Source organism: Corythoichthys intestinalis, chromosome 5 (genome assembly GCF_030265065.1).
Source record: "Corythoichthys intestinalis isolate RoL2023-P3 chromosome 5, ASM3026506v1, whole genome shotgun sequence".
Classification (NCBI taxonomy): domain Eukaryota; kingdom Metazoa; phylum Chordata; class Actinopteri; order Syngnathiformes; family Syngnathidae; genus Corythoichthys; species Corythoichthys intestinalis.
Genome location: NC_080399.1, coordinates 29,423,789 through 29,712,146, shown reverse-complemented (window position 1 = coordinate 29,712,146; position 288,358 = coordinate 29,423,789). Strand labels below are relative to the sequence as shown.

At 39.3% G+C, this 288,358-nt stretch overlaps 1 protein-coding gene across 5 annotated transcripts; it reads left to right on the top strand.

Moving 5' to 3' along the window:
- Window positions 1-76,930: 76,930 nt before the first annotated feature.
- Window positions 76,931-269,344, top strand: mgat4c (mgat4 family member C). Of its 5 annotated transcripts, none has more exons than XM_057836466.1 (6): window positions 76,931-77,236; window positions 141,127-141,184; window positions 153,276-153,326; window positions 258,414-258,553; window positions 258,646-258,793; window positions 259,376-269,344. In XM_057836466.1, the coding sequence occupies exons 4-6, from the start codon at window positions 258,425-258,427 to the stop codon at window positions 260,530-260,532; spliced, it is 1,434 nt and encodes a 477-aa protein (XP_057692449.1). In that variant the 5' UTR covers window positions 76,931-77,236; window positions 141,127-141,184; window positions 153,276-153,326; window positions 258,414-258,424; the 3' UTR covers window positions 260,533-269,344. The 5 variants fall into 5 exon arrangements, with proteins under 5 accessions (XP_057692449.1, XP_057692451.1, XP_057692450.1 ...); XM_057836468.1 differs by having other exon boundaries at window positions 153,276-153,346; XM_057836467.1 differs by having other exon boundaries at window positions 141,127-141,188.
- The last annotated feature ends 19,014 nt before the right edge of the window (window positions 269,345-288,358 follow it).

Sequence of the window (288,358 nt, the reverse complement as noted above, 5' to 3'; positions counted from 1 at the left end):
TCAACAACAAGTTTGTGACTCCAGCTTTCAGCTAACAAAGAACCTGTTATACTGAGCTCATTTTCGTTTTTTTCCGCTAGATTATGTACTGCTTGTCTGCCAGAACGCCTGCCTGGCCATTCACCTGTTCTATCACTAAAATGCCCACCTGATTCTTCTGACATTGTCTGCCACTACCTCTAATGTTCAATAAACTCTTGTTATCACTGCCAGTTTGCCTCCCATCTTTGCGCTTAGGTCCCCCGTTACCCCAGAACCTTAAAAAAATACATTATGTTGTTGACAGTCTAAAAATGGGTCATCTTTAATGTGGCATTGCGTGTTCCAAATAAAATAATCTTTTTATCCGGGTCATAGATTATGGTTTCTGCTACTTTGGACCACTTCTGGCCTAAACTGTTTGCTGATCCAGCAAGTGAATCAACACAGAATTTTCGGCGGATCCGTTTTATGAAATTGGGCCCAAATTTACATTACATCTGGCCCAGTGCTGGCCCAGATTTGTTTACATGTGTGCCATATCCAAGCCATACATTAATGCCGTGTCTGCTACATTGGACTGTGTTCTGGCCCAAAATGGTTTGCTGATCGGGCAAGTGAATTCCTTCTAAGTTGGCCCATTGTTCAAAAACACACAGGGGCGGATCAGTTTCACAAAATTGGGCCAAAATTTGCTGTACATCTGGTCCATGTCTGCTCAAGTTATGTATATTTTGCTATCTGGGTAAGGAGAGTATTATGCTTCTGTGCGCACCAAGGACTGTCCATAACGATCATCATGCTCAAGCATAAGGATTCAGTTGAATGACTGTTTGTGGTCATTTCGTCTGGCATGCGGCTGCGTGTCTTGGAGAAATGGAGCGATCAATTCATCTTTACCTGGTGGTGTGTAGCAACCCATAGTGGGGAAAGTTGCCAATCCAAATTAGCAGGTCTGCTGAAAACATTAGTCACAGTCCTCTGTCAGGAGTTTTAAATCCCATTTCAACAGAATTTTGTCTACGTTAAATGTGGTTGGGTGTAGCTGACCTCAGTTTAGGAGGTTAAATGTTGGTAGTTTGAATATTTAGAAGACATCCTCAGTTCCACTGACAGGCCTTCTCATGAGGAAGCAGAGTCTGGGCAGATCCGCCCGTAGTCTCTAGGGCAGGGGTGGGCAAACCGGTCCTCGAGGGCCGCAGTGGGTCCTGGTCTTTGTTCCAACTGATTCAGCACAGACAGTTTAACCAATGAGGTTTCAGTGGAAACAAGAAGCACCTGACGGCAATCAACTGATTGCACTTGTAAGAAACCAGATTGGTGAAAGGCTCTCCTCATGATGGGTATGAACAAAAACCCGCACCCACTGCGGCCCTTTGTGGAATAGTTTGCCCACCCCTGCTCTAGGGACTCTGGATGTTGTGGTATTTTTTTGGTTGACATGCCACTGCGACGTCATGTTGACATCGTGGACAGGACCTTTAGATTGGCAGACTGGAGTGGTGGTCACCTGAGGGTGTTTGGATGGATTACCAAAGGTTCATACCAATGTGAAAGTTATGTTGATTAAAAAGCAGCAGGAGGACCTTATCCTTCAAGGACAATGTGGTCACTCTCGATTAAAAATAATGAGAAAAGGGAGAGGGAGGCAAAAGGGCAAACGATCTTAAGAAGGTTGACTGACTCTCAATATCCACCAAAAATAATTGAATTCTCCATAAACACACATGTAATCTATTATTAAACAATCTGTTAGAAAAAGTATGTTCGCCGAGGACGATGAATATTCTTGGAGGTTTTTGAATGACACATTGCACCGTAGGACAAAATTGCTTTTGGTGTTTGCAAAAACATCTAAGTTCCATGACAAAGGTGCAGATGACGTAAAAATTGTGGATGTTGAGGACTGGAATTTGCTTTTGATGCAACACAGTATTTTTAGTTTTTAAGACTTTAAATGTCCTTTGATACATTTGATCCTAATAAGTTAACTAAAGAGTACTACTACTACTACTCGACTACAGAATTAGCCCTTCTTCTTGTTCTGCTAATTCATTTGGAGGGGAAAAAAAATAACGCCATCTTCCTTCCCTCCTTGTGTGGGAAATTTACGAGTTGTGAGGGCCGTCCCGCTCCCGTCTCATCGCTCCTTGTTACGGCTCCGTGTTACGGCAAAGGCTATGCATCACTTTTTGACAGCAATAATCACGCTGTCACTGCATGTACCGCGGCTGCGGTTAAATCACATTCTGTGTTGAAAGTGCTACGGCACGCTGATGAAATATTCAAATGTTGGAGCGGATGGTTGGTAATAAAAAAAAGGCCGGGAGCGATAAATGGGATTCATGGGGGGACGATTTCAGCGTGACTGATGAGGCTGAGAAAGTGGGTCAGGAGCACAGGTTGGTGGACAGGTATGCGCGTCAGTCATTATGGGGCGGTTATGTCCCACCTGTTGCCACTCTCGGCTCAACTATAAAGCCAGCCATATTAAATAAACCAGCTGATATATATTGGTACTCATGAAAATATGTTTTTGTGTTTCATTTTGTTTTTAGGGCTGTCAACTGTTTTCTTTTTTTTTTTTTGGATTAGAACCTACAGTACATCAGGAGTTAAATGTCTTTCATGTAAGATTTGTTGTAGACGCAGTCTTCTTCCTCTTTTTAATTTTTTTTTTTTTTTCAGGCAATTGCATTTTTTTTTTTTTTTTTTTACAAAAAATCCTGAAAGGGAGTGGCAAAGAAAAAAACCTATCAAATCACAGCCCAAACTCTCAATCAAAATACATGTATACAGTATATATATCAGCTCATTGGTTTGTGTCCCCTACACTGTAGAAGTGGCTCCAGCAGATACCTGGAGAAACATCAGACATCTCCGTCCAGAAGATCGCAGCTCAAGGAACATCAAAGGTACTGCACAGGACCTCAAGCTCCCAGGCCTCAGGTAGAGGAGTCGAGCTTGAGATGAACAGCCACCCACCCTACAAGGAGTAACCGCGTAAAGTGAAAACCCGCGAAGTAGTGTCACCACCCCCATTTTTAACATACATCTTTTTGGTGTATACATAATATCAATAAGTAAAGAAAAACTCTACATTCTGTACTCTACATTCATTTTCTCTCTCATATCATGTGTGTGTGTGTGTGTGAATGTGTACTAGCAGTGCAACGGTTTGCGGTTCAAAGCCGAACCGTATGGTTCGCCCTGTACGGTTAAATACGCCTTTATGAACCGCGCCTTTTTGGTTTTGCAATTAATTTAATCCGAACGCTTGTGTAATGAATTGGTCAAGCTCTGTGTGCCTGTGTGTGACGTGAAGCACAGCTGTGGAGAAATTGCCGCCCCGCAAGTAAATGTCCGATCGCTGTCAAGCACCTGTGTAATAGAAGCCAAGTAACGCCCTCTCTCGCTTACGAGCGAAGTGAAAGTGAAACAAGAAAGAAAACAAAAAGCTACGGCAAGCGGAGGAGTGGAGAGACGGAATTTTGAGGAAGCACCGGCTTCTTTCAAATCTGCGGTGCGGCAACATTTCGGTTTCCCCGAGGACAACAATGCAGATGGAGAGAAAATATTTTAAAAAATAAAATAAAACAATATGCAAGCATTGCTCACTGCTTGTTCCCTATGCTAATGGCAACACTTATAACATGACTCCGGCTCCTCAGCCGGCATCACCCACAGATATCACTTTCTCAGAGAAGGACAACCCCGAAGATGACACCAGTGAAAACACACGGCGGGCTTCGTTAATTTATTTGCAACGCTTGACACGCGTTACATTGTTCCCTTGCGGACATATTTCTCCAACAACGTAATCCCCCACATTTATGAAATGGCACGCAAAGCCATCGAAGATGATTTCGCTAAAGCACATAGCTTCACCCTGACCACTGATAGTTGGACATCCCGTGCTACTGAGTGCTACTACCTAACTGTGACGGTCAACTATAATTCATACCTGTCAAGTCATACGATCTCGGCTTAATTTGTACAAGTGAGCACTGATTTTTAAATGTGTACGCCGTACGTTACGTTCCAAATCTGTACGTATTTCGTGCATTATGTTTTTTTTTTCTCCATTCGGATTTTGTTACCATTTCAGCAACGAGACAATGTGCGTTAATACGTTGGTTGAATGACGTGAGAAAAGTCAGAGACATGGAGAGGGAAGAGTGTTTGTTGTGACGCTGTAGCAAACGCGATGCTAGGCTGGGTGGCTCCAATATTTCCTGACTGTAGCCGAAAGCCTACAATCTACGCCTAGATATCTCATGCATATATTAGTAAACAGCCGCCATTTTAGAGCAGTAAACTTCTCAGAAAGGCTCTGTTGTAGTGAACCTTCCTAGCGAACCTAAGTAACTTTTTATCTAAAATACTCCTAAATCGGCAAAATCTTGACTTCAGTCTATCTTTAAAGGATGAAACAGTTTTAAAAATTTCATATGTCGAAAGTAGACAGAGGGGAACTAATGCAAAAACAGGGGCAATTTTATCAAATTTAACGGTTGATTCACAACATTAAATGAACTCCAAACATAGCAAAGATTACTGTTTTTTTTTGTTTTTTGCTTTTTTTTAATGAAAAAAAAAACATGAAAGATAACACCAGTTACTTTGCCAAATAACTTTTTTACTACTGTGTGTGTATTTCAGTAGTCAGTTACTACACTAGCCAAAGAGCTAAGAGGTATTTCAACAGTCGAAAATGTTTACATTTAAAGTATTTATTTCATTTTCTTGAAAGCAAAATATAGGAAAAGAAAACGCAAACCGAAACCGAACCGAAACCGTGATCCCAAAACCGAGGTTTGAACCGAACCGTGGGCTAAATGAACCGTTGCACCCCTAATGTGTACATACTGTATATACAGTGGGGCAAATAAATATTTAGTCAACCACCAATTGTGCAACATCTCCTACTTGAAAATTTTAGCGAGGCCTGTAATTGTCAACATGGGTAAACCTCAACCATGAGAAACAGAATGTGGAAAAAAAAAAACTGAAAATCACGTTGTTTGTTTTTTAAATAATTTATTTCCAAATTAGAGTGGAAAATAAGTATTTGGTCACCTACAAACAAGCAAGATTTCTGGCTGTCAAAGAGGTCTAACTTCTAACGAGGGCTAACGAGGCTCTACTCGTTACCTGTATTAAGGGCACCTGTTTTAACTCATTATCGGTATAAAAGACACCTGTCCACACTCTCAGTCAGTCACACTCCAAACTCCACTACGGCCAAGACCAAAGAGCTGTCGAAGGACACCAGAGACAAAATTGTAGACCTGCACAGGCTGGGAAGACTGAATCTGCAATAGGTAAAATGCTTGGTGTAAAGAAATCAACTGTGGGAGCAATTATTAGAAAATGGAAGACATACAAGACCACTGATAATCTCCCTCAATCTGGAGCTCAATGCAAGATCTCACCCCGTGGCGTCAAAATGATTAGAGAAACGGTTTGCAAAAATCCCAGAACCACACAGGGGGACCTAGTGAATGACCTACAAAGAGCTGGGACCACATTAACAAAGGCTACTATCAGTAACACAATGCTCAAATACAGCGCTGCCAGACGTGTCCCCCTGCTGAAGAAAGTACACGTCCAGGCCTGTCTGCGGTTCGGTAGAGAGCATTTGAATGATCCCGAAGAGGACTGGGAGAATGTGTTGTGGTCAGATTAAACCAAAATAGAACTTTTTGGTAGAAACACAGGTTCTCGTGTTTGGAGGAGAAAGACTACTGAATTGTATCCGAAGAACACCATACCCACTGCGAAGCAGTGTGTGAAAGCTTGTGAAGAGTTACAGAAAACGTTTGGCCTCCGTTATTGCCAACAAAGAGTACATAACAAAGTATTGAGATGAACTTTTGGTATTGACCAAATACTTATTTTCCACCATGATTTGCAAATAAATTCTTTAAAAATCAAACATTGTGATTTTCTGTTTTTTTTTTCCCACATTCTGTCTCTCATGGTTGAGGTTTGCCCATGTTAACAATTACAGGCCTCTCTAATATTTTCAAGTGGGAGAACTTGCACAATTAGTGGTTGACTTAATACTTATTTGCCCCACTGTACGCAGATGGACATAAAGTGTACATAAATGTTTTTAGAAACCTGTTATTGTCATAACAAGATACTTATAACAAGACTAAAAAATCTGCGTTGCACTGAGGGTGCGAAAGTTGAGCCGCGAAGTAGCAAGGATTCACTGTAATTTAAATTCATAGAAGAATATAAAGAGCCATACGATTGGACGTCTATCATCATCGATGGCAATGAAAGAGTTAAGACAGTTTTTTTTCTAAAGACACTTGATATTGATAAAAAAGTTCATTCAAATAGCTTGGACGCCAACTTTTATTGTTCATTATTAGTGAAGCAACTGCTTGCTCGTTTGTAATCATCTGCGACTTAACATGCTCTGGCGAACATTTCAAACTCTTTTTTTTTTTCTTTTTTTTTTTCTGTTGGGGGAGCGATACATCAGGCACTAATGCTTATGTCGTTCGCGTTGTGTCCCAGCCTAATGATGCAAGTAAAAAACGCAGTTTTGACTTTGGAAGGAGGCTGCCGAGATTATCTGTCTCGCAATGACGCCCGTGACATTTCTTAATGACCTTCCTGCTCATTCTTCAGACACTGGAGTGAGAGAGTGTCTGCGGCGTAAACAAAAACAATAGAAAATACCACTAAAGAAGATGACAAAGGATGCAATCATTTGTTATTTTTGTGCTGCAATCACATTTTACAAATTATTCAAAAGAGGCAGTATGTCTTCAGTTGTTTCATTCGAATCGCGCTATTATTAAAAAACAGAGTATCCAACTTTTTCGGTGTCTTATGTTTTGAGCAACGTTCAAAATTATCACATTATTACCAAATTCTATATACTTTTTTTCCCTTTTTTTTTTTCTTTTTTTTTTGCTATAACATTAAGCATCCTTAAAATTCAACTGTGTTGGGGTGTTGCAATTAGATTGGTGATGAGTTATTAATCCAGATCAAAAGCGTTTTAAAACGATCTACTTTGAATGTATTCATTAATTCGCTCTGTCGTTCAAATTCAATAGGGTATAAAAGGGCCAGAGTGATCCCAAAGTACAGAGCAGGGTTCAAAAGTACTAATATATGTTTTTAGTTCTTACATGAAGGTGGAAAAGGTATACTGTGATCCCTCGCTACTTCTTCGCGCTTTAAACTTCACGCCCTCAATCCATCGCGGATTTTTTTCAATTAAAAAAATTGAATTGAATTGTGTGTAAGTGAGCAGCTCTGAGCAGTAGACACACTAAGTGAAGTATTTAATGAAGCCAAGCATTTTTCTACGACTACTTGTTTGAAAATATTTCGGTGGGACAGTAACATTATATATACAGTATATATATGTATATATATATATATATATATATATATATATATATATATATATATATATATATATATGTGGGGGGGGGTGTATGTAGAGTGCCTTGCAAAAGTATTCGGCCCCCTTGAATCTTGCAACCTTTCGCCACATTTCAGGCTTCATACATAAAGATATGAAATTTAATATTTTTGTCAAGAATCAACAACAAGTGGGACACAATCGTGAAGTGGAACAACATTTATTGGATAATTTAAACTTTATTAACAAATAAAAAAACTGAAAAGTGGGGCGTGCAATATTATTCGGCCCCTTTACTTTCAGTGCAGCAAACTCACTCCAGAAGTTCGGTGAGGCTCTCTGAATGATCCAATGTTGTCCTAAATGACCGATGATGATAAATAGAATCCACCTGTGTGTAACCAAGTCTCCGTATAAATGCACCTGCTCTGTGATAGTCTCAGGGTTCTGTTTAAAGTGCAGAGAGCATTATGAAAACCAAGGAACACACCAGGCAGGTCCGAGATACTGTTGTGGAGAAGTTTAAAGCCGGATTTGGATACAAAAAGATTTCCCAAGCTTTAAACTTCTCAAGGAGCACTGTGCAAGCCATCATATTGAAATGGAAGGAGCATCAGACCACTGCAAATCTACCAAGACCCGGCCGTCCTTCCAAACTTTCTTCTCAAACAAGGAGAAAACTGATCAGAGATGCAGCCAAGAGGCCCATGATCACTCTGGATGAACTGCAGAGATCTACAGCTGAGGTGGGAGAGTCTGTCCATAGGACAACAATCAGTCGTACACTGCACAAATCTGGCCTTTATGGAAGAGTGGCAAGAAGAAAGCTATTTCTCAAAGATATCCATAAAAAGTCTCGTTTAAAGTTTGCCACAAGCCACCTGGGAGACACACCAAACATGTGGAAGAAGGTGCTCTGGTCAGATGAAACCAAAATTGATCTTTTTGGCCACAATGCAAAACGATATGTTTGGCGTAAAAGCAACACAGCTCATCACCCTGAACACACCATCCCCACTGTCAAACAAGGTGCTGGCAGCATCATGGTTTGGGCCTGCTTTTCTTCAGCAGGGACAGGGAAGATGGTTAAAATTGACGGGAAGATGGATGCAGCCAAATACAGGAACATTCTGGAAGAAAACCTGTTGGTATCTGCACAAGACCTGAGACTGGGACGGAGATTTATTTTCCAGCAGGACAATGATCCAAAACATAAAGCCAAATCTACAATGGAATGGTTCAAAAATAAATGTATCCAGGTGTTAGAATGGCCAAGTCAAAGTCCAGACCTGAATCCAATCGAGAATCTGTGGAAAGAGCTGAAGACTGCTGTTCGCAAACACTCTCCATCCAACCTCACTGAGCTCGAGCTGTTTTGCAAGGAAGAATGGGCAAGAATGTCAGTCTCTCGATGTGCAAAACTGATAGAAACATACCCCCAGCGACTTGCAGCTGTAATTGGAGCAAAAGGTGGCGCTACAAAGTATTAACGCAAGGGGGCCGAATAATATTGCACGCCCCACTTTTCAGTTTTTTATTTGTTAAAAAAGTTTAAATTATCCAATAAATTTTGTTCCACTTCACGATTGTGTCCCACTTGTTGTTGATTCTTGACAAAAAATTAAAATTTTATATCTTTATGTTTGAAGCCTGAAATGTGGCGAAAGGTTGCAAGGTTCAAGGGGGCCGAATACTTTTGCAAGGCACTGTATGTATTTATGTATTCTTTAAAATAAACTGCTGTATTTTAAGCCAAAAGAACTGTTGTTTTTGATAGAACAATATGTCTATATGCTGCCATAGCAGATTCATGGCGCATTAAGCACCCGAACTATTTTTAATATGTCCGTTTTACCCTGGAAACCCCCTTTTACAGACATCGTGCAACCATCTTTGTTTCAACCCAGCCATAAAAAGAAGGTAAGTAATTATATTTGTTATTCAAAATGTCTTTCATTTTAGCTTAGAATCATTAATTGATGTCTAATAATTCGTTTAAAAAAAAAAAAAACGACTTTAAAAAAGTATTCACTCGGATATTTTCAACTTTTAGACAAATTATGTCACAACGAAAAAAACTGTGTCTGTAAAAAAGTCACGGATGTCTACCTCATAACTATTGCTTAATCATATTTTTTTTGTGACTGTCGCATTTTCCCCGATATGTTAGATTATAAATAATCGATCCAAACAAAGAAAAATTGAAAAAAAAAAAAAAAACGTTTAAAAGGGTAACTATATGAAAGAAAAGATCTCAACCACTCCTCGATGCCTGCGATTTCTGCATCGCGACACTTGTTATAATACCATGTTTCACCCATAAAATCCCCCCAAAATACGACTTTGGCCATTCACAGCTGTGTCTTGACACTTGATGATACATGCTACATGGTGTTTTTGGATCGAAACAAGGTATGTACGCTATAATATCTTGTTAAAATCATGGCGTCTTCAGTTGAGGTTTCGCTATTTAATTTTTTAGAAAAAAATGCCCTCCTGTTCAAAAATTTTCTTCCCCGAAATATGGAGATTTTAAGCTTTCCAATGATTTATCACTCATGCATATCAGACAGTTTTGAAATATATATATATATATATATATATATATATTTTTTTTTTAAATTTTAATTTGGGAAATAATATTTTTAAATGGATCCCTTTCCATTGCTAAATCTTGATAAATACATTGGACACACACACACACACCGAAAAAAAAAAAAAGAAATTTGGGTTGCGCTACTTAGTGGGTTTTAACTTATTGTGGTGGGTTCTGGTCCCCATTAACCACGAAAAACGAGGGTTCACTGTATTATTCAAAATCAACAGAGCTCAACACTCTCATTGTTTTTCACATAGAATAAAGTTTAAAATAAATTCAGCTCAAAAGGGACAATTTGTTTTTTGTTGTGCCAGGATGACAGTAGATTTTTTTTTTAAATCAATAGGATTAAAACATGTCAGGGTGTGTTTTGTTGCAATATGAGTGGAGATGAGAGATTATTCAAAATCAATGGGGATCAACTTTCCCAGCGCGATTTGTTATGCTTGGATGAGATTGGATATGGGATATTATTCCAAATCAATAGGGTGGAAACGGCATAGTGTACAATGAAATGTTGTATGTTTGCTGTCTGTGTCACAGAAGAAAAGGTGCTGACTAGGCTTACCCTCTCAAACGAGGACGACATGACAGCAAAGGTGCACGTCCTCCTATCTGCTGACCCAGCGTTTAATGGGATAGGTCGCCGGAGTCAGCGAAAGGGGGGGATGCCGGGATATAGCCATCCACTTTATCTTTGGCCCCTAGCTTGGCGCAAAAACGTTTCCTGGCCAGACAGTGATGAAGCACCGCAACTCCTGGGGAAAAAAAGGTCATCGCTTTGCTGCAACCGGACCTCCCATGACGTATACACCCAACTCCTAAATGGCAACACTAATGTTTCAACATTTTTCATTTTCCAACACATTTCTGCAAACTGGATTACTGGGGAAATGAGTACGTGCATGTACAGTACATTAGTCAAACATTCTAAATTGATTGTAATAACGGCTTTGATTGTGAAAATTTGCCTACATACAGTATGCCCTGCGATTGGCTGGCAAACTGTTCAGAATGTACCTCGCTTCTTGCCCGATGTCAGATGGGATAGGCAGCAGCACACCTTACATGAATCTAAGTAGTCAAAATGGAGGGATAGAATTTTGGTGGGTAGTATTGCTTTTCAATGCTTACATTGAGGGCAATAAATGGGCAATAGCCTCAAGCCACATTACGTTGGAACAACAGTATACCTTTTTTATAAATTTACAAAGACAGTGCATATTAACATTATAACTCACTGTAAAATATACCAGAATTCGCCAAAATTCTAGTTTTCAACCTAATGGCAAACTTACTGTACGAGGCCCAATTTTGCAGAAAGGGAGGGATTCTTCTGGCGGAAGACCAAAAGACTCACAACCCTATCCGAGGACGTAGACCACCTGCTGGGCCCATATCCAGCGCCGCTTCTGACTTATTATCCTCTTTATTCCGGCTAAAGGTTGCACTGTGTGTATGCGTCGCTGTGTGTGTGATCGTGTGTGCGATGCATTTGTCCGCCCACAGTCCTCACGAGGGCCCTGCCAGCCTCGCTGCCAACTCTAAGCACTCTTATTTAGAGTGATGCATTTCCCTTGGCCTCCCTACTGGAGTGGACCCTCCATCAACCCGACACACATACATAGACACGCTACCAGTGCGTGTTGCACGAAGGAATTGGAGCGGACACTGTTTGTGTGTATGTTGTATGACGAGGAAGTTCTCTTGTACAGGCTACTACATACAGTACGCAGCAACCACGCTGACAGTAACTTTGATCTGAATCACATAGGCTAAACAATCAAATTTCTGTTAAGAGTTGCCAATACACTTGTAGAAAGAGTACGAGAGTCAGAGGTGAAAGTGGCAAGAATTTCTTGCCGGAACTCCCTGACAAAAAGGTCGCCACAGAGCCGGATGTCTTTTTTCGGTTTTGTTTGGGGGCGAGCGTTCAAACCTCCTACAAACCTCCTAAAACCACAGAAATGCAAAAAACAACAACAAAAAAACAGGTTTTACACATGCATTAGGCGACTGCATTGCACTTACTGTAACAAAGCATACATGAGAACTGATTTTCATTCAAAAATTTTATTTTAAAGTAACATACATTAACAAAATAAGAACAAATCACTTACATTATGCACAGTAAAATGGAATATATTTTAAAGATAACACAAACATTGTGTTTATATTATTGGAAAATAAGTAGCCCAACATAGGTAAATGAACAAAAATAAGTCCAAAGTGCACATAAACTATACTGCCAAATGTATCACTTTCGAGACAAGCATTTCTGGACCTCATTGCAGTAAAAAATGTTTAAAACCTTGTTGTATTCAATCTCACTTTAGTTACAGAGGGCAAATAAGTATCTAGTCAACCACCAATTGTGCAAGTTCTCCCACTTGAAAATATTAGAGGCCTGTAATTGTCAACATGGGTAAACCTCAACAATGAGAGACACAATGTGGATAAAAAAAGAGAAAATCACAATGTTTGATTTTTAAAGAATTTATTTGCAAATCATGGTGGAAAATAAGTATTTGGTCAATACCAAAAGTTCATCTCAATACTTTGTTATGTACCCTTTGTTGGCAATAATGGAGGCCAAACGTTTTCTGTAACTCTTCACAAGCTTTTCACACACTGTTCTTGGTATTTTGGCCGATTCCTCTATGCAGATCTCCTCAAGAGCAGTGATGTTTTGGGGCTGTCGTTGGGCAACACGGACTTTCAACTCCCTCCACAGATTTTCTATGGGATTGAGATCTGGAGACTGGCTAGGCCATTCCAGGACCTTGAATTGCTTCTTACGAAGCCACTCCTTTGTTGCCCTGGCTGTATGTTTGGGATCATTGTCATGCTGAAAGACCCAGCCACGTCTCATCTTCAATGCCCTTGCTAATGGAATGAGATTTTCACTCAAAATCTCTCGATACATGGCCCCATTCATTCTTTTCTTTACACTAGGGCTGGCCCAAACGACTAATTTTCTCCCGATTAGTCAGCCGACTATTTTTACGATTAGTCGACTAATCTAATAATTAATTAAAAAAAATTTTTTTTTTTTTTACTAATTTAGCAATGAAATTTTTGTTGACGCTTATTTAAATTTTTTTTTTTTTTTTACTAATTTAGCAATGACATTTTTGTTGACGCTTATCAATTCACAAATAACATATTGGAACACTTAAATTATTTATTAAAGTACAAATAAACATGTAAATAACAATAATAAATCACAAATAAACAATGAGTTCAAATGCTGATAGAATTAACTAGTGTAGCATCCCGATTGAAAAGATGGTCTCTTAAACTGATGGTTTACAACTTTTATTCCATCCTTGATGTAAACACACTGTAAGAGCTACGGTGCACACAAATAAAACAACACAATTAGAAATTAACAAAAACTTTTCACCTTTTTTCTTTTAAACCTTATATATACATATCAATGAATTGCCTATATGAATTGCCTTTACCTTAATTTATTACCTTATCATTGACAATCTCTCCCTTGAGTGCAATCACTGTATATACTGTATATATTTATGACCTTTTAACCTTATATAATTTTCTATACCATAAAATAAACCATAACATGAAATAAACCTTTCAATTAGCACTAAGAACAATACTAATAGCACTTATAGGCCCATTGTCAATGAAACATTATTATTTAGTAAGGCGACAGCACCCTCTGGTGTACTAAAAATGAATTTTTTTTTTTTTTTTAAATACAAACTGGGTGACGGCGCTTGAGGTGTTTATTCACGGCCGACGTGCAGCCAAGCTTGGCATTGAAGAGACAGGACAGAAGAGTGTACCCTCCTTTGTTTCTTTGAAATAAGTCAATGTTTTGGACACTCTGGTGCGCTTTTTTTGGCTTTGTGCCGCTTTCCCCGCTTGCATACAGAGCATCCGACATTCTGAACTTTCCACGCATATATTTTTTTAAGCCTTCATTAAGCGTCGACGGGATGTTGTGCTCGTCGACGGATTTATGTCATCGATGACGTCGACTATGTCGACTAGTCGGGACAGCTCTACTTTACACAGATCAGTCGTCCAGGTCCCTTTGCAGAAAAAAAGCCCCAAAGCATGATGTTTCCACCCCCATGCTTCACAGTGGGTCTGGTGTTCTTCGGATACAAATCAATATTCTTTGTCCTCCAAACACGAGAAGCTGTGTTTCTACCAAAAAGTTCTATTTTGGTTTCATCTGACCATAACACATTCTCCCAGTCCGCTTCCGGATCATCCAAATGCTCTCTAGCGAACGGCAGACGGACCTGGACATGTATTGGCTTCAGCAGGGGGACACGTCTGGCAGTGCAGGATTTGAGTCCCTGGCGGCGCATTGTGTTACTGATAGTAGCCTTTGTTACTGTGGTCCCAGCTCTCTGTAGGTCATTCACTAGGTCCCCCTGTGTGGTTCTGGGATTTTTGCTCACCGTTCTTGTTATCATTTTGACGCCACCGGGTGGGATCTTGCATGGAGCCCCAGATCGAGGGAGATTATCAGTGGACTTGTATGTCTTCCATTTTCTAATAATTGCTCCCAAAGTTGTTTTCTTTACACCAAGCGTTTTACCTATTGCAGGTTCAGTCTTCCCAGCCCGGTGCAGGTCTACAATTCTGTCTCTGGTGTCCTTTGACAACTCTTTGGTTTTGGCCATAGTGGAGTTTGGAGTGTGACTGACTTGTGGACAGGTGTCTTTTATACCAATAATGAGTTAAAACAGGTGCCATTAATACAGGTAACGAGTGGAGCCTCGTTAGACCTCGTTAGAAGAAGTTAGACCTCTTTGACAGCCAAAACTCTTGCTTGTTTGTAGGTGACCAATTACTTATTTTTCCTTCTAAATTTGGAAATAAATTCTTTAAAAATCAAACAATGTGATTTTCTGTTTTCTTTTTTTCTCCACATTCTGTCTCTCATGGTTGAGGTTTACCCATGTTGACAGTTACAGGCCTCTCTAATCTTTTCAAGTAGGAGACCTTGCACAATTGGTGGTTGACGAAATGCTTATTTTCCCCACTGTATATTGGTTTTGCCACGAGAAGTGCAAGTAAGCTTAATGTATCATTTATGATACAAAGTTAGTTAATGTTGAAATGTTGAAAGTTGAAAAAAACCACATAAAGCTTTCAAATTGAAAACAATCTGAATTTTCTGTTCATTATTTCTGGGGTCAGGCATTATAGGTTGTACTTCAAAGCAGAAAACAATGGTGGGATGGTTCAAAGATTTATGAAATACAAACAAAAATACACGCGATCGTGGAAAAGGGGTAAAACACAATGGGTCCGTGGCAGTAGGTCGACGGGTATCAATAATGCTAACCTAACCGGTAGGCAGAGAGCCGATAAGACAACAAAACAAAGCCAGCAGGATTCTTCCTTCCCCCGGCGGCTTTCGGGCTGGCTCTCCAGCGGTTAGTTACGACGTCTGGAACGCTCCCTCCGGAACAAAACAAGATTTAACCAACATTGTGACAGCCGATGCCGACCAAAAATGACGTAATGCCCGGGTGGGCAGTGGGCAACACGGGACAAGTCTGTGCATGTGTCCAACCCGCGTCATTCTCAGGACATGCCTGAAAGCGATGACGCGAGTAAATCCCTCGTCACCTTACACAGGAATTTCCCTGGATATGTGTGGGAAAAGGGCAAAATGGAAGGCTAGAATTTTGGGGTATAGTATTGCTTTTCAATGCTTACATTGAGGGCACTTAACCTCACCATCAGAGAAAATAAAAAAAGTCTCTTCAACACTTTTCTTTCTCTTAAAGATCTGATCAATTTTCTGTTGCACTGCCCTTTTTTTGCATTAATTCAACGAGCTTGTTCTTTTTTTGCATTTGAACCAATCAGAGCTAACTATCCATGCTGATCACATGTCAGTATGTCAGCCAATGGAACCGGCAACTGAAGTCCAGGCCAGGGAGGCTGGTTAGCTCAGCGCATGCACACATCGACACAACACATAAGACACACGCTAAGAGAACTCCGTGCTGTCAGTGGAAGAAATAAATAATCAATATATAACTGAGTATCGGCAGAAACGGATGACGCTACACAAACACTTTATTATGCTTGATGCTAACACTTGTGTATCTAAATCTAACGTTAGTAGATTGTTTTCCTTTTGGAGATGCTTGTGTGGCAGCCAGGCAGGTTGTTTTTAGCATAGGTTTTTTTATAGTTGCCGCCATATTTTCGGGATCATAGCACCGTTCTGCCTCACTCCGGTGCCAAACGTCTTGCCGGAACAGCCCACTGCCACCCCTGACTAGAATTCAATAAAAAAGAGAGAGAGAAAATGAGTGTAGTTCAATATGCACGCTCCCAATTGAAGCCTGGGGCCGTGTGCTTTGGTCAGATGAGACCAAGATTGAGCTTTTTGGCAACAAACACTCTAAGTGGGTCTGGCGTGCCATGAAAGATGCACATGCTGAAAAGCACCTCATACCCACTGTGTAGTATGGGGGTGGGTCAGTGATGCTGTGGGGCTGTTTTGCTTCCAAAGGCCCTGGGAACCTTGTTAAGGTGCATGGCATCATGAATGCTTTGAAATACCAGGACATTTTAAATCAAAATCTGTTGCCCTCTGCCTGAAAGCTGAAGATGGGTTGTCACTGGGTCTTTCAGCAAGACAATGACCCTAAACATATGGCCAAATCTACACAGAAATGGTTCACCAGACACAAGACCAAGCTCCTCCCATGGCCATATCAGTCCCCAGATATTGTTTTGTTGGCAAAAGGGGGTTGTACAAAGTACAAATACTAGGGGTGCTAATAATTGTGACACACATTATTTGATGTCAAATAATTATTTCTTTATGTGGGATTTTTCCCCCACTGAATAAATGCACTTGTACTGAAGGTTGGATTTTTTCTTTTTTTCCCATTAAGGTCCCATATTATTTGAATAAAAAAAATATATATTAGAAGCTAAAAAACACATCTTAACCAGGGGTGCCAATAATTATGGAGGGCACTGTATATAACTTCAAAATGCTGATACTGAACGGGTGCATGTGTGCAAACGCAAACTTTGTGCAAACGTAAATTTTTTTTCACAATATTGACAACGCTGAAATTCAGACGCGTTAAATACTTAAATGCTTCAATACTGGGAAATGTGTGACATCCTTAATACAGATACAGTATGTACAAGTATGTATTAGAGATGTCCCGATCGATCGGCATCCCGATCGATCCGATGCCGATCGATCGGGTCCGATGACGTCATTTTCCATGTATCGGAATCGGCAAAAAAAATATCGGCCATGCCTTTTTTTAACATATATATATTTTAATTAGGGCTGTCAAACGATTAAAATTTTTAATCGAGTTAATTACAGCTTAAAAATTATTTAATCGTAATTAATCGCAATTAATCGCAATTCAAACCATCTATAAAATATGCCATATTTTTCTGTAAATTATATATATATTCTGTAAAATAATTTGTTGGAATGCAAAGATAAGACACAAGATGGATATATACATTCAACATACGGTACATAAGGACTGTAGTGGGCATTTCACTCTACTGTCATTTAAATCTGTCTATACTGTCCTCACTCCGAAGCGTCTACTTTTTCCAAAGCTAGACAGCTAGTGAACGACGCCTTAATAATCAGACTTCTTCCTTTTTCATCTGATTTATTAATAAAATGGCCTCAAACCACTGTCCTCTTTAGAAAGTAGTGAAACTACAAAAAAAAAGTACACAAGCATTGCATTAGCAACAACGTTAGCTTAGCACGCTATACAGGTTCACTAAACATAAACAAAAAGTGTCTCATACAAAAAATATAACATTTCGCTTACTAACATAATATGTACATTCTTTACAACAACCATACCAGTGACGTGCGGTCAGGGGAGGCAGGTGAGGCAGAGCCTCACCTGTCATCATGACAAAAAAATAATTATAGCATCAAATTTATATTAATATTTGTCCATTGCTCTTTATGTATGACTCATTTCAAACATTTTTTATAGTCAAAATCGCTGAATTTGCCCATTTCCTGTTCAAATAACGAAATGAAACGAGAGGTGCGGCAGCAACGAGTAAAGCCTCACCTCTGATTGCGCAATCCATAACAAACTGGGTTGATACATGGAATTGGAGCGTGCTGGTTGCCGTACATCTGCATGTCGCCATTATAATGTTTCCAGATACGTTTATTTGACCTGATTTTCCACAGTCTGGCTAATGTCTTTAACCCTTAAAGTTTAATTTTGCTAGCGACATATTTAGTTTTGCTGATGGGAAATAAAACCGCAGTGAAAAGGCACAGCTTGCGGCAGATAGTACTCTGCCGCACTGAAAGGGGGCGTACGTGAAACTGGACTTTCCGTCAAAAGTGGACGCGATTAACAACACCGGAGCTAAAAGGTTTGCTTCAAACTACGGGACAGAAGATAACTCGCGCTTTTCAAACGGACTGGTACACCCGAAAAGACTGGCTATGTGGCTGTCCTTCGAAAAAATCGGCTTTGCTGCTTTCCCTGCCTTTTTTTCTCAACTTGTGCCAATGTCTGGACTAACACGAGATATTGTGACATTAAAAAACTACCACGAAGCCTCAGCAAACACGAGAGCTCGACCACTCACATTCAAAGCCTGATTGCTTTAAAAACTTTTGGAAGCTCAAGGATCGATTTGGCTTTGACGAACAGCGGAAGCTTAACGGTAGCATCCAGAATGCTAAGGTAAAGAATTTGAAATACCTCATTAATGCAACCTGCATCCTAGCTAAACAGGAGTTAACATTTCGTGGTAACGATGAGCGTGTAAGCTCTTCTAAACGTGGCATATATGTAGAACGATTACATGGTTTTGCTGAGAAAGATGAAAGGTTAGCTAGACATTTGGACACATCCACTGTGTGTTCTGGCTTGTCAAATAGAACACAGCGATCTAATTGAAGCAATCCTCTCCATTGAGGCGGAGAGATTTTTTTAAGGTAAAGGAAAATAAGGAGGACTTTTACAAAAAGGGCGTAGGTTTGCATAGGGACGGTAGGGACATAACACTACCAACTTTTCAGGATGCTAAAATTGTCCCCACCAACGTTTAAGCAACCTTACATTTTTTGCATGATATAATGTTCAGTTACATAGAGAATTTAGATCTTTCAATAGTTCCATATGTTGTAAGGATAGAATTGACCCTACCATTATTAAGTAAATTATTTTCATTATGTTTATGCTAATAAAAACCAGACATTTATTCAGGAAGTTTTCAAAATGTTTCTTTAGTATTTTTTGAAAACAAAGGTTTGAATCGAACAGTGTATCATCTGAACCAATGCACATAAAAGTTATTATTAGTAGATAAGGATTTATTTTGCATTGATCATTTTGCCTATTAATTAACTAGGTTCATATACATGACAAATGTGGCCCTTTGCCCCCTTCATCCAATCTGTTTGGTCTTATTAATGTCCCGTCCCCAGCAAAAAGTGTACCTACATGCAGGTTATGCTGTTATATCGTCCCTACAAATGTTGAGACCAAACCTATGCTCTTCCAAAGTAACGGCGGTTTTTGTGGTGAAGGACAGGTGCAAGACCACAAACAGTTTTCATTTCAATCTTATAAAAAAAAAAAAAAAATTTTAAAAGAGCTTAGACTAAGAAAAATACAATAGAATATTTAAAAACTAAATTTTGGCCTTAAATAAAATATTCTTTGTTTTTCTTTTCACACTTTTTGTTTAGCAATCTGTAATAAATTGATAAAAGTATCAGAATTACAAGTTTTAAAAACAACTGAATATTTCACTAAAGGTCAGAATTGAATTCTGTGGTTTTGTACACCACTCTTTACTCTCATTTATGTTGCATGAATTATCGCAAATGGATGTTATTTTCTTACTTTTACGTATCGATAATATGTACCGTGTGTGCGTGTTTTGTGAAGAATGCTGATGAGATATGAAATAACCAGTAGCCAATTGAATAAGCTACCCTTTTTGGTTTATATATTTGGAAATCTGACACTAAAGGAGTCAGTGCCTCACCAACCATGAGCCTCACCGCACGTCACTGAACCATACTTACGGACAAATCTTGTCCAAGGATCATATAAGCACAACATTACAACGTAGGCGTCAGCCCGAGATGTCGTGCAGCCATATTGAACTGGCAAGAAAGCAATAAACCATGTCGCAAAGCGACCACAAGAGTTCGCTGTTAGACAGCACAAAAAACCTTGCTGTAAAACTTAACAAAAGGCAGAATACTGTCTGAGCGGGACATGTGCGTTAATTGCGTCAAATATATTAACGTGATTAATAAAAAAAATTAATTACCGCGCGTTAACGCGATAATTTTGACAGCCCTAATTTTAAGTAAATCATTTTCTTATTGTATTTAACGGTACGGACATAATATATTACACTCATCCAGAGTCTTTAGTTTAGGCATAACGTAGGGTTATCAAAAATATCCCGATAACGGTGGCAATTAATTTATTAAAAAATGTGTCACGTTAAAGTATTTAATGCTATTAATATATATGCCGCGCGATCCTCTCAATAGCTGTCAAGCTCAATCTGTAATGTCACCATTCTACCTTTATAGAGAGATAAAAGGCATCACAACATCAGTAGAGTGAACTTTGGCAGTCTTTGAAGCCTTTCTTCAATTGGCTAATACCTTGCAATCCCGCTCCCTATGATTACAAATATCATGGGAAGCAATGTGGGGAAACAAGGTGGCAATAGATTTTCATCTTAACACCTTAAGCTATTTCCCAAAGCAGAGAAGATATATCCATTGGTAGCACGGCGCACAGTCATGGTTTTACTTCCCATCATGGTTCCACCCCCATCATGCATTGGAACATGCCTGCAGTATCATTTACTGAAAGCTCAACAAATACACTACATGGCAATATTTACTCACAATAAACAAAGTCACAAGTCTTTCTATCCGTGGATCCCTCTCACAGAAAGAATGTTAATAATGTAAATGCCATCTTGAGGATTTATTGTCATAATAAACAAATACAGTACTTATGTACTGTATGTTGAATGTATATATTCGTCCGAGTTTTATTCATTTTTTTCTTAATGCATTGCCAAAATGTATATGATCGGGAAAAATTATGGGGAATGATTGGAATTGAATCGGGAGCAAAAAAAAAAACAATCAGATCGGGAAATATCGGGATCGGCAGATACTCAAACTAAAACGATCGGGATCGGATCGGGAGCAAAAAAACATGATCGGAACAACCCTAGTATGTATCCATATAAATTGTAAGTAATATGCTGATACTGCACAGCCTTACGGGTAGTCGGGTACAGGTAAATATACAGACACACAGGCACAATGACACACACACACCTACACACGTACCTGCATAAATGAAATGAAAGTATAGCCAGATAAGGCAGAGAGCAAGAAGACGCGCCACGCATGAAAGATGAGCACGTGGGACAGTCTGAGGCGTCCCTGAGAGTTTAAGCTTTGAAAGCAGCTCATTCATATTTGAATCACTCGGCAGCTCAATTAATCATGGCACATTTTAAGGGTGAAAATGATGAATATTCACACACCGAGCCGCTCGACTTCTGACCCCCGCCGGGTAATATTCCCACGCATCTGTACTCCTCCACTGCGACTCCTCAAGGTCTTCCAAGGTCTTTACTTTCATTGGCTGTTGTACTCAAGATGTTGGTATTTTATTTGAAAATAGAATAAAGTGTCATGTGTTTGTAGTCTAGAAGGATCTATCGTGAAGAGAAGACACAGGCTCAAAAAATAGATCCAATTTCTCCCTAAGCTGACTCAGAAACATTCTTAATGACTTCATTATATTTTTTTCCCTTCCTTCCTTCCTTCCTTCCTTCCTTCCTTCCTTCCTTCCTTCCTTCCTTCCTTCCTTCCTTCCTTCCTTCCTTCCTTCCTTCCTTCCTTCCTTCCTTCCTTCCTTCCTTCCTTCCTTCCTCCCTCCCTCCCTACCTCCCTCCCTCCCTCCTTCCCTCCCTTCCTTCCTTCCTTCCTTCCTTCCTTCCTTCCTCCCTCCCTCCCTCTTCTGTATCGTTGTTCTCATGAAGGTCACGGGGGTGCTGGAGCCTATCCCAGCTGACACTGGGCAGCAGACGAGGTGCACCATGAACTGGTTGCCAGACAATTGCAGTCGCAATCATATCTATGAAGAATTTGGAGTGTTCAATCAACCTAGCATGCATGTTATAGGAATGTGGGAGGAAACTGGCCTTCAAAGGAGTAGGCTCGTATGTGACATCATCGTCCGGGCGGGTCACCTCTGAATCAGAAGGTTATAATTTTTCTGCGTTGTTCGATGTATTATTATGTATTGTACATATTCAAGTGTAAAATTTACAAACACTTTCAGTTATAATAAGAGAACCAGGAAAGCAGTGCCTGTACTACCCACCTCCGTTGTTTACAATCAGTGGTGTTACCAGGATGCCAGGTGTGGGTGGGCATTAGTCTTACCTGGGGGGGGGGTAAAAAAGTTACAATGCTCAAGTAGGTCAAAATCCAGCGTAGGGCTACTGCACCTTAAAACATGTTTTGTTTTATCCTTGAGATAACAGTTCTTGTGATTTGGTCTAAACAAATAAAAAGTTGGTTTGATTTTATTTGACTTAGAACTCATCCATAACTGAACAGTATGGACATGCAGGTGACAACATTTTTTTAGGAAACCTATTGTGGTTCCTCGGTTTTATTATTATTATTATTATTATAGTTATTCTTTGTTCCGCAGCCCCTTTGAACTCAATTTGAACCCCTTGGAAAGCTTCAAAATGCACCAAAATCGGCAGGCAGGTCAAGACAGGTGCAATCTTTGACACCGTGTAAAGACAAATTCCAAATACACTATGTAGCGCCCCCAGCAGTCATTTTTTGTCCCGCCGACGCTTTGAGCCCTACTTTGACCCCCTTAGAATGCTTCAAAACTCACCAAACTTAACAGCCAGGTGAACACTGGTGAAAACTTTGATAAATGTAAAAAAAATATTTAAAAAAAAAAAAAAAAAAATCAAAATATGTGTAAATGTGTGTAGCGCCCCCTAGGAACAAAACCAACATTTATTTATTCTTTTTTTTTTTTTAAGGTGAAAGAAGACATAACAACGCAATGGTTAAAACTTAGAACACATCAGTACTATATGAATGGGATACCATACGCGGTGGCCAGACTACCGTTAGTACTACATCCAGTTTTCTTTGGGTGGGCAGAGTGTGTCCATGGGTGGGCACTGCCCACCTCTGCCCCCCCGGTAACTCCCCTGTTTATAATGCCATAATGCCACACACAAAAAAATGGTAATGGCACGCTCCATGACGTCACTTCCATTGACACACTGGAAGACTGGAGCGTAGGATTGAACCCTCGACCTTAGAACTGTTGGTCCTTACACTATAGGGTCCTTCTAATAAAATTAGCATTTTCTGATAAAGTTCATTATTTTCTGTAATGTACTGATAAACATTAGACTTTCATATATTTTAGACTCATTACACACAACTGAAGTAGTTCAAGCCTTTAATTTTTTTAATATTGATAATTTTGGCAAAAAAAAGTCAAGAAAAACCAAAAATCCCTATCTCAAAAAATTAGCATATCATGAAAAGGTACTCTAAAGAAGCTCCTAACCTCATCATCTGAATCAACGAATTAACTCAAAACCCCTGCAAAAGATTCCTAATGGTTTACTGACCACGGCATTACTGTGCTCAATAGGCGTGCCAACTCTCCTGACCTGAACCCCATAGAGAATCTGTGGGATATTGTGAAGAGGAAGTTGAGAGATACCAGACCCAACACTGTGGATGAACCTAAGGCAGCTATCGAAGCATCCTGGGCCTCCAAAACACTTCAGAAATGCCACAGGCTGATTGCCTCCATGCCACGCCGCATTGAAGCAGGCATTTCTGCAAAAGGATTCCCGACCGAGTATTGAGTGCATAGCTGATATAATTAATTCAAAGTTGACTTGTTTTGTATTAAAAAACACTTTTTGTATTGGTCGGATTAAATATGCTAATTTTTTGAGATAGGGGATTTTTGTTTTTTCTTGACTTTTTTATCAAAATCATTAATATTAAAACAATAAAAGGCTTGAACTACTTCAGTTGTGTGTAATGAATCTAAAATCTATGAAAGTCTAATGTTTATTAGTACATTACAGAAAATAATGAACTTTATCACAATATGCAAATTTTTTTTTTTGAAGGACTAGTACAGCCATTGTTGTATAATCATCTGACTTCATATATTTTATTATTTAATTTTATAATATGATAAATTTTTCTCATTGTATGCGTTGTTTGACAAAAAAAATCATTTAACAAAGTATAATTATTTAATTTTTAAAAAGTCTTATTCTCTTTTTCCCCTCGAATAAAGCAGTATTTTTTTCTCAAAAACAATATTTTTTCGGGGAACATTTTTGCATACGTATATACTGTGTGTAAATTCACTGTTTACACTATATACATTACTTTTATGAGATAGAGGTTGGATGAAGATGAGGATGATTTTTTGCTCTAAGTTAGAGAAAGATGGTTTGAGATATGAATGTTTTGAGTTACAAGAACGGTCACAGAATAAATGGAACCCCCTTACATAGGCACAACTGTACATGGCAGTTTTTTTTTTTTTTTTGAAATCTAAAATAATTACCTAGTTGGAGTGTAAAAAGTAGTGAGTATAAAAGTAGCCGAGTCTGCAGCGTGTGGGTCATTTGTTATGGCACACAAAGCCTCCGTCTTGGTGTCCCGGCCCACTTGTGCAGCCGAGCGACCTGTGCTTCTGACCCACTTTTCGACCTCATCCGTCACGCCAGACTATCGTTCATTCCCCAAGAATCCAATTTAGTCCCGCTGGGATCCTATGTCATCATTACCCACTCCCTTCTTTACCCATTTGAATATTTCATTATAAAACCAGAATGCTTTAAATATGCCACTAGATTGGGATAAATACAGCGTGTGATTCAAAAAGGTGAAGGTAGAGGGTGTTCTGATGTGTTCTTATGGATGACCTAAAGATCAACATGCTAGGGGAAAATAGCAACATCTGATGGCCTCGCTGAAGGCAACCAGACTGAATTGATTTCTAAGCCTGACTCTCGGGAGCTTTCAAATGGATCTGTGACATCTAAGATGTCGCTTTAACACAGCCTGGAAAAGGAAATTTTCTTTCAACCAGCACTGCATTACGGAATCATATTTTGCAGAAAATATTATTGTATAAGAGAGGGATAAAAATATACTGTATTTAGGGGGAAAGTTCCTTCAGGCATTTCCCAAACCGCTGTTGAAAATTAATATGTTGTTGTAATTAAATCAAAGTGATGCAATTGTGTTTTGTCTTCTCCAAAGGAGAATTTTTGAATTTCCAGGAGAGCTCTATTTAAATTTGCCGAAAAATTCATCCATTTGTCGAATGCAGATAGTATAATGAAAATATAAGTTCCTTTGGATTTGGTTGCGTACACTGACCAGATTTCTTGACCTCTAGGTCAAAATGTGTTTTGGTCTTTTTGTACGAATTGTTTACTGTCAAAATCAATCAAAAACTTACATTAGATATTTTTTCTTTCATGACGGGTTAAGGTGATTCATTATGACAAGTAAAGAACTTTTTAAAAATACTCTTTATAGGACTTTTGTTCACTTACACTTGTTAACCCTTTAACACCGAACATGTCGGCAGCGACGCGTTTACGCATGTCGTCTTTGAAGCTTCGTCACGCTGTAATTACGTCACCCATGTGCCGCTGGTTGGTCTCATTTGAAAGTGCGGAAGTTGATGTCGACACCAGTTTTTATTTGAAGTCAATCGACCAAGAAAAACGGGAGATAATGTCATTTGAGTTTTATAGTTTTATTGCACTCATAAATATGCATTAAAACGCTGCACGGACCATGTATCTATCTCCATATTTCCATCATTTCTTGTCCTTTTTCAAAACCGAAAGCAGCACAAAAGACAACGTATCCCAAGAGCCGTTGTGATGTCAACAAGGACGAAGCGAATGTGGACATTTTTAATAAATTTCCGAGCGAGGCGCCAACTAAGGAAAAGGAGCCATGAGAAGCAAGCAACGGCCGGTGTTGTACCGGTTGGATTGGGCGAGCGAATTTGAAACGTGCAGAATGAATCTAAAACTAAATTTAGCGCAAGCTAATGCATTATTTCATTAACTCAAGGAAGAAGATGAGCCGTATTTGTCGTTGTTTTCCTGGGATGAGTCGGCGTCTCGGCGAGTCGAAGTGACAGCAGCGCGCAAAGCCGAAAACGGCGAAAGAGTAGGCTGTGTGACGTTGTGTTTGACGCAGCTGCGTTATCTGTTCATGTAGAAGCTTTATTGAGTGCGCAAAAAAAAAAAAAATTATTGGGTCGTATGCCAGAACAATTTGAATTGAACTGAACTACTTGTCAATATTTTTGTAAATACTTTTTTTCAATGTTATATATATTCTTTCTTCACTATAATCTTTTCAGTTTTTATAAAGATAAGTGTTCGAGAAGCTTGATTGCATGTACATATATACTTTAGATAAGGTGATGGGTATAATACCTAACTTCACAAAGAGATATCCTCCAAACCCTTTTTGTGTTAGATGATATACGTATATTATTTTTTTTCTCACTATTTTGCACTGTATATGACCTGTTTTGACCATAGTATGTGTAAAGGCCAAACACGCCTATGACCATACTTGCTGTTTGTGTTGAATTGCCAAACATAAAACTATTCAATCTTATTTTTTTCTACTGAATGTTTAACCTAGCAAGTTGAACAAATATTATCAAGCTTCAAAACGGTTGGTCGAGCATGTTTGGTTGTCAATGGGACATCAACATTAAAAATTTAGAAAAAATATTTTGGGATTTTTTTGTCTTTTTGGGTCCAAAATGTGGATTGTAATTGGTCAGTGAAGAAAACAACAGTTTGGACATGAAGTTCAAGGTGTCCTTAAAAAAGGGACCCAACTTGGCCATTGTGAACATTTTTTTCTTTGAAATATAAAGGCAACATCAAATGCATGCAAATTCGGCCAAAATAGGCTTAGGTGTTAAAGGGTTAATATGCATGTAAAATAATTGTATTCTCTACTTGATTTAATAATCATATTCTTCTTTTTTTTTTTTTTTTTTAAAGAGAACCACAGATAGATAAACTTGTACTTCTTAAAAGATAAACGTTATTATTAATTAAAACAGTTTTGATGTTAAAATTCCTCTTGATGTTTTCGTTTTTATACAATTTAGTCACCATTGTTGTTGACCTCGCAGGGCGGTGACGTCACTGGGTTTTCAGAGTATGACTCTAGCGAAATAAAAATGTCATCTGTTCAGCCCTTTAATTTGAACCCGAGAGGAACGTTTATGAGCATGAAAGCACTGTTGATATTTCACAAAACGAGTAGCAAAAGCAAAATGAACAGGCAAGACGGGATGAGACGAGACGAGACGAGAGTAGGACAAAACTGGTGTTCAGCCAAAATGTGCTACACCAGCGAAATGTCCTACAAGAGGCGAATTTGACACCCGAAGTACTACCGTGCGCTTTCAGCTTGTTTCGTTTAGATGCATACAGACAGAATATAATAAAGAGGCCTATTAGAGCCTACAAGTCTTTTAGTCCGTGGTTCGCTTTAAAACACTGATGATGTTCATTTATCACAAGGATCATCAGCATTCTTTTATGTTTAGTTTCAATGTTATATACTGTATGTGCCAGGCACATGTCTATTTTGTTCAAATTTGGGCTCGGCTTGCCAGAGTGGAGGGTCGTAAACTCATCGTGAAGGCCCATGTGCTAAGAATATTGTTAAGTGTGAAATACCTTATCTTCACCAGTGTAAAAACCTTATCTATCAAAGTGTAAATGAAGCTTTAGTATCTACTGTTAATGCTGGTGTTGCTATTTCGTTGAACTGGATGGGGTTCTCTTTGATTATTTTTCACAACAACGCACTCATACGGCACTCGTAATGGTATGCCATAAATAACTCGAAAACCATGAAGTTGAATATCACTATTGACGATTGTGTGTCGGCTTGGACAAGTTCGCTGGTCACTGGTTTTGTCATCAACTTTTCCAACAACCATATATTCTCTCCTCCTCCACCTTGATCCAAGTATCAAATGATTAAAAAGAAACAATTCCCTATTGATTTCCGGCTGGAGGCGCTCTGGCACACTCATTTTGTTTATTGCGAATCACAACAGTGTGCAGCGCATGGGGAAAGAACCTCATTACAAATGCAAATTTCCAATAAGTGCCTGCGAGCTTTTGTGCAAAAAAAAGGGGGAAAGGATGGGGGGGGGGGCTCTCTGAAGGATATAATTACAGCGCTGCCTTGATTACCTTTAACAAGCGGACGAGGACTGACGCCTTCGATTCGGGCTGGCAAACAACGGAAAAAACCCTCGCCAGCGTGACATTTGAATTAAACTGATTACGGTGTCGGGGTGGGGGAAAGAACTGTAGTGTGAAGTGGCTCCTCTCGGAACACTTTATTATCGCTCTTAAAACGCAGCATGACCACAGCACTGGTTTGCAACGCCAGGCCCTTATTCCTATTCATGATGAACATCCTCGGAGACCATTTTCAGGCTATAAGCCGCACCCATCAAATTTCACAATAAAACTGAATATGTCGTATATAAACCACACAGGACTGTAAGCCACATGTGTCCACATTGTATTAAGAGTAGGGGTGTGACAAAATATCGAAATGGTGATATATCAGGATATTTTGAATCCCAAAGGGTTATCGATATGCTCCTGCAAGAATCGAGATATCATTTTAAAAAGGTGTCAATGTCTAAAAAAAAAAAAAAAAAAAAAAGTTGCAGTCCAATTGATTTTTCAAACCCTAACGTCATGTCAACGCATATGACAAAGCGGAAATGGACTGTGATTGGGCCGCTCAGACTGCTGTTTCCGGTTCAGCGCGAAATCACCGCCATTGCAAAACATTATTTTTCTACATGCAAAAATTGACCAAGCCGACGGGAGTATCATCGAAGAGCAAGTCTTGTCAAGATATCATAAAGATTGCCAAATTGCAAGGTCAGTGATTGAATAAATGTTTTTTTTTTTAAAATGGAAGAACCACCGAGACGTGTGTGTTCAGAATCGAATGGCCACACGAAGCGGCCAAAAACTGCCAGCTTTTATCACTTTATGTCGTACTTTTTAGTTGGTGCACTTCATCATTTATTGTGTACATATGTTTGCTGTGAGTCTGTGACTTATTTACGTGTCACACTTCAAGTATATGAAGAATAAAGTACAGGTTTCGTGTCAAAAGAGTTGTTTTGATCTTTAATTTTCAATAACAGACAGTTCACACACGATACATCATCACTGATTGAGAGTGCCTCGGTGTTTTTTATGATAACGTTAACATCAAAGCTTCCAACGCAGTTTGGGAAGTTCCATAGACGCCACAAATCCGCTATGGCTTCCCACTGGCTGGTTGTAGGACACGGCAAACAAATCGGACTGAAGGACTTTGCAGACCTCGGTCAAAACGCTAGACGCAGTGCTCGACGCCAGTTTGAAGCCAGCCGCCACAGCTAGCTGGTTTTCACCCGAGGCTAGAAAAACTCTATACGGCATCAAAAGTTGGACAGACCGCCTCAAAACCGTCTTCTGCATCGCCTGTGCCTCAACATTTGTATGATCAACATTTATTTAATGTTGATGAGCTGAAGATCCACATTCCAGCGTTCCATCTTGCATTGTTTATTTTTTTTCTACGCTTGTGCCCTGCGATTGGCTGGCAACCTGTTTAGGGTGTCCCCTGCCTACTGCCCGTAGTTAGCTGGGATAGGCTCCAGCACCTCCACGACCCTCGTGAGGAAAAGCGGCATGGAAAATGAATGAATGAATGAATAAACTAGACAAGAGGAAGTCAACAAGCATGCACCGTTCAAACATAACGCAACACCCCTCTAGTGGCTTGGCGGTGAATTACAGAACAACGCATCACCAGGCCGGAGAACCATCGAATGTCGAATGACGCCATAGTCGCTGCGCCGTCACCGCAACGCAGGAGCATAACTGAGGCTTAAAGTGCATGTGACACGAAAAAGCATGTTTATTTCATAATACACGCAGTATTTTATGCTCCTGAATGATATGGACCGCTTGGATGTGTGTGGAAGCGATCGCTATATTTATTTAATTTTTTAAATCTTGCGCCATGAAAATGAGTGACTTCCGGCCTCAGTCTTGCATTGAGGAGGAGGGCGCTGTGACGTGTACGGATGAAGGTGTCCTCTTCACTATACAGCCATACTGTTTTGTATGAGGACGAAGGATTCAGCTGATTTTTCGGATTAATACGTTTATTTTTCGCATCACGCCAGCCAAACGGCTGCAGAAAAATCTTGCTGTATGAGGGAGAAGCGTGTGCGCCTTTTTGGAGTTTCAAAAGGTTCCCATTCACCGCGGATATTGGCCAAAACAAGCCCTACTACTGTGGGACCATTGGACTTACGAGAAAGTGAGTAAACATCTTGTTTTGTATTATGTCAAATACGAATACAGCGATTACAAAAGTACACACTACAAACTTTCTTTAAATAAAGGACTACTTACGTTTGATCATTGATAGGCATGTAAAAAGCTCTCCTCATGCACATTAGCTGTAGTTAGCTGCACAACAACTGCAGCCGCCCTCCTCCGGGGAACGAGCTGTAAATTGCTCTCCGCCGGGCGGTTTGCCGACCTGCGAAGACAATCAACAACCCAGTCGTCATGTCAAATAATCTGGGCTAGTTATGTGTGATTTTCCGCTTCGAAGACTTTGAAACATCACTCGGTTTGGGTTAGCATGTCGGCTAGCTGTCACGCCTCTTGGTTTGTTTACATTCTCCGAAGCCAGGGAAGGGAAATGACATAAGTCCGATTTAGGTGTCATAAAATATCGTTCGGGAGGTGCGACAGTAAAGGTGAAGTCGACAGTTTTGACCATTATGGAGTAATTTTGCCATATCGTCCTGAATAAGTGCATTTTTATTATTTCATATTCCATTTAGCACAAGACTGTTATTTGTCATGACCATGCCATTTATTTAGCAGTTGGGGAAACTACTTGGATAAAAAGAATCCTGTAAAAATATTGAAGTAAAGAGACAGAAAGATTGACATTTTGCAGATCTCTTCGTCGCGTTTTCCTCGTTGTGAATAGTTCCCCCTCGACGGGCTTACTGGTCCTTCTCAAGCCATTTATTTAGCTATTGGGGAAAAATACTTGGATAAAAAGAATATCCTGTAAAAATATTGGAGTAGAGAGACTGAAACAATGACATATTGTGGCTCTCTTCGTCGTGTTTTCCTCGTTCTGAATAATTCCCCCTCAATGGGCTGTATAGTACAACCGATGGGCCCAGTCTCCCGCTGACGTCATCCACCTGTTGGGGACGCTTGAGCCCTATAATGGTAGACGTGTGTAACCGGCAGATTAAAAGACTAATTTCTCGTCATCTGCGCTTTGCTAAATTGTTGTATATAGTCGAATCGTCTCAAAATAGGATTCTAATTCACATAATAATGCTATTTAAGACTTTTTTTCTCCTGTCTTATGCTCTTTAAGGCTGCCTTGACAGTGCTCGACACCCAATCCATTTAGACTGGGAACGTTCGTTCATTCGAAACCAAAGCATTCACAGTCATTCCGTCAGATTTTCAGGGCATTTATAGGTCACTTGCTGTTCAATATAGGGAATTTCCAGGTCATTTCCTGTTGAGTTTGAGTCACTGCCTATTCATTTGGGTGATTCCCAGGTCACTTCCTGTTCTGTAACACAAAATGAACAGGAAGTGACCTATAAAATACCCCAAAATCAACAGGAAGTAACTGAAAATCAACAGGTAAATGGCCTTAAATGGCCCAAAATTACCTCATTGCCTTGCATTGGCTGCTACTGACAGCCATAGACCTTCAATCCATTTGAAGTGGGAGGGATGGCAGCGAATGAACGAATGTTTATTCGCTGCCACCCTCCCAGTTCAAATGGACTGGACGTCTACTTGTGATAAACTCATTCCAATTCACAGCAGAAGTTTGTTTTTCTGTTCATTAGTTATTTTTAGAATATCCTAGAATGATTTCCTGACCAATGTATCGATAATCGTTGTATCGCCATATTGTCAGATCATTGTTATCATGAGCTCTGTATCGCAAATCGTATCGTATCGTGAGGTACCAAGAGGTTCTCACTCCTAATTAAGAGATATTTACACTGAAAAACCTACAGCTCATTCGCCTGTAAAATCCCATATATTAGCCGCACCGGAATATAAGCCCCAGGGTTCAAAACGGGGGGAAAATTACCAGTTTATTGTCTGAAAATTACATATTCTATATGAAAGCTATCTTGTTTGTTGGTTAGTTTGTTTAGTAATGTTTCCATCAGTTAGTAAATTAGTTGGTATGTCCTCCCTTGTTGGAGGATTGATGAACTGCGCTGACTCACCCCCCTGATTGGCTGGGGAGATGCCGTGGTCCTCCGCACAGCATTTCCAATTGACTATCACACGTCTGATGGGATTCATGCATGACTGGGTGCAGTTAGACACTTTAGCCCATTTCAGACTTATATTACGGTAAATTCCCGTGTAAGGTGATGCGGGATTTACCTGAGTCTTTGCTTTCACACATAGAGTGATATCCCTGGAATAACGTGGGTTGGACATTTTCACAGACTCGGCGCTCTCTGTGCGGGGAGGGTGGCCGGCGCAATTTTATAACCTGGACATTACATCAGTTTTGGTCAGCATCGGCAACAAAATAAACTAAACTTTTCCAAAGCTGGACGATGGAGTCTCTTTCTCGGCTCTACGATACAGTAACAATTTAATTTCATTATGTTTTCAGTTTAGTTTTGCTATTTCCAGTTTGCCATGTTGACAATTGCGATGTTCGTTTCCCCACTTTTCATCTTAATGCGAAGAAAGGAAATGAAGATTGGACCGCCATGATTTTTACTTCATCAGCCATTGCGGGAGTTTAACGCCTGCTTTCATACGTACCGGTTCCCGGGAAAGTCCCAGACATTATACTAAGACGCGACTCAGTATATGTCCGCGTCATCTCCGTGTCAGTCGACCCGGGAAATTGCTTTCACACATAAGGGCTACCCGTTTGAATCCCGGGATTTTAACTGTGTTTAGGTATGTGTGAAAGGGCTACTGAAGGAGACAGTCTGTCGGTGCCAGGATTAGCAGCATAGAAGAGGATGTCACCATATCCACACTTACAAGTGAGTCACATAATATTGGGTTCCACACTTCACATCTTTGATTTCTGTACGGCCCACCCTGCCTAATCACATATCTTTTTGATTCACCACCCCTCCTCGGGCATCAGGCCCCCCACATTTCCACGGGAAATATAATTAGCCAGTGATAGCACCAATATCTTCATAGATAGTGTGTGCGTTTTATGTATTTCTTGTTGTTGTTTGCTCTTCATTTCTGTCTCTGTCTCTCCTCTTCTATTTTCCTTTCTGTCCCCCCACAACCCTTTCCTGCTCGGTGCTTTTGTCCTTATAAATGAAACACAATGAATAATCTCAATGGGAGTTTATCATACCCCCATGTAACACATTAAAACTGTTCAGACCATAAGGACACTCAGACTCCCATTCTTCCTGCCAAAACAGCTGAACGGGACAGGTAAAAACCCAACATGTATACTGGTAAGCTTATTCTTTAGTGACTATTTGTGTGTATATTTGGTAAATTAAATATTTATTTAATGAGTTAGTCTTTTATCCAGTCAATTTGGTACAGTGGTACCTCAACATATTTATTTGAATGAATGAATTTATTGTCATTGTTATTGTTGTGTTTAATTCATTCCAGGACATGGTTGGAATGTCGAAATGGTCAATGGCTTTCCCCATGAGAATACATAATATAATAATGCAAATTCTTTCATTTCATTCATACATTCCACAGCCCAAAACCTATGATAAATCCTTAATAAATTCTGTAGGTACCATTACAAATAGCAATTACACATAGCACAACAAATTTAATTATAAATAAATAGAAAGTTAAAAAGCATTTTTATTGTCACCTTAATTTATCGAGACCGACGAAGGGAGGCCAGAGGAGACGGCGGATGTGGCGGTAAAGGAGGATACGGTGACTCGTGTTCTGCTAATTTAACAAATGCATTAAATTAGACACATGTAAAACAAATACATCACGAATAAATGAGAAATTTAAAAAAGCGTTCTTATTGTCACCTTAACTTACTGGTGAACGGAGGTCGAAGGAGACAGTGAGTGTGGAGGAGACATATTCCGGCAGTATTGACGCGCCAGTTCACTCACACACACATAACGTTCATATTTTTCTATGATTTATTCCTTCATTTCAATAGTAAGCCTTCTTCCTTTTTCCACCACTACTACCACATGCACTAACCTTCTTGGGTATCATACTGCAACGTTGACAAAGAGTGACCCGCTTCGTTAGGTTGCAATTATTTATTTTTTGGGAACTTGTGGAACAACCAACACACGACTGCTGTCTGTGCAGCCGACGCACACGCACCTGCCAGAAGGACAACAACAACAGGAAGGCACGTTTCTCGCTCTCCCGCACCTCCCTCACCTCCGCACGTCACGCGGTGCATTCAGGATTGCATGCAAATATCCCCGCCATATTATAACCTGATATGTTACAATACATTTATTTTGAACACTGCAAAAACTCCAAAATCCTATCAGGATTTACAGTTTAGATAAATTTAAAACTTAACTAGAGCTTAAAAATAGCTTGGCACAAATGGAAATTCAACTGAAACACGTGGGAAAAATACCTAACTTTTAAGTGATGTGTGTCATCAAGCGTAATGACATTTTTAGGTAAGAAATAAGAATTTCTTTTCTAAGATATTGAGTTTTTTGAGTGAAGGTGGCGAATTAGTCTTTTTTTTTTTTCATTCTAGTCACATCTGAGATGCAATTGTTGGCTGTTTTCAACAATGTACATTGAAAATAAAGACATTGATTGACTGAAAGTGGTTCAATATTAGATGAAATGTCTTGTTTTCCATGTATATTAATAATTTCTCTTTACCTAAAAAAAAAAGTTTTATCCGATTACTCAATAGAGTTTTCAGTGGATTACTCGATTACTAAAATATTCGATAGCTGCCGATAGCTGCAGCCCTAATTTCGTCATATGTTGAGACAGATGAAAAGTCAGATTTTATGTTGTATGTTGAAAAAAATCGTATATCGATTCGCTCGTATGTCGAGGTACCACTGTATATTGGTAGCAAGATAGTTTGTTCGATGAAAACGTTGGCAATTCATGTATTGGTCCTTTGTGTGAGAGCTTGGATTGGTAGCTTCATTGGCTACTTATTTAGATCTATTTATATATAATTTGTTTGCTTGTCGTTAAGTTAGTTGGTCATCAATTTTTGTGTTGTTGTTGTTGGTTAGTTGGTTTAATTCACTTTTAGTTGTGAACGGTTGCTAACACATACAGTATTTGATGTTTTAGTATGTCAAGTCACGTGCTCAAGAGTGATGACTTTGATTGAGCTGTGACTTTTTATTCTACATGAAAAAAAGCAACTTTGACCACACCATCCAGATTGATAATGAAGTGGCCCCACTCTAAAAAGCAATCTCACTTTGTAACCACCGTTTACAGAACAATCAAATGGACCAAAAGAACATTGATGAAAAAAAAGCAGCCTTCACCATTTTCAAAAGACGCTTCAATAGAATCCTTTCATCCACTCTCTTCAGTTGCGTCGTGATGGCGCAGGCGCCAGCTTGGTCATTGTGACCTTTCTGCGTTGGGCTGCCAACGCAGATAACGATTCCTCAGCGGGACGCCGCCCCTCTGAGAGAGAACTATAGCCACATTCACGAAAACAGCTGAAGCCAGGCATACCACTGAGGAGAGCTTTTGTAAGCATGTTGGAGGCTGAACTGGTGCTGCTGCTTCTTTATTCCATTTATATATATCTGAACTGAACATATTGTTTATGTTAGTCTAACTGTCTTTACAACAGAAAGCTTTAAGCATTGGTCAATCGATAAACACATCACTAATACAAATACTGGCCTTTATTTGATGAACGATATGATAACCAGCATTGATTGTCTCACCCTACTGCTGATAAAATTCTTAATTCTCCTGTCGCAAATCACCCACACCAATCCAAAATGAAAATAGACGAAGTTCATTTGACCAACTTCTGATTTGAACTTTGGTTTGTACACGTCAGTCACTAGACACTCCAATATTGACTGTTGCTCGTGTTTCACTTATTTCCAACATAAACATTGATGTTAGAAATGTCCCGATTGATCGGGTCCGATCACGTCATTTTCAAAGTATCGGAATCGGCAAAAAAATATCGGACATGCCTTTTTTAATATATATACTGTATGTATATATATATATATATATATATGTATATTTAATTAAATCGTTTTCTAATTGTATTTAACGTTACAGACAAAATGTCTTACAGTCATCCAGAGTCTTTAGTTTTGGCTTAAAGTGGGGCTGTCAAATTTATCGCGTCAACGGCGGTAATAACATTAAAATATTTAACGCAATTAACGCATGCGCTGCACTACCCACTCACGCATTGTCGCGTTCAATCTATAATGGCACCGTATTACGTATACATAGTACTAAAAGGCAACATAATATGAGTAGAGAGAATTTTGGCAGCCTTTGAAGCCTTTTTTTAATTGGCTAAAGCCTTACAATCCCTCTCTCAACGATCAGAAATATCGTGGGAAGCAATGTGGGGAAGAAAGGTAGTAGTTGATCTTTTTCTTAACACCCTATTATACTTCCCAACGCTGAGAGGATATATCAATTGGTACCATTACGCACAGTCATGGTTGCACTTCCCATCATGCATTTGGGCAGAAGTTAAATGGCTGAGTTATCATTTACTGAAAGCTCATAAAAATCTAGATGGCAATATTTAGTCACAATATACAAAGTCACATTTGTTCTTTAAGAATTACAAGTCTTTCTATCCGTGGAGCCCTCTCACAGAAAGAATGTTAATAATGTAAATGCCATCTTGAGGAGTTATTGTCATAATAAACAAATACAGTAATTATGTACTGTATGTTGAATGTATATATTCGTCTGAGTTTTATTCATTTTTTTCTTAATGCATTGCCCAAATGTATATGATCGGGAAAAATTATCGGGAATGATTGGAATTGAATTGGGAGCAAAAAAAAAAAAAAGCAATCGGATCGGGAAATATCGGGATCGGCAGATACTCAAACTAAAATGATCGGGATCGGATCGGGAGCAAAAAAACATGATCGGAATAACCCTAATTGATGTTCCATTTTATCTTTCGTTACTTTCACGGCAATGTATTTTCATGTATGGGAAGGGTTGTTTGTAAAATGGAATTGCACTTGGGTAACCAATAAAGCAATCTTGATTCTTATTAATCTACTTATTTAAAGACTGTCAGTACAAAATATTGATTATTTACAAGTAAATATTTCAGATTATCGCCACTGACTACTTTCCATCTGTCGTAGCTTAGTATGTTGATGTAACTTTGTAATACATTGAGAAAACCAAGACATATATGGCCAACAATGGTGGCGCAGGTGGTTGAGTGCTTGGTAGAGTGGGTTGTCCACTGATTGAAGGATCGGTGGTTTGATTCCAGCTCCCACCTGTGCCCATTGTCATTGTATCCTTGGGCAAGACACTTCATTCTACTTGCCTGTGTGAAAGTAGTGTGAGAATGATTGGTTGATGGTGGTCGGAAGGGCCAATGGCACGGATTTGCTACCTCGTTTCTGTCGGACTGCCCTAAAGCAGCTTTGGCTACAATCGTGGTTTACCACCATCGAGTGCTGAGTGAAAGAAATATGCAATGTAAAGCATCTTTGAGTGTCCGAAAAAGTGCTACAGTGCCAGAGATATAAAAAAGCTAGGCTTGAGTTTGCCAAAACGTACCTGAAAAAGCGAAAAACGTTTTGGAAGAATGTTCTTTGGTCAGATGAGACAAAAGTAGAGCTTTTTGGGAAAAAGCATCGACATAGAGTTGACAGAGAAAAAAACAAGACCTTCAAAGAAAAGAACAGGGTCCCCACAGTCAAACACGGTGGAGGTTCCCTGATGTTTTGGGTTTGCTTCGCTACCTCTGGCACTGGGCTGCTTGACTGTGTGCATGGCATTATGAAGTCTGTAGAGTACCAACAAATTTTTCAGCATATTGTAGGGCCCAGTGTGAGAAAGCTGGGTCTCCCTAAGAGGTCATGCGTCTTCCAGCAGGACAATGACAGAAACACACTTCGAAAAGGACAAGAAAATGGTTTGAGAGAAAGCACTGGAGACTTCTTTAAAGTGGCCAGCAATGAGTCCAGACCTGAAACCCATCGAACACCTGTGGAGAAAATGGCAGTTTGGAGAAGACAACCTTCAAATCTCAGAGACGTGGAGCAGTTGGCCGAAGAAGAATTGTCTAAAATTCCAGCAGAGCATTTTATGAATCTCATTGATGGATATCAGAAGCAGTTGTTCGCAGTTATTTTGTCTAAAGGTTGTGCTACCAAGTATTAGGCTGAGGGTGCCAATACTTTTGTCTGGCCCGTTTTTGGAGTTGTGTTTAAAATGATAATGATTTAAACCAAAAAATCATTCTCTTTTGTGTTTTTTCATTGCAAGCAAAATAAATGAAGATATTACTATCAAAGCATTTGTAATTGCAATCATTTTCTGGGAGAAATTGAGCATTATCTGACAGAATTGCAGGGGTGCCAATACTTTTGGCTAGCACTGTATATAAATCAAATACATTATTATTGTTAAAAAATAAATACATTTAAAAAAAAGTATACATATCATTCATTCACTCCACGTGTCAATCAAAAACACTCATTAAAATCTTTCCCTGTGCAAACATAATTCAGTCCAAAGCTCATTTCCTATGCACAGCACCATCAATTGACTTGTCATCTGGAGCTTTTCTTCACATTAGTGGATTTCTTCCATCATACCTCATGCAAACATTGGTGAATCTACAGTACATATCACGTACTTCACCAAGAACTCAGGAAAGAATCATTTATCCACCTTTTTTAGTGCAGCTTGTTTTATTAGTTTGATATCACGACAGCAGATCAATGAAATATGTGATTTGTTGTTTTCCAATTATTCAAGAGAGCATGGCTCATCAGCCTTTGCTTAAGATTTGTTTACTGCTTCCTCATATGAAAATGTGGTTACAAGCTGGTCTGCTTCTCGCAAGCATTGCGCTTTATTATGCATGCACATCTATGAGGGTTTGACAACGATCCACCATGCTGCAGGGTTTTGCTTTTGACGCATCAGCACAGTCGGCTAAACTGCACAAGCCCACCAGCACCGGCTCCCCCGACCTGTTATATTGCTCGATGAGCCAAACACTAAACGTTACATGCTGTTGTGCCTGTGGCGTACAGCTGCCCGTTTGGACTGACCTGTATTCTGCTGATGTTTACTGACATGCAAAAAAACCCCGACTTATCAGGATGGCCCCCGGCAGGCTTCCTCCTGCAACCAACTCAAGATGTTTAGATGCCTTCTGCTTGAACGTCAAGCTGCTCCTCTCACAGCCTGTCAGTCCCCTGACTCAATTTTACTTTGCTGTGAAAGCAGAATTGAGTGGAACAAAACAACCACTACATGAAAGCAACAACATGAGCGGAGGGGCATTACCACGTTAAAGCAAAAACCATCTTAAACATGTCTGATTCTGAAAATAATGATGTGCGAGTCCTGCAGGTGTTAGTGAAGACAGTTACTGTCGTGCCAAATGCAAAACACAAGCTTAAAACAAGATATAATATATTTATACACTGTATATATTAGGCTGCACTCGTAGTTAGAGCTCATTTTAACCAACTGACTGTCAAGTATGCATTGAAAAATATTGTATTTTACTAAGCAGTCAGATTCTTTTTATTTTTATTTTTATTATTATTATTTTTTTAACCTGTCCTGTTCAGCTGTTTGACACAGAGAATGGAAGTCTAAGTGCCTGGATAGTCTGAACAGTTTTAATGTTTCACATTGTGAGTCTGACATACTCCCATTGTGATCATTCAAAATACCTTTTTATTATGACAAAGCAGCGAACAGGAAGGGATTATGGGGGGACAGAAGAATAGAAACACAAGAGAAGAAAGAAAAACACATACACAAACAACAACAAGAAATACACTGAACGTCTAGACTAATTAATAACATGCTGGTGCCATCGTCAGCGAGATGTATGTCCGGTTTACACCATGTGGGGGCCTATTGGCCAGCGAAAGGGGGACGGGGGTGGGGGTGTCTATAAGCTAAGTGATTGAAAGGGGTAGAGTGTACACAAATCAGTTCTGTGATCTAGAACCCAGTAATCGTGTGAATCTCTTATGAGTGTGAGCCCGTTGGCGACCAACCCTACGCTGCCCCATCGTCAATCCCGCCACCAGGACCCCCAACCCGAGCATGCCCTACCACATCCAGCAGCACGCGAGCCCCACCCGGAGCGCGACAGCCACGCAGACGGGCGGAGAAGCCGCGCGGGTGCCAACCCAGGGCCACGGCCCCCAAGCAGTCAAATTAAATGAACATACAAACTAACCAACCGACTAATTGAAAAATAACACAATACCTAACCAACCAAAAAAGTCAAGCACAGAGTAAGGAAATAACTAGCTAACTAAACGGGTGACCAAATTAAGACCTGACTAACTGATATAAGAATTTATCTAAGTAAATAAATTAATCAAACTACTTGAGCAACCAATCAACATGGGATGAACTCAAAAACTGCCTAATAAAATAATTTAAACTACATAAACTAACTAAAACCACACAATCTGACAAATGGACATACAAGGTGGCCTATACTTAGGCTACGTTTAGAACGGATTATGGCCTTAAACGTTCAATTTATTATACTATACAGCATGTCGGCTACACTAATGTATCTCTTCTCTGCATATTTTATTACATGGGCTAGAAAGCCAGGTAATATCTTAACCATCGGATACCCGGTCTGATGTAGCCGCCGGCTACCTGTGTAAAAATCAGAGTGTGAGTGAGTCGGAGAGTGATGTCATGGAGCGTGCCATTGCTATTGTTTTGTGTGGTATTACGTCAGCGTGTGGGTATCGTGGCTCAGTGGTAGAGTAGTTGCCCCATAACCCAGAGTTTGTGGGGTCAATTCTCCGCCCTGATGAACAAGTCTAAATATCCTTGAGCAAGATACTGAACCATACGTTACTCCTGGTGCTGCGTCACCAGTAGGTGATGGTGATGTCGTGTGAAGCGCTTTGAGAGCCTTGAAAGGTGAAAAAGCGCTACACAAGTTTACCATCGTAACCAAAGGAGGCGAATGGTAGAGACGCGGCTTTCCTGCTACTTGTTTTACAACCAAAAGAACTTGTAAATTTACACTTAAACATGTCCAGAGAAGACATTGAACATCGCTGAAAAATTTTAAGCCTGACCCGCATGGACGATGACGTCACACACGAGGCTACTCCTTTTTGCACAAATGCGGGCGTCCCTTGCAGGAGCGTGGGGTTTATAAACGCATCTTAAAGGTGATGCGGACAGGTATATAATATTGTCCGAATTGCAAGGCAAAAAAGTTATCCATCCTAGTGTAGACGTAGCATCACTCACTCACTCACTCACTCACTCACTCACTCACTCACTCACTCACTCACTCACTCACTCACTCACTCACTCACTCACTCACTCACTCACTCACTCACTCACTCACTCACTCACTCACTCACTCACTCACTCACTCACTCACTCACTCACTCACTCAATCAATCAAATTTATTGCTTTAGCCCTTTACAAAAACCTGACAGGCCCTCAAAGTGCTTTACAACACAGACAAATATGGTTCATGAAAGATAAAAGGAAGGAAGGTACTATACTATGACATTAAGAAAAACAAAACAACGCATCACGATAAAAGTGAAAACAGCTAATTAAAAAATAAAACAGAATCCGAAAACATTAAAACCCTTAAGAAATAAAACCAGGCTTCCCTAGCCAGAGGAAAAAGCGAGTCTAAAAAAGTGCGTCTTTAAATGAGATTTAAAAAGGCCTAAATTGGTAATGGTATGGATTTCAGGGGGTAGGCTATTTCATAACCTGGGGGCAGCAACTGCAAAAGATCGGTCCCCCCACTGTTTAAGTCTTTACTGCGGGATTTGCAAAAGAAGCTGGCCAGTTGAACGAAGAGCCCTGCCAGAGTTACAGAAGGTTAAGATTTCCAACAAATAGGAAGGAGCCTGGCCATTAATAGAATTAAAAAAAAACAGTACAAGTTTGAAATCAATTCGAAAATGGACTGGAAGCCAGTGGAGCGATGAAAGCACGGGGGTAATATGCTCATGTCTAGGTGTACCGGTTAAAAAACGAGCAGCAGCATTTTGAACAAGTTGAAGACGAGAAATCGAGGACTTGGGAAGCCCAACATAAAGTCCAGCCTTGAACTAATAAAAGCGTGAATTGCTTTTTCAAGGTCGTGGCAACGAAGAAAAGGCTTCACTTTGGCCAAGAGACAGAGCTGGAAAAATCTTGCTCTCACAACAGAACTAATCTCTTTTTCAAAGTAGAGCCTGTTATCAAACATCTCTCCGAGATTTTTAACGTGTGTCTTAAAAGAGGGAGCCAAGGCACCAGTGTTGGGCTCAAGGGCAATCATCATGGAAGGTGTACCCAAAAGTAACATATTCAGATTTGCTCTCGTTAAGATGTAAGAAGTTTTCTGCTAGCCACTGTTTCACATCGGATATGCACTCCATCAATTTAGTGAGAGCAGTTTGTTCGTTGGGTCTCAGGGGCGGATACAGCTGCAGGTCTTCAGCATAAAAATGAAAAGAGATATTATATTTTTTTTATAATTGATCCTAAAGGTAGGAGATAAAGTGCAAATAGAACAGGCCCTAAAATAGAGCCTTGTGGCACTCCGCAAGACAGAGAGGTTTGTGAGGAGGAAAATTCCCCAATCATTACAGAGAAGGTCCTACGTTCCAGGTACGATTTAAACCATTGTAGAGCATTACCACGAATACCTATGAAATGCTCTAAGTAAGATACAAGGACTGTATGGTCGACTGTATCGAATGCTGCTGTGAGGTCTAATAAAACAAGGACCTTAGGACAAGACCTTAGTCCACCTTAATCCTTTCAAAATTTTCGGAGCCATTGCAGCAGTGAACGTCCAGTCCATTTACTGGATGGGCTGGCAATGAAGGATAAAGGGCTCTTATGCTTCTGCATCAGGGCAACGCCGTAGCTACGCCGTCGGCAGCGTACCCTGCTTGGACCCTATGCCGTAGCCTGATGTGTGCCTCCCAAAAATCCAGACTACGCATTACTATGTGAACTGCAAGGACTGAATGGCCCACACAAAACACCATTGCTTTCATTTTATTTTTATAACATGCTGTGTGTTTGCTGATGTGACATTGTAGGTTGAATTAGAAGATCATTAAATCTGCCCGCTGACATCCGAAAATATCGAAAGTGCATCTCTTTGTCTGTGCCCAGCAGTAGGTGAACAAGTGTTGAAATTTACCCGTTCTCTGCCTCGACCGGTTCAGTGGTCGGACAGACAACCTCCGCAAACGTTTTCTGCATCACCTGCATTGCAACATTTGGAGTAAAAGCAGCTCTTTTTCAATGAACTCTAGCTCGAGTAACAGCCGCTCCGTCTTTAACAATAAAGAAACCAAGGAGTGCTATATTGTGAAGCCCTGCGAAAGCCCGCAAATGCCCACGAAACCACACAAAATAAGTATTCACAGTTACTGGGTGACATACTACAGCGCAATGCGTCACATCTACGCAGAGCTTCAAATGCTCATCGACGGCGTAGGGTCGACACCGTAGTTATGTCGTCAGGTCGACTAAGCACTCTGTCCGAGTGCTCAAAAAACACCCCGCTACAACTCAGTTTTGATCTATGTTCGTTCAGCACCAAATTCATGTAAATACAATAGAGTATTCATGCCAGGAAGTAGTGGGCAGTGCAGTTCAAAAAGCCACTAAAGACTCTGTAGACCAGGGGTGTCCAAAACTTTTGCAAAAGGGGCCAGATTTGGTGTGGTAAAAATGTGGAGGGCCGACCTTGGCTGACGTCCTTTACGTAGAACAATATATTTAAGGAAATGCTAGCAAGCCATTATGTGTGTCACATTTGCTTTATTATTTTTTTTTTTGTGCTGAAATTTTTTGTGCTAAAACGATGAATCGATTAACTCCTGTATTCGATTAAAGAAAAAAGATTCAAATTAAATTTTGCTGCTTCGAGTATTCGTTTAATTAAAGTGATACACTGCCCTCTAGTCTGCCTCATTTCACATGGCTGAATTCAGCTGCTCCATGTTAAAACCAACATAAACCAAGTTTTTGTTTGAGCTAATTTTTTTTTTTTTTTTTAATGCAGTCGCAATTTCGTTTACTGGTATATTTAGCAGTTTTTTTTTTTTTTTTTTGGTGGGAATATGTGTCTAAACGATTTGTCAAGAGCATTGTAAAAAAAAAAAAAAAAAAAAAAAAAAAAAAAAAAGCATTAGTGTTTTATAGCATTTAAGCTAGCAGACATTTGCTATGTAAGTTAGACACTGAGGGGCATGTTGATTTCGGGGCATTTTATGGGTCACTTCCTGTTGATTTTGGGTTAGAGAACAGGGAGTGACCTGGGAATCTCTCAAATGAATAGAGTAACTCAAACTCAGCAGGATGTGACCTGTAAATGCCGTGAAATGAAGAGAAATCAGAACGAGTGACTGTGAATCCTCATTTGAAACCTCTTCCAGTCTTAATGGATTGGACCTCGAGCACCGTCAATGGAAGCCATAGAGTTAACTGAGACACTATTATGGTGGAGGATTTTAGTAGTGACTTGTTGGTTCCTTTTTTTTTTTTTTTTTTTTTTTTTTAAATTTATTTTAAAAAAATTTTTCAACATTGACACCTTTTTAAAAACGATATCTCATTACTTGGCATGAGCATATAGATAACCTTTTGGGATGCAAAGTATCACGATACAGTGAGGAGCAGAAGTATTTGCACCCCTTGTGATTTTGCAAGTTCACCCACTAGGTAGAGATCTGAAATTTCAATCATATACGCATTTCCACTCATACAGGCATAATCTTAAAAAAAATAAAAATAAAAAATCCGGAACTCACATTGTATGATTTTTCAATAATTTATTTGTAATTTACTGGGGTTCATAAGTATTTGTACTCCTGAGAATCAGCATTAATTATGACACTCACAGAGTTGTCAGTCTACCTTAAAAAAAGTCCACCATTTACCCATGAGTAACCACCCATCCACCAACCATTTGAGGTAATTATTGTCACCTTTGAACCCCACAATAGTCATAATTCAACTACGACCATGGTCAAGACCAGAGAGCTTTCGAAAGACACCTTAGAAAAAATAGTTGTGCTCCACAAAGCTGGAAAAGGCTACGGGACAATTGGAAACCTGCTTGGTGAGAATAAGTCAACAGTTGCAGCAATTGTTAGAATATGCAAAAGGCTCAACATGACTGATAATCTACCTCGGACTGGGGCTCCATTTAAAACCCCCCCTCGTGGGGCATCACTTTTGATGAAAAAAAATTAGGGTTCAGCCTTGAACTACACGACAGGATCTGGTCAATGACCTGATGAGAGTTGGATGCACAGTTTCAAAGACAACTGTCAGTAAAACACTATGGTCCAATGGTTTAAAATCATTCATCGCTCACAAGGTTCCCCTATTAAAGGTAATTCATGTTAAGGCCTGTCTGAAGTTTGCTAGGCATCATCTGAATGATGCAGAGAGGTCATGAGAGAAAGTCATGTGGTCAGAAGGTGGAACTTTTTGTTGCGAACTTTACTCGTCGTGTGTGGAGGAAAAAGGAGGATGATTACAATCCTATGAACATCATCCCCACTAGTGTGTATGGGGGTGGAAAACTCATGCTTTGGACTGCTTTTCGGCAAAAGGGACAGGATGACAGTACTGTATAAAGTAGACGATGAATGGTCAAATGTATCGTCAGATTTTGAACTACAACTCCTTCCCTCAGTCAGGGACTTGAAGATGTGTCATGGCTGGATCTTCCAACATTTTAATGATCCGAAGCACACAGCCAAGCTGACCAAGGAGTGGCTGCGAAAAAAGCATATCAAGGTTATGGAGTGGCCTAGCCAGTCTCCAGTCCTCAATCCAATAGAAAATCTTTGGATGGAGCTGAAACTTTGTGTTGCTCAATGACAATCCCGAAACCTGACAGATCTAAAGAAGATTTGTGTGGAGGAATGGGCCAAAATCCATCCATATGTTAAAACCTGGTGAAGAACTATAGAAAGCGTCTGACCTCTGTAATTGCAAACAAAGGCATCTGCACTAAATAAAAGCACATATACGTTTTTAAAAAATCATACAAAGTGAGTTCCAAATTTCTTTTTAGATTATGTCTCGATGAGTAGAATTGCCTCTATGATTGAAATTTCAGACCTGTACCTTTTTTCTAAATGGGTGAACTTGCAAAATCACAAGGGGTTCAAATACTTCTGCTCCTCACTGTATATCACCGTTTCGATATTTTGTCACAACCTGAATCCACACGCATCTGGTCGCCCCGCAACTTGGAAACGGTTGTTGTGTTTTTCGCATGTATTCGATGCTTCTCCACCGAAGACAGTCATGTAGTTGGTTATTGTATGTAGCTTCAATAATAAAATACAAAACAACGCAAACAAATGTTACAGAATGCAAAAGACGAGGGGGCAGTCATTAACAGCGACTGTGTGCCCAAAATGACGTGCATCGTGTAATGATGTCATCGCAGCAAGAGAATTTGCCCTGGTTTCTATTCACACGGTTGCGGATCATTACTTGCAATTGAATCGTTCCACTTTGCAGCCCAAAATTGAAAGTTTGCTTCTTTGCTCTCCAGCTTAACCGTCGCCACAACACAATTGTTGCGGATTGCTGTTGCAGCGTCTCCGTGCATAGGGCCCCTTAGAGAATTTCTCATTAAATCCACAGCTTGTTCATAGGACCGATGCATTCGCGTGAGGAACATTCTGCATTCTGGCCGTCAGGAACGTCATCACTTATCTTGTCAGTGGAGAAAATCACAACACACTGCTTAATACAGATGGACTTGAATACAAATTTGCATCTTAGTACTTACCACTTTTGATATGAGTCCCTGTTCACTACATTCATCAGTCCGTCTACCAAATTCCTGAATTTCCACTCTACCGGACTGTTTCGGAGACCGGTTAAAATTCAGAAATTGTGAGAAATGCTGATCATGACTGAACATAAAAAAAAAATGTAGGGACTGTTGCTTGGCAGAGGCAACATGAAATAATGTTGCTAAACAGGTTTGTTTTGGTGGGAGAAGGGCTGTTTTGTGTAGATAGTGGTGCAGCAACTCAAATGTGGAAAAAGCATGCAAGGCTTATGAAGTTTCTACAACTGAAATGGGAAAAAATGAGCTTCATGATAAACTGTTTGAAAATCATAATAGCAGCACAACAACGGATTTATTCAATGGATTGTACTGTATATCCTTGGGAAGCCAATATAATGAAACAAAAACATAACAAAGCCTATTTGCTGTTTATTTTCATCCCCGACGTCAAATAAAGAAGCTGACATGACAATTTACTTAAAGAGAATGCAAGCAAAAATGTCAACAAGGAATTTCATTGGGACATGTCTCGCCCCCTCATAAGTTTTAATGACTTCCTCTGAGGTTAAGTAGCACTTTTTGCACTTTTTGTTGCTGAAGAAAACTGAGTAAACAAACATTTTTCTCTACAGAGACTTTTTTTAATGTTTTTTTTTTTGTTTATTGATGACATTCGCTCAGAGGTCGTCACAGTAACACACTGGCTGTTCGCTTGGCCGTCATCCCTCCCGCGAGGCCCATCCATCACGCCAGACATCTACTTTGTTGTGCGTTTTATCTGCGACTTTAAACACTATATAAACTATACAACTAGACACAAACACCATGTGGCGCTTTTTCCGATCAAAGATGGCTGAAGAAAAAAAAAAAAACGGTTTTAAAAAAATAACAACTGCCCACACGTATAGTAACTTTTAAATTCTGGTAACCTTCTTTCACCTCAATCTGTCACTGGTTAGCATGAAAGAAAATCTGTTGCTGCTATGCTTAAAAATAGTAGTTGCACACAGCAGGAACATCACATTAAACAAGGAACACACTACACAACCAGGGCAGTACAAGGCCAATTAAAGGTCGTGCAATTTTTATAAATGGCGTGAAAGAGAACTTGCAAATAATTTGTCGCTAATACTTAAAATTTCACAACCCTGGTGAAAAATAGACAAAAATGACTTCATACCATTCATCTTGCACTAAAACAACGAGATGATGGATTTGCCACAAAGTAGAGATGCGCGGGCGGACATGAAAGTGGAGCATTAGGGCCGTCTGACATCTTCGGGGGTCGTCAACAGTGCCTTGGGTTATTGTCATCTTAATTACCACACTCTCGTTATCATCACTGCCATCATCGTCATTGTTGGTGTCGCCGTCGTGTCTGACAACATCATTTTCTTCTGACTAACGGCGTGCCGAGTCGACCATTACATATTCATGAGCTTTGCTAGCGTCTGGCGCGCGGAGTAATGGCGAGATGATGATGATGGCCATTAGCTGAGTGGAAAGATGTCCTCTCTGCATCTATATTATGTATTGGGAAGAAAACTATTCACATGATGAATTATTACGTCGTTAACTGTGTGATGCACTACTATTAAACTATTTCTCAAACATTTCACCCCAAATTCTGAATTGTACAAATTCAGGATGTTGGACTTCCATTTTTGGAGCCCTGTGATATCCTAGTATTAAATTCATAATAGCAGTTAAAAGTTTTTTTGTTTGTTTTTTTTTCCCAATTTTTTTTTGGTAAAATAAATAAATAAATAAATAAAAAAAAGCCGGAATATGGCACCTCCATGCATGAATATAAACAAGTGCTGGTTTTTCTTTCTATTTTAAAGTGAATGAATTGTAAAACCTTGGGACTTACAGTGAGGAAAGCAAGTATTTGAACACCTAGCTATTTTAGAGATTTTTGAAGTTTTCCAACTTGAAATGAATGAAATGATGGGTAGGTTTGAAATTTTAATGGTAAGTGTTTGTCTCCTGTGCAAGACCATCCAGAAATCAGAGTGTATGATTTTTTAACAATTTAATTTATTATACTGCTGAAAATAAGTATTTGAACATCTCATAAAATCAATGTCAATATTATGTACAGTAGCCTTTGTTTACAATTACAGAGGTCAAACATTTCCTGTAACTTTTCACCAGGTTTGCACAGACTGCAGCAGGGATTTTGCGCCACTGCTCCACACAGATCTTCTCTAGATCAATCAGGATTCTGGACTGCCACTGATAAACACTTTTAAGCTTCCTCCAAAGATTTTCTATTGTGTTAAGGTTCTGGAGACTGGCTAGGTTGAAATGCTTGATAGGCTTTTCAATCCTTGGTTATTCTGTCTGCCTGCTTCGGGCCATTGTCATGTTGGAGGACTCAGTCACGACCCATTTCAATGCTCAATGTTGAGGGAGGAAGGTTATTCCCCCAAATCTCACAATACATGGCCCTGGTCATCCTCTCCTTAATACAGTGCAGTTGTCCGGTCCCATGTGCAGAAAAAACACCCCCAAAGCATGATGCTACCTCCCCCATGCTTCACAGTAGGGATGGTGTTCTTGGGATGGTGCTCATCATTCTTCTTCCCCCAAACACTATGAGTGCTCCCATTTTGATATCATATAACCACGTGACTTTCTCCTATGGCTCCTCAGGATCATCCAAATGGTCAATGGCAAATTTCAAACAGGTCTGGACATGTGCTGATTAAAGCAGGAGAACCTTCTGTGCCATGCAAGATTTTAAACCATGACGTTTTAGTGTATTAAAAACATTAACCTTGGAAATGGGGTCCCAGCTCCTTTCAGGTCATTGACCAGCTACTCCTGTGTAGTTCTTGGCTGATTCCTTACAATTCTTAGGATCGTTGAGACCCTATGAGGTAGGAGATTGACAGTCATGCTTAGCTTCTTGCATTTTCTAATAATTGCTTCAACAGTGGATCTTATATCATCAAGCTGCTGGGCAATTGCCCCGTAACTTTTTCCAGCCTTGTAGAGGTCTCCAATTCTGTCTCTGGTGTCTTTGGACAGCTCTTTGGGGTGGATGGGTTGGACAGGTGTTTATATGCAGCTAACTGCCTCAAACAGGTAAAAAAGTCAGACTCAAAAAGTCTACCTCCATTCCACTTATTTAGGAGAATAAGTGGCTCACAATTGTAGCTAATAGACAGGTGTTCAAATACTTTACTTGAAGCAGTATAATACAAATAAATTCTTTAAAATATCATATACCAGTACTGTGATTTCAAACCCGCCCATCATTTCTAAGTGGGCGAGCTTGGAAATCAGGGGGCCTTCAAATTGTTATTTTTCTTACTGTAAATACTTATTTTTTCTTACTGTAGTTCTGTAAGACTCCAATGCTATATGAGATAATCCTTATATCATTATATGTTAACAGCATGCACAATAACATTCGGGGCATTGATGCTTTTTACACAAATTTAATCCAATTTCCAAGACGTACAAACTCAGAGAGGCTGGAGTTGTGTGATGTTAACCTTTAATCTGTTATGAAACATGGCAATAGTTCCTTTCCCCTGTTATTATATTTTATCTAATGAATATTGGTTGTTGGAACTCTGCCATCGAGAAGAATGTAAACCAAATTCCCAATGGTTCAAACTCAGGGCGGCTTGTAATTGGCGCAAATATGTTACAGTGCTCCAATTTGAAAGACTTTTGAGTTAAGTCAGTTGATTATTTTAATTAGTGCTGCGTGTTGGAGCCTCATTATTTAATCTTACTGTTCATCCAAATTTGGCGGGTAACAATACACTTTTCTCTGATCCGTGAAAAAAACATTTTATTTTCAATTGACGAATTTTAGCAGAATACATTTTAAAACAAATAGTGGTGAGCGCCATTGATATTTCCATGTCTGCGTGTGTTCAAAATTGCTCATTTAAGCCTCTGCATGAAAGATTGATGTTACCAATCTCAGATAGCAAACTTGAACAGAGAGCCAAACGTATTTCTGTGCCGAATTGCAGCGCAAAAATCTATACGGTGATGACACGGCATCGAATATGCTTTAGTCTCGTCGACTAGCTTTCAATAACGTTTGGTCCCGCAAGTCAGTGTGGAAAATCCGACGGGACTTGCAGAGACGGGTAAAGGCTCGACATGGCGTAAAATGACATTTGACTATTGATTCATTTCCCATTTGGAGACCACTTTCTCCTATTGATGCATTCTTTCTGACAGCACCATTGTCTCGCTTTTCTTTTTCATGCACTTAACTGAGGTGACTCACATTCATGCTCGTCTTTTTCCTTTTTATTCATCATAGTTCAATTTCATATGCTTCTTTGTTAGAATTTGTTGTTGTTAAGACCATAATTTAAAAATAAATTAAAAGATCACATTAAAATATTTGGATGCGTTTGTACAATTCCTGATTAAAAAGAAACATTTGTTAAAAAAAAATAAATGCAAAGAAACTAGTGATTGCGGATGATGTTAGCATATTGCAAAAATCCTAATTTCATGTCCAAGTTCAGCACCTCTGCGGTTTGTCCGATTCTGAATTGCTACTTCCTTCTGTGAGTATATTGGGTGTACAAAGTGTTAAATTAGGTAATAAAGTGTCTATGTAATATGACCAAAATTTGAAGAACTCCTCCAGCATTTGGGCTACTATTAGGCGTGATTGTATTTCTTGATGGACCAAACTATTGCTTCTCTTCAAACACTTGTGTCCTTGATTTGTCAAATATGGGATTTACTGAATAGTTTTTTGAAAAAGTTCTATTAACTAATAAATTTGGCAAGATGTTAGTATTTAACAATCATATTTGGGCCATGTCCAAAGTCCCTGCATTTAATGAATTTAACTAAAAATTTTGGAAAAACTTCATTGATACGGTTGATATTATGCGCGAAGTGAGCATAACATACTGTAAAACATTTAAATCATGTTTGGGTCAAGTTAAATGTCTTGTGCTTGTCCAACATAAAAAATTACTGCAATCATTAGGAGAAAGGTGGCAGTTACAACTAATTGCACTACTGTGCCAAATTTTATGAGAGATCTAAGTATCAACTCAAACTGGACCCAGACTTTATTATTCTCAGTTTTGAGAAAAACTAACGCTGGGTTCATACTGCATGTCTTAATGCATAAATCCGATTTTCTTGTCATATCTGTTTTTTTGGCGTGCCCATTCAGACCCAAATGTGAAGTAATTTCATAAAATACCAAATAGGGTCACAATTAAAGTAATTAAACATTGTCCAACAAATAAAGCATGAAAAAAATAATTTATATGTTGTATATTTGACAAAATTATCGCGTTTCCGAAGTTCGAGCCTGAAAGGGGACGGACCCGGAAGTGATACGTCACACGGAGAACAGCGATGGTAGCGCTCCATACAGCCGCCCTACAAAGCCCTTCAAACAATGATTCAAACAGCGATATAAGCGATAGATCGAGCGCAAGTGAGGAGATCCAAGAGTTGGAAGAAGAGGAGGAGGTTGGAATTTTATGTTGGACCGTACATGTATAAGCCAGACGCTAATCAGGATGCAAACAATGTGCCCAGACTACCTGACATGGAATGGAGACAAGACCCATTGAGATTACAAGATTGGTAAAATATAGGCTGGTATTTTTTTTTGATGATTTGAAGCATGTCAGGTAAATAAACAACCTACTAATGCCTGGGATAAGAGAAAAGTTTTGACGAATCCCCGATTATGTTGTGGAATGAACAGTAGAAGCTAGCGACGTTAGCTTTTATTTACCTGACATGTTTCGGGGAACACTTCCGCCTTCGGACCCTCCGACGAAGGCGGAAGTGTTCGCCGAAACGTCACGTAAATAAACCACCTACTATTGCTGGGATAAAAGAAAAGTTTTGACGAATTTATAAGTGGAGGCAAAATGAACTCAATACAACTATGATCGGGGATTGCCACGAGTTAGCTTTCGGCTAACGTCGCTAGCTTCTACTGTTCATTCCACAACAGTTGGCAGCTCTGCTTTGACAAAGTCATCAGTCATCTATCCAAAAATCACACTTACTTTTTTGCAAATCCTTGATCATAAGCAGACCGATTGAGGAAGCAGGCTTCTTCGAAGTGTTTGTAGCAGAGAACACGACTCGATGATGGCGTGAAATTTATTCGCTTCGTGCGAACGAAGGATGTCCATTTACGTGCCCTGCTATCCTTTGGCCACTCATACAACTTTTCTTTAGATTGAGAACAATACATCGCCACACACCGCCGTGGCATCTTACCGAGAAGCAATGTAACAATACTGTTCAATGGCGGACTTCCTTCGCAGTTCTCTGTGTGACATAATTTCCGAAGATTGTCGAAGAAAAGCCTTTTTGCTGTCAAGGGCATTGCTATGGGTTAAAGAAAGAATCTAGAAGGGTTGCGTAAAAAAAAAAAATAATAAAAATAAAGAAAATATGCTTATAATTGTTTAGCCATTGATATTATTCAAAAACATGGTTAGCCAACCTTACTCAACATTTGGTCTTTAAAATATTGCTCATATGGAGCAAAGAGAAAACCGAGCATTCTCAGGCTCATCCTCAACCAATTTTATTTTTTTATGACTGTTGTCAAGCCTGACCCTTCCCCAAAAGCCATGTTTAAGGGAAGCTAGTCGCTAACCCACAGCTGTACCGCTACCGTAGCACCCTTTCGCTCTCACTCTTTGATGACGTAATTGCTGCATTAATTCCAATTTGGGAGACTTGACAGTTCAGACCGCCGCGACATTCTGGAGAAATAAGGCCTAGATTGGAACCTAGCCTAAGTGTTAGCAGCTATCATACAAACGTTTAGCATAAGGTGACCAAACGTCCTCTTTTGCCCGGACAAGTTCTTGTTTCACATCCGCTCCGTAGTGTCCGGCCGTGTTTTATAAATTCATGAAAATGTCCGGTATTTATGATTTTTCATGGGACCAATTTGAAACGAATCCCTCCGGCCGCTGGGGGGCAACGCCTGTCTGCGATGAAATGGCTCCTACTAGTAGGGAGGGAAGGAGTAGTTCTTCTTGTTTTTGTTGGCAGTTTACTCTCTGTATCATGGGGCATTACCGCCATCTACCGGGTTGAGGATTTGGCAAGAAATCGGGCAGTTACATACAAAAATAAGGAGTAGTTCCAAGAGATGTGGTCCCATACACCTTTCTGTAAGTTTATCTACCGTTAATGTAAATCATGTGTCTTCTGTTGTATATTGGGTTGTATGTGTACACAGAGATGCAGTTTACTGTATTAGCCTTGTAATTGTTACATGTTCGAGTATTTGGTTGAATGTTAGGATTATATTCTTAGTAGCTGTGTTTCTTATGCCCAGGGGTGAAAGTGGCTAGAATTTATTGCCGGAACTCCCTGACGTGAAGGTCGCCACTGAGCCAGAAATTGTTTCTTTCTTTCTTTAGTTTCATTTTTGGGGGGGGGGGGGGGGGGTGTCAAACCTCCTAAAACTACTGAAATGCAAAGAAAAATATTTGGGCAGTTATTTCTATAACACATACAAAAACTGATTTTCATTCAAAATGGTATTTTTTCAATGATTTGCAAGATAAAGGTTAACGAAAACAGCAAGAACCCCAACCTCCATCTCCTAATTTTTATTTTCTCTCATTTCCTCACATACTAAATGCCAGATCTCAATTTTAACTACTTGAGAACATTGGATGTATATTAAAATTGAAGTTAATGTAAACATTTACTTTTACTTTCTTTGTTTTTAATAATAAAGATATAAGTAACATACATTCAGAAAGATAAGTACAAATAAATGACTTATATTATGCAGAGTGAAATGGAATATATTTTGAAGATCGCGTAAACATTGACTTTTTTTTAAATCATAAGGAAATGACTAAGTAGCCTAACATAAATGAACAAAAATAAATCCAAAGTGCACATTGACAGCTAAGATGTTCTGAACCCCCACATCAGAGCAATTAAACTAAATATGATAAAATAAGTCTCCTCAACTCTTTCCCTGCTCTTAATGATTTGATCCATTTTCTGTTGCATTGCCCTTTTTTGTCACACCAATTCAACATTTTTTTTTGCAGTTCCAGAAAACATGCACCTTTGAACCAATCAGAGCTAACTATCTCTGCTGATCACATGTCAGTATGTCAGCCAATTGAACGAATAAATGAGTCCAGGCGTTTTGCTTTGCTGTGTGCATTTGCACATTGATGTGACTCATCATCGTCAGACTCGATAACTGCAGCAGCTGGGGAAACCTCCATGCCGTCCGTGGAATAAAATAAATAATAAATATCGGTGGAAACGGATTACCCTACACAGGCACTTTATTATACTTGTTGTTAACACCCGTGTATATAAATCTGATGTTGGTAGATTGTTTACTTCTTGGAGATGAAATGCATGTGTGGCAGCTTAGCATTTTTTTTTTTTTAACAGTTACCATCATATTTCCAGAATCAAAGCACCGTGTACCAGAACAGCAGTTCGGCCCTGAATCTTATACCGGAACTGCGTTCCAGGCCGGAATTTTATACCGGAACTGCGTTCCTGACCGTGCTGGCCCACTTTCACCCCTGCTTACGCCTCAGGGTTCCGTCATCTATGTTAATGAAATGAAATTCAAAATTGAAACGGAGGAGTATTTCTTCACAATTGGCGTGTGTTAAAATTGACATTTTGCACAGAATACTACGGTACTGCTACCTGTGACGTGTTCCCAGGGCGCCTGCCCAGTTAAGTTTTTTACGATAAATATGTATGTAATGGCAACTGTTGACTTCTGTCAGAGCTTTGTACCGGCGTGATCTGTAAAATCCCATTTGGCGTCGCATCGTTGAGCTGCCGATGATTGGAAACTTACTAGTATAGAGCAAAGTTTGATTTTTCCTTGGCTCCCGGTACTCGCTAATTGGGTAGCCATCAGTAAGCTAAGCCGCGCTAGGCTTTATGGGAAATGTATTTTTGAACTGATGTGTTTGGAAACATGCTGGTTGAATAGTTTGTCAGTTTATTTCGGTTATTGTTTGCAATCTAGAACATTGAATGAGAATTACTTTTTTTTTTTTTTTTTTAATAAAACTGCATTTTTCTATCCAGACCGAGGAGGCACACTTTAAATATATTAAGTGATATAGGCATCTTTGAGTGAACTTCGAGTAAAATTCAAATATCTTGAGGCCGTATCTCAAAATATGGTCACCCTAGTTTAGCATATCCAAATGGCTAACAGTATTATATCATAATAGGATGTTAGCACACCACAACAACAGATCTAAGACAAACATTGTGTTTTGAATTCTGAGTTTCATTTTTGTAGAAAAAACTTCTACTAACTTGCTTCAATTATAAATATATGTAGCAAGGACATTACTGTCAAGCAAAATGTGTTGTCATTGTGTATTAAATCTGAATTGATTAGATGATTATTATAAGATGTTTATTCTGCCTTTTTTAAGCATATTGCATATGTCATAAGCCATTTTATTATTGCGGCTTAGGTTTGTTGCCACAGGCGCCATTGTCGGACTTATTGCCATCATTCCTTTGCTTGCATTGTGTAAGGAGCGGAGCGAAGGAGGCAACAACAGCAGCGTTGTCGTCATAGTCGTGCGAATGCATAAAATACGAGACACATCCCCTGGGCCGCACTGTTTACGACGTGGGGCAAACAAAGACACATCCGGGGGATTATTTTGGGATCACAAGCGCACTTTTTTTTTTAATTTTTTTTTTTTAGTTTTAATAAGAAATGAAGGCGAACTGAATTTATCCACAGGCAAAAAACATTTGAGGTTTAAATGGGGATGAATTACATACACCAAAAGGTTGCTTTAATAATGTATTATTATGCTTTCATGTGCTTTTAATGCAACCTTCATGTGACCATGAAGCTATATTTACAAGAAATGGCTCATTGAAATTCAAAGATTAACTAAAATAATGCTTGAATACTGGAAAACAAACTGACGAATGTTTTGAAATTCAAAAGAAATACAATGTCTTTTGCAGCCTTTTTATTTGTTCTATGATAAATATGGAAGCATGATCACAGATGGTACTTGAAGACCACCTTCAAACCCGATCATTCTTGTCTGTGTATGAACTGCTGTCAGATATCTTGTAATATGAACATTCGACAATAAATCAATAGCATACAAGCATGTTCTTATTAAATAGAATATAATTAGTACTTGTAAAGACATAGTGGCCATCCAAACGTCAAATAATGAACACACGGGAAGCGACATCACTGCGAAAGCTTTACAACGAGCCCATTAAACCTTTTCAGCAAAATATGTTCACGTTTGCTTTTTGAGGTCATTTTTCAACACCGGGGAATAAAGTGGTTTCTCCCTCTTGTTACACAGGGCACTTAATTGATTTCCTAGATGGCCTCATTATTGGACTACACAAGAGGAAATGGGCTCGAGCGGTAATTAAAAAGTGATTTTTTTTGGGAGGGGGGGGCTCTTTTGGTGCGCCTCATTAAAATCTCAGCATTATCTTGTGAAAAGACAGTCAGGTAGTTGACAACATGGCTGTAATAAATCCCGAACAATAGGAGGAGATTTGTGTACAGCTCAACATCCCCACACCGAACAATAATTGGCAGCCTTCAACGTCACAATCTCGCTCCACGATTCCCGACAAACGGACGTGTGTGTGAAAAGGTTAATCCATTGTTAATTCTCTTAGCCTCTTCGTTCTTCTTTGGAAGTGGCCGTCTGACTATCTCTACTAGCGTGAGCCTTACAGGGATTTTCTGCAATCTAGCCATGAGTGATCTTTGGCCAGTGTCAATAGTTTGAACTAAAATCATCCAAATACCAATTTAAAACCCTTGTTATTTTTCAGCGATAGCTGTCCTTCAGCACTTCCTGTATCACAGATTTTTCAGTCTTAGTCTTCAGTCATACTTATCTGATTTTATATTGTGTATTTATATTCATAGACATACAGGATATTGTGACTGAACAAGATTGTATGACTTAATCATGACTTGCTTAAGTAAAGGCTTGTCTCTCATTTGAAGGTATAGAATTTAGCCTTCTTAGAAATGGTTTGCACACCAGACCTAGGCCAACTTCTATTAGTTAATGTTGCCAAGGTTACGCTTTCATAGCTTATTTGTTCACATTTTTTGCCCAGTCTTTTAAATAGTCGCTACTTACTGTATTAAAATGACCCTGATGTCTATCCAAATGGCCAAATTTCACATTTCCTGATTTCTAAATTTGTCTTGTAAAATGCTGTTTCCTGAGTCATTCCGCTTACATAAGGACAACTACACTCACCAGCCACTTTATTAGGTACACCTGTCCAACTGCTCGTTAACACTTAATTTCTAATCAGCCAATCACATGGCGGCAACTCAGTGCATTTAGGCATGTAGACATGGTTTAAGACAATTTCCTGCTGTTCAAACCAAGCATCAGTATGGGGAAGAAAGGTGATTTGAGTGACTTTGAACGTGGCATGGTTGTTGGTGCTAGAAGGGCTGCTCTGAGTATTTCAGAAACTGCTGATCTAATGGGATTTTGACGCACAACCATCTCTAGGGTTTACAGAGAATGGTCCGAAAAAGAAAAAATATCCAGTGAGCGGCAGTTCTGTGGGCGGAAATGCCTTGCTGATGCCAGAGGCCAGAGGAGAATGGCCAGACTGGTTCGAGCTGATAGAAAGGCAACAGTGACTCAAATAACCACCCGTTACAACCAAGATAGGCAGAAGAGCATCTCTGAACGCACAGTACGTCGAACTTTGAGGCAGATGGGCTACAGCAGCAGAAGACGACACCGGGTGCCACTCCTTTCAGCTAAGAACAGGAAACTGAGGCTACAATTTGCACAAGATCATCAAAATTAGAGATTAGAAGATTGGTAAAACGTTGCCTGGTCTGATGAGTCTTGATTCCTGCTGCGACATTCGGATGGTAGGGTCAGAATTTGGCGTCAACAACATGAAAGCATGGATCCATCCTGTCTTGTATCAACGGTTCAGGCTGGTGGTGGTGGTGTAATGGTGTGGGGAATATTTTCTTGGCACTCTTTGGACCCCTTTTTACCAATTGAGCATCGTTGGAACGCCACAGCCAAAGTGAGTATTGTTGCTGACCATGTCCATCCCTTTATGACCACAATGTACCCAACTTCTGATGGCTACTTTCAGCCGGATAATGTGCCATGTCATAAAGCTTGAATCATCTCAGACTGGTTTCTTGAACATGACAATGAGTTCACTGTACTCAAATGGCCTCCACAGTCACCAGATCTCAATCCAATAGAGCATCTTTGGGATGTGGTGGAACGGGAGATTCGCATCATGGATGTGCAGCAGACAAATCTGCACCAACTGTGTGATGCCATCATGTCAATATGGACCAAACTCTCTGAGGAATGCTTCCAGCACCTTGTTGAATCTATGCCACAAATAATTGGGGCAGTTCTGAAGGCAAAATGGGGGCCAACTACTACTAGCATGGTGTACCTAATAAAGTGGCCGGTGAGTGTACTTCTACCTAAAGTTTTTTTTAAATTTGTGATTATAGAAAGTATAATAAAATAACTACTACTAAACAATAGGGAATGAAGCAAGGTGGACAAGGAAAAAGAACAAATGCTGCCTTGTGTCAGTCTACCGTATCGAGAATCCTCGTTTTCTTGTTCACTTAACCGGGTTGAAAATACGTTTTTTACACAACATACAGACTCGTATGTCATATTAAAGGTCTTGATTGGCACCTTCCAGAGTAGTACTGTACGACCTGATAAAATGAAGCAATTGGAAAAAAACTAGGGCTGTCAAAATTATCCCGTTAACGGGCGGTAATTGATTACTTTAATTAATCACGTTAAAATATTTGACGCAATTAACGCACATGCCCCGCTCAAACAGATTAAAATGACAGCACAGTATCATGTCCACTTGTTACTTGTGTTTTTTGGTGTTTTGTCGTCCTCTGCTGGCGCTTGAGTACGACTGATTTTATAGGTTTAAGCACCATGAGCATTGTGTAATTATTGACATCAACAATTGTCAGCTACTAGTTTATTTTTTGATTGAAGATTTTACAAATTTTATTAAAACTAAAACATTAAGAGGGGTTTTAATATAAAATTTCTATAACTTGTACTAACATTTAACTTTTAAGAACTACAAGTCTTTCTATCCATGGATCGCTTTAACCGAATGTTAATGTTAATGCCATCTTGTTGATTTATTGTGATAATGAATAAATATAGTACTTATGTACAGTATGTTGAATGTATATATCCGTCTTGTGTCTTATCTTCCCATTCCAACAATAATTTACAGAAAAGTATGGCATATTTTATAGATGGTTTGAAATGCGATTAGTTATGATTAATTAAATTTTAAGCTGTGATTAACTCGATTAAAAATTTTAATCGTTTGACAGCCCTAAAAAAACCGAACATTTCACATTGTCTCAGCCGTTGTCAGCGCGTCCTAAATTTGTCATTGATAAATAAGAAATACAGGGTGTTCCAAAATGGTTGACCCCATTCTAAATGCCCATATCTTGGAAACCACTTAATGGATCTTAATGAAACTAAATACACTTTATGTTGAAGGTCATAAGTTTTATTGGTTAAATTTACAAAGAAACGTAAAAATATTTGTTGGTTCTATGACAGATTTTCTTAAATGTTCAATACGAGCGTCGCTTGTGACTGCACACGTCGAGTCTGTATTCGAGCTCGTGCCAAACTCGCTGAAATTTCTTGAAGTTTTTGGTGCCAAGTCCTAATTTGTTTTGAAGTTGTTGCCTTCTTTGCAAAATTTGTGAAGAAGGCACGCTGCACTGTCTTCGATGACTTTGTCCGAGCATACTCTAACATGCAAAATGCCTGTTCTTTTGAAGTGAACGGCATTTCTTAACCTGAAAAGATAGAAATGCCAAACGTTACACACAAAAACTTGAAACGTTTCTACACAAGCTGTGACAAATTGAGGTCATTCCAACGAAAATTGTCAAAATTATTGTCCTACGAAATGGGGTCAAACATTTTGGAACACCGTGTATATATAGATAAATTTTGATTGAAAATTGTGCTTCACTAGATATCTATGTTCACTCGCAACCAGGTCAAAATTCTGTTTTCGGCAAATTCCAAAGACACATACGTATGTCATATTAAAGGCCTGTATGAACACTTTCTAGATCTGTCATTATTTTGCCACATGCCCATTGGTTACGCATGCAGCAGGTGGCAAACATCAATTATTATGTGCACAGACAAGCAGTCTGTTCTAACTTCTTTGACTTACCTCCTAAACTTGATGGATAAGAAAACAACAACTGGACCATAAAAGACTATTAGGGAATACGGTGTGTGTACGTGTGTGTGTGTGTTTTAAGACTACTGTAAATCTTTGCATTGGGAATGTGCTACAGGCTCATTTCGAGTCCTGTCCTCGTGAGCCTGTCATCTGTGTTTACAGACTGGAAGACACTGCATGATCATACACAAAGGGTGGGCCCGCCTTCACTACCAACCTCAACAACAACAACAAGACACACCAATCTGTCACTCGACAATGCAACCTGCGTTCTAAAGGAGGCCAAGCCATCTTTTTAACCGTCCGTCCACAAGATGGATGTCCCCTAATTCCCCCTGCCCGTGCACAGCAAAACAAATTTACGACAGCAGCCCCCACAGATGAACGATGACACGGCCTCGAGAAGGAGAGGTAATTCGCTCTTAATGTAGTGCCATAAACATTTATCATCACAGGAAAGGGATGGAGGCGATTCTGACGAGTGTCATTGCGCCATCACGCCACCTTAAATCGCTTAAGTTGCCTAAGCGACAACAAACAACACTTAATCGGCTCGACCGTTTAACAAAATTAAACAAAAGCACATAAAATGATATAGGCCTATATTAGTGCTTACAAACATTTACTGAGCCAAGGCATACATTTTGAATGGTCAGAATAATTCATACTTACCATCAAAAATGTTACAAAGCATACATTGGAGTACATGATACTTTCAAGAGCCCGAATTAGGAGTTGTTTGCCTTAAAGGGATCCACCAATAGAAAGACTTGTAGTTCTTAAAAGATAAACGTTACGATGAGATAAAATAATTTGATATTAAAATCCTTCCTGATGTTTTCGTTTTTATATAATTTGTAAAATTAGTTTAACTAGATCGCCATTGTTGTTGACGTCGCAGGGCGACGACGTCACATGATTACGCTGCCGGGCTTCCGGAGTATGATTCTAGCGACATAAACATGTCATCAGTTCAACCCTTTCAATTTGAACCGGACTGGAACATAATGAGCATGACAGCACAGTGAATATTTGACAAAACGAGCAGCAAAAGCAAAATGAACAGGAAAGACGGGATGAGACGTGAGGAGAGTAGAAAAAAAAATGTTCTGCCAAAATCTGCTACACCGGCAAAACGTCCCACAAGAGGCGAATTTGACACTTTGATACTTAAACGCGGGGCCGGATGTATGGGGGGGCCGGGGTGGGCACGGCCCACCCAGACGTGAGTCGTGCCCACCCAATCAAAATGTTGGTGTTCTGTTATGCATAAAAGATTGATGGGTTTTGTGATTGAATACATGAGTTTTATTGCTTTTACGTCTTATTAGCATCATCTAGTGGACGCCTTAATTTACTGCATCTCATGCGCACTTTATTTGAAAGAAACTGCAACACGGAAGTTACGTTGTTCGGTAGAGCATCACACGACGACGGCCGCAGTCAGTTCGCGCCGTCTCTGTGACCACTTTGCCTTACATTTGAGGTTGCATCGCCGGTATGTATTGTTTAAATGTGTTTAAAACCGTAAATATATGAACTGTGTGTACTTCAGTGCAAAAAAGTGAGACAGATTCACTTAGCATGAAACTTATGATATGCTAATTACCCACGAATAAGAGGGTCGGCAAAATGGCGTCTCGGCCGCTCTGCTAATTGTTTATTCATATGTTCATATGCAGTTTGCTACAGATAGGGCAGTACATATGCGATTTCATATATTGTGCATATTTTGATTGTGTTGTTTTTGTCTGTTTTCTTTAGTTTCACCCTTTTGAGTGTTAATAAACCTGCTTAGACAAAGCCACGTCTGCAGAGTCGTTGATACGAGAAAGGTGTTCATAGCCACGACTATCGTGACGGCGCAGTCGGGAATATTTATTGTAGCGTAGCACTGGATATAGAGAACGCACGGAGAGTTGGTCTCACCTACTTTTTTATTGCAGGATTAACGGTTACTGTTGGCCGCAACCACGCCGAACAAGCAATCACCAAAACAAACTGTTTTTCCAACCTCATTTGTTATCAGCGCGCTTCCTCTCTCTCCTCCAGACACATTCTCGCAGTCGGACATCCGGGTATTAATGACGTCACCGGCCACAACAAAGCGTCGCCATATTGAAATGGGGGCAAAACACGAGTCACAAGCAGTTGCTCTGTCGTGCATTGTAGTACAAACGCGTTGAACTTTTGTCTTATTTGCGGTCTTTTTTTCCGTCGGAATGACTAAAAGTTGCCGTGTTGCGGGTTGTAACACAAGGAAGAGCGGAGCCGCATTTGAAGTTCTTTATTCTTCCTCGTGAGAAGAAACGGATTAGCAAATGGTTGAAAGCAATCAATCGAGGAACAGTAAAAGAAGACGGTTCCATGGACCATTCTCCCCAGTGGGAACCTAAATTCAGGCACATTTACATTTGCAGCCGACATTTTATTACTGGTGAGTAAACTTTAATCGATTTTTTTTGCCCCAATTAGCTGCTAGGATTCAATAGACTAGGCAGTGGTTATTATTACCGTAACCGACAACTCGCAGAGCGTTTTTTTTTTTTTGCCGTGAACTGCTCTGATCGGTCAATCGGTATATTATCGGCCTGGTAGGAATTGGTTATTTTGCCATGACATGTTTACGGTTAAATAACGCTTGGAGGTGAATTACCGGTTACGGCAGAAATAATAACTCCGTATATACTACCAGTTTTCTTAGTTCCACACAGTACATATTCCACGCAATTCATAAAGGTCAACTTACTGGGTGACTTTATGAGGTAGCTGTAGATGTTTCCAAACTCCACTGCAGGCAATTCCTTTGGATCGTTTATCCAGCTATAAGGTGCGACTTTGTACAGGCAGATTTGACGGCCAATACATGCTAATTTTAAGTCATATTGCCTCCTCGCGTCTTTCGGCAGTGACTCGTGGTAATGATAAGTCATGTTTAAGACGTTTTTATGAAAAAAAGATGCAAAACACAGCTGAAATATATAAATTTCAGACAACGTTTGTCCACGGAAGTTTACCTGTGCGTGCCCCCATCTCAAAATGGCGACACGTTGCTATGCAAGATGACGTCATCGTGACCACACGACGACTGCGAGAATTAGTAGATACATGAATGAAAAAAAAAAAAAAAAAAAATTAATGCAGCCTCAACGCGACACAAGCCAGTATCCTACTTGCGCCGGTCCCAAGCCCGGAGAGGGTAAAAAAAAAAAAAGCCTGCATTGGGGGTGCCCCCTCAAGTTTTCTTGGTGCCCACTCTGGTGGGTAAACCTAGATCCGGGCCTGCTTAAACGTAGTTATATCAAATAAGGGTGGTTTAAGGATGCTACTTGAGTAATGTGGTCAACAGATCAACAATCTGCTTTAAAGCTACCACAAGAAAACACTATGCTTAAAAGTATGAAAGGTAAACACATGCAAAAAGTATTGTGAGGCAATGAAAAGGTAATAAATGAATTAAATTAAAGACACAAATAGTAAGTACTCGCCGCTTTTAACCGATGAGTGCATGTGTTCGACGTCTCGCCACGTAGAAGGAATTAGTAACCTGGTAATATTCGTCGAGTGACAGTGAAAATCTACGTCATCACTCCGAGCGTCCATAAAACATGGCGCGCTCTGTAGGTCAAAACATGTGCTAAATATTATTATATTATTTTAATTTTTAAATCAATGGCAATATTTAATGTGTTTCTAATAACATTTTAGTAAAAGAGAACTATCTTCACAAAACTTTAAGTCTGAGGTTTCCTTTAAGTGCCATTGCCAGAAGTTTAAAAAAATATATATTATTATTATATATTTTTTTAAAATTTTAGATATTTGCTGATCATGCCATTGGTTTGCTCATTGTTGATTGGTCAGTCTTTTAGTTTTGTATACATTCGGCCATGTGTTCAATAAATGAGCTTATAGCTCCTTATTTAAATCAGATCTATATAGCACTTTTTGTACATACATAAAAATTCTGCTCAAATGATTTACATAAAAATAAAATAAAACAATTAATCAAATCATTCACTGCTATCAACAACGATCGATCGACATCCAATCCAGTTTGAATGACCTTCTAGTTAAAACGGATGCCGATCGTGGCCATTAGCAATGAATAAGTTAAAGAATAAGTTACTATGCCAGTTCAGTTTGCAAATCTACAGATTGCAATATTTGGTATCGGCTAATCTCTGTAGCTACAAAAAGCATACCTGCCAATGTTATTCTACTCACGTGAGAATTTGTGTTTTCATTACTGCAAAGCCAAATAAATTCCAACATAATTGACAGTTCAGCCCTGAGAATCAGGCAATAAATATTATTTGCTTCATTAAGACAACCCTTGTTACACTAATTATCCTCCCCAATTAGAAGCATGGCTGTTAGCTCGTCCGTCAGTGTACATTTGTTTCTAAAACAATAAATGAGTGCAATTCATCCAATGTACGTTGAAGGCCGCAATTAGTCATTAGTCAATTAGTCAAATGTCATTGTTCTTCAAGTTGCTGTGCATTGTTACTGGATGTCAAATACATCTGGATTTTTATTACCAAACAAAAAATTACAGTAAAAACAATTAAGTGTTAATGTCCTATTTTGTGTTGGATGCAGAGCAGTTTTTTCCACTGCTGTGTCATTACATGGAAAATGAATGAATGAATGAATATATATATATATTAGGGGTGTCAAACGATTAAAATTTTTAATCGAGTTAATTACAGCTTAAAAATTAATTAATCGTAATTACTCGCAATTAATCGCAATTCAAACCATCTATAAAATATGCCATATTTTTCTGTAAAATATTGTTGGAATGGAAAGATAAGACACAAGATGGATATATTCATTCAACATACATTCAACATAAGTACTGTATTTCTTTATTATAACAATAAATCAACAAGATGGCATTACCATTATTAACATTCTGTTAAAGCGATCCATGGATAGAAAGACTTCTAGTTCTTAAAAGACAAGTTATAGAAATTTCATATCAAAACCCCTCTTCATGTTTTTGTTTTAATAAAATTTGTAAAATTTTCAATCAAAAAATAAACTAGTAGCCCGTCATTGTTGATGTCAATAATTACTTACACAATACTCATGGGTGCTGAAGCCTATAAAATCAGTCGCACCCAAGCGCCAGCAGAGGGCGGCAAAACTCCGAAAAACACAACAAGTACACCTTTCACTGTGCTCTCATTTTAATGTTTGAACGGGGCATTTGTGCGTTAATTGCGTCAAATATTTTAACGAGATTAATTTAAAAAATTAATTACCGCTCGTTAATGTGATAATTTTGACAGCTCTAATATATATATATATATATATATATATATATATATATATATATATATATATATATATATATATATATATATAGTAAGTTAATTTTATTGCTGACACTGCGTTTCAGGGTCATCAACATGTTTCCCCAACCCCCCTACCCCACACATTTTTTTTTATTTTGATAAAATAACATACCAATTGGACAGAAATTGGCTGAAATGCCTTGTTTTTGTTTTACAAGCAGAACACCATACCATGCACTGCCCTGAACATTGCAATAAAATGCTGAAAAGAGCCCTTTGTCATCATGTTTTGAATTTATGGCTACCCACGAGAAATGAAATCAGAGAAAACATCCTGTTTTGCATTTTTGTGATTATTGTAGTATAGAACTGACTCCATGCCATGTGACGTTGATACAAATATGTTTTTGAGAACATATTAACACATATATATGCTTGGTAACAAATTAAGCCAATACAGAATCTGAATTGTTTTCTTGAAGACCAGGTGTATTTGAGAACACATGATCCACTACATTGACAAATCTTGAGTGAGAAAAATTAATTGACAAAACAAGACACAATTGGGCTTATTATACACCACTAGCTGAGAGGAAGAAAACACTCTTAGATTGGCAAGCATCTGTGTGTATCTCTCTGCAGAACTGTTAAACATTTTGCATTATTCTTTGTTCCTAGAGTCTGTCTTTTATCCTGTGGATTAATCAATCAAGGAATAAATCTACAACAGCAGTGCCTTGAGATACGTATACTTCAACTTGAGTGTTTTTGAGGCCATTGACAGTCGTTTGTTGATGTTGTTGTTTTTGCTTCACCTTTATAGTGATGATAAATATATATATATATATATATATATATATATATATATATATCCAGATCTCAACCCCATAGAAAATCTGTGGAGGGTGTTGAAAATCCGTGTTGCCCAACGACAGCCCAAAAACATCGCTGCTCTAGAGGAGATCTGCATGGAGGAATGGGCCAAAATACCAACAACAGTGTGTGAAAAGCCTGTGAAGAGTTACAGAAAACGTTTGGCCTCAGTTATTGCCAACAAAGGGTACATAACAAAGTATTGAGATGAACTTTTGGTATTGACCAAATACTTATTTCCCACCATGATTTGCAAATAAATTCTTTAAAAACAAAACAATGTGATTTTCTGTTTTTTTTTCCACATTCTGTCTCTCATGGTTGAGGTTTACCCATGTTGACAATTACAGGCCTCTCTAATATTTTCAAGTGGGAGAACTTGCACAATTAATGGTTGACTAAATACTTATTTGCCACACTGTGTGCATATATATATATATATATATATATATATATATATATATATATATATATATATATATATATATATATATATATATATATATATGTATGTGTGTGTGTGTGTGTGTGTGTATGTATAAATAAATATGTAAAAATTTATAATATAACAAAGACAATTACATTTTCAAATTATGTCAGTAAGATAGTCGCCACTTACATACACAAGGGGAAACATCAGAGGCACATTGGATCCCAATTAGCATCTGTGTTGGTGGTGCTGGTGGTGGTGTTTTTGCATTGGATGTCTGAATACAAATGGTGCAGCAAGAAATGTCAGCTGCAAAACAATAATCATAGGCATAGGCATTTTTAATCCTTTGTGAAGAACAATTTATATCACACAGCAATATGAACATTTTTATTTTAAGTGCAGGAAAAAGTCACAAAAACCTTCATACTTTTGAATTCGGTTGAATTGTAATTTAACATTGTGAATAACGATGTACATCATATGAATTTTTGGTCGTTATTAAGTTTGCGAGCAAAATCCAAGAAAGAAGTTGGAATATATCAGAGAAATTGCTCTGCACTGTTTTGTGATGAAAAGTGGCAGACCATATTCTGTCTTGACTGCTGCAGCATAGCTGACAATAACCTTTTGTCCTCATGTTTGCAATATATGGTAATTCAAGGGGAACGAAATCAGACCAAATGGCTCTTTTTTTGTTTGTTTTTTGTTTTTTTAGAACCATGCATTTTGTGGCTATTACAGTTCAACACTTGCCACAACCATTTGTCATTGTCTTCAATGACAGTTCAATTGAAAAAAATCTGAGAAAATACTCAGTCTCGTTTCGGATGCCTGGCAGCATACCATTTACTTTTTTGCCCTTTGCAGCAAAATACTGACAATATCTTTTCTTCATCGCTATTCAAGTGTCGAGAAATGGGAAAAAATGTGATTTGGTAAGCATTATGAGGAATTTTAGCTGCTGTATCTTTGCCACATCGGTACCAGCTATTTTTGGTTATTATGGGCCATGATTCAACTGCACAGTGGGACGCCTATGGATGCATCAGTTGGTAATTATCACTCTGGCTAATCCCAAACTGTTCCTTAGGGCCCTCTCACCTTTGACTGCAGCAAAGCTTCTATGTAGCAACCTAAGCGATGGGTATTCTTTAACACCAACATGAATCCGATTGCAGGCATTGCCTGTACAGCTTAAAATACTTTATAAAAACAAAGTATAACACTAAAAGCGACCAAGACCTGCAATAAAGTTGTACCTCTACTTACAAATGTCTCTACAGACAGAATTTTTAGATTAAGACACGCCTCAATGGGAAATATTGCCTCTTGTTATGAAATAAATTTCAGGACACGAAAGGCCAAAATACAGTATGGCTGGTACTCGCAGATCCCAGAGTTTACTGAACATAACATACTTATATCTGCTCTGCCAATGGCTATTGGCCTAGCATTCCTCGCATCCAATTGGCTAAGAGGGACTTCTACTGAATGTGTATGTGTGTACCCCAGCGTCCTCTTCATTCACCCCACGTGTTCTGACAGTTTTACATGAGTGTATCAACTTTTATTCTTTACTCTGTTCTTGCTTTTTCACATTATGCACAACTCAGATTTTATATTTATTGTACATTAATTGAATTGTAACACCTATTTGTTACATGTTTTGATGCATATTTATACATTAAAAAAATATTTATGTCTGATTTTTGGGGAGGCTTGGAACAGATTAGAGCATTTACTGTCAAGTTTCGCGGGCAGGCAGGTGGTGTGTGGACCCAAGTGCAGGGAAAGGGAAGCAAGGCAGAAAGGCAGTGCAAAAATGTTTTAATTAATGCCAACAAAAAAAAAAACAAAAAATAAAGTACCAACAAAACAACCCGAGTATCCAAAAACTGTTAACAAACAAAAGTCAGGCTAACAAATCAACTGACTTTCAAAGCAGGACGAGGAACTGGGGAAAAAACGCTGACAGGAACGTGGAGATTGACATTGACAATGTTGCGACAAGACTCAACAAAAACGGGGAGCTTATATAGACACAGAGACAGGGTAACGAGTCAACGAGGAACAGGTGGGTGACACGGGAGGATGCAGATTGGAGGATGCACTAGGAGCAGTCACAGCATGTGAAATCAATGGGCAATCACAGGGACAAGTCACACTAGGAGAAAACAAACACAAAACCTAACAATTTACATGGAAAACGCGTCTCTACTTACAGAATTTTCAAGTTATGACACTACTTCCAGAACCATTGAATTTTGTAAATAGAGGTGCCACTGTACTAACCACTTCTTCACTTTGTGCTTTGATGTTTGAGGTTTTCTATCAAACTTTTTACCTATTTAATAAGCCTTCCATTTCCTTCCCCCTTTTTTTGTTTCCCTCTCACGTTCAGCACAAGCCATAACATTTTAATGCCACTTTTTTTTTTTTTTTTACTGCAGCTGGGACAGAGTCAACGATGCGGCATCTTGAAATATTTCACCGAGCGTACGTTTCATTGTCACTGGCAGTGTAGGCCAAACCAAATGATGCCACACCATGTCGACTGGCAGATGAGCAAGAATTATCCTCGGAATAGAAAGCATCCCACTGCCTACTGTGAACACTCACATTCTCAGCACTCCTTACTGAGGCATATATTTCTTGTATTGCAATAAAAAGCAAACAAAACACAAACAGAACTGCAAAAGAGAACCTTTTTACAGCTTAATTTATGTCTAACGACATCATGCACTACAGATGTGAATTTAGAAGGTTTTATGACACTACAGAGGCTTAATTTACCTTTAAAATGTCGGTTGAAGTCGAGATTTTCATGACCTCTTATAACAACAGAAACGGCACCAATATGATTAGAAACATGTTTTCGGCCAGAATAGCAAATATATTAGCAGAGGTGGCTTGGATTTTGTGGTTGACAATGCTCTTTATCCACTGAAATGGCGGGAGTGGCACCCTGCCTGGGCCATAGACCAGCAGCTTATCACACGTTGGTCGCCGGCCGATGAGCGCCCGTGCTCGGGTAGCTACGCGCACTCGTCTGCGGTTCTCGATTGTGTAGAGACTTCCACCCCTCTCGGCCCTCTTTTTGTGAGAGAACACTATTCTCTTGGGCTCGGGGCCGTCACGCGCTCTGGCGTCAGCTGGTTTGCCCACCAAGAATGTGCCATTTTCGGCGTTCATTCCCCAGCTGCGTCCCCGGCGACGAGCACTCCTGCCGGGGCCGCAACTGGGGAACGACGAGCCGAAACTTGCTCGCAGCCGGGGGCTGGCCGATCGGTGAAGGCTATCGCCGCCGTGTGTGACATGTGTCGGGGTAGTTTTGTGTAATTTTTCTTTTTCAAAAGGCAAGGAAGAGACTTGGAACAGCCGCTCGGTTCGGGTTAGCATGTAGCATACTGTAGCTCTCACACTCCTCTTTTGTTTACACTTCCCGCTGGACAATGACAAGAGCAGGACTAACTCCGGTGGCATAAAATACCGTTTGGAAGGTTTAAGAAGTCGGCAGTTTTTACCATTATGCAGTAATTTAGCCCTTTCGTACTGAATACATGCATTTTTAATATTTTATTTAGCACAAGACTGTTATTTGTAATCACCGTACAATTTATTTAGCAATCGTGGAAAAATACTTAGAGCCAAAGAATATCCTATAAAAATATTGGAGTAAAGAAAAAAAACGGTAATGACATTTTACAGTATGCCCAAGTCATCAGTCTCGTGTTTGTTGTCGTTCTGAATTTTACAATTCAAACATATATGGCTGTATGCCAGTGCTTCCTCTGGATCGACAATATCACTTGAAAGAGCCACACTTGAACCAGAATCGCTGAAAAACGCTTCCTCCTCCATTGGGCTGAATTCTGAAATCACTACTCCGCCGATGTCATGGAGGCGCCAGGGCGCGATAATGACATGCGGGGCTAAACGGCGGATTAAAAGACTCATTTCTCGTCATCTGAGCTTTGCCAAATTGTTTTATATAGTCGAATCGTCTCAAAATATGATTTTCCTTCCAATAATAATGCCATTTAAGATTTTTTTTGTCGTCATATGCACTTTAAGTACCCCATGTGCTGTCAGTCTTTGTTGCGTCATTGTCGCTTTCTTGTCCCTCCCAAGGTCTGTTCTCATCTCATGTATTTTCTATGCTCCCATTGTGCTTGTATCCCTCAATAAGTTTCATACCCAGTCTTTGTTTGAATTTGGTTTGTACTTTGCTTTGATGGTCTTTTGTTTGTACTTTGAGTTTTGTCTCTGGAATTAAAACATTTTTGAGTTGATCACCACCCCACCTTGCTGCCTTTTGTTTTCCCTACGTTTGGGTCCTCCATGTCCATGTCGAGTCCTGACAGAACTATAATCAGGATAAGCTAATAGTTGAGACCCACAAGTATTAAAATATTATGAGAACAGAATGAATGTATGATTTTTGAAAAAGAAAAGCTAGTATGAGGACTAAATTACATTTATTACCAAGTAAAATACTAGATAATCTGAGAATATTCATGTTTTTTCAAGAAATGTGAAATATAATACAAGACCACTCATATATTTTTTAAATAAAAATCTCAAAGTATTTTGAGAATAAACTACTGGTAATCCAGCCCTGAGAAAAAAATGTTGAAATATATATTAGTCACATTTCTCAATAAAAATGTTAAGATGTTATGAGAATAGGCACTTTTTTTCTTCAAGAAAAATGATCAAACTACTGTATGAGATTAAAGTCACATTCTCTATGAATTCAAAATGTAATTTTTCATATCATAACAGACAATGATTCGGTCCATATTTCTTTTTTTTATTTATTTATTTATTTTTAAACCAGATGGAGCTGCATTTTGTGAGCACAATGCAAAGTTTATTTTTACCAATATAAAATCTTGACTGTGTCCTCCACATGTGGTTGTTTTGGACAGAATAAATCTCCATGACAGTTATTTGTATATTGGAAAAAAATAATTACTTCAATGAGCAGTTGTTCTACATGCACAAACAAAACAATTTTCATTCGCCTCTGTCACCACCCGTCAAAGCTGCGTGAAATTATTCTGGAGTAAAACAGAATGGGAATAATTACTGGATGGCTTTTTAAATAATGCAATCAGCATTTTAATGCACGAGACAGGCAAGATAATTTCCATGTGCTGACGCCATTTGCAACGCGCTGCTGTTAATCAGTGTTTCAGTATGCAAATGTTATGGAGAATAATGCGGGTTTAAAAAAAAAAAAAAAAAAAAAAAGGTGTGCTGCATTAATAATCAATTGCTAATTGTTATGTAGATGACTGCTTTCATGTTATATGGTGGTGAGCTGACAAATACGGAACTTGCGGTCTCTCTTACCTCCAGAAGCTACAAGCCTGAAGATTTCTTCTAAATAACAGGTGATTCTACATGACCAACTTTAAATTAAAAAACTGAAATTAAATGAAGAAAAAATGTTAATGATTGACCTACCACCAAATATATTTCATGATATTTTCATGCATGAGTGATTGAGACAATGAAATTTTCTTGCCAACAGGTAATCTTACTAAGAAATGAAATATGTTTTATAATGTTAGCTAATGATAAAGTTAATTAATTCCTAGAAATGCATTTGATACAATTTTGGCACTTAGGTGACTTGAGTTCTATAAATTCTGCTGAGCAAGACTGATTCAACAAGTGAGCAAATTACAGCATACCACCTGTGGTTCGCTGAAAAAAAAAACGTATCCCTAAGCAATACTGCACAGTTATAGTTTATATAGATTATAGTATTAATGCAGAGGTCCTTAACCTTGACAAAGGTACCGAACCCCACAGGTTTGACAAATACACCTAACCCTTCACAATTAAAGTCCCCACCCCCTTCCACTTTCAAACTACTGTATTTACCTAAGCTGGCAAGCTACAGTGTATCACATAAGGGAGTACACCTCTCGCATTTCTGCAGATATTTAAGTATATCTTTTCATGGGACAACACTAACAAAATGACACTTTGACACATTGAAAAGTAGTCTGTGTGCAGCTTCTAAATTAGAGTTAGTTTATTTTCCCCTCAAAATATAGCCATTAATCTCAAAACAACAAAAGTGAGTACACCCCTTACAAACTAAGTACATCCCTAAATGTCCAAATCGAGTACTGCTTGTCATTTTCCTCCAAAATGTCATGTGACTCGTTACAGGAGTACTGTTAGCATTGCTGCAGAGATTGAAGAGGTGGGGGTCAGCCTGTTAGTGCACAGACCATACGCCACACTCTACATCAAATTGGTGTGCATGGCTGTCACCGCAGGAGGAAGCCTCTTCTGAAGACTTTACACAAGAAAGCCCGCAAACAGTTTGCTGAAGACATGTCAACAAAGCACATGGATTATTGGAACCATGTCCTATGGTCTGATGAGACGGACGGGCTTTCTTGTACCATCTTCAGAAGAGGCTTCCTCCTGCGGCGTATGGTCTGAGCACTAACAGGCTGACCCCCCACCTCTTCAATCTCTGCAGCAATGCTGACAGCACTCCTGTAATGAGTCACATGATATTTTGGAGTGAAAATGACAAGTAGTAGTCAATTTGGACATTTAGGGATGTACGTAGTTCCTATGTGGTGTACTCACTTTTGTTGCCAGAATTTTAGATATTAATGGCTATATTTGGAGTTATTTTGAGGGGATAATAAATTAAGTTTACTATATAAGCTGCACATAGACTACTTTTCATTGTGTCATTTTGTCAGTGTTGTCCCATTAAAAGGTCAAATATCTGCAGAAATGCGAGGGGTGTACTCACTTTTGTGATACACTGTAATATCTAAGCAAATTCCTGTTCAAATTTCTTCTCATTTTTCCAGCATGTTTTTAAACAGGTCAAAATTTGATTTAGTGACCATGAAGTTTTTGTCATGTTTACATTTCAAATGATATCAAATTTAATGAAAGACCCTGTATTTTATTAGGGCACAAAATGCTCACCAAGAAATTGTACACAAAATCAATATGACCATGAAAGTAAGGCAACAGCATGAGAGAAAAAATTACTCTACTTACCTTTTGCTGTTGCTTTTCACCTTGGAAAATGAAATGAAGCTAATTTCATTTCAAACTGTTGCCAGATAGCAAAAAATAACTGGAGCAGACATGGGCCAGATGTACTGCAAACTTCGGCCCAACTTCTTAAAACGTATCCTCCCCAGTGCCTTTTTGAACAATGGCCCAAACTCTGTAAGGAGTCACTTGCCGGATCAGTAACCAGTTCTGGGGCAGAACTGGTCCGAAGTAGCAGACACGAAATTAATGCACGGCCCGCATATGGCACACATGTTACCCAATCTGGGCCGAATTTGTATCAAAACTATTTTCAGTATTAAATTTGGAGTCCATTTTGTTCAATGTATCCTACTGTAATGTGTTCATATTTCACATTTAAATTTGTCTATTAAAAGCAATAATGACAACACTTCTTGTTCACGCAATTTATTAATGCTAACATAATAATACAACATACAACAATATAACAATTAAACATTGCTTTTTATTTCACAAAATATTTTAATTGGAACAAGCAACTCAACATTAACGATGACCCATTTTTAGACTGTAAACAACATATTGTATTTTTTAAGGTGCTGGGGTAACGGGGGACTAATTCATTGACAATGAGAGGGAGTGGTAGATGGTGTCCAAAGAATCCGGTGGGCAGTTTGGTGATAGAACAGGTGAACGGGCAGGCATGTGTTTTGCCAGACAAGCAGTACAGGATCTAGGGAGGGACAAACACCTAAATGAGCTCAATATCAGGATACAAGATTCTTTGTTAGCTGAAAGTCACATACCTGTAGGTGAGTTGTTGATCTGGCCATGATGTGATGCCAAAGACCGGTTTAAGTAAGCTGCTGACAATGATCAGCAGCATCTGGTCCCAGGCTCACCCATCTGTGCAATCAATGTGACAATTTAGGCAAAACTGTCATAGTGCTGATCCGGGCCGAATCTGGCCCACTGATGTTAAGCGGGTAAGTTGGCTACGCGAATCTGGCGAAATTGTTGTTTGTTGCTGTCCAAATGTTTTATTGCCATCAATATCTGCAATAAAAAAGAACGACATACTATTTGTGTTTATACTGTAGATATTGTTGACATTATTTGAAAGCATTTTTTTTTTCTTAAATTAGATGAAAAATTACAGACTTTTAGATGTATGGGAGTAATAAGAACAAATACTGTAGTAATATTTATTTAAAGTTAGTGGAAGAATCTGACGCATTAATCTGTTAACTAGCCTTTAACACTCAAAACAAGATGGAGAAAATTGTCCGACTAGATTTAGGAAAAATTATCAGATTAAGACGTTATACTGTAAATTTGCAGTGTGAAAGTTAGTATAAATCAATACAGATTTATTTTGCATTAATCATTTAGCCTATCAATTAATTAGATTCATATTGGTGAGAAATGTAGCCCTGACCCCTGTTCACCCAATCTGTTTGATGTTATTGTCCCGTCCCCAGCAAAAAGTGTACATGCAGGTTATGCTGTTATATCGTCCCTACCAATATTGAGACCAAACCTAGGCTAGGCCCTTACTCTATAGAATTGTTTCATTAGTCATAATTACGTTTATGTTAAAAAAGTATGTGCGTGTGTGTGAGTGTAAATGTGTGTTTTCTTGACAGGTGTGTCCAGGCATCCTAGGCTCGGCGCACAAACGTGCACACAGCTGGTCGGGAGCGAGCGCTCCCTCCAATCTGCTATCCGCACCGCCCTTCCTGAGCTCTCAGCTCCGCGCCGCCGGGAGGATCCGCTCCAAGAGAGCAGCGGCAGACGGCGCTCAGAATCCGGACCGATGGCACCTCTGGGATACGACAGCAGTTCAGAAGGCTAAAACAATACATCTTGAAAAGTGGACCCAGCTCGCCAACGGACGAGGCAGCAGGAGTGGACAAGGTGTGGAGGGGAGAAGAAGGAAGCGTCGACGCCTGTGAGGACGTTCGCGGCTAGAGCCTGCCTGGCCGTAACACTTTCTGCCCGGTGCTTTGTAGCGGCGTCGCCCGGTCCTCTGCCTGTGCATTCCGGCTGGGGACATCCGCGTGTACTAAAGCAGAGGTGAGTGGCACACGCGCGCGCACGCCTGCTAGTCAGCGTAATTGTGCAAGTCAATCAGCATGACAACTACTATTTTGGCTTTATGAGTAATAAGTTATTACTGTCAGTTGATTACAATTTACTACTATTTATGGCTTCATTTATTAATATGAAGTTATTACCATAAAGGACTTTAGATTCTTGGGGGAAATGGCTTATAGATGGAATTACTTCTGATCATTGATGACTTTACTTAAATGAATGGATTTAACTTTGTATCTATTTACTCATTAATTTATTAAAATTCATAACTTTGTTGTTGTCCTTAGTTGAATGGCTTTAGATATTATAGGTTTACTAATTACTATGGATGACTTTACTTGTTACTATTGATGGCTTTACCTATTGCTTTAATGGCTTTTCTAATCAGTATTGATGACTTAAGTTATCACTATGAATAGCTTGACTAACTACTCTAGATGGCTTTAACTATGGCCATTAATGTTTTTACTTACTCCTATTGGTACATGACTTTAGTATTTATGATTAATGGCTTCAGTTTCAGTTATGGATGATTTTCCTTCTGACTTTCTCTTAAATTATTACTATTAATGGTTTTATGTGTTTGTGTGTGCATGTGTTGATCACTTCTATCAAATTGTAACATGACTTGATATCCGAAAGCAGCAAAAAATCCACACCAAAATTAATGTCGACATCTACTCAAGCTCCCTTCAACCTGTGAAAATGATTGCCTCGACATATGTGTATATTTTTTCAATATGATTTGATTGATGAAAGTTCCCTCGTGGCAGAAAATGCTTGTGATGTAGGGTGCAATAAATACATAAATGAATTATCACATAAAAAGCTACTCAATAAAGCCATCACAACCTTGTCTTTAAATATACAATTGTTATAAACATTTAAAAAATTCATACGTTTTCCAGAGGTAACGCCATGATTTGCTGCCTTCCATCGTGTGAATGCAAAATGACTGGCGAATTCTAGTATCAAGAAGTTAAAATGGACTACGACAGCTCGGCTCGCTCCCTAAATGTCTCATCATCCCAGAGATATAATTAGCGTGCCGAAAGAGCACGCATGCCGTTTACTGACTAACTGGGAACCTGTAAGGAAACAATATCCCAAACTGCGTGCATACCCTCTACTGGCTAACTCAGAACCTCTAGGCAGCAATAGATTTGCAATAAATAATGATAATTAATCAGCCCTGAGACATAATATTAAAAATAAGGCTCCAAGGATTTATGCTTATACATCCCTAGAACAAACATACTCAATTTCTTTCTGATCTGTCCACAAATGACTGAGAAATAGTTATCTTACCTAGTGTACTCACCAAGAAGATAAAGAACAAAACGAGTGAGACTTTAACCCCTCCCGCTGGCTGGTCTAAAAATCACCGAACCCTCTGGTGTATTGTGATTACATAATTGCTCAAGTGGCATTGATAACCTCTGTGCCAGAGAATTCCCCTTTGTAAAAGAACCTACATGAAGTAAAATACACTAAGATGCATTTGCGTTCTCAGAACATTGAAAAAAACGGATTAACTGTTAAGACATACTTGGCATTACAGCACTGGAAATATATTACTTTTGAACTCATTCTTTCTAAAAACGTATTTTACCATTTTAACAGCAGCAATAGCAAGTAACTCTAAACCTCCAAAAAACGCACAATACAATAATATTTGAGAAGTCAAAGAATGCCTATAGACCCTACCCACGTGACGTCACAACTCCGCCCTCCTGACTGGTGCCGCCCAATTGTCCGTCAACACATCGTGTTTACCTGTTACGGTTACGTACATTCCTCCTATTTACGGCGTGTTTTTCTGCTCGTTCACATTAATACTCAAAATGGTGAAGGCGTGTGTGGCGGTCGGTTGCAATAACAGAGAAGATAGACGGAGAGACTTGAAGTTCTACCGGATTCCGAGAGACCCGGAGAGGAGAGCGAGATGGGCTGCTGCAATTCGACGAGAAAACTGGGCTCCAAACGATTACCACAGATGATGTAGTAGTCATTTTATATCTGGTAAGATGCATTTAATATATATTTAGAGGGTTTTGGGCTGACAACCACAATTAAGATCATTGCTAGGCTAATCGCCGACAACATACACGTATGTATGTAGTGAGAGTGCTATCGCTAAACCATATAAACATTAAAAGCCCTAGCTCCATTGACAAATGACATGAAATACATTAGACTTGACAGTGGATGTTAGCAAGAACAAAAGATTTTGAATTGAAAATTTCGTAACTCACCTTTCCAAGCACAAGATAGATTCCTGCCGAATTTTCGTGGACGAGGACCTGTTTCACCCAACCAGCAACGAAGTATTTATAAGCATCCAAGCTCTTAAAGTTTTTCAAACTTTCGTGAGAATAGGCTGATTTTGTGTGGACAAGATAGTTGTAAATATCAGGGTAGCTAGCAGATGTCAGGCAAAGACGGCGAAGACAGCGGGTCGAAAAACATCGATTTAGGCATCAAATATGGATCTAGCGAATGGATAAACTGAAGCTTTTCCACATAACGCCTTTTATGCAACGCATCCAGTGAGTTTACAGCATCCGAAAGCACCGGGTCTTCCATGAAATGCATTATAAATTGCTCGATCAATTGAGACCATTGATAATACAGACACAAAATGGCGGACGATGGGGCGGAACAATACAGCGATCACGTGATTTTGTGACGTCGGTGGGTAGGGTCTATATGAGTTAAGGGAAGAATGCAATAATCGTTTATACGAAAGAAGCAGATTGCTGCTGACTCTTCCTGTCCTTTTCTGTCATTTGTGATACAGCATCTCCTGCATCTTTCTCCTTTAAGAGTAAATCTACTACATCAAATGAATGGTGCCGGAATGACAACAGTTTGTATTTATATATCAGAAACAATGCCCTGTCAATCAAAAGTCAGCATTTCTCATTTTGGAAAAAGTATTTTGTCCATTTTTTGTTCTTACTTTCTCTTGCCGCTTATTCTTCCTTTCACCTGTTAAAGAAAATCTCTATTGTTGCATGCTTTAATCACAAAAGGCAAAAAATAAAAAATCACACATTGACACGGTTAGGATTTCTCCCTCACAAATTGGTGGAGGGTTTGAATCACAATTGGTTCCTGCAACCCAGCGCTGGACCTGGGGGATTTAATGACCTAGGTGAAAGTTTAGATTGGAGCCCATCTAAATAAATAAATATTTTACATCCATCCATCCGTCCGTCCGCCCATCCATCCATCCATCCATCCATCCATCCATCCATCCATCCATCTGCCGCTTAATCCGGGGTCGGGTCGCGGGGGCAGCAGCTTTAGCAGGGAAGCCCAGACTTCCCTCTCTCCAGTCACTTTAACCAGCTCCTCCGGCGGGAGGTGTTCCCAAGCCAGCCGAGACACATAGTCTCTCTCTTTTTTTTTCTTATTTAATATAACAAGCTACTAGGGGTGTAACGGTACACAAAAATCTCAGTTCGGTACGTACCTCGGTTTTAAGGTCACGGTTCGGTTCATTTTCGGCACAGTAAGAAAACAAAATGCAAAATATAAATGTGCTAGTTGTTTATTAAACACTTTTGTGCTTTCAACAGTAGGAACAGTAGCCTATACAAAGCTAGAATTCTGCTCAAAAAGTAGCGGGTATTTAAAGATAATAATCCAACAACAATTTGCCCGCGTATTGGTCATCTTTCTTTCTGAAAGAAAGAAGAAAAAAGAAGTCCTGTGCTAAGGAGAAAAGCAATCCCAGTGACAAAGATTTTAACATGTATTTTACAAATGGAATGCCTCAATGATTTTTTTTCCTTATGAACGGTTTTCAAAAGCTTTATTGGTGGATTTTCTCAAGTTAAAGCGCCACACATAAATAAATAAATTTAATTGTGTAAGCAGGATCTGTGTATTATTCTTATTATTTAATTACAGGTGTTTTAGCTCATTTCAATTTATTTTATTTAAATGGGCTATTATTTATTTTATTTATGTGTTTGTGTTTTACAAATGTGATGTAGTATTCATTTATATTGTATATTTTATGCTTTATAACTTAGTTCCAATGTGAATATTAGTTCCTACTTGTTTTGTTGTGGTAGGAGGGTTTTGTATTGAACACAGGGCCGTGTTGGTTATTATTTTAGCAGAGAAGACAACTTTAAATCAACAAAGACAAGTCAACTGTGCCCCGATCTACCACTCAAGAGATCTGATGGACTCAAAATGGGTTACGATTGCATATTAGTTTGAAAATCGACCGGATCCACCATATTTTTACACGAGTGACTTCCAGTCTGCTAGCTAGTAGTATTGATGCAGGAGGGCCGCGTCTTGCGTCAGATAATAAACTCCCTTGTTCTTTTCGCGTGCATCGCGTTGAGCCGCTTCTGGGACGCGTCTAACACGCAGCCGCACTGCGACTGGTGTGCATTGGCTGATTGACTTTAACGGCCGCGTTTCACTGCGTTCTCGCAGCGGCAACGTTGTCGCGCCGTTGACGTTTCTTACTGTCCTACCATGTTCGTCCTCATTATAGGAGAGAAGACGGAGTAAATATAATCTACACAAAGAAACTGTAACCTGATTGACTCACAGTCTCGAAAAGTAAGGGTTACATTACGTCAGAAACTCGTTCGGTATGCCTCCGTTCCAAACCGAGCACCAAGTGCCGAAACGGTTCAATACGAATACATGTAACGTTACACCCTTACAAGCTTCACATCAATGTAAAAAAAAACTTGAAATATCAATGAACAAATAAATAAACAGTGCAGTGGAATTGTTTTGAGCAAATGGGAATCATATCAAACTATGTACTTTTAATCAAGCAATACAAAACTAATGAAAATCCTGATTTATATTAGACTCTGACGGTAGCAAGATCCACACAAATAATGAGGAAAAATCATAAGAAAAATGTAGCCATGACCTGTAACCCATTTTGTGTACTTAGATGCTGAATCTAGATGCGTTTGAACTTTTTTCAATGTACAATGACCACACAACACATCAGACTGCTACACTCTGCTTAGCACCCTCTTTTGGTTTTAGAAATTGTTCGTACGATGTACAACAATTTATAAATTAGTCTGTGAATAATAAATAAAAAAAGACTCCTATATCGCTAAGAAAATAGACCTTGAAAGAAGTTGCTACTTCAGTCAGGTGAGTTTCAACACAGTACAGTGGTACGTCGACATATGAACGCATCGACATACGATCTTTTCAAAATCTGATGTAAAATTTGAGTTGTCATTTGTCTCTACATATGATACTCAGTGTTGTTCATAACGGCGTTAGAATATAACGGCGTTACTAACGGCGTTATTTTTTTCAGTAGTGAGTAAGCTAATTAATTACTTTTCTCATCTTTGCAACGCCGTTACCGTTACTGAGGATGTGAAGGCGTTCGATACTATGCGTTACTACGTTGGTTAAATGACGCGAGAAAAGTCTCAGGGACAAAGACTCATAGAGAGGAGAGAGCAGAGCAGGAGTGTGGAGGAGGCAAGGGAGTTGTGACGACGTTGCAAGCGCGATGCTAGGTGGCTCCAATAATACCCGACTGTATCCAATAGCCTACAAACTACGCCCACATGATGCTACGGTAGATATCAAATATAAATAGACCTAGATGCGAAATGGCAGACATGGCGGCGTTAGCACATTTATAGAGAACTAGATGCGAAATGATGGACTCACCGACGTTAGTAAACAGCCGCCATCTTAAAGCAGTAGACTTCTCAGGAAGGCTCGGTTGTAGAGAACCTTCCTAGTGAACCTAAGTAACTTTTTATCTAAAATACTCCAATATCGACCAAATCTTGACTTGAATCTATCTTTAAATGATGAAACCGGTTTAAAACTTTCACTTAAACTTTGAAACTTTATGACATTTAATGGTTTATTTTTGTTGGGTTTATTTTATTTATTTATTTTTGTTTATGTTTTTATTATTATTATCCTTTTATTTATTTGTGTGTGTGTTGGATGTCAGTCCCACTTTTCATCTCATTTTGTCTTTTCTTTTTTGAACTGGAAATCCATGCTCTACTATTGTGAAAATTTGGAAAATAAAGAGATTTTGATTAAAAAAAAAAAAAAAAAACTTTTACATGTCGAAAGTAGACAAAAGGGAACTAATGCAATAACAGGAGCAATTTTTGCAAATTTAACGGTTGATTAACAACATTAAATGACTTCCAAACATAACAAAGGTTACTATCTAGTTATCGCAATACCCCTATGTTTAGTTACGTTTAGGGTAAAGAATTGGGCTGGGGCCAATTGTCCCAAAAACCCTTTGAACTTCACATAGTGTGACCTATGTTTTTTTTTTGGAATGAAAAATAAAACATGAAAAGTAACACCCGTTACTTTGCCAAGTAACTAATTACTCTTACATTCAGGTAACCGAGTTACTAACGCAATTACCTTTTGTGAGAAGTCATTTGTAACTGTAATTAATCACTTTTTTTTTTTTTTTTTAAGTAAATGCTTGAAAAACGACGATTTATGACACCGTCGCAATTTAATTGTTTTCCCGCAAGATAGCAGCACGATGGATTTTCTTGTAAGAAAAATCTAAATGGGTCCCATGAAGGTTAGTGCAGGTGGTGAAAAAGGAAAAAGGTGATTCTTACCATTGAAATTAGGAAGGAAATTATAGAAAAATATGAGCTTGGTGTGTGTGTCCAGAATATGTCTACAATCTTGACGGTCCACAAGTAGATGGAAGCCATCAAAATGGTCAAAGCATCCAAGGGGATGACTATTCTGACTAAACGTGGTACAGCGCCGTTTCAGAGGAGATAGAATGCCTTTTGCTGATATGGATTAAGGATAAAGAGACCTCCACCTGCCGTCTCCTACGACCGCTGTTCGCCAGTCTCTAGAATTTAAAACTGTTGCACGGAGCAAGGACGGGAGTCTGAGGCAGTGTGTCAAAATAAGCAGCCAAACTGCATTGCTTTGTTGACATTCCAGCAGCAATATTACACACAAGTCAACCGGCATGGAAACAAGTAAAAACTAATAACTTCCGCCTTTTTCCTTAACCAAAAACGTTACCTTCGGAACATCATAACCGTAACTACAGTTCTGCGGCTCATGTAAATACCACAACAAGGTGACAATAAAAACATGTTTTTACTTTTGATTTATGGTTGTTATTACTACTATTATTATTATTATTATTCTGATTTGTATTCATAATGTATTTGTTTGCTATGTGTAATTGCTATTTGTTTTTGTACCTGCAGTATTTATTAAGGATTTAGCCCAGTTTCTGGGCTGTGTAACGATTAAATCGAATTTTAATGTATTACAATGGGAAAATCCCGCTCGACATACGAGCATTTCGACTTACAAACCAGGTCCTGGAACAAATTAAATTTGTATGTAGAGGTACCAATGTATTAGGTCAAAGTCACTGGTCATTACCGGTAAGGATAAGCGGTTCAGATGTTGAATGAATAAATATATAGCACAATTGGAACTAATCATGTATGTTTGAAATTAAATGAAATGAACACTAAAAATAAATGTAGTACCCTCCTTTTCAATGTACTATTAAAAAAGTAAATCGTATTTCCCAGCTACACAACAATCAATTTTAACAACAAAAATATCTAATTTAGTATTATTAGTATTAGTATTATATTATTATTATGAGTTATAAGTCCACCACCAACTCTCACACAATGTTGGCCTATATAAACAGTGTGCTCGTAGTTAGACACACACACAGTTAGCCTTAGCTGGTTAGAGGGTGCCTTTTTTAAATGTTTCTCCTAAAATTTTTCAAAAGGTGACTGCAGAATTTAGTCGATAAGTTGTTTTCCAATATTATTTTCTGGATGAACTTAAATTTCACTCACTCATGCATAGAAGCCCAAAAGTTAAAACAGTAAATGATGCCACGTTCATCAATGTAAATGCCAAACACGGTTCTGCTCCCTAGTGTCGCTCTCGAAAATTGGCCTTTTGTCTGATGCCAAACTATCGTAATTTTGTGCCCCCTCCAATATATATAGCCCTATGCAACCACCTATTTTGCCTATTCCCAGGTCCGGCCCTGCTGTCACCAGTGACCCACCTCACATAAAACTTTCCCTCTCCCTCCCCTATCCCCTCCCAGCCAAACAGGCGCATTACTTCCCGCTGCCAACGCAATAGGCATCACAAGAGGTGGAAAGAGCATTTCAGAGCCTGGCTTGTTCCCAGAAAGAGCTGTTTTTGCTTTCGTTCATTGTATTGTTCTAAAGAGGAGAAATGCCAAATGTGTGTGACTCAACCCAATCTAAAAATACATAGATGACTTTTGACCTCGTCTCTGGAAAGAAATAAGCATCATACTGGATTGCGAGTGGTTGAATTGTGCTCATTCAAGATGAACAAATTTCTTGTTTTCTAACGTATGCTCAATGGAGAAAAGCTTGGCTGCACAGAGCTTTTGCTCGGATGCAGCACATGAAAGTCTAAGGAGCCGTGTGCTAATACTAGAACTGTCTTTATGGCATCCCTGCCTTGCATCAAGATACGGTAAGGTGTAAATATGGTGAAACACTTCACCTCAATGCAGGTCCTGAGCTTATTTAAAAGGCACCGTGCAGTATACAGTGGTGCCTCGACACACGATTGCTTTGACAGACAATCTTTTGACATCCGATGTAAAATTTGACTCGCCATTTGTTTCTACATCTGATGACATTCTCGATACACGACGATTTGTGACAGTGCAGCCGTTTCTTTGTTTTCCCGCAAGACGGACGCACGGTGGATTTTCTTGTGAGGGAAATCAACACGGGTTCCAAATAAATTAATGCAGGTGGTGAAATAAGGAAAAAGGTGACACTTACCATTGCAATGAAGATGGAAATGATTAAAAAGAATATGAGGGTAGTGTGCGCATCCGTGAACTGACTCGACAATTGGGCCATGGAATGTCTACGATCGCGACGGTCCCACTCTGACTTCCATTCGCCAGTCTTTATAAGTTAAGGTGACAATTATTATTGTGGTAACATCGCCAAAGAAATCGCCAGCTTCGTCAGGTTTTAATAATTTATTTCAGAACTTGTGCAACACAACATGCCTACTGTCCGCCGTAGTTGGTGCTAACAAAATGAACACATTAAAGGAGAAAGTAAAATCTCTGCCGCACCTTTCTCTCACTGTCACGTCAGCCACGCGGTGCGTTCAGGTACAGCACGCAAAACACATCCACCACATTAGAACCCGATTCGTTACATTGTTACAGGAATTATTATTATATTATTATATTATTATTCCGATTTTTTAAAATACAATGGTACCTATACATACGAAGTTAATTCGTTCCAGGACCTTGTTTGTAAGTCGAAAGGGTCGTATGTCGAGCAGGATTTTCCTTGGCTGGCACGGCCAGACTGTTCTCCCTGTATTTTTCAAACACTGTGAGAATAGTCTGGGACCCAGCCCATTAACGGCCTCTCGAGCGGGAACAAAATCAACCGTCCAAACAGATTTGTTTATTTGCGTGATGTGTTCTCAACGAGCAACGTCACTCTTCCGCGTCGGAAGTCGTCTCCACAACAACATAAATGGCGAACAGGAGAGCTGAGAATATGTTCCAAACCACGGTAAAATCAGTTTTAAACTACCAAAAACCCATAGACACAAGTCATTGACAACAGTCTGTCTCGCGCTAGCCATGTTGAATAAACTCCGCTCTCCTCGTATGTTTACTTCCACGCGCAAATCCCTCGTCGCTTTACTAACGTCACGTCCGCCCGTCGCTGATTGGTCCACTCCGCTGTCTGTTTGCTGTGGCTTGCTCCGCCCTGGAAATTTTATCCGCTGAATGGTGGCCAGACTCAATAGCTGGAACAGCGTTGATTCTGGTGAACCAGGCTAGCATTTTCCCATAAGAATACATTATAATTCCATTAATTCGTTCCACAGCCCAAAAACCTACACTAAATCCTTAATAAATACTGCTGTTACAATTGCAAATAGCAATTACGAAGACCAAAACAAATAAATTATGAATAAAAATCATAATAATAATAATAATATAATAATAGTAATACTACTACTACTAATAATAATAATACCTGTAAATAATGTAACTAATCAGGTTCTAATGTGGCAGACATTTTTTTGCTGTAACTGAACGCACGACGGGGCTGACGTGACGGTGAACAACAGAGCGCAGTTCTATTTTACTTTCTGTTTTGATGCTGGCTTCAGTGTTGAGTTGGAATAAATGATTAGAAACCTGATGAAGCTGCCGATTTCTTTGGCGACGTTACCACAATAAGAATTGTCACCTTAATTTATAGACTGGCGAACGGAGGAGGACCGCCGGCTGAGATCGACATTCTAAGGCCCTATTGTTGACCCAATTCATGGATGCACACACCATTCATATATTTTGCTATCATTTATATCTTCATTTCAGCGGTAAGTGTCACATTTTCTTTTTTTCTCCACCTGCACTAACCTTTTTGGATCTAGTGTTGATTTCTCACAAGAAAATCAGCCGTGCGTTTGTCTTCTGGCAAAACAAAGAAACTGCACCCTGTCAAAAATTGTCGTATTTCGAGCATGTCATCGGGTGTAGAAACAAATGGCGAGTCAAATTTTACGTCGGATGTCGAAAAGATCGTGTGTCGAAGCGATCGTATGTCAAAGTATTGTATTTGTTTTGCCATGTGTAATTGCCATTTGTAATACTACAAGGAGTATTTATTCATGATTTAGTGTAGGTTTTCGGCTGTGGAACGAATTAATGGAATTATAATGTATTCTTATGGAAAAATCCTGCTCGACATATGACCATTTTGACTTACATACAAGATCCTGGAACGAATTAACCTCGTATGTAGAGGTACCACTGTATTAAATAATAATAATAATAATAATACATTTTATTTATAGAGCGCTTTTACCGGTGCTCAAAGGCGCTTTACAGTTGAGGGAAAAAATAAATAAAGCTCACACAACGTGAGCAGTACAGAACAATAGAGGAAAGAATTACACATTAAAAGCTAGTTTAAAAAGGTGAGTTTTTAACAATTTTTTGAATGTGGGAAGATCAGAACAGGTACGGATGGTTTTAGGGAGTGCGTTAAGCTATGAATGTAAACATTGGGGATCACACTCAGATTATTGTTAAATTCTTTATTGCAGTTGATTAATGTTGGGAATGTCTTTATTTATCTGCATTACACGTGCGCTCCCCAATGCTCTGTATTGAAATACATTTGCTATCCACGCACATAGCAACTAGGCATGTAGGTTATCTTAATTAGCAACATGTATTTCATTTAATGTAGACGCGTTACTTTTATGTGATCTATTTTGTTGTAGGTGACTATGATTAAAAAAAAATACAATGCGTTGTGAATATGTTTATTTACCTTTCTTTAATTGGGTTGTATTTTATAAAGTTTTATGATTTTCTTTCTCGAGCTTTACAACTGCATCCCCAGAATCGTTTGTAAAAGTATAGACAAATGTTAGCAATAATGGTTGTGGTGCTTTCTCTGTCTCACTGTGTTGATTTTCTGCACTCATAGAGGTCATTGAGGTCCCTGTAACTCAGTTCACCTGCACAAGATAAAAATACCACAGTTTTGGGGAAAAAAGACAATTTCATCTTCAATAAAGATAACGAAGCAATAAGTTAGAAGAACCTACTTTTCATGATTTTTGAATACAGTATATTTATCATCAAACTCAGTTTAGTGTCTTTGAACATCAGATTTGGGAAAATATGAAAACAGTGTGTTTCGAAACGTCAAAGACAATTTTGTCCTCACGACATCCTTTTTTTTTTTTTTTTTTTTTTTTTTTAATAACAATTCAATTTCAAGACAGAAATTATACCAATTGTTTGTTTTTACAAAACACTAAATACAATTAAAATGATAGCTATCACCATTTTTTAACGTCAAAGACAAATTTTCCAACGTCGTGTCTTCAAAATGCCAAAGAATACATTTATCTCATGTTTAATTTTAATGTCATCTATTTGAAACACAGCAAATATATTTTAACATCTAACATCCTAACATAAGTGGTTTAAAAAAAAAAAAAAAAAACAGGTTTTTAATAAAGATAATCTACATGTATATGCTACATTCTAAATATGTTGGTGTCTTACATCATGTAATTTATAGTTTTGTCCATATAGTCATATATATTTCGCTCTGTCTGTAATGGACTTGGTGGGTCCGGTGCTGTTTTTAAACTACACTGAGGAACCGTTGGTGTCGTTGAGGTTCAGTAACCCAATAAAATTGTTCAGAAGACACTCTAAATTACAATTTATTACCTTCGTAACAAGAGTTTTTCATGTCGATAACTGATGAACAAACGTATTAGAAGGGCTGTCGCTTTCGTTTAAGCATATTTCTTTGCAACACCTCCATCTATCTGCCACTCATTTGAAGTCGCTGCCACATCGCCTCGATCAATAAATTGCAGTGATGATAACGTCCTGCGTTCCGTCCCTCCAAACCACAACTACTCTGCTTTCTTCAGGTGGGCATCTGCATACCGTCGCCTCATCAATGGCTCTCATGAATTATGGAGACATGTTCCACTTCTGTCTGTCACCCACAACTCTAATTAGCCTGGCCTGACACATCTCGTCATCATTCGCCAAGCAGGCTCGGGGGAGGTTCTGTTGTTCATAGAGTGGTCCTTTTGCATTTCATCAAGCAGTCCAATTTAGGAAAGTTTGTTTGTGGTGTGTGGATAGGTGGGATGGTAATAAGATCGACATTGACACAAATCTTTTTGCACTCTAATTGATTTGAAATGAAACCAGATGCGCTTTAACTTAAGATCGTCAGTTTTAACATAAGGGTATTTGCATCTAAATCTGGTAAACTGAGTAGGAATTACAGATCAACGAAAAGTGATGTGACTTATTCTTTCATTTACAAGGGAACAGATCAAAGTAGTTCACTTCAAGAGTGCCATTTCCATTTGGAATGAGTTGCTGTCATCTCTCAGTATGAGATCCAAGAACTGTTTACATGGTGATACTGTGATACTAAAACCACAATGAGAAGGCTGTTGTCAATGAGATGTGTGTATTGGCTGTGACATGGTAAAACTCCACTGCACCCTAGTGTATGGCATCAATGCTACATCGTTTCCATGCAGAATTGCAGCGTCATTTGAACAGAAAGCGTTGCCGTGTGCACGCAAACCTGTAATGGGTCATTGTCTGTTGATGTGGTCGAAGCGTCACCGTGCAAACGGGCCCTCAGTGAAGCAAGCCAGCATTAGCTGAAAAAAAAAAATCTGAGCGATGACAAAAACATTTGGGAATGCTCTGGTGATCTCAGCAACACCAAACAACTCGAAAGGCCTTGGGAAAACTTTCATGGAAGTTTACCTAGTTTACATGGCTTGATTATCGAGCTGTTTGCAAAAAAGAGAAACTAAAATATCTTGAAAAGGGACAGTCGGTGTTTTTCAACCCAAATTGTCTAGCCAATCTGTTAAAATGACATAACATGTTATAAAAATTATAATAATAAATGGATATTGGATTTAAACAAATAAAATATGCATATTTTAGGTATAATTAATGATAAAGTATCCTTTATGTGTGTTGTTTTTTTTTTTTTTTTTGTAAAACAAAAAACACAATGACCATTTATGTTCTTCTATACAAAAATGTGTGTGTTTAAAAAAAAAAAAAAAAAAAAAAACCTAATAATTGCATGTATTGTGTTGTTAATATCAATGACAAAATAGTCTTCATTGACCTTCAATGCAAATGCTTATGCAAACATCAGGGACAATTCAGCCTCTCGTGAACCAAATATTGTTCATATAAACATCAAAAACAATAAGAGCCTTTAAGAACCCTACCTAAAAAAATTCAAAAGCTTTTCCATTATTAAGTGTAATTAACTGTGTTTTTATGGCCATTTAACTGGGTTTGTTTCTGAAAAAAGTGAGTACAAGACTTACCCCAGGGAGTGTTTACAAACAGGTAAACTCCCAAGTATTTGCCTACTTGGCTCCATTTGCAACCATTGCCTGCTCAGGCTGATAAAGTGCCTGGGATGGGCTCATGTTATCCCTGAGAGGAAGTGGAGGTAGTGTGGGGGCATGATGGTAGAGTCGAGGTGGGGGCTGTCTGGTCAGCTGATGGGCGCTGAGGAGCCTGAGATTTATGACCCCAGCAGAACAAAGCTGTGTCTGCCAAGGGCCCGTGAAGCATAAATCAGCCAAAAGTGGGTCAGGTTGGGTCAGCGACTGGCGGTAGATCTGCACTCCCAACTTTTTTTTTCCTGAAGGTGCGCTCTGCTATATTTGTACAGATGATGCTTGCGGATCCCGTTTTTTTTATATTTATTTATTTATTTTGTAATTATATGGTAAATGCTGTTAGCATTGTGAGCGAGTCACCACTAATTCACATTGTGTGATCTGAGGCTCTGAGAACACTTGAATCCCTTCAGTGAGGCCAGTGTTTGTTTTTCTTAATGTCAAAGACAATTTAATTTTCAATAAAGTTACCTTCAAGGTGCAGGTGCACATGACTTGATTATTATTATTTCTTTAACTTAATTTTTTATAACATTGGATGCCATTTTACCAGGTTTGCTTTACAATTTGTGGTTAAAGTGTCTAGAATGTCATTTTAAAGCCAATTTAGTTGGTCCTTTTTTACTCTTCTGCAGAATTGCGGATTCTCATAACTATGCTATCTAAATGCGATTGCAGTCAAATAAAACACTTGGATAACACACTTCAACCAAGGTCACACTTTTATTTCAACCTATCTTGTGCATGAAATACTTTATAGCATTGGAAACTGAGTTGAGTGCCTCTAAGTGTTTTTGTAAGCATCAAAAATATTTTGACTATATTAGCTTTTGTCAAACATCAAACACAATTGAGTTTTAAGAGAGGCCAGCTCAGTCAAACATGATTCAGGAAGCAAACACAAGGTAGACTTAACTGACAATGTTACATATTATGTAAAAGTATACATTATGATTTTATGTTTTATGTAAAGGCATTTAACAGTCTACATACCAAAAGTACACTGCAGTAACAATCACTGATTTGATTTCCACCGTAGCTGCCATTTTGGTTCTCACGGCTTCTTTACCCATCTACTTTGGTGACTCTTCTTACTGGAGGCTTCTTGAGCCCACGTAGAAAATTGATTTAATACGTGAGGATTAGTGTTGCTCGCTATAAGCGTGCGTTACATTACGATGATTAATCCAGCATCGACACACACACACATACACTCAGGCATGCTCAGACATAGATAAAAGGATGTTATCGGACTAATGCAACAAACTCGAACGCTTTTGCCCAAGTTGTGACGGCTCGAGTGCGGAGATAAAGAAGCAGCGGGTATGCATCTTTTTTGCCTGCTAAATTCTTGGCAAACCTTAACAAGACATTAAAGCTTGAAATATACCTGACTGAAATTTGTAACATCAAAAACAATTCACTCTCAAGGCAATTCAGACTTATGTAAACATTAAAGACACTTTAATTTTTAATTAATCCAACTCATTTCTTTTACAAAATAAAACAATCGTCATTGATTAACCTGACGCGAAGGTCCTTCAATCCTTTTTTTTTAAATGGCGTTTGTCTTCATTAGGATCATAAGTAAGCTATCCCTGCTGACCTTGGGCTAACAACCTAAACTTGTTTCCAGCCAATCGTTGGGCACCTATAGACAAATGATTGAGTGGTCATGAGTTAAATTCACCTATACTATGGACTAGTAGCCATTCAATGTCACGGCTAGGCATGTGCCAATAACCGTTTTTAAGGTATACCGCGGTGTGAAAACGTCACCGTTTCAAAACCGCAAAAAAATTCTGTCATACCATCTCTACGTTATCAGCTATTTTTTATGTACCATAAATGCAAGGAGAAATCCCTCGCTTGCAGCTGCAAGGCTCAACCCTCCCCCACTGGTTATTGCTCAGTGTCAGTGAGTCAGCTGTGCTATACACTGGCTGGAGGAGGTGAAACTCCTGAACTCTTTCCCACCATCAAAGACAACAAAGTCGCTAGTATGGGAATACTTTGGCTACAGAAAAGTTACAGGCGGCCGTGTCTTAGAGGAGTGTTACGTCCGCGAATACGGAAATAAGGTTGGACCAAGCAGCAGACAACAAGCGAGGATGGCGTTCAAGGGTTTATTAATAATAAACGAAAAAACAACACGCGATTGCGGAAAGGTAGAACAAACAAAAAGGGTCTGTGAAAGTAGGTCGACGGGGCTCAGTAATACAAGGGTTTATTAAGCGCTAACGAAAAACAACACGCGATTGCGGAAAGGCAGAAAAACAAAAAGGGTCCTTGACAGTAGGTCGACGGGGCTCAATAATGCAAACTCGAGGGTAACTGAGACAATAGGCAGATAGCCGGTAAAATACAAATACTCAAATACCTGCACAAGGTAGAGATTCACCGAAGGGCAGCACAACAAACAAAATCCTAGGCAGGGAATATGCGAGAGTAGCGAGGCTATAGTGGGAGAATGCAATGGCGATCAGCAAGCAATATCTCGGCAGCTTTCTTCGGGATCAGCCGTGCTTAAATGCTGTGTTGATGAGCCAGCATTGAGTGCAGGTGCGACGTCAGGAACGCCCCCCACAATGAGCTCTGTAACAAAACATAATCTAACCAGCAGCAGAACGTCACAAGGAGGAGGGCCAACCGACATGTAAAACATGTTTGCGGAGGGTAGCTGCTAAAGAGGCGATACCTCCAATATGATTTAGCATTTATACAAAATTAAAGGTATTAAACACTATCATGAATGTTTCCCACCAGCTACGAGAGTTAACTCTAGCATGTTTAGTGTGTCTAGCGGTGGTAAAACATGTTTTTTTTCTCTCTGGCAAAAAGTGTAATAATGTAAATACGATACGAGTCATACAGACGTGCTTTTTTATGGAAAATAATTAAAAATCAATTATTTTTGTTCTGATGGTAATAATGTTAAGCTGTGGCTGTGGGTTTACGCTCACCTAAAGGACAGCATTTATATTAATTTTATTTGGAATATTTGTTATTATTTTTTATTTCTAAAATGTATCTTAACATTATACTTATGTTCCAATTTGCTAAAAATAAAAATCCTGTTCAATTGAAAAACTTTTTTTTTTTTTTTTTTAACAGATTTCTCTAAGTAACACATTTTAGAGCTGTAATTGCAATACTGTTGATACCATGAAAACGTGATATTTTTGCTTAAGGTTATCATACCATTAGAATCTCATACTGGCACATGCCTTGTCACGGCATATTCTCGCAGTCACCGTGATGTCACGATGACATCATCTCACATAGCAACGTGTCGCCATTTTGAGTGGGGGCCCACACAGGTAAACATCCGTAGACAAACGTTGTCTGAAATTCATATATTTCAGCTGTGTTTTGCATCTTTTTTTCATAAAAATGTGTTAAACATGACTTATTATTATCCCGAGTCACTGCCGACAGACGCGAGGAGGCCATAAAACTTAAAATTAGCGTGTATTGGCCTGCAAATCTGCCCATACAAAGTCGCAGCTGATAGCTGAATAAACAATCCAAAGGAATTGCCTGCAGTGGAGTTCGGAAACATCTACAACTACCTCATAAAGTCACCTAGTAAGTTGACCTTTATCAGTTACGTGGAATATGTACTGTGTGGAACTAAGAAAACTGGTAGTATACACGGAGTGATTATTTCTGCCGTAACCGGTAATTCGCCTCCAAGCGTTATTTAGCCGTGAACACGTCACAGCAAAATAACCGATTCCCACCAGGCCAATAATATACCGATTGACCGATCAGAGCAGTTCACGGCAAATGAAAAATAACGCTTTGCGAGTTGTCAGTTCCGGTAATAATAACCACTGCCTAGTGTATTGAATCGTAGCAGCTAATTGGGGCAAAAAAAAAAACTATTCGATCAAAGTTTACTCACCAGTAAGAAAATGTTGGCTGCAAACGTAAATGTGCCTGGTCCACGGAATCGTCTTCTTTTACTGTTCCTCGATTGATTGCTATCAGCCAATTGCTTGTCCTTTTCTTCTCACGAGGAAGAATGAAGAACTTCAAATGCGGCTTTGAACTCTTCCTTGTGTTACAACCCGCAACACGGCAACTTTTAGTCATTCCGACAGAAAAAAAGACAGCAAATAAGACAAAAGTTCAACGTGTTTGTACTACAATGCACGACAGAGCAACTGCTTGTGACTCGTGTTTTAACCCCAATTCAATATGGCGACGCTTTGTTGTGGCTGGCGACGCCATTAAAGCCCGGATGTCCGACTGCGAGAATATAGACACACAAGCATTTACTCTCATTCAAAACTACGGACAACTAAATAAGAATACAGGTTTGTAAACGATGCCAGGATGGAGATAACAAGCAAACTCTACAACAAGAAGAGAAGAGCCAAGAGCTGAACCACGAACCTTAAGACTGTGAAGCAGGCAGACATACCTGACGCGATTCAAACATATGTAAAATAAATGTCTGCCGTCCAATGCAAATTAACTTCCCACAGATTTTTTTTGTTGCGCCATATTTTGTCTTCACTTGATGCTGAACAGAAAATGAGCAGAAGCACGAGGCGTGCGGTGCTAATGTTCTGCTCTTTGTGATGCTGATTTCTTGCCGGTGTGCACAGCGAGGAGGGAACAACTTACCCGCCACTTAATCCAATTTGAACATTTACACGTTTGTTGTAGAGCAGTGAATACACAAAAAGCAAACAGCAAGTTTTCTTTTTATATCACAGATTATGATAAAAACATTATAGTTGGATTCAATTCATCTCAATTTGATGCGGACACCATGAAGGGTGGAGACAGGGTTGGGCAATGTTGTGTCACAAGGACATGGGTGAGAGATAAGTGAGAAGAGCAGGGAGAAGTGTGACTGGCTCTGTTATGGACAAGTTTCCTGAGCGAAATATGGGGAGCACCATCTTTGACATTTTCTGCTACGGACTTCCGGTTTAGACAGAACAACATGAAGTACGGTTGAAGTAAGACAAAGTTAAAACTGCAAAATCAAACTAGAGGAACCCACAGAATCTCCAAAAAAGGATTCAGCACGATGTAGATGAGGCTCCACAACTTTCTGTGCTGTGTGTTTGTTCTTATCGCTTAGTTGATCGTTCGTGAACAAAATTCTAACAATCTGTGCAGCCTGTGTTAACATGAGTTGATACGCCGGCCACTTGAGTGACCAAAATGAGGCAAAATTACAAATAATATTACACTTGCCGAATGCAGAAGGGCGGACACGGATTTTGTTGTTACAAGGAAATACTACAAGGTATTTTTTATCTGGTTATAGTTAGTTATGTTATTCTTTTTCTGCAGATATTGATCACAATAAAACTTTTGGACAACATGATTCAATTTCTTTTTTTATTTAAAACAATTGGTGCATACTGTATGTGCAAAACAGGTCAATAAATCACATTTCATAAAATTTTAGAAAAATATTAACAAAAGTGGAGCATAAGTCGAGCCTTCCATCATCAAAGTAGAATGCACGTAGTCTCGATATATGCCCATCAACGTACAGTAAGTGTTGTTGTGAGGCACATCCCGTTGTCTTCCCTTGCCTAACAGCGTTTTACACCTGTAAACAAACGAACAGAAACTTGTAACACTTGCATATATGCATTTAGGGTAAGAAGCCCATTTATGACTTGTAGTAGATGACTGTTTGTTTTCTATTTCTTGATCATTGTATAACTAGATTAAGCAAAAGCTGATGATGTCTCAGCAGTGACGCAAAACAGAATTGTTCTCAAATTGAACAATAATTGTGTCAGCTAACACGTACTGATTAGCAACAGTCTAGCAGCAGATATGTGTGCAGACATGTGCTGCAGCCACAGCAGTACAGTAGATGTAGTAAAAAGTAAAGATGCCCGATCACGTCATTTTCAAAGTATCGGAATCGGCAAAAAAATATCGGACATGCCTTTTTTTAATATATATATATTTTTTATTTAAATCGTTCTCTAATTGTATTTAACGTTACAGACAAAATGTCTTACACTCATCCAGAGTAGTTGGCTTAAAGTAGGGCTATCAAATTTATTGCGTTAGCGGCGGTAATTATTTTTTTTAAATTAATCACGTTAAGTGATTAAGGTATGCGCTGCACGACCCACTCACGCATTGTCACGTTCAGTCTATAAAGACGCCGTTTTGCCTATAGATAACACTAAAAGGCAGCGTATAATGAGTAGAGAGAATTTTGACAGCCTTCGGAGCCATTTTTATGTGGCTAAAGCCTTACAATACCTCTCTCAGCAATTCAAAATAATGTTGGAGGCAATGTGGGGAAGAAAGGTAGTAGTTGATCATTTTCTTAACACCCTTTATTCTTTCCTAACGCAGAGAAGATATATCAATTGGTGCCCCTACGCACAGTCATGGTTGCACTTCCCATCATGCATTTGGGCAGAAGTTAAATGGCCGCAGTATCATTTACTGAAAGCTCAACAAATACACTAGATGGCAATATTTAGTCACAATATACAAAATCACATTTATCCTTTAAGAATTACAAGTCTTTCTATCCGTGGATCCCTCTCACAGAAAGAATGTTAATAATGTAAATGCCATTTTGAGGATTTATTGTCATAATAAACAAATACAGTACTTATGTACTGTATGTTGAATGTATATATTCGTCCGAGTTTTATTCATTTTTTTCTTAATGCATTGCCAAAATGTATATGATCGGGAAAAATTATCGGGAATGATTGGAATTGAATCGGGAGCAAAAAAAAAGCAATCAGATTGGGAAATATCGGGATCGGCAGATACTCAAACTAAAACGATCGGGATCGGATCGGGAGCAAAAAAACATGATCGGAACAACCCTAGTAAAAAGTATTTAACATCATCATAATTACAATCATCATAATAACAATATCAAAGACTACAAGTCGTTTCATGCGCAAGATTTTATCTTTAGTATTTTTGAAGCACTGGACACATGAAAATGCAGGGATATGAAGAACATACCTTCCATAACACAGCGGCAACATGGCTACATAAACACCCGGTCTTTGAAGTGGCATGGGCTTGGTTCTACATTTGCCTTCATGAACATGTTGTCCTCCCATGTCGTGATGATGGTAGATGGATGCGGCATTTCCGAATAGTCTTTTTTAAGGGATTTTGATGAGTGATGCCACTCCAGCTTCACTGTTGTTTTGGTTAGAGAACGTGGAAAACGGAAGTACCTCGGAAACTTGTCTATAGAGCAAGCAGATTCAAGAGCGAAAGAAGATATCGACATGTAATATCTATGATAATGCATTTGTTGATTATCTATTTGGTTTCAAATGCAGTTTTTGGCAAAAAGATAAAAGAAGTTGTTTGTAACTTTAATTATATGTATGAAATAAATACTATTAAAAATGCGCTAAAAGTGCTAAAAGTCAAACTCAATAAAGCTAATGCATGTTGTACAATTTGACAATTTGTTCTTCAATGAAGCAAAGCCGCTTTTATAGAAACACCAGACAGTGAATGTAAGTCCTTTGCAATCTCAATGGAAATTTAGAGGCAATTTATATTTTGTGAACAGATAAACTATTCTACAATAAACATTTCAACAACACCAAAGACAATTTTATAATCTTCAACTCTGCGTAAACAATAAAAATCTATTCTCTGATTAACAGTTTAAACATCAAATACAATGTATTCCACAGCCATGTTTTTTGTTTTGCATGAAAGGCAATTTAAGTCTTCAATGAACATTTTGCAAAAATCAGACAATTTTGATGTGAACTGATGTGATTTGAACTGAATTCTAAAGAAATCTAATTCATTTTGAATAAAAGAAAGTGAATTGATCAATCCCATCCTGGATATTTCGGTGGAAGTCCAAATTGTATGATCGCTGAGGCATTCGGTTTTAGCTGTTTTAGGTTTCTTTTAGAAAAAGTTTTTTTTTTTTATTTAGAAGTGGAAAATAAAACTAAGGTTCTCAGAAAAATATCTCCCTTCAGTCCTTTTACAAAATATCTCAGTAAATGCATTTCTTATACGGTTGTATAGACCCCCACCCCAACAGATTATGAAAGATTTCCTGAAATGTGCAGAAAGCTCAGCTTTACCTTTTTAGCAGTTTGTCTCTAAGGAGCCTGCTGAGCTCACTATGCTGTTTTTTTCCCCCTTTTTTTTCACTCTAGCTCTTTGAATTCAACATCTGTTCTTTGGCTTGAAGTCATTGCTGCCACGCAGTATGATAATTCCTCCCCTGACAACCTTGAATGAGGCATGATGTCTCACGCCGTGTGCTCATGCTCGTTAGCTCGTCAAGTCGACAGCGAGAGATCGCGTCATTTTTCTTTCTTTCTTTTTTACGACGTCTTGGACTCTCTTTTGTATGCATTAATTCTGACACTTGACATAAATGTGTACGCTTTTATTTATTCTACATTTAATTCGAAATAGAGTCCTAAAGGATGATGATAATAATTAAAATGGACTTCAGGCCCTTAGTAGCGCATGGTATAAGAATTCGAGCAAATTTGATTGTATTGTACTGTAATTGAGGAAACCCGTACTGTAATTTTATATGACTTTTTTTTTTTTTTTTTTTTATAATTGGAATGAATCATTGTATCGTAGCAAAAACATTTTTTTTCTCCATTAAAATTCATGAAAAATCAGGTTGATATGAAGGAAAGTCCCTTGTATTTCATTGTCTTGCCTAATATTTTATACTATAATATCATAACACCATGTAACACATATTTCTTCCCAGGTTCCCTAGTTTGCTTCGTTGCATTGACATCTAAAAACACTTTTGCTTCCCAAAAAGTTTAGGTTTGTGGTCATGACTTTTAAATTCTATTTTCCACTTTTTTCTTTACTGTTGTACTTTTTAATGTTTTTATATATGCATATGTAGAGTATAAGTTTTCATCCTTACGTCTTAGTTTGACCTGAAACACGAAAAAAATGACATTTAAGGAATATTTTCTACATAACTAGGACGTGAAATCTAAAATTTTGAATATAGCCTAATTTTAGCAAAACCAAACTTTATAGTGGCACTTTTTCATTTAGTTTTGACCCAAGCAACACAAATAAAATGATTACAAGCTAGGACCTTTTTTTTCCTGTAACATGGCGTAGTTGTTGTAAATGGTCAGCTCATAACCAGAGTGAATCAGGTTGCATAATATTGCATATTGTATAATTTGTCATTGGAGTGAATTGTGTCACAAATATTGTGAATATTACAATATCACAATTTATGGAGTAAATCAAATTTTACCATAGCCAGAATGAATTGTATAAGATTTCATATCTCTAATTTATCGTCGTTTGAGTCATTTGTTCCACATCATAATTGGAATAAATTGTATCATTTCATAATTGCTGTGAATTGTATTCATTCATCCATTTTCCGTGCCGCTTATCCTCACGATTGCCACGGGGGTGCTGGAGCATATTTCAGCTAACTATGGGCAGTAGACATCACACACGGTAAATCAGTTAATAGCCATACCAGTGCACAAAGACAAATAAAACCTTTCATGCTAAGAGTGTGACAATATCACGATACAGCGATATATTGCGATATATGTTTGTTGAGCAATTCCTTGGGAATCCACTAGGGGTGCTCAAGAGTGGGGGTATAGCTAAAGTGCGCACAAGTCATCTAGAGAAGAAGAGAGGAAGCTCCAAGTGGGTTGAAAAAAATAAAAAAGCTTTGTGAGAACGGTGGAGGATTTCTTCACCGCTTAACTTTCATCACTTGAGGTAAAAAAGTTTTGCAATGTAATTAATTTTTTAATTTACATGTATTATTTTGATGACGTTTGGTGTTAAATGACTTAAAATAAAGCCTACATGAATTTACTGATCTATTTGATATTATTTGAGAACCACTTTCCATCTAGTTTACTACACAACATGTTATTACTGCCATTTTGATACAATAAGCTATAAAAATGGTTTGAATAGCTTCCAAGATATACTTGTATGATGATGTGCATGTTAATTAATGTAGCCTACATATTAAAAATAGGTAATTATTGCATTTTTAATTTCTATACATTCAATTCATATTTTTTTAATTCACTCAATAATTCCAACACAAAAAAATGAGGATTTCAACTAAAAAGCTATTAAGTAGCTAATAGTTTTTGTTTTATTTTGTTGTTTTTAAGGTGAGGAAGAATGTGACTGACTGAGTCCGACATCTCAAATGCTGAAGCAGATGTTGGAAGTGCTCAAACCAATGCTTTTGGCAACAAAGGTCATATACGAAGAAAAGACCCACCGATTTTATCATTGCCCCAATCCAAGCTCAACTGCTGACTGACATCTACAGCACTGTTAATTTTTTTAAAAAAGATTATAAACTTAAAGAAATTAAGGATGCCATTCATCATGATCCCTCTAAGAAATATCAGTGGTTGTGGTTTGTTCCTCTATTAGTGCAGGTACACAATATGCAGCAGATTTATATTTTACAGCAATGTTGCACAGAAAAGGTGTCACTAATTAATTAATGACTTAAACAGTATTTTTTCTATTTGGATTTTTTTTTTTCTTTTCGTTTCAACAGTTGTATCGTAGAATATTATTTATCAAATTTCTGACCAATATATCGATAATCGCTATATCTTGATATCGTGAGATAATTGTTATCGTGAGCCTTTTATCATGAATCGTATCGTATCGTGAGGTGCCCTGAGGTTCCCACTCCTATTTCATGCGCATATTTACACCCAGGGACAATTTAGGGCGTTCAATCAGTCTATTGTATTTGTATTTGTGTATATATGTATTTGAATATTAATAAAGTGGTACCTCGACACACGATCGCTTTGACAGACGATGTTTTCGGCATCCGATGTAAAATTTGACTCGCCATTTGTTTCTACATCCGACGACATGCTCGAAATAAGACAATTTTTGACAGCGCCGCAGTTTCTATGTTTCGCCGGAAGACAGACGCCCGGCTGATTTTCTTGTGAGACAAATCAGCACTGGATCCAAATAGGTTAGTGCAGGTGGAGAAAAAAATAAAAGGTGACGCTTACCATTGAAATGAAGATGTAAATGATTGCAAAATATAAGCATGGTGTGTACATCCATGAACTGGGTCGACAATAGGGCCGTAGAATGTCGATCTCGGCCGGTGGTCCTCCTCCGTTCGCCAGTCTTTATAAGTTAAGGTGGCAATTCTTATTGTGGTAACATCGCCAAAGAAATCGCCAGCTTCGTCAGGTTTCTAATAATTTATTCCATTAACTTGTGCAACACTGACGCCAGCATCAAAACAGGAAGAAAAATAGAACCGCGCTCTCTTGCTCACTGTCACATCAGCCCCGCGTTGCGTTCAGGTACAGCAAAAAAAGTCCACCACATTAGAACCCGATTCATTACATTATTAGAGGTATTATTTTTATTATTATTATTATTATTCCGATTTGTATTCATAATGTATTTGTTTTGCTATGTGCAACTGCGTTTGTAATAGTACCAGCAGTATTTATTAAGGATTTAGTGGAGGTTTTTGGGCTGTGGAACGAATTAATGGAATTATAATGTATTCTTATGGGACATTCCTGCTCGACATATGACCGTTTCGACTAACAAACAAGGTCCTGGAATGAATTAACTTCGTATGTAGAGGTACCACTGTATATTGGATCATATAGTAATTGGATTAAATTGTATTGCAGCAAATCACATTGTATCGTATCGTAATTAGGAGAGTACACAACGCATCTGCTTCTAGCAGGACTGCATGGTAGTAATGTTGATAGCATGTTGTATCGTATCTTATGTTTGCTGTGTCGTATCATATTAGAATTTGATTGCTATCGAATCTCATTGGTGTGAATCACATCATATTGCAAGTGTATCTGACTGTGGCCTGCAAAATGGAAGGGGGTTGGCGTTTAACTTGTATGATGGGGTGGTTGAGATTAGGTAAATTTTTCAAAACAGAGCCATGGTTGAGGTTAGGATTAAGAATAAGGTCAGTTTTAGACTTTATTATGCCCTTGTTTTACAGGCCACACCGCAGACAGACCCTACTCTCATATTTCTGAGCACATTTGTATTGTTTGTATTAAATTGTAAAGTATGTATTTCCATTGGACTGACACTGACAATATACAGGACTGATATACAGTATTATGTTTCATTTAATCAGATTGGTGCGCATCACATTGTTTATTGTATTGTAACTGGATTGAATTATATTTCAATCCATGATAATATGATTACAATGAATCACATTGTAATTAATGTGAATTATAACTTACACTGCGTGGTATCATAATTCATCATTGACAACGTGAGAGGCAGGGAGGAATTTCCTCATTCTACAGTTGCTTGAATTTCCAATGTATGCATGAATTCAAAACCGTGACGTAAGTGTGTTCACTGTAATATATTCTGCCTGAGGTTCGGAATGGGTCCGTAAAGGATGATAACGGTGATAAAAGTGGACTTGGGCAATTGCAGCTCACCGTCACTTTGATGGATGTCATCATATCATGCAATTGAACAGTCATCACGTGACACAGACTCCGAGAATGATATCACTTTATTTCAATTTGATTGCGTTTATACTCAAATGAAACCGTAAAAGATTCAGTATCACTAATTAGAGTCAATCGTATGCTTACACATTTAGTTCAAGTGAATCTTATCAAAACTGGAATTCAATGTCTTGTGCTAAATTATTTTTTAACTGGGGTGTATCGGTTTTAATTGGAAATTGAATTGCATCGCATCACAATTGGAATTAATCATTTAATATAATTGGATTCATATCATAATCGTATCAGAATTAAAATATTATCTCATTGCTTCGGCGCAAGCGTTTTGCTTGGCACAGCTTAGGCCGCAGCGTTGCAGATACACGACCCTCTCCAGGTGGTGTTGTCGTGCCACATGGACGTTGCCAACGTGCATAGATTGAAGATTTTCTTATCACAGGTGGAATTGCCGTCCCTTCGTCTTGTGTGTTGGCGAGCTAACGCCGCCTGGGCGGCGACGAGATTAGGTGGGAAATTGACACTGACAGATCTCATGCATTACGGCTTCCTGGGAGGCAGCTGCGAGACCCGCCGAGGCGGCAGGTAGTGCATCCCATCAACATCGCGCCGCCTTTTCTTTAATATGCCTGCAGCAGGTTGGCAGAATACAAGCCAGCCAGCCTGCTTGCTTGCCTTCTTCTCCAGAGGAGATAAGACCAGGTGTGCTCGGAAACGATTCATTGGACTAATGTGTTTACGGCGGCGGTAATGAATAGAGTGCGAGTCATTAATTTTAGCTCTTCCAGCTAAATAACAAAGCAAATATGGGCAAAACTGTTTCATTTCCCTTTGGAACTGGGAGCAATACCTCCCCACTTTGAGCCCACCCCCATACAAACCCCCACTAGCCTCCCACTGCATCTGCGCTAATGAGATAAAACCAGCCCGCTTTGATAAGGAGTCCTACTTTGTTGTTTTTGATCTGCTTTGGTGGAAAAATGGACGGAATTTCCAACCAGCATTTACATACATTTATCATCATTTTTTTGGTTGTCAAGGCATTTCATTTGCTGTAGTGTTTTATGCACCAAAAAATTGTAATGCGTTCACACTGCAGTGAATTGGGTCATGTCGTAATTGGAGTTTCCCACCCGTTAGGACTGGAACCGATCAGTCAACAAGTCGAGAGGTCGACTTTACTAAAGTGATGGGACCAGTTATGCTAAGGTTTCAATGCGTGTGTCCAGAAAACCAGGAAGAATTTTATGACAAGTGCCAGTTCAGGGTGTCGTCTGCCTTTTAGCTAAAGTAAACTCTGATTGGCTTCAGTACCTCTTGAAAATGAACGGACTTGTTATATGCACAACAATGGAGGCAAATTTGCTGCAAAAGTAACTCGTAGTTGTCAAAAAGAAATGATGTACAGTGAGTGATCCTTTGTTTTTCGCGGTTAATGGGGACCAGAACCCGCCGCCATAAGTGAAAAACTGCGAAGTAGCGCCACCCCCCCAAAACAAAACCAGACAAAACAGTTTTTTTTTTTTTTTTTGTGCGTTTAATGTATTTATTCAGATGTATCATTGGAAAGAGATACATACAGTTGTGGTCAAAAGTTTACATACACTTGTGAAGAACATAATGTCATGGCTCTCTTGAGTTTCCAGTTATTTCTACAACTCTGATTTTTCTCTGATAGAGTGATTGGAACAGATACTTCTTTGTCACAAAAAACATTCATGAAGTTTGGTTCTTTTATGACTTTATTATGGGTTAACAGAAAAAAGTGATCAAATCTGCTGGGTCAAAAATATACATACAGCAGCGCTAATATTTGGTAACATGTCCCTTGACCATTTTCACTTCAATTAGGCGCTTTTGGTAGCCATCCACAAGGTTCAGGCAAGCTTCTGGTTGAATCTTTGACCACTCCTCTTGACAGAATTGGTGCAGTTCAGTTAAATTTGATGGCTTTCTGACATGGACTTGTTTCTTCCCATTGTCCACAAGTTCTCAATGGGGTTTAAGTCAGGCCATTCGAAAACCTTAATTCTAGCCTGATTTAGCCATTCCATTACCACTTTTAATGTGTGTTTGGGGTCATTGTCCTGTTGGAACACCCAACTGCCCCATGACCCAATCTTCGGGCTGATGACGTTTGGTTATCTTGAAGAATTTGAAGGTAATCCTCATTCTTCATTATCCCATTTACTCTCTGTAAAGCACCAGTTCCATTGGCAGCAAAACAGCCCCACAGCATAATACTACCACCACCGTGCTTGACGGTAGGCATGGTGTACTTGGGGTTAAAGGCCTCACCTTTTCTCCTCCAAACATATTGCTGGGCATTGTGGCCAAACAGCTTGATTTTTGTTTCGTCTGACCGCAGAACTTTCCTCCAGAAGGTCTTATATTTGTCCATGTGATCAGCAGCAAACTTCAGTCGAGCCTTAAGGTGCCGCTTTTGGAGCGAGGGCTTCCTTCTTGCACGGCAGCCTCTCAGTCCATGGAGATCCAAAACACGCTTGACTGTGGACACTGACACCTGTGTTCCAGCAGCTTCTAATTCTTGGCAGATCTGCTTTTTGGTGATTCTCTGTTGAATCTTCACCCTCCTAACCAATTTTCTCTCAGCAGCAGGTGATAGCTTCCGTTTTCTTCCTGATCGTGGCAGTGACAAAACAGTGCCATGCACTTTATACTTACAAACATTTGTTTGCACTGTTGCTCTTGGGACCTGGAGCTGCTTTGAAATGACTCCAAATGACTTTCCTGACTTGTTCAAGTCAATGATTCGCTTTTTCAGATCCATGTATGTATATTTTTGACCCAGCAGATTTGATCACTTTTTCTGTTAACCCATAATAAAGTCATAAAAGAACCAAACTTCATGAATGTTTTTGTGACAAAGAAGTATTTGTTCCAATCACTCTATCGGAGAAAAATCAGAGTTGTAGAAATAACTGGAAACTCAAGAGAGCCATGACATTATGTTCTTCAAAAGTGTATATAAACTTTTGACCACAACTGTATAAGACGTTTTTTCCACTTTTTTTCCCCAAATAATAATAATTTAAAATAAAACTTATTAATATAGAATACAGAATGTGGGGAAAAAAACAGAAAATCACATTGTTTGATTTTTAAAGAATTTATTTCCAAATTAGAGTGGAAAATAAGTATTTGGTCACCTACAAACAAGCAAGATTTCTGGCTGTCACCGAGGTCTAACTTCTTCTAACGAGGTCTAACGAGGCTCCACTCGTTACCTGCATTAATGGCACCTGTTTTAACTCATTATCGGTATAAAAGACACCTGTCCAAAATCTCAGTCAGTCACACTCCAAACTCCACTATGGCCAAGACCAAAGAGCTGTCGAAGGTCACCAGAGACAAAATTGTAGACCTGCACTAGGCTGGGAAGACTGAATTTGCAAAAGGTAAAACACTTGGTGTAAAGAAATCAACTGTGGGAATTATTAGAAAATGGAAGACATACAAGACCACTGATAATCTCCTTCGATCTGGGGCTCCATGCAAGATCTCACCCTGTGGCGTCAAAATGATAACAAGAACGGTGAGCAAAAATCCCAGAACAAAAAGGGGGAACCTAGTGAATGACCTACCTGAGCTGGGACCTCAGTAACAAAGGTTACTATCAGTAACACAATGCGCCACCAGGGCCTCAAATCCTGCACTGCCAGACGTGTCCCTCTGCTGAAGAAAGTACACGTACAGGCCCGTCTGTAGTTCGCTAGACAGCATTTGGATAATCCAGAAGAGGACTGGGAGAATGTGTTATGGTCAGATTAAACCGAAATAGAACTTTTTGGTAGAAAAACAGGTTCTTGTGTTTGAAGGAGAAAGAATACTGAATTCCATCCAAAGAACACCATACCCGCTGTGAAGCATGGGGGTGGAAACATCATGCTTTGGGTCTGTTTTTCTGCATAGGGACCAGGACGACTGATCTGTGTAAAGAAAAGAATGAATGGGGCCATGTATCGAGAGATTTTGAGTGAAAATCTCCTTCCATCAGCAAGGGCATTGAAGATGAGACGTGGCTGGGTCTTTCAGCATGACAATGATCTCAAACACACAGCCAGGGCAAGAAAGGAGTGGCTAAATTTGTGAAATTTCCGAACAAAAAATAAATAGCTCGCCATTGTTGACGTGGCCGAGCGGAACGTCACATGGGCTCCCTGCCATTCTTCCACAGTGTCTTTAACTACGTAAGGTAGTGATTGAAATACACCACAAGATATCAATGGTGAGTTTTAAATTAATTACAAATCTAGCCAAGGCAAAATCTGAGTAAGTTTTATGTGTATTTTGCATGCTATTTTGATTGGGAATGCCAGTTCTCTTTGCATTGAGCGCTTTTCTTTTTGTGAACATTATTTTTTTGAGAGATAGGAATATTATTTTTCTTGTGCTTTCACTAAATAATACTGTAGCGACTTAACTGTTCAGCCAGAATGCATGATGGGAATTTGGGAAACCATGACTGACAGTGGTGGCTGCAAATGGTATATGTTCTGCGTTGTGTTCAGTAGAGCATGTAAAGAAAAAGATCATTTCCTGTCATTCTTCCCCATGTCGCTCACCACAACAGTTATGTTCGTTGTGAAAGAGTTGCCAAAGCTTATGCCTATGAACGGCGTGGTCCAATGAATGCCTGTGCCCACTCGTAATTCTCTGCCTTGTAGCTCTCATTGGGCAATAAATGGCGTCATTGTAATCTGTTTGAGGCAGTGCATGAGTGGGCACATGCATTAAATGCGTCAAATATTTTGTCGCAATTAATTTAAAAGATTAATTACCGCCCGTTAACGCTATAAATTTGACATATGTGTGTGTATATATATATATATATATATATATATATACATATATATATATATATATATATATATATATATATATATATATATATATATATACTCACCGGCCACTTTATTAGGTACACCTGTCCAACTGCTCGTTAACACTTAATTTCTAATTAGCCGATCACATGGTGGCAACTCAGTGCATTTAGGCATGTAGACATGGTTTAAGACAATCTCCTGCAGTTCAAACCGAGCATCAGTATGGGGAAGAAAGGTGATTTGAGTGACTTTGAACGTGGCATGGTTGTTGATGCCAGAAGGGCTGGTCTGAGTATTTCAGAAACTGCTGAACTACTGGGATTTTCACACACAACCATCTCTAGGGTTTACAGAGAATGGTCCGAAAAAGGAAAAATATCCAGTGAGTGGCAGGTCTGTGGGCGGAAATGCCTTGTTGATTCCAGAGGTCAGAGGAGAATGGCCAGACTGGTTCGAGCTGATAGAAAAGCAACAGTGACTCAAATAACCACCCGTTACAACCAAGGTAGGCAGAAGAGCATCTCTGAACGCACAGTACGTCGAACTTTGAGACAGATCGGCTACAGCAGCAGAAGACCACGCCGGGTGCCACTCTTTTCAGCTAAGAACAGGAAACTGAGGCTACAATTTGCACAAGCTCATCGAAATTTGACAATAGAAGATTGGAAAAATGTTGCCTGGACTGATGAGTCTCGATTTCTGCTGCGACATTTGGATGGTAGGGTCAGAATTTGGCGTCAACAACATGAAAGCATGGATCCATCCTGCCAAGTATCAACGGTTCAGGCTGGTGGTGGTGGTGTAATGGTGTGGGGAATATTTTCTTGGCACTCTTTAGGCCCCTTGGTACCAATTGAGCATTGTTGGAACCCTACAGCCTACCTGAGTATTGTTGCTGACCATGTCCATCCCTTTATGACCACAATGTCCCCAACTTCTGATGGCTAGTTTCAGCAGGATAATGCGCCATGTCATAAAGCTTGAATCGTCTCAGATTGGTTTCTTGAACATGACAATGAATTCACTGTACTCAAATGGCCTCCACAGTCACCAGATCTCAATCCAATAGAGCATCTTTGGGATGTGGTGGAACGGGAGATTCGCATCATGGATGTGCAGCCGACAAATCTGCACCAACTGTGTGGTGCCATCATGTCAATATGGACCAAACTCTCTGATGAATGCTTCCAGCACTTTGTTGAATCTATGCCACGAAGAATTGAGGCAGTTCTGAAGGCAAAAGGGGGTCCAACCCGTTACTAGCATAGTGTACCTAATGAAGTGGCCGGTGAGTATATATATATATATATAAATTTAAAAATATATATATATATGTATATATATATATACATATATATATATGGCGGAAAACACTCACTTAATATGCTAAAATTTGGCTATTTTGACTAATCAGAAGACTTTCCTTTCCCATTCCGTTTGTAGTGCTCAGCACCTATCCTAAGCCAACAAGAACAACATGTACTGTAAAAAAAACAAAAACAACTTTTGCACAACACCCCCACAATAACAAGTGAATCCAAATCCGAATTTATCTTCATGTATGAAGTCACTGATGATGAAATAAAGTCTCGTTGTTTAGCGAAATAGTTCATTTGTTTGCAAGGTTATGTGGGAAAAAGCCTAATGAAGCCTCAGAAATTTTGCATTTCAGTTCTTGTGTTGGAGATTGGCCAATTTCTTGTGGCAAGAGTCTACAAAAAAAAAATCCCATATTTGACAACACTTTATGAGCTCTCCAAATAAGGTGTCAAATAGACAGAATGGAGCACATTTCTTTAAAAAAAATAAAAGGCTTATCGTGTACATTTCGATGAACTTATGTATTTTTGGTATTTAAAATTAAATATTTTTTATGCTTTTTATTATTTCACTTTTCATTTGCAATGGATTTTCCTTTTCCTTTTATTGATTTTAAATTTTAAAAAGTTCATTTAACACAATGCAGCTTCAAACTGAGCACATGAATGCACTGCAATCAAGCTGCCTCACTTTAAACGAAATTCTATGAGTCAGAGGCATAATTTCTTGCCTTTTCGACCTGATCGCAACAATCGCAGTCACCACTGGATATGTGTGTGTGAAATTCACCCACATAAATTTTGCTAAGGTTACTTAGATTTTTAGGCATCTCAAAAACAAACAAAAAAAGGTTGGGCTGGGGGGGACCAGAACCCCCCTCGAAAAGTGAAAAACCGCAAAGTAAGATTTAATTACAGTACCTGCGTGATCCTTGAGAGGAACTTTGCACACTCCTGGATGTCGTGTGAGTCCATTCAATCATCTCATGAGATAAATCCATTTTAATATGTTCTATTGTTTATCTATCAGCACAGGGGAGGCTGCGATGGTACGCAGCCAATCAGCTCATGGGATAAGCTGACTGGATGCAGCCATGCTTATTGGTAGTCTTGTCGGTTGATCATAATAAGAGTAGAGATGTGACCGAAAATTCAGCGCCAAAATGATCGGCCATAAAATAACTAAAAATGCATTATCGGTTTTAGATGAACTAATTCACTCCCAGCCATTTTCACTGGTGCAACCCCCTTCACTCCCAGCCGTTTTACTGGATTTTGACTGATTTTGTAAGGCCCACAGAAAATTATTTTCTATTGCTAAGAAACATGGAACCCACCAAAAGAAAGACTAGACTCTCTTCTTTCAGCAGGAAAAAAAGTTAGTTCATATCTTTTTCCATTCCTTAGAAATCAGCATTAGAAAATAGCTTAGTTTGAGCAATTTTCCAATTTCTGATGAAAAAACAGAGAAACTGAGCTTTTTGTAAACGCATACATTTCAAACATAACTTTGACTTTAACACAGCTATTTTAGCTTTAGTTACATCCCAAACATCTGAATAATGTTTTCCTTTTACAAAACAACATAAACCACAAGATAAATAGAGCTTTTGATAGCAAAGTAACAATTTATTTGCGCATAACTAACTGAGAGATGACGCTGTTGTGGGGGTAAACTTTTCCCCCATCGCTGTCTGTCTCATAAAGATGGAATTTTTTTAGTCTTTCCAGCACGGACTCAGCGGCATCATCCGCTTTACTGGTGGTCCTGGTCGTTCTGCTCGGTCGTCCAGCGCCTGGCATCCCGGGCATCCTCCCGGTTGTTCTGCTCGGTCACCTGGACGTCCATTCGGTCTTCTTCTGCCTGCGCCACGGCCGTGCGGCCTGCCGTTCGTTCCGTTGAATCGGGTTGGGGGTCTTACCAAATGCGCTACTGCCCTCCAGTGGCCAGTTTTATTGCTCTAAAATGGATTTTCAGCCTTGCTTTGGAGCTAAGTTGAATCAGAACCTAGAGATGTGTCTTGTGAAAATAAACTTAAAACTGAAACAATTAAAAATAGACCATATTTATACATTTTTGGGAGAAAATGAGTTAAAATGCTTTGAAGACTGAAAGTTTACCACTGAATAATGTGAATAACCTTAGTCGTCTTGTGATGACGTAATCAAATACGGCGAGAAGCAACACGCTGCCTGACGCTGTCTTGCAAACACTCCTGGCTCACAGCCAACAACATGTCCGCGGTTTGGAAGTATTTTGAGGTATTGAGCTGAAAGAAATATGTTCGGATTGCAGTCTGTATGATTTGTTCTACTGAAGGTTCTTGAGGGTGTACAACGCCGAAGATGTTTTTCCTGCTCATGTTTAATCAGCCACTTGTCCTGCAAACAATACAATAAGTATTGGAAGCTCAGACAAACAGCAAAACAAAAAGAGGTCGTGCTCATGATACCGACTCCTTCTGTTGCAGAGGATTTCGAGAAGGTGAAAACGTTTCCTCACGATTGTGCCAGGGCAATTAATTAATTAATTAATTATTAATTTGAATTATAATTTAATAATAGTACTGATTGGTGCTCTCATGTTTCAATCTCGCAGTAGGAACCAATCACTCGCCTTGTATGGGTGTCGATGGGTATGTGCAAAGCCCGTGAGTCATATACAGTCATTGGCAGTGTATCAAATACTTGTTCTACCCACTGTATGCCTTGTTGGGAATCAATGTCTCTTGCGCCTCAAAATGAAACAACGCGTATATTTTCATTTTTATTTTTCGTTGAATACTTTTTAAAACCCCACGATGCAATGAAGCCGCGAAACGTGAATCGTAAAGTCCAGTTTAACCTTGTTTTTGGTTCTTTTCTTCCCACTGGCATTACATTAATCAAAAAACAATCACAGACTCATGAAGTCATCATTTTCTTTGACTTTACTTGACTCAAACTGCAGTTTCTATGTTGGTGTCCATGTGAAGGCGACGGGATGGTCTTAACCCAATTTAAGTGCCAAGGCGCATAACAAGCTGTAGTGTTGCTCTTTGGAGAGTGACACGAGAAAGGCGGAAACTTGAAAAGAGGCCGGGAGCGCTAATGAGCCTTATTTTAAGAAACACAACATGCCTCATGAATATTTAACAGCTTGTCTCCTTGATGAACCACAGCCACAACATCAAGGAAAAAAACACATTACGTACAAAAAAATAAAAATCACATCACATCACATTACTCTCCTTCTGATGATGATGATTGATGCATTCTGTGACAGCTCTCTACTGCTCAGACAGTATGAAAAGTTTACTCTTAGAGGTGACAAAAGTAGTAACATTCGGTACTTAAAGTCCCTATAAAGTGAAAACTAATATATATTCTTGTTTTGACTAGGGGTGTGAGAAAATATCGAAATGGTCATATATCGTGATACTTTGCATCCCAAAAGGTTATCAATATGCTACTGCAAGAATCGAGGTATCATTTTAAAAAGGTGAAAATGTCTTTTAAAAAAAAAAAAAAAAAAAAGGTACCAACAAATTGCTACCAAAATCTTCCACCATAATAGTGTCTCTGTCAGTGTTGTTACTTTATGAAAGTAATTAATTACAGTTACAAATTACTTATCCCAAAAAGTAATTGCGTTAGTAACTCAGTTACCTGAATGTAAGAGTAATTAGTTACTTGGCAAAGTAACTAGTGATATTTTTTTTTTTCTAAAAAAATTTTTTTTTAAATAAATAAAAATAAACAGGTCACACAATGTGAAGTTTAAAGGGTTTTTGGGACAATTGGGCCTAGCCCAATTCTTTACTCACCAGTTAAATAGACACAGGGGTATTGCAATAACTAGATCTTGATCTAGTCATTTAATGTTGTGAATCAACCGTTAAAGTTGTTAAAATTGCTCCCGTTATTGGATTAGTTCCCTTCTGTCTACTTTCAACATGTCTAAGTTTTAAAACTGTTTCATCATTTAAAGATAGATTTAAGTCAAGATTTTGCCGATAAAGGAGCATTTTAGATTAAAAAAGTTACTTAGGTTCGCTCGGAAGGATGTCTACAACAGAGCTTTCCTGAGAGGTCTACTGCTTTAAGATGGCGGCTGTTTACTAACGCATGTTGTCCATAAAACATGTTGCCAATGCAGCCGTGTCTGAATTTGCATCTAGTCCTATAATATATGATATCTACCGTATCATGTGGGCGTAGTTTGTAGGCTATCGGCTACAGTCAGGTATTAGTGGAGCCACCTAGCATCGTGTTTGCAACGGCGTCTTCCCCACTCCTGCTCTGCTCTCTCGTCTCCGTGAGTCCGTCTCTCTCAGACTTTTTTTATTCAACCAACTTAGTAACGCACGCCTTTCCCGCCTCAGTAACGGTAACGGCGTTGCCAAGATGAGAAAAGTAATTAGTTAGATTACTCACTACTGAAAAAAGTAACGCCGTTTGTGACGCCGTTATATCCTAACGCCGTTATTAACAACACTGGTCTCAGTTAGCTTTAAGGCTGCCTTGACGGTGCTCGACACCCAATCCATTTAGACTGGGAACGTTCGAATGAAACCAGAGCATTCAGAGTCATTCTGTCAGATTTTTAGGGCATTTATAGGTTACTTGCTGTTCATTTACAGGTCATTTCCTGTTGAGTTTGAGTCACTGCCTATTCATTTGGGTGATTCCCAGGTCACTTCCTGTTCTGTAACACAAAATGAACAGAAAGTGACCCATCAAATAACCCAAAATCAACAGGTAAATGACCTTAAATGGCCCAAAATTACCACATTGCCTGGCATTGGCTGCTACTGACGGCAATAGACATTCAATCCATTTGAACTGGGAGGGATGGCAGCGAATGAACGAATGTTCATTCGCTGCCATCCTCCCAGTTCAAATGGATTGGACGTCTACTAGTGATAAACTCATTCCAATTCACAACAGAAGCTTGTTTTTCTGTTTCTTAGTTGTTTTTAGAATATTCTAGAATGATTTCCTGACCAATGTTTTGATAATCGTTGTGTCGCCGTATCTTCAGATCATCGTTATCGTGAGCTCAGTATCGCAAACCGTATCGTATCGTGAGGTACTAAGGGGTTCCCACTCCTAGTTTTGACACTATGCAGTCTTAATAGAAACATTTTCCAAGAATCAACTTAATTTAATCTTAATTTACAGCAACAAATATTTGTATTTTTATAAATGATTGAAACGGGAGAAATAAAAATATCTTTATATTTTAAAAATACTTTTCATAATAATCAAAATCAAATTAAATGTATTTATATAGCCCTTTACAAACCCTGAAAGGTGCCCAAAGTGCTTTACAACAAAGACAAACATGGCTCATAGTAAATAAAAGGCAGGAAAGTATTATACAATGACATTACAAAAAAATAAAATAACTACTACTACTACTACTAATAATAGTTTTATTTTTTAACTCGTTGTTTATGCAAATGAAATTAATAATTTGTTGTAAAAATATCTGTATATATTTTAAAGCATGTGCTTTTGTGGATAATAAATGATGTTTAAAAAGCGGGGAAATTTTACATATATAAGGACAGAAAAGAAATGGGGAAAATATTAATGTTAAGCACCACAAAAAAATATACTGTAAATTTCATGGAAATAATTACAAATACAGATATGTCAGAAAAAAGCATCACATACTGCACAAAAACATATTATATAATGTTGAAATGGATACATTTAAAAATTATTGGACAGTATATAAGTAGTAAAAACCATAAACAACTATTAAGCAAGAATACTAGATCTTTTCATTCGGTCATTAGCCGTACTGCCTATCATCTCAAGGATCGAGGTGGTGCTGCAGCCAATCTCAGCACAATATGGGCAATAGCGGGGTGCACACTTGTACCTATCACAATTGGGATTTAAAAATAAACGCTTTGAGGTAAAATTTGAAAAATACAGTGGTACCCCTACTTATGAAGTTAATTCGTTCCAGGACCTTGTTTGTAAGTCGAAATGGTCGTATGTCGAGCAGGATTTTCCCGTAAAAATACATTATAATTCCATTAGTTCATTCCACAGCCCGAAAACCTACACCAAATCCTGCTGCTGGTACTTGGGAATCGAGACCCAGTTCCTATAGAGAACCGGTTCCCTGCGTTTCAATTCCATGGAATTGTTTGGCAGTTTATCTAAGGATTCTCTTATCGATTCCAAGCAGCACGGATTACATCACGTAATTTATTTATGTTACACTCACTCGATTCAGCAAGTAAAACTACGTAATTATTCAAAGAGTAACTACTCACCAAGTATAATCTGGAGAGCCGTCGCCGACTAATGTTGCATTGATTTTCTTTTGAAAGAAATAGTGATTTTTCCCCAAAAGTATATTAACCCTTTAACACCGAACGTGTCGGCAGTGAAATGTTTACGCATATCGTCTTTGAAGCTTCGTCACGCTGTAATTATGTCACCCACGTGCTGCTGGTAGGTCTCATTTGAAAGTGCGGAAGTTGATGTCCACACCAGTTTTTATTTGAAGTCAATCGACCAAGACAAACGGGAGATAATGTCATTTGAGTTTTATAGTTTTATTGCTTTCATAAATATGCATTAAAACGCTGCATGGACCATGTATCTATCTCCATATTTCCATCATTTCTTGTCCTTTTTCAAAACCGAAAGCGGCACAAATGACTACTTATCCCAAGAGCCGTTGTGATGTCAAGAAGGACGAACCGAATGTGAATATTTTTAATAAATTTCGTGACCTGTTCAAGAAGAAGCTTTATTGAGTGCGCAAAAAAAACTTTATTGGGTCGCATGTCTGAAAAATGTGAATTGAACTGAACTACTTGTCAATATTTTTGAAAATTCTTTTTTTCAATGTCAAATATTTTTTTTCTTCACTATAATTTTTCAATTTTTATATAGATGTGTGTTCGAGAAGCTTGATTGCATGTACGTATATACTTTTGATAAGGTGATGGGTACAATACCTAACTTCACAAAGAGATATCCTCCAAACCCTTTTTGTGTTAGATGATATACATATATATATTTCTCATTATTTTTCCCTGTATATAACCTGTTTTGACCATAGTATGTGTAAATGCCAAAAACGCCTCTGACCATACCTGCTGTTTGTGTTGAATTGTCAAACATAGAACTATTCAATCTTATTTTTTTCTATTGAATGTTTATCCTAACAAGTTGAATTATTATCATCAAGCTTCAAAACGGTGTTCAAAATGTTTGGTTGTCAATGGGACCTCAACATTACAAATTTAGAAAAAAGATTTTGGGATTTTTTTTTGTCTTTTTGGGTCCAAAATGTGGATTATAATTGGTCAGTGAAGAAAACAACAGTTTAGACATGAAGTTCAAGGTGTCCTGAAAAAAGGGACCCAACTTGGCCATTGTGAACATTTTTTTCTTTGAAATATAAAGGCAACATCAAATGCATGCAAATTCAGCCAAAATAGGCTTAGGTGTTAAAGGGTTTATGGGTCTATCGCATTCCTTTGCCGAATACTCTATAAGAAAAATATTACAAATATGCATCTAAAATAATCCTAAACGATTTTATTAGCAATTTTAATACTCATTTCGGTTGGTAGTCCACCAATCAGTGTTTTTTTTTCGGAATAATTTGAATTTGCTGGGTCGTAGGGCCAATCTGACTACTGATTTCACACAAAAGTATATACCTCCGCATCCGATGGGGGTATTTTTGTGTTGCTACTACTAACAGTAGTGGATGTTCCAAATTACTTCCTGAAATGCACTTGACGACTACAGCCAATCAGCATATTTTCGCCCGTAATTCGAAATAGGATGGTCCCATTGGTCCCAAACCACTATTCTACACAATATCAAAAGGCCTTTCCATAGAGTACCCCAACTATGTCTCGGAAGTTAACAGATCCAAGTTAACGGAGGATTGTGCTAAAATTCCTCTTATATTGTATTGTATTGTATTGTTTTGTGTAATTATGTAATTACACCAACCTAATTGTAAACTTGTTAATATTACTATATTGTTAATATACAACAAAAGAGGTACTCTGCCCCTGCTGTCTGGACTAGCTGAACACTTTCTGAGTGTGCAGGCTTTCTCCACCCTATCTGAGAGGGTGTTCTCCACTGCTGGAACACCATAAGTCCAGAAAGATCACGTATCCTACCTGGAAAAGCAGACATGGTTATTTTTCTGCAAAAGAATTGTTAATTTTGCACATTTGCACTACGCACTGTTCTGTTGTATTTCACAGTATTCATCTTTTTTTTATTATTACTTTTGAGTGCTGTATGCTCATATGTCCTTTAAAAAAAGGAGGATTTTTTATTTCTATTACAAAAATGTTTCAGTAAAATGTTACACATTCTTGTCTATTTGCCACAGTTACATATTGCCACAGTTAACATCGAGGCTTTAGGCCTCTTTTGACCTCGTTGCGAGTTTGTAAGGTTGTGACTTCTGATTAAACAAACTAGATGCCAATCAAATGTATGTTCTTCTTTTTCCCCAAATTAGAATCGATAAGAGAATCGATATAGAATCGAATCGTTAAGTAACATCGATAATGGAATCGGAATCGTAAAAATCCTTTTAATTCCCACCCCTAGCTGGTACTGTTACATATGGTAATTAGACATCGCAAAACAAATACATTATAAATAAAAATCATAATAATAATGTAACAATAATAATAATTCCTGTAATAATGTAACAAATCAGGTTCTAATGTGGCAGACGTGCTGTAGCTGAATGCACCACGTGGCTGACGTGACAGAGTGAGAAAGGTGCGGTAGAAATTTTTCTTTCTCTTTTAATGTTTTGCTGTTGGCGTCAACTGCAACGGACAGTAGGCGTGTTGTGTTGCACAAGTGCTGAAATAAATGATTAAAAACCTGATGAAGCTGGCGATTTGTTTGGCGATGTTACCACAATAACAATTGTCACCTTAAGTTATAAAGACTGGCGAACGGAGGTTGGAGGAGGACCGTCGACATCCTAGATCAGGGGTCATGAATTAAAAATCCTCTGGGTCTGAAATTAAAAAATTACAACAATCTCGGGTCTGGAAATATTTTTAATGCTTCTTTTTTGCCAAAAAATACAAACGTATCTTAACGTGGGCATGCTGATAATTACAACATTCAAAAATGTAGCATATATATAAAAGGTGCAGAAAACTAAAAAAGTGCTTTAACTGAATCATTAAATAGCAACATAAGAGCGTGTTCAAGACTTTTTTTTTTTTTAATTGAGGATGCTGACAGGGGGACTTTTTTTTTTGTTTTTTTTGACAGACCTCTTCTTTTTGCTTTCCATGAAGCAAAGTTTCAGCAGCTGCACTCATACAATCTTTGACAATCGGTGCGTCACTGAAAGACTTTTTGTTTTGACCCAATATCCACGCTATTCTGAGGGAGCATTCATTTGCGGGTTGCTGCGCAGTGAATAAATGAACCATGAGCCTTGAGGTGCGATCATATTGAGCCCTTAATTCCGCTATTTTTTGAGAACGGATGGCAGAGTTCATAGGGAAACTTTGCGAAAAAGCTGTGTGGTTCGTCTCATAGTGCCTTTTCAAATTGCTGCTCTTTACAAGCGCTACCCTCTCTGAACAGATTAGTCATAGCAGTCTTGTGCTGCCGCCAGGTAAAATGAACAAAAATGTGTTGGTCCACTCCTCCTTAAACACTGTTTTCTGCATCAATCTTGCGTAGTTTTGAGCACGCCATTTGCCGTACCTTTTTCGCCTCTTTCTCCAACTTCATTTGGCTCAGTATTTGGCTGTCTCTCCGCGGAGTCTGGAAAGTGAGTGTAAGACATGCTGTTCTAAAAATAACTTTCCAATGCTTCACTCCCATTGGCTGGCTCACGCGCGTCACCGCTAAGGTTTTTGTTTGTTGCCCACCTCCGCTCTGCAAACCCGCAGACAAAAATTATTTTTGTTGTTGCAATGTGTATTAGTCGCGACAGCTTGCGATCCGGTCCAGATGGCTTGGGCGTCAGGAACCGGACCGAGGTCCGCGGTTCCGTGACCTCTGTGCTAGATATTCTACGGCCGTATTGTCGAGCCAGGTTATGGATGCGCACACCACGCTCATATTTTCATTATCATCATCATCATTTCCAACTTCATATCAGTGGTTAGCGTCACCTTTTTTCACCTCTGCCCTAACCTTGTTGGAACCCGTGTTGATTTCTCCCACAAGAAAACCCACCGTGCGTTCGTCTTGCAGCAAAACAAAGAAACTGCGGCGTTGTCATAAATCGTCATATTCCGAGCATGTCGTCGAATGTAGAAACAAATGGCGAGCCAAATTTTACGTCGGGTGTCAAAAAGATCGTGTGTCAAAGCGATCGTATGTCGAGGTACCACTGTAGGGTGGAAAATGAAAAACTATTACCATGAAAATATTTAAAGAACACAGGAAAAATCAGCCAAACAGCTAAAAGACCAATAGAAATAAATGTAAAATACAATCATTGCAATTGAACTCCTTTTGGTATGACCTCAGGAACATTTGACTTTATTACACTTGAAACTGATTGGTTGCCATCATTGCGCTGTGTATTTCTTTAATAATGCTGCACTCTTCCCTTAGAGCCCAACTGTATTTCCTCCTGTCACTCTGTGGCTGGCCGTAAATTTTAGTTACGGTACGTCGAGGGCTTCATCACCCGTCAACGGTGACGGCCCCCTTAAATATCCTGAGCTCAATTAGGCCGACGGGACACACATACACACAAGAAAACGAGTTAGTCAAGGCAGCGCAAGGGAAAAGAGGGCTAAAATAACCAGACGGAGTTCAATCACTGAAGACAGGCCGTTCCCCCAGAGGTGCCAAAACAAACGGTATTGGAGAAAAGGAGGCTTTATGTCACCCCCTGTGGTCAACAATGTCAATTATCAGTGTGGACTCATCGTAGCCCCTTCAAATGCCCGCCAGAAACGATGAAGCAGGTGAAAAGTGTGACAATCATATTGATTCATGGCGTTCATCCCCGTTTTTATTATTAGTGAAGGAAGCCCCTTGGCTCTCGGATGCTTAAATCTTTAAATGGATGCCATAAAACACAAATACACACACACACACCCCCAATGAACACGCAAACATACACTTTTGCACACACGAACATGCGCTCACACAAACACAAATGAACACACAAACCGCTACTTGTTTAAATGAGCATACACGCACAGACAAATGAACACCCACATAAACGAATGCCTCAAAACACATGATAATACAAACACACAAATGAAAAGACAAGCACGTATTCATATGAACATAGGAACACTCACACATGAACACACGCACCCAGTGGCTGCTCTCAACAATGGGCAAGAGTAGACCTGTGCTGGATATGAAAACAGAGCATGGACAATTGAAATAGGTTAAAGCAGCCCTAATTTCAAATTTGCAATTTTCTGGTTAGGATTTGCCTGAATGAATTTGCTGAGCAAAACATCTTTAATATCGACTGATGCCGACTCTACTATGAATGTTTTCGGAAACTGATTTTGATCGGAAATTCCTTTTTGCTCCATAGACTGCAGAGTAATGCTGCCGCACTCAGAATGATATTGCTGCTCCTGACTCACGCATCTGAACCTGTTGGAATTCCTCACATTTCTGCACAAAAACACCATCAAATGTGATCTGATCTTTGTCAAAATCACACAGATGTAAAAACAGTGTCTGCTTTAACCAAAACCACCCAAACATTTATAGGTTTTCATATTTTAATGAGGAGAGCATGCAAACAATGACGGAAGGGGGAAAAATAAGTCAGTGAACTTTCACATTTAATATTTTGTGCCCCCCCCCCCCCCCCCCCCCCCTTTGGCAGCAATAACTTCAGTCTGAGGCTTCCTGTAGCTGCAGATCAGTCTGGAAAACAAGTAAGTGAACCCTCTGCCTAAGGAGAATTGAAACTAATTTTTACCAAGCATTTTAAGTCAGGTGTGTGCCCAATCACCGATGAGTGGTTTAAAGCTGCCCTACCTACTATAAAACACACACCTGGTAAGAATTGCCTTGATGAGAACCATTGTTTGATGTGCATCATGGCCCGGTCATAACAGCTGTCTGAAAACCTACGATCATGGATTGTTGATTTGTATAATGCTGGGAGAGGATGCAAAACCATCTCTAAAAGTCTAGATGTTCATTAATTGACAGTCAGAGAGTCAGAGAAGTTGTCTGCAAACGGAAAGAGTTTGGAATTGTTGATTCTCTCCCAAGAAGTGGCCGTCCAGTAAAGATGACGCCAAATGTTCAGCACAGAATACTCAGAGAGGTAAAATAGAACCCTAGAGTGTCCGCTTAAGACTTACAGAAATCACTGACACAGTCCAATATCTCTGTGCACACATCAACTATATGTAAAACTATGGCCAAGAATGGTATTCATGGGAGGACTCCACGGAGGAAGCCACAGCTGTCTAAAAAAAACATTGCGGCTCATTTAATGTTTGCAAAAAGGCACTTGGACACTACACAGAAGTTTTGGCAAAATATTTTGTGGACTGATGAAACCAAAGTTGAATTGTTTGGGAGTAACACACAACGTCATGTGTGGAGGAAAAATGGAACAGCTCACCAACATCAACACCTCATCCCCACCGTGAAGCATGGTGGAAGGAGCATCATGATTTGGGGCTGCTTTTCTGCCTCAGGGCCTGGACAACTTGCAATCATTAATGGAAGAATGAATTCAAAAGTTTATCAGGATGTTTTGCAGGAAAACATGAGGCCGTCTGTCAGACAGTTGAAGCTAAAAAGAAGATGGAATCTGCAACAAGACAATGACGATCAGAATGGTTTCAGAAGAACAAAATACACGTTCTGGAGTGGCCGAGTCAAAGTCCAGACTTGAACCCCATTGAAATGCTGCGGCATGACCTAAAGACAGCGATTCATTCCAGACACCCCAGGAATCTGAACTACAGCAGTTTTGTAGAGAAGGATGGGTCGAGATAAGTCCTGATGGATGTGCCAGACTGATCTGCAGCTACAGGAAGCGTCTGGTTGAAGTTTTGCTACCAAATGGGGGGGCACAAAATATTTAATGTGATGGTTCACTTTTTTATTTTTGTCCTTTTTCTGTCATTGTTTGCATACTATCATCATTAAAATGTGAAAACTTAAAAATGTTTGGGTGGTTTTCGTTAAAGCAGACAATTTTTTCATCTGTGTGATTTTGACAAAGATCAGATCAAATTTCATATTTTTGCAGAAATGTGAGAAATTCCAAAAGGTTCATATACTTTTTCATACAACTGTATCGTATGAGGTGCACTGAAGTGAAAGGGACAGAGCCCTGGCTTGTACTGTATCGTCATAATTTTTTTTCTTTCCTCCTTTCTGTAGAAAACAGTGTCTTAAGCTCTCCCTTTTTATGGATTAAAAAAAATGTGATTCAGTACAATGTATTGTATGTGGAATCTGCAGATATATTTATTTATTTGTAGTGGAATTTACATAATTCACCCGCGGAACTATAATTACAGTTATGATGTTCGGAGGTGGGGAGTTTGGGTAAGGAAAGACCGCTGCTTGAATGTCAATAAAGCATCGCAGTTTGGCTGCTTATTTTGACACACCGCCTCAGACTCCCGTCCTTGCTATGCGCTATATATTCCTTCTTATTGGTTCATTTCATATAATCATACATATTCATTCATTGCTATTATATTACTGTGTTTACTTAATCTGCTGGACACCTGGGAAAATGGCTGTTTTTCGTACAAAGAGGCAAGGAGCTGGGAGTCTTTCCCTAATCAAGGTCGTGGCAATAGATAGTGAACTGTTTTTCATTTATTTTTCATAGATGTCCAGAGAACCTCCACTCTAATGATTTTCCACTGCCACTTACCTTGCCATTTGCATAACCAAAAATATGAAGTGCATCATTTGGACCGAATCTTCTCAAAGGCTCCTTGAAAGCACTCGAGCTACAGGCAGGCCTGCTTTTAATTGCTTTTTTTCCTAATAAATGTATAGGCTAGGGCAGTGCTATTCAATTATTTTCTATTACGCCCCCCAGGAAGACGTATACATTTTGCGCGCCCCCCCCAAACTCTCTGCCGCCACTGTATATAGTTCATTAGTCTCTAAAATTATGAAGATTGTAAATTCAGCTTTGTATAGCATTGTGGCCTTTTTTATATTAAAGGAAAAAAAGTAATATACATCAAGTTAGAATAAAGTATAACTTGATTAACATTGTTTTGTTTGTAACAGAAAATCCTTAAAGCACATCAATTGCCCCCCCCCCCCCCCAAAAAATAAATAAAATAAAACACCCAAACTGTAAAAATACACTCAGGGGCCGTTTACATCGTAACTCTCCGAGAATACGAAAAATTTCAAATTTGCATTTATATGGGCCCATCTCCATTCGAACAATGTCGCAATTCCACATGAAGACGATGTAGTATTTATGCCGAGCCCTAGGGGGCAGTGCAGATTTACAAGGCGACAGCGATTGATGCACTTTGACCTCACCAAAATTCCTCGGGCCGGAAAAAAATATGCCCGCCCACTGAAAGCAATGGCATTTTTCTTTTGTTCAAAAAGGCACAAATGGAAACATTCAACATATTTCATTTATAAATATTATTAAAGCAGTAAATTAAAGCCGACATTCCACCATATTTGCTGTTTTAATGTTTAGTAGCACCGCTGCGCACGCCCAATGTGACGTGTACGAGTGCTGAGGTTATCGGTGCGGTCTCGCACCACGGGAGCCTTTGATATGCATGCGGAGGAAGCCTCCCTCAATCCCCCGCAATTGAATTCTTCCATTTTGGAGGCAGGATTTAGAATTTTTCGTCTTTGCCTTCCGTCTTCGCCGACACCAAATGCACGCGAGGCCACTCCGCAACACAGTCATTGCGTCTTTGTGTCGCAGAGTCGCCATGTAAACTGCCCCTCAAGGTATATTTTTTGACCATTTGATACTGAAAAATAAAATGTAATAAAATCAATCAATAATAAAAAAAAAAATCAAATTGATTAGCAACATTAACTTACGAAGACAATATGCCAAATAATTTGACCGTAAACACAGAAATAGAACAAAAACGACACTGTCATAGGACAGGGGGACAGTTTTTATTTTTGCTGCCGGCTGTATCAGCTCCTTTGCTATGGCATGGGGTTATTTTGCACCGAGCATGCTAACAGTGCTCGCTAGTTTACTGATGTAACAGTGACAGAGGGACGATTGTTGGCAATATTTCGCACGTTTTCACTGAAAAACAATCAAGCGGCTTATCAATTTGATCAGGGTCTAATGTCTTTAACTGACGACTTAATTGATTTGGCTTCCCGCTGTCCGCTGCAAACATTTTTAGACACAGTAAACAGACTGTTTTTTCCTCGTCTCCTTCTGGATTAAAAGTCAAAGCCAAACATTACATACGCTTCGTCATACAGTATATCCTCGTGAAGCTCTTCATATTTCCAGTGCTTTTTGTTGTGTGCTCTTGTTTGGTTCAAAAATACTGCGCACACTCTGAAAATAAGAGCACCACTGCCACTCACTGAGTGGGTGTGCAAGTACACTTTATTCTGGTATGGCAAAAAAGTACTGTATTGGCCCGAATATAAGACGGCCCTGATTATAAGACGAACCCCTCTTTTTTCAAGACTCAAGTTTGAAAAAAGACTTTTTGAACACCAAATTAATTTTTATACAGAAAATAATTACAGTACATCCGAAACAAATCATTATAACAATATATTTGAGAGAAAAAGCATGTTATTTTGCCTCATTCAAATCCTAATATCTGAGCATTTAAATATGTAAACTTAAGTGCAATCACATTCGCAAATGAATGACTTCTGGTTTTTGAAATGTAAATAAACCAATATATTGTGATAAAACAAAATTGCAATAACTGCATTAACCATAAGGGGTTCGCTTTGGCCCGCGGAGTCAAGTTCAGCATTCGTTTCAATGATATCTGGCACCATCTAGTGTCGTGAATGCGTATAATGTCTAGACCCCGAATATAAGACGACTCCCACTTTTTCAGTCTTATTTAAATGCAAAACACGCCGTCTTACATTTGGGCCAATACGGTATGTTTCCCCGAGGTCTCATGCGCCACCCCTGGGGGACCACGCCCCACTACTTGACAAGTACTGAGCTAGGGACATTATAGTCAAAATCAATTAATAATAATCAAGCAGTATATTGCTTTCTTTATGTTCCTGAATTGTGTGTTGTCATCTCCTGCTCATTTAAGAGAATAAAAAGAATCTGTAAAAGAGAAAATCAACTTTTTTCATACCGTACATGGCAATTCACATCAAAGGGAGGCCATTCATCAAAATTGCTCAATGTCATGGTTTGTGAGCGTTTGGTCCAAGTAATTTGTGAGTCAATAGACTCCAAGCATTGCAGAATAATAGGCTTTATGGGAGTGATGAAAAGTAAAGATCAATAACATACAAAATAAGCCACTCTAAATGACCATAGTCAACCGATGAAGTTGGTATTTCAGGCAATAATCGCTTGATTGCGCACAAACCAACAGATATCGAGATATATAGAGTCGGGAAGAGAGAAAAAATTTGGACACATAGAAGTTTGTTTAAAGGGAGAGAAAGTTCAGAAAATTACCGATAAGGAGAGGGATGATTTGGACCAAATACTGCTCTTCCAAAAAAATCACCGTAGCAACTAGGATACTTCTCGTGGAAAGTGAACTTACTCAATACTAATTGCAACCATGTGGAAACTTCAGCCCTGTTTATCGGTTTTATATGATTGGATAATGAGCCACATGCTGCTTCTCCAGACATTATCTTCTCACATTTACTTGCATGTTCTGCTTAATTCCTTTACAGGGCTTTTACAAAGTATTGCTCACCTCTCTGCAGTTTCAAAATACAAGTCCATAAGTAAACTCTTATTGAATCAGAGGTGCTTCCTTCCTGTCCGCTGTGTTTCCTCACGGCTCAGCGGACTGCGTCAGTCCGCCCCCGGAGTCCACCTGTGGGTTGACAGAAACAAGAGTGAGCTCTTGTCCGGGCCTCGGCCACCGTGTAATGGAATTCTAAGCTCATTTCACAGAGCGCGGCAAAGCGCGGCCCCGCTTCGGGGACCTGAAATCACAATGCGGGCTAAGAAAAACACAAACTTTCTTTTCCAAAGTTGGTTTGCCCTCCGCTGATAAAGAACATTTTAACACTTGTCTTTGTAGCACAAATGTTTTAAAAAAAAAAAAAAAAAAAAAAAAAAAAAAAAGAATCATTGTGCAATAGAAGAAAAATAAAACCACTCACCCTATAAGGAGATCTGAAAGATATTAAAGGAAGATTTTAAATTACAGGTTGAAGCCAGGGTTAGGGTTTTAACCGTGGTGTAATATGCAATTGGGGGTTTAACACTACAGCCTCTTTCAGACTTATATCCCGTTAAATTCCCGCGTAAGATGACGATGATGACGATGATGTCCTGAGAATAACCTGGCTCGACACTTTCAGACTTGTCCAGTGTTGGGAACTCGACGCTTTCTATGGGGGGAGGGCGGCTGGCAGGACTTTATAACCTGGACATTACATCATTTTTGGTCAGCATCGGCAACAAATAAACCACAGATTTTAAAAGATGGAAAATGGACTGTCACTTCCTCGGCTCTACGATCCAGTAGTAATTTAATTTCGTTATGTTTCCAGTTTAATTTAGCTATTTCCAGTTTGCCATGTTAATAATTGTGATGTTTGTTTACCGCTTTTGGTCTTACTGCGAAGAAAGAGGAAATGACGATCGACCCCTCATAATATTTACGTCATCAGCCTTCGTGTTCTGACCCAGGAATCAAACGCCTGCTTTCACACATGCCGCGTCCCGGGTAAGTCCCAAACATTATACTAGGACATGACCCGGTCAATGTCCGTGTCATCTCCATGTCAGTCAACCTGGTAAATTGCTTTCAGATGTAAGGGCTATTAAAAGGACTTCAGTGTATGTCTGAAAGGGGCTTTGGCTAGGATTAGAATTTAGGGTTTCTTATTAGGATGTCAATACTAAGGTTCAAACAGGGATTAATCTTTCAAATTAGGGTTCTAAATTACATGCAATTAAGGTTGCAAAATGTGATTGAGTCATCATAGAGGTTTTGTAGATAGGATTAGGATTTCAAAATGATTTCAATTTCAAATTAGGGTTCCATGATGGAATAAGTAAGTACAATTTGAAGTCAGGGTTTTTGTTTTTAAGTTAAGGATTCAAGGCAGGGTTAGGGTGTCAAATGAGCATTTGAATGAAAATCTGAATAGGAAGAAGAACCGAAGATCTGAAAGGACTTGGGCCAATGTCCATTTTCAACCTGAGGCTCCACTCTAGTGGGCAACAATGCAAGGCGGCCTGGGCACTTAGCTTTGAAGCTCTGAAGCTGTGGACTTTTCCAAAAGCCTGTTTCTAAAAATGTCTCGTTAAGATGAAGAATTAACACTCAGGCACAACTCAGGCTCCGGTCCAACTCTCCATTGATGAATTAATTGATTAAGAGGGAAGCTTTTGTCCATATGGTGTATTTAGTTGCTGGAGCAGCCAAGCAGTAAATTGCCTTTTATTGGGCTCACCTTTTTACTTGTGGGGGTCACCGACAAGACTTTTCTGCTGCACAGTCTTAACTTGTAATTAGGATCAACACACTACTTCACAAAGAGTGGAGTGCCTTTGGGGTCTTCAGGACTGCATAGTGTCTTTGAAAGTCACAAGCAAACTAACATTGAGCATGTAGGGCTTGTTCATGAAAGTGGGGAAGGGGATGGATGCAACCAGGATTGCGCCTGCCAAACGTGTTAATTTACCACTGCGGAAACACACAACTGGATTCGTGTTTTATATCCTAGTTTGAAGTCATTGTTAGGCTGTCAAATTACATTACACGGCAGGGAAAGGGTTAGAGCATGGGTGTCCAAACCTGTCCTCAAGGGCCGCTGCGGGTCCTGGTTTTTGTTCCTACCAATCGAGCACAGACAGTTTAACCAATAAAGTTTGTGCAAGCAGCACCTGACTGCAATCAACTGATTACTTGTGAGACACCAAATTGGTGAAAAGATGTAGTCTTGTTTTGTAGGAATGAAATCCAGCACCCACTGCGGCCCTATGTGGTATAGTTTGGACACCACTGGGTTAGGGAGTTTCAAACAAATCTAAGAATGAAATAGGATTTCCAACTAGGGGTCATTGTTTCAAAAGGGGGTTGAAAGCCTTGGTTGTGGTTTCAAATGCAGTTTTTAAAGCAAGACTAATAGTTTCACACTGTCAATTAGGCTCGAGCGTTTACGTCACAGCAATGTGGGATCTCGAGAGATTTCGTGAGATTTGACAACAACGCTGCCATATTTGAAGCAGGTCTGGATCGTGGGATATTTAAACGGCAAATACAATTCAACTACAAGGGCCACAAGATGGAAAAAAGTTAGGAAAACTTGCCAGTCCGATACAGAGACAAACTCGTTACTAAGGCGAAGGACAGATATCTGATCAAACTTAACAATGTTGACCATTACGAGCAAGCCGAAGACAAATGGAGTAAAGACGTCGACAAGCTTCCACCATTACGCGAAATGGACATTCTGCTGTATTTAGAGTTTGGTGTGAGTTACTACACTCATCAGCAATTCCAAAATTGCAAATCGCTACAAAGCTACGAACAGTTTTGCTGCGGATGGGTGCAGGACCTGCACATTTTGACCATATCAAACGGCAACACCATCGTTCTTGCAAAGGTAGGCTATGTGTGTTTACTATTTTAATTGCCATGAACATCTGAATTTGTGCTGTCCTGAGCTGTGATTGTTAAGTGACAAATCAATGGTGTTTTAGAGAACAAATTTAACTTGCTCGATGTTTCTCAGTTGGCCTACTGTAAGCAAACTCACTTCAGAAATTTGTGTAGACAAATGAAATTAACTTACTGGAGTGGAAGTGCATAGTGCAAACTCTGTGTGTAACTGTAGAATTAAACGTTATGTCCTTTCTTCTGATCGAGGCAACCCATGCCATTCTTCGACATTTGGTAAGCTCAGATGTGAGCTTTCCCTCGCCTTTTCTCCATGTAGGGATCCGGAAGAAGCTCAATGGAGTTCCGTTGATCTGTACATTCTCCTTTCTATTCGATTGGTTGTTGCAATTCTTTACCGCACAATAATTTCCAACCATTTTTCAAGAGCGACCTGTGCCGAAATGCCTCACTGCTTATGTTTCCTGGGGTTCTGATACCGAACTTCCTGCTTCCAAAATGGCGAGAGGTGCGGAAATGGGGGGGGGGGGGGGGGTGCTACGTCATACACTCAAGCCTAATATTAGAATTTCAAGATTTGTCAAATTGGGGTTAGGGTTACAAATTTTGATTGCAAATTAGGGTTTCAAGACTAAGGTCATAAATTGTGGTTAAGGATTTAATGATTGTTTGAAAGCAAGGTTAGCTTTTGAAATATTGAGACTGTCAAATTTGGGTTATAGAGGTTATACAGGTTATATATTCAAACGAGGTTTAAGGGTTTCAAAATGGGGTCATTGTTCAAACACAGTGCACTAATATGAAAACATCAATCTATTAACATACAAAGAATGTCATGACATGCATTCATGTTCTAATAATTTCACAGTGTATGTCATGATGAGAAACAACAAAACAGAGGTGTGCAGTGGGCACGCTGTATAATAATCTCAATTAGTCAGATGTTCTACTTTGTCATTCACTCCATCTTGTCTTTGTCCTCCATCTTTAATTAGGAGTCACCCCGGGAGGCAGATGGCACATTAGTGTTTATAATGCAAAGCGGATTTGCAGCCATACAATTGGGTTTGTGTTGTTTAGTAGTGTTGTGTCATATTGGGTCAAAAGGTGTGCTAGTGTTCAACCATATCTTATTCAGTGGTGATGCATCATTCGTTGATGCGGACTTAACAAAAAAAATATGAGCAACGTCAGCATTGAAACATGCTGATGGTGCGATTTGTTGTTATCAGGCTGGATCCAGGTTTGTATATACATGGTTTAGGTTAGAAGATGTGTTTTTGTTTTGTTTTTTTTAAATAAGGGGTTGAGCAAAATCTCATTTTTAGGGTGTATTAGTTTTTTTACCCACAAGGCTTTGTTTTTGGATGAGCAGCTCTATCATTTTAGTATACAAATGAGAATTGGGTGCACAAATTCAGTCTTTTTTGTGTGCTAAGGTGCAACATTTCAATTATTTAAAAAGTATTTTCTGTGCTCGGGAGAATGTTTTGTGTGTGTTTGTGTTGGGTGGAACTTGTGCGGGAAGAGTGTCTGCCAACTCCATCTTTTTTGTTTATTTATTGATTTTATATATTTATTTGTTTGTTTATTTTTGGCTTGAGGTTTTGAAAAAGCGTTGACTCAGCAAGTTATCCTTGATGACGAGAATACATTGCGCAGCATTGCTTTAAGGTGATCTTGGATACAATGTGACATTATTGATCTGGAACAGGCGCACATACACACGCAAGCACACCCTGAATGTGTGAATGTGATTGCTGTTTTTGCGCTTCCTCCACCTGAGTGATAATTAACTCTATTAATAGTCATAACACACTTTCTAGCAAATATCTTAAAACATGAGTATTGCATTTTGAAATAAATCTATAATTTGACTTATATACAGTATGATGGGAGCAAGAGCCATCCCAAATCAGGTTTTTAATTGTGTTCAGGTTAGAGAATGTGGATATTTGTTTTGTTTGGAGACTCTTGGCTCAGTGTGATGAGTTGTGGCCGCCCGAGGCTGCGGCTGAGAAGATTCTGGAGGGAGGTGGCAGGCAAGCAGGCAGGCAGCGGATTAAAGATGATATCGTGCGGCGGCGCAGTAATGATTGCGGAGATACAAGACACAGGCCCAGTTGCTAGCGAGGTGGAGAGTGTCTCACAAGTTGCCTGATAGAATAATGACGAATCATATCATTTAAGACTGTATTTCAATTGTTTGGCTCACACCAGAGTTAGGGGTCACTGACAGGGAGATGTTGCGACAGCAAATTGGCCTTGCGTTTTAATGGTGAGGGTGAATCCAGAGAGCAAAGATGCAAGCTTTCGATTGCAGGCCCCAAAGTGAAACAATTCGATTGCGGGGCTTGCTCCGCAGCCGTATACACAGAAGCTGCAATGACATCACCACACATAGTTTTGGGCATGTCCAGTCACCACTAATTTCGGCCCCTTCACCTAAACCCCTTACAGACATACGCTGAACTCCGGTTAAATCCCGGGATTTACACGGGTAGCTCTTATGTCTGAAATCAATTTCCCGGGTCGACTGACACGGAGATGACAAGGACATTAACCGTGTCACGTCCTCATAGAGGAGTTCCAAAAAATCAATTAATACATGTATCGCGATTGGACATGTGACGATTCGATTACAATTCATAAAGGCTCAAAAACAATGATTTTCCCTCATAACTTTATGACAGCCGCTCGTAGCGGAACAAAATTCAAGACACGTCTGCTGCCCGGACACCTTTAATGGACGCACGCACGTTATAAAGGATGCTGCCTGTAACTGAGTGAGAGATTTACTCTTTTTCAAAAGACTGGAAAATAAATTTGTGTATGAGACAGGTATGCTTCTGTGCGCACATTATTTTTTTAGAGCAAGAGGGAAAGAGAGATAGTTCGTTGCTCCTCGTCTTTCAGATGTCCAGCTGTAGTTTGAAGTCATGTCAATTGAAAAATGTCCTGAGTGTGTTGCTGAGACCCGTGTGCGTCTACAAGAGGTGAGTTCAAAGGCCTTCTTGTACTGTTTAGCCTTTATTGTTGTTGTTTTTGAGGTGTTAAAAGTTAGCACTGAGCGCTGAAGCTAATAAGCTAATTCGCTAACGTGTATTTCATATGCAGAACGTGTAAAACCATGATTAGGTACAGCGCTAACACTACAAACATGTGAAATAGTACAGAAATATGTGAAAACAAAGAATATTGGTTAAAAGAAGGCTTTTTTCTAAAGACACTTTGTTTCCAGAAAATGTGGAATTCAGAAATAAGAACTCCCTTTAATATGGTTAATGTTTTTGCACTTTCTTGTAAAAATAAATAAAAAAGCAGCTTCAGGGCAGGTTTTTGTTGTATGGGCATGTTGCCATTGTTCCTGTTGAATCATCAGGATATTTTAAATAAATAATAGACAAAAATTTGTTTGTCTGCTATATTAATTAGTAAGGTATGATGCATCAATAGTTTTGATAATCGTGATAACTGTGATCATCGTCAATACCGTGATCATCGTTCAAGAATCGAATCGTAGCCCCCTGAATCGTAATCGAATCGAATCGTAGCCCCCTGAATCGTAATCGAATCGAATCGTGGGGTGCCTTAGATGGCACACCCCTACGTCCTAGTATAATGTTCGGGATTTACCTATGACGTGAAATGCGTGAAAGCAGCCGTTTAATTCCCGCGTCACAGCACGAATGCTGATGACATTAATATCGTTGCGGGCTGACCGTCATTTCCTATTTCTTCACAGGAAGACGAAAAGCGGTAAGTAAACATCAACATGGCAAACTGGAAAAATCGCTAAATTAAACTGGAAACATAACGAAATTAAATTGCTACTTGATTTTATAGCTTTAAAAATCAAACAATGTGATTTTCTGGTCTTTTTTCCACATTCTGTCTGTCATGGTTGAGGTTTACCCACGTTGACAATTACAGGCCTCGGTAATATTTTCAAGTGGGAGAACTTGCACAATTAGTGGTTGACTAAATACTTATTTGCCCCACTGTACGTATATGGTTGTGTTGTATAACGATAAATGAACAGCTATTTTGTCTTATATTTACAAATGGTGCATGAAAAAAACAACAACTTCATTGTCCTTTATAGATATTTGTGCAGTTAGATTAGCATGGCTCCCTGTTGGCATTAGGTTGTGAAGAAAAGTAGTCTTATGAAGAACTGCCAAAGACAACTTCTACTTCACAGGTTCTTTTATTCTCTTGAATGGACAAGAACTGACTAAACACTATTCTGGAGTAATAAATAAATCACCGAGTGTACATTTATAGCGGAATGAAAAGAGAAATACTGGCCGGGCAGGACATGTCACAAGAGAATCCTCAAGCAGATCTGCCCAAACCTTTGAGATCATACAGTTTATATACGTATTTGACGTAACACGCTTTGGAAAAACCCAGGCACCATCTAGTGCCGGCCCAAAAGAGTGGACAGACATATCCGACTTAACCAACGAAAAGTGAGAACTCCCTGTTCACAACCTTGAGCAGCACACAAAAAGGTACTGTTACCAGATGCTCACCCAGTCAATAATCACACCGTTAAGTGAACAAAGGTTGTCTGCCCGGTTAGATCTATGGTTATGTGAATAAATGGGAATATATGTGTACAGTTGATATTTTGATGTTTTATAGTCTTGTGTAGCATGAAGTAGTAATTCTAATTTTCCATCTGTCCAAATAGAAAGCCGCCAGGCTGCCATTGCCATTTTGCTGCTTGATGTATTGGTGATGGAAAATGTCGTTTTTAGGGATGGGAATCGAAATCTGATTCCAATTCTGAACCGGTTCCTAGTGTTTCGAGGCCTCGACATCACAATGAAAAAGCGTTAACGATCCCTTTAACGATTCCTAAAGACGCGTATTGCGTCATCACGTGACGTGACCTGTCTTGTTGTCCAGACGCATCAAACTAGCATGGCGCCAAGAACCACACGCTCCAAAGTTTGGCTACACTTCACCAGGACCGAGGGTGAAAATGAAAGGTTACGATGGTTTAGCACGAGCATCGCAGCCGTAAACATAAGAATGACAGCACATAGGTATAAACATTAACAAAGAACGTAGGCTCGTGGCAGTGTTTCCCTCTCTCACTAACTCGCTCACTCGCTTGGATGCTTTGTAGCCGCACTCTTCTTCATGTGAGCGTGTTCTTAATGGCGCCCCCACTTGAGCGTGAAAGCACCAGAAAAACTAAAAGGCATGCATTTCAATATAATGGTAAATAATGCACTTTAACACATATTGCCAAAGGCAGAACAACGGCCTATATGCCAATATATACAAATATTTTTTATTTCTATTAGAAAAATGTTTCAGTAAAATGTTACACATTCTTATGCATTTGCCACTTTTTGCCACAGTTAACATTGAGGCTTTGGGCCTCTTTTGACCTCGTTGTGAGTTTGTAAGGTTTTGACTTCTGATTAAACAAACTCGATGCCAATCAAAACGTTTGTTCTTCTTTTTCCCCAAATTAGAATCGATAAGAGAATCGATAAAGAATCGAATCGTTAAGCAATATCGATAATGGAATCGGAATCGTAAAACTCGCATCAATTCCCATCCCTAGTCGTTTGTCTGCACCACCAACCTGAGCTGTTGTCATGTACTGTACCTGTGTGCATTAGCTGTTGCGTTGTAAAACTGCTCTGCCCCCTACTGCATGGCAAGAATCATATTCGATCGAACCCGAGCTCTGAAAGTGCAAATCGAGGATTACTTTGCAGGATTCAATTGTTTAATGCTGATGTGGCACACCAGGGCTCACTTGTTTGGCTTACATTAAGGTGCTTGTATGTCCAAGGTTTGTTGTGTCACATTGACCAGGTAGACTCAATAAAGTGTCTACTTGTTTTTCATTTTATTTTTCACAAGGATCTCAGCAGGATCAGGTACAAAAAAGAAATCCCAGGGAGTGAGAAATGAGTTCCTGTGGCGCAGTAAATAGTAAAAGCAAAGAGAGGATGAAGTGCACACATTAATCCCGGAGTCAAAGCAATCTTGTAATCCACTCACTATGCTAATTGCCTGTTCTTTCTGCTGCAAAGGGGCCTTTTACAGGCCATTAAATGGCACTGAGTGCTTGACAAAGGATCGCCAGCATGCGCACTCCCTCACCACGCAATGGCGCCCATCTATTCGCGCTCTATTTTACACTTCGTCAGGCTGTTGCACGCCCACGCGTTGCTCCTTCAAATAAAAGAGAGGAAAATAAGCGGCGCCGGCAGCCGTTGTTTATTTTGGAGATATAGTCATGGAGGACGTGCAAACTGCACTCCCGTTGTGACGCAAAAGCGACAAATAGTGCTCCTAAGAATAAGGATGCACCTTTTGATTTCTGTGGGCGTGCTGACTGCCATTGTCCATAAACACTTGTGCAAAAACATAGCAATCAAAAAGCGAATGTGGCCACTTTTTTGTTTGTTTGTTTATACAGTAAGTGAATACAGTACGTGCGCACATTTCAGCTTTTGTTTTCTGGACAGGAGGTGCATCAAATCAAGCATCAAGCATTTTTGCCTCCTGACTCCCATTTTTGACTGGTTAACTCCTAACCTGCAGGCAACAATAGGTCTTTTAATTTAATTAATTAAACCATGATTAATTAATCAGCCCTGATGCAAAATACATTTTAAAAAATCGAGCTCCGAGGATGCATATGCATATACACATACATCCCGAGGAATATATGGACCAAATGTCATTGTGATCCGTTCACGAATAATGGAGAAATTGATTTTTAAAAAAATAGTTGTAGTGCACTCGCCCCCAACAACAACATAAGTGGCAAATTGATAGATCTTAAGCTTGTAATTAAAATAAAGTACCCAAAATATGCTTTATTTTGAATTTGCATGAACACCATGTGATTTGGTGCAGCAACTAGCATTTCTTGTTTTTTGGTAACGTTTTAAGAAAAGGGATGGGTGATCGAACTAAGGGGCAAAACACACAGGAGGCGATGGCGAAATGCGAAAGTCATCACAGTTGAGCTGAAACCCAATGTGGCGCAATGCGACTGCAGCGGCAAGCGGCGACACACTCTGCCTGTGCGCCATCGCTCATCTCTGATTGGCTATGACTTTTTAAAGCCAACAACTTCCTATACTGCTGCTTTTTTATGTCCCGGAAATCATGCTGAGTGGGATCATCAAGTATGTGCTGGTTGCACACTGCTAAAATGATACGCTCCTCCATTTTGACAAAGTGCTTTTTTATTTTTTTCTTTGCAGACAAAAGGTAAAAACTCTTTTTTTTTTTTAGTCATCGAGTTCACATTGTGAAAAAACTGAAAAATTACAAAAGAATGCCATCCAAACAATAAGTCATGACTTAAATGACAACAAAAGCAACATTTGGCCTCATTTTCGCATTTTGGTCATGAGCATACAAATATTCATCAGAATAGCTGCCATTGACGGCGTTGCCTGAATAGGACGTCCATTGCCATCAATAGTAGCTAGTGAGTTAAAACCAGGATACCGGTTATCTAAATCCTTATCATGGCAAACGTCACCGTTGCGGAGCTTAAATAAAACCTGAAAAATTGTGCTACTTGTTGTAAACACTGACACTGAACATTTTGTATTTCATTTTAAAAAAAGTCAAAATTAATGTTGAGATAGTTTTTTTTTTTTTTAATTAAACCTACAATTATAGAATAGATACAAACAAAAACAGGCTCTTGAAACTATTGTAGAAAGAAACCCAATATACAGTGGGGCAAATAAGTATTTAGTCAACCACTAATTGTGCAAGTTCTCCCACTTGAAAATATTAGAGATGCCTGTAATTGTCAACATGGGTAAACCTCAACCATGAGAGACAGAATGTGGAAAAAAAAAAACAGAAAATCGCATTGTTTGATTTTTTAAGAATTTATTTGCAAATCATGGTGGAAAATAAGTATTTGGTCAATACCAAAAGTTCATCTCAATACTTTGTTATGTACTCTTTGTTAGCAATAATGGAGGCCAAACGTTTTCTGTAACTCTTCACAGGCTTTTCACACACTGTTGCTGGTATTTTGGCCCATTCCTCCATGCAGATCTCCACTAGAGCAGTGATGTTTTGGGGCTGCCGTTGGGCAACACAGACTTTCAACTCCCTCCACGGATTTTCTATGAGGTTGAGATCTGGAGACTGGCTAGGCCACTCCAGGACCTTGAAATGCTTCTTACGAAGCCACTCCTTGTTGCCCTGGCTGTGTGTTTGGGATCATTGTCATGCTGAAAGACCCAGCCACGTCTCATCTTCAATGCCCTTGCTGATGGAAGGAGATTTTCACTCAAGATCTCTCGATACTTGGCCCCATTCATTCTTACCTTTAGACAGATCAGTCATCCTGGTCCCTTTGCAGAAAAACAGCCCCAAAGCATGATGTTTCCACCCCCATGCTTCACAGTGGATATTTTGTTCTTCGGATGCAATTCAGTATTCTTTCTCCTCCAAACAAGCGAACCTGTGTTTCTACCAAAAATGTCTATTTTTGTTTCATCTGACCATAACACATTCTCCCAGTCCTCTTCTGGATCATCCAAATGCTCTCTTGTGAAGCGCAAACGGGCCTGGACGTGTACTGGCTTCAGCAGGGGGACACGTCTGGCAGTGCAGGATTTGAGTCCCTGGCGGTGCATTGTGTTACTGATAGTAGCCTTTGTTACTGTGGTCCCAGCTCTCTGTAGGTCATTCGCTAGGTCCCCCCGTGTGGTTCTGGGATTTTTGCTCTCCGTTGTTGTTATTTTGACGCCACGGGGTGAGATCTTGCATGGAGCCCCAGATCGAGGGAGATTATCAGTGGTCTTGTATGTCTTCCATTTTCTAATAATTGCTCCCACAGTTGATTTCTTTACACCAAGCGTTTTACCTGAAGATGTCCCGATCGATCGGCATCCCGATTGATCGGGTCACGTCATTTTCAAAGTATCGGAATCGGCAAAAAAATATCGGACATGCCTTTTTTTAATGTATATATATTTTTTAATTAAATTGTTTTCTAATTGTATTTAACGTTACAGACAAAATGTCTTACAATTATACAGAGTCTTTAGTTTTGGCTTAAAGTAGAGCTATCAAATTTATCGCGTTAACGGTGGTAATAATTTTTTTTTTCAAATTACTCACGTTAAAATGTTTACCGCAATTAACGCATGCGCTGCACGACCCACTCACGCATTGTCGCGTTCAATCTATAATGGCACTGTTTTACCTACTGTATATATAGAGCTAAAAGGCATCATTAAATGAGTAGAGTGAATTTTAGCAGTCTTTGGAGCCTCTTTGTAATTGGCTGAAGCCTTAAAATTCCTCTCTCATCAATTAGAAATATCATGGGAAGCAATGTGGGGAAGAAAGTTAGTAGTTGATCTTTTTTTTAACACCGTATGTTATTTCCCAACGCAAAGAAGATATATCGAAGATATATCAATTGGTGCCACTACGCACAGTCATGGTTGCACTTCCCATCATGCATTTGGGCAGAACAGTTAAATGGCTACAGTATCATTTACTGAAAGCTCAACAAACACACTAGATGGCAATATTTAGTCACAATATACAAAGTCGCATTTATCCTTTAAGAATTACAAGTCTTTCTATCCGTGGATCCCTCTCACAGAAAGAATGTTAATAATGTAAATGCCATCTTGAGGATTTATTGTCATAATAAACAAATACAGTACTTATGTACTGTATGTTGAATGTATATATTCGTCCGAGTTTTATTCATTTTTTTCTTAATGCATTGCCAAAATGTATATGATGGGGGAAAATTATCGGGAATGATTGGGATTGAATCGGGTGCAAAAAAAAAAAAGCAATCGGATCGGGAAATATCGGGCTCGGCAGATACTCAAACTAAAACGATCGGGATCGAATCGGGAGAAAAAAAACATGATCGGAACAACCCTAGTTTTACCTATTGCAGATTGAGTCTTCCCTACCTGGTGCAGGTCTACAATTTTGTCTCTGGTGTCCTTCGACAGCTCTTTGGTCTTGGCCATAGTGGAGTTTGGAATGTGACTGACCGAGGTTGTGGACAGGTGTCTTTTATACCGATAATGAGTTAAAACAGGTGCCATTAATACAGGTAAGGAGTGGAGCCTCGTTAGACCTTGTTAGAAGAAGTTAGACCTCTTTGACAGCCAGAAATCATGCTTGTTTGTAGGTCACCAAATACTTATTTTCCACTCTGATTTGGAAATAAATTCTTTAAAAATAAAAAAATTTTGATTTTCAGTTGTTGTTTTTTTTTTTTTTCACGTTCTCTCAAGGTTGAGGTTTACCCATGTTGACAATTACAGGCCTCTCTAATCTTTTTAAGTAGGAGAACTTGCACAATTGGTGGTTGACTAAATACTTATTTGCCCCACTATAATGATGACAAATTATGGCGTGTGGATGTCAATTTCTGGGTTGCCCAGTGTCCTTACAGGCGATTTGTCGATCAAAGAAATCCGTTGCTAATTGGTTGTAGTGCAAGGGGACAGCAACAGGAATAGAACCATTTCGTATTTTCTTATATCGCGTCGCTGGTCCGCGCACAAACCAGCACAAACGTTGCAAACGTTGCATGTCTTTTCGCAGCAAAAGGGTTGGCGATTTTCGCCTCGTTGCGCTTGTTCCATAGAAAAAGTATTGAACGCGAGCGACATCACCTCCTGTGTGTTTTGCCCCAAATACTCATTATTAGTTTGAGCACTAACTAGGGGTCTTTTTTTATTTCTTTGCAGAGGGGGTAAACCAAATCAAGTGTTTTGAACACAGGCATAGATTTTTTATTTACTTGTAATCACCCCCAAGCAGTATAACAACTCTTTTTTTAGGGAACTTTAGTGTGCAATGATTCAGATTTTTTTTTTTTTTTTTTTTTTACATTTGATACAGCTTTTGACTTTTTGTAGGCATGGTAGACAAATCACACCAAAGTTTACAATGTGTTAAAGTGTTTTGAAAAGTTGGTTGATGCAGTCTCTCAAAATCACATATTTTCACATACACTTTAGCAGGTGGTTCTAGAACTTACCTCGCGCAATAAAATGGGGTTAACTGAACTGTATAGGTAAAAAATATGAGGTCATATAAAAGCGTTCGTACCCTCTTTCCATGACCATCCATCACCAGCGAGGTGCAAGTGTCAGTGCGGACGATGGCTTTTCGAGCCCCCCAAAATTAACAACAAACTAAAGGCGGCCGATCGATAGATTGTGTCTGGAGAAATGATGAAGCGGCGCTTCACAGGAGGGAAAATCAATGTCGCTTGCTCTCTCTCGTGTGCCTCCATCTTTCTTTCGCACGGCTTCAACTTGAGCTTTACTGTGCTTGTGTACGTGTGTGTGGGGAAGCCGTTTAATGTTCCTTTTGTTTCTTCCCTTTTAGGCCGTAAGGACCCTCTGCCACTTTGATGTGTGAGCTCAGCGATGGCCCCGCAGTGGAAGTAAGTAAGTGTGCTGTCCTCACCGTTTATTAGCCCTCCTGTGTATCCATAGACAGCTCTCTTAGGTTTTAATGTTGGTTACACCGCTTATTTAGTGTAAATGTTGTTGTCACAGGCGAAACCCAACATATTATATACATTCATCTGTAGTTATTACGCACCGTGCAGAACTGGGGTGGATAGAAATGAATCACATTGTAATTGGAGTGTATGAAATACATTATATCGTAATTGCAGTGAATTAAATCGCATGACAGTTTGAGTGAGTTGTATGATGAACTGAAGTGATTTGTATTATAATTGAAGTGAATCATATTGTATTTACACAAATTGTATTGCAGTTGAAGTAAATTATATAGTACTTAAAGTAATTAGAGGAATCATATTGTAATTGTCAGTGGGATGTGGTTGGAATCATTTATGGGGGTTTTTGTGTTTCCTAAAAAAAAAAAAAAATGACTTAGGCAATTATTTTAAGAAGGCGTCCATTAGTAGGGTTATATTGGGAATTCTATCGCTTTTCAAGTGAATTGTATTGTATCACTATGAATGTGGTTGTATTTCATTCTAGTGGGAGGGACATTCATCAAAATGGAAGGAAATTGCATTTTAATTGTTTACTATATCATGACTGGCTTGAACAGCAACGCATCATGATGGTAGACATTTAACGATATTTAATGCCCATGTTGCCACAGTTGGCAGAATCACAATTCATTAGGGCAGGCTAAGCAGTGGGTCATTTCCATGAAATAAGTTACCTCTTCAATGACGGAAAGTATCCGGTAACACTTGATTTTGGAGCATTTTGAAGAACTTGCAAAAATGCATGTATGTCCAGTGTCGCTTTGTTCCCTTTTTTCTTTTTAATTCTGCTGCAGTGACAACACTGTGAGCCTTTGAAAAATAATCCCATTATGTTTCCCGGGCATTACGTTAATAAAGTTCTCAGAGCGGAAAATCGGAGCCTCTGGAGCTCGACATTAGCTCTCGTAGTGCAGTGGTTGTACAGTTGAAGAAAATAAAAAAATATAGTGACATAAATAAACACGTCTGAAGACAAGAAAAATGAGGCTGTGGTGTGAGTCTTTGGGCATAACAACATTTGGGCTCTATGATGTGTTATGTACGTTTGGACTTGATACATGCTGATTTCCTCCATGGTTACTATCCATTTTAACTTGGTGTTTAATGCTTCCATACCTCTAAACATCCAAAACACTTTGTGAGCATAGCTCAGAATATACTTTTCTCATGTCTACCATTCACCTGTAAAAAAGAAAACAAAAACAACTTTTTTGTTTAATAATTGCATAATATAATTGAGTTCAAGATATACTATATGGCTTGCGTCCATTATTATTTCGAGTCTTCATCTTTATTGGAGTGTCATAATTTTTATTGGACTTTATTGTATAGCAATTGTCACTGTTGGTGTAGTGATACATTCACTTCACTCTAGAGTGGGGATAGTTACCACATAATGATAGTGTTTGTTATGACTGAATGGCAACCAGCATTATAGTCATTTTTTTTTCTCCAACTTCACACAATACTCACCAATATAAGCTCAGTGTGAGAGTTAATTGTACTTTGCATGTTTTTGGAGTGAATCTATCATACTTCAATTGGATTGAATTGGATAGGAATTGTAACTGCAGTAATAAAACCTCTCCTTAAAAAAACCTAATCTGGATGCCTCAACCATTAGCAATTACAGGCCAGTATCAAATCTGACATTCCTGGGGAAAATTATCGAAAGGGTTGTGTTGGAACAGATCCAGACTTTTATGATGCAAAACAATCTTTTTAACTCATTTCAGTCTGGATTTCGGCCACAACACAGCACCGAGACCGTGCTTATCAAAGTCCTAAATGATATTCGTCGGAATACCGATGCAGGCAAATCATCTGTTCTGTTACTATTGGAACTCAGCGCCGCATTCGACACGGTTGATCACAACATACTACTCAGCAGATTGGAACAGTGGGTAGGGCTTACTGACACTATTCTTCAGTGGTTCACATCCTATTTACATGATAGGGATTTATTTGTGTCAATCGGAAACCATCAGTCAGAACGAACCAAATTCACGTGTGGAGTCCCTCAAGGGTCAATTCTTGGACCACTCTTATTTAACATCTATATGCTTCCGTTAGCTCAGATAATGGAACAGTACGACATCTCCTATCAGGCCTATGCAGATGACACACAACTGTACATTTCTGTGTCCCCACATGATTATAGTCCCTTAGTCTCCCTGAGTAAATGCATTCATCAAATCAATGAATGGATGTGCCAGAATTTTCTCCAGTTAAATGTGGAGAAGACAGAATTGATCATTTTTGGGCCAAAAAAGGAAAGGTCAAAGATAAGCAGGCAACTTAGCACAATGTCACTTACAGCTACAAATCAAGTCAGAAACCTTGGCGTAATTATCGACTCAGACCTAAAATTTGATAGCCATCTAAAGTCCGTCACTAAATCCGCTTAATACCACCTAAAAAATATAACCAGAATAATGGGGGTTCTGACTCAACAAGACATGGAAAAACTTATGCATGCATTCATTTTCAGCAGATTGGACTATTGCAACGGTATATTTACGGGTCTTGATAAAAAATCAGTCAGGAAGTTGCAGCTAGTACAGAATTCTGCAGCCAGAGTCCTCACAAATACAAGGAAGCTGGACCACATTACACCGGTTTTGAAATCGCTACACTGGCTTCCAGTGAGTCAAAGGATAGACTATAAAATACTACTGCTCGTCTATAAAACACTTAATGGCCTTGGACCAAAATACATGCTTGACTTGTTAGATTCCTATGAGACATCTAGACCCCTAAGGTCGTTTGGAACGGGTCTTCTGAATATTCCAAGAACAAGAACCAAGCAGGGTGAGGCAGCATTTAGTTATTATGCTCCTCACCTCTGGAACAAGTTACCTGAACGTCTGAAGTATGCTCAAACTGTTAGCTCTTTTAAATCAGGGCTAAAAACGCTTTTGTTTAGCACTGCATATCCATAACTGTCTATATATTTCAATCTACCTGCTTTCTATTCCTCTTGTGCTTATCTCCATTGCTGATTTCAATTATTATTAGTAGTAGTAGTTTTTGTTATATTTTTGTTTTATTTTTATTTATTTATTTTTATTCTATTTGTGATTAAATGCGATCTTTTGTCTTGGTTTTTACGTTGTATTGATTTAAATGTGATTTTTATGATCTTCATGTGATGTAAAGCACTTTGAATTGCCTTGTGTTGAATTGTGCTATATAAATAAATTTGCCTTGCCTTGCCTATTAAATAGTAAGTATCACATCGTAATTGGGGTGGATTTTTATTGGACTCAAGTCACGTTTCAACAAGAGCAATTAGTGTTGTATCATAATTGAATATTGTATTATTCCAATTGGGGTCAATGATATCATATCAAAAGTTGAGTGAATAATACGAAGTTGCTAATATCGTAACAGGAGTGAATAATATTTTATAATGAATGGAGCAAAACATATCAGTTTGCATCATAATTGGAATAAATCCTATTGTATTACAGATGATGTGAAATGTATTGTCTTAATTGGGGTGAATCGTATTGTAATTGAAGCGACTCGTATGATAAAGGTGAAACAACTCTGAATTTGAAAGAGTGTTTGATGTCATGGAACTTCAAGAATCATTCACTGGGGCAGCGACCGTGTTGCGTTTGTCCAAAAATCTAACAAGATAAAAAGAGATTGAATGAGCACGTCTCCTGCAACCCGCTGATGTGTCTCCGCAGAAGTCCAACACCTACCTCACCACCTCCTTCAGAGATGAAAGATGAGTTTGCCTCAGTAGAGATTCCCTGATTGAGAGCTCCCGTGAGGCTTTTGGACTTTTGTCACTGAAGACTGAAAAAAGAAATGAATGTGTCCAAACTTCCGCTCGTTCCTCCTCAAAAGGGCGGGAATTCAAGGGTTTTGCCTAGCATTTTGGCCTCAGAACTCCACGAGGATAAAGAGGTCTGACCTAATTAGCGGACTTTGTTAAGTAAAAGTGCAAAGAGCCCTATCCCACTCCCTCATGTGTTTTGCTTCTTTGACATGATTACAGCTTTAATGACCTGTTGAGAGACCATTCAAATTGAAAGACCGCACGCGCTATCAATTTTCTTTTCTTTTTTTTTTTTTTTTTTTTTTTTACACCAAGTAATACTGTACCACTTGTATGACCAACAGTAATATACAGTAGTCGTAAGTTTAAGTGTTCACCCAAAAAAAAGACATAAATGTAATCTCAAGTATAGGTATTCCCCGGTCTACGAACGAGTTCCGTTCCTGAGCTGGCGATGTAACCCGGATTTCTGCGTAAGTCGGAATCTCAGAATATCAGTTCGCGTCCGCACATCATCAAAAACAATCACATAAACTCGCTCCAAGTATTTGACCACAATTGAAAACGCACAATGAACAGTACAAAAGGGGTTATATATGGCTGTCGCCTATGGATGCTTCACAAGCAACAAATGTGTGCGCAGGCTGTCACCTCTGCCAGTCTCTGTCTGTGTGTGCGTGTGTGGCAGTGGCGCCCCCAGGGGGTGGCCAGGGGTGGCCATGGCCACCCCTATAAATTTGTTGGCCACCCCACTGGCCACCCCGCTTGCCAGTATATCGTTAGATTGTTGAAGCATCAGTTATGCATTTCATCCCAAATGCAAATCTGCCAGCACCTGCTTTTCCCCAGTAATTATTTTGTTTTGTTAAATGTACACCTTATGCCTAATATATACATAACACAATAAAACAGAATTGTTGTGGAATTCAAAATGTTGACTGGACAGTTATGGACTATGCACATTAAATCATTATTAACATCAAATATTACACAGTGGAGGAAGTCGGACATCCGAGCATTAATGACGTCACCAGCCACAACAAAGCGTCGCCATATTGAAATGGGGGCAAAAGACGAGTCACAAGCAGTTACTTTGTCGTGCATTGTCATACAAACGCGTTGAACTTTCGTCTTATTTGCGGTCTTTTTTCCGTCGGAATGACTAAAAGTTGCTGTGTTGCGGGTTGTCACACAAGGAAGAGTTCGGAGCCGCATTTGAAGTTCTTCATTCTTCCGAAAAACAAATTGCTGAAAGCAATTGATCGCGGAACAGTAATAGAAGACGGTTCTGTGGACTATTCTCGCCTGTGGGAACCTAAGTCCAAGCACATTTACGTTTGCAGCCGACATTTTATTACTGGTGAGTAAACGTTAATCGATTTTTTTTGCCCCAATTAGCTGCTAGGATTCAATAGACTGGGCAGTGGTTATTGTTACCGGAACCGACAACTCGCAAAGCGTTATTTTTCTTTTGCCGTGAACTGCTCTGATCGGTCAATCGGTATATTATTGGCCTGGTGGGAATTGGTTATTTTGCCGTGACGTGCTCACGGCTAAATAACGCTTGGAGGCGAATTAGCGGTTAGGGCAGAAATAATCACTCCGTATATACTACCAGTTTTCTTAAGTTTCACAAAGTACATATTCCACGTAATTTATAAAGGTCAACTTACTGGGTGACTTTATGAGATAGTTGTAGATGTTTCCGAACTCCACTGCAGGCAATTCCTTTGGATTGTTTATCCAGTTATCAGCTGCGACTTTGTATGGGCAGATTTGTAGGCCAATACACGCTAATTTTAAGTTGTATCGCCTCCTCGCGTCTGTCGGCAGTGATTCGTGATAATAGTAAGCCATGTTTATGACGTTTTTATGAAAAAAGACGCAAAACACACCCGAAATATATGAATTTCAGACGTTTGTCGATGGATGTTTACCTGTGCGTGCCCCCTTCTCAAAATGGCGACACGTTGCTAAGCGAGATGACGTCATCGTGACATCACGCCGACTTCTTCCATACACCAGAAGTACATCGGTAGCCTTGTCCTTAAGTCTTTCTGATGGTTTCCCCCTCACCTTTTTACTGCAATTATATAATGAAAACCTGAAATTATGGCTTTTAGTTTTGGTGTGCTGCCCCAAGATTTTAAGTGGCCACATCTGGCCACCCCTATGAAAAATTTCTGGAGGCGCCAGTGGTGTGTGGGGTGGGCAGGCGTATCTGTACATGCGCTTGCTTCTTGTTCTACGCTTACTACGCCGAAATAAAAGCATGTATCACAAATCAAAAGTCAACATTTAATTAAAAACAAAAAACAAAACAAAAACGACAAGACGCAGGCGTCGTAAAATCAAAATGGAGTAAATCAGGTCCGTCGTAACCTGGGGACTACCTGTATATTCGTTATTGTAAACTGTAATATAATTGGAACCCTATTGCTGTCCTTAAATAAAGGAAAAATACTCAAAGGGCACTCACCTCTGTCTGGTCTTGAGTCAATCGTCCTGAACTAGCCATTGACCAATTGTCAGTCAAACACCCCAGATCAGTCTCACTATATTGTTTCCCAGTCATGATGGATTGCTTTGCGACACCATATTCTTCACCAGTTAATCACTCTGGACTGGCTACCAGTCACAACCTTGAATGAAACACCCTCAAATTGATCACTGGCCATTGACCCTGAAATGGTCACCAATCATTCGTACTGGATTTTGTGCCAACTCCTGGAAACCAGTCAATCACAAGAAATTTAGCACGAGTGCTAAGAAAAGCTCCAGTGTTACAGCATAATGAAAGCTCGATTTGCAATCTCCAACTCATCCTTCTTTCCTGCCTCCCTTTTTGCTTCTTGCTTTGAGGCTAATCACACAACAGCAAGATGATCAATGGCGCCTTCCGCGGCCAAACGCTCTGGCGGACTTAAACAAGCCGCATGTCACCACACAAAGATTTTCTGCCCTTGATGGCAAATGATTTTCGTTGACTTCAGCACCTCGCTGCAGACGTTCATTGAAACGATTTTCTGAACAGGAGGGATTATGCATGGAAAACAGAGCATAGAGTATTTTTGACCAAAGACCTGCAAGACATGAAACCCATAAATATCGTATCGTTATAACCTATCCAATACATATATTTGTATTATATACAGTATTATAAATACTGTGTATATATGTGTATATATATATATATATATATATATATATACACACACACACATATGTATACATATGTGTATGTATATATACATATGTGTGTGTGTATATATATATATTATATATATATATATATATATATATATATATATATATATATGTATGTATATACACAAATACAGTTTACACGGTATTTTATTATACTGTAATCCTTAGATGAATCTCCCATTTCAGCACATAAGCCCCATTTTATTTATTTTGAATTATAGTAGATAAGCAATAAATTATGTAAAAGGTAAATATCCAAGCAAAATTTCAGACTTGCGAAAATGTTTCATAGTACACAAAAATTCTGTTGATGTTAAAAGATCGAGTACATGTCTATTGTCACCAATGCAATATACAGTGACAGCATTTCTACATTTTCTCAAAACCTAACCCACATTCTATTACCCAACCCTTAGCCTAAACCCTGACCATGAACCCTTACCCCACTTCTCGACCGAATGCTAATCTCATCATTGCCCCGCACCTACTCAAAACCATTACCTCCTAAAACATCACAATCATTAAACCTATAAAACCCTGTTACTTGAAAATTATTTTCTTTTAAATTTGGCAAACCATAGAGAAGAGAAAACACACAAACGATCGGGGTAGTTTAATTTGAAGAGGATGAGAAGGTGACTTGTGGTTGGTAGCAAATACAGTAGAATTGGTTGTTATCACTCCCATAGCAGCGCAAACCACTCTCTTTCAAATGGTTCTGCTTGTGCACACTTATGAAATTATGACCCACCTCTGCATAGATCCCGATAGAGAATTACGCCAGCCTCTCACTAGTCACTAAAATAGAGCCCTGTATCCCCAACAACATACCGTAATTTTTGTACTATAAACCGTACTGGAGTATAAGCTGCAGCTGTCCTCACTGTATTATGGGATATTTACACAAAAATGTATTAATCGGTAACACTTTATTTGACAGCGGCATCATACGATTGTCAGAAGGTTAAATTAACCACCATGGCGCTTTGAAACAATTAGCTGTAAAGCTTCATTGCTTTAAGAAGCTTCATTTGGCCATCACTACTCCGCTGGGGGAGACATTCAACCTCTGCTGCCACCTGCTGTCAACATTGTTCTCTTCTAACATGCCTCCTAGCATGCATTGCAGCACTACAGACATTAATAACAATCAGAATTTGTGTTCTGTGCTAATTATTCTTCAGTTACTGTTCCAGTTGTTTCATTTATTGCTATTTATGGTATTTCGGTAACACTTTATTTGACAGTGGCGCCTTAATCATAACATAACATTGTCATGAGCATTCATGAATGCTTATAACAGATGTAATTTTGTGTTATCCGGCAAATTATCTCACTTTTGAATGGATTTAAAAGATCTGAGCTGGACATAAATGGAGTTCGTGCAATCATTTTCCGGGTTACACCGAATGACATTTGTCATAAGCATTCAATGTTGCCTATGATAGTGTCAGGTCATAATTATGACGCCACTGTCAAATAAAGGGTTACTTATTAACCCAAATAAATCAACTAATCAGCCGCAGTGGACAAAAAGCTGCAGGATTCAAAATGAGGAAAAAAGTGGCGGCTTATAGTCAGAAAATCACGTTAGGTATTTGCACCTGTTTAAAATTTTTTTTTTTTTCCAAACATGTACAATCTTTAGCTTTACTAAATGGCCCAATACCAAAGCCCCTCAACCCTAATATTAACGTTTGTACATTTCCCCTACTGGTTTTTGTTATTGTTCAATATCAGCCAAACACACCTAATCGATTAGTGATGATAGTGTATTTTTCCTGACTAGTTATAAACAATAAGCATCTGTTGGAGAATCTCCACATGAATTCAAGAGACACCTCTATTCTTATCCTTCCATTATCCTGGCATGATTTAAATCAATTTCAAACAGGAGCGCCAAGCAGCACCTTGGGAAAACATATCAGGTAGCAATAGCGAGCTGAAGGACTCCCAGCATACCTTTTAACAGTGACTTAACAACAGGCACAAAAAAATAAACCAATGTGCCTTTTTTTTCTTTATCTCCGAGATGAAATCCTCTGCAGGTCGAAATGTGAAAGAAAAAACGTGCAGGTAAGAAGGCGACGAGAAATGTAAATAAGCGAGGGAGAGTGTGTAGGGAGGAGCTGTGACAGCCAGCTTGTCAAAAAGTCTACCATGAATATTGCACCATGCTTCACGCTTTCAACACGCACCCCTTCACACACACACGCTTGCACATGTGCACACTAAAGAAGGAGACTGCTCAGGTGTGCACTGACAGACACATGGACAGTTGGACACATGGATGGATGGATGGATGGATGGATGGATGGATGGATGGATGGATGGATGGATGGATGGATGGATGGATGGATGGATGGATGGATGGATGGATGGATGGATGGATGGATGGATGGATGGATGGATGGATGGATTAAAAAATGGATACTAATTAAGATGGATGGATGGATGGATGGATGGATTAAAAAATGGATACTAATTAAGATGGATGAACGGATGGATTAATTGAACGCATGGATACTAATGAGATGGATAGATGAATGGATGGATGGTGTGGATTAGATTTAGGAAGGATGAGTGAATTGATAGATGAATAGACATTTAGATAGGTTATGTGAATGGATGTATGCAAAAACAGATGCATGACTAGTATAAGATGGATGAGTAGGTGGGTTGGTGGACTGATTATGAGGGCTAATCACAAACAGAACTGACTGCTGTGCTTGGCACACTTGGTTTTCATATTGCTTCAAAATGGTAACATTTCTCAACATGGCAAGTTTTTTCTGCTATTCACACATTATAATCCACCTTGCAAGTACCTCATATGTCCACCGCCCTGGGCGTAATTTTTTTCCCCGTGCGTCCTCAGGGGCTTCATGCCGAGGAGCCCAGGAGAGAGATCATCACTCCGACCTGATTTCTTTCGTGCTTCCATCTCACTATGTTTGTCCATTTTGTGGAGAGGGTCATTCTGATACATACGGGACCATGGTTACAATCCACTGGCTTGAGCGTTTTCATTTTTCATGATTTTGTCAAATTAATGTGACACATAATTACCTTCTTGATGATGCGTGACACCGTCATGAATAATCATTAAATTGCGCCCAGTCATCATCACTTAAAAGGAAACAGAGTCCATCGATTTTCTGTAGTGCTCAACCTATTAGGATGTCAATGCAAACATCTGCGCTATCACCCAAACTACCCAAATTAAGTTTAAGGTCAGAACGTAGTATGGACAAGATTCTAAGGTGAGAAATGGGATGAGGGGCTGGTTCGGTCCATGACCTAATCATACAAAGAATGATGCTGCATAATTTCCCGTCAGATAATTCATTGGTGTTCTGTGGTGGAGTGGAGCGCATATATCAGGACCGCTGGCAGCCGCCTCCTATATCGATGGCACTGCTAATGAGGGCAATCATGAGAGAAGCTTTAGGACCATGTTGGATGGGATCAACAATGGTAACATCTGGGCCAAAATACCACACATAATTCATCTCCTACTTCAAAAAGTAATCACGATTGTAGTCATCGTATAAATCCCTTACGTTCCACTCAACTCCCAATAGGGATAATTATTGGAATCCAAGGCACCTTTCCAAATGCTAAAAATGGACAGGTTTACTATCAGCCGTCACTGACTGTAACCCTATATTTCCCACCTGGAAAGATATGGCATTTATTTAGCATCTTTAATATCCATCTATAGAAGATTTTTCTCCTGGATGAAATGTAAAAGCATGATCTCAGGAAAGCTATTTAAACTTACCAGGAATGTTGATGAACTATAACATTTTTGTTGAACGGAATGGTACAAAGTCTATCTTGATCATTGTGCATGTCTAATCTTGAACACAAAAAAAATTAGACTGGGCTAGAATAATATTCACAAGTGCACTGAGATTTGATGCTATTCACTCCATCAACAATATGATACGATAAGATACATTTCACAAAAATTAATTTATGGTGCGATTCATTAAACTCCAATAATTACAATGCAAAGTGATATGATACTGTAAAATAAACTATTGCAATCTGATAGGCTTTACACCATTAGCATACAATATAATCACCTCAGTTTGATATGATTCACTCAATGTTCAGTACTTCTGACTGCAATCATAATAAACTCTAACTACAATTAGATATATTTTGATTATGTCCCGTCCTTACCAATTACAAGGAATATGTTTTATTTACCTGCAATAGTGGCACCAACACTTGAGTAATGTATTTTCCTGAAGTGGCCTATGATTTGTTTCGTTCCCTAGCGGGCGAGCAAGAGACTAGCCACACAAAGACAGAAAAATGAAGTAATGCTGCTGCTGCTGCTGTGGCGTCCTGATTTCTCGCAATTAGGCATGTGCTAGCAAACACCCTTGACGCCGCTGACCTCCCGTCACACAGCGGGCGTCAGGACTGGAAGCTTCTCCCAGCTTATTACGGCTGCGAGTGTTATGGTAATGGAAGGCGGGTGTGTGTGCTGGTGATAGCGCCGCGGGAAGGATAGCCTATTATCCACTGCTGTGTGCTCTTATCCGCCACCGGCCGATGCTAATAATGGCACGACAGAGGGCAACTTTTCTGTTCTGGTGATGATGCAGGTGGATGGAGAACGGTTCAAATATATACAGTATAATATTAATCTGTGTGACGGAGCAGTGACAGTATTTTCTGCTATCCATTTACTGGATTTAACATGAGCTGTTTGTCAAAGCATTAGACTGTTAGCACAAACACAGTACATGCATATGTTTATGGTAGATGTAGAGTTAGCGCTATCCTTGGCTTGCATAGAATAGCTCTTATTTGTGTAAATTATTAGTTTCAGCCAGCAGGAGTGATCACAGAGGACTATTTTTTAAATAATTGTTATTATTTTAAGTTAAATGGCATTCTTTTATTGTTACCATTGCTATTTTTGCATTTGTTTACTAAAATATTTTTTTAGCATGTGTGACATTAGCGTATCTCTTTGCTTCTCAGGAGTAGCTGACAACTTCCTGATTTGAGTCAACTTCAGGGCACAAGACTACGGTAAGAGTTCCACTCTAAAGGTGAGGAACACATTTTTGGTGATGATGCCAATCTTTTGACCTTCCCAAAAATGGAAATCAGGGCGAGACATGCTATATTAGATTCCTCCTGAAGTCACACATTTTCAAAGACTTAAAGTGTAAAATAATACAAAACAAAAAAAGTGTTTTTGCTGGCGTGCTGGGTGCTGCCTACAGGCTTTATCTTCCAGAGGAAATATTGACCAGCGACAATTGCACTTTGCTGGCATTATTACTTTTCAACTGTGCGTGTGTATGTGTAAAATGTGAACAAATAACACATTTGTTTGAGTAAAGAGAACATAAGCAAAAGTGTTTTGGTGAGCCGCAAAAACCCAGAGGAGTCTCTGAATTAAAGTTTTGTGGCTTGTGTGTGTTCGTGCGTGGCCCGCTGAATAACTGTGATGGTGGAAGGCTACTTGATCACACCAGCATTTAACTCATTCACTCCCAGCCATTTTCATCGGTGCAACCCCCTTCGCTCCCGGCCGTTTTACTGGATTTTGACTGATTTTAGAAGGCCCACAAAAAAATTCTGTTCTATTGCTATACAAACATGGAACCCACCAAAAGGAAGATTAGACTCTCATCTTTCAGCAGAAAAAAAAGTTAGCTGATATCTTTTTCCATTCTTTAGAAATCAGCATTAGAAAATAGCTTAGTTTGAGCAGTTTTTCAATTTATGATGAAAAAAACAGAGAAAGTGAGCTTTTTGTAAACGCATACATTTCAAAAATAACTTTGACTTTAACACAGCTATTTTTGGCTTTAGTTACATCCCAAACATCTGAATAATATTTTCCTTTTACAAAATGACATGAACAACAAGAAAAATAGAGCTTTTGATAGCAAAGTAACAATTTCTTTACACATAACTGACTGAGAGATGACGCTGTTGTGGCTGCGACAGCTGGGGTAAACTTTTCCCACATGTCTCATGTCTCCCGCCTGTCTCATAAAGATGGAGTTTTTTGGTCTTTCTTTTGTGGTGACCGCTGCCTCGTGGCGGAGTTCGCCTGGGGAACTTGGGTTCCTGGGAGGGAACTGGCTTGGCTGTGCGCGTTTCTGGCTGAGTCGCGGGGCACTGAAGGGTGTGGGGGACGCGAGCGGCCGAGCACGGCCGCGCGGGGTCTGCTCAGCGAGCAGCACTGACTCAACTGTATCGTCCGCTGCACTGGTGGTCCCAGTCGTCCTGCTCGGTCGTCCAGCGCCTGGCATCCCGGGCATCACCTCGGTTGTTCTGCTCGGTCGTCCGCCGCCTGTCATCCTGGACGTCCATTCGGTCGGCTTCCACCGGAACCCCGGTCATGCGGCCTGGCCATTCGTTCTGTTGAATCGGGTTGCGGGTCTTACCAAATGCGCTACTGCCCTCTAGTGGCCAGTTTTATTGCTTTAAAATGGATTTTCAGCATTGTGCTTTGGAGCTAAGTTGAATCAGAACCTAGAGATGTCTCTTGTGAAAAAAACGTAAATCTTTGGGACACTGAAACAATTAAAAATAGAACGTATTTATACGTTTTTGGGAGCAAATGAGTTAAGGAGGTCCAGGCATGTAGCTAACCATAACTTGGACTCTAATCAAGAAAGCAACGGTTATAACTTTAATGATAAAAAGGATTAGAGTCATACTGTGTGAGTGTGTGATTCATTTAACATTGAAACAGGGTTCTGAACTCTCACATAATGAACATGTCTCTCACGCATTTCAGGCCATCCTCATGCCACATTTCTCAGGGAAAAAATATGACGTTAACAGTGTCATAATGTAAAAAGTAAACTCGCCTGAAAACCGTTCCATTTAAATTTTGCTGCGTAACTGTCGTAATACCGATCTAAAGAATATGCGCTGTCAGTACAATGGGGTCCACCTCATAGATATCTTATACGTAAGGCTAGAGGTCTCAAGGTTGTGTCGGCGGACTAAGTGAATGGCGGCCATTTTGCCTTGAAGGGTTTCTGTGGTGGACTCTCTTTTAGTGGAAGTAAAGTACGTGATTTTTTTTCCTGTTCTTTTCCTGAGCAATGGGTCATCTGTGTTTCAAAAATACGGAATGGAGGTGAAGAATACATGTATCCATATATTTACAGTATATTAAGAATCCTATTAATATTTGAACCTATCACCATTCAAATACCCCTCATGCACAGACATGTGCACTAATTTCATCATACTTTTGAAGGCATGCATTGCAATTGCTATGCACGCCGTCTTTTTTTTTTAAATTTTTTAATTTTTTTTAACCTTTTAACTTTTTCTCGAGCCCCGCAGTGGAGTGCCGCACTTGAGTCAAGCAGGCCCTTGACATTTGGTAAGGGTGCGGGACTTGAAAGACAAACACACACTGCTGGAGACACTTTTCAGATGAGCACAAAAACACTCGAGCTTGGGTGAAGCAGCCTATTACTCAGCTCATTTTCCTATTCAGGTAGACTTGTGATATGGTCACTTTCTGGTAGTTTTAAGCCTTCCTCTGCGGGAATTGTTTTAATTCCTCAGTCTGTTTTGGGTAATGTTTTATCTTTGGTTCATTGCAAATTTGTCAGTCCTTGGTCCTTTTCTGGTGAATGCATTCATTGGTTCAGAAATCATTAGTCCAATGTGGGTGGTCCTCGTCCTTAGAGATGGCATTGCATGAATTTGACATATACTGTAAATGTATCTGTATATATATTTATAGGCAGTCCCCGGGTGAGGACATACCCGACTTACGTGATTTCGTCTTTACGACGCGGGAGTCTGTTTTGGGTAATGTTTTACCTCTGGTTCATTGCAAATTTTTCAGTCTTTGGTCTATTTCTGATTAATCTATTCATCTGTTCATTGCAATTATTAGTCCAATGTAGGTGGTCCTAGTCTTTAGAAATGGCATTGTATGAAATTGACATATATATGTATGTGTACGTATATCAGTGTTGTCACAGATTACTTGAAAAAGTAATTTAATTACTGATTATTGATTACGCCTAAAAAAGTAATCTAATTACTTTACTGATTACTTCATTATCAAAGTACCTAAGTTACTTTAAAAGTAATCTATCAATTACTTTTTACCCATTTTTCTCCCTTTGCCGCCTCAACATAAGAATGACAACAGAAAAATGTCATCACATGTAATTGACTTTCCGATGATTGAATTTAAAGGGGAATATCAGAATTTCGTGCTAGCTTAGCCACTCCGGAGCCCTGAAACTAACAAATATCTCACAAAGTGCATGGAATTTGTTGAAATCAACTCCACTGACCAGTTAAACTCCGCTAACTCTAAGATTAAGCCTAATGTCAAAACTTCTGAATTTCGGGTTATGATTAACAGCATATCAGTGCCAATGTAAAACAATGCAAACTGACTGCACAAAATTGCAAAGGTGGTGGCAGGCGTGGATGCGCGTGTACAACCCGGAAGTACTCCTCTCAACACACATCCGGTCAATTTGGCTACAAAACGTGGCGACAACTAAGCACTTTTCACTCAATCGGACTTACAACACATCCCACAGAGGCTAAACGATCACATCACCTCACGGCATAAATTAGCAACACGCATATGATGTAAACAAAGCTTGCCAACTTGGTGCGATGACTGCCCGTCGTTGCTACGGCAAAGCTACAAAACAGCCGCGCATGTAGGCGGTCCAACCATTTGCTGATACCCTCCAGAATGAAGGAAAAATACTCACCTTCATTCATGGATATCCACAGATCAACATTCCCTCGCAACGTCTCAACACTCGGCTCGAATGTCCACCCGCCTCAGTCCCACAACACATATGACGCGAGACCAAAACAGGAAATAGCTACAGTTAGAGGTTGTCATGGAAGCACATACCGGGAACCTTCTATTTTAGCATTTTCTATTCAAAATGCTCTTCGTACACGACTACAATATTCTTCATTCTACATAAGTCATGAGGCAATGAAAAAATAGTAATGCAGAGACACTAAGGAAACTAACTTTAATCAGATTACTGGTGTAGAAAAATGAACGCGTTAGATTACTCGTTATGGAAAAAAACTAATCAGATTACAGTAACGCGTTACCAACTAACGCATTACTGACAACACTGGTGTATATATATTTATAGGCAGTCCCCTGGTTACGACTTACCCGACTTACGTGATTTCGTCTTTACGACACCGGAGTCTCGATGCCATTCTGTCTCCTGTCCTTTTTTAGTTGCGTAAACAGCACCTAGTTCTTGCCATGTCAGGATCCCCTAATCCCCCAGCAGCGTCGCCGCCATCCTGCAGTTCCTGACGGCGTCTGGTCCCACTTCCCGGTTCTCAAGCTGCTGCTGCTGCCGCTTTCCCCCGGCGCGAACTCCTCTTGCAAGCCCCGATCCGGATTTTTGAGTTCGGACGGCGAGCGTGCGTTAAGAGAGGGGACGCAAGCGACCTTGAACAGCCATGATATCACCCTTTTCTCGTCTCCCTACTCTTTCCTCAGAGCTGTCACTCACGAATATATATTTTTTCAAGCCCGAATAGTCATTGAATATAACGGCATTTAACAGAACGTACCTCACAGTATCTTATTTTTTTACTTTATCTTATTCTTATTAATATGATTTATAATACATGTTTTTGGACACTTATTTTGAGGTTCAGGGGGTATCTTGGGGTGCTTCAAAGGTTAATTCCGATGTACGCGGAAATTCGGGTTACATCGACAGCCTAGGAACGGAACTCGTTCCGGAGACTACCTGTGTATCTATACAAGATGTTTGAGTTATTGGCGTGTCCATCATTCAATTACTCTATTTTTATGATTTTAGCACTTGTTAAAATTATGGGGGTTATCTGTAACAATTGGGTATATCTGTCAACTTAAAAAAAAATGGATAGTTAAAACAATTGAGGAACTTACGCACAAAGGTTTGGCCACCCCTGGTTTACATTATACTTCCTCCCCTGCAGGCTTGTAAAAACAGTGAATGAGCTTTAAAGGAGCAACATAATAACACTCTCTCCTGCAGTAAGATGGGGCCTTGACCTCATCTCCTGAGCTTGCCAAAGAAAAAAAAATCTCTTGAAGCTCGCCAATTGCCAATTTACGACTCTCGAGAAATGCTGCGGCTATCCCCGTCGAGTCGCGGTAAGACGTCAAACAAACACAAAAGCCACGTAGGCTGTTGTCATCACGCCAAAGCTTTTCTCTCACTAATAAGCAAGCAGAGCTTCTCTCGGGACAAGCAGCTGGCCGTGTTTTTACAACACCATCAACGCACGCCACTCCTCGTTCATCAGCAGCTGTTAGCCACGCATCCTCGCACCTAATTGCTCTCACTCGCACTCGGGCCACAGCCTAACATTTTTTTTTTCAGTAGCAGTTATCAGGGCCTGATGGATGCTGGATGCAGCTAATTGAGGAGAGTTGTTTTTCTTTCACTGATAACTGTCAGGGATAACGAGATGTACGTAGCTAGTTCACAAGGGAAAATAACATGATTGGCAAACCAAGATTATTATCATCACCTTGACTACAAAAATAGTCATTCAATTCCTAGTCCAAACAGGTAATTTCCAATGTGAAAACAAACAAACAAAAAACTTAACTGGTGCACACAAACAAGTAAATTCAGTTGTGAATAAAAAATGTGAACCCTTGTGTGTGGCAAACAACTGATTCCAGAATTCATTTGTTTGGTGCGCTGCAGGGCTCACTCATTCAGTGCGCACCAGGGATTACTTGTTTGCTCCGCGCTTGGGTTTCCTCGTTTGTTGCTACTTGCTACCAAAAAAGGGAACACTGATGCGCACCCACGTGAGCAAACTTTGTTATCAGGGCAAGTAAGTAAGTAAACACAAGGTTCGTGTGGGTATGTGTGAGTGTGCATATCTGTTTATGTGTTTGTTTTTTCACAAAAAAGATGTCCTCTACGCCCTTTTTATCTCTAGTACACAACCTGATTTGAATCGGACCAATGTGGGAATTGAAGTCAGCCGACCATGAATGCATCATTATCATCATCATAACCTCTGTGTGAGTGATTAACATACATATAGTGTTTGCTCTGCTCTGCATTGGTGATAAAACATACACACCCAACACATGTGAAAGGGCGTACAGCGAATGCTCATAACTCTCAACTTGCAATTAACGGACAAATAAATCCTAAATTCTGTATACCGCATATAATTTTAAATGCATTTAAAATTACATTACCCTTAAAGAAAGAGAAACGACACGAAGGTAATTTGTTATATTAAAAAAAAGTAGAAAATAATACACCAGAAGAACTGAAGAATTTATGAGGACATTTTGCAGTTCGTAATGAAAATCGCTTCTTTCCTATTAATCATTTTAAAACATTTTGACTGCATAATTCAGTTGCTTCATCACGATTTCGTAGTTCATTCTTGATGGCACCACAAATGTGAATTTTTTAAGCTTTCTTTTTCTGTTTTGCTTGTTGTGTTGTTGTTGTTTTACAGTATTTAGATAAGGAATTAACTTGTGTGCATTGCATTTTACCGGTAATTGAATCATTTACATGTAAATGCACTCTTTTCACTGCTTTATCAGACATCTAGTCTGAAGTTCTCCCTCACTTTGTTGCTCTTGTTGTTTTTCTTCCCCTTCTTTTTGGCACAGATGAGGGTTAAGTGCGCGACCGGATTTACCGGTATCGGTTTGATATCGGTATCAAATTTTTGGAGTTGGACAATATCTGGATATCGGTTATCAGTCAAAAAGTCATTATCAGACAACTCTAGTGAGGACACTATTTGAATTGCTACTCCTCCATTATTTGATGACAGATCACAATGACATGTGGGAGGTATATTCCAGGAATATATTGATTTTCAGTGTCTGATTTTTTTATATATATTTTTTTGTCCCAGTGCTGATTCATTTCATTCATTTACTGCGGACTTATTGTTGCCTGCAGGTTCCGAGTTATTTAAGTACAGTATAATGTTTACTCAGATTAGTTTAAACCGCATAGTGCAAGGGTCCCCAAATACAAATTTTGAATGTCCACAATTATTTTTTTTTTTTTATACAAGCATGGGTCCATTTATTAATGCCGGTCAAGTACAAGGCAGGTCGAAGGTGGTAAAGGTGGTTTTCTTTTGACCAAACAAAAATACAGTGTACATTCTGATTAAACAAACATAAATTAACAAAACATTTTTTTCCATTTTAAATAAAAATACCCCCCCCGCCCCCCCCAAAAAAACATGCATATACAATGTTTACGCATATACACTAAATAATGGCGTACCGCACGCATGCTATTTTTAGACAGTGACGTCGCATCGTAAAGTCGAAGAAAAGTCGAAGTGGGACATTATAGACCCGCCCTCGCATAGAAACAACGTAATTTGTGCTACTTTTCTCCAGGTAATCTTTCAAAAACGAACATGCCGATCACGCATTGCTTTTTTGGGAACTTGTACAAACGACTCTAGACATTACGACACATGAAGGATGTTTTGTTCATACGTTTCCAGAAACCAAAAACTCGTGAGGAAAAAATGTGAAGACCTAATCAACTTGCGCAGACTTTAACACCAGCTCGGTGAATCTATTCACATTTCATATGCAGTAAATATTTTGTTGGGCTGGCATGGTCTTTCAGAGGACAAGGAGGTAAGCCATTTTTATATTTTTAACTTATTTTTTTAGCGTAACGTTGTGCTGTACTGCTTCTGTCTGACAATGAATGACATGAAAAGAATTACAATGGTATCTGACTGCCACTGTTACCGTTTCTGTTATTTATATATATATATATATATACACTTTAGTAAGGGGGAAGTGTAAATAAATTATAGAATAAAGATTTGTTATCAATGAAAAAATTAAAAGTGTTCGTTGGCTGTCACTGAGTAGCATTTGCGATCGCGACACAAAGCTAACTAAATTACCCCCAAGAACGGTAAGAGACGTAGGACAACCAGAGGATATATAAGAAAGACAGGGCTGATGGTAAAGGATAGCTTGTTGAAACAGGAGAATGTCATTGTCAGTCGCGTCGATAAAAAAGCTAAGTCTATGCTTAGGTCGTTTTTTTCGTCTTTTTCAGCCTTCGACACTCAAGCCATCTCTTTAACTGAACATATTTATGTTCTTCCACATCTTTTCCAGTGAATTTGGCACCAAGCACATCATTTTCGGAGAGAATTGGTAGGTTTAACTCTGTAAACATCTCCTTCGTACACGATTTCCATTCATTTCCTATAAGGGACAAACGGTCGCTTGTCCCTACTTAGCAACAGTAGCTAATGTCATGAATATTAATGAGCGGAAGTGACGTGTTGCTTGCGGTACGCCATTGAAGAGATCTGTGATTAAGGTTCAGACAATTTTGTAACTGTAAAACACTGCTGGACAAAAAAGAAAACGTGCAAGTAGTACAGTACATATTCACTTGCTCAGAACATAAATGACAAGCTCTGTCATTAAGGTGCAAACATAGCAATTATTGATAGTAACTTTAACTGGAAAACACTGCTCAATGAGAGAAATGGCATTTGGGGGTCACAAAGCTGTTTACCAACATCATCAGTCAGTACTGCATTTTCGTTATCCACTTTTATTCACTTGGTCAACTTTGAGCATACCATTTTGTTAGATTTGGTCTTCTACTGGTGGCATGTAAACAAACAGATTGCAAAGTTCCGGGTGCAACTCGTGTTTCACACGGCTGCGGTCCGTCCAAGCTAGCTAGCAGCATGCAGGCTCTCTCAGCCAATCAGCGCATCCACGCACGCTCTCTCAGCCAATCAGCGCATTGTTGTCATAGAGATGACAACAGAAGTAGGAACATGGAAGATATTTGACTAAAAATGAAACAGAATTTAGCGATAGAAAAGTAGCGCATAACGATAGATCGGCGAATTATACAAATGACATGTTGGAAAAAAAGTTTTTTTTCTTCGTTTTTTTCGTTCGTCCATGGGTCTGCAGAGAGGTGGGCCGTGGTCCGGTCGTGGACCGTGGTCCGCCAATTGAGGACCCCGGAGATAATGTTTCACTGGTGCACAACAACATAAATCGTACCTTTTAGGAATAAAACTTACGATAACAAAACAAGCGCAAGTGTGCCCCAGCACACTACATGCCGAAGGCTATGTACTTCAGGACTTCAAAGTTAGTGTCCACAAGAACAACAACAACCTGAGTGTCAACTTTAAAGGCTTTCAGCCTGTAAGAAAAATCTTTCAGAGAGAATCATCGCTGGCGCTAAGTTCCTCAAAGAAATAAAATAAACTAGGCCTGCAAGCAGGACTAAACGGGCCCTCGCAATCTAGCGCAACTCGGACGTCACGCAACTCGGACAGTGTGCAGGTCAGGGTGGTGGCAGATCGTCCTCTCTAATCATCTCATTAGAACCTAACATGCTCGAAAGTCGCCTCTTTACATTCACACACCTAAGAGATAAAAACCCCTATTGGAGAGAGTACTACAAAAAAGGAGCGGATAAAGGGTCGTCACGGCAACAGACAGAGACATGTGGACATGGGCCGTAAAATAAGTATTTCAAAAGGTCTTGAAACTACAATGACCAACCTGAAAAGAACTGGGCATATATTAGAAAAATGAGTGACTTTCTATTGCCACTAGTTGGCGCTGTAGGGTTGATGCAAATGACCCCTACTGGACCCTTCAGATTATGACTCAACAAGCATGAGATTGTTTGGCGCAGATATGTTGTAGTTACAATTTATGACTGTTCAAAACTTGTGGTGAGACGAAATGGCTTCAGTCATTTCACTTCTCCTGTTGGACTCTTCTGCTTCAACCAAACCTCAGTATTTTTCATCAGGCACCTGAACACATGTCTTATGGCTCCCCTGATGCAGGTTTCAGGTGAATATTTTTTTTTCCTTGGAGGAAGAGGCTGTTTAGTAAAAAAAGGCATTTCCTGTTCCCACTAGGGGGCGCTAGGCCTAATGGGTAATGTTTCAATGCACTCGTGTTAAGGGTGGGATCCCGCACATACATGCCAGATATGAAAAAGATTGAACGTTGTGTCAAGGAGCTATTAGTCTTTTACTGAATTTGTCATTTTGCCGAAAAAATGGTCGACTTTGGCACCACGCTCAGGTCAGACCCATGAATGAAAACGCACCATTTTGAAAATTTTAGATCTCCTATGTCTCCTGAATAGTCTCACCTATTTTAAAGATGATCCAACTAACTCCCTCTGTGACAAGGTCTCAATTGTGCACCCTATTAATTGATAAAAATTTCACATTTGATCCAAAATACCCGATTTCCTGTTGGGTTTGGAATATGGGTTCAAGAGACTTTCTGGAGCAGTTTTGCACAAGGTATCAACTCCCCAAATTTCATTGCTCTACGTTAAAAAAACCTAATTGGAAAGGCCTTTTTGAAAAATTCAAGGGGGCGCCACTGAGCCATTTTGTTAGATTTTTTTGTAATGTTGCGAGATTATCAAAATCCACGCAAAGCCGCATGTATGTGCAAAATTTGGTGAGTTTTTGTGCATGTTCAGGCCTCCAAATGTAAACTATACTACAAATGGGTAAAAATTTCACATTCGATCCAAAATACCCGATTTTCTGTTGGATTTGGAAAATGGGTGCAAGAGACTTTTTGGAACAGTTTTGCATAAGGTATAGACTCCCCAAATTTCATTGCTCTACGTTGAAAAAACCCAATAGGAAAGGCCTTTTTTAAAACTCCTTTCTTTCGCCACTAGTTGGCACTGTAGAGTTGATGCAAATGACCCTTACAAGACTCTTCAGGGTATGACTCTCAACAAGCACGGGAAGTTTGGCGTAGATATGTTGTATATCTGCTGAGTTATGACTGTTCAAAGTTTTTTGCGAGGCAAATTGTTGATGGTCATTTTCACTTTCCAGTTTTGACCCCTCCGCTTCAACGAAACCTCAATATTTTTCATCAGACACCTGAACACAGGTCTTAAGGCTCCCCTGATGCAGGTTTGAGGTCAACAGATTTTTTTCCCTTGGAGGAGGAACCTGTCGCGTAAAAAAAGGCATTTCCTGTTCTCACTAGGGGGCGGTAGGCCTAATGGGTAATATTTCAATGCACTCGTGTTAAGGGTGGGATACCGCACATACATACCAGATATGAAAAAGATTGAACGTTGTGTCAAGGAACTATTAGTCATTTACTGAACTTGTCATTTTGCCGAAAAAATGGCCGACTTTGGCACCACGCCCCGGTCAGACCCGTGAATGAAAACGCACCATTTTGAAAACTTAAGATCTCATATGTCTCCTGAACAGTCTCACCAATTTTGAAGACCATCCAAATAACTCCCTCCGCGAAAAGGTCTCAAATGTGCACCCTGTAAATCGATAAAAATTTCATATTCGATCCAAAATAACCGATTTCCTGTTGGGTTTGGAATATGGGTGTAAATGCTTTTTTGGAGCGGTTTTGGACAAGGTATAGACTCCCCAAATTTCATCGCTCTACGTTGACAGACCCTAATGTTATAGGCCAATTTTAAAATTTCAAGGGGGCGCCACTGAGCCATTTTGTTACATTTTTTTGCAACGTTGCAAAATTATCGAAATTGACAATTTTCCGCACGTATGTGCAAATTTTGGTGACTTTTCGTGCATGTTCAGGCCTCTAAATTGGCCGTTTTCATTTGCCCTGAAAAAAAAAAAAACAATTTTTTTAAAATAATCCTTTGCAAAACAATAGGGCCTTAGCACGCTTAGTGCTCAGGCCCTAATAATCCTTTGCAAACCAATAGGGCCTTCGCACGCTTAGTGCTCAGGCCCTAAAAATAAATAACACAAATTGGTGAATTTGCAAATGGTGATACATGAATAAGTGCAGTTCCACTGTACCTTCTGTAATGCCCTTCCGTTTGGGTAAAGAGAGCCACTTTTGCTAAACAAGTTTAAGCCGATTGTTGAATGCTGGGAGAATAGTAAAACACAAAACAATTGCAAGGCCCGCCTCTCAAAGGCAAATACACATACAAGTACCTGTACATGACAATGTAAAGTACATTGCATTGTGATATACATACATTTCAAATTCCTTTTTTTCCAACAAATTGTTTTAGATATGTTCGACAGAAAAAGTCGGCTAGGGTTTACACAATTCATGAAGGCTCTGTCTCTTTGGCCCCTCGTGTGGTGTCGCTACGAAGACACTGTAAAAGGAAGAAGGGAGGTCTCTCGGCAGCTCTCCCGAACGTGAAAAGATAATTGTCTCCTCGCTAGAATGAGAGAGGGAGGTGTGTATGTGTGTGACCCCCCGAGCAGGTACGAGGGTCCCTTCTGAGGTGTCGTAATTACTTGTGCTGATAGAGGTGAGAGGAGGACGCTGCCCGCTTCCCGGCAAAACCACCCCCTCCGCACACTCTTGCACTTGCCATATGCAGCGTTTAATGTCAGTGTAATCTGTAAAGGTTAGCGCTGTACATCTCCACAAGCAGCTGAATCAGTGCTCTGGAAACACACTGTGACATTAAGAATGCCGGCGCCCTTTAGTCCACTTTAATACGACCACACTTTTTGTGCTTCGCTTCAGTCGGGAACAATAATCACATTGGAAACCAGCTTTTCTCAAGCTACGTTCACATCTTTAGCGCCTGCTGGTGCTGACTGAGTATTACTTCTTTTGTTGTTGTTGTTTTTTTGTTTTGTTTTTTGTAACACACCGATGAGTGAAGAGCTAAATGCAAAATCAGGCTTCATTGTGAATTGAGTAAATGTCGTATGCATCTGTTTTCAACCTCATGGTCATTTTCATTTAGGGCCTTCTAAACTCATATAAACTAAGCGATTAAGGGTGTAATTTGAAGATATTCTTCAAATGACAATGTTTTGCAAAGGGGTCTCTAAACTAATGAATTGTGTATCAGGGACATATTTTTAGTTTTATTAAAACCAACCCATTTACTCACAGGTAATTACAGCATTGGTACGAAATGGGTGTTTTCGTTTTTGACATGTAATGTTTTTTCTTAGTACGGTAATTAATGAAAAGGGCTTTTGAGCATCTGGTCTGTTAATTTCAAGCCATTCGTTAGGGCCAAAATTTACAGCAAAGGGAAGCAGAGCAACTTTTTTAAAAATACTTTATTTTTACTGATTTTTTAAAAAAAAATTTTATTTCAACAATAACAGTGGAAAACAACAACATAAAGAATGACCGACATAGATACAGAAAAGCTAAAAAAAAGAAAGAGCGCCATCTAGTTTTTTTTTTTTTTTTTTTTAAACTCTATATACCCTTGGTCCTCAATTAGCGGACCGCGGTCCAACGCTGGACCAAGGCACACCTTTCTGCGGACCCACGGACGTACGAAAAAACGAAAGAAAAACAACAACTTTTTTTTCAACATACATCATTTGTATGACTCGACGATCCATCGCTATGCGCTACCATTCTATTGCTAAATTCTATTTGCTTTTTAGTCAAATATCTTCCATGTTTTCACTGCTGTTGTCATCACTATGATAACGATGCGCTGATTGGCTGAGAGAGCCTGCATGCTAGCGAGCTAGCGTGGACAGACCGCAGCAGTTCAGCAACCTCAAACACAAGTCGCGCCCGGCACTTTGCAATCTGTTCGTACATGCTGTCGTGTACTTTATTTTTCACTCAATAACGTGAGTCATACTGTGAGCAAACGTGATTCATTTATTTATTTCCTCCTGATACCCCAGCACTCTCGCTGCATATGGGCAACGCCCATAGTAAAGCAAAATTGAAGATGAGATCTTGTTCATGTCTCATTTACATTTCTGAGAAGTGAATCAGCAATAATCGAGACCAGAGTGGTTTTCTCAGTTTTCTCAAATTTGTCTCATGAGAAGTAAGTCTCACAGTGAGCATTGCATGAGAATGGTCCTACTGACACGATTTCTCAATAAAATCTCACAGCTGTTTCCTTTCAAGGTCTCACCAAGAGACAACTATGAGTACTTGTGTTGATCCCAAATGCGTCTCAATTTTATCTCCTTACTTGGAATCACTATCTCAGTAATGTTTCAGTGAAAGATATGGATGGGCAAAGTATTTTATTTCTTAAACTTGCCTCAAAGCTGCCTCTTTTACTGATCTTGCCAAGCAACTCTATATTATGCCAGTCACAAATTAATCTCAATTTTCCAGTGTGCCACTGCTCATTTTGCGTTTTCAAGATTCTTTCATTGCAAAAAGAGAGTAGTGTCTGCTCTGACATGTCCAATTACATCTTAATTCATCTTTTGCTAAAATCTGAGAAAATAATATTATCGCTCAAATAATTAAATAACATCTGGGTCATTTGGTTCATCTTGTTCAATGTAAAAATTAGAGATGTGACCGAAAATTCGGCGCCAAAAACTATCGGCCGCTACAAATGCATTATCGTTATTTGGTTTCGAAGACCGAAAATTTACGACAAAATAGTGTGAAGAACCTTAGTCCTGTTGTTTGATGGTGTAATCAAAACACGGCGAAAAGCAACGACCTGGCTAACGATGTCTCGCTAAAACTACTGGTTCACAGGCAACATGTCTGCGATTTAGAAGTTTAAAGTATCAAAGAAATATATAAATTATTAAATAAAGCCAAATAAAATAAATTTGCTTCATCGCTGCTACAAGCTGTTTCTGAAGTTGCTTTCTATTGATGTGCCGTGTCACATCGAGTACAGTGCATCTGAGCCTGTGCGTAGCTCAGTGATAGAGAAGTCTTTCCCCAACCTAGAGGTTGTGAGTTCAATTCTCTGTCCTGATGAGTTGAAAAAGACACTGAACCCCATGTTGCTGCGTCACCAGCAGGTAGATGAGCAGCGTCAAAGTGCTTTGAGTGCCTGAAAGGTGCTATGCAAGGATAACTCCATTTTCAAATAAAAGAAATTCTCTTCTCATTTATTGCTCAAATCTAGTTTTCTCTAATCAATCTCCTTTGTCTCGATGATGTCTTTGCTCATAGGAGAACAAACTCTGAAACAAATAAGCAGAGAATGAGATCAATTTGAGATGATCAAATTCATCTCACAAAACGAGATTAAGCAACAGATTAGTAGCAAATTTTTGCTATGGGCGTTCAAGATCACAACGTTAAGCAACGTTCACTAACACCACACATGCCACCAGTAGAAGATCACAATGTTAAGCAACGTCCACTAACACCACACTTGCCACCGGTAGAAGACCGAATGCTCAAAGTTGACCAAGAGAAGAAAAGTGGACAACGAAAATTGCCGTTTCAATGAGGAATGGAATGACAAATATGCGTCCTTTTTACCAACTGCAAGTACCAAACCTACAGTATGTGCTTAATATGCCTAAAGACGGTTGCTCAAAAAAAAATAAATCTCACTCTCAGATTTATTCAACCACAAGACGCACTGAAGTACTGGCTGATGATGTGGGTAAACAGCTTTGTGACCCCCAAATGCCATTTCTCTCATTGAGCAGTGGTTTACGGTTAAAGTTACTGTCAACTAGAAACTGCAATTTCGGGAGAAATTACACACCTTGGTCTTTCCTCTGTGGAGATACAGATCTTAGCCCCACTCAGGTCTATCAATAGAATGGATCATAATGCCAGTCATTGGCACTAAACATAGTTAAAGCCATTAGAAAAGATTGGGAGAATTGGACGTCCATGTCCGTCAATGGCAGCACCCTCCATAATTGTTAATGGAATCGGGGAAGTTTGGGGGACACGTCCTATTGATATCTAGTCATTTTCTGTTGATTTGGGAAAAAAAAAAAATTCCCATTGAAAATGAATGGGAAAAATTTTGGACGTCCATGGACGTCAATGGTATCAACTTACATAAGCGTCAATGGAATCCAAGTACATTGGCATCAATAAAATGAACAAACATGAAGAAATGCCATTGGAAATGAATGGGAAGTTTGGACGTCCATGAACGTCAATGGCATCACCCTCCATAAGCGGCAATGCAATCGGGGACATTTGGGGGACACGTCCTAATGATATCTAGTCGTTTTCTGTTGATTTGGGGAAAAAAAAAAAATCCCATTGAAAATGAATGGGAAAAATTTTGGACGTCCATGGACGTCAATGGTATCAACTTACATAAGCGTGAATGGAATCCAAGTACATTGGCATCAATAGAATGAACAAACATGAAGAAATGCCTTTGGAAATGAATGGGAAGTTTGGACGTCCATGGACGTCAATGGCATCACCCCCCATAAGCGGCAATGCAATCGGGGACATTTGGGGGACACGTCCTAATGATATCTAGTCATTTTCTGTTGATTTGGGGAAAAAAAAAAAAATTCCCATTGAAAATGAATGGGAAAAATTTTGGACGTCCATGGACGTCAATGGTATCAACTTACATAAGCGTCAATGGAATCCAAGTACATTGGCATCAATAGAATGAACAAACATGAAGAAATGCCATTGGAAATGAATGGGAAGTTTGGACGTCCGTGGACGTCAATGGCATCACCCTCCATAAGCAGCAATGCAATCGGGCACATTTGGGGGAAACGTCCTATTGATATCTAGTCATTTTCTGTTGATTTGGGGAAAAAAAAAAAATTCCCATTGAAAATGAATGGGAAAAATTTTGGACGTCCATGGACGTCAATGGTATAAACTTACATAAGCGTCAATGGAATCCAAGTACATTGGCATCAAAAGAATGAACAAACATGAAGAAATGCCATTGGTATTTAATGGGAAGTTTGGACGTCCATGGACGTCAATGGCATCACCCCCCATAAGCGGCAATGCAATCGGGGACATTTGGGGGACACGTCCTAATGATATCTAGTCATTTTCTGTTGATTTGGGGAAAAAAAAAAAATTCCCATTGAAAATGAATGGGAAAAATTTTGGACGTCCATGGACGTCAATGGTATCAACTTACATAAGCGTCAATGGAATCCAAGTACATTGGCATCAATAGAATGAACAAACATGAAGAAATGCCATTGGAAATGAATGGGAAGTTTGGACGTCCGTGGACGTCAATGGCATCACCCTCCATAAGCAGCAATGCAATCGGGCACATTTGGGGGAAACGTCCTATTGATATCTAGTCATTTTCTGTTGATTTGGGGGAAAAAAAAAAAATTCCCATTGAAAATGAATGGGAAAAATTTTGGACGTCCATGGACGTCAATGGTATAAACTTACATAAGCGTCAATGGAACCCAAGTACATTGGCATCAAAAGAATGAACAAACATGAAGAAATGCCATTGGAAATGAATGGGAAGTTTGGACGTCCCTGGACGTCAATGGCATCACCCTCCATAAGCAGCAATGCAATCGGGGACATTTGGGGGACAGGTCCTATTGATATCTAGTCATTTTCTGTTGATTTGGGGAAAAAAAAAAATTTCCCATTGAAAATGAATGGGTAAAATTTTGGACGTCCATGGACGTCAATGGCAGCACCCCCCATAAGCGTCAATGGAATTGGGGACGTTTGGGATATACGTCCTATTGATATCTGGTCATTTTCTGTTGATTTGGAGAAATGTAGTTTTTTCCCCATTGAAAATGAATGGGAAAAATTTTGGACGTCCATGTAAGTCAATGGCGGCACCCTTCATAAGCGTCAATGGAATTGGGGAAGTTTGGGGGACACGTCCTATTGATATCTGGTCATTTTCTGTTGATTTGGGGTAATTTTGTTTTTTCCCCATTGAAAATGAATGGGAAAAATTTCGGACGTCCATGGCAGACAATGGCATCGACATCCATATAGTCAATTGAATCCAAGTACATTGGCATCAGTAGATTCGACATGCATGGCCGTCAATGGCATCAATGCAATGTAAATTCCATTGGAAATCCCACTGGAAGTGAATGGGACTTTTCCCATTCGAAATGAATGGGATAGTTTTTGGCAAATTTCCGAGGAAGCGTAATTTTTTTCCAAATTCTGTATACAACTTTTATGCCCCTCACCGTCCCGGAATTTTTGATGCCCAAATTATGTGATTTGGTCAAAAATTGTAGGACTAGATACATTTTGAAACTTTTTTTTTTTTCACGGAAAATTGCCGTTTACGGACGAACGGAAAAATTTTCGGGGCCATTTGTAAAGTTTCCTGTGTCACGCGAAAATTCCGGTCGTGCCGATACTTGAACGGTGCCGATCGGTCTAACGGTTCGGGCTGTGAAGCGCGCGTTTTTTTTCCATTCAAAATGAATAGGAAAGTTTTTGGCAAATTTCCGGGGAACCGTAAATTTTTGCCAAATTCTGTATACAACTTTTATGCCCCTCACCGTCCCGGAATTTTTGATGCCCAAATTATGTGATTTGGTCAAAAATTGTAGGACTAGATACATTTTGAAACTTTTTTTATTTTTCGGAAAATTGCCGTTTACGGGCGAACGGAAAATTTTTCGTGGCGGTTTGAAAAATTCCCATCGTCACGCGAAAAATCCGGTCGTGCCGATACTTCAACGGTGCCGATCGGTGCTACGGTTTGGGCTGTGCGTTGGCTCAAAAAAACGCGGAGAATAAGATGAATAAATAATAAGTACAACTAGAAACTGCAATTTCGGGAGAAATTACACACCTTGGTCTTTCCTCTGTGGAGATACAGATCTTAGCCCCACTCAGGTCTATCAATAGAATGGATCATAATGCCAGTCATTGGCAAAAAACAAAGTAAAAGCCGTTAGAAATGAATGGGAGAATTGGACGTCCATGGACGTCAATGGCGGCACCTTTCATAATTGTTAATGGAATCGGGGAAGTTTGGGGGACACGTCCTAATGATATCTAGTCATTTTCTGTTGATTTTGGGAAAAAAAAAAAATCCCATTGAAAATGAATGGGAAAATTTTTGGACGTCCATGGACGTCAATGGTATCAACTTACATAAGCGTCAATGGAATCCAAGTACATTGGCATCAATAGAATGAACAAACATGAAGAAATGCCATTGGAAATGAATGGGAAGTTTGGACGTCCATGGACGTCAATGGCATCACCCCCCATAAGCGGCAATGCAATCGGGGACATTTGGGGGACACGTCCTAATGATATCTAGTCATTTTCTGTTGATTTGGGGAAAAAAAAAAAATTCCCATTGAAAATGAATGGGAAAAATTTTGGACGTCCATGGACGTCAATTGTATCAACTTACATAAGCGTCAATGGATACCAAGTACATTGGCATCAATAGAATGAACAAACATGAAGAAATGCCATTAGAAATTAATGGGAAGTTTGGACGTCCATAGACGTCAATGGCATCACCCTCCATAAGCAGCAATACAATCGGGGACATTTGGGGTACATGTCCTATTGATATATGGTCATTTTTTGTTGATTTGGGAAAAAAAAAAAAAATTCCCATTGAAAATGAATGGGAAAAATTTTGGACGTCCATGGACGTCAATGGTATCAACTTACATAAGCGTCATTGAATACCAAGTACATTGGCATCAATAGAATGAACAAACATGAAGAAATGCCATTAGAAATTAATGGGAAGTTTGGACGTCCATGGCCGTCAATGGCATCACCCTCCATAAGCAGCAATACAATCGGGGACATTTGGGGTACACGTCCTATTGATATCTGGTCATTTTTTGTTGATTTGGGGAAAAAAAAAAATTCCCATTGAAAATGAATGGGAAAAATTTTGGACGTCCATGGACGTCAATGGTATCAACTTACATAAGCGTCAATGGATACCAAGTACATTGGCATCAATAGAATGAACAAACATGAAGAAATGCCATTAGAAATTAATGGGAAGTTTGGACGTCCATGGACGCCAATGGCATCACCCTCCATAAGCAGCAATACAATCGGGGACATTTGGGGGACACGTCCTATTGATATTTAGTCATTTTCTTTTGATTTGGGAGAAGAAAAAAAATTTCCCATTGAAAATGAATGGGAAAAATTTTGGACGTCCATGGACGTCAATGGTGTCAACTTACATAAGCGTCAATGGAATCCAAGTACATTGGCATCAATAGAATGAACAAACATGAAGAAATGCCATTGGAAATGTATGGGAAGTTTGGACGTCCCTGGACGTCAATGGCATCACCCTCCATAAGCAGCAATGCAATCGGGGACATTTGGGGGACACGTCCTATTGATATCTAGTCATTTTCTGTTGATTTGGGGGAAAAAAAAAATTTCCCATTGAAAATGAATGGGAAAATTTTTGGACGTCCATGGATGTCAATGGCAGCACCCCCCATAAGCGTCAATGGAGTTGGGGACGTTTAGGGTATACGTCCTATTGATATCTGGTCATTTTCTGTCGATTTGGAGAAATTTAGTTTTTTCCCCATTGAAAATGAATGGGGAAAATTTTGGACGTCCATGGAAGTCAATGGCAGCACCCCCCATAAGCGTCAATGGAATTGGGGAAGTTTGGGGGACACGTCCTATTGATATCTGGCCATTTTCTGTTTATTTGGGGAAATTTTGTTTTTTCCCCATTGAAAATGAATGGGAAAAATTTTGGACGTCCGTGGCAGTCAATGGCATCGACATCCATATAGTCAATTGAATCCAAGTACATTGGCATCAGTAGATTCGACATGCATGGCCGTCAATGGCATCAATGCAATGTAAATTCCATTGGAAATCCCATTGGAAGTGAATGGGATTTTTCCCATTCGAAATGAATGGGATAGTTTTTGGCAAATTTCCGAGGAAGCGTAATTTTTTTCCAAATTCTGTATACAACTTTTATGCCCCTCACCGTCCCGGAATTTTTGATGCCCAAATTATGTGATTTGGTCAAAAATTGTAGGACTAGATACATTTTGAAACTTTTTTTTTTTTCACGGAAAATTGCCGTTTACGGACGAACGGAAAATTTTTCGGGGCCATTTGTAAAGTTTCCTGTGTCACGCGAAAATTCCGGTCGTGCCGATACTTGAACGGTGCCGATCGGTCTAACGGTTCGGGCTGTGAAGCGCGCGTTTTTTTTCCATTCAAAATGAATAGGAAAGTTTTTGGCAAATTTCCGGGGAACCGTAAATTTTTGCCAAATTCTGTATACAACTTTTATGCCCCTCACCGTCCCGGAATTTTTGATGCCCAAATTATGTGATTTGGTCAAAAATTGTAGGACTAGATACATTTTGAAACTTTTTTTATTTTTCGGAAAATTGCCGTTTACGGGCGAACGGAAAATTTTTCGTGGCGGTTTGAAAAATTCCCATCGTCACGCGAAAATTCCGGTCGTGCCGATACTTGAACTGTGCCGATCGGTGCTACGGTTTGGGCTGTGCGTTGGCTCAAAAAAACGCGGAGAATAAGATGAATAAATAATAAGTACAACTAGAAACTGCAATTTCGGGAGAAATTACACACCTTGGTCTTTCCTCTGTGGAGATACAGATCTTAGCCCCACTCAGGTCTATCAATAGAATGGATCATAATGCCAGTCAGTGGCACTAAACATAGTTAAAGCCATTAGAAAAGATTGGGAGAATTGGACGTCCATGTCCGTCAATGGCAGCACCCTCCATAATTGTTAATGGAATCGGGGAAGTTTGGGGGACACGTCCTATTGATATCTAGTCATTTTCTGTTGATTTGGGAAAAAAAAAAAAATTCCCATTGAAAATGAATGGGAAAAATTTTGGACGTCCATGGACGTCAATGGTATCAACTTACATAAGCGTCAATGGAATCCAAGTACATTGGCATCAATAGAATGAACAAACATGAAGAAATGCCTTTGGAAATGAATGGGAAGTTTGGACGTCCATGGACGTCAATGGCATCACCCCCCATAAGCGGCAATGCAATCGGGGACATTTGGGGGACACGTCCTAATGATATCTAGTCATTTTCTGTTGATTTGGGGAAAAAAAAAAAAATTCCCATTGAAAATGAATGGGAAAAATTTTGGACGTCCATGGACGTCAATGGTATCAACTTACATAAGCGTCAATGGAATCCAAGTACATTGGCATCAATAGAATGAACAAACATGAAGAAATGCCATTGGAAATGAATGGGAAGTTTGGACGTCCGTGGACGTCAATGGCATCACCCTCCATAAGCAGCAATGCAATCGGGCACATTTGGGGGAAACGTCCTATTGATATCTATTCATTTTCTGTTGATTTGGGGAAAAAAAAAAAATTCCCATTGAAAATGAATGGGAAAAATTTTGGACGTCCATGGACGTCAATGGTATAAACTTACATAAGCGTCAATGGAATCCAAGTACATTGGCATCAAAAGAATGAACAAACATGAAGAAATGCCATTGGTATTTAATGGGAAGTTTGGACGTCCATGGACGTCAATGGCATCACCCCCCATAAGCGGCAATGCAATCGGGGACATTTGGGGGACACGTCCTAATGATATCTAGTCATTTTCTGTTGATTTGGGGAAAAAAAAAAAATTCCCATTGAAAATGAATGGGAAAAATTTTGGACGTCCATGGACGTCAATGGTATCAACTTACATAAGCGTCAATGGAATCCAAGTACATTGGCATCAATAGAATGAACAAACATGAAGAAATGCCATTGGAAATGAATGGGAAGTTTGGACGTCCGTGGACGTCAATGGCATCACCCTCCATAAGCAGCAATGCAATCGGGCACATTTGGGGGAAACGTCCTATTGATATCTAGTCATTTTCTGTTGATTTGGGGAAAAAAAAAAAAATTCCCATTGAAAATGAATGGGAAAAATTTTGGACGTCCATGGACGTCAATGGTATAAACTTACATAAGCGTCAATGGAATCCAAGTACATTGGCATCAATAGAATGAACAAACATGAAGAAATGCCATTGGAAATGAATGGGAAGTTTGGACGTCCATGAACGTCAATGGCATCACCCTCCATAAGTGTAAATGGAATTGGGGAAGTTTGGGGGACACGTCCTATTCACATCTAGTCATTTTCTTTTGATTTTGGGAAAAAAAAAAAATTCCTATTGAAAATGAATGGAAAAAATTTTGGACGTCCATGGATGTCAATGGCAGCACCCCCCATTAGCGTCAATGGATATGGGGACGTTTGGGGTATACGTCCTATTGATATCTGATCATTTTCTGTTGATTTTGGGAAATTTAGTTTTTTCCCCATTGAAAATGAATGGGAAAAATTTTGGACGTCCATGGAAGTCAATGGAGGCACCCTTCATAAGCGTCAATGGAATTGGGGAAGTTTGGGGGACACGTCCTATTGATATCTGGTCATTTTCTGTTGATTTGGGGAAATTTAGTTTTTTCCCCATTGAAAATGAATGGGAAAAATTTTGGACGTCCATGGCCGTCAATGGCATCGACATCCATATAGTCAACTGAATCCAAGTACATTGGCATCAGTAGATTCGACATGCATGGCCGACAATGGCATCAATGCAATGTAAATTCCATTGGAAATCCCATTGGAAGTGAATGGGAACTTTTCCCATTCGAAATGAATGGGATAGTTTTTGGCAAATTTCCGAGGAAGCGTAATTTTTTTCCAAATTCTGTATACAACTTTTATGCCCCTCACCGTCCCGGAATTTTTGATGCCCAAATTATGTGATTTGGTCAAAAATTGTAGGACTAGATACATTTTGAAACTTTTTTTTTTTCACGGAAAATTGCCGTTTACGGACGAACGGAAAAATTTTCGGGGCCATTTGTAAAGTTTCCTGTGTCACGCGAAAATTCCGGTCGTGCCGATACTTGAACGGTGCCGATCGGTCTCACGGTTCGGGCTGTGAAGCGCGCGTTTTTTTTCCATTCAAAATGAATAGGAAAGTTTTTGGCAAATTTCCGGGGAACCGTAAATTTTTGCCAAATTCTGTATACAACTTTTATGCCCCTCACCGTCCCGGAATTTTTGATGCCCAAATTATGTGATTTGGTCAAAAATTGTAGGACTAGATACATTTTGAAACTTTTTTTTTTTTCCGGAAAATTGCCGTTTACGGGCGAACGGAAAATTTTTCGGGGCCGTTTGAAAAATTGCCCGCGTCGCACGAAAATTCCGGTCGTGCCGATACTTGAACGGTGCTGATCGGTGCTACGGGTCGGGCTGCGCGGCGCGCCGAAAAAACGCGGAGAATAAGATGAATTATAATAATAATAATAACTAGAAACTGCAATTTCGGGAGAAATTACACCTTGGTCTTTCCTCTGTGGAGATACAAATCTTAGCCCCACTCAGGTCTATCAATAGAATGGACCATAATGCCAGTCAATGGCACTAAACAAAGTAAAAGCTATTAGAAAAGATTGGGAGAGTTGGACGTCCATGGCCGTCAATGGCAGCACCCTCCATAAGCATCATTGTAATTGGGGACATTTGGGGTACACGTCCTATTGATATCTGGTCATTTTTTGTTGATTTGGGCAAAAAAAAAAAATTCCCATTGAAAATGAATGGGAAAAATTTTGGACGTCCATGGACGTCAATGGTATCAACTTACATAAGCGTCAATGGATACCAAGTACATTGGCATCAATAGAATGAACAAACATGAAGAAATGCCATTAGAAATTAATGGGAAGTTTGGACGTCCATGGACGTCAATGGCATCACCCTCCATAAGCAGCAATACAATCGGGGACATTTGGGGGACACGTCCTATTGATATCTGGTCGTTTTTTGTTGATTTGGGGAAAAAAAAAAAATTCCCATTGAAAATGAATGGGAAAAATTTTGGACGTCCATGGACGTCAATGGTATCAACTTACATAAGCGGCAATGGATACCAAGTACATTGGCATCAATAGAATGAACAAACATGAAGAAATGCCATTGGAAATGAATGGGAAGTTTGGACGTCCGTGGACGTCAATGGCATCACCCCCCATAAGCAGCAATGCAATCGGGGACATTTGGGGGACACGTCCTATTGATATCTAGTCATTTTCTGTTGATTTGGGGAAAAAAAAAAAAATTCCCATTGAAAATGAATGGGAAAAATTTTGGACGTCCATGGACGTCAATGGTGTCAACTTACATAAGCGTCAATGGAATCCAAGTACATTGGCATCAATAGAATGAACAAACATGAAGAAATGCCATTGGAAATTAATGGGAAGTTTGGACGTCCCTGGATGTCAATGGCATCACCCTCCATAAGCAGCAATGCAATCGGGGACATTTGGTGGACACGTCCTATTGATATCTAGTCATTTTCTGTTGATTTGGGGAAAAAAAAAAAAATTCCCATTGAAAATGAATGGGAAAAATTTTGGACGTCCATGGACGTCAATGGCAGCAACCCCCATAAGCGTCAATGGAGTTGGGGACGTTTGGGGTATACGTCCTATTGATATCTGGTCATTTTCTGTTGATTTGGGGTAATTTTGGTTTTTTCCCCATTGAAAATGAATGGGAAAAATTTTGGACGTCCATGGCAGTCAATGGCATCGACATCCATATAATCAATTGAATCCAAGTACATTGGCATCAGTAGATTCGACATGCATGGCCGTCAATGGCATCAATGCAATGTAAATTCCATTGGAAATCCCATTGGAAGTGAATGGGACTTTTCCCATTCGAAATGAATGGGATAGTTTTTGGCAAATTTCCGAGGAAGCGTAATTTTTTTCCAAATTCTGTATACAACTTTTATGCCCCTCACCGTCCCGGAATTTTTGATGCCCAAATTATGTGATTTGGTCAAAAATTGTAGGACTAGATACATTTTGAAACTTTTTTTTTTTTCACGGAAAATTGCCGTTTACGGACGAACGGAAAATTTTTCGGGGCCATTTGTAAAGTTTCCTGTGTCACGCGAAAATTCCGGTCGTGCCGATACTTGAACGGTGCCGATCGGTCTAACGGTTCGGGCTGTGAAGCGCGCGGTTTTTTTCCATTCAAAATGAATAGGAAAGTTTTTGGCAAATTTCCGGGGAACCGTAAATTTTTGCCAAATTCTGTATACAACTTTTATGCCCCTCACCGTCCCGGAATTTTTGATGCCCAAATTATGTGATTTGGTCAAAAATTGTAGGACTAGATACATTTTGAAACTTTTTTTATTTTTCGGAAAATTGCCGTTTACGGGCGAACGGAAAATTTTTCGTGGCGGTTTGAAAAATTCCCATCGTCACGCGAAAATTCCGGTCGTGCCGATACTTGAACTGTGCCGATCGGTGCTACGGTTTGGGCTGTGCGTTGGCTCAAAAAAACGCGGAGAATAAGATGAATAAATAATAAGTACAACTAGAAACTGCAATTTCGGGAGAAATTACACACCTTGGTCTTTCCTCTGTGGAGATACAGATCTTAGCCCCACTCAGGTCTATCAATAGAATGGATCATAATGCCAGTCATTGGCAAAAATCAAAGTAAAAGCCGTTAGAAATGAATGGGAGAATTGGACGTCCATGGACGTCAATGGCGGCACCTTTCATAATTGTTAATGGAATCGGGGAAGGTTGGGGGACACGTCCTAATGATATCTAGTCATTTTCTGTTGATTTGGGAAAAAAAAAAAAAATTCCCATTGAAAATGAATGGGAAAAATTTTGGACGTCCATGGACGTCAATGGTATCAACTTACATAAGCGTCAATAGAATCCAAGTACATTGGCATCAATAGAATGAAAAAACATGAAGAAATGCCATTGGAAATTAATGGGAAGTTTGGACGTCCGTGGACGTCAATGGCATCACCCTCCATAAGCAGCAATGCAATCGGGGACATTTGGGGGACACGTCCTAATGATATCTACTCATTTTCTGTTGATTTGGGGAAAAAAAAAAAATTTCCATTGAAAATGAATGGGAAAAATTTTAGACGTCCATGGACGTCAATGGTATCAACTGACATAAGCGTCAATGGAATCCAAGTACATTGGCATCAATAAAATGAACAAACATGAAGAAATGCCATTGGAAATGAATGGGAAGTTTGGACGTCCATGAACGTCAATGGCATCACCCTCCATAAGCGGCAATGCAATCGGGGACATTTGGGGGACACGTCCTAATGATATCTAGTCATTTTCTGTTGATTTGGGAAAAAAAAAAAAAATCCCATTGAAAATGAATGGGAAAAATTTTGGACGTCCATGGACGTCAATGGTATCAACTTACATAAGCGTCAATGGAATCCAAGTACATTGGCATCAATAGAATGAACAAACATGAAGAAATGCCATTGGAAATGAATGGGAAGTTTGAACGTCCCAGGACGTCAATGGCATCACCCTCCATAAGCAGCAATGCAATTGGGGAAATTTGGGGGACACGTCCTATTGATATCTAGTCATTTTCTGTTGATTTGGGGAAAAAAAAAAATTTCCCATTGAAAATGAATGGGTAAAATTTTGGACGTCCATGGACGTCAATGGCAGCACCCCCCATAAGCGTCAATGGAGTTGGGGACGTTTGGGGTATACGTCCTATTGATATCTGGTCATTTTCTGTTGATTTGGAGTAATGTAGTTTTTTCCCCATTGAAAATGAATGGGAAAAATTTTGGACGTCCATGGACGTCAATGGCAGCACCCCCTATAAGCGTCAATGGAGTTGGGGACGTTTGGGAGACACGTCCTATTGATATCTGGTCATTTTCTGTTGATTTGGGGAAATGTAGTTTTTTCCCCATTGAAAATGAATGGGAAAAATTTTGGACGTCCATGGCCGTCAATGGCATCGACATCCATATAGTCAATTGAATCCAAGAACATTGGCATCAATAGATTCGACATGCATGGCCGTCAATGGCAATGCAATGTAAAGTCCATTGGAAATCCTATTGAAAGTGAATGAGAACTTTTCCCATTAGAAATGAATGGGATAGTTTTTGGCAAATATCCGGGGAACCGTAAATTTTTGCCAAATTCTGTATACAACTTTTATGCCCCTCACCGTCCCGGAATTTTTGATACCCAAATTATGTGATTTGGTCAAAAATTGTAGGACTAGATACATTTTGAAACTTTTTTTTTTTTCCGGAAAATTGCCGTTTACGGGCGAACGGAAAATTTTTCGGGGGATTTTGAAAAAGTCCCCGCGTCGCGCGAAAAATCCGGTCGTGTCAATACTTGAATGGTGCCGATCGGTGGTACGGTTCGGGCTGCGCGGCGCGTCGAAAAAACGCGGAGAATAAGATGATGATATAATAATAATAATAACTAGAAACTGCAATTTCGGGAGAAATTACACACCTTGGTCTTTCCTCTGTGGAGATACAAATCTTAGCCCCACTCAGGTCTATCAATAGAATGGACCATAATGCCAGTCATTGGCACTAAACAAAGTTAAAGCCATTAGAAAAGATTGGGAGAATTGGACGTCCATGTCCGTCAATGGCAGCACCCTCCATAATTGTTAATGGAATCGGGGAAGTTTGGGGGACACGTCCTATTGATATCTAGTCATTTTCTGTTGATTTGGGAAAAAAAAAAAATTCCCATTGAAAATGAATGGGAAAAATTTTGGACGTCCATGGACGTCAATGGTATCAACTTACATAAGCGTCAATGGAATCCAAGTACATTGGCATCAATAAAATGAACAAACATGAATAAATGCCATTGGAAATGAATGGGAAGTTTGGACGTCCATGAACGTCAATGGCATCACCCTCCATAAGCGGCAATGCAATCGGGGACATTTGGGGGACACGTCCTAATGATATCTAGTCATTTTCTGTTGATTTGGGAAAAAAAAAAAAATCCCATTGAAAATGAATGGGAAAAATTTTGGACGTCCATGGACGTCAATGGTATCAACTTACATAAGCGTCAATGGAATCCAAGTACATTGGCATCAATAAAATGAACAAACATGAAGAAATGCCATTGGAAATGAATGGGAAGTTTGGACGTCCATGAACGTCAATGGCATCACCCTCCATAAGCGGCAATGCAATCGGGGACATTTGGGGGAAACGTCCTGTTGATATCTAGTCATTTTCTGTTGATTTGGGGAAAAAAAAAAAAATTCCCATTGAAAATGAATGGGAAAAATTTTGGACGTCCATGGACGTCAATGGTATCAACGTACATAAGCGTCAATGGAATCCAAGTACATTGGCATCAAAAGAATGAACAAACATGAAGAAATGCCATTGGAAATGAATGGGAAGTTTGGACGTCCCTGGACGTCAATGGCATCACCCTCCATAAGCAGCAATGCAATCGGGGACATTTGGGGGACAGGTCCTATTGATATCTAGTCATTTTCTGTTGATTTGGGGAAAAAAAAAAAAATTCCCATTGAAAATGAATGGGTAAAATTTTGGACGTCTATGGACGTCAATGGCAGCACCCCCCATAAGCGTCAATGGAATTGGGGACGTTTGGGATATACGTCCTATTGATATCTGGTCATTTTCTGTTGATTTGGAGAAATTTAGTTTTTTCCCCATTGAAAATGAATGGGAAAAATTTTGGACGTCCATGTAAGTCAATGGCGGCACCCTTCATAAGCGTCAATGGAATTGGGGAAGTTTGGGGGACACGTCCTATGGATATCTGGTTATTTTCTGTTGATTTGGGGTAATTTTGTTTTTTCCCCATTGAAAATGAATGGGAAAAATTTTGGACGTCCATGGCCGTCAATGGCATCGACATCCATATAGTCAATTGAATCCAAGTACATTGGCATCAGTAGATTCGACATGCATGGCCGTCAATGGCATCAATGCAATGTAAATTCCATTGGAAATCCCATTGGAAGTGAATGGGACTTTTCCCATTCGAAATGAATGGGATAGTTTTTGGCAAATTTCCGAGGAAGCGTAATTTTTTTCCAAATTCTGTATACAACTTTTATGCCCCTCACCGTCCCGGAATTTTTGATGCCCAAATTATTTGATTTGATCAAAAATTGTAGGACTAGATACATTTTGAAACTTTTTTTTTTTTCACGGAAAATTGCCGTTTACGGACGAACGGAAAAATTTTCGGGGCCATTTGTAAAGTTTCCTGTGTCACGCAAAAATTCCGGTCGTGCCGATACTTGAACGGTGCCGATCGGTCTAACGGTTCGGGCTGTGAAGCGCGCGTTTTTTTTCCATTCAAAATGAATAGGAAAGTTTTTGGCAAATTTCCGGGGAACCGTAAATTTTTGCCAAATTCTGTATACAAATTTTATGCCCCTCACCGTCCCGGAATTTTTGATGCCCAAATTATGTGATTTGGAAAAAAATTGTAGGACTAGATACATTTTGAAACTTTTTTTATTTTTCGGAAAATTGCCGTTTACGGGCGAACGGAAAATTTTTCGTGGCGGTTTGAAAAATTCCCATCGTCACGCGAAAAATCCGGTCGTGCCGATACTTCAACGGTGCCGATCGGTGCTACGGTTTGGGCTGTGCGTTGGCTCAAAAAAACGCGGAGAATTATTGAATAATAATAATAATAATAATAATAAAGTTGCACAATAACAATACCTTGTTCTTTCTTTCAGAAAGACCAAGGTAATAATAAGGCGAATAAAGTTGCAGAATAACAATACCTTGTTCTTTCCATAGGAAAGACCAAGGTAATAAAGTTGCACAATAACAATACCTTGTTCTTTCTTTCAGAAAGACCAAGGTAATAAAAAATAAAGAAGTACAATAAAGTTGTACAACAACATAACCTTGTTCTTTCCCTTGGAAAGACCAAGGTAATAAGGCGAATAAAGTTGCAGAATAACAATACCTTGTTCTTTCCATAGGAAAGACCAAGGTAATAATAATAATAAAAATAAGTACGATAAAGTTGCAGAACAGCATTACCTTGTTCTTTCCCTTGGAAAGACCAAGGTAATAATAATAAAGTTGTAGAATAACATAACCTTGTTCTTTCCTTTGGAAAGACCAAGGTAATGAATGGGAAAAAATTTGGACGTCCATAGACGTCAATGGCAGCACCCCCCATAAGCGTCAATGGAAGCAGGGAAGTTTGGGGGACATGTCCTATTGATATCTGGTCATTTTCTGTTGATTTGGTGAAATTTTGTTTTTTCCCCATTGAAAATGAATGGGAAAATTTTTGGACGTCCATGGCCGTCAATGGCATCGACATCCATATAGTCAATAGGATCCAAGTACACTGGCATCAGTAGATTCGACATGCATGGCCGTCAATGGCATCAATGCAATGTAAATTCCATTGAAAGTGAATGGGAACTTTTCCCATTAGAAATGAATGGGAGAGTTTTTGGCAAATTTCTGGGGAACCGTAAGTTTTTTCCAAATTCTGTATACAACTTTTATGCCCCTCACCGTCCCGGAATTTTTGATACCCAAATTATGTGATTTGGTCAAAAATTGTAGGACTAGATACATTTTTAAACTTTTTTTTTTTTTCGGAAAATTGCCGTTTACGGGCGAACGGAAAATTTTTCGTGGCGTTTTGAAAAATTCCCATCGTCACGCGAAAATTCCGGTCATGCCGATACTTGAACGGTGCCGATCGGGGCTACGGTTTAGGCTGTGCGTTGGCTCAAAAAAACGCGGAGAATAAGATGAATAAATAATAATAATAACTAGAAACTGCAATTTCGGGAGAAATTACACACCTTGGTCTTTCCTCTGTGGAGGTACAAATCTTAGCCCCACTCAGGTCTATCAATAGAATGGACCATAATGCCAGTCATTGGCACTAAACAAAGTTAAAGCCATTAGAAAAGATTGGGAGAATTGGACGTCCATGGCCGTCAATGGCATCACCCTCCATAAGCGGCAATCCAATCAGGGACATTTGGGGGACACGTCCTAATGATATTTAGTCATTTTCTGTTGATTTGGGAAAAAAAAAAAAAAATCCCATTGAAAATGAATGGGAAAAATTTTGGACGTCCATGGACGTCAATGGTATCAACTTACATAAGCGTCAATGGAATCCAAGTACATTGGCATCAATAGAATGAACAAACATGAAGAAATGCCATTGGAATTAATGGGAAGTTTGGACGTCCATGAACGTCAATGGCATCACCCTCCATAAGCGGCAATGCAATCGGGGACATTTGGGGGACACGTCCTAATGATATCTAGTCATTTTCAGTTGATTTGGGGAAAAAAAAAAAATTCCCATTGAATATGAATGGGAAAAATTTTGGACGTCCATGGACGTCAATGGTATCAACTGACATAAGCGTCAATGGAATCCAAGTACATTGGCATCAATAAAATGAACAAACATGAAGAAATGCCATTGGAAATGAATGGGAAGTTTGGACGTCCATGAACGTCAATGGCATCACCCTCCATAAGCGGCAATGCAATCGGGGACATTTGGGGGACACGTCCTAATGATATCTAGTCATTTTCTGTTGATTTGGGAAAAAAAAAAAAAATCCCATTGAAAATGAATGGGAAAAATTTTTGACGTCCATGGACGTCAATGGTATCAACTTACATAAGCGTCAATGGAATCCAAGTACATTGGCATCAATAGAATGAACAAACATGAAGAAATGCCTTTGGAAATGAATGGGAAGTTTGGACGTCCATGGACGTCAATGGCATCACCCCCCATAAGCGGCAATGCAATCGGGGACATTTGGGGGACACGTCCTAATGATATCTAGTCATTTTCTGTTGATTTGGGGAAAAAAAAAATTTCCCATTGAAAATGAATGGGAAAAATTTTGGACGTCCATGGACGTCAATGGTATCAACTTACATAAGCGTCAATGGAATCCAAGTACATTGGCATCAATAGAATGAACAAACATGAAGAAATGCCATTGGAAATTAATGGGAAGTTTGGACGTCCGTGGACGTCAATGGCATCACCCTCCATAAGCAGCAATGCAATCGGGCACATTTTGGGGGAAACGTCCTATTGATATCTAGTCATTTTCTGTTGATTTGGGGGAAAAAAAAAATTTCCCATTGAAAATGAATGGGAAAAATTTTGGACGTCCATGGACGTCAATGGTGTCAACTTACTTAAGCGTCAATGGAATCCAAGTACATTGGCATCAAAAGAATGAACAAACATGAAGAAATGCCATTGGAAATGAATGGGAAGTTTGGACGTCCCTGGACGTCAATGGCATCACCCTCCATAAGCAGCAATGCAATCGGGGACATTTGGGGGACACGTCCTATTGATATCTAGTCATTTTCTGTTGATATGGGGAAAAAAAAAATTTCCCATTGAAAATGAATGGGAAAAATTTTGGACGTCCATGGACGTCAATGGCAGCACCCTCCATAAGCGTCAATGGAGTTGGGGACGTTTGGGATATACGTCCTATTGATATCTGGTCATTTTCTGTTGATTTGGAGAAATTTAGTTTTTTCCCCATTGAAAATGAATGGGAAAATTTTTGGACGTCCATGGAAGTCAATGGTGGCACCCTTCATAAGCGTCAATGGAATTGGGGAAGTTTGGGGGACACGTCCTATTGATATCTGGTCATTTTCTGTTGATTTGGGGAAATTTTGTTTTTTCCCCATTGAAAATGAATGGGAAAAATTTTGGACGTCCATGGCCGTCAATGGCATCGACATCCATATAGTCAATTGAATCCAAGTACATTGGCATCAGTAGATTCGACATGCATGGCCGTCAATGGCATCAATGCAATGTAAATTCCATTGGAAATCCCATTGGAAGTGAATGGGAACTTTTCCCATTCGAAATGAATGGGATAGTTTTTGGCAAATTTCCGAGGAAGCGTAATTTTTTTCCAAATTCTGTATACAACTTTTATGCCCCTCACCGTCCCGGAATTTTTGATGCCCAAATTATGTGATTTGGTCAAAAATTGTAGGACTAGATACATTTTGAAACTTTTTTTTTTTTCACGGAAAATTGCCGTTTACGGACGAACGGAAAATTTTTCGGGGCCATTTGTAAAGTTTCCTGTGTCACGCGAAAATTCCGGTCGTGCCGATACTTGAACGGTGCCGATCGGTCTAACGGTTCGGGCTGTGAAGCGCGCGTTTTTTTTCCATTCAAAATGAATAGGAAAGTTTTTGGCAAATTTCCGGGGAACCGTAAATTTTTGCCAAATTCTGTATACAACTTTTATGCCCCTCACCGTCCCGGAATTTTTGATGCCCAAATTATGTGATTTGGTCAAAAATTGTAGGACTAGATACATTTTGAAACTTTTTTTATTTTTCGGAAAATTGCCGTTTACGGGCGAACGGAAAATTTTTCGTGGCGGTTTGAAAAATTCCCATCGTCACGCGAAAATTCCGGTCGTGCCGATACTTGAACTGTGCCGATCGGTGCTACGGTTTGGGCTGTGCGTTGGCTCAAAAAAACGCGGAGAATAAGATGAATAAATAATAAGTACAATAAAGTTGCACAATAACAATACCTTGTTCTTTCTTTCAGAAAGACCAAGGTAACTAGAAACTGCAATTTCGGGAGAAATTACACACCTTGGTCTTTCCTCTGTGGAGGTACAGATCTTAGCCCCACTCAGGTCTATCAATAGAATGGATCATAATGCCAGTCATTGGCACAAAACAAAGTAAAAGCCATTAGAAATGAATGGGAGAATTGGACGTCCATGGACGTCAATGGCGGTACCTTTCATAATTGTTAATGGAATCGGGGAAGTTTGGGGGACACGTCCTAATGATATCTAGTCATTTTCTGTTGATTTGGGAAAAAAAAAAAAAATTCCCATTGAAAATGAATGGGAAAATTTTTGGACGTCCATGGACGTCAATGGTATCAACTTAAATAAGCGTCAATGGAATCCAAGTACATTGGCATCAATAAAATGAACAAACATGAAGAAATGCCATTGGAAATGAATGGGAAGTTTGGACGTCCATGAACGTCAATGGCATCACCCTCCATAAGCGGCAATGCAATCGGGGACATTTGGGGGACACGTCCTAATGATATCTAGTCATTTTCTGTTGATTTGGGGAAAAAAAAAAAATCCCATTGAAAATGAATGGGAAAAATTTTGGACGTCCATGGACGTCAATGGTATCAACTTACATAAGCGTCAATGGAATCCAAGTACATTGGCATCAATAGAATGAACAAACATGAAGAAATGCCTTTGGAAATGAATGGGAAGTTTGGACGTCCATGGACGTCAATGGCATCACCCCCCATAAGCGGCAATGCAATCGGGGACATTTGGGGGACACGTCCTAATGATATCTAGTCATTTTCTGTTGATTTGGGGAAAAAAAAAAATTTGCCATTGAAAATGAATGGGAAAAATTTTGGACGTCTATGGACGTCAATGGTATCAACTTACATAAGCGTCAATGGAATCTAAGTACATTGGCATCAATAGAATGAACAAACATGAAGAAATGCCATTGGAATAAATGGGAAGTTTGGACGTCCCTGGACGTCAATGGCATCACCCTCCATAAGCAGCAATGCGATTGGGGACATTTGGGGGACACGTCCTATTGATATCTAGTCATTTTCTGTTGATTTGGGGAAAAAAAAAAATTTCCCATTGAAAATGAATGGGTAAAATTTTGGACGTCCATGGACGCCAATGGCAGCACCCCCCATAAGCGTCAATGGAGTTGGGGACGTCTGGGGTATACGTCCTATTGATATCTGGTCATTTTCTGTTGATTTGGAGAAATTTAGTTTTTTCCCATTGAAAATGAATGGGAAAAATTTTGGACGTCCATGTAAGTCAATGGCGGCACCCTTCATAAGCGTCAATGGAATTGGGGAAGTTTGGGGGACACGTCCTATTGATATCTGGTCATTTTCTGTTGATTTGGGGTAATTTTGTTTTTTCCCCATTGAAAATGAATGGGAAAAATTTTGGACGTCCATGGCAGTCAATGGCATTGACATCAATATAGTCAATTGAATCCAAGTACATTGGCATCAGTAGATTCGACATGCATGTCCGTCAATGGCATCAATGCAATGTAAATTCCATGGGAAATCCCATTGGAAGTGAATGGGACTTTTCCCATTAAGTGAATGGGAACTTTTCCCATTCGAAATGAATGGGATAGTTTTTGGCAAATTTCCGAGGAAGCGTAATTTTTTTCCAAATTCTGTATACAACTTTTATGCCCCTCACCGTCCCGGAATTTTTGATGCCCAAATTATGTGATTTGGTCAAAAATTGTAGGACTAGATACATTTTGAAACTTTTTTTTTTTTCACGGAAAATTGCCGTTTACGGACGAACGGAAAATTTTTCGGGGCCATTTGTAAAGTTTCCTGTGTCACGCGAAAATTCCGGTCGTGCCGATACTTGAACGGTGCCGATCGGTCTAACGGTTCGGGCTGTGAAGCGCGCGTTTTTTTTCCATTCAAAATGAATAGGAAAGTTTTTGGCAAATTTCCGGGGAACCGTAAATTTTTGCCAAATTCTGTATACAACTTTTATGCCCCTCACCGTCCCGGAATTTTTGATGCCCAAATTATGTGATTTGGTCAAAAATTGTAGGACTAGATACATTTTGAAACTTTTTTTATTTTTCGGAAAATTGCCGTTTACGGGCGAACGGAAAATTTTTCGTGGCGGTTTGAAAAATTCCCATCGTCACGCGAAAATTCCGGTCGTGCCGATACTTGAACTGTGCCGATCGGTGCTACGGTTTGGGCTGTGCGTTGGCTCAAAAAAACGCGGAGAATAAGATGAATAAATAACTAGAAACTGCAATTTCGGGAGAAATTACACACCTTGGTCTTTCCTCTGTGGAGATACAGATCTTAGCCCCACTCAGGTCTATCAATAGAATGGATCATAATGCCAGTCATTGGCAAAAAACAAAGTAAAAGCCGTTAGAAATGAATGGGAGAATTGGACGTCCATGAATGTCAATGGCATCACCCTCCATAAGCGGCAATGCAATCGGGGACATTTGGGGGACACGTCCTAATGATATCTAGTCATTTTCTGTTGATTTGGGAGAAAAAAAAAAATCCCATTGAAAATGAATGGGAAAAATTTTGGACGTCCATGGACGTCAATGGTATCAACTTACATAAGCGTCAATGGAATCCAAGTACATTGGCATCAATAGAATGAACAAACATGAAGAAATGCCTTTGGAAATGAATGGGAAGTTTGGACGTCCGTGGACGTCAATGGCATCACCCCCCATAAGCGGCAATGCAATCGGGGACATTTGGGGGAGACGTCCTAATGATATCTAGTCATTTTCTGTTGATTTGGGGAAAAAAAAAATTTCCCATTGAAAATGAATGGGAAAAATTTTGGACGTCCATGGACGTCAATGGTATCAACTTACATAAGCGTCAATGGAATCCAAGTACATTGGCATCAATAGAATGAACAAACATGAAGAAATGCCATTGGAAATTAATGGGAAGTTTGGACGTCCGTGGACGTCAATGGCATCACCCTCCATAAGCAGCAATGCAATCGGGCACATTTGGGGGAAACGTCCTATTGATATCTAGTCATTTTCTGTTGATTGGGGGAAAAAAAAAAAAATTCCCATTGAAAATGAATGGGAAAAATTTTGGACGTCCATGGACGTCAATGGTATCAACTTACATAAGCGTCAATGGAATCCAAGTACATTGGCATCAAAAGAATGAACAAACATGAAGAAATGCCATTGGAAATGAATGGGAAGTTTGGACGTCCCTGGACTTCAATGGCATCACCCTCCATAAGCAGCAATGCAATCGGGGACATTTGGGGGACAGGTCCTATTGATATCTAGTCATTTTCTGTTGATTTGGGGAAAAAAAAAAATTTCCCATTGAAAATGAATGGGTAAAATTTTGGACGTCCATGGACGTCCATGGCAGCACCCCCCATAAGCGGCAATGCAATCGGGGACATTTGGGGGACACGTCCTAATGATATCTAGTCATTTTCTGTTGATTTGGGGAAAAAAAAAAATTTCCCATTGAAAATGAATGGGAAAAATTTTGGACGTCCATGGACGTCAATGGTATCAACTTACATAAGCGTCAATGGAATTGGGGAAGTTTGGGGGACACGTCCTATTGATATCTGGTCATTTTCTGTTGATTTGGGGTAATTTTGTTTTTTCCCCATTGAAAATGAATGGGAAAAATTTTGGACGTCCATGGCAGTCAATGGCATCGACATCCATATAATCAATTGAATCCAAGTACATTGGCATCAGTAGATTTGACATGCATGGCCGTCAATGGCATCAATGCAATGTAAATTCCATTGGAAATCCCATTGGAAGTGAATGGGACTTTTCCCATTCGAAATGAATGGGATAGTTTTTGGCAAATTTCCGAGGAAGCGTAATTTTTTTCCAAATTCTGTATACAACTTTTATGCCCCTCACCGTCCCGGAATTTTTTATGCCCAAATTATGTGATTTGGTCAAAAATTGTAGGACTAGATACATTTTGAAACTTTTTTTTTTTTTCGGAAAATTGCCGTTTACGGGCGAACGGAAAATTTTTCGGGGCCGTTTGAAAAATTCCCATCGTCGCGCGAAAATTCCGGTCGTGCCGATACTTGAACGGTACCGATCGGAGGTACGGTTCGGGCTGTGCGGCGCGCCGAAAAAAACGTCGACAATTATTGAATAATAATAATAATAATAATAATAATAAAAAGTACAATAAAGTTGTACAACAACATAACCTTGTTCTTTCCCTTGGAAAGACCAAGGTAATAATAAGTACAATAAAGTTGCACAATAACAATACCTTGTTCTTTCTTTCAGAAAGACCAAGGTAATAATAATAAGTACAATAAAGTTGTAGAATATCATTACCTTGTTCTTTCCTTTGGAAAGACCAAGGTAATAAAGTTGCACAATAACAATACCTTGTTCTTTCTTTCAGAAAGACCAAGGTAATAAAGTTGCACAATAACAATACCTTGTTCTTTCTTTCAGAAAGACCAAGGTAATAAAGTTGCACAATAACAATACCTTGTTCTTTCTTTCAGAAAGACCAAGGTAATAATTGTTATGTTTGCACCTTAATGACAGAGCTTGCCATATATGTTCTGAACAAGTGAACATGTACTGTACTACTTGTACATGTTTTCTTTTTTTGTCCAGCAGTGTTTTACAGTTACAAAATGTACTGTCAATAGGTTTTGTTTGCACCTTAATGACAGACCTTGTCCGTTATTTAGTGTACATGTGTAAACATTGTACTTGTATGTTTTTTGTTTTTGTATTTTTATGTTAAGTAAAAAAAATGTTATGTTAATTTATGACCTGGTCTTTCCTTTGGAAAGATCAGGTAGTGAGATTCTCCAGCCTCCCCCTATATGTTATTCTGTTTTTTTTTTTTTTGAATGGGAATCCTTCGTCCCGCCGCGCAGCCCGAACCGCTTGACCGATCGGCACCATTCAAGTATCGACACGTCCGGAATTTTCGCGAGACGCAGGGACTTTTTCAAAAGTCCCCGAAAAATTTTCCATTTGCCCGTAAACGGCAATTTTCCGGAGAAAAAAAAGCCATTTTCAAAATGTATCTAGTCCTACAATTTTTTACCAAATTACATAATTTAGGTATCAAAAATTCCGGGACAGTGAGGGGCATAAAAGTTGTATACAGAATTTGGAAAAAATTTACGGTTCCCCAGAAATTTGACAAAAACTTGCCCATTCCTTTTTAATGAGAAAAAAAAAGTTTCAAAATGTATCTAATCCTACAATTTTTCACCAAATCACACAATTTGGGCATGAAAAATTCCAGGACGGGGAGGGGAATAAAGGTTATTAACACAATTTGGAAAAAATATACGGTTCCCCGGAAATTTGCCAAAAACCTGCCCATTCATTTTTAACGGGAAAAAAAGACAAGTTTCAAATTGTTACTAGTCCGTCAATTTTTGACGAAAACACACAAGACGGGCGTCAAAAATTGCGGGACGACGAGGGGAATAAAAAAGACAGAAAAATTTCTTGATAAAATGTACGGTTTCCCGGCAATTTGCCAAAAACTGGCCCATTCATTTTTAATTGGAAACAAAGAAAAGTTTCAAAATGTATCATGTCCTTCAATTTTTGACCAAATCACACAATTTGGGCATCAAAAATTCCGTGACTGTGAGGGGCATAAAAGTTGTATACAAAATTTTGATCAAAATTACGGTCCCCCGGAAATTTGCCAAAAACTGTCCCATTCATTTCTAATGAGAACATTTCCCTTTCACTTACAATGGGATTTCCAATTGAATTTTTGACATTGCATTGATGCCATTGACGGCCATGCATGTCGAATCTATTGATGCCAATGTACTTGGATTCAATTGACTTTATGGATGTCGATGCCATTGACGGCCATGGACGTCCAAAATGTTTCCCATTCGTTTTCAATGGGGAAAAAACTAAATTTCCCCAAATCAACAGATAATGACCAGATATCAATAGGACCTGTCCCCCAAACATCCCTGACTCCATTGACGCTTATAGGGGGTGCTGCAATTGACGTCCATGGACGTCCAAATTTTTTCCCATTCATTTTCAATGGGAAATGGGTTTTTTTTCCCACAAACAACAGAAAATGACCAGATATCAATAGGACGTGTCCCCCAAACTTCTTCAATTCCATTGACGCTTATGAAGGGTGCCGCCATTAACGGCCATGGACGTCCAAATTTCCCATTCATTTTCTAATGGCATTTCAGCATGTTTTTACATTTTATTGATGCCAATGTACTTGGATTCCATTGAAACCTATGTAAGTTGATACCATTGACGTCCATGGACGTCCAAATTTTTTCCCATTCATTTTCAATGGGAACATTTTTTTTCCCCTAAATCAACAGAAAATGAGTAGATATCAATAGGACGTGTCCCCCAGATGTCCACGATTGCATTGACGCTTATGGAGGGTGATGCCATTGACGTCCATGGACGTCCAAATTTTTCCCATTCATTTTCAATTGGAATTTTTTTTTTTTTTCCGAAAATCAACAGATAATGACCAGATATCAATAGGACATGTCCCTCAAACTTCCTCAATTCCATTGACGCTTATTAAGGGTGCCGCCATTGGCGGCCATGGACGTCCAAATTTCCCATTCATTTCTAATGGGATTTAATTTGTTTAATGCCATTGATAGGCATGTTTGTCCATTCTATTGATAGCCTTGGGCGGGGCTACGATCTGTATAGCCACACAGGAAAGACCAGGTGTAATTTCTCCATTTTTCTTTGGTCAAAAGAAAACCACCTTTACCACCTTCGACCTGCCTTGTACTTGACTGACATTAATAAATGGACCCATGCTTGTATGAAAAAAATAATTGTGGACCTTCAAGATTTGTATTTGAGGACCCCTGCTATATACATTTAGAGTCCTTTTTTTTTTTTGCGCAGCAAACTACATGTTCACACACTGCAATGCTCACAGCTGTGCTTACACAGCCCATAATCAGTGGAATGAGTACAAAATTAAATAGACAAGTTTCTTGAGCGAAAACCTGCGGTGCCATCTTTGACATTTTCTGCTAAAATCCCTGAATTCTTTATAGATATGGACGCAAAGCAGTCTCCATTCTTGGTTAAAACAAAAAAAAAAACCATGCAGTTAGTAAGTATAATGCCAATGCTGTAGCAGCTCATTTCTCCCATTGATTTTTTTCACAACGTTTCAAAATGCATGCATGGTACGAAAATATAATAATGACCTTAAATCCTCGAACAAATCACTCCTGAGACAATCCTTCCTGTTTGTATGCGGTACAGCTTTCGTACTTTTTCAACATAAATCCGGCGTCAGATTGCTGGATGTGTCGATGCGACCGGGTGTCTATAACTGAAGCGGATTGTTGGGTGGCCCCCTACTTGAAGGCGTGGCACACTGAAGGTCCAATCTGACCCGTCAATATCATTATGAAGTCTATGTACAAAAATATTTTGGTTGTGGTGACTTAGCAATTTCTTCATGTTTTCCTCCCGTGTCGTGATGATGGCAGACGGATGCGGTAATTCCAAATTGTCTTTTTTGAGGGATTTTGATAAGTGATGCCACTTCAGCTCCATTGTTGTTTTGGTTAGAGAACGTGGAAAACGGAGGTCGCGAGCAGAAATGCAGAAGTAAAGCGGAAGTACCTTGGAAACTATATCACAATGGTTATGCAAATCAAAAGCATCACATTCCTCAGGTGAGAAAAAGTTTTAATTTTTATTTAATTTTTATCTGAGTGTCTTAGGGAGAAGGTCAGTTGCTGCATAATGTAAATCTCGTGCGTTATGTCCATCCATTCAGTGACAGTAGGTGTTTCTTCTTTTAACCACTTTTGAGTTATTGTCTTCTTACTTGCAGCCTGCAATATCTGTAGGAGGTACCTGTCTTGTTTTGTAAGTCCAGTTGAAATGTTAGCCAGATAAAACGCACTAAAACTCATATCCAGTTTTAGACCAATAACCTTCTCAACAACCGTCACTACATCTTTCTAGTAAGAAGAGATCTTGAGGCACTGCCAGAAGATATGGAAGTGGCCCACAGATGAACATTCACATTTCCTCCAAAATGTATCATGTTCAGGTTTTTTAATTTTGAGGTCATTTACTATTGGTCTAATACAATAACGCATAGTGTTCTTCCATGCGAATTCCTGTTGTAAATCAGAGCTAGACGTAGTTGTTATGGTTTTACATACTGTATGTTTAACCAGTCCTCATTAGAAAGTTCTATTCCTACTTCCCTCTCCCACCTAAGCTTGATATCCAAAAAGCATACGCGGAGTTTAAGGGGGGGACCAGGGGGCCCAGGGGGGCAAGTGTCATTGCATGTAATTTACTGTCCTATATATGATTTTAAAATTAAGAGTTTTCCAGGTAAAATATTGTCTATAAAAGTTGTAAAGCAATAAAACAAACAACAAAAATGAATGAAATAAACAAAAAATGTTTTTATAATGGGTCAAATTTATTTTTCGAACAGATCATGTGACTAGTTCCTTAGAAGGTCATTTGCTTTGGTTAGCCAAGACCACCTGAGGATTGAAGAGGAGAGAAGGAGAGATGGATATACTGTACACAATTTTTTCAAACCTAAGCTTTCAAAAGCGGCAACAGCTACCGAGCAAGAACCAAGGATTGAAAATGTGGAGCAGGAAACGCCAGAGACCACTGCCAAAATGGTGGTTTCAATTTGCCCCACTAAAGACGCTTATTGTACAACAGAGCCATTACCGGCGGGTGAACCATACTAAATGGATGATTTAGAATTCCCCTCGAAAATGATGGGAAACAAAAAAAAATGCTAATTTTCAACTTATTATAATAAAATATTCTTGTTACCGTATTTTTCGGACTATACGTCGCACCTGAGTATAAGTCGCACCAGCCAAAAAATGCCCAATGAAAAGGAAAAAAACATATATAAGTCGCACCGGCGTATAAGTCGCATTTTTGGGGAGAAATTTATTTGATAGAATCTAGCACCAAGAAGAGACATGTCATCTTGAAAGGCAATTTAAGATACAATAGAGAACAACAGGCTGAATAGGTGTACGGTATGCCAACATTACATGACGCCGACCAGCCTGCGGATATTAAAGCCCGACGCAGCCCGAGTCCGATCAATTACCTTGATTTGCTTACCCAAGCCCAAAAAAACCCTAAATGTTATGTTTTATTTGTAGGCACGAGCCCGAAAAAAACCACAAAATGTTATAGTTTATTTGTGAGGACTCAGGAGAAGGAGGAAATGTGGGGATGCGATGCATGGTTGCGTTTTGTGTGATCACGTTTGTGATAATGCCGGTATATGCATAATGATAACAAATTAAAGCCTGTCTTTTGTAACGAATTCTCCCAGTTAAACAAGACTGTAAGATGGATATTCAATAAACATTTATATATTTTCGATTTGCGTGTCTGTTCCAACAGGCGGATAGTGGATTTGACGTTTATTTTAATCTCCTCGAGTTGGCAGAAAAAAAAAAAAACGCAGGTTTTCTCAATGTTTAAATAGTCTACATATTTTTATGATCATTATAAATGCATTTACACAGCACGAAAATGCTGGAAAAGTTTGTTAAATATATTTATTTTATGAGCGCCACAATCATTTACATTCAGCGAAGCCGACACAGCTTTCCGTATAGCACCTTCAACAATCAATTTGAATCATTTCCATATCCCACTCCTACCGCAGTTTTTTGCTTTTCAATTCTCCTGTTTTTAGTTTGTTTTTCACTCCTATAGCTGCTCCACAAAGGAAATACCAGGACGCGCGCGGGAGGGGAAGATTGAAAAGAAAGCAAGGCTGCGTTTACGTGCACAGGCATTCACAGCGCCTTCTCTGTTTTATCCAAATTATTTTTTTATTTAACATCCATACAACGTTTTAGTATAAATACATGAAGATATTTTATTATTTTAAAAGTTAACGAGAGAGAAGTCAGCCCGACCCAACCGTAAATAATCACATATAAGTAGCTCCAGAGTATAAGACGCACCATCTGCGACTTATAGTCCGAAAAATACGGTACTTAATTTTATTGCTGACACTGCGTTTCAGGTTCATCAAGATGTTGTGACCCTCCTGCCCCAAAGGTCAAACTCGCCTGTGCCACAAAGATAGTAATTATTGTTATGTCTGTCACATTTACTTAACACTAGAAAAACCCAGCAAAGGCCAAATCGGCCTTTCCCCAAGACAAATACTCCTAATATTCCCATATATGAATGGCTCTTGTCTGTCGGACAACGACTTGCCAATTCAAAAGCACTTGGGTCATTTTGGCCACCTCTGGGTTTTCCGGGGTAGAGGCCAAATCGCCCATTGCTTGGGACTATTAGGAGTACAAGAATTCTCTGGTACTTCTCGTGTTAAAATGCTTGTGTTAAAGTAGTGGCGTAATTAAAAATATCAAAATAAATCACTCTTCTCCAGACCATATTTGTTTACAAGTTGTTGGACAGAGTCAAGGTTCCCTCTCGATGATATTAACCAATATGCAGTAATGCCAATGCCACACCAATGCTGCAGAGCAATTTTAAAAACTTTTTTTCACTAGTCTGTGCATTGTCATTTTTTTCTGTCACATTATATCAATAAGGATGCAATGGCAGCACTCAACACAAAGCAAATCAGGGTGGTTGAAGCAGTTTCCACTTGAACAGATTATGTATAAGTGTAGAATAAGAAGTTTATGTGATGTACATATCAATATAAGTGTCTAATTTGACAAGTACATTTGAATTCTACTTGGATATCTAACGATCATGAATCTCACAGTCATCATGTGAATAGTAAGTAATAAGGCAAGACAAGGCAAATTTATTTATATAGCACAATTCAACCCAAGGCAATTCAAAGTGCTTTACATCACATGAAGATCATAAAAATCACATTAAAATCTTTAAATCGTAAAAAGAAAGACAATTGAAATAGGAAATAAAATTATACATAAAAATCGCATTGAATCACGAATAGAATAAAACATAAATGAAAAATGAAACAAATACTACTACTACTGCTAATAATTGAAATCAGCAATGGAGATAAGCACAAGAGGAATAGAAAGCAAATAGATTGAAATCTATAGACAGTTATGGATATGCAGTGCTAAACAAAAGCGTTTTTAGCCCTGATTTAAAGGAGCTAACAGTTTGAGCATACTTCAGAACTTCAGGTAACTTGTTCCAGAGGTGAGGAGCATAGTAACTAAATGCTGCCTCACCCTGCTCGGTTGTTGTTCTTGGAACATACAGGAGGCCAGTTCCAGATGACCTTAGGGGTCTAGGTGTTTCATAGGAATCTAACAAACCCAGCATGTATTTTGGTCCGAGGCCATTAAGTGTTTTGTAGACGAGCAGTAGTATTTTATAGTCTATCCTCTGACTCACTGGAAGCCAGTGTAGCAATTTCAAAACCGGTGTAATGTGGTCCAGTTGCCTTGTATTTGTGAGGACTCTGGCTGCAGCATTCTGTACTAGCTGCAGCTTCCTGACTGATTTTTTTTTTCTTTCTAATCAAGACCTGTAAATATACCGTTGCAATAGTCCAATCTGCTGAAAATGAATGCATGCATAAGTTTTTCCATGTTTTGTTGAGTCAGAAGCCCCTTAATTCTGGCTATATTTTTTAGGTGGTAATAAGCAGATTTAGTGACGGACTTCAGATGGCTTCAAATTTTAGATCTGAGTCAATAGTTATGCCAAGGTTTCTGACTTGATTTGGAGCTGTAAGTGACATTGTGCTAAGGTGCCTGCTTATCTTTGACCTTTCCTTTTTTGGCCCAAAAATGATGACTTCTGTCCTCTCCACATTTAACTGGAGAAAATTCTGGCATATCCATTCACTGATCTGATGAATCAATTTACTCAGGGAGCCTAAGGGACTATAATCATGTGGGGACACAGAAATGTAGAGTTGCGTGTCATCTGCATAGGTGTGATAGGAGATGTCATGCTGTTCCATAATCTGAGCTAGGGGAAGCATATAAATGTTAAATAAGAGTGGTCCAAGAATTGACCCTTGAGGGACTCCACACGTGAATTTGGTCCGTTCTGACTGATGGTTTCCGATTGACATAAAAAATTCCTATCATGTAAATAAGATGTGAACCACTAAAGAACAGTGTCGGTAAGCCCTACCCACTGTTCCAATCTGCTGAGTAGTATGTTGTGATCAACCATTTCGAATGCGGCACTGAATTTAAGGAATTTAAGATTTGATATAGGCCTATAATTACTAAAGGTTGAGGCATCCAGATTTGTTTTTTTAGAAGGTTTTATAACAGCAGTAACATAATGAGTGCCACAACTGATGTGCGTTCTGGTAAATTACGTCACTAAGGCTGTGTCTATTTCTATAAATATGTGATTATTTTGCCATCAAAACCATTCCAACTTGTTTTAACTGCTTAAAGCGACTCAATACTGTTTGATCACCCCCCCCCCCCCGCGCCACTAAATATTCATATCCAATACTCCAGTTTTTGTGAGAAGCTTCCAGAAATCCGAAAAACGTTTCCATGTTCTGCTGCTGATTCATAAAGAAAAGAAAGATTCCCCACTACTTAGTATCCATATCCAATACTCCAATTTTTTTGAGAAGCTGCCAGAAATCCGAGAAACATTTCCATGTTCTGCTGCTGTTTCATAAAGAAGAGAAAAATGATATAATCAGAATTCTATTCTCGTATATGATTTGAGTTGGGTTGTTGGATAATGTCAAGTTCAAAAATAGACCTTTAGGTAGACATTTGTAAAATTACCCAAAAATAAGGAGAGAAGACACTCAGTTTTCTTGGCCAAGGAGAGCAAAGAGGGACTAGACAGAGAAATGCTAGATTACGCTGTATAGTCACCAAAATTGATCTATGGAAAAAAACCTCCTTGCTCTTTTTATTAGGGGTTTGTCCTAACACAGAAGGGTGCCGCCCTAAAGGGAGGGGGAAAGCAAGCTGGAGACACCCATGTGATTTTGATTGGCTATGTGTGAGCATGTAGGTGGAACTAACTAAATACACGTGTGTAAGCAAGGGCACAGGTAAAGTGGTCAGAATGACCCAGACACTTCAGTTATGCAGCGCTGCGGCTATGGAAGATGTCCTCAAATGGAAAATTGTCCTCGAAAGTCTAGACGAAAGTCTAGACGTAAGATGCTGAAGATGTCCTAGAAGGTCTAGTTACGCAATGTTGCGGCCATGAAGCAAGGCAGTTGTCATCCCGACCCCCTTTACTCTTTGTAACATTTAAACATTATACTACAACCTAGTATAGCAAGCAATAATCATATACTGGTTATATCAATAAGAAAAAATATGGCAATATGTATTATGTATGTATTAAGTATGTATGAGCACAAGCAAATATTCAATCATTCAAGCAAATATTCAATCAATCCTCGATAATTAACTCAACAGATAATCTGTCAAAAATCCTCTGAAACAGCTAGCAAGTTTTGTTTTTTGTTTTTTTTTTTAAATCGGATGTCATTAAGGGAGTTAAATCAGTAATAAATGGGTTTACTACAGAGTGATTGAAAAGTAACTGCCTATTTTAAAAATACTTATAGTTCATTCAAATGTTTAGATATTGTTCTCAATTTTTTGTGTATGTCCCTTAATGTATGACATTTAAATCTATGTTTTGGTTTCCTTTCCAGATCTGTTCATTTGTTTGAGATTTCAGAACCTTACAAAAATGATTTTTTCGGGCTACGGGTAAACATTTCTTGAAAAACTACCCTCACATCACTTGAAGTTGAAGGGCGACCACTTCTTCGGGCATCAGCCATAGATCTTGTTGTTATGTGTTTTTTATGACAAGTCCTGATTGTCTTAGCCTCAACTTAAGCATCTCTTCTTTTAAAGGTTCTCTACTACCTTTGCACTTGAATAACGGATCTTCAAACTACGTCCAGCCATTTCTGTATAGCTCTAAAAACATGAACAAATGAACAGATCTGAAAAAACGAGAACATGGATTTAATAACCATACATCAAGGAACATTCACAAAGAAATTTAGAAAAATATTACAACATTTGAATAAATTGTAAGTATTATGAAATAGGGAGCAACATTTCAATCACCCTGTATATAAATACAATCTCTTGTAGTAAGTTAACCTTAAATATGATTGATACAAAATATTGAATTGCATAATAAAAATATAAAGGCTTGTAATCAGTGAAATATTTTTGTGCATCTTTCAACTATTCTATAAGCAGCAATAGCTGCAATACACACACTCGCACATTCATTAACAGCTGGATTATCTTTTTCCTGTGTAAACCTTACTTGGAGAGTAAATGCACTTCGCTTTTAGCTGCCTCTAAGAACAGGGTTGTAGCTAACCGACCTCACTAGTGCAACGCAAACAAGTGCACACTGAGGTTCACTTATGTGGGGTGCACCAGGACCTGCTAGAATCTGCCAAGGTTCACTTTGAAGTGAGCACCAGGATGGTTTACATCAGGTTCAGTTACTTACTTCAGGCTTTTTTTTTAATGTCCGACGCTTGGTATCCAAGCAGTGAAAGCGGCACAAAGCCAAAAAAGCGCACTAAAGTGGCCAAAACATTGACTTATTTCAACGAAACAAAGGAGGGTACAGTGTTGTGTCCTGTCTCTTCAATGCCGAGCTTGGCTGCACATGAATGAACACCTAAAGCGTCGTCACATTTGTAATTTTGGAAGACGACAGGAGACAAGCTGGCAGATCGTAAGACCATCTAACTATCGAACGACATGTTTTATTTAAGTTGCTAAGCCCGTCGCGATATGCAATGACTCCATTTATCGCACGGTAAATGAAAATGAGGGCAGTAATTTCACTGCTGTGTTTTATCATCGCATGCGTGTGTGCATACATTCGTGTGTGCGTGTACACGTGTGTGCTGATGGCATAAGCGACTCCAGTTCTTTTCACAGATGTTTATTGGTCATCAATACGCTGTAGGATTAAAGTTCAGAAATACAAAATAAGGAAACACATCTAGATTAAACACTTTAAACATTAGCATTCCTACATTGAGGCTAATGGGGGAAAAAAACAACCTACTTCAGCCTGCTATAAAACATTGGCAGTCTTCTCCAAAACAGAAACTTGCAGTTAAAAGGTGTCACTTCAAACATGAAAAATCGCTGCTTAACAGCATTTGCAAATGAAAAAAAAAAATCGATTACTGACACCACATGCAATGTCAATGAAAAGTGTAAAGCTTCCTGTTACAGTTTGGCGAACATACTTCCTGTGAACATTTCAAAATAAAAGCGTGCCATGTTTGTCATATAAATAAGGATTTCTGGAGTTAATCCCACATACTTCAGAATTCAGATTCTACACTAAGAATAGCTTTAAAATGATACCCTTTATGAAAAATCTGATTGGCAATGAATAATTATTATACGACTATGATATACAGTAGTATACTATAATATTAATGCGAGATTATTTTTTTTTAAGAATTGTTTTGAATCATGTTGGAAGGGCGTTCTCAAACTGTTTACATTCCATTCTTTTGCACTAGTTAATGCTATGAGCATTTGACCTCATTGTTTATTTGCGATTTATTGTTGTTATTTACGCTTATTTGTACTTTAATAAAGAATTTAAGTGTTCCAAAATGTTTTTGTGAATTAATAAGCATCATCAAAAATGTCATTGCTAAATTAGTAAAAAATAAATAAATAAATAAAAAATAGGGAAGGGGGATTATTACATTAGTCAACTAATCGTAAAACATAGTCGGCTGACTAATCGAGAGAAAATTAGTCATTTGGGGCAGCCCTAGTTGTACAGTGTACCGGAAAATATTTCCTCCACACCCTTCTCACCTTTTTTACCCCTGACCCATTTTCATGCCCGTTACTCGCTCCTTTGGTTTTCATTTGTGTTTTGTGCTTAAAAAGTGACCCTTGGGGCCAAACAAAAACCTTGGCGCAAATGTCAGTTGGCTTGTTAAACATGGACCAAGGCTCACTTTTTTTGGAACACCACATTAATGAAACTGAGCTCAGACCACAGTTAAACTTCTACCTCAGGTTTCTTTGACTTTTTTGCATCACACAAATTGTAGTTTAAAGCCACTCATTTATTTATTTAAATATTGCCAGGGATTCATTTCATCTTACAAATCCCTGACTAGTCACAAATGTGCCACAGTTCAGACTGTTTTATTATTTATAGTTCATCTTACCCTTAAGCAGATTGAATTCAGTTATTTCTGGTGGGAATAATGGATGATTGGACATTGAAATTGCTGTCATCAAACTATGACAAAATACCGTATGTAAGACTATAGCTTTATTTATATGGAAATCAAACTGCTGACAAAATTTTGGGTGAAGGATGTCACTTAAGGAATATCCTATTTGCAGTGCGAATGTACAGTATGACTCTAACATTGTTACGTATTGTAGCTAACTGAATTGTTCAGGTTGGCGAAATTTCCCTGGTGACATCAAAGCACACTGGACTCCAAACGCAAGCTTGCGTGACAGCTAGGGAGGGAGTCGGATAGTTCACGCACAAAGCTGTAATGGATCACCACAGCCCACTGAGGCCTGACTGGACTTCCACAATGTTAGGACAAATAAGGTTCCTTGGTTGCTTATTTTTCAGTAAACCCCTGCACATTTTTGTTAATATGATCACCTATTCACTTTTTTTGCGAAAAAGGATAATCACAGCCAAAACAAAGAGTGACATAAATTGAGGCAGAGCGACACAGACAGCCAAATTCCCATAAACACAGTCATCATCATCCAACGCATGAGATTTCTGTCATGTTCTCAAAGTCAGTGCATTCGCACAGTGAGCATTAGCACCATGTTTTGAGGAGTAAAATGGCACATTAAGGTGCATTACAGCACACGCGCGGAGCGGCGTGACTACTCCATCATTATAGAATTGTCCTCTGACGGTTTTGTGTCATTTCCCCGTCGCAGTTTTGGGAGTCGCCAAGTAGAAAATTGCTTGGCGCGGGTTCATAATTGCATGCCGAGCGAGTGTGGATCACCTCTGAGCCAAGCATGCGCCGCTTCCGATCAGATGCTCGACGAGGTAGATTTCAGCACAATGCTGCTAATCACCCCCCGGCTCCCCTTTTCAGCAGCCTTGCTGATCACATGACCCCAAGCGTAAAAATAGATGCCAGTTCTTATTTGGTTTAAAAACAAGTACAAATCTACAGATGGAAGATCCCGTTTTAATGACATTGACTTCAGTGATGACATGACAACAAATAAATGAAGAGTGTATACCTCATACTTGTATTTAAGGTTCAACGTTCTCATGTAAAAGTATGTTGTATATTGTACTGTACGTCGTTACCTGGAAGGTTATGAAAATACCAATTATTCCTGTCCTATCAACTGTTATAGTATAATACGTTTTTTTTAGTTCTATTTCATTTTGATTTGTTAATAGATCACGTACATGTATCGTAACAACCCTTTAAGTGGTTAGATGTTAACTTTCACCAAGTGTTGTGGACATAAGCGGATTTTATGGGGCGGGGGGCAGGGGGGCAGCCCCCGGTGGCCAAAAAGTGTAATTGCACGTAATTGACTTTCCTATATAAAAGTTGTAAAGCAATAAAATTTCGACAAAAATGAATGAAATAAACAAAAACAAAAAAATTCGAACAGATCATGTGACTAGCATCTTAGACTGTCATTTGCTTTGCATATAATAAAAAAAATAGATACAGTGTATATTAATTTTATTTTTCAAATGATTTTTTTTCTTTGAATTTTTTTTTTTTTTTTTTTTTTTTTTTTTTTTGATTGAAGCAACTTTTTGGGGGATTGAATGATTTAGACACAAATGTCCTTCCCATAATATCAAAGAAAAATTTTTCAATGAAAAATTAAGTGTTTGAATGCAAATTTTTCAATATTTTTTCGCATCCAAAAAGTTTTTTGATCATTGAAATTTTTCTTCTTCTTTTTTTTTGATTGAAGTGATTTTTCTTTATGAACAAAATATTTTTTAGAAGCAACTTATTTTTTAATTGAATAATAAGGACAAAAATGTCCTAGCCAAAATGTGGCCCAAACACAAATCAACATTACTTCAATGAAAAGAGTTGCTGAAATAAAATAGCTTTCACATGCATTTTTTTTTAATTTTTTGAGTTTCAAATTTATTTTTGCATTCAAACACATTTTATTTTAGTTTTTTGAGTTTCAAACTTATTTTTGCATTCAAACACATTTTTTTTTAGCTTCAAATTTATCTTTGCATTCTAACACTTTTTTTTTTTTTTTTTTTTTTTTTGATTGAAGCGACATTTTGGGGGGATTGAAAATATATATTTGATTGAAGCAACTTTTTTTGATTGAATAATAAAGACACAAATCTACCATCATATGGCTCCACCCAGGGGATACAATTTTTGACTGGGGTAACTACATTGGCACGACACCGGCGGGCGTACCACATTCAATGGATGACGATCTTGGTGTAAAGCATTGTCTAAGCAGCCTGATTTAGAATTCCCCTCAAGAATGATCGGAAATAAAAAACGCTCATTTTCAACTTATTATTATAAATATTCTTGTAAGTTAATTGTATTGCTGACACTGCGTTTCAGGGTCATCAACATGTTGTACGCCCCCAGCCCCAAAGGTCAAACTCCGCCTAAGGTTGTGGAGCTTCCGCTAGCATCTTGAAAAAGTTTTCTACCCTACTTACTTAGGTGTCGACCCTGTGGAAACCTCATGTGACTCTAACCTATATTGGAATCCTGTCCTTTCCCGCTCCTGTTGGCCCTATATAAAAGAATGATTATGCTAATAAGCATGAAAAGGTGAGCGAAATGTTAAAGAAAAATTAGAGAGTAGATGAGATATGCAGTACTGTATAACAATCCACAGCCAGAGAGAAGCCTCTTGGCTCGCTTCTCTGCAGATCAGCAGGAGACAGAGAGATTAACCAATCCAGGAGTTCAAGGCGGTTGGTGGGAAAACAGAAAGACGGAGGGAGTCATGTGCGGGATATCGACGTAGAAGGCAAAATTAGAATTGATTTGTGCAGAAGTGAAGGGTGGTAGACTGAGGGGGGTTGTGATCTGGCACAAACTCCTGTGAATCCCTAATCCGCCTGTCTTTGAGGAAATCTCCGTGGCAGGATCGCCTTCTCATTACTCTCACAGACAGGCGATGCGTTGCAGATTGGATGCGAGGCGAGCTCCGGGGCAACGTTAAAATGCCGGACCTCACCGGGCCTAATGGGATTGTTGTAAACAGCCGGCTCACCAGAGGACACCAACGTATTAACGGTTTCACAAGCGGTTGATCCACTTTAAGGCCGCTAACACTGTCCACATCAATGATACGCTGCCCAGGTTGTTATAACCTATGTGAGGCCTCAGGTTGTCATAGAATAAAATGACAGGTTGAGGCATGAGTACAAGGGAAACCTTTAGCTGTTGGACCCCAAGGACCTTGTAACAGAATGGCGCCAGATCTAACTGGGAAAAACAATTTCAATGTATATTTATTTTTTTTCGTTTGTTTGTTTTTTCGACAAGCCACAAATAAAAAGCACTAACCTTCCAAAAGCACTAACCTTCTGGTCAAGTCTTTTAACCCTAATGCTGATATTAAAAAAAAAAAAAAAATTTAAAAAAAGATGTGTGTCATAACTGTTCCAACTGAACTTGATGTACAGTATTTATATGCAGTAACAATGCTTTTTTTTGGTTGATTTAATAGGTGCTTAGCAATATTGTGCCTGTTAGAGCCTTTCGATGAAGATCATGTCAGGATAATGGTATGGAAATTTGAATTTTTAAAATGATCACTTTTAGATTTGCTGTTGAAAGAAATCATTTCTAGGTAAATGGTAAAGATGATGTTTGTTTGTGACCTTCAAGTTTCATTTGTACCTTTCTTTGTTTATGCTGAAACAAAGCAGTAAATGATTACTGATATTTTTTTAGGGAATTTAATAGTTTAACACGTGCACTTATTCCAGTGATTAGGATTACCCTAGTTGAGCCTTCCTTAAATGTGGGTGTCAATTGTGTAATTGTAGTTTGATCGGTGGGCTGCAGTTTGGACAATCCTACCCCAACGCCAAATCCAGAATGTATTCCTAAACCTAACCTTCATTTGACCTAACACACAAACATGAAGCACAATCCTGCCCTATCGACCTAGACCAGGAGTCCCCCAAACTATTCCACATCACCCCGCAGTTTTTGCTGGATTTCTTTCCAGCAAAACAGGACGACACCTTTGCATCAAACTTGTGTCTTACAGTTGATTGTAGCAGATGCTGCTTGTTTTAGCAGAATCCTTATGTGTTAAATGGTCTGTGCTCGATTGGCAGGAACAAAAACCAGGACCCACTGCGGCCCTTGAGGACCTGTTTGGGCACCCCTTACCTAGAGCTATAGTGGCATTAAAAAGTATCTGAACCTTTTTCGAATTTCTCACATTTCTGCATGAAATCACCATTAAATGTGGTCTGATCTTTGTCAAAATCACACAGATGAAAAAAATGTGTCTGCTTGAACAAAAACCACCCAAACATTCGTTGGTTTTCATATTTCAATGAGGATAATATGCAAACAATGACAGAAGCTGGAAAATAAGTAAGTGAACCCTCTGCCTAAGGAGACTGAAAGAGCACTTGAAACCAATTTTTAACAAACAATTTAAGTCAGGTGTGTGCCCAATCATTAAAGAGTGGTTTAAAGGTGCCCTGCCCACTATAAAACACACACCTGTTAAGAATTGTTTTGATGAGAAGCTTTGTCTGATGTGCATCATGGCTTGGTCAAAAAAGCTGTCCGAAGACTTGCAATCAAGGATTGTTGATTTGTCTAAAGCAGGGAAAGGATAGAAAAACCATCTCTAAAAGTCTGGATGTTCATCAATCGACAGTCAGAGAAGTTGTCGACAAATAGAGAGAGTTTGGAACTGTTGCTGTTTTCCAAAGGAGTGGCCGTCCACCAAAGATGACGCCAAGAGTTCGGCGCAGAATACTCAGAGAGATTAAAAAGAACGCCAGAGTGTCTGCTAAAGACTTACAGAAATCACTGCCACAGTCCTATATCTCTGTGCATACATCAACTATATGTAAAACTATGGCCAAAAATGGTGTTCTTGGAAGGACTCCGCGGAGGAAGCCACTGCTGTCTAAAAAAAACATTGTTGCTCATTTAATGTTCGCAAAAGGCACTTGGACTCTCCACAGATGTTTTGGCAAAATATTGTGTGGACTGATGAAACCAAAGTTTAATTGTTTGGGAGCAACACGCAACATCATGTGTGGAGGAAAAATGGAACAAAATACACATTCTGGAGTGGCCAAGTCAAAGTCCAGACTTTAACCCCATTGAGATGATGTGGCATGACCTAAAGACAGCGATTCATGACAGACATCCAATGAATCAGACTGAACTACAGTAGTTTGTAGAGAATAATGAGCCATGATTAGTCCTGATCGATGTGCCAGACTGATCTGCAGCTACAGGAAGCGTCTGGTTGACGTTTTTGTGAAGAATTGAATGTGATGGCCCACTTACTTATTTTCCCCCTTCTGTCATTGTTTGCATACTATCCTCAATAAAATATGAAAAACTATAAATTAGGGCTGTCAAAATTATCGTGTTAACGGGCGTTAATTTTTTTTTTTTTTTAAATTAATCACGTTAAAATATTTGACGCAATTAACTCAGACACATTTAAATGACAGTATAGTGAAACGCTCACTTGTTAATTGTGTTTTATGGAGTTTTGCCACCCTCTGCTGGCGCTTGAGTGCAGCTGATTTCATAGGCTTCAGCACCCATGAGCATTGTGTAAGTAATTATTGACATCAACAATGGTGGGGACCTAGTTTATTTTTTGATTGAAAATTTTACAAATTTTATTAAAACGAAAACATTAAGAGGGGTTTTAATATAAAATTTCTATAATTTGTACGAACATTTTTCTTTTAAGAACTACAAGTCTTTCTATCCATGGATCGCTTTAACAGAATGTTAATAATGTTAATGCCATCTTGTTGATTTATTGTTATAATAAACAAATACAGTCCTTATGTACCGTATGTTGAATGTATATATCCATCTTGTGTCTTACCTTTCCATTCCAACAATAATTTACAGAAAAATATGGCATATTTTATAGATGGTTTGAATTGCGATTAATTGCGATTAATTACGATTAATTAATTTTTAAGCTGTAATTAACTCGATTAAAAATCGTTTGACAGCCCTATTATAAACTTTTGGGTGATTTTAGTTTAAGATGACAGTTTTTTCATCTGTGTGATTTTGACAAAGATCAGATCACATTTGTTGGTGATTTTATGCAGAAATGTGAGAAATTCCAAAAGGTTCAGATACTTTTTCATACCACTGTATAAGTCTGACGATCACATCTGCCCAACTAATCCAATTTTTAACTGTAAACATTAATGAATGCAACTTAACACCTACCTTTCACCTTTAAAACTAGCAAGGAAGCCAGATGTACAATGCTCACATCATATTGGATTCACTTTGATTTGTAATGCCTGATACCATTAACCACAGGACTAGTCAGGTGTCTGCGTACAGTGAAAATGTTTCAATTATTTTGTGATTCATTTGTATAGCTTTGACAGAGGTCTGGTCACCATTGAGAGCTCCTGCCGAACCAGATTAATGACTTGAGCAGTCAGATACAATGCCAGGTTGCCCGCATCGCGCTGGGGGGTCAAGAGGCTGGCAGCCGTTTTCTGAGCGCTTGGCACCGCCAACCCTCACCCTGTGGCAAAAAGTGAAAGTTTGCGCTTAATGAAAATTCTACATCCCAGAGGGGGGTGCTCGTGTTCGCGCGGAACGTTGCAGTCGATTATCTCGGCTTTGATCCCAGCTCACAACCCAGAGCCTGTTCGTGGCGTCGCGGGCGTGCGGCGACAAACTGCTTTCATCCTCGACGACACCACCGGCGCAACAAGCTGTGATCACACGCCGAGATGCACATAACAACATTAGCATTTGCGCTAAAGGCAGTCTCCTGTCAACGATCAACTACATGAACTCACATTGAAGGAAATAGTGGGTTTTATTCCTCTACCACTTCAGGGATGTGAAATTCCAGAAAATCATTACGGAAAAAAAAAATATTGACGTTGCTGGTTTTCTATGAAAAGACCTGAAGTTGACCAAAATACTGTAATTATTTTCCAAATGATTTCAGTGATTATCAATTCCATCATATACACTTTATTTTATCATTATTATTTTTAATTTCCCCAACAGTAAACGGCTGTTACTAGCATAGTGGTAAACCAACAGAATGTCATCCAACTAACAGTGTTGCACCAGCAACCAGATCAGCCTCCTATAAATAGTCAACTCGGATGGGTTCCACACCCTCATGATGACAGATTGTATGGATAATGAAAGAAGTATTGTATGATCCTTTATTGCATACACATTTAGTTTATTTGAAAAATCTACTCAGATATTTGACTTTAAATGTCACTACACCTTGTTTCTCTACTGTTTATCAAAAATTAGCTCTAACCGTGGCTTTAAGACAAAAGTAGTTGCCAAAGCGTGATTAGAGGTATATAGCGACACCCAAAAAAGGGGGACTCTGGTCAAATTAATAAACTCTCATCTGTACCCTACCACAACCACACAAAACCACAACAAAATTATGATTAATCAGTCAAAGCATCTATGAGGAAATTTTATGAACAGCAAAAATTTCAACAATTGCTACGGAGAGTCAACAACAGAAGCGTCTCAGCGACACTCCTGCTGGGTTATGAAGCTTCTCGGAGGAAAGGATGAAAGGAGACCTTTGGGAAGGCAGCCAGTTCCAGCCCAGCAGGACTCGAATTTGATTCCCACTGTGGATACTATGCTAGTAACCATAGAGATGAAAAACTTGCACACATCACAGAATCAGGCACAGAGTCTGCGCAAAATTGAGTTTTGACATTTCAAAGATTTAAAATGAGAAACCGAAGGGGAAAAAATACAATAGTAGAAGTGACGAATCTACATACATCAGAGCTGTATAGAATTTCGGTCGGTTTTGCAGTCAAAATTTGATGATTAATGATTTAATTGTCATGATCATCTATTACTCCCCAGAAGCTGGGGAAAATACAGGTTTGGAAACCTGTTTAACTTACGCCCCTTTCACACATATATCCCGGTAAATTTCTGTGTAAGGTGACGCGGGATTTACTCGCGTCATTGTTTACACACACGGAGAGATATGCCGTGAATGACGTGTGTTGGACACTTTCACAGACTTATGCCGTGTTGCCAACTCGGTGCTCTCTGTCCAGGGAGGGCTGCTAGCGCGATTTTTTTATAACCTGGACATCACGTCATTTTTGGTTGGCATTGGCTGTCACATTCTGTTGGTCAGATCGTGTTTTGTTACAGAGCCCGTTGTAGGAGCGTTCCCGACGTCGTACCTGCAGCCAATTCAAGCTCTTAAACTCATTCACTCCCAGCCATTTCCACCCGAGCAAGGCCCTTCACTCCCGGCCGTTTTACTGGATTTTGACTGATTTTGCAAGGCCCACAGAAAATTCTGTTCTATTGCTATATATACATGGAACCCACCAAAAGAAAGATTAGACTCTCTTCTTTCAGCAGGAAAAAAATTATGTTCATGTCTTTTTCCATTCTTTAGAAATGAAATAGTTTGAGCAATTTTCCAATTTCTGATGAAAAAACGGAGGAATTGAGCTTTTTGTGAAAGCTTTAGTTACATCCCAAACATCTGAATAATGCTTTCCTTTAACAAAATATCATAAACAACAAGACAAATAGAGCTTTTGATAGCAAAGTGACAATTTATTTGTACATAACTAATTGAGAGATGAAGCTGTTGTCGCCGAGATGACGCTGTTGTCGCCGCGACAGCCGGGTAAGCTTTTCCCTCATCGCTGCCTGTCTCATAAAGATGGATTTTTTTGAGTCTCTGTGGAGTCTGCTCGGCGAGCAGCGCGGACTCGACGGCATCTTCCGCTGCACTGGTGGTCCCGGTCGTTCTGCTCGGTCGTTCAGCGCCTGGCATCCCGGGCGTCCTCTCGGTTGTTCTGCTTGGTCATCCGCCGCCTGGCATCCTTCCGACGGCGCTCTGACCGTGCGGCCCAGCCGTTCGATGCCGTTGAATGGGGTTGCGGGTCTTACCAAATGCGCTACTGCCCTCCAGTGGCCAGTTTTATTGCTTTAAACTGGATTTTCAGCTTTGTGCTTTGGAGCTCAGTTGAATCAGAACCCAGAGATGTCTCTTATGAAAAAAAAACGTAAAAGATGTATTAATACATCTTTGAGACACTGAAACAATTAAAAATAGAACGTATTTATACGTTTTTTGCTGTTATTTGAGTGTATTTGTTTTGTTGTCATATTGGCTCTCTGCTTACCGCTTAGGTTAGTATTATTGATCCCAGTCGACCTACTGTCACGGACCCATTGTGTTATTCCCCATTTTACGCGATCGCGTGTATTTTTGCTTGTATTTAATAAACCCTTAAACTCATCCCTCTGTTGTTTTGATGCTTTGAGGTTCAACTTTGTTTCCGCAGTTGCGGACCTTAACATTGGCAACAAAATATACCACGCATTTCCAAAGATGGACGATGGACTCTCTTCCTTGGCTCTACGTTCCAGTCACAATTTAATTTCGTTATGTTTTCAGTTTAATTTTGCCATTTCCAGTTTGCCATGTTTATAATTGTGATGTTTGATTACCGCTTTTCGTCTGACTGCGAAGAAAGAGGAAATGAAGATCGGCCCTTCATGATATTTATGTCATCAGCCATCATGATGTGACACGGGAATCAAACGTGTGCTTTCACATTTGCCTCATTCCGGAAAAATCCCGAACATAATCTAAGACGCGACCCGTTAAATGTCCGCGTAATCTCCGTGTCAATCGACCCAGGAAATTGCTTTCACACGCAATGCCTACCCGTCTAAATCCCGAGATTTTAACGGTGTTCAGGTATACAGTATGTGAAAGGGCCAACAAAAAAAATGTCTCAAGACACTCCTATGTACAGTATAATTCAACCATGTTTTACTGTATTAAATCAAAGAAAAAGTAAACACAGTAGGTCAATGAAGCCGATTGATTGTCACAGAAAGCTATTTTTTAGTAAAGATTAGCTGTTTGGAGTTGTCATAATTTGGTGTCTAGCAAAACTCAGATGCAAGAGATAACTAAGTGAGAAACAGACTGTCGAGGGAATGTTCCGAGGAGCGTCCTGTCAAGAGAACAGCTTAATGGAAGCTGTATAAATTATTAGCACCTCTGCAATCGCTTCATTTCCGAGTGAAGTCGCGTGAAATGAATGCAGGGATTGCTCATTACAGTTTATCAAACATCCAGCCGGCAGCTCCGTCCATCAAAAGCGAGGTAATTACGTTGTTTTCGCGCACCTTCTGCCCAGCTTCCAAGGTCAGTTTGATACGTCATTTCAGTCATTTTTGTCAGTAAAGCCATGATCAATTGAAGTGTGCCAGTTTCTCATCATTATGGGTGCTAGATTTAAAGATTGCAATTGCTTGCCTTCAAGAGCAAACGAAACTCCATGAACTTGAGTTTCCTAGACTTGTTTGTGGGCCTATTCATGATAAACATGTCTACCAAAGATTTAAGTGAATGCGGGTTGAATGGTCCCAAAATTTTAGCGTGCACTAATGGCAAGTCATCAAACTTTACCTTACGTACTTTATATCATGTCTTTCTGTGTAGAATTTTTTTGTAATTCTTTCCAGTACTACTCCACCAATGATGAGTCATCGTACTTTGAAATGACAATGATTACAATTCAAACTTTTTAAAATTTCATGTCAACCATTTTCAGTGTTAAGAAAGTTTTTCGACAACTTTTTCAATTGCAGTTCGCAAATTTTTAAATGAACTGTTCAGTTCATAGTTCATAATGCAAAATTCTGAACTAAAGGTCGTGGTTTCAAAAATGAACTTTTGTGGTACTGTTCCTTCCTCTCCCAAATATTTGCTGCAAGCTATTACTGACAGAGTCGATAAAGAACCTCAAACAGCAATTATTTCATCCACTTTAAAGACCAAATGTGAAGTAATTTCATAAAATGCCAAATAGGGTCACAATTAATGTAATTAAACATTGTCCAACAAATAAAGCATGAAAAAATCATTTATATGTTGTATATTTGACAAAATAATCGCGTTTCTGAAGTTCGAGCCTGAAAGCGACAAACCCGGAAGTGATATGTCACACCGAGAACAGCGATGGCAGCGCTCCATACGGCCGCCATACAAAACCCTTCAAACAATAATTCAAACAACGATATAAGCGATAGATCGAGCGCAAATGAGGAGATCCAAGTTTTTGAAGAGTTGGAGGACGAGGAGGAGGTTGGAATTTTATGTTGGACCAAACATATATTAGCCAGACGCTAATCAGGATGCAAACAATGTGCCCAGACTACCTGACATGGAATGGAGACAAAACCCATCGAGATTACAAGATTGGTAAGATATAGGCTGTTATTTTTATGGTTTGAAGCACGTCAGGTAAATAAACCACCTACTATTGCCTGGTATAAAAGAAAAGTTTTGACGAATCCCTGATCATGTTGTGGAATGAACAGTAGAAGCTAGCGACGTTAGCTTTTATTTACCTGACATGTTTCGGCAAACACCTCTGCCTTTGCACCCTCTGACGAAGGCGGAAGTGTTTGCCGAAACATGTCAGGTAAATAAACCACCTACTATTGCCTGGGATAAAACAAAAGTTTTGACGAATCCCCGATCATGTTGTGGAATGAACAGTAGAAGCTAGCGACGTTAGCTTTAATTTAACTGACATGTTTCGGTGAACACTTCCACCTTCGGACTCTGGCGAAGGCGGAAGTGTTCGTCGAAACATGTCAGGTAAATAAACCACCTACTATTGCCTGGGATAAAGGAAAGGTTTTGACGGATTTATAAGTGTAGGCAAAATGAACTCAATACAACTATGATCGGGGATTGCCACGAGTTAGCTTTTGGCTAACGCGCTAGTTTCTACTGTTCATTCCACAACACGATCGAGGTTTTGCCTCGAGTTACCTTTCGGCTAACGTCGCTACCTTCTACTGTTCATTCCACAACAGTTAGCAGCTCTGCTTTGACAAAGTCATCAGTCATTTATCCAAAATCACACTTACTTTTTTGCAAATCCTTGATCATAAGCAGACCAGTCGAGGGAGCAGGTGTTTGTAGCAGAGAACACTACTCGATGATGGCATGAAATTCATTCGCTTCGTGCGAACGAAAGATGTCCATTTATGTGCCCTGCTATCCTTTGGCCACTCATACAACTTTTCTTTAGATTGAGAACAATACATCGCCACACACCAGCCTGGCATCTTACCGAGAAGCAATGCAACAATACTGTGCTATGGCGGACTTCCCTCGCAGTTCTCTGTGTGACGTGATTTCCGAAGATTTCCAAAGATTGTTGAAGAAAAGCATTTTCGTTTTCAAGGGCGTTGCTATGGGTTAAACAAAGAATCTGGAAGGGTTGCGTTAAAAAAAAAAATAACGAAAATATGCTTATACAGTGGTACCTCTACATACGAATTTAATTCGTTCCAGGACCTTGTTTGTAAGTCGAAATGGTCGTATGTCGAGCAGGATTTTCCCATAGGAATACATTATAATTCCATTAATTCGTTCCAAAGCCTAAAAACATACACTAAATTCTTAATAAATACTGCTGGCACTGTTACAAATGGCAATTAAACATAGAAAAACAAATAAGTTATATATAAATAATTCAGAATATAATAATAAGAAGAATAATTAATAATTATTCCTGTAAATAATGTAACGAATCGGATTCTAATATGGCGGACACTTTTTACTGTCCCTGAACGCACCGCGAAGGTGACGTCTCAGTGAGATAGGTCGGTGCGGTAGAGATAATACTTTCGTTTTCTTGAGAGCGGTCAACTGCTTAAGACAATGGGCGTTTTGTGTTGGATAAGTTCTTAAATAAATGATAAAAACGTGACGAAGCTGGCGATTTCCTTGGCAATGTTACCACAATAATAATTGTCACCTTAACTTATAAATAGTGGCGAACGGTGGTCGGAAGAGGACCATGGAGCTGTATTGTTGAGCCAGTTCAGGGACGCGCACCCCAAGCTCATATTTTTCTATAACTTGCATCTTCATTTCAAAGGTAAGCATCACTTTTTTCCTTGTTTCTCCAACTGTATCAACTTTTTTTGAAAACTTTGTTGATTTCTCACACAAGAAAATCCACCGTGCGTTCGTTTGCAGTGCTGTCATGTCGTCGTATTTCGAGCAACTCGTCGGATGTAGAAACAAATGGCGGCTCAAATTTTACGTCGGATGTCGAAAAGATCGTGTGTCGAAGTGATCGTATGTAGAGGTACCACTGTAATTGTTTAGCCATTCATATTATTCAAAAAATGGTTGGACAACCTTACTTCACATTTGGTCTTTAACACTGAAACTGTGTCAGATTCATATTCATATTCAATTTCTAATCCGCGTCGGTACTGACCTGTTCGTAAAACTCGCTTAAATGTTGGTACTGGGCCGGTGTTCTGTCAGATTTTGCAGCCCATCAGAAATTGCAACTTTGTGGTTCTGCACATGCGCCTAACGTGACAAACGACCACGAATTCCTACGTAAACTCCAAAAAACGTTCTGTAAAGAAAGGAATATGTACAGTTGTGGTCAAAAGTTTACATACACTTGTGAAGAACATAATGTCATGGCTCTCTTGAGTTTCCAGTTATTTCTACAACTCTGATTTTTCTCCGATAGAGTGATTGGAACAGATACTTCTTTGTCACCAAAAAAAATCATGAAGTTTGGTTCTTTTATGACTTTATTATGGGTTAACAAAAAAAGTGATCAAATCTGCTGGGTCAAAAATATACATACATGGATCTGAAAAAGCGAATCATTGACTTGAACAAGTCAGGAAAGTCACTTGGAGCCATTTCAAAGCAGCTGCAAGTCCCAAGAGCAACAGTGCAAACAATTGTTTGTAAGTATAAAGTGCATGGCACTGTTTTGTCACTGCCACGATCAGGAAGAAAACGCAAGCTATCACCTACTGCTGGGAGAAAATTGGTCAGGAGGGTGAAGATTCAACCGAGAATCACCAAAAAGCAGATCTGCCAAGAATTAGAAGCTGCTGGAACACGGGTGTCAGTGTCCACAGTCAAGCGTGTTTTGCATCTCCATGGACTGAGAGGCTGCTGTGCAAGAAGGAAGCCCTTGCTCCAAAAGCGGCACCTTAAGGCTCGACTGAAGTTTGCTGCTGATCACATGGACAAAGATAAGACCTTCTGGAGGAAAGTTCTGTGGTCAGACGAAACAAAAATTGAGCTGTTTGGCCACAATGCCCAGCAATATGTTTGGAGGAGAAAAGGTGAGGCCTTTAACCCCAAGTACACCATGCCTACCGTCAAGCACGGTGGTGGTGGTAGTATTATGCTGTGGGGCTGTTTTGCTGCCAATGGAACTGGTGCTTTACAGAGAGTAAATGGGACAGTGAAGAAGGAGGATTACCTTCAAATTCTTCAAGATAACCTAACGTCATCAGCCCGAAGATTGGGTCTTGGGCGCAGTTGGGTGTTCCAACACACATCAAAAGTGGTAATGGAATGGCTAAATCAGGCTAGAATTAAGGTTTTCGAATGGCCTTCCCAAAGTCCTGACTTAAACCCCATTGAGAACTTGTGGACAATGCTGAAGAAACAAGTCCATGTCAGAAAGCCATCAAATTTAACTGAACTGCACCAATTCTGTCAAGAGGAGTGGTCAAAGATTCAACCAGAAGCTTGCCAGAAGCTTGTGGATGGCTACCAAAAGCGCCTAATTGAAGTGAAAATGGCCAAGGGACATTTTACCAAATATTGGCGCTGCTGTATGTATATTTTTGACCCAGCAGATTTGATCACTTTTTTCTGTTCACCCATAATAAAGTCATAAAAGAACCAAACTTCATGAATGTTTTTTGTGACAAAGAAGTATCTGTTCCAGTCACTCTATCAGAGAAAAATCAGAGTTGTAGAAATAACTGGAAACTCAAGAGAGCCATGACATTATGTTCTTCACAAGTGTATGGAAACGTTTGACCACAACTGTACTTATGTTTGGTCACGGACACATACAAAGGAAAGTTCTCCTCACACACATCCTACCATATGGCTCTACTCAACCCGACTGCACACTGCTCTTTCACCATGAACTTTTTCCCCGTGCTGTTAAGCATTTATTTACATCGTATTCATTCTGCACATGTATGCTTATGATCTAACTTGTTTATTTAACACCTTTGGATAACATTGAGAGTCCAACGGAATGTGTAAGAATACTTATCCGCCGCCATAAAAGCTTTGGGAGTAAAAGCAGCCATATTTGCTAAAACAACACAGCCGTGACAGGCAGCTTGGGTTGCCAGGTTGGATAGATTTTCGCTATTAAGGTTTGCTTTTTTTAGTGTGTTTTTAGCATATGGCTTTATCTGCAGTTTTGTCGGAAAGGCTCTAATTCTGAACTCATGAACGAGGTTATGAACGCCACTGACAACCGCTAGAATGAGCACGTTCACAGTAACATTCATGAGACAGAAATATGATGTGTTCAGTTTACACTTGCCCAAAATATGAATGTGTCCATGCACAAAAGTGACCATTTGCCTGAATTCAACAGCGCAAGGATCCTCATATATGACCCCAAAATGTCAGTTTAAAACCAAAAGGGTAGACTTCTGGTCTTTTTGCACATAGCTTCTTAAGAGTTTTTTGTGGAACTATTATTGATAGATATGCCTTCTCCATTTCTCGTTTCGAAATAAAACTACCTTAAGGGGCTGGAATTTCCAAAGACTTCCAGAAAAAATGGCAGCTCCAAATCAAAATGGTAAACTTTGACTTTTTCGCGGGTCTATTCATGATTAACATGCCTACTGACAATATGCTACCACAATTCTGATGAGATGTTACCAGCAGCGAGTCTTTGCAATGCTTTGCAAACCTTGAGCGCTCATCGGGGAATCCATAGCATTTTTTATATTCATCCACGCGGCGCCAAATGAGCAAATTACCGACGCCTACTTCACAAGCCAGACGTTTAACGGCGCAATTAAATCACAATAGCGTGCTTTCCGTCTGGCAATTAACCTTTTGTTAAACCAATAATTATTTTGTGGTTACACCACGACAAACGTTAGGTCCTGGAGGAGCCCCTAGCCCAGCTGTAATGGATGTCTTCTGCCCTATAAAAAGATGGAAATGCGTGTAGCTGTTTTAGCACCTTATTAGCTTTGCTCGGCTGAAACGATGCCAGACAATTTCAGTACAAAGTAATGCTATAATCTAAGACATTGTTAATAAAATATATTGGCATATACTCAGGGCAGGGTTATACATAATAAGAAAAGACACAGTTCTTCGGTGAACTGTCTTACTCAAGATGGCTGTGGCACATCAAACTACTGTCTTGATGTCGAGCAAAAATCTTGTTGATGTTCAAACATGATTTCACGACTAGAAAATGGGCTGTATTTATGCCAGAACAACATCCCATTGATTTTGAAGATTCTTCTGCCAAAGATGGCTTATTAAATGGTACTGATTTTCTCCTCAGGAGCTTCTTTCCACATCACCACAAATGGACCTGAGACATATTTCTATCTCAGTCTATCTGGTAACAGCTGCCATTTGTACGTAATTAGTCTTTGGAATTACATGGCAAAATAAAGTCAAGTCAGGATTGATGGCCGCCAGCTATTTTGTCATATGACTGGGCACAATCGGTGACCAATCGCATACCTTGCAGAACTCACGGGGAACCTGACACATTTATCAGCGGCGACTCCATTACCTTTAGCGGGATAGGGAATAGATTCTATCCCAAAAGGAGCTGTCTGCCCTCCAGCCTTGCAGATAAAAGTAGCCTGTGAAGAATTTGGATGGATATCACGATGTGTTATGATTACATTAGTCACAAGAAGCTCTTTCGCACTCTCCATCATGCTTTGCCACTTTTGCGATTCAGTGTTAGAGGTACTGACACATGAGGAAAAGAGTCACAAATTTCCAGTAATTGTTGATGTCCAACAGTTCTTCTCCCACACCCGAGTTTCATCTCATTTCCCCGGGGGTTTTAGAACCTCACTTATACATACTTTGTTATATAGCATCTTGTAAAAAGCGTACACACTATTGTGGTAATCCCAATCCACACACACAGCCACATTGCAGTCTTTGTCCTTAAGCACCTCCTAATCTCTGAGCGTTGACAAAAAGATGCATGCCATGCTGATCCGTGCGGGAATCCATAATGATGATAACAGTGGATCAATAGTGCGGCACACTGCGGAGTCGCTTTCACTGCGGGATATTGACATACCAGCACTCATTTCCTGTAAGCACATGCTGTTAATGACTGAAAATGTTTTTGCTGTCTGTCAACTGTTTCCGGAAGTGGTAGGATGGAGGATACGGAATGCAAATTCCAACAAAGATTCAGAATTTCTGTGTCAATCAATGATTGTCAAACTTTGATACCGTTACCCATCTGCATTAGTTATGCAAAACAAATGTTGCTGTTTTTGGTGCCTGATGCCGATAGCGTACCGCACGAAAGCTATTTTTAGACCGCAAGTGTGCGTGACTTCACCATTGTAAACAGGAAGGGGGTCAACATAGAAGCGCGCTTGCATACAACCCATGCAAGTACTGCTTGGTTTCTGCCGGTAATCTTTTATAAAAGAACATGCCGAGTAAACACTGCTGCTATGGAACTTTTACAAACGACTCTAGACATTACGACCGTCCACATATGAAGGATGTTTTCTTTATTCGTTTCCCGAAGCCAAAGACTTAGAGTGAAAAAATGTGAACAATGGATCATTTTGTGCGGACGTCCAAAAGACCAGTTTAACGCCAGCTAGGTGAGGCCATTCACCTCCGAAGAGGTAAGCCATTTTGATATTTTTACTTATTTTTTAGGGTGGCATCTTGCCGTGCTTCTTCTGCCTGATAATGAATGACCGGGGGGTGGGGGGGGGGGATTAGTTATATTTCACAACAGTCATGTAGGCTTATTTTTCTAAAATACAGATATTTAAATAATTAGCCATGTTTGGCCTTGGTCTTTTTGTAGTATGTTCATGCCTACAGGTAGGCTCTATATTTAACAGCTTTACTTTTTCTGTTGTAAAGAAACAACCTTAGTAAGGGGGAAGTGTAAATAAATTAATAGAATTAAGATTTGTTAGTAATGAAAGAAATAAAAATGTGTTCGTGTGCTGTCACTGAGTAGCATTTGCGATCGCTACACAAAAATAACAATATAAATTACCCCCAAGAATGGTCGTTGAGAGACGTAAGACAATCAGAGGATATACAATTTGAGAAAGACAGGGCATATGGTGGTAAAGGATAGCTTGTTGAGATGGGAGAATGTAATTGTCAGTGGTGAAAAGGAATGCACACACAAAAAGATATCGAGAAAAAAGCTACCTCTGGATCAGGTTGGCACTTTTTCCCGTCTTGTTCAGCCCTCGCACTCAAGCCATCTCTTTAACTAAGCATTTGTATGTCCTTCCACATCTTTAACAGTGAATTTGGCATCAGGGACATCATTTTTGGACATAATTATTAGGTTTAGCTCAGTGAACATCTCGTTCATACACTATTTACATGCATCTAGCCTGTTGCCTGGTACACCAGACTCAACGCTGTTCCAGCTACTGAGTCTGGCCACCATTCCCACGGATACAATTTCCAGGGCGGAGCAAGCCATAGCAAACAGACAGCAGATTGGACCAATCAGTGACGGGCAGACGTGACGTTATTAACTGACGACGGAAGCACGAGGGACTTGCGCGCGGAAGTAAACACACGAAGAGAGCGGAGTTTATTCAACATGGCTAGCGCGAAACAGACTATTGTCAATGACTCGTGTCGATGTGTTTTTGGTAATTTAAAACAGAATTTACCGCGGACTGGAACATGTTCTCGGTTATCCCGTTGACCATCTGTGTTGTGGAGACGACTTTCGATGCGCAAGAGTGACGTTGCTCGTGAAGAACATGTCACGCAAATTAACGAATCTGATTTGTCGATTGATTTTGTACCTGCTCGAAAAGGCCGTTAATGGGATGGTTCCCAGACTATTTCTCTCAGTGTTTGAAAAATACAGGGAGAATAGTTTGGCAGAGCCAGGCAATCTAGCCTGAGGGACAAACGCGAGTTTGACCCCCCCCCCCCCCCCCCCCCCCAGCAACAGTTGCTAACGTCATGAATATTAATGAACAAAGGTGACGTATTACTTTTGCCATGCCCTCCCCCAATTTTTAGCATATTGGTCAATCGTCAGGAACTGTTTTTATTATTAATATTATTTATTTTTGAATTAGGTTCCGAATGAACAATTTTGACCAAAATGATAGTTTAATTCCAGGAGGCCTGATTTCCTGTTCCGACATCTGTATGTCATTTTTATGTCCTGATATGGTAAACATACAGTACTTGATACATTTTGTTTCACTTTGTGAAACTGTTCTCTGGCGTTATTATTTTGTTTTGGCAAATTTGGCCAAAATGGCTGCTTCATACTCAGAGGCGTAGCAAGGGTCCCCGGGGGCCCCAGGCAACATGGGGCCCTTTGAGCATGTGCAAGTAAGGGGGACAGTTGGACTTGGAGCAATAGCATATTTAATAAAAGTCTAATAACGCCTCGCTCTCATAGAGCGCTTTTTAGGACACTCAAAAGTGCCCCCCCCCCCCCCCCCATTGCATTATTCATTCACTTCACACTATCCTTGATTATTTACACACATTTGCCTTAATAAACAAAATGTACTTCAGATTATTATTATTATTGTGCTTAGTATACATACCTTTACACATACCGTATTCTACTGACTAGATGGCAAATTATATTGCTTTTACTTAATAAGGATAACATTCTGGCACAGAAGTGAATCATGTAACATCTTATTATGGAGATAGAATAGTGCCAAAAGAAGTGAGGTTGTAAAATGAAAATTATCCATGTAAAATGACCAATTTTAACTAAAAAACACTTGTATTTTCAAATTTTGCATTCTAAAATAAACATGAAAAAAAAACTCGAAGGAATAAATTGTTCTACAAGTTGGGTTTTTTTTGTTTGCAAGTTTTTTTTTTTGTTTTTTTTTTTTTTTGTTTTTGTTTTTTTTGTTCTACAGGTGTTTTTTCTTCACTATGGGTTAAACATTACCAATTACAAGTGCACAAGTTTTGTCACATTCTGTTTGAGTTTTATGAGCCAAAAAAGTGTTTTTGTTCTACGGGTGTTTTTCTTTGCTACAGGTTAAAAACCACCAATTACAACCTCACGAGTTTTGTCTTCCCCTTGTCGCGTTTTCAGAGACAAAAGTCACTTGTAACCACAGACGTAAAAAACTACTTGTACATCGAAATAATCTGTTGCAAAACACAAAAATATCATTCCAAGTCCTGGTCAAAAAAAGACGTTAAGAGCACAATCTAGTGAATAGTTCTTCGGGTGTTTTTTCTTTAACCCTTGTGCCGAATATTACATTACATGTAATTTTTTGATGGTTTTTGTTTTTAAATTAAAGAGAAAGCATAGAGAAGAAAAAAAACTCCAAATGTTAAATATTTCCTAGGTTCTTAAAACAGGCAGACGTTCCAAATGCAATTTTGCCGTCATTTCTAAACCTTTGCATTAAGTAGCCAATGAACTTGAATGCACGTGACTCGAAATTACAAAATATGTAACCATTGACTACCATTATAATTCATAAATGTGGATTTATTGCACACCTGACGTATTTTATTGCAATTTTCGTGATTTTCGTATCAATCCTTTCAACGACAGTCAAATAACATGTGAGTCGGATATAGAGTGTATTTACACCCCTAACCCAGCAGGTGGCGCAAGAGACCACTAAATGATTTTGCATGCAAACTCCATACTGTTTAAAAAGCTGGATTTTCGAGTGCGCGCTGCGTGCGGTCATCTTGGCCATAAAAGTGGCGAAAACTAAGCACTTTACACTCATATGGATGTACAAAATCATTTTAAGATGCTAAACTAACACCTTCCCTCTTAAAGCAAATGTGCAATGTGAATATAATGTAAAGAACGCTCTCCTCGACGCAGCGAGAACGAGTGGGATCAACCAGCCGACGTAACAGGAAAAACACGAAACGGTCGCGCTGATAACGGCTCTAACTTATCATAAGAACTTTATGGCATGAAGAGGAAATACTTACATTCGTTCATGGACTCACAGATGAATCCCCTAACAGGTGGGGTGGCCGTCCTCTGCTCGAAATGCGCACCTCACGCTTACCCTATTCTCGTTCTCAGAATATGCAGCGCTTTTGACGTAGGACAATAACAGGACTGGTTGCTATGGGAACGTACGCAGCGGCATACCGCATACCCAAGAAACCTTGCTAAAAGCAGTATTAAAATTGCTAATAAAATCGTTTAGGATTATTTTAGATGCATATATGTTATATTTTTCTTATAGAGTATTCAACGAGGAATATGATAGACCCATTAATAGACTTTCTTGGAAAAATCACAATTTCTTTAAGTAGTCACATGAATAATGAGGTGGCCTGTGAAAGCCAACAAAATTTATGACAGTGAAGACTCTTCTTAAGATCATAATGACTCACTTATTGCACATATATGCAGTTTTAAAATAGATTGGGCTTGCATAAACATGTATGATAATTGATACTGATGAAAGAGTAGTTAGATATTTTGCTAAATAATACAATGATAATGAGCCACTCCCAATATCTGTAGCTGCAACAATGCGGCGAAGGTGAGTGTGCTAAATCTTAGTGTACCAAATCTGTTGGCCCTCTGGGGGCCCCTTCTGGCTGGGGGCCCTAAACTATTGCCTGCGCATGCCTAATGGGACGCTACGCCTCTGTTCATACAAAGTTGGGCAGACTTTCTGTTCGATTTAGGCTATGGTTCCTTGAGAATTTTTCAAACCTTTTGTTGTAAGGAGCATGTCCGCCCACGTTTATGTCAATTGGTGAAAACGACGTTGTTGTTCTTTTTAACACATGAGTGAATTTTTCCAAAATCGGCATCTTCAAATATGAGCACTGGTCCATGAGACTCTGTTGTGTCTCCTGTTATCAAAGACATGGCCAACAATGTTTTGAGCCCATTACTTAAAACAGCAGCAGCCTGAAGTTTTTTTTCTCCCAACTTTCTAGATGTATTGATTTTGAAGGCTCCCCAGTACAAGATGGCTGTGGAATTTTATTTCAATGTTGAATCTGATTGACTTTGAACATTTTCTATCACTGTGAAACAAAAATGCCTTTGTGTTTAAATCTGTGGAAAAATCCAATTACTATTTTGAAGTTTTAAAAATCAAACATGCCAAACGTCTACTGTGCACTGAAAACAGTTTTCTTCAAGATGGCAAAAATGTATTTTTGTGAAGATGACAGGCTGCAATGAACAATCATTTCACGCATGTGGTGACTACGGGTGCCTGCCATCTGAACCTGGACCGCAAAGGTCCGCACATCTACCCGCCCCATTAGCATAGACTCATTTGTTTTGCATTAATTATGCATTCGTGTCAAGCCACTAATGATGACAAGGTCAGGGCGCACCAGGCGGGATTAGAATGTGGGAATATTCCTCACATCTTCCTCAAGCTACAGAAGGGGTGCTCGCTCTACCTTTGTGCCTCCGGGGCCATTAGCAAGTCATCCAATCGGTGACATTTTGCCCTAAAATCATGCATGAAGAATCTGTTAATTTCATGGTGGATTTAATGGCATACCCACGTGACAGAATGCATCATTTTTGCTCGGGCTTTGCCTTTCAAACAGAAACCCAGCCCGAAAGACAGTGATCAGATCATAAGGTGGAATGTATTTTATAACATAATTATCGGACCACAGAAATTGCTTTCAAAATAAGAGGGCAGGAGAAGCAATTGTCAGATCCTCCCGCCAATTTTTTGTTTCTTAAGACTTGGGTTATGGGAAGAGTAACATGTTTGGCACCATTGTTGAAGCAGAATTTAATCCTGTGTCATTCCTGTAATGTATGAGGTGATAAATATTTTTGTAAAGACATGAATGCCATCTTTTACTGGCAGTCTAAAAGAGACTTGAGGTACTTTCATGCAAAGAGCATGCAAAATTGTTGCATCAGAACCATTGTAGAAGGACTTACTTCTTTCATGCTAAACCGACAACGAAAGGGAAAGGCAACAATTGCTTTCCACACGACGGCGGGGGAGCAGTGAGTTTGAGGTGTAAGGCTTCACACCCTCAGTCGTCGCATTACAGCATATCCTATAAACAAAGGTGCGTTTATTTTAACTGTTGCACATAGCCTGTTTTTAAACCAATGTTTTTTAAATAAAAAGAAAAAAATATTGCTGTCGTTGACTAGGTGTAAAAGGGGTGAGCAGTAGCACACCCCCATCCTTCTGCATCGCCACACTCTCATTAGCGGTTGCCATCTGTCTGAGCAGACCACGCGTGACTCCAACACTCTCTTCTTTTGGCCCACTGTCACACCTTTGGACACAGCGTCCTCCTCAGTCAGAATGACACCTTCGTCATCCACACCCTCGTCAAGTTAAATCTGTCTCACGTCTCTTCGTCTTCATGCAGTCTGAGCTGAGGCAATTTTTAATATTGGTGATGTGCATCCACATCACTGAAGACAATGTGATGTGTACTAAATCTACTCCTGCCATGACATGCATTCACCATACTTGTATTACTCCTGATGCCATCGGATTTTCCTCCAAATATCCGACGTTATGATTCACTATAGTTATGATGTGTTACAATACAATTTGCAACATTTAGAGTAAAAGTCCCAATTACAGTTCCGTACCATTCAATACAGTTACTGTTATGTCAGTTGTGCCTCTCGGGCGGCTAAACTTTAAACAGTGGCGCAAGGATGGAGGTTGCGGGGGGAAAAGTAACAAAAGCAGGAAATGGTCACGCAACAAAAGAATTGTACTAAACCACAGCAAATGCACATTTATAAATTTGAATAATGCTTTACTTATATACTGTATGCCTAATGGACCATATTTTCAACCAGGAAGTGTCAAACTCTCGACAGCTATTTTTCATTGTTCAGAATTCCAGATATTAGTGGTCATGGAGGTAGAATGAAGAGGGCAGGTACTTGTACACACAAACGGTGTCCAATTTTAAAACGTACTTTTTGCAGAACGATTGAAATTACAAACGTGATTGCAATCAAAAATTGAAACTATTGCTGTCAAATTTATCGCGTTAACGGGCGGTAATTATTCATTCATTCATTCATTTTCCATGCCGCTTCTTCCTGACGAGGGTCGCAGAGGTGCTGGAGCCTATCCTAGCTAACTACGGGCAGAAGGCAGGGGACACCCTGAACTGGTTGCCAGCCAATCGCAGGGCACAAGGAGACATACAACCATTCACGCACACACTCAGTGTGTGAGTGTGTGTGGGCGGTAATTAATTTTTTTAATTAATCACGTTAAAATATTTAACGCATTTAACGCATGCATGGAATGACCCGCTAATGCATTGCCTCAGATTACAATGACGCCGTTTTTGCACATTGAGAGCTAAAAGGCAGTGAAATGCGAATGGACACAGGCGTTCATTGGACTGTGCCTTTTATTGGCACAAGCTTTGGCGACTCATCACACCAAACGTAACTATTATGGCGAGCAACATTGGGAAGAATGACAGGAAATGATCTTTTACTTATTACGCTTAATTGAACACAACACACTACATATGCCATTTGCAGCCACCACTAAGAGTCATGGTTGCCCAACTTCCCATCATGCATTTGGACGGAACAGTTAAGTCGCTACAGTATCATTTAGTGAAAGCACAACAAAAATAATATTCCTATCTCTCAAAAAAAAAAACTAATGTTCACAAAAAGAAAAGCGCTCAATGCAAAGAGAACTGGCATTCCAAATCAAAATAGCTATGCAAAATACACATAAAACTTACTCAGACTTTGCCCTGGCTAGAGCTCTAATTAATATAAAACTCGACATTGAGACCTTGTGGTGTATTTCAATCACTACCTTACGTAGTTAAAGACACTGTGGAAGAACGGCAGGGAACCCATGTGACGTCCCGCTCAACTTAGTTCATTTTTTGATTGAACATTTTACAAATTTTATTAAAACAAAACATTAAGAGGGGTTTTAATATAAAATTACGATAACTTGTACTCACATTTATCTTTTAAGATCTTTTAAGAAGTCTTTCTATCCGTGGATCCCTTTAACAGAAAGAATGTTCATAATGTTAATGCCGTCTTGTGGATTTATTGTTCTAATAAACAAATGCAGTACTTTTGTACAGTATGTTGAATGTATATGTCTGTCTTGTGGCTTATCTTTCCATTCCAACAATAATTTACAAAAAAAAAATATAGCATATTATAGAGATGGTTTGAATTGCGATTAATTACGATTAATTAATTTTTAAGCTGTGATTAACTCGATTAAAAATTTTAATCATTTGACAGCCCTAAAATAAACCTATAACACATTTGAAATAGGGCACACTCCCATTTCTACCCATCTTATACACTGAATCAAACCTGAAGCAAATTATATCGTAATTGAAGTAGGGCTAACTTGTATCCTGTAATTTCTATTCATGTCCAAGTTATCTGTATCGTATTGTATTTGAAGTGTGAATTTTATCATAATTGAAGTGAATAATTTAACAACATCAGGGGGTATTGCATAACTCATAGGTTCTGTATGATAAGTCTTATTCTATTGCATCACATTTGCAGTGAATCAACTGTTTCCTTCACAACCTACTACATTGTAATTATAGTGACATTTCAAGGAATTTATTTGAATCATTTCATATTACATCATACTTGAAGTAAATCAGACTGTACAGTATTTCCACTTAATCACATCATAATTGAATTGAAAAAACTGCAGTCAGTCGGATTGTAAATAGTCACTCAGATTGTAATTTTGAATGACATGAATCAAATCGCAATCGGAAGTAATAGTATCACAAGTGAAGTGATGTGTGTGCAATTACACAGAATTTTGCAGCGAACGGTGTGGTATCGCATGGTACTTTTCTGCCACTCACAGTACAATTATCCCACTTTTACATCACCACTGTGACATTTCCATCCTGTCAATTTTTTTCTCCACCGAGCACATTGGAGAAGTCAGTTCTGGGCTCAGTCCGACGCTCCATGTCTTGTCGCGCTGGTAATTCCCTGGGGAAATTGGAGCTGACAATCTTCCGGCAGCCAGACATGAAATCCTGTTGATCCGTCAGGACAAGCCTCAGCCTCTGAGCTCCCCTGCGGGCACAGCGAGTCAGCCACAACACAGCGACACGAAGACAACGCCAAAGACAAAGCCGCCGATTTGAGAATTCCTCGTAGGTTTACTCCAGTGTGAAGTGTGAAGTCCCTGGCGACGCTTACATTCTGTTGATTAAAAGTTTGACTGACACCATTCGAGATAGAGATTTGTGTCTGGATGTTTCGCCTTCAATTTACCGGACAACTCACCAGCCACAATATTTGGGACAACTACAGCTACTAAGACAATGAAAATAAAACATATTGGAGTGTATTGAATTAGAATAGGAGTAAAACATATCATGATGGAAATTTATGGTACCTTAAACGGGGTAATTGTTACTCTTTGGAAGTGAACGTTAACGCAGCTTGAATTCTTTTGTATTACAATGTAAGTTGATTCAATCATCAAATTGTCATTACACAAATTAATATATATTGTAATTGGAAATAATTGCACTATAGAGTAGTTAGAATGGGTCATATATCCTCATTGGAGTGAATTTGAGTGAATTGTAACGCCTTGCACTTTGAGTTGTGTCCTATCAATGCATAATTATTTTTTACTCCTAGAGTGAATAATGTTTACAGTAACATGTCATACTTGTATTACCCTTGCAATAGGATTTCCTTTAACAATTAACTTTAATTACAATGATATTCACTCTACTTACGATATCGTTCACTCCAATTGTGTTGTGATTCTCTCCAACTACGGAACCATTCAATTCAGTTAGAATGCTATTTATTTCAATTACTGATTTACACCATTTACGGTGTGTTAGAAAACAATTCACTAGTGCTCTGTGATGGCAGTGAAATTACCACTTGTAATTTATTTTTATAGCATCACATCACAAGGAAATGGAGGCATGATGATTGTAGCTTGAACAACAGCAGGCATCTGACAAAACAGGACGAATACTTTGCTACCGGTGACCTTTTCATGTGTTCACCTTTAAGAATGCCTCAATTCTTTTGTGCCACGCAAAAAATAAAAAATTGCAGACATTGGACAAAAAGCCTTCACAGATCCCAAGAAAGCTTGTGGGAGTCCAACATGAGACCTTTCTGTTTGGAACATAACCCCCGAAGGCCACATTGTTGAATGTCTGTAAATGTCAGCCGCGATGACACAAAAGTAAGGCTTTAAAAAGCATGCTGGCATAGTACAGATCACAAATGACAAGCAGTCGGTTATTGTGAAAAGCTAACGTTAGCAGTCTAAGTCGCCACACTTGGCAAACGTGATGGACAGATGGATTCCAGTGCAATGCACCTGTTTCACAGTATTTAATTGAAGTCCTTTGTTTACATAAAAGCTTATTCGATCTAGCCGAGTGGCAACCTATGCTTCTATAACTAGTGACACCTCAAGCTAAATCCATAAATGATCAATACAAAAGTCATTTCTTTACCAAAAACCAACGGGAAGGGGGGAAAAAAACTTGAAGTAGCCATCATACAACTAAAACCAGCAAAAACACAAACTACAACTCCAAAGCTTTGTATGAATAGATCCAAATAAATGTCCAAAAAAAATTTCACATCAAACCAACAAAAATGACAACAACAACAAAAAAAGAATAAATTAGCAGCTAAAACCACTAATTGCACATGGATGGATACTTCTCCAAAACCCCTTCCAATCATGACACATCTCAGAAGATTTACCAAAAGGTATTCCCATCAGGTTTTTGTTCACAAAACGTTGCCATAATTGTCATTAAAAATGGTGGTAGAAACTCAAACCAAATCACATGCATCATCTCAAAAGATGTGTACAAATAGATCCAAATCAGCTGCCTTCAAATCGAATCCCTTAAAGCCCACTTCTCTGACAAAAAGCAGAAGCCGCATGTCAGACTGAAAAGCTCTGACAACATAAGAACTACATTTACGAATGTCATACAGTGTTATGAAAAAGTATCTGAACCGTTTGAAATTTCTCACATTTCTGCATAAAATCAGCATCACATGTGATCTGATATTTGTCAAAATCACATAGATGAAAAAAACTGTGTCCGCTTTAACTAAAACCACTCAAACACTTACAGGTTTTCATATTTTAATGAGAATAGTATGCAAACAATGACAGAAGAGGAAAAAATAAGTAAGCTAACAATCACATTTAATATTTCGTGCCCCCCATTGGGCAGCAACAACTTCAACCACACGCTTCCTTTAGTTGCAGATCAGTCTGGCACATCGATAAGGACTAATCTTGGCCCAATCTTCTCTACAAAACAGCTGTAGTTCAGTCAGATTCCTGGGATGTCTGGCATGAACCGCTGTCTTTAGCTGCCACAGCATCTCAATGGGGTTCAAGTCTGGACCTTGACTTGGCCACTCCAGAATGTGTATTTTGTTCTTCTGAAACCATTCTGAAGTTGATTTATTTCTGTGTTTTGGATCATTATCTTGTTGCAGCATCCATCCTTTTTAGCTTCAACTGTGTGACAGACGGCTTCAGGTTTTCCTGCAAAACATCCTGATAAACTTTTGAATTAATTCTTCCATTAATGATTGCAAGTTGTCCAGGCCCTGAGGTGGCAAAACAGCCTCAAAACATGATGCTCCCTCCACCATGCTTCACGGTGGGGATGAGGTGTGTTCTATTTTTCCTCCACACATCACGTTGTGTGTTACTCCCAAAAAATTGAACTTTGGTTTCATCAGTCCACAAAATATTTTGCCAAAACTTCTGTGGAGTGTCCAAGTGCCTTTATGGGAAGATTAAACTTGCAACAACGTTTTTTTTTAGACAGCAGTAGCTTCCTCCGTGGAGTCCTCCAATGAACACCATTCTTGGCCATAGTTGTATATATAGTTGATGTGTGCACAGAGATTTTGGACTGTGCCAGTGATTTCTGCAAGCAGACACTTTAGGGTTCTTTTTTACCTCTCTGAGTATTCTGTGCTGAACTCTTGGCCTCATCTTTGGTGGACAGCCAGTCCTTGGGAGAGAAGCAACAGTGCCAAACTCTCTCCTTTTGTAGACAACTTCTCTGACTGTCGACTGATGAACATTCAGACTTTTAGAGATGGTTTTGTGTTCTTTCCCAGCTTTATACAAATCAACAATCCTTGATCGCAGGTCTTCAGACAGCTCTTTTGACTGAGCCATGATGCACATCAGACAGTGCTTCTCATGAAGACAATTCTTACCAGGTGTGTGTCTTGTTGTGGGCAGGGCAGCTTTAAACCACTCATCAGTGATTGGGCACACACCTGACTTAAATTGTTTGGTAAAAATTGGTTTCAATTGCTCTTTCAGTCTCCTTAGGCAGAAGGTTCACTTACTTATTTTTCCCTCTTAACCCTCATTAAAATATGAACACCTATAAATGTTCATGTGGTTTTAGTTAAAGCAGACCGTTTTTTTTTACTTTTTGTTTGCCAGCAATTGTCTGCTTTGTTTCATGTGCGCTGGTGAGACTTGATTGTTTATCAAAGAAACTTCAGCTGGTTGGAAATCATTGAAATTGGAAAAGGGAACATGTCGTTCACACCTCCAAATGTTCTACGGGTGGAAAAACTCTGATGCCCTGAAAACCTTGATGCTCCCCTGTAGTATCCGGTGCACCTGAGGCAAAGAGCTCTGTGTGTGCTTTGCTGTGCTGTCCATTGTAATTGCCTGAGGATTTGGAAAGCGTGCTCCTCTCCTCCACTCTGCTGCCATTAATAATGCACACCAGCTTTTACTGGATTTTTACAAGATAGACGAGCATTGCTTTTCTTTCATTATTTTTTTTTTTCTCTTTTCAAACCCTCGTCTCCATCTCTATCTACTGAAGACGCATAATGCAGAGAATGGGCTACCTGAGGTGCACTGGGAAACTTACAAAAAGTCTTCGTTTGGGTCAAGGTACGATTTTTCGCTCTCTCTAACCCAACACTAGATAAAATGGAGAGGCAATGCTGAAGTAGATATTCATGAATTGTTTTGTCCCCATTTGAGTTGAGCTGGATCAAGTTTTTGGGCCGAAATGACCATGAATTGACATGAGCCTGTGATCAAAAGGTGACTGTGTTTTGTGTCAAAGTGTATTCTCTTCTATTTTCTGTTTTGTTCTCATTCGAGTAGACCTGACAGGACAAGCTTTTTTTCAGCAAAAAAAGCTTTATGGAGCCACACTTTCACAAAACATGAGTTAGTTTTTGTGTTAATACTTTGGGTTTAATAAATTTATGCCCATTGGCATTATAGAACTGATTTCCCTTTTTCTTTTGTTTCTTATCGTTTAGCACATAGTGTCATTTTGGGTCCATCTATACTTACGCCTTGTACTTTTGGAGATGTAGTTTGTACATTACTGGTTCTCGTTTAAATGGTTGTTACTCCTATGACCTTGATTGAGCCCGATTTTTGTAGTCAAAAGACTTTAATCATCTACGCCAGGTATGATGTATTTGAGTGACAAAAAAACTGTGCAGTTAATACAAATTTATAATGACCAAAGTTTGACCACTGTGAAAAGGTGCCCCTTTATTTTGTAATTCAATGAGGGTTGTAGTGTCTTATTTATACCAAACAAACACATTGTTTATTATTCATCAGCGACCGTCACGGTGACATGACTCCACCTTTGGCTCATTTCCACAACCCTTTCCAAACTGCAAAATGAATATGCAAAACCCTCAGCCTCAGTTTGCTACTCAGCATGGTAAAAATAAAATAAAATATAATTCCAAATAGCTGCTCAGAGCTTCTAATGAGACTCCTTTTAATAGGCAGGTATGTCCAACAAGCTCGCTATTTGTAAACATGGACACTCCAATTGCAGTGTGACGCGCCAGCGGGCAGAAATTAAAATAAAACAGCTCATCAATGTTTGATGCAGAGAAGAACTTAGAATAACCCATGAACGCTTGCTGAATGTTATTTTAGCATTTTTATTAAAACAGGAATTTAAACGAAAAGTCACCTTGAATTTACAGTATGTATTGCATGTGAAACTAAATCAAGTCAAAGAAGTTGTTTCCCTGAGAGAAGACAGGCTAATCACTGTTTATTGTAATTTGGAACTAATATTAAGTAAACATCCTCAGTCACATCTTTAATCATTTGCTGCCATTGACTGTGATCGACGAACAGGAGTTCCTCTATCAAATTAGTTAGTGTTTTTACATTGACCACTTTGTAACTTTAGCATATTGCCACTTTTGACACTGAAACTAAGAAAACAGATTAACAACATTTCCACTGTTTTAACGGCTATAATGTCATTTCATAGATTAACTCATTGGCTGACGATGTTATACTGTACCTCCAATCCATTTTGACTAGGAGGGGTTGGCAGCAATTTAACACTGATCAACTAATTTCAGCCCTACCAGTTAAAAATTAATTTTATCTTTATCGCTGTCAATGCCACTGAATGAGTTTATGAACTAACAGAAGCACACATGATATTTATAAGGTAACCTTTTATCGTTGTTATTATGATACAAGTGTAAAGACAAGTCACTGTCATTAAATACAGTGATGGCCAAAAGTATTGGCACCCCTGCAATTCTGTAAGATAATGCTCAATTTCTCCCAAAGAATGATTGCAATTACAAATGCTTTGGTAGCAATAGCTTCAATTATTTTGCTTGCAATGAAAAAACACAAAAGAGAATGGAAGCTCTAAAAGCTCTAAAAATGGGCCGGACAAAAGTATTAGCACCCTTTCAAAAATCATGTGATGCTTCTCTAATTTGTGTGATTAACAGCACCTGTTACCTACCTGTGGCATAAAACAGGTGGTGGCAATAACTAAATCACACTTGCAGCCAGTTAAAATGGATTAAAGTTGACTCAACCTCTGTCCTGTGTCCTTGTGTGTACCATAATGAGCATGGTGAAAAGAAGACCAAAGAACTGTCTGAACACTTGAGAAGCAAAATTATGAGGAAGCATGGGCAATCGCCAAGGCTACAAGTCCATCTTCAAAGACCTCACTGTTCCTGTGTCTACCGTGCGCAGTGTCATCAAAAAGTTTAAATCCCATGCCACTGTGGCTAACCTCCCTTGATGTGGACGGAAAAGAAAAATTGACGAGAGATTTCAACGAGAGATTGTGTGGATGGTGGATAAAGAACCTCGACCAACATCCAAACAAGTTCAAGCTGTCCTGCAGTACGAGGTTACAACAGTGTCAACCCGTACTATCCGTCGGCGTCTGAATGAAAAGGGTCTCTATGGTAGGATACCCAGCAAGACCCCACTTCCAACCCAGAGACGTAAAAAAGCCAGGCTGTAGCCAAACTTACCTGAGAAAGCCAAAAACGTTTTGGAAGAATGTTCTCTTCTCAGATGAGCCAAAGTAGAGCTTTTTGAGAAAAGGCATCAATATAGAGTTTACAGGGGGAAAAAATGAGGCCTTCAAAGAAAAGAACACGGTCCCCACAGTCAAACATGGCGGAGGTGCTCTGATGTTTTGGGGTTGCTTTGCTGCCTCTGGCACTGGACTGCATGACCGTGTGCATGGCATTATGAAGTCTAAAGACTACCAAAAATTTTTGCAGCATAACGTAGGGCCCAGTATGAGAAAACCGGGTCTTTGTCAGGAAACGGTCAGGCAGGTAGTGTGTGGACCCAAACGCAGGAAAAGGGAAGCGAGGCAAAAAGGCAGTGCAATAATTTTTTAATTAATGCCAACAAAAAAACAAAGTACCAGCAAAATGACCGGGGGATCCAAAAAGTCTTAACAAACAAAACTCAGGCTAACAAATCAACTTTAGAAGCAGGACGAGGAACACGAGGAATTTGGGAAAACGCTGTCATGAACGTGGACATGCAAATTGAAAATGACACAACAAGGAGTGAAAAGAAACTGGGAGCTTATATACACACACAGACAAGGGGTAACGACACAACGAGGAACAGGTGAGCACAGGAGGATTCAGATTAGAGGATACACTAGGAGAAGGTACAACAGGTGAAATCAATGGGCAATCACAGGGACAAGTCACACTAGGATCGAGGTCCTAGTCTGGTCCTGGGTTGGACAAGAGGTCGACGGGGATCAAATAACACTAAACTAAGCGGTGGGCAGCGAGCCAATAAGATAACAAAAATAATCACACTCAGTACCTGCACAAGGTAGAGGAATCACCAAACGAAAACACAGCTGACGCATAAACTAACAAATCCAACGAGCCTCGAAAGTACAGGTGTCAAATGGCAAATAGCAAGCAAATATCTCGGCAATGTTGGCTTGGATCGCCAGCGTTATATACTAATGTTGAGTTGCTGGAATTAGCCGCAGGTGCGATGATGGGAACGCCCGCACCGCCAGCTCTGTAACGAAACAAAATCTAGCCAGCAGCAGAATGTGACAGTTGTTTCTTCAATTTATTCAGAGTAAGTAACGCACCGCTTTTGACCGTCGGTAACGGCATTGTAACGGCGGAAAAAATAATTAATTAGATTACCCCGTTACTGAAAAAATAACGGCATTATTCCCAACGCTGGTTGTTACTGAATTATACCACCCGCAATATTAATACACAGTATACTGTGTAATCACACCCATATGACACCAGTACAATCAGTGCTACTGTAGTACATAATGCCATGGGTCTGATTGACAGGCAAAGCTCTGCCAGGCACAAATATCTAAACATTCAAGTTAATATTCTATATTGGTCCCTTACAATATGATGCCATGTGACTTAGGAGTCACACATTGGATATGACAGGCGCATCCTTCAATGAATGTCCCGACACGGTCCTCCATTGTTGTCGTTCTGTGCGATCCGATGGGATTTGCGGGCTAATGACGGCCTCCGTTCTGCCGATTTTCCGCGCGTGAGTCATTGTTGGGCATCAGGCCATCATTGTAGCTTTGCGGAAAGAGTCAAGACGCTAAGCCTCTTTTCCCTGCATTCAGGGACCCCACGAAAAAGATGAGCAAATCTGCGCCGTAACAGCTATAAGAGGCTCACTTGCCCGCCTGCGTGACTCTTGGAGCGGAATGTTCTGGGAGAACGCGCTGATGTCATCCGCCGTCCTTTCACACAGCATCTCCCAGAACATTTTCTCACCTTGCTTTAGTTTCAGCATGGACGGTCAAGCAGCACCTCGTAGAAGTAACAGCAACAATGGCATTTTAGCCTTTCATTGTGTCACTGGCTGACATATGAGTTAGGTCCATAAATATTTCAACGACACAATTCTTTTTTGAGGGGCAGGGGGCTCAGAAAATCCCCGACAATAGATTTTTAATGAAAGAAGTTGTGCTTTAATTGTAGGCTTTGAGCTTTAATTTGCGGTAACCCCAATCTAGCTAACAATTAGTTGGTATATACGGTGATCCCTCGTTTTTCACGGTTGATGGGAGAAACTCAGAGAAAATCAGGGAGGTAGACATTGAGTAAGTACGGTAGACATTACATTAAAAAAATGTTGGGTTTTTTTTGGGTGTGCTCAATGTATTTATTCAGATTTAACAGCATTGGAAAGAGATGCCTTTTTTTCCCCAGAGTACAATTACAAACAAAAAAGACCCTTATATGTATATTTTCGTAAACAGTTTTCAAGCACTGCAAAAGTATATATGTATATATATATAAGTTTATGTGTTGGTTTTCTCCCAGTGTGACTTGTCTCTGTGATTGCCCATTGATTTCACCTGTTGTGCCTTCTCCTAGTGTCCTGCAATCTGCATCCTACTGTGTTACCCAGCTGTTCCTCGTTGTCTCGTTACCCCTTGTCTGCGTGTGGGTATATAAGCACCCAGTTTCTTGTCACTCCTTGTTGCGTCATTGTCAGTGTCAGAGTCTCCGTCAATGTCTATGTCAACGTCACTTTCAAGTCCTGTCCAAGCCCTCGTGTTCGCCTCAGTAAGTTTTTGATACCCAGCCTTTGTTAGTGACCTGAGTTTTGTTTGCTGCATTTTTTGGGATCTCCACATTATTTGTTGATACTTTGTTTTTGCCGGCCTTAATTAAATCGTTTTTGCACCGTCTACCTGCCTCACCTCACTTTCCCTGCAATTGGGTCCACACACCTCCTGCCTGCCCCGCACTACCTGACAATATATATACAGTACTGTGCAAAAGTTTTAGGCAGGACACCTGCCTAAAACTTTTGCACAGTACTGTATGTTTTTATTATATTATGTATATACAGGATATACTGTATGTATATATTTTCCCCAAGAGGAAGCTTCCATGGTCGTAATAAATTTTATTATATTATGTATATACAGGATATACTATATGTATATATTTTCCCCAAGTGGAAGCTTCCATGGTCGTAATAAATTTAATAATCAAAAAAATATATATACAGTACTGTGCAAAAGTTTTAGGCAGGTCACCTGCCTAAAACTTTTGCACAGTACTCTATATATATGTATGTATATGTGTGTGTATATATGTATATGTGTATGAAAGAAAACAATGATTTGTTCTTGTATACATGTATATATCTTAACATTTTTAAATAAAATACTGTAATCATTATTTTTTTTTTTTTTTTTACTGAAAAAAAATCTGAGGGCGCGAAGTTTGAAGCATGAAGTAGAAAGACATCACTGTAAAGCAAACAGAAATGGAAACAAAAACAGAGAGTAGCAACATGTTGAACCAATATCACTAACAGCACCCACGGCATATTAAGCGGATGAGAATTTGTAAAATGTATCCTTCAACATCTTTGTGATGATCTTCAACATCATCATTGCTCTGTCTTTAAAACTGGTGCTTATGTCTGCTTGAGAGTTTTATTTATTTCGTTATTTTAATTGCAGTTAGCCAGTGAAGTCATTTGTTCACAAAGCATGGTTCCATTAAATCAACAGGAATAGGAACATTAGATTTTTTTTAACTCACAAGACCACATTTGGAGGGTCCATGTCTTGTTTCAGTCTGGCCGGGTCGGTGGACTTTTTTGTCAAGACAAGCAAATCAACTTAATTAAAGCGATTTGCAGGAAAAATACTTGGTATTTACTTGGTATAAACCAGGGTGTCCAAGTCCAGTCCTCGAGAGCCCCGATCCAGCTTGTTTTCCATGCCTCCCTCTAACACACCTAAATCAAATAATCAGTATCGCACTCCTGCAGAGCTTGCTGATGAGCTGATCATTTGATTCAGGTTTGTTAAAGGAGGAAAACATGGAAATCAAGCTGGATAAGGGCTCTTGAGGAGCTGACTTGGGCACCCCTGGAATAAACTGTAAAAAAACAAATGCAATAAGTTTTTGTGTTACTAATATTTCATCTGACCTTTAAATGACTGAAATTGCAATAATGGAAAAAATCTTTTATTTTTAACATTTTTATGGTCCAGGTGACACAGTGGTGAGTGGTTAGCACATTCGCCTCACAAGAGTTTGCATGTTCTCCCTGTACTTGCATGGGTTTTCTTCGGGTACACCGGTCTACTTCCACATCCCAAAGACATGCATGGTAGGCTGATTGACCACTGCAAACTGTCCATACATACAGTATGTGTGAATGGTTGTTTGTGTACTTGTGTCCCTACGTTCCGGGTTTACCCCGCCTACTGTCCATAGTCAGCTGGGATAGGCTCCAACACCTCCGTGACCATTACGATGCTAAGCAGAATGTAAGATGGATTAATGGTTCTTGTCTTGGGTCTCGATGACTTCTGGTCTTAGCAGCTCTTGATCTCGGTTTTTGTGGTCATGAATACACTACTAAAAAACATAAATATGAAGTAGTGACGTTTGAACTTGAAGCAGTAGCTGCGTTTACTTCTTTAAAGATTTATGAGAAAATAATAAAATATACTCCAGACATAATTGAAAGTTGTTTGCTCATAAAAAGCTGATCCACACATCCGTCTCATCCCAGTGTGGCATTTAAGGCCTTAAAGGTAGCACTGTGCTATTCATGATAAAGTAGTGAATGTCAATGCGATGTATAGCGTTAGCCTTTGGCTATCATTTATAAGGCATTAAACTGTGAAAAGGACATTTAGTTTTCCAATACATTTTTCAAGTCTGCCCTTTAGTCTAATTTATATCTTGAATGCAGGAGGAAGTCTCCACTGAGCAGCCCACAAGTCTTGTCTGTTTCTCTCTGCTTTGCCTTGATAAAACAAACTTTTTTTTGAATCCACTACTTTGGCCCATTTTTACAATTCTTCAGCGATATAGTTTGTGCAATAGACAAGTTTCCTGAGCGAAATATGGGCGGCGCCATCTTGGAAAATGTTTACTCTGAACTTCCGGTTTAGAAAGAACAACATGAATTGCGGTTGAAGTAAGAAGTGTTGACAATGTTAAAACTGCAAAATCTAGCCAGAGTAACCCACGGAATTTTCAAAAATGGATTCAGCACGACGTACCGTAAATGAGACATAAATGAGATTGTATGATTGTTCTTATCACTTCGGTAATCATTCGTGGACAAAATTATAAGAACTTGTCAGCCTGTGTTGACGTGAGGTATACATTGATACGCCGGCCACTTGAGTGACCAAAATGAGGTTAAATTACAAATTATATTACATTTGCGGAATGCAGAAGGGCTGACACGGATTTTGTTGTTACAAGGAAATACTACAAGATATGTAGATATAAAGAAAAATAGTATGTCATTCTTTTTTTTGCCGATATTGATAGCAATAAAACATCTGGACAACAGGATTCCATTTCTTGTTTTATTTAAAACGATTGATGCATGTGCAAAACAGGCCAATAAATCAAAATTTATAAAATTATTGGAAAAATAGCATATGAGAATGTGATATCAGACAGCAGAGCTCCGGAGCCTCGCCAACTTTCACCCGACATTACGGCCTCCAGACGGGCTTTCTCACCCTGTCCTCAGTAATTCCAGCTCCAATAGCGTATCTGCAAGTTGCTGCAGCTAAAAAGCTCATTGTTGGATCTCGGGATCGAGCTGACGGTCTGCCACAAGGCGAGCCACTAGCCCGAGCCTCTCAGCCGCCCCCGGGTAGAACGACGTAGTCACGATATATGTCCATCAACATACAGTAAGTGTTGCTGTGAGGCAAATCAACTTATCTTCCCTTGCATCTCAGCGTTTTCTACATCTACACATACTGATTAGCAACAGGCTAGCAGGTGATACAGTAGTTGTAGTATCATCATCATGATTCAGATTCAGAGTTTATTTGTCATTGTCAAGATAACAACGAAATTCAGATTGGAGTTCCAACAATTCTACGAGTTAGTACCCATTAAAAGTGTGTGGTGCAGAGCAAGATAAAGGTAAAGTGTCCCCAGTGCCCCCACAATCCCCACCATAAATAAATAATAAATATTGATAAGTTTATATAACCATTCATACCCCCCCCCCCCCCCCCCGCTCCCCACAGTGTCAATTGCAATACCAATGACCGCATAACCATAACAGCAATTTTCAGTGTACTTGTGAATTCAGCAGTCTTATCATAATAACAATATCAATGATAACAAGTCGTTTCATGCACAACATTTTAGCTTTAGTATTTTTTGATCATTGGACACAGGTACAGGTGCAGGTACTGGAATGCCTCGGAGCTTTTCAGGTTCCTGATGGCGTTTCCATCCACTGCCATAGTCAATAAAATACAATTATATTTTACTTGTGGTCACCCTTGGCCATTTCTTAAAGTTGTCTTCCCATGTCGAGATGGCAGAAGGATGCAGTATTTCCAAATCGTGTTTTTTCAGTGTTTTTAGTGAGCGATGCCACTCCAGCGACATTGAAGTCAATGGTAAAAAATCTGAAAACGGAAGTTGCTTGCAGACATACCAGACAAGTGGAAGTACCTCGGAAACTTGTTTATTACAGGTTTTAATTTGATAACTTCCTAAGACCTTTTTGTGTTCCCATTAACAATGGCTTCGATCGGAACAGCTGCCTCTGATTAAAACTTAGTGTTGAAATTGTTTTGATAACTTTATAGACACTTTATTTACACTTCAGTATTTTAATTAATTCCTTCAGCCAATTTAAGCAATACAGTATCTGCCAAAACAACTTATCCCAAATAGACTTCTGGTCTGCCCTGTAGTTGAGTAAATGAACAGCTAGTATAATGAAGGACTGTAGCTTTGGCTGACTGCCTAAAGGCCCTGCCCCTCAAAGACTCGGGTCTGCGCCGGATTTAAGTACATAAATGGCTACTGTACTTTTCTGTGGATATTTGCCTGAACACTTTAACACCTAAAGATATCCAGGTCCTGTCTGTAGTTGACTTTTCATTTCTTCCTGCCAGTTGAGTAAATGAAAACCTACTCAAAGAGAAATATGACAGCTTGCTTTCACTACAGTTCTTTTTCGACTTCTTTGTTTACTGGTGTTGGGTATTTAAAAAAAGGTTTTACTGAATTTATCTGTAGAGGATTAGAGAGAGGCTTCCACTGGCAGAGTGTTGTTCCTGGTGCAAAGGGTTTTAAGTGTGAATGTCAGCGAGCATTAACAACCTCCTGTTAATTAAAGTGTAATCGTGTCGCTGTCGGGCCAGAGTCTCCTATAAATTTGTGCCGCGCCTCCAAACACAAGGTGATAATAACAAGCTTTACAGGATGCGACATGTGCTGGCTGTGCAAGTTCATTTTAAAATAATAACGAACATGTCATCATCATGTAAGGCTTCCAATGTTGTGTACGTCCATGTTTAAAGGCCTCTTCTTGAATTCACAACTTATTGTTCAGCTGAGGAAATAAAGGCCCTGCAACGACTAAGTGATGGCATGTCTCCATATATAAATGCCTTCCCCACTATAAAACACCTTGTTGCGGAAACAGCTGGACTTGTTGTTTCACCTCATCTTCCCCCGACCGACCTCATAGAGTCCTGGTCCTTGAATAAGTAAACACCTCACAGCCACTACATGATGGAATTAACTTTAAACTACTGGGAGCTAACTCTAATAACATGTTTATTTGATTCCCAAAGGAGGGAGGGAGGAGGAAGGGGAGGGGAGTTGCAGATGGGTGGAGGGGCAGAGAGGTCTGCCCGGTCAGGCCCATTGGATGTCCACTAAGTGTCTAGTAGCCACTGGCCATCCGACGCACCTCATCAAAGATTCATGCGCGGATGTTCGGGATATTGTGCCACCAGTCCAGCGGCGTCCGGGAAAAGGCAGAGAACATCCTCTCACTGCTCCATTACTCTTCTTCCCATTTTTCTTCTTCTTCAATGTGAAGGTAGCGTACACGCCATCTTGGTTCTGTTCATGTCAGGGTTGTGGGTCCGATGCCATTATCATCATTGCTCTCACGGGTTTTATGTATAACCAAGTCTGCTTAACTGTGGTTAAAGTGGTCTGTGGCTTCTATTAACATGTACTGAACGAGTAGTGGCTAAAATAACTGGCTCACAATTCTGGGGTTTCAGGTTTGAATCTGGGCTGGAGACTACCTTTGTCTACATGTAGCATGTGTTTGGCTTATGATTGGTATATCGTTTGTCTTTATGTGTCCTGCCACAGTCTGGTGAACAATTTAGTCCTTGTACGTAGGTGTCATGACATTCATAATTATTGTTTTGTCATACTTTTTTGTCCTTAATACGCCTTTGATGATCTATCAAAAAGCCTGCAAAAACTGCAAAGGTATTTAAAATCTGGTCAGAATTGGCAAAGTAATCAGTAAACGAAATCTTTTCGTTCAAATTTGGGGATTTTAGGGGGATAAAATCAATAGTCATATTTATTGGTCAATCATTCGGGAAAAAAAAAAAAAAAACACTTTCAGAAAAATACACACATCTTGAGGGCATGATATCGAATTTTTGACATTGCAAGAAGTTTCAGGTTTGGCGTAACGGTTCACAAATTATACTGAAAAGACGGGACAGAGATGTGCGTCCTACTTTCTCACAGTGTAAAATCTTCAATTTCCTGTTTTATGGCTATCATCACATGACATAATTAAGATTATTCTGCAAAGAATATTCTGCAAAGAAAAAGTAAAACTTTACATACTTAAAGTACAGATCGCTTTTTTTGTTCTTTTGTACTGGGCAACCAGATTGGTGATGCGTATACCACTTTCTCATGTCGTTCCAATTTCCGTCTTTATGGCTATCATAACCCAGAGGAGCTCGCTGGCATTCACTCCCTTGGGGTGTCAGTGTGCCGTCTCATTGTGTCTTTCAGCTTTCATTTCCTGGTGAAAAGCCAGCCGGCCACCATTCCTCGCCTGGTGTGTAGGCAGGAGATAAAGCTTTGTCATGTTGTCTGCCGCCTGCAGGCATTTTTTTTTGACCAGGACACGACCTTAACTCTCTAAAGTGCTTTTAAGTGCTTTTCTCTTTTCTCTCTCGAGACTGAAGAAAAGATCGCTCCTGGACTTTTTCTTCATTCTCTCTTAATAGAAGCTCTAAAATCAGGTTGGCCAATCACAAAACAAAATGCTCCTGAAAGTTTGATTTCATGATGCACTCATTTTTGTACCTCTATTTTAAGCTTTAAAATAAAAAAAGCTCAAGCAAACATCGATAAATGCATGCGACTATTGGCGGTTTGCTTCCTGGTTGACTGAGGATTATGGTAGGTAACAGGATACTACCATTATTTACAGTATCAGGGAAAACAATTCTATTGTGATTCAAAAATGAATTATGATTTACTCAACTATATGAAAAATGACTATTGCATGTTGGCAAACTATTTCCTGGTACAGTGGGCTTGATGCCTCGTTTGCTCCCTGAAGGCAATGCGGTGGGCTGGTGCCTGGCGTCCTCTGGGACAAGCTCTACTTCCTCATGTTAAAGCTCCACTTCCTCACGTTTCTGACAGCCTTGACAGGGAGGCGATGGCGGGGGAGGATGTGCGATGGGATGGGGGTCTCAGTGGAGGTTCGGTGAGATTCGTACATCTGTTCTGGGCCGCTGCAATGCCGTCTGGATGCTGCAGTGCACGTCAGATAACCAAATGTTTTCATTTGTTAGTTTGCAGAACACTTATTAATAGAGAATTACGAGACATAGTTATATGCAGACTAAAAGACCTAGACAAGCACCAGACCGGATCGAGATCCAACTTTGAAGACAAAGATCTTTCATAATCTGAAGAAAATCCTAAGAACCACAGTAGACCGCAATGGGCAAAGACTACATCTGAACTGAAATAGAAATAGAACTAGAACTAGACTAACGTTGAATGATATGAAACCATACAAGACCCAGACTGGGCCTTTAGTACTACCAGCAAAGACTAGACCAACTAGAGAGAAAAGTAGAACTGTACGAGGTCCAGACTGGATTTAGAAAAGAATCATGGCATCATACTTGACATAGTATGGTTCTAGTCAAGGACTAATAAAACATGTACTGTAGTCTACAACAAAACTAAAGGCCTAAGTTCGGTTGAACCCAAACCATACTAGTCTGAGATCATGATTATTTTAGTCTCAGACCTGGAATAGGCAAAAGTACAGATAGATCTGTATTTAACTAGACCCAGACTTGACCCACGGCTGCACTAAAACTTGTCAACACTAGACGTACACTTGAACAATATTACTGGAGCTCAGTCTTGGACTACCCTTGATCCAGACTGAATCCGGATTGTGCAGCCCTAATCGGAGAATAAACTTGAGTCAGAAAAAAACATACTTGGCCCAGTCCAAAACTGGCCAGTTGTAGACTCGACTTGAATTTAAAGGCAAGGCTAATAGCACATTTCATTATAAGGCCATAAGGTGACAAACGCACTGATTTCTAAGACTAGAAGAATAAATGAAATGAGGATCTAACATAGAAATGACATAGCTCATTTGTTTGTTAATTTTTACTGGTCATACTTCAATGATATTTGAGCACACTAAATCTGCATTGGATCCAGACCAATTCATTCCATTTTCATGAAGACACTGACAAAATTCTTATATATAGTGTCTGTTTTGAGACTATCTGCTTGATGAAGGGCAATGCTGGATATAGATCGCAAAATAACAGAGCATAGTTGTTGTGAAGACAAGTCATCAAGTGTAGTAGTGATATGTGATGGCATGTGGGTTTTACAAGATTACAATCTCACTAGATGCTGATCATTAGTGTTGGCCGTTGCTTTCTATTAAGCAAGGCTTAACGATATGTGCACATACTTATTTTACCTTTTCAAAGCATGCAAAACCCCAGATGGACAATACTAGACCTATACTTGAACTGTACAAGACATGATCAGATTAGCAATACGCTAATTAGGGTTGCTTGCTGTCTGCCAAGTGTGCACAGACTTCTTTCTTTTGTGCATCAGCCTGTAAGAAGCTCGACTCTTTGACCAATTTCAATGATTAACCAAACAGCCGTTCGGTAATGAAAGGCACTGATTATTCCTCCCCTGCCTGTGCCGCATTTCTCTTATCAATTAAAAGCGCTGGCGTCACTCATCAAGGAGGTGAAATCCATGGAAGGCTGACGTGCTGACACAAAGCGACTGCTGAAGCCCAGCAAATCTGCCCGCTTAATTGATTATTGGCGCCGGAGGCGGGTATCTGCGAGGTGCAGGAGGCCCCGGGGGAAATAATGGAAAACAGATAAGATGAAATGCGGGAGAACTGCCGTCGCCGCTGCCGCCCGTTTGTATTAACGCCTGGCTCGTTTCCTCACAGCGCGCCAACAAAGCTTTTCAAAATTGCCCGAATCGAAACGTAAATTTGATGTAATCAGGAAAGTGTTGGAGAGACTTTTTGATTTCAAAAGTTTCTCCGGCATGTGGCCTCAGTTTAAAGTGTTCCCGCAGGATAACTTCTAAGTTTTCTTTACTTTGACTTTCAAATCTGTTCGCCATAATAACGCTACTAATACAGTGGTACCTTTATTTATGAATGTCTCTACATACAGAATTTTCAGGTTAAGACATGACTCAGCGGGAAAATATTGCCTCTTGTTACGAAAGAAATTTCAGGATACGAAAGGCAAAAATACAGTATGGTTGGTACTCGAAGCTCCCAGAGTTTACTGAACGTAACATACTTATAGCTGCTCTGCTGTTGGCTATTGCCTAGCATTTCTGGCATCCAATTGGCTAAGAGGGACCTTTGCTGTATGCGTATGTGTGTATCCCAGGCTCTTCATTCACCCTTCATGTTCCGACAGCTTTACATGAGTGTATTAAGTTGTATTTTTGATTCTTTTCTTGGTTTTTTCCATAGTGCACAACTCTGATTTTTATGTTTACAGTGCAATAATCTAATTATAACATGTATTTGTTACATGTTCTGATGCATTTTTATGCTTTATAAAATATTTATGTCTGAAATTTGGAGGACTTTGAGGGGATTAGGGCATTTACATGGAAAATGGGTCTCTACTTACAGAATTTTCAAATTAGGAAAGTACTTCCAGAACCAATTAATTTCATAAGTAGAGGTACCACTGCACTGATATGTGTTGGGTCAGAATGACTCTTTGTGAAATGTAATCAAAAGAAAGTAGTTGAATGTGGTTTTTCACAAAAATATAAACCCACCAACCAACTAACTAATAAACCAACCAATCCACTTGCAATTTAGAACGTGAACCCCAGAAAGACCAAACGATTGAACACACAGGCTGGCTGACTGACTATGAAACCAACAAAGAAACTGAAAAAATCCAATCCAACCAACAACAACCAACAACCTAGATACCAATTGACCTCTCTGTCTGTCTCTCTGTCTGTCTGTCTCTCTGTCTGTCTGTCTGTCTGTCTCTCTCTCTCTCTCTCTCTCTCTCTCTGTCTCTCTCTCACTCTCTTAAGCGAAACTTGTAAAAACTACAAACCAACCAAATTACCAATGGCATTAAGCACCGATACTAATATCCGTAGGCTTCAGGCGGGGCCAAAGTTGTGGTATCGGCGAGTACCAACAAACAGGGCGCCAATACCATTTACCGGTCCGGTAACACTAAACGCAGCCTTTTTTCTCCTTACACTCACCACACTCTGTATTGCGTGATCACGCGTGATTACTTTGCATGCCAAGCTGCTATCGCTATTGACCTGCCCCAGACCAATGAGAGCGGGCCAATAGTTGCTCTTAACCAATGCCAGGGCAGCTTTTTCAAATGGAGGAAAAACAAACAAGGAGTAGGAGAGGAAAATGTCGGCGGTTTCGGAGTATTTCAGCGTCGAGTACAATAGCTGGGGATGGACAGCAGCAACAAACCCTGGGCAGTGGGACGAGAGGAGTGTAGCAGCAAGACAGATGTCCGAGAAAAAAATCATTGAAATGACTGTTGTCTGTGACCTGCCCCTTGCCATTGTTAAAAGCGTGGGAATCCTGCTTTTTATGGTTCACGCAGTACCCAAGTATAAGGTCCCAAGTCGCAGATGCATTAAGGAGACGACTATCCTGCACTAAAAAAATAAAGTAACGAAATATGTTTTAGAAAAGTTGGAGAAAGTAGGGGCCATAAGCTTTTCAACCGAAGTCTGGAGTAGCCAAGTCTCCCAACTTTCCCTGCTTAGCTTGACAGCGTAGTACTTCATGCAAATGAAATCAAGGGATCACAAACACCAGCCATTTGGAGCATCCCGAAGTTAAAGGTACTTTACTTTTCTTGTCTTTTACTGAAAGAAATGCCACAGTAATTTCGACCTGTTTCAAAAGTGCTGTAGAAGTACGCAATGTAAGCTAAGCTAAGTAGCTAAGCTGTGTGTGCGTGCGCTGTTTGCATTTGTGCGTTGCTAAAGATGGTGTTGAGTTATGTTCCTGCTGGTGCACAAAGAGGGAGGCTAATAGAGAGACATGATGTTGTGGTCAATTATTATTATTATTACTTAGAATTTCATGGAAGTTGCTATGTTTGGCCTTTGAGAGGCCAGAAAAAAGTTTATTCAGTTCATGAATCATTCAGTTCAGTTTATTATAATGAATGTGTTTTACTTTCTTACCGTTTGGCTAGTATTATACTTGTTGTAATTTAATGAATTTAGCACTATTTTGGCCTTTAAGAGCCAAAGGTTTATTCGACTATTGTTACCCATAACAGGTATGCAATAAAAAGTTCTACCAGATTCACTTTGTATTAGTCATTTTCCTTTTTTGCTAAGGTAAGCAGCAGCCTGACAAAGCCGTGATAGCAATGATTTCACATCCAAGTATGTAGCTCTTTGGAAAAAAAATACATATATATTAGGGGTGTCAAACGATTAAAATTTTTTTATCAAGTTAATTACAGCTTAAAAATTAATTAATCGTAATTAATCGCAATTAATCGCAATTCAAACCATCTATAAAATATGCCATATTTTTCTGTAAATTATTAGTGGAATGGAAAGATAAGACACAAGGCAGATAAATACATACAACATACTGTACATAAGTACTGTTTTTGTTTATTGTAACAATAAATCCACAAATGCCATTATTAACATTCTTTCTGTTAAAGTGATCCACGGATAGAAAGACTTGTAGTTCTTAAAAGATAACTGTTATAGTTACAAGTTATAGTAATTTTTTATTAAAACCCCTCTTCATGTTTTTGTTCTAATAAAATTTGTAAAATTTTCAATCAAAAGTAGAGTTAATATAATAATAAGAAGAATAAAAATAACAATAACAATAATAAGAATAGAGTGACCAAAGTCTGAGTAAGTTTTACGTGTATTTTGCATAGCTATTTTGAAATGGAATGCAAGTTCATTTTGCATTGTTGTTTAACTGTGAGAATAGGGCCTCATTACTATAGACTGAAGTGCTTTTCTTTTTGTGAACATTATTTTTTTTGAGAGAGACAGGAATATTATTTTTGTTGTACTTTCACTAAACGATACTTATGTTTGTTGTGAAGGAGAAGCCTATGCCAATAAACGGCGCGGTCCACTGAACGCCTGTGTCCACTCGCCTTTTAACATATGCTGTATATTTCTGTACAGATCTTACCCAAAATACAAAAAGAGACACATAATTGCCACTAAAAGAAAGAAAACTTACGTGTGGAGCACAAATAGCAATTTGCATTGCATTGTGCATACAGCATAAACATCTCACAACTACTAATTCTCCCACGTTTAGAAGAAATAACATTAGTATGGAACGGCGCTGGCCCCAAGCGGCCGGTGGCATTCTCTTCACTCTTAATGTTCATAAACGGCCTCATTGAAATCTGTTTGAGGCAATGTGCGAGCTGGTCATTCAGTGCATGCGTTAATTGCGTCAAATATTTTAACATGATTAATTTTAAAAATTAATGAACGCCCGTTAACGCGATAATGTTGACAGCCCTATACATTAGGGCTGTCAACATTATCGCCCTATATATTAGGGCTGTCAAAATTATGAATTAATTTTTTTAATTAATCACGTTAAAATATTTGACGCAATTAATGCACATGCCCCGCTCAGACAGATTTAAGTAACAGTACAGTGAAACGCTCACTTGTTAATTGTGTTTTATGGAGTTTTGCCGCCCTCTGCTGGCGCTTGGGTGCGACTGATTTTATAGGCTTCAGCACCCATGAGCATTGTGTAAGTAATTATTGACATCAACAATGGCGGGCTACTAGTTTATTTTTTTGATTGAAAATTTTACAAATTTTATTAAAACGAAAATATTAAGAGGGGTTTTAATATAAAATTTCTATAACTTGTACTAACATTTTTCCTTTAAGAACTACAAGTCTTTCTATCCACGGATCGCTTTAACAGAATGTTAATAATGTTAATGCCATCGTGTTGATTTATTGTTATAATAAACAAATACAGTCCTTATGTACCGTATGTTGAATGTATATATCCATCTTGTGTCTTATCTTTCCATTCCAACAATAATTTACAGAAAAATATGGAATATCTTATAGATGGTTTGAATTGCAATTAATTGCGATTAATTACGATTAATTAGTTTTTGAGCTGTAATTAACTCGATTAAAAATTTTAATCGTCTGACAGCCCTAATATATACATACTGTATATGGCGGAAAACACAGACAAGACTGAAAAAGCAGTTTCTGCTCTTGCACCCCTCTTTAAAAAAAAAACTGCTGTATTTTAAGCCAAAAGAACTGTTGTGTTTGATAGAAAAATATGTCTATATGCTGCCATAGCAGATTCATAGCACATTAAGCCCCTGAACTATTTTTAATTTGTCCGTTTTTCCCTGGAAACCCCAGTTTACAGACGTCGCGCAACCGCTTTTGTTCCAACCCAGCCATAAAACGAAGGTAATTAATTATGTTTATTGTTCAAAATGTCTGTCATTTTTAGTTTAGAACCATTAATAGATGTCTAATATTTCGTCTAAAATTTTTTTTTTTAAAAACGACTTTAAAAAATTATTCACTCGCATATTTTAAACTTTTAAACAAATGACGTCACAATGAAGAAAATGGTGTCTGTAAAAAAGTCACGTTTATCTACCTCACAACTATCGCTTAACTGTATTTTTTTGTTACTGTCGCATTTCCTCCGATATTTTAGATGATAAATAATCGATCCAAACAAAAAAAAATTTTTTTTAAAGGTTTAAAAGCGTAAATATATGAAAAACAAAATCTCGACCACTCCTTGATGTCTGCTATTTCTGCATCGCGACCCTTCTTATATTACCATGTTTCACCCATAAAATCCCCCAAAATCCGGCTGTGGCCATTACAGAAGTGTCTTGACACTCAGTGATACATTCTACATGGAGTTTTTGGATCGAAACAAGGTAATTACATGATAATATCTCGTTAAAGTCATGGCGTCTGTAATTCTGCTCTCGCGTTCTCTCACCTCCAGATAGAGTTTTGGTGTTTACATTTTTTTTTGTTTTTTTTCTAAAAATGCCCTCCTGTTCAAAATTTTTCTTCCACCAGAAAATTGAGATTTTAAGCTTTCCAATGATGTATCACAGATGCATGTAGGACAATTTTGAAATTTGACCAAATTGGTGGTGTCAGAGCGGAACTCCAAGTCACCTGAGTGTTTTCCGCCATATATACAGAATATATAGAGAGAGGCATGGTATTGGTATCGGCCGATACTGCACTGCCAGGGCCAAAAAATGGTATCGGTGCAACATTAAAAGGAACAAGCTAACCAACTGAAGAACCAACTATCTACTCATCCATCTGACTGATGTAAATATATTTATTTATTCCCAAGCAATTGTTCATTTCATATGATCGTACATATTCATTAATTGCTAGTATATTACTGACATACAGTACTGTGCAAAAGTTTTAGGCAGGACACCTGCCTAAAACTTTTGCAAAGTACTGTATATTTTTATTCTATTATGTATATACAGGATATACTGTATGTATATATTTTCCCCAAGTGGAAGCTTCCATGATCCTAATAAATTTAATAATTAAAAAATATATATATATACAGTACCGTGCAAAAGTTTTAGGCAGGTGTCCTGCCTAAAACGTTTGCACAGTACTGTATGTAAACAATATGACTGCTTTTCTTCTTAAAGGCAAGAGGTCTGGGAACCTTCCTCCCCCATCAAGGACACTGTTTTTCCCAGCGAGTGGACTAGCACTAACTTGCTGATTTCCCTAACTATAATATACAGTAAAGTGTATCATTCAGAAGGTCGGGAATGGAATCTTCTCAAAGGCACCTGGGGCGCTCAAGGGATTAAGTTCTGGCTGGCTAGCTTTTAATTGTTATTTTCTTAATAAATGTATTTAGTATAGGAGATTATTGTTTTCTTTTTGTTCCTGGACTGTGTGCCATTATCTCCTGTTCATGACAAGAATCAAAAGAATCTGTATAGAGAGAAAATCAACTATTTTCTTCTTCACTGGCTAACAACTCATCCATGGAATCAACTGTGAAAAGGACCTACTAAGAAACTAAATAACTAACCAATCAAAGAATCAATGCACTGACTAACCAACCAAGAAAAGAATAACTAATAATGGGCCATTACACAATGCCATTGTGCTTGCATGGAAACCGCGTGGATGAAATATTGCACTGTAATTGCAGCTGATCAAGGCTTCTTCCATAGGAGAATGAGCGAGTGGCAGACTATTGTGTTGGTGTGTTTTGGAGACAAGTGGCTGTGATTATCCCGTGATTGTGTCGTCAGAGATCATTTTTATTGTATGTAGTATGTGTGTGTGTCTGTATATCGAGGTGCATCTGTATGTGTGTTCGGCACAGGTGTCAATGACAACTGATTCAAACGCAGCTTGCAAGGCTGTTCTTTTTTTTTTTTCTTTTTGGTGAAGTGATACAAATTTGAAAACAAGACTCGACACAAGGCCATCTCTGTTCGACAGCAGAGAAAACCAATGTCTTAGAAAGCTGACAAAAGCACAATGATGTGATTATATATGGCGGAAAACACTGGAAAGCTAAAAATCTCAATTATCTGGGAGAAGAAAATTTTTGAACAGGAGGACATTTTGAAAAAAAAAAAAAGTTTTTTAAACAGCAAAACCCTGCCTGGAGGTGAGAGCACGCGAGAGCAGAATTACAGACGCCATGACTTTAAGGACCTATTATCGCATTCTTACCTTGTTTCGATCTAAAAACTCCATGTCGCATGTATCACTGAGTGTCAAGACACAGCTGTGAATGGCCACAGCTGGATTTTATGGGTGAAACATGGTAATATACCAAGGCTCGCGATGCAGAAATCGAAGACATCAAGGAGTAGTCGAGATTTTCTTTTTCATATACTTAGACCTTGTAAATGTTTTTTTTTTTTTCAATTTTCTTTGTTTGGATCAATTATTTATTATCTAACATATCGGGGAAAATGTGTCAGTAACAAAAAAACAAATACAATTTAGCGATTAGTTATGAGGTAGATATCCGTGACTTTTTTACAGACGCCATTTTTTTCATTGTGACATAATTTGTTTAAAAGTTTAAAATATGCGACTGAATAATATTTTTAAGTCTTTTTTTTTTTTTTAAACGAAATATTAGACATCGATTAATGATTCTAAGCTAAAAATGACTGACATTTTGAATAGTAAATATAATTAATTACCTTTATTTTATTGCTGGTTGGAACAAAAGTGGTTGCGCGACATCTGTAAACGGGGGTTTTCAGGGTAAAACGGACAAATAGTTCGGGGGATTAATGCACCATGAATCTGCTATTGCAGCATATAGACATATTGTTCTATCAAACACAACAATTGTTTTGGCTTAAAATACAGCAGTTTATTTTAAAGAAGAGTGCAAGACAGAAACTGCTTTTTCAGTCTTGTCTGTGTTTTCCGCGATATACACCTTTCAAAAGCTAACATACCAAAACATCAAAACAAAACAACAAGCAAGCCATTTTTGGCTTTCCTGAGAAGTGATGGTTTCTTTGATGTGGAATTTCTGCCAGAAACAGCACCTACAACCAGCCAAATAATTAAAAAGCCAACTATTTCATCAGCCATCTAAGGAATCAACTGTGAAAATAAAATGGAATACAGTAGAACAGAAAAGTGACTAATCAACCAAGTGACTAACTACTTATTTAGTAACAAGAAAAATCTGAAACTAAGTTAACTTGGCAAACAACAAAGAAGCAAATTAAGGAATTTACTGTGTCACGAACAGATTGAATCGAATCAACCGACTCAACAACTGGGTGACAACTTAAATTACTAACAAAGGAACCGACTTATAAAACTACAACATACTGTATATATAACAACATAACAAAGAAGCTGACCATGGAACCAATGAACCAAGTAACCAAATGACTTACTAACAAATGAAGCAACCAAGGAACTAATGAACCAACCATGCAACTAAAAGGCCAGCTCACACCTCATATTCAATGGATGCACAAAAGAGGGGACATGTTAATGTTTGTGAATGAGCCAGCTGAGAGGTGATGCTTTGGCTTATGTGCTCCTCTTGACACAAGGTTATACACACATTCACTCTTGCACCCATACACACACACGCACACTTAACGGCCTGCTGCTGGAAATGTGCAGCGTCCCGAGAAAATGGCAGCACTGACATCCCAACCAGTGTGACTGCCAGTAGGAAGCGTCCATTAAAAGACACTTTAGTCCATTTGGCAGCCTGTATTGCTGCTACTAGAATGAACACGTGCGCACACACTCACACAAACGCACACACATTCTTAATGCATCCAGGGAATTTATAGCTATTTCCCTCTTGCCGGAATATAAGAGAAACTTGCTGTCTTGTCAGTCACTTGAGTATCTGGATAGGAAAACAAGATGGTTGGCATGGCAACACTTGGGCATCATGGCCGCCACGCTACAGCAGTTATCTCTATAAACAACATAATTTGCATGCGTTGTGTTGTTTGCTTCATCATTGTGACACACACCAAGGACATGCACACTAATTAGAACTCAGGCCAAGTTATGATTGTGATCATTCTGGAAGCTGTTGAATAATGAACAACGTCGTGGGAACTCTGGAGTAGAGTGCTTTTTATTCTGCAGGTGTTGCAGGAAGTGTGGTGTAGTGCAATGATTCCCAACCAGTGTATCTGATGTATCAGTGTGCCATGTGAAATCATTAGGTGCTTTAGGAAAATTTCCTGTTTTATTTAATTGGTTTGAATATGATAACCTATTCTTCAGAAATATGTACTGAATGTACTGTATCTTTGTTCATATATCCATACAGACAATGTAAAGAGATGGGCATAACAATCAAATGCTCTTCCTAACCCATTGAAGAATGTAAATAACCAATATGTTTTACAATCACTGGTACCTTTCATTGTTGTTGTGGCATTGGATAGATTGCAAGAGGGCTTTTCTGGTTGTCTTGGAAGATGTTTCACCTCTCATACGAGCAGGCTTCATCAGTTCATTGAATAAGGTGATGTTAGGACAGCACTAGCCTGGAATTTGGTGTGGAAACGGAGCAATTTATACTCCAGGTTAGGGGCAATTATTGCTTTGGAATGCAAATGACAGTTGTTCAAATGCTTTGCTCAAAGGCCACCACAGTTCGATGAGGACGGAAACTCAATTTGTTCTCCCACTACTCCTCCTTCTCACATGAACTGAAGCCTGCTCTGATGGAAGGCAAAACATCTTCCGAGACAACCAGAAAAGTCCAGTTGCTATCGATTCAATCCCCCCAAAATTAAATCAACAGGATGAACAAAAATACTCAAAGCGTGTACGGTACGCAATTCACAGCTAACCAAGTAGCTAAGTAACTAAAGATAGGGTGACCATATTTAAAGAGGACACTCGGCCCGGCCTCGAGATACTTGAATTTTACTCGAAGTTCACTCAAAGATGCCTATACCACTTTAATATGTTTAAAGTGTGCCTCCTCCGTATGGACAGAAAAATTCAGTTTTATTAAAAAAAATATTGCCATATAGTATATTATATACTATATGGAAATACGTTTTTACTCAACAGGCTTTTTTCTTACTAAAACATAATCAAACAATAAAAACGCAAAAAATAAACTTTTTTTTTTTTTTTTTTAACTGAATGAAATAATGACAAAAATAATATCATGCACACCTGTGGAAATATAGTACAGTCAATACAGACACACAGTCGTCTCTGTGCCACATAAACATTTTTATAAATTACTATCACGACAATTGTCGTTGAGAAATTGTTATTCTCACTCAATTTTTATTCTCATTCAAGTTCTAATTTGCACGCAAACAATAACCAAAATAAACTGATAAACTATTCAACCAGCATGTTTCCAAATGCAGCAGTTCAAAACTAAGTTTCCCATAATGCCTAGCGCGGCTTAGCTCTCTGATAGCTACCCTATTAGCGAGTACCGGGAGACGAGGCAAAATCATACTTTGCTATATAAGTTACAATCGTCGGCAGCGCAACGATGCGACACCAAACGGGATTTTACAGATCACGCCAGTACAAAGCTCCGACAGAAGTCAGCAGTTGCCATTATATACATTTTTATCGTAAAAAAACTCTTAACAACTGGGCAGGCGCTCCTACTTAGAATATAATTCATTCAACCAAATACACGAACGCAGAACAATTAATACAAGACTAATACAACATCCTGCATCTCTTTATTCACCTATAACCCGATATAAAAGATAAGACACATTAGCGACATTAACAGGAGATAAACTTACAGGAAGGCGTACAGAGCACTATAAACATCTCTTAGAACTACTCCTTATTGTAGTCTGTAACTCCCTGTTCTCTTCCCAGTAGATGGCGGTAATGCCCCATAATACAAGGGGTTAGCTGTACTCTTCTCCCGCACCTACTAGTAAGAGCCACGTCAACACAGGCAAGCGCTGCCCCCCAGCGGCCGGAGGGATTCTCTTCAAATTAGTCCCTTGAAAAATCATAAAAACCGGACATTTTCATGAATTTATAAAACCCGGCTCGATAACGAGGACACGACGTGAAAGGTGGACAGGTCCTGGCAAAAGAGGACGTTTGGTCACTTTACTAAAGACCTAACCAAAAAGAGTCATGGAAACGAAATGGTAGATCAATTTTTAAAAGGAGGAATACATTTCGATGAAAAACTGTAATTTTAATTAAAAATGTTAATGCAACAAACATTTCAGAACTCTTGTTACGCAAATAAATTCTCAGTGGGCTGGATTCAAGTGCAAGATCATCTATTCTCTGCCAAACCACTCAACTGTATTGCTTAAATTTTATGTTTGTTGTGATGTGTTCTTTGCAGGTGAGCAAAGCATGAGGCTGCTGTGGAAGTCTCTGGATAAGATGAGGTGTCTGAGGAAGCGCTCAGTCATTCCCTTCCTCGGCTTTCTCATCACCTTCCTCCTCTTCCTCAACCTCTACATTGAAGATGGATATGTGCTGGTTAGTCATTTCAACAACCTGTGTGTGTGTGTGGGGGGGGGTGAATGTAGCTGGATGTTTAATAGAGTCTAATGCTCCACCTTGTTTTCCAGGAAGAAGATAAGAGGCAGCTCAGGGAGACGTCAGCTCACCCCCCGAGCACAGAGCGATACGTGCACACCTTCCGAGACCTCAGTAACTTTTCGGGATCCATCAACGTCACATACCGCTACCTTGCCGGGACACCGCTCAACCGCAAGAGTACGTCTGATGTTTTATTTAAAAGGATTTTTATATTGGGATTTAAATCAGGTCCGGGTAAACCTTATAGCGAAGTGTTCTGTGTGTCGCAATCATTCTAGAGCTAAGCTGTCTGGGGCTTTTGGCCCCCGGCAGAGTCACTCAAAGAAAACAGGTCCCAGCTGAGAGAGCTACAGGCATGGCTCAAATGACCCCTTATTAAGATAACTACAGATGCTTTTCAGTTTCCCTTGCACCTACGCAGGTCACGGAAATCCCATCCCAACCCACCCACACCACGCCCTTTGGAGCTAGGCTTGAAGGGGGGTTGGTCGGTGTGTGCCTGAAGGCCTTCAGAATTTTAATCTCATATTCAGAATAGCAGTGTGGATCTTGTCCTGTCCACAAAATTGTAAGCAAGCTCTTCAGCCTCAGCATGGTCTTCAAGAATACTTGAATCTCCAAACCAATCTATATGCCTTTTAAGTACTGGCGTTTAAGCATATCCCTTGGTGAGACCTCTGGGCTATTATTTAGCTATGCAATTGTTACTGTGACATTTTAAAAAACTGATCACAAAGAATTGTACCTTGTCTTTTCTAGAGTATCTGACCATTGGGCTGTCGTCAGTGAAGAGGAAGCGAGGAAACTACCTCTTAGAGACTCTGAAATCTATCTTTGATCAGTCCAGTTACGAGGAGCTGAAGGAGATCTTGGTGGTTGTCCACCTGGCAGACTTCGACCTGATGTGGTGCGAGAACCTGCTGCAAGAAATCAACCGCAAGTTCTCACATCACATCATCGCCGGCCGCTTGCTGGTGATCCAGGCCCCTGAGGAGTACTACCCGTCCCTGGACGGCCTGAAGAGGAACTACAACGACCCCGAGGACCGGGTCCGATTCCGCTCCAAGCAGAATGTGGACTACGCCTTCTTGCTTAACTTCTGCACCAACCTCTCGGACTTCTACATGATGCTGGAGGATGACGTTCGCTGCTCTCGTAACTTTTTGACAGCACTAAAGAAAGTGATCGCTTCCCGGGATGGCTCTTACTGGGTGATGCTGGAGTTCTCCAAACTGGGATACATAGGGAAGCTTTACCACGCACAGGACCTGCCGCGCCTGGCACACTTCCTGCTTATGTTCTACCAGGAAATGCCCTGTGACTGGCTTCTAATCCACTTCCGTGGCCTGCTGGCACAGAAGGACGTTATTCGTTTCAAGCCGTCGCTGTTCCAGCACATGGGCTATTACTCATCATACAAGGGAGTTGAGAACAAACTGAAGGATGATGATTTTGAGGAGGATGCGGTAGACATTCCTGACAACCCGCCTGCGCGCCTCTACACCAACATCGACGTCTTTGAAAGCTACGACGCAGCCAAGGCCTACAGTGCTGTGGACGAGTACTTCTGGGGAAAGCCCCCGTCCACAGGGGACTTCTTTGTGGTGGTCTTCAACAAGTCGGCCAAGATCAGCAGAATCAAGATCACCACAGGTTCTGATGACAGGCAGAGCGACATCTTACACCGCGGAGCGCTAGAGGTCGGTGAGAAACTGGTGGGAACCAAGAAGGGAAAGCAGTGTTCCTCGTACATCACCTTAGGGGAGTTTAAGAATGGCAACATCGAGGTCCGGGATGTGGACCACAAGATCGGCTTCGATGTGGAATGCGTGCGTATCGTCGTGACAGCCAGTCAGAAGGAGTGGCTCATAATCAGAAGTATAAGTTTATGGACGACACCTCCACCCAGTCAATGAGACAATGCATTCAGACTCTTAGTACAATGTAGGCAACAATTTCTATTAGAAATGTACATATTTCCACTGTAACGTAAACGTTTTGTACATATTTACTTATTTATTTATTTGTTTATTGAGTTTGCCAAATGTGTTTTTTTTAAATACCTCCAAGTCTCGGATCATTCTATTGGTCCTTGTGATTGTTGTTACAGTGATGAAAATGTAGAGCAAAACGACGAGCACAAAGTGATCGTATCGTGGTTTCAAGATTGTAATTCTTACACTTTACTCTTAATAAATTCAAAGACCATAGCCGTCACCAGTAAGTGTCAAGAAGCGGTGAAGCAATAGTTGCCAGACTTACAAAACCAGTTAGTAAACGCTGAACAAGTGGACACAAAGGATTCAAAACACAAAGAATGTTGGGTATTAACGGATAGGTATAAACGAAAAGAGAAATAGTAGTTAAAGTAGTACTTTGTAGTAAAGTTACTGAATTGAATTACTCAAAATTAGACGTAACTTCTTGATTTTACAATTATAAGCTGTTTTATAAATGAGAATACAACAAACAACATCATTAAGATATACCCCTTCCAAATCTGAAGTCATGCTACTCCCACAATACAGCAAACAACATCATTAAGATATACCCCTTCCAAATGTGAAGCCATGCTCCTCCCACATTAGACTGTAGAGGCATTCCAAAAAATCGATCATTACATGCATCGCGATTCAACACGTGACGATTTGATTACGATTCATAAAGGCTCAAAAACGATGATTTTCCCTCATAACTTTATGACAGCCGCTTGTAGCGGAACGAAATTCAAGACAAGTGTGCCGCCTGGACACCTTTATCTGACGCACGCACATTATAATGGATGCTTCCTGTAACTGAGTGAGAGATTTACTCTTTTTCAGAAGACTGAAAAATAAATTTGTGTATGAGACAGGCAGGCTTCTGTGCGCACGTTATTTTTTAGAACAAGAGGGGAAGAGAGATAGTTCGTTGCTCCTCGTCTTTCAGATGTCCAGCTGTAGTTTGAAGTCATGTCAATTGAAAAATATCCTGAGTGTGTTGCTAAGAGCCATGTGCGTCTTCAAGAGGTGAGTACACGAACCCTCTTGTACTGTTGAGTCTTTATTGTTGTTGTTTTTGAGGTGTTAATAGTTAGCGCCGAGCGCTAAGCCAATTAGCTAATTCGCTAACGTGTATTTCATATGCAGAACGTGTAAAACCATGATTAAGTACAGTGGTAACACTACAAACATGCGAAATAGTACGGAAATCTGTGAAAACAAAGTATATTAGTTAAAAGAAGGCTTATTTCTAAAGACACTTTGTTTCCAGAAAATGTGGAATTCATCATCCCACCTGTGTAAATTTTATTGTATTTTTGAGTGAAATAAGTACTCCCTTTAAAATGGTGAATGTTTTTGCACTTTCTTGTAAAAATAAATAAATAAAAAAGCTGCTTAAGGGCAGGTTTTTGTTGTATGGGCATGTTTCCATCATACCTGTTGAATCATCAGGATATTTTAAATAAATAATAGACAAAACATTTTTTGTCTACTACCGTATTGGCCCGAATATAAGACGGCCATGATTATAAGACGACCCCCTCTTTTTCAAGACTCAAGTTTGAAAAAAGACTTTTTGAACGCCAAATTAATTTTTTTACAGAAAATAATTACAGTACATCCGAAACAAATGATTATAACAATATATTATGAGAGAAAAAGCATGGTTTTTTTGCCTCATTCAAATCAATCTATTGTAATAAAACAACAACATTGCAATAACTGCATTAACCATCAAAGTGAAGTCTAACTGTAACTGTCGTCTTAAAACAAATCTGAATATGGAAAAGCATTGCAAGAAAATAATGCAAACTGGTTAAACTTCAGAGTAGCTGAGATCTGTCATGACAGAACATCGCTTCAATGATATCTGGTGCCATCTAGCGTCGTGAATGGGGAGAGTAGCTGAGATCTGTTATGACAGAACATTGCTTCAATGATATCTGGCGCCATCTAGCGTCATGAATGGGTATAATGTCTAGACCGCGAATATAAGACGCCCCCTCTTTTTCAGTCCTATTTCAATGCAAAAAACACCGTCTTACATATATGGGCCAATCCGGTATATTAATTAGTAATGTACGATGCATCAATAGTCGTGATAACCGTGATCATCGTCAATACCGTGATCATCGTTCAAGAATCGAATCGTAGCTCCCTGAATCGTAATCGAATCGAATCGTGGGGTGCCTAAGATGGCACACCCCTATTGGATGGCAATCAAGCTTAGCCATTTATCTATTTTTCAAAGTACCAGCCATAGAATTCACCTAAAATTTCTGCTTTAAACCAATGTTTACGGTAAAAAATCAGATTAGTTGTGTAAAAGTGATAGTTAGGTCTAGGTCAGAGGTACCCAAACAGGTCCTCAAGGGCTGCTGTGGGTCCTGGTTTTTGTTCATACCGATCGAGCACAGACAATTTAACCAATGAGGATTCTGTTAAAACAAGCAGCACTTGACTGCAATCAGCTGAATACACTTGTAAGACATCAGATTGTTGAAAAGGTGTGGTCTTGTCTTGTCCGATTTAAATCCTGCACCAACTGCGGCCCAATGTGGAATAGTTTGGAGACCCCTGTTTCACCCTGCATCTTTTTAAGATAGGCATGTCAAGTCAAATTCATGTCAAAGGGTGGAACTGGTGGTGTAAGGGTCCTTTTTTTCGACTGATGGCAAAGAAACTTTTTTTTGCCCAATTTAAACTAACCTAAGCATTTTCTTACAACGCACATCCAACCAATTTTGTGCTAAATGGTAAAACCTGAGTTTAAACGTTTTTTTTTTTCTCTCTCTCTCTCATTCGATTTCCTCAGGCTCTTGTGGAATTTTTCAATTAACAGCTGTTTCAAACTAAACTGGCAGTTTTAAGCATGGGTCCTTGTAGCGTTTTCTTGCATCTTGTGATGAATACAGTATGTCCACTTGTTGTCCACATAATTCTGCGTCGATCTTTGAAACTAGTCTCAACCTTCTAGGGGCCACTAACAATAAAGTGAATGAAAGTCAGCTTTATATGGAAATGGCCAGTGTCAAATTTTTGCTTGACTCCTTGAGATTTTTCCATGCTTTGCTTGGTGGACATGTTTACTGACATGACCCCCCCCCCCCCCCCCCCCATTTTTCCTGTGTGTTGCAGTAAAATGGTACTTTTTTGCCGTTATACATGAGCTTGCAAAAGTGTGTGAGTCTTGGGGAATGTCAAGCCCCTACTACCTGAAAGAAGCGATCAGAAGGGATTAAATTGAGCTTTACAGGTTATTTCGGGTTTTTTTTCCCCAAGGTATTAAATTCAACCTAAGCATTTCTGTATCTATTTTATTAAAAAAGGGTCGGCCCGTAGTAGTTATTAGAAAGAGTAGGACAACAGGCTCTCCTTGAGAATGGTGTCCAATTACTGCAGGTAATTGTGTCTTTCGCAGCCTTTCAAGACAGATAACAAGGCGGTAAAGTGTCGCCGTGGGATTCCCAGCAGGGTTTGTCCCCGTTTGGCCCTTAATGAGCTTCCTCACCACTTAACCACCAGGAGGAGCGCCATCTTTAGGTGCTCAGTGTTTCGGATATTCTCTTTGAAGGCGTTTTCCCTCCCTTGTGTCACGACGTCTGCTCCATGTTGTGTCAAAGCGCCTGACAGGAGAACACTGTTTGTTTTCAGAGTGGAGATGAGATTGCTCAGTGAAGAACGAGCCGGCAGCACTATTTTCTTTTTTTCCCCCCCCTTCTCTTCTTTTTTTGTTCTCAATATGAGCACAACAGCATGATTTTCCTTCACTAAATGCTCTCTCCTACTACAAAAACAGTCTAATAAGCCAATTGAAAACAAAATAGCAGACTTTCCATGTCTTTACAGGCACAGTTTCTATATTTTGGTGAATCTATTCATGATAGACATGCCTATGAAAATACATGGCCCAAAGGGAAACTTGTCTCAGTGGCATACATTCTCACAAGAGTCTGGGTTGCACAACTGAACAAACTGTGAGTCATCAAACCTTTCACGCATAATGATAAAACTAATTTTTGCTCTGGACCAATTCAAATTTGTTTGTAAGGGGCAAAACATACGGGAGGCGACGTCGCTCGCGTTCAATACATTTTCTATGGAACAAGCGCGATGAGATGAAAATCGGCAACTGTTTTGCAGCGAAGCAACACGCGACGTTCGTGCATGTGAAATTTCGCACTCGTACACATGCACACGTGGACCAGCGACGCGATATAAGAAAATAGGGAATAATTCTATTTCTTTCGCTGTCGCCTGGCACTACAACCAGGGGTGAAAGGGGGCCAGAACGGTCAGAACGCAGTTCCTGTATAAGATTCAGGGCCGGAATGCTGTTTTGGAACACGGTGCTTTGATTCCAAAAATATGACAGCAATTGTCAAAACGCTATGTAAAAAAAAAAAAAAAAAAGCTTAACTGCCACACATGCATTTCATTTCCAAGAAGAAAACAATCTACCAACATGAGATTTACATACACAAGTGTTAACAACAAGTATAATTAAGTGCTTGTGTAGCGTAATAAATTTCCACCGATATTTATTATTTATTATTTTACCGTAATTTCCCGAATACAAGGCGCACCCGTGTATAACACGCACCCCAAATTTACTTGTAAAATCTCGGGAAAATTATTGTACCCGTGTATAACGCGCACCCTAATTTTAGTACCAATAAATAGAAGAATACAAGAAAACAGAGCTCGTGTACAGATACAGAAATGTCATTTTACTGACTGGTGAAACACAGCACAAGCATAGCACATTGATAGTTCAAAACATTACCGTAAACTGACAATATGCACGGTAATAATATGATCTGACAACTTCTCCTACTTACCAAAATCCAGGAGAAAACAAAACAGATGTGACTTTTCTTTTAAAGGCTGCTGTATAACTTGATCGTTTCATCATGATGAATAAATGTTTCTTCCATGGATTGATACGGTAAAATAAAAGTGAGGACCGAAGTCGGAAATCCAATGAGCACATCGCTACTGTAACAAGAGGAACTATTGTTATTTAGGCTTGAGTTTCCTGAGGGACAGATATAGTTGACGGACACAGGAAGTCTGTGTTGTGTTACGTTTGTTATGGTCCAAGTTGCCAAGTTGCAATAAACGTTGACTCAAATGACTTCAAGAAACTGAATTATGTGCTTTATGTAGAGTGAAAAAGCAGAATTTAACACAGACGAAATCATTCGACTAATCAGAGTGAAGTATTACCGAAACAAAAATGGTGACGTCATGTAATGGTCGGCAACGGATCGCTGCATACGTTTTCCTCAACACAACATGGACATGTCAATTAAAAAAAAAAAAACGGTCTTTATAATCGGGAAATTACGGTATTCCACGGACGGCATGGAGGTTTCCCCAGCTGCTGCAGTTATCTGAGTCTGACGATGATGACTCACGTCAATGTGCGAATGCACGCAGCAAAGCAAAACGCCTGGACTTATTTATCCATTCAATTGGCTGACATACTGACATGTGATCAGCAGAGATAGTTAGCTCTGATTGGTTCAAATGTGCATGCTTTCTGGAACAGCAAAAAAAAAAAAGTTTGTTGAATTGATGCGACAAAAAAAGGGCAATGCAACAGAAAATGGATCAAATCTTTAAGAGTAGGGAAAGAGTTGAGGAGGCTTATTTATCATATTTAGTTTTATTTGCTCTCATGGGGAGGTGCAGAACATCTTAGCTGTCTATGTGCACTTTGGACTTTGTTTGTCTATTTGTTCATTTATGTTAGGCAACTTATTCATTTCCTTATGATTTAAAACAGTATGTTTGCGCAATCTTCAAAATACCATTTCACTCCGCATAATATAAGTCATGTGTACTTATTTTTCTGAATGTATGTTACCTATATCTTTATTATTTAAAACAAAAACAAAAAAGTAAATGTTTACATTTGCTTCAATTTTAATATACATCCAATGTTCTTAATTAGTTAAAATTGAGATTTGGCATTTAGTATGTGAGGAAATGAGGGAAAATATAAACTAGGAGATGGGGGTTGGGGTTATTGCTGTTTTTGTTAACTTTTATTTTGCAAATCATTGAAAAAAATACAATTTTGAATGAAAATCAGTTTTTGTACAGTATGTGTTATAGAAATAACACATACAACAATAAAATATCTAGGGTTAATTTGCCTTTTAAGGAAGAAAGGATACTTCAAAGCAAATTCCTGACTTCAACTGTCTTTTCGGGCATGGTTTCTCTTTTGTGAGACATGCCTTACCAATTTATTGGGGTTGGATTTTCAAATGAATCTCGCATGCAATACCGAACCAATCACTTTAAAAGGGTAGGTATCGCCTATTTTTTAGGCATATGGTATCATTCTGCAGCACATTTAAGTGACAATTTTACCTTGAGTTGATTTGTGAAAGTTATACACTGCTGGCCAAAAGTATTGCCACCCCTGCAATTCTGTCAGATAATGCTCAATTGGTTGCAATTACAAATGCTTTGGTAGTAATATCTTAATTTATTTTGCTTGCAATGCAAAAGCACAAAAGACAATGAAAAAAAAAATTATTATTTTACACAAAACTCCAAAAATGTGCCGGACAAAAGTATTGACACCCTCAGCCTAATACCTGGTAGCACTACCTTTAGACAAAATAACTGCGAACAACCGCTTCCTTTATCATCAATGAGTTCCTTACAATGCTTTGCTGGAATTTTAGACCCATTCTTCTTTGGCCAAGAGCTCCAGGACTGTAAGATTTGAAGGGTGCCGTCTTCAAACTGCCCTTTTCAGATCCCTTCACAGCTGTTCTATGGGTTTCAGGTCTGGACTTGTTGCTGGCCACTTTAAAAGTCTCCAGTGCTTTCTCTCAAACCATTTTCTAGTGCTTTTTGAAGTATGTTTTGGGTCATTGTCCTGCTGGAAGACCCATGACCTCTGTGGGAAACCCAGCTTTCTCACACTGGGCCCTACATTATGCTGCAAAATTTGTTGGTAGTCTTCAGACTTCAAAATTCATGCACACGGTCAAGCAGTCCAGGGTCAGAGGGAGCAAAGCAACCCCAAAACATCAGGGAACCTCCACCATGTTGACTGTGGGGGCCGTGTTCTTTTCTTTGAAGGCCTCGTTTTTTTTTCTGTGAATTCTATGTTGATGCCTTTTCCAAAAAGCTCAACTTTTGTCTCATCTGACTAGAGAACAGTTTGTCAAAACGTTTTTGGCTTTATCAGGTAAGTTTTGGCAAACTCCAGCCTGGCTTTTTTATGACTCTGGGTCAGAAGCGGGGTCTTCCTGGGTATCCTACCATAGAGTCCCTTTTCATTCAGACGCCGACGGATAATACGGGTAGACACTGTTGTACCCTCGGACTGTAGCACAGCTTGAACTTGTTTGGATGTTATTCGAGATTCTATATCCACCATCTGCACAATCTTTTGTTGAACTCTCTCGTCAATTTTTCTTTTCCGACCACATCTAGGGAGGTTAGCCACAGTGCCATGGGCGTTACACTGATTGATGACACTGCGCACGGTAGATACAGGAACAGTCAGGTCTTTGGAGATGGACTTGTAGCCTTGAAATTGCCCATGCTTACTCACAATTTTGCTTCTCAAGTCCTCAGACAGTTCTTTGGTCTTCTTTCTTTTCTCCATGCTCAATGTGGTACACACAAGGACACAGGACAGAGGCTGAGTCAATTGTAATCCATTTTAACTGGCTGCAAGTGTGATTTAGTTATTGTCACCACCTGTTATGTGCCACAGGTACGTAACAGGTGCTGTTAATTACACAAATTAGAGAAGCATCACATGATTTTTCAAAGGGTGCCAAGTTGATATTGATAATGATTTTTTCCCATTCTCTTTTATGTTTTTTCATTGCAACCAAAATAAATAAAGATATTACTACCAAAGCATTTGCAATTGCAATCATTTTCTAAGAGAAATTAACCATGAACTGACAGAATTGCTTGGGTGCCAATACTTTTGGCCAGCAATGTATATTTTATACAGGACATAATATCAACGTGGCTGTCTCAAACGGCTGGAAATGGGACTCGGTCTCGTTAAGAAACCCATCTTCCTCTCTCTCGTTCTCTTTCCCTCAAGCTCTCCTCTTTGGTTTCGTTTTAGAGTCTAGTCATTTCTGACGACGTGCGTCGTCCTGTGGAAGCGTGAAAAGAGAAAACTGTCCTTTGCATCAGAAAATACATTTTGTAAATACATCAAATATTCGATTAAAAAAGTTGCTCTGAGAGTTTATTCTCACACTTATAAGCCCCTTTCACACGAACCTGAACAACGTTAAAATCCCGGGATTTAAACAGGTAGCCCTTTTGTGTGAAAGCAAGTTCCCAGGTCAACTGACACGGAGATTACACGGACATTTACAGGCTCACGTTGTAGTATAATGTCCGAAAATTACCCGGGATGCAGGATGTGTGAAAACAGACGTTTAATTCCTAATACACGGCACGAAGGCGGATGACTTAAATATCATGGCAAGCCGATCGTCATTTCCTCAAACAAACATCATCATAATTATTAAAGTGGCAAACTGGAAACACCAAGAAATTAAATTGCTACTGAATGGTACAGCTAAGGACGAGAGAGTCCATTGTCCATCTTTGGAAATATGTGGTCTATTTTGTTGACAATGTTACGGTCCACAACTGAGGAAACAAGGTTGTACCTCAAAGCAGACAACAAATGAAGGATGCGTTCTTGTATTTATATATATATATATATATATATATATATATATATATATATATATATTTTTTTTTTTTTTTTTTTTTTTTTTTTTTTTAATACAACCATAAATACACGCGATTGTGAAAAATGGGGAATAACAAAAAGGGTTGGTGACAGTACGTCGACGGGGATCAATAATACTTGCCTAAGCGGTAGGCAGAGAGCCGATAAGACAACAACATAAACACTGAAATGCAAAAGGTAGAGGATTTCAAAACAAGGGCGGCAGACGAACAAGCTAGCAAATGCTAGATTTGAGAGTACAAGGTACCAAATGGCGACAAGCAAGTTAATATCTTGGCACCCTTCTCTTGGATCACCTGGGCTTGAATACAGTCTTGATGAGCTTGAATTGGCTGCATGTGCGAAGTCAGGAACACTCCCACTCTGTAACAAAACACCATCTGACCTACAGAATGTGACAGCCGATGCCGGCTCTCCAACTGTGTTTTTAACTAGGAAATGACCATACAGCATGATTAAAAGCTCATATAAGTGAAATTTACACACGACTCCACCTTTAAACAACTCCTAGAAAATACCCCCAGCCCAAGAAAAGCACTTTCAAACAACCACTTCAATACAAAATGGAAGACTTCCTGTGTCTTTTTAGTTTTTTTCCCTGAGATTCTTTGGTGGTATGCTCCTGATAGACATGCTTACCAAATTTCATTTCACAAAGTACTTTAGGGGCTGAATTTGCTAATAATTCTGAGGATCACAACTGAACCAATGGCAAGTCATTAATATTAAGGGGAAAAAAATCAAATTTTATCACAGTTTAGTGTTACCCACTTCTCAAGTTCAAATGCTTAAAATTTAGCAGAAATCTGGTACTGTTCAATTTTCTGTTTACACTCTGGGAAGCTTCCAAATGACTGCTCGTGTGACAGTCTGGAGTCACCATGTTCGTCGTGTTACTCATGTAACGCACATTAAGTGATTGTGAACAGTTTTACCGACTCATGATCCCGTAGGGGTTGATGTCATATCGTACTTTGTCTTTACTTCTGTCCTTGTCGTTGCTGCTACTGTATACTGTAAGATGATGCATATATTTTTGTACTGCTATGCTGTTGACAAATTGTATGATGATACTGTGTTTCAAGAAGGAGACAGATTAAATTCATGAATGCAAATTGTCACAATTGGCGTTGTTTGATTACACGAATCTTGACATAAAAGCTAAACTGCACTCACCCCCATAAACTCAGTTTTTGACATTTGCAGTTGGTTGAAGCACTTGAGACTAACGTTTAGCCTCCAGCTAAGAGCATACATTATTCATTTCAATACTCATGATATTATTTTTTTTTTCTACTACTCAAGAGCATCTGTAATGAACGCTGGAGGGGGGACACACAGGCTTTTTGTTTTGATTTGGATGAGGGACACACACATCAGATGTACTGTGATGTGTTTATAGCTTATACTGTATATACGCAGCTGTATATACTGAGCTTAATTCTTATTTTAATTTTTTTCTCTCTCTCCCTAAAGAGCCTACACGTACATCACCACTAAAAGACAATATGAAAACCCTTTTTTATTTAACCCTCACTGGGACAGTGGTAACGACAGTGAACAGTGCAATTCAAATGTGACACTTAATAGATATTTATATCATATTTTTGGTAATTTAAAAAAAATGGGGTGGGGGCATTTGAGACCTTTCTTTAACCCGTTATAATTCAAGTGACTATTTTCGGTCATTAAATAACATGATATAATAGCAATTTTTATATTTGTATTATTATTAATCATTACTGTATCTTATTATTATTCATAATAATTTATAAAATGTTGATAAAAAAAAAAAAAAAAAAATACTAAACTCAATAAAACAGAAATAAACACAGGTTACTGTCCCAATTAAGAGTGAAGGTTTTTTTTTCCATAGCATTTAATTAATTACATGCCATTTAAACAGACTGGTTCTGATTGCTCATTTTTTAGTGCCATTGAAAGTACTAGACGTCCAAACATGTGAGGGGAGAATGAATGAGCCAGTCCCAGTCAAAATGAAGTGGACGCTTGGCGCCGTCAATGAGAAGTGTTGTTAATAACGTTGTTAGAGTATTACGGTGTTACTAACGGTGTTATTTCTGTCAGTGTGAGTAATCTAATAATTACTTATGTTTACCGTTACTGCGGAAATATCTGAGAGACACGGAGAGAGCAGAGGGGAAGAGGGGGTTGTGACGCCGTTGCAAACGCAATGCTAGGCGGCTTGGAGCATTAGCATGGCATCCATGTTCTCGCTAGCATTAGCATTTAGCATGGCGAGCGTCCTGTTACACCTTTTACATACAGTTCATGGCGTTGATGGGGGTTACAATTAATTGAAAATTATGGACTGTTTTCCTTTTCAGTATACATTATCATCGCGTTGTCCTTGTAGATGCTACAATATAATAATGATTTGTTTCTGTTTTTTATTGCTAAAAATAGTCACTTACCCTAAACTTTTCTTGAATGACGTATCCATAAACCGTGTGTGATTTTTTTTTTTTTTTTTTAATCAAAACTAGAGCAAAGATAGAAGAGGGAAGAGATTCAAGCCTCACCTGCATATTGAAAAATATGTTTACACTGCTGGCCAAAAGTATTGGCACCCCTGCAATTCTGTCAGATAATGCTCAATTTCTCCCAGAAAATGATTGCAATTACAAATGCTTTGGTAGTAATATCTTCATTCATTTTGCTAGCAAAAGACAATAGAAAAATATCATCATTTTACACAAATTCCAAAAATGGGCCGGACAAAAGTATTGGCGCCCTCAGCCTAACACTTGGTAGCACAACCTTTACACAAAATAACTGTGAACAACTGCTTCCGGTATCCATCTATGAGTTTCTTCCAATGCTCTGCTGGGATTTTAGACCATTCTTGTTTGGCCAACTGTTCCAGGACTCTGAGATTTGAAGGGTGCCTTCTTCAAACTGTTATTTTCAGATCCCTCCACAGATGTTCTATGGGATTCAGGTCTGGACTCATTGCTGGCCGCTTTAGAATTCTTCAGTGCTTTCTCTCAAACCATTTTCTAGTTCTTTTTGAAGGTTGTTTTGGGTCATTGTCCTGCTGGAAGATCCATGACCTCTGAGGGAGACCCAGCTTTCTCACACTGGGCCCTACATTATGCTACAAAATTTGTTGTTAGTCTTCAGACTTCATAATGCCATGCACACGGTCAGGCAGTCCAATGCCAGAGGCAGCTAAACAACCCCAAAACCCAAATCATGGAACCTCCCCCTTGTTTGACTGTGGGGACTGTGTTTTTTTCTTTGAAGGACTCTTTTTTTTTCCTGTAAACTCTTTGTTGATACTTTTTCCCAAAAAGCTCTACTTTTGTCTCATCTGACCAGAGAACATTCTTCCAAAACGTTTTTGGCTTTATCGGGTAGGTTTTGGCAAACTCCACCCTAGATTTATGTCTCTGGGTCAGAAGTGTGGTCTTCCTGGGTATCCTACCATAGAGACCCTTTTCATTCAGACGCCGACGGAAAGTATGGGTTGACACTGTTGTACCCTTGGACTGCAGGACAGGTTGAACCTGTTTGGATGTTAGTCGAGGTTCTTTATCCACCATCCGCACAATCTTTCATTGAAATCTCGTCAATTTTTCTTTTCCATCCACATCTAGGGAGGTTAGCCACAGTGCCATGGGTTTCACACTTATTGATGACACTGCATATGGTAGACACAGGAACATTCATGTCTTTGGAGATGGACATGTAGCCTTGGCGATTGCCCATGCTTCCTCACAATTTTGCTTCTCAAGTCCTCAGACAGTTCTTTGGTCTTCTTTCTTTTCTCCATGCTCAGTCCGGTACACAGAAGGACACAGTACAGAGGTCGAGTCAACTTTAATCCATTTTAACTGGCTGCAAGTGTGATTTAGTTATAGCCACAACCTGTTATGTGCCACAGGTAAGTAACATGTACTGTTAATTACACAATTTGAGAAGCATCACGATTTTTCAAAGGGTGCCAATACCTTTGTCCAGCCCATGTTTGGAGTTTTGTGTAAAATGATAGTGATTTAATTTTTTTCCATTCTCTTTTGTGTTTTTTCACTACAAGCAAAATAAATGAAGATATTACTACCAAAGCATTTGTAATTGCAATCATTTTCTGGGATAAATTGAGCATTATCTGACACTGTCACGTCTCTGAGGTCTTCACGTTTTGTGTAGATTCATGTCAGATCCTTTTATTTTATTTTGGTAGTGGTGTGCCTTCATGAGTTAACTTTACTTCCTGCCCTTGCCAATCAGGCTGATCGTGTCCACCTGTGACCCTCTGTATAAATAGTCTGCTTCTAACCTTGCCCAGTGTCGGTTTGTCTGCTATCTTGCCATGTCCTACGCTACGTCCTTGTGTAAGCCCTTTTTTGAGAACGATTCATGTTTTTGAACCAATGCCTTTTTGTTTCTAGTGAAATCTACTCAGTTGATTGATGTCCAGCTGTTGCTGTGAATTTTTGTTGATTAATGTCCAGCCGTTGCTGTGAATTTTTGTTATCTTCCTTTTTTTTAACTTTATGAACTGGAAAATAAATCTTTGTTTGGATTGAAGTGTCCGGCATTTGGGTCCTTTAGTGTATCCTTGTCAGACAGAATTGCAGGGGTGCCAATACTTTTGGCCAGCAGTGTATATATATATATATATATATATATATATATATATATATATATATATATTAGGGGTGTGACGGTACACACAATATGCCAGGGAAAAGGTTTTAAGGTTAAAGTTTGTATACCATTACACTCTTATATAGGTGAATTTTTAAAAAAATGTAGAAAGGGTGACCTGTTTTTTTTTTTTTTTTTTTTTTTTTTTATGGAATGAAAAAGTTCAATCAGATACTATAAACATATTTGATGTGAAAGAGAATGGATCATGTAATAAAATGTCAAACAAAAGTAACTAATTACTCTTACGTTGAGGTAACTGAGTTACTAACTTAATTACTTTTTAGGTGAAGTCATTGGTAACTGCAATTACTTTTTTAAAGTAAGATTATCAATACTGTGAATGAGTACTTTTTAAGAGTTTAAAAAAAAAAAAACAATTCATGTACAAAGGGTTAAATTGCTAATTTCACTATCTTGTTCAAGGACACTTCTACATGTTGAATAAATGAATGAATGAAGCTTTTTTTTATTTCAAGCATGCACAAAGAAACAGAAATACAGTATAACTATATAATAATTATTTGCGGTCGAAAGGAAGAAGAAAAACCTATTTAATCCCATCCCCGATCTAATCATCCAGCCTTCTTATTGTTCACCAGAGCAGGGGAATCGAACACATATTCAACACAACTACTCTACCTGTTACGGTTCTGGGTGATGGAGGGACCCATGCGCAGAGATGGGAGGCAACTTACACCCTAACACTACCGCTGAGCTGCGCTGCCCCATCCTTATCCTAAACCAATATTTTGCCTCTCAGAATTCGAGACTCAAAATTTCTTGAAGACATTCTGAAAGCATTTTTTTCCCAGTATATTTTTAGCTCTTTTTCTTTTTGAAAGTGCAGTGAAATATTCACATTGTCAGAGGGCTTCAGTTTTAGAGATTGTAATAATTCCCAACAGTTTGAACAAACGTTTTTTTAGCCTTTGCCACCACAGTTTGTCTTTGTATATCAGGGGTCGGGAACCTATGGCTCGTGATCTGGCTATTGCCCGAAATGGTGACGGTCACCGGTCATATGCTGGTGTTGTGCAGAAACGAGCAGACGTAACTTCTGAGGCGTATGTTAACTTTTTTAATGCTCTGACAACACTAGCACAATTCGCACTAGATATCATCAAATAGCATCGTAGATGTGCTACGTTAGATTTCCCCCCAAATCCCATGCCATTGGCAGCGTGAGCCCAGGGTGATCATGGGACACGTAGTCCGTATACTGCAAACGGCGATTAGAAAGCTGGTTCGCAGTAATTTTACTGGGAAAGTGGAAAACATGCATGTCATTGTGTCTATATTTTTATTTATCAATCGCATTGGCAACGCAAATGAAGCGGAGACACTGTTCAAGTGGGGTCGCCGTATTTTGTTGTCGATGCGGCCGATGTGCGCATGTGCTTGAAGTAAAACTACCCCCGTTTTTAGTTTCGTTTTCCGCGTTTGTCTGCTAATTTTAGAAACCCTTTTGAGAAGATGGGAAAATTTAAAATAGATGCAGAGTATCGTACTCTTCAGCTGGAACTGACAGAGGAATTTGCCTTTGTGGATAGTTTTTGGACTTTTCGGATAAAGACCGTCATGATGTAAAATCAAATTGAGGCAATTGAGGCCAATTCAGCGTGATTGCAAGGTTTTGACCTTGATAGGGAATAAAAGAGGGGAGGATTTATTCAAGTCCTTCACTGAGTTCTCTAAAGGAAAAAAAATTACCGATAAACTTCTTTCGGTGTACAATGATTGTACTCCGTGAGTGGTGGGGGAAAACAGGATTCATGGCGCTTCGTGTTTCTCAATGCCTGCATGAAGCAAAATCATCAGCAAAACCATGCAGCACCAGAAGTCGCATTAATGGTAAGGAATAATCATCATTGATTAGCAACAACATAACAATTTCTTTAAAAAGAGACTAACACAGACCCTTGTACTTTAAAAGTATTGAAATTACATAAAATGCACACATTACTTGTATTTTTAGTTTTAAGCATATTGTATGGCTCTCACGGAATTACATATTAAAAATGTGGTGTTCATGGCTCTCTCAGCCAAAAAGGTTCCCGACTCCTGTTGTATATGAAGTGTCTGCCCATATTTCATAAGGTAATAATTAAAATATTAAATAATTAACTCTTTTCTAAACACAATGAATTAATTTTTTTACTGTTTTAGGCCGTGTTTCATTGACTGGAATATACAACATCATACTTGAGGCTAATTGTTGTCTTTTCTGTTGTTCTTTTGCCAACAAATGGAGAGCACACTGTCGACTACCATTAGGCCAACCATTATGTTTCGTTAAATTTCTGAATGACAACCCAACCAAAAATTACCTGCATAGATGTTAGAAAATACTTACACAAATCTGATGATCGAGGATAGATTTCCAATTCGTCCTTTCAGAAATGATAATTTCCTCTTGCGAGCTTGACTGGCTCCAATGTAGTTGTTTTTCGAGTTGTTTTTTACCATCAAAAACATTAACACTGAAAACCACAATATTACATTTCAACTAAACTGTAATGTAAATAATAAAAAATCTTATGCACAGTTTTATTTCCGTGATTATTTTCCGTGCCACTATAAGGAGCAGGCATACACCAACAATCACTGATCTATAGAATTGTGTTCAAAATGACTGTTTGTTTGTAGATCTGTGAACCCCTTCACGACCAGAAGAAAAACATATGTCGGAATCCTTCACATTCCTGTTCCATGATCTTCCTGCTCTCCTGAGACTCGGTGTTGCATGCTAACATTTTAAATTTGCTGCGAGTGTTTTGCATGCGCAGCGTTTGTTGTGACAGCTGCCGGCCTCCAGACACACAACCTGCTAAGAGACGTACTTGAAAGCAGACAAGGCTCCTCAGAGACGACCGCCGTGAGACTTTGGTAATTGTCGCCGTCACCAGCTGGACACAAGCAAGCCCCCCTGAGGCGAAACACATTCATTGGTGACATTGAAACCCAGATGGGGAAAACGAGTGGGATTGTGTACATGGGAGCTTCATTGCAAGTTCTTTGGCGAGACGAAGCGTTTGGCAATGATTAAAAGCGGTGTCCGCCGAAGGGACGAGCCGTTTGGGCGGGCGAACGCCCCCAAGAAGCTTTTGTCTTATCTCAACTCCTGTTTTGAAACTGCAAGAACACTGTGTTCCACTGGTGAGGTAAACATCAAGTGTACCTGCATGTGCCAAAGCATGCTTCTGCCAAGGAAAGATTGGGTTTCCAGTGTGACCCTTTTTTTCAAGATTCATACTAGAATTATTTCTTTTCCTGGAATTGAATTAAGAATAGACACATACAGTGAAGAAAAATAAGTATTTGAACACCCTGCTAATTTTCAAGTTCTCTCACTTGGAAATCATGGAGGAGTCTGAAATTTTCATCGTAGATGCATGTCCACTGTGAGAGAGATAATGTAAAAAAAAAAAAGTCCACAATCGCAATGTTTTTTTAACAATTGATTTGTATGATACAGCTGCAAATAAGTATTTGAACACCTGAGAAAACGAATATTAATATTTGGTACATTATCCTATGTTAGCAATCACAGACAAACGTTTCCTGTAGTTTTTCAGCAGGTTTGCACACACCCCAGGAGAGATTTTGGCCCGCTCCTCCTCACAGATCTTCTCTAGATCAGTCAGGTTTCTGGGCTGTCGCTGAGTTGGAGCTCCCCCCAAAGGTTTTCTATTGGGTTTAGGTCTGGAGACATGCTAGACCATGCTAGAACCTTGATATGCTTTTTATGGAGCCACTCCTTGGTTTTCTTGGCTGTGTGCTTTGGGTCATTGTCATGTTGGAAGACCCCTCTTCAATACTCAGACTGAAGCCTGAGTTATGCTCCTGCGTTGCAGTGACGGCGAAGTGATTACGGCGTCAATGAGCATTCGATAGTTCTGCGGTGAGGGAACGCGTTACTCTGTAATTCACCGCCAAGCCACTAGAGGGGTGTAGCGTTATGTTTGTACGGTTTTGGGGCATGCTTGTTGACTTCCGCTAGTCTAGTTTAACGGAGAAAAAATAAACAATGCAAGATGGAACGCTTGAATGTAAATCTTCTGCTCATCAACATTGAATAAATGTTGATCATACAAATGTTGAGGGGCAGGCGACGCAGAAGTTTCGAGGCGGTCTGGCCGACTTTTGATGCCGCACAGAGAGTTCTAGACTCGGGTGGAGACAGCTAGCTGTGGCGGCTAGCTTCAAACTGGCGTTGAGCACTGCGTCCAAGGTCTGCAAAGCCCTCCAGCCCGATTTGTTTGCCGTGTCCTACAACCAGCCAGTGGGAAGCCATAGCAGATTTCTGGCGTCTATGGGACTTCCCAAACTGCGTTGAGAGCCTTGATTTTAACGTTATCATAAAAAGCACCGAGGCACGCTCAATCAGTGATGATGTATCATGTGTGAACTGTCTGTTATTGAAAATTAAAGATCAAAACAACTCTTTTGACACCAAACCTGTGCTTTATTCTTCATATACTTGAAGTGTGACACGTAAATAAGTCACAGACTCACAGCAAACATATGTACACAATAAATGATGAAGTGCACCAACCAAAAATACGACATGAAGCGAGAAAAAGTTGGCAGTTTTTGGCCGACTGGGTCACCGCTTCGTGTGGCCACTCGATTCCAAACACACACGTCTCGGTGGTTCTTCCATTTTTTTTTTTCCAATTGCCGACCTTGCCATTTGGCAGTCATAATAATGTCTTGACGAGACTTGCTCTTCGATGATACTCCCGTCGGCTTGGTCCATTTTTGCGTGTAGAAAAATAATATTTTACAATGGCGGTGATTTCGTGCTGAACCGGAAACAATAGTCTGAGCGAACCAATCACAGTCCATTTCCCCCACGTCATATGCGTTGACGTGACGCTAGGCTGACGCTAGGGTTTGAAAAATCAATAGGACCACGTCAGGCTACGGCGCAGGGTCGTAAATCGGGTCTTCCTTGACGGCACAGGTCTGACGCGGAAGTATAACTCGGCCTTGAGGGAAAGAGGTTGTTCCCCAAAATCTCACAATACAGGGCCCTAGTCATCATCTCTTTAATACAGTGCACTCGTCCTGCTCCATGCGCAGAAAAACACCCCCAAAGCATGATGCTATCACCTGCATTCTATACAGTAGGGATGGTGCTTTTGGGATAGTTTTCATCATTCATCTTCCTCCAAACACAGTTAGTGGAATTATGACCAAAAAGTTCTATTTTTCTCTCATCTGAACACAAAACTTGCTCTCATGACTCCTCTACATCCAAATGGTCATAGGCAAACTTAAGACGGCCTTGACATTTGCTGGTTTAAGCAGGGGAACCTTCCGTGCCATGCATGATTTCAAACCATGACGCCTTAGTGTATTACCAACAGTAACCTTGGAAACAGTGGTCCCAGCTCTTTTCAGGTCGTTAACGAACTCCTGCCGTGTAGTTCTGGGCTGTTTCCTCACCTTTTTTAGGATTATTGAGACCCCACGAGATCATATCTTACATGGGGCTCCACTCTGATTGAGATTGACCGTCATGTTTAGCTTCTTCCATTTTCTAATGATTGCTCCAACACTGGACCCTTTTTCACCAAGCTGCTTGGCAATTGCTTCATAGCCCTTTCCAGCCTTGTGGAGGTGAACAATTTTGTCTCTGGTATCTTTGGACAGCTCTTTGGTCTTGACCATGTTACAAGTTTGAGTCTTACTGATGGTATTATGGGGTGGACAGGTTTCTTTATGCTGCCATCGACCTCAGACAAGTGTACCTGATTCCGGATAATACATGGAGTGGAGGTGGACTTAACAGGCGGACTACCAGGTCTTTCATGGTCAGAATTAATTGACAGGTGTTCAAATACTTACATTATTTGCAGCTGTATCACACGAATAAATTGTTGAAAAATCATGCATTGTGATTTTTGGATTTTTCTTTTTAGATTATCTCTCTCAGAGTGGACATGCACCTACGACGAACATTTCAGACTCCTCCATGATTTCTGAGTGGGAGAACTTGCCACATAGCAGGGTGTTTAAATACTGTACTTATTTTCTTCACGGTATTCTGCAGATATGTATACTAGAGATTAGGGTTGCCAACCGTCCCTTGAAAAATGGAATTGTCCTATATTCAGAAACAAAAGTACGCATCCCGTATCAGGATTACAAGGGATACGCTTTGTCCTGTATTGTCATGAAAAGTGAAAATAGAGTTGTATTTGTTGAATGAACGAATATTGGTTAGGTGCTTTTGAAGAATATGTAGGAGAACACATTCCCCCGCCTCGCCTGCTCTCTGACCAATGAGCTGACAGAAGAATGACAATCCCGCTCGTCTCATTGGTCGAGGAGGTACAGCAGCGTGCCATAAGGAAAACAGAAGACGACATAAGAGTGGGAGATATTTTAAGTGGTTTGAGTGAAGCGCGAGTAAAAAGAATGTTCAAAATTTTTATTGCTCTTCTCTGTTTACAGTATTTTCCACACTAAATGTGCACCTTCAATGAATGGCCTATTTTATAAATGTTTTCATACAGAGGGTGCATCACATTATTAAGGGGTGTCATGCCACGTCGCTTCCTGTTTTATTTTGAAGGCTTCACCCTCTTCATCGTCGCGTACTTGCCCTTCCTCTTGTCACCTAATGACCTATTGTTTCCACCTGTTCCCCATTACCTTGTGTGTATATAATGCCCTCGTTTCCCCTGTCTAGTGCAGAAGTGTCTTTCTTCCCAGGTCAGTCACATCAGCCTCTCGGCATAGTCTATCATAAGTATCCTGCATCTTATCCTCCATTTGGAGCGCTTTGTGATTGAACATTTTCTGATTCTAGCCATCTCAACTTTTTGGAGCGTTCTGTGTTTTTGCCTTTCCTCCCTTTTGGAGTGCCTGTTTGTTTGAACTTTTGATCGTGGTTGCCCTGATTTATTCCTCCATTTGGAGCGCTTTATGTTGGTATTTTTCCTCATCCCCGCATGTCAGCGGAAGAACCTCTGTTTACTAAATAAAAGTTTTGCCTGAACCTCCGCAGCTGAGTCTGCCTCGTCGTCTCGGCCTGACAAGGGGCAGTAGTAGTAGTGGCTGGAGCTGCGTTAAAGGGAATGTCATGCCATGACAAGCCAATATTGATCAATACAAGGTGCACCTTTTATTGCGGAAAATACTGTACAGTACTTTATTTTCACTATTTGTAGTACATGTTTGTGTTCTGTCAATTTTATTTGCATTTCTACATTAACGGTATATTTGGAGTGATCATTTGCGAAGTTGTTTTAAAAAAAAAAAAAAGTTTAGCTCTGGGTTAATGTAAACGTTTTAAAAAAGTTTTTAAAAAAAATTTTTTTTTTAAACTGCCAAAAACATACACGCCCAAAAAAGAAGCTCAGGGCTGTAAGGATCAAATTCTGTACTTTTAAATTTAGCATGTCAGATGTTAATTTTATTCTAGTGTATATATTGTTTTTAAATTCATTGTTGATAATTATTGTTTTTCACATGCCTATATGACTCAAAATGTACCCAATTAATTCAGTTTTGAGTAAAATTATATTATTTTTTTATTATTATTTTAATATATATATGCAGTATATTTTTTATTTTTACGAATACAGTATATTTTTTAATCACCTTTCACATGCAAAAAATATATATATTTTTTTCCAGGGAGTTGGCAACCCTACTAGAGATATAACAACATTTAAATGCAGCCAGGATTCAGGTTAAGGTCAATAGTCCTTTTTTTTTTTTTTTTTTAAGTCTGAGCTGTACAGAGCAATAAATCAATCAGCATTTCAACTTTTCCACAGCAAATCAGGAAGTTTCCATGACAAGCCAAATCTCACAAACTAGTATCTTTTTGTTCACGTTTATACATGGCCTTGCATAATTGGGTTACAAGATTTCAAGAACAAGATTTTAGAAAGGTTACTGGTTTTACAGACAATTTCCAAATATCGCAGTGTTATATTCATTTGTGTACCCACTGTGCCTGCTGTATAAGTTGAAATGGTTTGGACATCTGTTGCTGTCAATAGCTGCTAATGAGTGAATTAAATATTTTATGAATATGACTCATATGGTGACGCAAAATGCCAAAAAACTATTTGGCTGTTTGAATTCGTCCCCAACCTACAAATTGTGTGTTTCGTCCAACGAGGTGCTTCTGCGCTTTTGGACATTGTGGCAGTGCCTTCTAAATATTGTGGCTACCAGGTGCCACATGGAACGCCTCCACTTTGACAAACTTTGAATACTCTCCTTTCTCTTCACATTTGGAACATGTTTCATTTTGCAGTCTAGCCAAGCCAACATAACAGATGGTTGCTGTGACAATTCCATGAGGGAAAGAAACAAAAACACTGCAAGCTGACTGGATGAAAGCTGTCACATGACTTTTTCATCTTTTGGCTAAAAATGACACCTTTATTTTTATACAGCCCCATCTCAAAGGTTTTTAGCACTTCAAAGTGCAGCATATACTCTCATTGTTGCTAAGTCAAATATGTTGCCGCTGAATGGTGAAGGTACGTGCAAATTTAAGGCAGGTTTTAATGTAAACTAAAGTCAGAGAGGCCAGAATGAGATGGTTTGGGCATGTCCAGAGGAGAGATAGTGAGTATATTGGAAAAGGGATGCTAAATTTGAAAGGAAATGAATCCCAAATGGACCTTAATATTTATTAATCTTTCTAGGTTTTACACAATTTTCAAAACGGGGGCCGATATGTTTTGGGTTTTTTGAACGTATAAACATTTACTCCGGCTTATCTTTTGCCAAAAATCATTCGGACAGAGTCAGCATGTTCTTTTTCAAACCAATTGCAAATAAATATGGAGCTAACAAATAAGTTTTGCTCATCTAGTTGTTTTCATGAAATTGCTTCAGTAGGGGGCTTTGTATAAAAACACACATCTCTATCACATAAACAACTCATTACAATTTTTTATTTATTTTGCCAAATGTCATTAACACTGGAAGTACCGAGGGTTTTTTGTTGCCTGTAGAGAAATACCAGAAAGGTGACACGTGACCCCGATACCAAACTGACTAATGGCTTTGTCAAACAATAACCCACTCAAAAAAGCAATCAAGCAGCCTAGGTGTGAAGGGGGGCGGGGGTTCACTCATGAAGGGAAAAGGTACCGTTCTCGCACACACCATATAATTGTTTGCATTAGTACAACACATTCATTTAACTATAGTTTAGACAGACTCCACTCAGTGGCCTTGAACACAGTAAAGTGAATCACCTTAACGGCGCTCATGAGGGGGAAAAGGAGAAATGGTACCGTTTCTCGTAGGCACCGTCTAACTGTTTGCATTACTCGAACACACGTAATATAATCAATCAGGGAATAGTATAATTTCTCAGATTCACTGTAGGACTGCACTACTCTAACACACCTAATGTAAAATAAATAGCACACCATAGTTTAAAGAAACAGAATAGATACACAACACCATCTTATCACAGAAGCCCGAAACGTGTGCGCCACGAGCAAGATTGACGCACCAAACTCTGGCTATCAGTCCTCCCGACAAACGAACAAGGACAAAGACCAGCGCGCTTTGTCCTAAAACAAGTAGTGCCAGCCCGGATAATAAAGTTGATAGCAGGTGCTTGTGACATCAAGACCAGTCGGTCGCTGTGGCAACCACATCCCATCCACGCACTAACCTAAACAGCCCGAAACCGGCCAGAGAGGGATGATCCCAAAGCAATGCCTGGACACACCTCCGGCCGGCCCACGGACTTTAAAAACACTGGACACTGAGATAAGACAGATTTTGCTGCTCGGAAACATGTAGCCTTGTTTTAGATCCAGAATTGTCCCTCCATCATCTGTTTTTGCCTTGTTTTTTACCAGTGTTGACGAATAAATTGTCAACTTGCTTTCAGCGAGTCTTTTTCAAACTTTTGAAACATGGAGTCAGTACAAAGGGTTAATATCAGAGATGAACACGCGAAGTTCCGCCTTCCCGGTTGGCGCGCGCGGAGGCAGCATCAGCAGAGCGGCACTTTGTTCAGCTGTCGCTGTTTCCGTGCGGCTTGTCTGGGGAGGCGAATTTCAACACTCTGGACAGCTGCAATTAGCATCTTGAATATTTGCAAATCGAGACTTGTTAACTCCTGGGTTTGTGTAAAAATGATGAGAGGGCCATGTGGCATTAAACTACGACTAGCATCCAGAACTGTAGTTGAAACAGACTGTCTACATTTTAGACTGGAACAAATCTCATGAAGCACCTTTATATTGTCTTGAGAAGTACAACATTGAGTTGTCAAGGTTCACAGTTTATTAGGTTGAAGCACACAATGACCAAAGAACTTTCCACAGCAGCTTAAACAGCTGTTTTGTCACAGCAAACACAAGCTTCAATATACAGTACATACTGTAGGCAAATTGCAGCTTTTTGAATATATAAAAAGGTGGTCCGCCCAACTGTCTGCCTGAGCGGTCCACTGTCCAACAAAGCCAAGGTAGCCCTGCCCAGCAATCACTCAAGATGCTAACTGGAGCAATCCAACCCTGTGGTCATCATCATCATCGGTATCATTGACAGTTGCAAGATGTGATATGATTAACCCGGAGAAAGAAAGAACCAAAGAAGGACAAGAGCTGACGGTTATCAAGTCCCGTCCCCTGCAGCCAAGGACGCACAATCAAACATGGTAGAGTAGGCATTGTATATTGCATTACATTAGTTTTTTTTGTTTTGTTTTTGTTTTTTTTTGTTTTTTTTTTAATTCACATGACTTTTTTTTCCCAAAAGTTATTGATTTGCCATAGCACTTAGGTAATGTTGTCGATCAGTGTGAGTTCATCGATTAGGGTGATTGTCAGATTTGTGTATGGAGGAATAGCCGAGGGAGTCGTGGAGGCCCACCTCCGCCGCAATCCACTCAGGTGGGTTAGTCTTCATCCGCCCTGGCCTAGATCCCGCGAGCGAGCCTCTCTTGGTCCCGGATCTCCGTAATAATTTTCATCGCCATTTGAGCGGCGGCAACACTTGACGCTGCTTGGTCCATCTTCATCTGGGACAAATCCTCACAGGCCTTGTTGAGGGTGACGCACGCCGACAGCGTCGCCAATGTTACGAGCAATCTCCATTGCTTCTCTCTGTTGCCGCATCACTCTCACCGAGAAACGGTGCATCCAAAGGGCGCCAATAAGCAGCAGGAGGGCGAGAGCCAGCAGTGAGCCGAAAATGAAAAGATCTTCCACATCCTCGATCTGAAGAGCCGTCAAGCAAATGGGCCTCCACTTCCCCCACTCATCCTCCGTATATCTCGTGGTTTTGCGAGTGTGAATGGCAATGACTAATAAGGACCTCAGTGCTTACAAAAGATATGCTGAATAAGCTCAGATGACCCTTCTCTGGTTCCAAAAGTGATTTGTATCAACTGATCCATCCTTGGTAGTTCTAGTGTTAATGAATGTATTCAATACAAAAAAAATACACCAATAAGCTGTTCAGTGCTCATGTGAGTCCTACAATTGGTGGAAGGTTTGGTGTAGGATCAGTATTTGCTGCTTCTTTTCAGTCTAGTTTGCCTAAATGCCTCAGTGGGTGGGTGGGGGGGGGGGGGGGGGCCAGATGTCATTCCCACTAGGAATCATCAAAAGGCGAAGGAAGGATGGAGGCCTGGCAGGCTTTGTGCACTAGCAGATCAATAGCAACCGTGGCAATTGATTGTGCCGAAATCTCCTGTGGGGACATGCTTGCTGCTGCTCATATTATTATAAGTCCCATGATTTTTTTTTTTTTTTTTTAACTGCAAAGCAGGCCAAGCATCATGGTGAAAGAAACATTTGCGTTTAGTTACGCTGGCTTTGAAAGACAGGAGAGGGATAGGCTCGGGAACGGTAGGGACAAAAATACTCAAAAAATTCTGAAGACATTACACATACAAGTGTAAAAATACATTTTAATATTCAGTATTGATTCTCTTTTGTTCAGTTGTCACAAAAAGGTCAGAGGAAATCCTTTATTGTGTTAATTTCGTCTAATATAACGCATGACAATCTCTAGTTTCATAGTAAATTTAACTCATGTATTTTAGTATTTGTATTAGGCTTTGGTAGTAAAGCATAATCATATCAATCTTATCATCAATACTGTGGAAATATAAACCTTTATTAGGCTATTTGGGGGTAAGATGGTGTCGCAACGTGTGTAGACAGACAATATTATCAATACAGCTATATAGTTTTATGCCCTCGAGAAAAAAAAGAGCTAATTTCAGTGAAGCTTTGTTATGACTGTCTTCCTTGTGTTCTGTAATACATTTATTTATTGATCGTCTTGCTCCCTGGTGGCAGAGGGTGCGCACAACAGTAGGAGTTGGCAGCGTTTCTGTGGACATGAGTCTGTATTATACAGGGAAAAAAATAACAAGCCACTTCCAGATATTTCTTACAGCTTGCTCTGTGAAACGCAAGAAAGCCTTGACAGATGCACACAGCTTTGACTTTTATCACATCAAATGAACGTGCTGTGTGTGTTTGTGTGCGCACTAGCAGCCATGCAGCCTGACAGTGTAAAGGCGCTAATTAAAGATTAATGTCAGTGTGCGCTGCGTGCATTCCTCGGCTCCCAGCAGCGTTTTGCTCGGAAGTGTCCTGGCCGGACACCAGCTTGTTGCTCCGGCCAGCAAGCACATTTAAAAGCAAGCACAACGCCAGCTGCTGATTGACTAATTTTAATTAGCACAGGCAGGCAAAAATGCAGTCTTACATTTCTCGCACCAATGACTGAATTTATTCTCAGAAGAAAATAATTAAGGTCAATGTTAGAATGAGACTTCTATTTCTTGGAAAATCAATACATTTTTCTAGTAAAAATGTCTTTTTTTTTTTGGTCTCTTGTTTAATGCTACATTCGAGGAAGGTGGGAAGTCGGACTTAGCCCGCTCAGATGGTACCAGTTGCGAGCTCAAAGCGTTCCGAGCGAATGTAAACAGCAAAGATGGCTGATCGCGACAAGTTGTTTTTTATTTTGGCCATCAAAAAACCTCCAGCAAACCTCCTGCCTTCTCGTAATTATGTAACTATACTGCCAAATATACATATTTATAAGGCATATAATTCGCTTTATTTCTATAAATAAAGGAATATCTTTTGTATAAATGATTGGATAACTTCATACAAAGAGATAGGAGCATATCTTAATGCAAAGTCAGTAAAAATCATATTGTGTTACGGGTATTTGTTTTAAATGACTAAATTGATTTAATAATAAATAGATATAAGTAAATATATTTTTATATTCGTATAATTTATGTTTTACCACTGACGGTCTTCTTTTCGTATAATTTATGTTTTACCACTGACGGTCTTCTTTTCGATGGGCAACGCCACTTGTCGTGTGACGTCAGATTGAAGGAACTCATGAAGTCAGGGTACATTTTTTTTTGCCGACTTCTGACGAGGACCGCCCAGTTCGAGTGACCAGTTTTTCCTGGTCGGAGGTTGCAAAATACGACTTCCCACCTTCCTCGAATCGATGTAGTTAAATTTGACATTGTCCAGATATTTTTCTCCCCCCCCCAAAAAAAAAAACAAAAAAAAAACCTTTTTCTTTAAACAAATATAACCTTTTTATTAAAATAGTTAATGCTGCTCAAGGTTTTTTTTAATCATACTTTCACATGAATGTTTTTATCTTGAACAAATATTAGGGCTTTTTTTTCCATTTACATTAATCATGTAATATTTTAAATATACAGTACAATAAATTCAGCCATTACAGATTCAATTCAATTCAGATTTTTCAAGAAAATTACAGTGCCTATCAAAACTGTTTGGTTTCTGATTGGTTTCGTCTGACGGCCAAAAAGCTTAATTTCAGTCCCATCAGACCAAAGAATCTTCTTCTACTTGACCATGGAGTCTTCCACATGCTTTTTGTCAAACTCTAGTTGAGATAGAATATTACTTCTCTTCAACAGTGACTTTCAACTTTTCAAACGCTGCACATCACCATGGTGGTGGCAGCATTATGCTGTGGAGATGTTTCTCAGCAGCCGGACATGGAAGGCTTGGAAAGACAGTCGGCAGAAAGAATGCTGCAAAATACATCAAAATCCTGGGGAAAATCATCTTCAGTCTGCAAGAGAACTACAGTTAATGAGAAGACTTATTTTCCAGTGAGGCAATGATCCAAAGTATACTGCAAAAGCTACACAGGAATGGTTAAAAAAGACCAGCTAAATAAATCCACTCCAGGCTGTTTAGAGTGACCAAGTCAAAGCCCAGACCTCAATCCTATAGAGAATTTGTGGCTGGATTTGAAAATGGCTGTTTATGCCCCATACCCACCCAACCTGAC

Bases quoted from the DNA above. Each gene is read 5' to 3' on its own strand.
- mgat4c (XM_057836465.1), top strand. From the start codon at position 243,917: ATGCGCGGATGTTCGGGATATTGTGCCACCAGTCCAGCGGCGTCCGGG. The intron at 244,035-258,413 runs GTAGCGTACACG...TGTTCTTTGCAG, and splicing joins TCTTCTTCTTCAATGTGAAG to GTGAGCAAAGCATGAGGCTG. The intron at 258,554-258,645 runs GTTAGTCATTTC...CTTGTTTTCCAG, and splicing joins TTGAAGATGGATATGTGCTG to GAAGAAGATAAGAGGCAGCT.